The sequence below is a fragment of the Oreochromis aureus genome, linkage group 10 (genome assembly GCF_013358895.1).
Source record: "Oreochromis aureus strain Israel breed Guangdong linkage group 10, ZZ_aureus, whole genome shotgun sequence".
NCBI classification, from domain to species: domain Eukaryota; kingdom Metazoa; phylum Chordata; class Actinopteri; order Cichliformes; family Cichlidae; genus Oreochromis; species Oreochromis aureus.
The window spans coordinates 35,570,690-35,786,232 of NC_052951.1; the positions used below are offsets into that span (position 1 = coordinate 35,570,690).

Sequence of the window (215,543 nt, forward strand, 5' to 3'; positions counted from 1 at the left end):
GCGGAAAGGAAAAACGCCATTTTAACAGGAAGACTCCTCAGGTACCCCCACCCTGGGGGTGAGGTTAAAATGAGTCGATGAACTGGGATCATTAGATTTCAGCAAAACATTAAAGAACAGGTTACTACAACTCCAGCTCCCAAGATGCACTTCTCTGATGACAGCCAATCACAGAGCTCTGTGTCTGCAGAACACAAAACTACAAAAATATCCTAAAAATCTAACCAATCAGATGCTGGTCTGATTTATAAGTGCAGCAGCAGGGGTTCATGGGTAATGTAGTGTTTGCATAAATGGTTATAACGGGGCTGAAAATGAAATGTTTGTGACCTTTGACCTCAGCAGGCGCTGCAGACATCATCAGAATGTCTGCCAACAGCAGCACGAGTGTCGTGCTGCCATCAGGCCTGCAGGGGGACCCGAGGACGCGCGGGTACGATGTCAGGTGGACTCAGATCCCTCACCTGCTGCTGAACTGGAACCGGAGCACGTGCTCCCACGGACGCTGCTCGATGCTCCCTGACGGCTCGCTTGAGTTCAGCCGACTTCAGACCCAAGACTCCGGAAGCTACACGCTGGAGGTGTTTGACAAGACTGGGTCGAGACTGCAGACCAAAGACTTCCTGCTGCAGGTGACAGGTGAGCCATTAGACTTCCTGTCTTTGTTATTGCATCACATCCTGCTGAGAGGAACACATTGCAGAGACTGAAGACGCAGGAGGGTGGTACACAAAGTAACACAATTTTACTGTCATACGTGTACAAATACGTACATATGTGTACATGTCAGTTCACCAAGCAGTACGTACTATTAGAGTCAGGTATATTTGTATCCAACTTTATTTATAGAGCACATTAAAAACAGCATGGTTACTGCTGTCTCAATAAAAGAGATAAAGGGGGGAAAAGTAAAAACAGCATGGTTGACCAAAGTGGTTTACAGTAAAAACAGTCAAATTTTAAAACCATACATTAGACAGACAAAGAAAATTAAATAACAAAATAAATAAATACATGAAAAAAATAAAAATGAATCATTAAATATCTCCAAAAGTTGAATCTGTTCATCTGGACGTAGCGTTTTGTGGGAGAAACGTTTCGTCACTCATCCAAGTGACTTCTTCAGTCTCAGCTGACTGCAGGTTTCCCCAGACCTTATAAAGGTTTGGGGAAACCTGCAGTCAACCTGCAGTCCAAAACCTGCAGTCAACTTTTGGAGATTTACTTTCCTGGATGATTGAGAATGCATCAAGACGAATCATTAAATAGTAATGCAAGAATAAAATTTACAATAAATAGAATTAACTAAGTAAAGAAGTTAAAAGTAACCAAAAACTGACTAAGACTGACTACAAGCTGACTATGACTCCTAAAACGCCTCGGAAAAAAGTTGTTTTTGAAAAGTGATTTGAAGATTTCAAGTGTTGGGGCCAGCCTAATATGGAGGGGGGCTTATTCCATGATCTGGGGGCTACAACAGCGAAAGCTCAGTCCCCCGGTGTTTCAATCTAGTCATGGGGACAGCGATGAGTGACTGGTCAGTTGATCTGAGAGACAGGTGTAGAAAGTCTGACAGGTAAGAAGGAGCCAGGCCATTTAAAACTTTAAAAGCAAACAATAAAATGTTAAAATGAATTCTAAGACAGGCAACCAGTGGACAGACGCAAAAACAGGGGTAATGTGCTCACGTTTGTCCCTGTCAGCAGGCAAGCAGCAGCATTCTGGACCATTTGCATGATAGTGAGGCCGGATCAATACCAACATACAGTGCATTACAATAATCAAGGCGAGTGGACATAAACGCATGTAAAACTCTGTCTGAGTGACAAAAAGAAATAAAACATTTGACTTTAGAGAGCTGCCTCAGCTGAAAAAAGCCATTTCTCACTGGCTGTTGACAGTTGGTTTGACACAGGATGTGAGAGCACCCCAGTCAGATGGTGGGACACCAGGGCCACATGGCCCAAATATAATGACCAGAGTCAGCAATTAATAAGATATGATTTAAAAACTCTCTAAAGTGCACACTCTGTGGGTACAGTTCTACCATGCAGTACATTCAATTCAATTCAATTTTATTTATATAGCGCCTAATCACAACAGCAGTCGCCTCAAGGCGCTTCATAGGTACAGAGAAAAACCCAACAATCATATGACCCCCTATGAGCAAGCACTTTGGCGACAGTGGGAAGGAAAAACTCCCTTTTAACAGGAAGAAACCTCCGGCAGAACCAGGCTCAGGGAGGGGCGGGGCCATCTGCTGTGATTGGTTGGGGTGAGAGAAGGAAGACAGGATAAAGACATGCTGTGGAAGAGAGACAGAGATTAATAACAGATATGATTCGATGCAGAGAGGTCTGTTAACACATAGTGAGTGAACAAGAAACACCCAATGCATCATGGGAATCCCCGGCAGCCTACGTCTATTGCAGCATAACTAAGGGAGGATTCAGGGTCACCTGGTCCAGCCCTAACTATATGCTTTAGCAAAAAGGAAAGTTTGAAGCCTAATCTTGAAAGTAGAGATAGTGTCTGTCTCCTGAATCCAAACTGGAAGCTGGTTCCACAGAAGAGGGGCTTGAAAACTGAAGGCTCTGCCTCCCATTCTACTTTTAAATACTCTAGGAACAACAAGTAGGCCTGCAGTGTGAGAGCGAAGTGCTCTAATAGGGTGATATGGTACTACAAGGTCATTAAGATAAGATGGGGCCTGATTATTTAAGACCTTGTATGTGAGGAGCAGGATTTTGAATTCTGGATTTAACAGGAAGCCAATGAAGGGAAGCCAAAACAGGAGAAATCTGCTCTCTCTTTCTAGTCCCTGTCAGGACTCTTGCTGCAGCATTTTGGATCAGCTGAAGGCTTTTCAGGGAGTTTTTAGGACATCCTGATAATAATGAATTACAGTAGTCCAGCCTGGAAGTAATAAATGCATGAACTAGTTTTTTAGCTTCACTCTGAGACAGGATATTTCTAACTTTAGAGATGTTGCGCAAATGGAAGAAAGCAGTCTTACATATTTGTTTAATATGTGCGTTGAAGGACATGTCTGTGAAGGTTCTCAGTCATCCAGGTGATCGTAGTCTGAGGAGCTTGGAAAGAAAAGCGTCTGGACTTCTTTAAGAAGACGTTTCATCCGAGAAGCTTCGTCAGTTCTGGGGTCAAATGGTGGAGAGTCCCAGATTTAAGCCCTGTGGGAGATCCCCCCCGAGAGGGACAATGGACCCCCTAATGATCCTCTACCTAATCACATGAGCCAAGGTGTGAAAACGGCTGTAGGTCACAATCAGCCGGGTGAGCTCATTGTGAAACCTAGCCCCCCACCCTAGGTTTTACTGTGAGGAACCTCACTCCAAGGTTACTCACAGTGTTACTGGAGGCCAAGGTATACCTGCAGTACATAGTACAGCAGATATGTTTCTACCATGTTTCCCATTTCAGAACTGGAAACAAAAACGGAGTCCACAGAAAACACTGGAGCTCACGTAAACAGTTCATAATAATAATAATAATAATAATAATGGATTGCATTTATATAGCGCTTTTCAAGACCCTCAAAGCGCAGAACAGTTCAGGACGTCGACCCACAGGCCAACGACAGAGACAAAACAGTTCAGGGGGCTGGCTGGAAGGAAAGCGGCGGCTTAGGCAAAGCAAGTCCAGATGCCAACCTTGCAGAAAGCAGTGGTGACGTGAAAACGGTTCAGAAGGTGACAGCGTATCAGGGCCAGCAGGTGTGGAGACCTCTGGCAGAGAAGAGGCAGAACCAGACATTGGTGGAGCAGCCCCTGGCAGATGAACGGCCGGCGACATGGCTGCTGCAGGCGATGGATGTGGTGGCAATGATGGCTTGATGGATTCTCCTGAGCCTCCGGCGGGAACAGAAGACAGCTGGAGGGGCCCCTTGGACCCTCAGAATGCCCAGTGGAGACAGACGCAGGGCCAGCAGGTGTGGAGACCTCTGGCTGAGGCTACGCTAACTGTAGCTGCACAGCGCACACAGCTGGCTTGAGATGCAGCTGTTAGGAGACCTGGGTCTTCAAACCAGAGTTTTGAGTTTTCATAATTATTGAACTTTGTTTTTGATATTATTTATCTTTTCTAGTCTTTTAGTTTATTTTTTAGAGTCCTGCTTTCTGGTTTCTGTCTGTGTTCCTAAGGCTACGTTCACACTGCAGGTCTTAATGCTCAATTCCGATTTTTTGATCAAATCCGATTTTTTTGTCTTCTTGTTCACACTACACATAAAATGCGACATCAAAGCGCTCTAGTGTGAACCCTCAAAGCTGACCCGCATGCGCAAAAAGAAGACGCCACACACAACGCGCTCTGTTTGGACCCAGAGCAAACAGTATTGTTTGGCTGATGGTCCTTAATATAAAGACTTCGGACTTTACGTTTCCAGATTTTTGCTTTAAGTTATTTTGTTATTTACATAATAATGTAGATGACCTAATAATGATCCTTTTTGCTGTTTTAGAGGAGCGGTGCTTCAAAGGATAATCTGCAGATTTCTGTCAGAATCTGCAGAAAATACAGTAAAAATAAAATGTTCGCATTTCTCCAACGTTGTCTTCCCAACAGTTTCACCGGATGGTAGGAAATCGTTCGCGATGTCCTATCGGGCGCTTCTCCGGCGCTGATAATTGGTGTCTGTCTTGTGTCAGTGACGTAAAAGACGGATTTAATGCGACATGACCGTTCAAACAGCAGTCGCTTTCTAAAACATCGGATACGTATCGGATTCAGTACCACATACGAAAGTGACCCAGATCGGATTTGAAAATATCGGATTTGTGCCGTTCACACTGTCAGACCATGATCGGATATGGGTCGCATAGGGGCGAAAAAATCGGATTTGATGCGCTTTCGCCTGCAGTGTGAACGTAGCCTTAGTTGCTCTGTCTCCCCTGCCTGCTGTATCCCCATGTCAAGTCTGCGTCTCTGTGTTATGTTTCCTGTTTTACTTTGAAGTCCACGTCTCACGTTATTGCATCAGGTTTTGCTTCCCCTGTCTTGTTAGCACTGATTTGTCCCTGCTGTGTTTCCCCTCTGTCTCCCATTCACTGATTGCTCCCTCTGTGTATTTAAGCCCTGTGTTTTCCTTTGTCCATGTCGCGAGCTATCCTTATCTTATACTGTGTGTTCTGTCTGCCTGCGTGAGTTTATTTTGTATTTTTTAGTTGTGTTACATTTGAGTTCAGCATTAACCCTCTGGGGTCGCCGGACATACCGGCGTGTCAAAATCACATGACCAATTTAAGATGACACAGCTACAAGATGCAGCAAGTCAGAGTCTCCATTTCAACTTGGGTCGAAAGTGCAGACTTCAAACTATATACCAGTTTTTGAATTGTGTCAATGGGCCACATAAAACTAGAGTTATGATAAAAAATACACGCAATGTTTATTTCTGAACAAAACAGCGGTGTTTACAGCGGGAACAACAGTAAAAACGGCGTTTTCTACAGACAGCCTAGCAAACACTCTCCGCTTCTGAGTGAAAAAAGAAAAAAAAAAACACCCCTTCCCTATTGGTGTTAGAGTTTACCATGTCAGCCAATCAAAAAATGATATGGCAACATGTGGCACTTGGTTATTTAGGGAGAAGGGGAAGTTTTTAGGAGTGACACCCGCGACGGAAAGCGGGTGTCAGAAAGAAAGAGAGAGAGAGCGAGTTTTCATATGTGAGACATTAGTGACGTTTAGCGTGTTTGGAGGCTGTAGTTAGTTTGTTGTGTAGTTATTGTTTTGTATTGTGTGTCGGTTAGACTGCTGAATTTCATATTTGATCTAAAAAAGCTGTCAAAGGCAGATTCCAGTGTAAACGCTGTCTCCACATAGAAAACAGGACTGATACACCTCCAGTTGTCAGACCTGCAGGGTTTAGGCCTGTGCTGTTCTCCTCTGTCTTATACTGAACACAAACTACATTTTTTGGACTGGCACAAATAATTTGTGTGCCTTCTTATTTGATGCAGCACACCTGATTGTTCTGTAAATAGATTTAAATGGTTATATAAAAAACGCCTGAGGCCTTGGCTGCATTTTTAGGTAAATAGTACCATATAACTTTGTTGTTTGCAAAACTTGTGCATAATTTTTAGAAATGTACAATTTCTATTTGCATTTCAAGTTATGAAAATGATTCGTTAAACATGTTTGTGGGTTTTACAGTCAAAAATATAACTTTTTTATCTAAATTTAGATCAACTGTGCTAATATAGTATGTCAAAATGAAAAAATAATTCAAATGTCAGATATTTGAGGTTGTGTTGAAAATAATGATACCAAACAAGGCAAGAAAAACATATTTTAAAGGTGAAATATAGAGGTAAAATCAAAAGTAGTCAAAAACGGCCAATTATACCCTGGACCCCAGAGGGTTAAAGCTGGTTTTGAGTTCACATTTTGCCTCCGAGTGTCTGCACTTTGGGTACCCGTACCACCACTCCTGCCTGCACACAGCCTCACTTGACAGCAGCGACTGGGGCTGTCCAATGCAGGCAGTCTGTCCGGGCAGTGCCAGCCAGATGCAGTCCTCAGCTGGCTGAATGAGCTCACCAGAGCTTCCAGCAGAAGACAGAGGTAGCTGGGTTGACTCGCCCAAGCTCTCGGCAGAGGCAGGAAGCTGAGACAGCCAAGCTCCAAGGTGAAGCAGCTGAAGGCGGCTGAGAGAGTTCAGCTGAGCTCTCAGCTGATGATGGTTGTGGCTGAACAGGTGGTTGGGCTAATAACTGAACTGGTGACTGAGCTGGAAACAGAACTGACGGCTGAGCTGGTGACTGAAGCAAAGGTTGTAGTGGTGGTTAGAAAGGTTCTCCTGAGCCTCCAGGGGAGACAGGGATGGGTGCAGGCACCTGCCGGACGCTTCCACCCGAGGAGTAGGTATGTGTGCGGAGGTTGGCTGTGTCCTGGTGGGCCTCACCTTAGGGACTGGCATGGGTGCCAGAGGAGACCAGACCCCAGTCACTCCCACCCGAGGAGTAGGTACGGGTGCAGGAGTGAACTGGTTCAATTGCTGCCTTCACCCTGGGAGCCAGGACAGGCACTGGCAACTGCTGGGAAGCTGCTGTCCCCACCCGAGGAGCTGGCACCGGTGCAGGGACCAGAAAAGCCTCAGCCGGCCTGGAAACCGGAGCAGGGAACAAATGGGCCCCAGCCCCCCTCACCGGGGAAACTGATACAGGTGCAGGAGAATGCTGGACCACGGCTGTCCTGGGAACAGGAGCACAATTCGAAATCGAATTTTGGATCACTGCTACACGCCATACAAGCAGGGCTACAAAGCTGTCTCACACCCGGCTTTTGGGAAGTCTGACCACAACGCCATCTTCCTCATTCCCCAGATGCTGGACTAGAACAGCGCAGATACTGAAGGACCCGTCCCATCCTGGCAACAAACTGTTCCAACTCCTGCAATCTTCTAGCTTCTATCCCCAAGCCATCCGGGCCCTAAACCAACCCCCACATTTCAAATTCCTTTAATTTTAAATATGTTTATATTGTCTATTCTGTAAAATAGTCAGATTGTCTATTCTTATTTAATTCATTTAATGTACAGAATTCACCTTGAACCTTGAACACTCAGGCACAGGAACAGGCTCAGAAGAAACAATCGTTGGGAAAGCGCTTCCATCCTCAGAATTAGCAGCCACTGAGGAGCACGAGGGAGAGCACAGACACGACGGGAAACGTAACAAAAGGAGGGGAAAACAAGGCACCAGAACTCCAATACAGAGAGGGAGACACGGGGGGGGGGTCCTTAGAATAACAAACTTAAGATGATACAGAAACTGTCATGATCCTGGATCCGTTTGACCCAGCGTTTTGTGTTTTTCTATTTAGTGTGATTTTGGTTCTGTTCTTCCTCTGTTTAGTGTTTACACTGTTCGGCCTGTGTGTGTCCTTGTATGAGTAGTTCCTGTTTTATTGTGAAGGTCTGTGTCTTATGTCAGTGTGTTCTGTTTACGTTTTCCCCTGCCTCGTCAGTTGTGATGTCTTCTAGGTGTGTTCCCCTCCCGTTTCCCTTCCCCTGATTCCTGGCGTGTGTATTTATAGTGTGTGTTACCTCGTCCTCGTTGCTGGTTCGTCTGTGTGCTTCCCCTCCATCGTTCTGTGTATTTCTCTCCGTGCTCCTGATCTTTCTCCCTGCAAGGTACCCTCGTTCGTGTTCTGGTTTTGTGTTAGTTTTAGTTTTCCCAGTTTAGCGTATTATCTGTTATTTTCCTCGCCCCCCTTTCTGTTGTGTTGTATTCCACTATTGGTTAATAAAGCTCACCCTCCACTTAAGCAGTCTGCCTCTTGGGTCCATTACTAATCATCACACGGCCTGCCTCGGCACCCCGTGACAGAAACACAAGAGTGAGAGCGCTGGGTCAAACCCAGGACCATGGACCACGTCATTATAGCACTGGACTCAGAGGGAGCAGAGTGAAGACAGTCCTTTGAATGGAACCTGGCCAGCAGCCTTTCAAACCACCGCTTCCCAGCATCATCCTGACCGACGCACGGTCGTTCATCAACAAAATAGACAAACTGAACCTACCACTCACCACACAGCCACCTTGGTCATCACAGAGACATGGCTACGAGAGGAAATTCCTGACGCCTCGATGCAGCTAGCAGGCCGCACAATGCACCACAATGACAGAAAGCTTAGAGCGGGGAAAGCAGAGGAGGAGGTTTGTGCATCTACACAGTTATCTTCATCATTATCATCACACAGAGAACTGCCTGCAGTGCTAATAACAGCAGTCTACATACTTCCAGACACTAATATTAGCTCAGTGCTTGCCTACCTGCACGACTCGATCTCCTGACAGCAACAGACATATCCAGAGGTAGTACACGTCATCGCAGGGGTCTTCAACAGAGCATGCTTAAGAAATGTGCTGCCTAAACTTGTTCAGTACGTGATTGTGTCTCCAGTGACTCCAGTGGTTGCAAAGTGCTTCAAGAAGCTGGTCCAAAAACACATAAAGGACTGCCTCCCACCCAGCTTCGACCCCCACCAGTTTGCCTATAAGGCCACTGAGAATGCATTTTCAAACTTGGACTTCCCCCCCCCCCGCTCCACGTGTGCATGGATCAGAAACTGAACGTTCACAATCAGTCAGGCAACCAGAGATCATCCACCCTGTCACTCAGCACTGGCTCACTGCAGGGATGTGTGCTGAGTCCACTCCTATACACCATCAACACCAGTGACTCCCACGCACTAGTGATGGTGAGATGAAGCCTCATGATGAACTGAAGCTTTCCATCCAACTGGTCAACTCATGGTTCGAAGCATTGTGATTATTCATTTGCTCTACTGCGCCATCAAGTGGACGATTCAAGTGAAACAGGCTCTGTGATTATAATGATGTGTAAACCTCTAAACTGAATAAATAAACTGTTTTCATGGTTATTTATCCCGAATATTGTCTCAGTATATCTGATACAAAAGAGAAAGTGGAAACTATCAGGACAGAGTTTTGGTATGATTGTGTAACTGTGTAATCATGCTTATGTACATCTGAATAATGACACAAACTAGTGTGTGGCGCTTCACTTTTTAATAAACTAAAAGACAGAAATCAGATTACAGGATCTGTAGTGTTGTTTATTTATATTATGGTACTTATCATTCGTGATATTTATTACTGTGTGCATACTTTATTAGGAGAGATGAGATAAAAAAAAACTCCTTGCTGGTTCCATCGAAGAAGAAAATGCTCAAGTAGCTACGTAGCACGTACGTAATCCAGTTCCACAACACAACGTGGTGGGGGGAATCAGCTGTGTTTTGCTGCCCGTTTTATTTTGAATCTGGCACGAACCGGCGAGCCAGTTCCTGAATCAGTCACGTGGTACAGACTGCCCGCGAGGTCTCGAACGTCACTGCATACATAATCAAAACAAGCCTCGATACGCGCTTCACAAAAACTCCCCCGAGCCTACACTTCGACACAGAGGACACATCACTACCATGCACCCCATCAGAGTGGTGTCGTCTGCATCACGACACCACTCTGATGGGGCTCATCACCAACGATGATGGCACCGCCTACAGAGATGAGGTCCAGCGACTGACCGAATGGTGTAGCTACAATAACCTCACCCTAAACACCAAGAAAACAAAGGAAGTGGTCATGGACTTCTGCAGAACAAGAACTGATCCCCCTCCCCTCTCCATAAAAGGTGACTATGTGGAGAGGGTGCCCTCCTTTAAGTTCCTCAGCACCCACATATCTGAGGACCTATGTTGGTCCACAAACACATCAGCCTGGTGAACAAAGCCCAGCAGCGCCTCCATTTCCTGAGAGCTCTGAGATGGAACAGGCTGCAGACCGACCTCCTAGTGTCCTTCTACTGAGCCACTATCGAGAGTGTGCTGGTGCACGCCATCCCAGTGTGGTACGCTGGTTGCACAACAGCTGACAAGAAGAGACTCCAGAGGGTCATCAGAACTGCAGAGAAGGTGATCGGCTGTCCACTCTCCTCCCTGGACTTAATTGCCAGCTCAAGATGTCTCCAGAGCCAGGGCGATTATAAAGGACCGCCTCCATCCTAACCACCACCTCTTCAACATCCTGGCCTCTGGAAAAAGGTTCAGATCCATCAGGTGCAAAACCAACAGCTTCTTCCCGTGGGCTGTCAGAACTCTTAATGCAAACTAAGATCGTAAACAGACTTCTTCAATACATCCACTCTGTTGCTGCTATTGCTCCTGTCTGTGTCCTGTGCAACATCTTGGCAGATATGCAATTACCATCCCTATCCTTAATGACCATGGCCCACCCAATTTATCATATTATATGATTGTGTATACACCCCCTTGTGTACACAATGTTTCCTTTAGCTTATACATTGTGTATATAGTGTTTTTATATTGTTTATTTTGTTTATGTATATTATTTTTTATTTTTGCACCTTTGTGGTCTTGCTATCTAATTTCGAGGTTCAGGGAACTCTGCAATGATAATGAAGAAAATTCAAGTGAAATCCTCAGAGCGGGAGTTCACAGACTGGAGTGACTGACACAGAATTAACAGGCTCAGCGTAGACTGACTGTAGAAATTAATCCAGGCTGAGTGTGCGAAAAACAGTCACTTTCACTCACCACCAGGGTTTGCTCAGCCAGCGAAGAGTGACGGCGGCGTGAACACCGCTTTCTCCAGGAAGATGGAGGAAACGACAGACTGGGTAGCGTTACATCCGGCGGGCCGGGCAAGAAATCCTCCAGCAGTTGGAGCAGGTGAGCAGCCGTAGCTGGAGGGTGAAGGTGGAGGGTGTGGAGCCAGAAAGTACTGTATGAGGATGATTCAGCCATTGGTTGCATAGCTTATTCACAGTGTAAATAATGTCCTCCCGGAGCTCCTCCGATGGAGCGAATGCCGCTGCGTCCGCTGCGTGGTCGCGTAGTTCAGTCATGATGTGCTGTGTTGCAGGCAAGATGAAGGACCCAAAATGCAGGACTCAGAAACGGGGGGGGGGGGGGTGACTTAGGGCACAGTTTTGTTGCTGGACAACTCTTAAAAACAATAAACATTAGAAAAACAAACCAAAACCTCAAATGCAGAACTAGAAACTAGACTTCAAACAGGAACCTAGAAACTAAGAGACTCACTCTGGGAAAAACCAACCGGGACTCGACGAGAGCGTCCGCAGAAAAACGAGGGTACGACGCAACACTGAGCTAAAATACACTGAGGGATAACGAGGGCACAGGAGGAGAGCACAGCTGGGAGTAATCAAACATGAGACCAGGGGAAGCAAAACCAGAAGCAGTGACATGAGACACAGACTTTCAAATTAAAACAGGAAACACGGCAGGCACAGACTGCAGAGCAAAATAGAAAACAGAAACCAAAACACTGGTGGTCAAAAAACATGATGCAATCCAAAATCAGTAATAATAACACAAAAACCAAAAACACTGGGTCACCGACCCAGAACCGCCACACATGCAGTACAGCAGGTATATGTCCACCAGGAAACCAGAGAAACTATTAAAGTAAAACAGGAAACAGCCCAAAAGACTTGAAGTGACCAATGACACACACACACTTCTTGATGATGATAATGATGAAGATAACCTGTGTGCAGGTGGACATTGTGTGGATGCCTGATCACAACTGTTACACAATAACACACATCACTGTGAAACACTCACAAACATGCCTTCATTGTAACGATCAGATCTGTGAGTCTGTGCGAGTCATGTGACCATCTGCACTGCTCATCAGTTGTGATGTCATCAGCTGTGACGTCATCAGCTGTGATGTGAAGATCAGCTGTGTCTCTGTGTCCTCAGACCACAGCAGCAGCCATGTGGTGTCTTCAGTGTCCGTCTGCGTCGTCCTGCTGGTTCTGTTGCTCTTCTTCATCGTGGTCTTCATCCTGAGGAAGAGGAGGGTTCAGAGGAAGATGACCACAGGTATGACAGCCAATCAGAGACAGCTCTGGCTCCACAGCAGATCATTGATAAGGAGACCTGACTGAGTGATAATCTGCTCACAGGTCAGAAGGAGGAGAAGGAGGAGAACATTTATGTGGTGATGAAGGGTTGCCAAGGTAACAAGAACAATGAAGAGGAGAAGGAGAAGAAACTGGAGAAAGAGGAAGAGCCCCTCTATGGTAGGCACATACTGACCCTGATGGTAAAAGCACTTCAGTGATCAGTGTTCACATACAGACTGCAGTACTAGCAGCTCGTCTGAGCACGCAGTACAAACAGGAAGTGATCAGACAGACTTCTCCGTGTTTACGTCGTCTGTGCTCAGAGAAAGTAGAAACACTAGAAACAATAGAAACGCTGTGAAGCTCTCTCTGAGTTTGACCTCCATGCTGTTAGTTATTTGGAGCTCAGTTTTACTCTGGCTCCGCCCCCTCTGACACTCTGTTATTTCAGTGACTCAGAGCAGCCATGGTATTGTGATGTCATTATAAAGGCTCCAACAGCACGAACACATCCAGAGGTCCAGCTCAGGTGAAGCTAGCAGCTACAGCCACCTGTGTCACCATCCACCTGTCAGTCACAGAGGCCACGCCCCCAATAATGCAAAAATGTGATTTAAATAGCTGTTGTGTGTATCAGGCTGTGAGCATGTTTATTGTAATATGGGAGTCTATGAGGACTGACTCACTGCTGCCTCTGCTGGACACCAGAGGAACTGCAGGCTGGTGGATGGAAGCCTTAAACAGTTAAATTAAATATTCACGTCATCAGCTCAGTGTGTTTAACTTTCTCATTATTCACAGCTTCATTAGAACATAAACTATCATCGATCATTTCTGAGGTTATAAAATCTTTTGTGTGGTCAGTGATGAAGGAGGGTTGTGTGTGCAGTCTGCACTGAACAGTTTCAGCAGAGCCGCTCTGAGGGGATCAGGATCACCATTAGTAACATGAATCTTCTTCCTCTCCACAGTTCCCTGCAGTCCTACAGTTTCCTCCCAGCATGAAGACAGTGTGTACGTGTGAGGACCAATCAGAGCCCAGCGTGTCTGCTCTGTATGGAAGCCTTTGAGAGACTTTATTAATTGGAGATAAACTATCTGAATTTCAGGAGCAGGACCACGCCTCCAAACACGCCCCTTCCTGTTCTTACCTATATTTGACCCCCCAGCTCTACAACCCCCCCTTCTCATTAGTACTTGGGGACGTCCCCTCTGAGCCTTCCCCAAACTGCGGCTCAGTTCGTGTTTAAGCCGTCTGCCTTGATCTAATAAAACTGCTGTCAAGCTAACACGAGGACGTGTGAAAGTGATGACGTACACCAGTGTTTCCCAACAACACAGGTGTGCCGTGCCTTTCCCGTTGTTACTCTGCTCTGAAGATGTTACCATGGAAACGTGGACTATATCTCAAGTTATTTGATAAAATGTGACTTTTCTGAAAGCAACATGTTCATAAATATAAATAACTTTTATTTTTCAAACAGTTTTGTTAAAAATCACATTCAGACTCACTGGACGATTTATCAGGTACACCATGTTAATACTCAGTGGAGTGAATTTTGTGGATTTTGCTTGTTTGTGGATCAGATTCAGCGCGCTGCTGGAAACCTTCCTCACATCTTCTTCAGTATCTTCTTCATCCTGAAGTATTTTGATATTTCTCTGTAAAGTCGTTTCCCTTCCTCTGTTTCTTTGTTATTAAGGTTCTCTGGACAAATGTTTCTGACAATAATTCAGATTGACTTTTATTATCATTATGATATTTACATTATCTTGCATTGCTGGGATGTAGAATCTTTATACTTAACAGACTCCAAACCCGTCTAATGGTATATTTTTACCCAGCGATTCCCAGTACCTCCTCACCTCGTCTTGTTTCCTTTTGTACTTTATTAAATTTTGGAAACATTATTTTTTCATGTTCTGAAAGTCTTGATGTGAGTGTTTGTTTGCATCGACTGTGCTGACGTCTGACTTCAGCTCATTTATTGGTTTGTTTAAATCCAGAGTGTCAGACTGACCCGCCTCCTCCTCTGTGATAAAAAAGCTGGATGCTGATCACTGCCCACTGTGCTAGCTCTGAATATCAGTCCTTACCCTGACACCATCCCCCTGTGTACTTGATCCAGTGTTTACAGCCACCTTATCATCAGTTATTCCTTCTAACATTCCCGTTACTGTTGTCCTGACTCTAGTTTTCCTTTCTCTACCTGCCCACACAGGTTATGTTTATTCTAACACCTCCCTCATTCACTCACACTTCTACATCAGTGTGTGGAGCTGTATACAATTAAAGTTGTATGAATACATCACATCCTCCTCCACCCGTCTTCACGTCAAACATCCTTGTAGGATAAAATCCCAGGATGTTTCCTGAAGGTTATATCTGGTTTCCTGCTCCTGAGGCTGCAGACGGTGTAATATTAACATTACGTGTTTGGAGAAGCTCCCTCAGATGCCTCAGACCTGCACGGATCCAAAGATGAATCTTTCAGACTGAGAAACTTTGCAGCTGCTTTCACGATGATCTTTATTCTCTCAGTCAGCTGATGTTTGTGACAGACCTGGGATCAGTTTGTTCACAGTACTGACGGGCTGGTTATGATCTGTCTGTGCTGCTGGTTTGAAGCCTTCAGTGCTTCTGCATGTCTGACCCTCTGTGTGCAGCAGTATGGTTTCCTCCACAGCTCCACCTTACAAACCTGTCCCCACATTCACCGTAGAGATGTTCCACACCTGGTTTCCTTTGCACATGTCAGCAGTGTGTCCATATCTCTGACACCTGAGAGGGGGCGGAGCATAAACTCTTACACTGAAACTCGAGCCTATCATCATGGAGCACTTTAAACTCCTAACAGACGTACTGTCCACTTTTTCTCCACTCCTGAAAGTCGTCTTATTCCTGTCACGTCTCCTCCTCAAATCCCTTTCTCCAGTTCTTCTCCCAGAGGAGCCTGAAATCTCTCCTCCTCTTCCTCTTTCCTCCCTCTTCCTCTGCAGTACGTCTCTCTTACACACCGCTGGTAGCTTTAGAGCTTTGCCTGTTTGTAGAGCAGTGGTTCCCAAACTTTTTTTGCTGGGCCCCCCTTTGTTTTACGAGAAAAATGTTCGTGCCCCCCACCACCTGAACCGGGGGAACAAGTCATGGCAGGATCAGCCTGATATTATTTGTATCCCGCTGTAACTTTACTGTATAAAGAGCTAACATCTCCAACATGTCAGGAGTAAATGGCGCCTGTGTGTGCGGCTTGTCTTCAGATGTTACCTGTTTTGTTTTTGCTAAATTTGTTAACATCTTTTTTCTTCAAAAATGTCTCTGCTCTTCTGGCTTATGACCTCCAATCGTTACTAAATATCAGAGCCACTGTTGAAGAGCAAGGATGTGAGGATTTTCGCATTCCACCTGTGTTAGAGACTGTACCACTGTTCCTCCGCCGTGATTCGCCCTGCCATCCCTACAGGAAGAAATGCCACCGAAGGCAAGGGAAAGGGGGCGGTGTATTGGTAAAATTCAAAACCTGCATGGCTGCATCACTGATGACTAATCCTTGCGCTCTTCTGGACAAACTTGCCTGACAACAAGTTGTTCATCTCCTGGCGATCCCTGGAATCGGTTCACCGATGGATCGTACCTGTGGCCCCGCATCTCAGCGTCCAGCTTTCACGGCATCTGTCCCCTCGTCTTCGCAGAGGTGGATCACCAGAATCTTTGTCCTCTGGGTCAATCACCCCAGCCAGCTAGCAACCCTGTGTTAGCTAGAGTGGCTCTAGTTAATGCTATGTCGCTAGCAAATAAGACCTTTATTTTGAATGACTTCTTCACCACTCGTTGCTTGGATTTTCTTCTGGGTACAGAAACTTAGCTAAACTTGGGTGAGTTGAGCCCGCTTTCTGAACTTGTCCTTCCAGACTGTAAAATTCTCAACTCGCCTCGGTCTACCGGCCGGGGTGGAGGCTTAGCCACTGTTTATAACAACAGTTTCAACTGTAGGCAGCTAACAGCTGATGCTTATGCTAGCTTTGAACTGCAGTTGTTTGAAATCCAGCCGTCCACTCCGATGCTATGTGTGCTGCTGTACCCACCACCGAAATACAATAAGAATTTTATCCAAGACTCCGTTGAATTCTTGGCAGGAATTATGCCAAGGTATGACATTTTTTTAATTGTAGGGGATTTTAACATTCCCAGTTGCTGCTTAAGTACACCGCTGCCTAATGACTTCTTAAATCTTAAAAAACATAACCTGGATCCAGCAGTTTAATCCAAATACAGACCAGTTTCTAAATTGCCTTTTCTTTCTAAAGTCCTTGACAAAGTTGTCCTTCTTCAGCTCCAGACCTTTCTAGATATAAATGGCGCTAGTAATTCAGTCTGGTTTTAAAATGCACCACAGCACTGAAAACTACTCTTTTAAAAGTTTTTAATGACCTTTAATGAACTTTTACTGACTTGGGAGATTCAGCCATTGTCATACTATTAGACCTCAGTGCTGCCGTTGGTACTGTAGATCATGGGATTCTTATTTTTATTTTATTTTTTTTTTATTTGTTCATTTCAGGCACAACAATAAAGTTGAACATAAAGTGCACAAAAACAAAAACAAACAACAAAATGTACCTGAAAAGGAGTGGGATGAAGAAAACTTATTAAATCCCACCCCTATATTCACTTATCAACATAAACAATAAACTTCCCGCAGCTACGCCCAAGCAAAACAAATAGAACCTTCATAACTGAATACAGAATATATTAATTATAAATTGCGTTACCACAGGTAACAGGCAATAATAATTACAAGTAACAAACACACATACATATACATACATACCTATATATCTACACACACATGTACATATATATACATACATACACACAAACTTTTTTTTTTTTTTTTTTTTTTTTTTTTTTTTGAATCCATACCAGCAATGGTAAGAGAACAGACATTTCAGAGCACACTAAAACCATCATTGAGTATACTGTGACCAGACCAACTGTTTGTAGAGAAATTTAAATCTATGAATATTTTTGCATTGTTTCAGTTGTAAACTCAGACTGTTCCAGATTTTCACACCACATACAGACACACAAAAACCTTTACGGGTTGCTCTCGGCTTGAGCGCTGTGTCGGTATCAAAGGGACTGCACTGGAGTGGTTTAAATCTGACCTGTCCAACCAAAGTTTTTCTGTTGGATTGGGGGATACGTCATCCTCAAAAGCCTCTGTTGGGTCTGTTCCCACAAACCCCGCTAATTCTAGAGACTTATTCATCATGAATGAAAACAAGACAGTCAGCGATCGATCGATTACTTGCGCAAGGGAGGCCTCGTCTATGTCCAGCATGGAAGTGACCCCGATGAGGGCCTCCTCTCGCTGGCTTTTATTGACAAACTTCAAACAATAGTTTACAAAACACCTCCCCTCGCAACCCCCTTTGGTTACAAAGACAAGGCACTGTATGTATATGCATGCAGGTGTGTGTGTGTGTGTGTGTGTCCTCCTGCTGACCAAAGGGTCGTAAACGCAGGAAGCTTACATCAAAGGAAGTAGATCTTCCAGATAGGATGTATCTGCTATAAAACCTCCCCCAACACAAAGTGGTTAGAGGTGCTCAGGATCAAAGGAATAGCTTTGATAATACTGCTTGAACTAAGACTGTACAAATTTAAGAAACACAATGGCAACATTCAACAATTAGACCTAACAGCCTCACTGTCTTGTGGGGTCTCCCAGGGGTCCATTCTTGGTCCAGTTCTCTTTCTCTATTTGCTGGGGTGGCTGTAGCTCAGGTGGCAGAGCAGGTCGGTGGTTCGATCCTTGGCTCCTCCAGTCTGCATGGCAAATATCCTTGGGCAAGATACTAACCCCATGTTGCTCTCCGATGCATCCATCGGAGTGTGAATGTGTATGAATGGTAGACTACTTAGCACTTAGGTCAGAAAAAAGTGCATGTGTGAATGGGTGTGATTGGGTGAATGAATTAGTTGTATAAAACGCTTTGAGTGCTCAGACAGAGTAGAAAAGCGCTATATAAGAACAAGTCCATTTACCATTTACCATTCTATTTACATGCTCCCTATGGGTTCAATTTTTAAAAAACATCTCATTCCATTGTTATGCAGACGACTCACAGATTTACCTGCCACTGAAACGTAAATCTGTGAGTCCCCTGAAGGTTTTGCTAGATTGTTTGGATGATGTTAAGCCATGGATGGCTTTAAACTTCCTTAACCTAAATGAACAGAAAACAGAGGTGACTGTGTTTGGTCCCTGTGACCACTGCCACTTTGGCCCTTTAGAAATGTATAAAAAAACCCTTTGCGAGGATCCTAGGAGTGATTTTTGACTCTAATCTAACGTTTGATAAACAGATTAATGCTGTAATCAAGTCCAGTTTCTTTCATCTTCAGCTACTTGCTAAAGTGAAGCCATTTCTCTGTTTTTAGAGGCTCTGAGGGAGCTATCAATGCCTTCATTTCATCTCGCCTCGACTACTGTAATAGTCTTTACTCTGGTGTTAGTCTGTCATCAGTTAGCCGTCAGCTGGTCCAAAACGCTGCAGCACCCTCATACATTTGTGATCTTGTAAACTGGAGCACTCCTGCGAGATCGCTGAGGTCTGCGGACCAAAGCTGTCCCGAGGTCCAGATTAAAGCGCAGAGGAGATCGGGCCTTTGCTGGGACCGCCCCTTCACATCAGGACCTCCCAACATTGGACACTTTCATAACCTGTCTGTCACTTTTATTCCTTGGCTTTTAAGTCAGAATGAGTTTGTATTACTTTTATTTGTCTTATTTCTTAGTCAAATTATCTAATTTTATGAACCTTTTTCTTAACTCTTATATCTCCCTATGTTTTTATTTCTATTAATTATCTTAATTGTACAGCACCTTAGTCAATGGTTGTTTTAAATGTGCTAAATAAAAATTTTTGACTTTGACAAAGTGAGTCTGAAAGTCTGCAAGACGGCAGTTAACAGTTAAGAGTGTGTGTGAGTGTGTGTGTGTGTGTGTGTATTAATCATTAATAACACAGTTTTACACACAACTTTATTCCTTCATTTTTTTTATGGTGGGAGCAAAAAACCAGGTTAACTTAGCAAGGTGATCACCAGTGTGACCTCTGACCCCAAACACCAGTGTAACCTCTCTCTCTCTCACTCACTCACTCTCTCACTCACACACACACACACTTTGTTTTCTGATCTGGAATCAGTGAGGTGATCCTGCTGCGTTGAAATGAACTACTGTGTTGTGGTTTAATTACACAAGTCATATCATGATTCATATGTTGTGCTATAAGCAGAGGCCCAGGGCCCACTCACAGGTACCTGTGACAGGTGTTACACAGAGAACACACAACAGCTCCTGTGATTACAAATCACTGTCTTTGAGCTGCTTTTTATTCTCGGATTAAAATCTTTCAGAGAAACTCTTTTCCTTCTTTGTTTTCTCATAAAAGAGGAAAAGAGGATGATGACAGTCAGAGAGGATAACAAAATATGATAATACTGAGCTTTCTCAGTTTGGATGTCTGATACGTTCAGTTAAACACAGACACACTGTTGTTATTTTCCACTGTTGTTGTTGTGTTTCTGTATCTTGGCTCTCAGCTCACGGCACATCTCTTTGTACTCTGACGTGTTCTTTGAGTACAGGTTTCCGCCCTTCAGCCAGTCCATGATGCTGTGCCTCTCCTCCTCGTTCAGGACTCCTTTCTTGTAGTAACCTTCCACCAGCAGCTTGTCTCCAACATCGTGGTAGCGCTTCGTTGCGTCTCTGGACATATTTGAGGTGTTCAGCATGAGGATTCCTGCAGAGTTCACACAGCGAGCAGAGAGAGGCGGGGTTTACTCACTGAACAGGAAACTGTGACGCATCGCACTATATCTGTTACTGTGAACACTGAGGCGTGACACTCATTAACACACAAATATCTATTTTCCTTAAAACCACAGTGTGAGTCCGTGTGCTCATACAGTGAGGTTTGTGTATTTGCTGATTAGCTTGTGTTACTGATTCCTGGTCATGTGATCCTTCTACATGGTGCTTCACGTGTTCCTGTACTAATAATTAATAACCTGTGTGTGGCTGTGAAACCAGTGTAACCAGCACCACAGTGAGTCTGTGCATTAAACTGCTGAAAGACTTTGACTGCAGTGTGTCGTCATTTCATGAAAAACACGAGTTCATTTTTACAGACAGATGTTTCTTTGTGTCGTTTCTATGGTGACGAACGCCCTCATCTTTGCTCATCGTCTCATCAGTAACCTGGTTTGTAACAGCACATAGTACTTCTATCTCTAAAAGCTTGTTTGTAGCGTACCTGCATCCTCTCTAAGAGAATTGGATGTAACCGGATTGGCTGCCAGCAGCGACATCTTCACCAGTTTTTCCCCGTCTCCAGAAATAAGAATCTCCTCAAGCTTCTCGCTGGAACAGAAGCATGTTAGCTATCCAAAGAAAACTCTAAGTTTAGCTCCAGGACAAACAGATTTGTTCTCACCTGATTATACGAGACTCTTTTCTGTTGCGCCAGGTCAGGCCTGCCTCATGGTGTGATTTCAGAACCTCTCTGCACAGCCCGCGATCTCAGTTTTTATCCAACAGTGCATGAAGGTGGGGACTTTTGTTTTTCAGGTTCTCTCTTAACTTTATGTTCTCAGGATCCTGCAATGTTTTAAGGGCATTCTGAAAGACACATTTAGGTGGCACATGGTCTGCTTCCACCGCTGGCCTGTTTTCACCACATTCTCTTTGGTTTGAGGTTTCCACACGGATTTTGTACACACTGTTGGCAAGAAACACATTCAGAATACGACTTAATGTGTGTTACCATTAAATGTGAAGTTCGATCTGCTGGTCGTCGTGGTCACACATTAAATACTTACTCAGCGTGCGTTCCAACCAAACCCAGACGTCGTTCTTGGATATCTCGTAATTCCTCTGGAATCAAACCTTTCTTGCTCGTGTCGCCCAAGATGGCGTTGAAATCGTCTACAGCTTTTCTTCGTGCCTTTTGATCTCCTCCACATATGTAATATCTTCCAGGAGAGTTACAGGTTTCTTCATATCCTTTCTGCAGCTTCAGAGCTCCTACGTATTTGGGTAGGTTTTGCTGAAGCTGAGTGAAGATAAAACATGACATAAGATGAGTTACCTAATTGCTTCCAACATCTCCTGTGCAGACTTTGAATAACACAAAGGCTACACCTTCTGTAAAAAGGTAAAACGTTGATTGGGTCCATAATCGCACAGACCTCCAGAGGCCAAGTCAGGCCGGGCTAAGCCTGTAGAGACGGCCACAGATCGTGTTTGATGAGTCCAAGACGGCTCAAGACGAATTAGAGTTTTGTGTTTCCCAGTTTGCAATTTCTGAGAAAAAACCTTGTGTTTACTTCCATATGCAATCAGTGAATTACTGTTGCACTAGCCAGCTGTAAAGGGTGAGACTGGCCTTAGTGTTTTCCCATTTGAACGAGCTAAACCAGGTCATTATGCACCACCTCTGGTTTGTACAACAGCTAGTTACTAAGGAGTCTGTTAAATCTGCTCCTGAGCTTGTACTCCCAGCAGCTTTTTCACTCAATTCAGTTTTATTTATATAGCGCCAAATCACAATAGCAGTCACCTCAAGGCGCTTTATATTGTACAGTAGATCCTACAATAATACATACAGAGAAAAACCCAACAATCATATGACCCCCTATGAGCAAGCACTTTGGCGACAGTGGGAAGGAAAAACTCCCTTTTAACAGGAAGAAACCTCCGGCAGAACCAGGCTCAGGGAGGGGCGGGGCCATCTGCTGTGATTGGTTGGGGTGAGAGAAGGAAGACAGGATAAAGACATGCTGTGGAAGAGAGACAGAGGTTAATAACAGATATGATTCGATGCAGAGAGGTCTGTTAACACATAGTGAGTGAGAAAGGTGACTGGAAAGGAAAAACTCAATGCATCATGGGAATCCCGGCAGCCTACGTCTATTGCAGCATAACTAAGGGAGGATTCAGGGTCACCTGGTCCAGCCCTAACTATATGCTTTAGCAAAAGGAAAGTTTGAAGCCTAATCTTGAAAGTAGAGATAGTGTCTGTCTCCCGAATCCAAACTGGAAGCTGGTTCCACAGAAGAGGGGCCTGAAAACTGAAGGCTCTGCCTCCCATTCTACTTTTAAATACTCTAGGAACAACAAGTAGGCCTGCAGTGTGAGAGCGAAGTGCTCTAATAGGGTGATATGGTACTACAAGGTCATTAAGATAAGATGGGGCCTGATTATTTAAGACCTTGTATGTGAGGAGCAGGATTTTGAATTCTGGATTTAACAGGAAGCCAATGAAGGGAAGCCAAAACAGGAGAAATCTGCTCTCTCTTTCTAGTCCCTGTCAGGACTCTTGCTGCAGCATTTTGGATTAACTGAAGACTTTTCAGTGAGTTTTTAGGACATCCTGATAATAATGAATTACAGTAGTCCAGCCTGGAAGTAATAAATGCATGAACTAGTTTTTCAGCGTCACTCTGAGACAGGATATTTCTAACTTTAGAGATGTTGCACAAATGGAAGAAAGCAGTCTTACATATTTGTTTAATATGTGCATTGAAGGACATGTCCTGGTCAAAAATGACTCCAAGGTTCCTCACAGCATTACTGGAGGCCAAGGTAATGCCATCCAGAGTAAGAATCTGGTTAGATACCATATTTCTAAGATTTTCAGGGCCAAGCTAAAGAACCATGCACAAAATAAAAAGGTTCTTTGACGTATGATATGTTTAAGACATATTGACATATTCATCCCTCCCACCTACCTCCCTCTCAAACTGTCTTATCGAGATTAGATCCTGGTTCTCCTCCAGTTTTCTCAAACTTAACAGTAATAAAACAGAAGTTTTACTCGTTGGTACAGCCTCTATCTTAACCAAATCTCAGTTTCTCCATTAACATTGAAAATTCTCCTACCCTTCCCTCTCCTCAGGTAAAGAGTTTGGGTGTCATACTTGATAATACTCTCTCATTCCAGTCTCACGTTAATTACATAACCCTGCATACTTCCATGTATGTAATATTAACCGACTCCGCCCCTTCCTTCCTCCCCATGCTGCTGCCATCTTTGTCCATAGTCTTATTACTTCCCGGACTGATTACTGCAGTTCCCTCTTATTTGGTCTCCCCAATAAGTCCCTCCATAAACTCCAACTTCTTCAAAACTCTGCAGCTCAGGTCATAACTTGTACTCCGTCAAGAGCTCATATTACCCCAGTTCTTCAGCAGCTTCGCTGGTTGCCCATAAAAGCCAGGATTAACTTTATGTGGCGTAGCGAAAGAGAGATAACCGGGGACGGTTACTAAAGTAGTGACAACGCCACCTGGGGGAGGGCGCTACAACCCCAGGAAAGATTTCTCTAGCCAATGAGAAGATTGTATTGGCTACCAAAGCCCACAGACTCGTTATTTAAAGGCAGAGGTGAGACAAAGGGAGTTTACAATGCAAAGTTTATTAAGAGAAACTACTAAAACATAACTAAAAGATTAAAAAGGCACCTAGGGTAGCAGGGGTAAGAGAGTAAAATAAATTAAAACCCTTTATTACCAAACGATAATTAAAACAACATACTCCCTGCCACAATGCTACCCTAAAACAAGCACAATATATTAAAAGAAGCAACTAAACAAAATGGTGGAGACCGGCCACTTGAGGAGGCAACCTACAGGAGGAGTGCCCAAGGGTGCCACCAATTACTCACCCGTGTGATTTCACAGCAAACCTCACTCACACTAAACTCTAAAGGGTGCAATCTGCCTATGCCCGGTGTGTACACTCGCATGCATCGGGGAGGGGATTCCACCTCATGTGCCTAGCCTCTGAACAAGCGGCCGCACCTCCACTAAAACAATAAAAGAAAAGATAAAACGTTAAACAATCAATAAAAGATCAACATAAAACCAACACATCCCAAATCACTATACATTATAAAAGTAGTGCATAACAAACAAAACGGCATCTGACAAGACAGCAGCAGTCTAATGCACACCTGCAACAAGAGAGGGGAACAGTAGTCAGAGTCCACCCTACTATGCCACAGTATGATAAACAAAAGTCGCACTTACCACTCTCTAAGGGCAACTGAGTAGCTTTCCTTAAGAGATATGTGGAGCTCAACTGCCTAGTGCTGCAGCCACCTTAGATTGCCAAGACTGCCAAATGCCTTCTCTCAGTAGTGAAGCGCAGCTGTTTCTTATAGCCAGGTAATTGTCGGCTGAAAGGTGTGGATGTCAGTGGTGCGTTTAGGGACATCATGTAACATCCTAACCCAAAATCTACTTCACTACAATCAAAATCTTACTTCTCACGTACAAGTGTATCCATAAATCTGCTCCTTCCTATCTGTGTGATCTGCTCCATATGACCACTGTTTCCTCCCCTCTCAGATCCTCATCTGCCATTCATCTTGTTGTTCCTTCTGCTTGTCTTACCACTATGTGGAACAGAGCCTTCTGTCACTCTGCTCCTCAGCTCTGGAACTCTCTTCCTCCAGCCATAAGAAATATAGACTCTCTTCCATATTTACAGTTCAAAACAGATCTGTTCAAACTGGCTTATTTGCTTTAGTGCTGATTTTATCTGTTGTCAAGCTCTGTTTTGCAATTTTAACTTATTTTATGTATTTTAATAACTATTGCCCCTTTTATTTTTTTATTTTTTGTCTTTTGTAAGGTGACCTTAAATAAAATGTATTATTATTATTATTACCATGACCTCTACCTCTTGTCTTCCATCAGGCCTGTAGAGTGCACTTCCTGATTTAAGGCTGAGACCACGTTCCTGTGAAGGGTCTCAGTCATGTGTCTGTTGTATCACAGTAACAGTCTACTTCCAAAACTTCTCTACAAAGCACTTATGTGGTGCTAATTATGAGGTATCAGCCTTACAGATAAAAATAAATCCCAACACTTCGGAATATCTGTCCCCCTTCCTTGTTCCACAGAATGGTGTGATGCTAGTCTGTCTTTGAATGTGATTGGCCACATGGTGTGCCCATAAAAATAAAGTCCTGCCCCTGCCTTCATGGATTCTTAGGAGGGCTAAAGCGTCATCTCTTATTGTTCGCTACAAAGAATTGGCTTTTAGAGCCGGCTAGTACATGAAATAAAACATCACTAATACCAAAGGGCTCAATTTTGGCTTATCTGACCACGTTGTAGAGGACCCCACACACCCCTCACACACTCTTCACCCTGCTGCCTTCTGGAAAGACGTACCAGAGCATCCGACCCCTCACTGCCAGACTGTGACAGTTTCCTCCCCCAGGCCGTCAGACTCCTGAACACTCAGTGACTGGACTGATACACACACACATACACACATGCACACATGCACACACACACACACACACGCACACATGCACACACACACACACACACACACGCACACAGCACTGTAACTGCAATAAGTTAATCAACCAATTCGCAGTACAACCTGGTTTGCCTCTTATCTGTAGTTATTTATATTTAATTTAATAACTGTACAGTACTCTCTGTATATAGTAACCATTGTCCTTAATGTAAATATGTAAGAAAAATTGTGTATGTTTCTGTTCTGTGTCCTGTTATGGGCTCAAAATGTGGTCATAAATATTTTGTACTTGTAAATCAGGATTTGTATGTGTAAAAAGAATTTGTGTGTGTGTAAAAAAGATTTGTGTGTGGACTTAGCCAAAAAAAAACCCTGCAAGTCACAAGTACGAATTTTGACCCTATTTTTCTTCCTTTCATCTGATTGGTCAATGTCATGTCAATCACAAATGTAACAATCCAATCAGAGAACAGATGGGTTTGGCTGTCGGAGGGGCACTTTTTTGAACTGCAGGTCCTTGAAGGGAATAAATACCCTTTTACATGCCAACCCAGCGTTTTCCTTCATCACCACGAAGGAAAACAGTCTGTGGTCGTCCGAGTTTGGTGATTTTTGTGTCACAGGTCTACGTGTTTAATACAGCGCTGCGGACCGCGGGGGGGGGGGCAGTGTTTTGGAAATGACAGTCTTCATTACAAAGCTTTCTTCGTTATGAATTAGCATAAATGTTTTTATTGAACATTTGAAGAACTAGCAAAAAAAACCAGAAACTGTTGTAGAGGACATAAAGTCAGAGATAGAAACGACAAGGAGCAGGTGCATCTAGTACAGGTAGCGCTGCTGCAAAAACCCACAGAGCTCAGCAGCCAGCGCAACAAATTCTGGATCCTTTGCTTTTAGTTAGCAGTTAGCATTAGCAGCACATCCTGCGTCCGATGTGAAAGGACCTTTATGCTGCGCACTGTGACTCACAGCAATGGTCCCGGGTCAGCCCTGACTTTGTGTTAAACTAATCCTAAAGTAATAATGGTATTTCTAACCACTGACATACCACAACTTTATCTTTTCAACAGCTGCTGAAAGTTAGCGGACCTAGCTGCTATCGGATATTTATATAGAGATCCTCCAGCTTCAAACTGTATTACCCTTCAAGGACCTGCAGTTCAAAAAAGTGCCCCTCCGACAGCCAAACCCATCTGTTCTCTGATTGGACTGTTACATTTGTGATTGACATGACATTGACCAATCAGATGACAGGAAGAAAAATAGGGTCAAAATTCGTACTTGTAACTTGCAGGTGTTTTTTTTGGCTAAGTCCACACACAAATTCTTTTTACACATACAAAACTGATTTACAAGTACAAAATATTTATGACCACATTTTGAGCCCATATCCTGTGTACTGTTTGTTTGTATATGTGTCTTTTTGGCTGCTGTTACAACCAAATTTCCCCTTGTGAGACAATTAAAGGATTATTCTATTCGATTATTGTATTCTATTCTATGCACACACACGCACGCACACACACACACACGCGCACACACACGCACACACACACACACACATGCACATATGCACACACACACACACACACACACACACACACACACACACACACACACGCACACATGCACACGCACACACACACACGCACACACACACACGCACACACGCACACATGCACACATGCACACAAGCACACATGCACATATGCACACACGCACACGCACACATGCACAGGCACACACACATGCACACACACACACACACACACACACACGCACATGCACACACACACACGCACACACACACACACACATGCACACACGCACACACGCGCACGCACACATGCACACATGCACATATGCACACACGCACACATGCACACACACACACACATGCACACACGCACACAAAGTAACTTTTGTACAATACTCAGTATTTTGCACATTTCCATGTCTTGTGTCTGTGTTGTCCTGTTCTGTCTGGAGTTTCACTGGCTTTTCTTGTTTTGCAGTTTTTGCACATTACACTTTCTGTAGTCCTGTGTTTGTCTGTCATATGTAGCACCAGGGTCTCGGAGAAACGTCCCTTGTTAGCCCTACCTGTTGACCCCTGACCCCTGTACGGTCCCTGTAACTGGTCCCCAGAATCGTGAGTAGAAGAAGGTGTGGATCCCTGTATCATAGCTCCAATGACGATGACTTTTTAAAGCCATCGCACACACAGTTAAGACAGGCTGAAGTTTCTTTAACTGGAAACTCTATCGGCTTTCTGGAACAGGATTAAGATTCATTTTTTCCTAAGTTTCTTTATTGATTAGTCTTTTCAGTAATAATTCATGTAAATGTTGTCTCATTAATTTGAGAAGAAAGAGAACACATAGACCATATTAATAATAACAGTAAGACTTACATTGTTTCTGACCTGCTCCCGAAGCATCCGTGCCTCTTTTCCTACATCACCTTGATTTTTACAGGTGGCCTGGGCAACAGCGTGGAAGAGGCAGTTCTGATCTTCTGAATTTACTGGCATCGCGGTTCCATCTGGTCTCAGGATTTCAAAATGACCACTGCACGGGCTCTGTTCACCACGAATCCATTTAGTTCTCTTTGAGAAGAACCCCCTCGTCCTGTAAAAAATACATGAATAAACCAAAAAAAAAAACAAATCAGTCACTCTGGACAAAAAAGGGAAAAGGTGAGACTAACAAATCTCCCTGCAAATATAAGTAGTCCATAACATTTGTTTATTATATAAACAAATGTATATTATATCCTGTACATAGCCTGTACTCACTACAGCTTGTACATACTTATAGTTATAGAATATTCATAACATACTTCATACCGTGTACATTATAACATACCATAATAGACCCATTTCTGTAATATACTTACATATCTATATTATTGCTAATATATATTGTAATATATCTATATCACGGCTAAAGCACTTTCTGGATGGATGCAAACTGCATTTCGTTGCCCTGTACCTGTGCATGTGCAATGACAATAGTTGAATTCTATTCTATTCTATTCTATTATTACTTTAAAATTTATTTAAGAGTTTTGATTGGGACCAATAATTATGTTGTTGTACATAAAATCTGTCATGTAAGTTGTGTCCACCAGTGAAGCTGTTGGAATAATACTGATGAAGAAGCATAAGGAAAACGAATGTTGGAAATAATGTATATAATCAGATTAAACTATAACAGTAAAGGAAGTCAATTCAATTTTGTTTTACATATCACCAAACCACAACACCCAGTGCATCATGGGAATCCCCCAGCAGCCTACACCTAATGCAGTAAAACTAAGGGAGGATTCAGGGTCACCTGATCCAGCCCTAACTATATGCTTTAGCAAAAAGGAAAGTTTTAAGCCTAATCTTGAAAGTAGAGATAGTGTCTGTCTCCTGAATCCAAATGTATGCTATGTCTTATAATGTAATATAATGTAAACAGAATTGGTCCTAGCACTGAACCCTGTGGAACACCATAATTGACCTTAGTGGGTGAAGAGGACTCTCCATTTACATGTACAAATTGGAGTCTATTAGATAGATATGATACAAACCACTGCAGTACAGTACCTGTAATACCTACAGCATGTTCTAATCGCTCTAATAGGATATTATGGTCGACAGTATCGAACGCTGCACTGAGGTCTAGCAGGACAAGCACAGAGATGAGTCCACTGTCAGAGGCCATAAGAAGATCATTTGTAACCTTCACTAAAGCTGTTTCTGTGCTGTGATGAGCTCTGAAACCTGACTGACACTCTTCAAATAAGCCATTCCTCTGCAGATGATCTGTTAGCTGTTTGACAACTACTCTTTCAAGGATGTTTGATATGAAAGGAAGGTTGGAGATTGGCCTATAATTAGCTAAGACAGCTGGGTCTAGAGATGCTTTTTAAGTAAAGGTTTAACTACAGCCAGCTTGAAGGCCTGTGGTACATAGCCGATTATTAGAGATAGGTTGATCATATTTAAGATTGAAGCATTAATTAATGGCAGGACTTCTTTGAGCAGTTTTGTAGGAATGGGGTCTAAAAGACACGTTGATGGTTTGGAGGAAGTAATTATTGAAGTTAACTCAGAAAGATCAATTGGAGAAAAAGAGTCTAACTGAACATCGATGGCACTAAAAGTAGCTGTAGATAATATTACATCTGTGGGATGATTATTGGTAATTTTTTCTTTAATGATTAAAATTTTATTTGTGAAGAAGTTCATGAAGTCATTACTAGTTAACGTTAAAGGGATTGTTGGCTCAGTAGAGCTCTGACTGTTTGTCAGCCTGGCTACAGTGCTGAAGAGAAACCTGGGGTTGTTCTTATTTTCTTCAATCAGTGATGAATAGTAAGATGTTCTGGCTTTGCGGAGGGCTTTCTTATAAAGCAGCAAACTATTTCTCCAGGCTAAATGATGATTGTTACACACCATTTCAATATTAACTGAAGTGACATCCGATTAATGTAACCGGGTGTCATTATTGACCCTGTGCACGAGAAAATGCTAACTTCCTGGTTTGAGACCGGATGTGGGGTTGTACATTTCCGGTAGCTTTACTTTGTGGTCAATTGCTACTGCGAAGATATTCTCCAAAATCATGTCCAAAACTCGAAAACGGAAAGATCGCGTTAAGTTACAAAGAGGAGAAGGTGGGAACACTCACCACTGTTGTGTCATAAAAAATCTAATGATCAATTTTGACGTTTAAAGAGTTTAGATCGATCAGTTGTTTACATCGTCCACATTCAGAAGCACATCTCTGTATAGTGACAGTTCCTATGATTTAAACAGGCAAATGTTCAGCATTCAAACTACAGGTGAACAATAGTCAGACCAGATGTTTCCCCGTTATGTCGATATCAGCTAGTCAAGTCCACACCTACACAGCATGTTAACAAACCATGAAAAAAAGCCACACAAAAAAATGAATGATTGCTGGTAAGGGTTTCTCTACATTAGTATTTACGAAGGGTGTGTTGTGACTTACCTTCAAAATTACAGTGGTCCCTCGCTATAACGCAGTTCACCTTTCACCTCGCTGTTTCGCACATTTTTTAGTGCAAGTTTGCATGCTTTTTTTTTTTTACATCACATTATGTCCTGCGTCCTGATCGCTGCAGACGATCTCCTCCGTGACGTCTCTCCTGTACAGTACAGAATCGCTGCATCGATCGCTAGCAGTGTGACTCTGAAGTGCAGTACTGGATGTCCACGATGTCCACGCATCAAAAAATAAAATTGGCTACTTGATTTCACCCATCGCTGGTTATTTTTAGAACATAACACCCGCCATAAACGAGGGACAGCTGAGAAATATAACATTTGAATCCCTTTTCTCTTTTGCCCTGAGGTGCGGGGGAAAAATATCGACAAGTCGATGAACATCATTTACAGTTATATTGGGTAAATGCCCAAGACATCTATAGAAATGTAAATCGCCGCTTGATTCATTCATTTGCTTAACTTGTGTTGGACCGTAAACAAGGCGCGAATAGGACACCGGAAACAAAGCTCCCCACAGGCGTTTCCACACCGGAAGTAGCATATGCTAACGTGCGCATAGTCAATTGCAGATTGTAATTATAATTTTACCAAATCTACATTTTTCCTTTCCCAGCAATTTCAGGGTTCCTTCAGTGTCGCCTGCCTTCGCCTCTGACAGTTGACTATGGCTGCTGGAGTCTCTAGCTTCACATTTCTCAAAACAGAATCACCAATAAAAGTGGCGAAAAACTAAGTGAGAGATCAACAGGTGGTGTACCGGGGTGTTCTGTTTAGAGCTACACTTCCTCCTCACCATCACCCAGCCAGCCTTCTTTCTTGTTGCTCAGGACTATCTGCTGAGGAAGAGCTAAGGGTAGCAAAGCTAGCGTTGCCTGCACTAACTACTAACTATCTATGCCATTTTCCAGAGTCCAGAGCTGGTTTTCCATTCACTGAGCCTGGCCTCCAGAAGTGCAATCAGGCAACATTTCTTTCCAGTATCTGTGCTAAACAGAGCTGAGGAGAAACTAAATATTTGAGAAGGAACTAATGGGTCAGCTACAAGCTAAGCTAATAGCTACGCTAAAGACACTCATTGGGTCTTTAGTGTGGGCGACTCAGCAGAAAGCGTGCTTTGGATAAATCACATGAAGATTACAGTTTGAAATAAGTCTTTATCTGAAGGTCTATAATTAAACAAGTTACACATGTTAACAAAACACTGTCATGGTCCTGGGTCATGTGACCCAGTGTTTTGAGTTTTAGTTTATTTGGATGTTTATTGTTTGTTTAGGTTCATTAAGTTATCCCAGCTCATTTGTAATTCGATTACCCTTGTGTTTAGTTTCTCTTGCCCTTCATGTGTGTTATGTCCGTGTGTCTTATGTTGTCAAGTTCTTGTAGTCATTTCTGCCATCTTCCCCTGTACTCAGTCTCCCTGGTTCTGCGTCTACGTTTCATGTCTATGCAGTTATGTTAAGTTCATGCCATGTTTCATTTCCATGTCTATGTCTGCGTGTTTCCTGTTTTATTTTGGAAGAGTCTGGTGTTCTTTGTTCATTGTAGTTAGTGTTACACTCCCCTGTATTGTCATTATGTTCCATTCTAGTCAGCTGTGTTCTCATGTGTCTCCACTTCCCCTGATCGCCTCATGTGTGTATTTAGTCCTCAGTCTTGCTGTGTTCAGTGTCGCGTCGTCTGTGTTCCCAGCCTCCATGTTCTCGCAGCCAGTCTGTACAATCATCGCCATGGTTTTCTGAGTCTCCTTAGTTTATCAGTATCTGTTTCCCAGTTTAGTTTAGGTTCTGTTAGTCACGCTGTTTCTGCTTTGTTGTGAGACCTGTCATCAGCCACAATAAAGGCTCGCTTTCAGTTAAGTTTACTCCAGCCTACTCTTGTGTGTTCGCACCTGGGTCCACCACACACACCACCGCACGGTCTGTCCCCTCAGATCGTGACAACACTACTGTGCACTGTGTTAGGAACAGGAAGTGATACGAGAATGCCAGAAAAAAATAAAAACTGGGAGGGTACAGGAAAATAACTGAGTCCTTACCAGTTCACAGCCAGCAAACCAACACAGGACAAGTCATTATAGTGGGACCACAAGATGTCAGGATGCCAGCTCTATGTTATTATTCACCATGACTGGTGTCAGTTCTAGCTGTTCAGTGGGTTTCTGATTTGCCCTCAGACTAAACAACTACACAAGTTTGGGGAAAACAGTTTGTTAGTTTGTTTGTCCCCTGATTATCAGACAGGAGAATAATTATTGTTAAGTTTTTAGATAAAGTTTCTTTTCAACATTGATTGCAGTGTGTGATCATAATAGGGTTGATATACTCCTCATTAGAAGGATACGAGCACTAACCCCACGGTGTGAAGGGTTAACTAAGAGGCACAAACAGAGTTGAGTGTTGACGGCAAATTGCTACCTGCTCACAGAACACAGACAGGAAGGGTTGCTTGTATGATAACAGGGCGTTCCAGTGAACAAGAAATAAACACTTAATAGTGTTCCTTTAAGGCGGACATCAGCATGGAAATAAAACATCCCTGGTAAAAACTGTGAGGTAGGGAGTTTTCTCACACAGGACAAGATCCCTGACTGGAGGTTAATGACCGCTGCCATGAGGAAGGACCCCGAGAATAACAAATCAGGGAGTGCTGAGCCTAAACCACGACATCTCCCCATCAATAGGCAATCACAATTATTTCCTGTTTCCATGTGTCTAATATATACTTTGAATTATGAATTGTACTTCACTTCTCCATGTACAGACTGCCTGACACTGAGAAGTCCACAGCTGTGCAAGCCCAATTTTAACTGCCTGATAATAAAAGAGAGTAAACGGCTAGACTGTCTCCTGAACTTCTCTCAGCGAAGAAGAACCCCACAGTATCAAAACCAAAGTCTGGAAATTGGGATGGGGAGGGTTACCCTTGCAAAACAGGTCAAAATTAACTTTCTGGCCAATATGAGTTGGTCAATTAAAAAAAATATTGTTTTGACTTATTTAAATGAGAGGCGCAATATCAAATATGTATGTGTCACTCACTCTGTTGGATTTTCTGGCTCCTTCTTCAGTTGGAGGACTATATCGCCTGCGGAGTCCTCCTTCCCAGGAAAATAGTCTTCTGAAAGCTTCTTTCCATCTTTGTCCACCATAACCAGTTTGATTCCTTTGCCTTCCAGAGCATCACTCTGAGTGAGGACATGGATGTCCAAAGCTGTAGCAGGGCGGTTAACATCAGAAATGTCCTCTATGTAGCACTCCAAGTCTTTCTTGTCAGACTCTGACAGGGACTCACGTGGACACTGGATGACCTTTTTCATGTTGTACTTATACTCCTGGTTGTTAAAGAAACTTTGGGTGTCAGCCCTGCCAAGTATGTTGCTAACAGCACCACCAACAGCATGGTTTATTTCACTTATGCACATTTTGCTCATGATGGAGGTCATATGCCTGGAACAGGCCTCAACATAAGAGTTTGAAACCCTTTCTGCAATCATGTTGATGAGTTCATCTTTAAAGTGTTTCACATCTGATAAACTGTGCCTTTCTTTCATTCCTTTCTTGAGGTAGTTTTTCCATGCTTTGCAAGAGCTTAGGAACAAAAGTGTTGTTAATGACTTTCTCTGTTGGTATCGAATTCCATATTTGTACAAAGACTGTGGCATATTTAGCTGCTTCCAAACCCATTAGAATATTTTCTATTCGATCGGACCCTTTTTTGCTCTTTATGTGTTGTGTTACAGCACCACAGACCGCTGAAAGTCCATCAAGAGCCTTAAGAACCATGGTACAATTCATCATCAGGTCAGGAATCACTTCTCTTGTTATCAGATCCACTGACTGAAGCATTTCTTTCTCACACTCTTTGTGAATTCTGAATTCACTGGACCCATTCTCCAGGATATTCTTTGGTATTCCTGAGCAAATGAAGCTTGTGAGAACTTCATCCAGGTCATGGTTGGCTTTTATGAGTGAAAGCACCTTTTCCTCAAAGACTCTCCTCAGAACTTTTTGGAAAAAAGCATTAATTGCCTTCTCAGCAGTATAACTCAGAGCACTGAGGCATCCTTGCTTCCCCAGTTCCTGAACTGCATACTTTCCTGCCTTCAGGAAACACTGTTTTACTGTGTAGGAACTAGTCTTTGCTCCTGCGATCAGACCTTTTGTGCCACTACGCACTGCACTTGCAGCTTTCTTTAGTCGGCTGAATCCACCAGAGATCAGAGACAACCCAATGCTGATGGCCTTGGAGATTGCCCATTCAGCCCAGTCAAAGCCTCCTTGTATCATTCCTTTGATCCCTTGAATCATGTCAGATACCCCCTCACAGATCAGTCCAAGTCCAAACTGACTGGCACCACCACATGACAGAGCACAAACAAGAACACCTGCTGCAACTTGAAGGGCACCGAGAACAAAACAAGCAAGGGCATCATAGCAGAACTCGGGCTTCTTTTTAACCTCAAAGACTGTGCTAAGGCCATTCTCATAGAGCATCATCAGCTCATTGGTGGTGATTAAATCTTTATCTTTGGAAAGATGGTACACACTGGAATCCTCTACTTCTGCATCACCTTTGCTGCCATCGAGCTGTGTCAGGGCACTTTCAATGTATCTTTTCCAAGATTTGAAGATAGTCATCCTGGCTTGCATTTGGATCTGGAGGTTGCTGTTTGTGTGGTGTGGAACAAAGCCACTCGTCACTGAAAAATTACAAAACATCATCGTATTTGTTGATTCTGAGAGATAGACATCCACTGCAGACTGTGCTTCCTCCAATAATTCCTTTGCCTCAGCTATGTAGTCTCCTTTTCTGAGGTTGAGTGTGATGTAAGCTTGATTATAAAGTGCCACAGCACTGTAGAACTGATCACACTCTGCAGCTCTCTGCCAGTAAGTCTTTGCTCCAAAGTCACATTTAGTTTTGTTCATGCAGTGCAGGTCAGTTCTGCTTGCTGCCTGTTTGATGTAATCATAGAAATTATAGCTAGTCCCCTGCAGGAGGAGGTCACCAGTCTTCTTCAAGTCTTTGGTGAGGTCTTCTCTCAGCTTGCTGATATTGTCATGTCTGCTGATGTGCTCTTCATGAAGGATGAGCCACAAAGCCCATGATTCTTTCAAAGCATCCAGTGCAGTCTGATAGTCGAACTTGTTTTGATGGATCTTAAAATATTCAGGAACATCCTTCAGCTTCATCTTGGACAGGTCACTCCTTTCTTCCACCGTGTAATTCTTGTCAAAGTTACAGAGAAACTGACAGAAACCGAAGAACAGAGTTTCCTTCATGTCAATTTCACAGAGTTCATTTTTCTCCATACTGTCTAAATGTCTGAGCTCATACTCCTCTCTGAGCTGTCTCATGGTTTCGATTGAATGGCCTCGGTAGGCTTGTGCAAGATGGCCCTGGTTGAGAACCATCTGAACCATCCCTGGGTTTCCTTTTCGGGCGGTGCGTCCAAAGACCTGTCGCTCCACACGGTGACTTCTAGGAAAGTATGTGAGGAGCACAAAGAGACCTCCACACTCGTTTACGTCCTGCTGAACGTGTATGTCTGTCCCACGGCCACCGAGGTTTGTAGCAATGATAATGTTTCCCCGGCTAAAGTTCTGTTTCTCGATGTTGTGCTTCTCGCTGATTGGCTTGCCTTTCTGGAACATGCATGTTTGTCTTCAGCTCATCTGCAGTTTTAACATCTTCACAAATGATAAGAACAACTTGGCCTCTGTCTGCAGCTCTCTGTGTAGTTTCACAGATCACCTGGATCCACTGAGTGTTGCCTCCACTCACCTGAACTGCTGGCAACTCAACAAGCTTTTTATGGCGGTGAGCTGGAATGACATAGCTTGCTGTTTTGTAATGCCGTTCTAGAAATACTTTCTCAGCTTGCCCCCCTAATGTCCCAGAAACACCAAAAATGCCTTTTCCATTGAGGTACCTTTTAAAGAAATGGACATTTGACATGTAATTTGTTACATTGGACAGCTGTGAAATGGCCAGCTGGTGCTTCATCTCCAGAAACTGTTGTAGGCCGTCACCCCATCGCTTGTTTTTCTCCAACACCCCACTGGCCTCAAAGTCCACAGGAATTATGGCATCATACTGATGACTGTCAGCATCACTGAAACCACCTGCGTCAGCTTCAGGTGCTTTCTCAATCATGTACTCTCTTCCCTGAGTCATTCTGATGGCTTTTAAGGCGTTCTCGGCAAAAACTGGTAACTGATTCTCAATGTATGTTTTCAAAAAAGAGGGGATCACAATAAATCCCTTACACTCATCCAATGACTTCACTGAACACTCATCAGAATATTTAATTGTTGATTTTAATTTGTCCACAGCTCCTTGGATGATGGATTCCTCGGACATGATTTCACAGGCACAGCCATTCTCCAGGAGAAGCAGGCTGACATCAGGGTCTCCATGAGAGCTGTCCTTCCTGTAAAGTTTGGCTTTGTTGTTCATTAGTGAGTAACAATTTACAGATACACCGTTTTCTATTTTTGTCTGAACTTGTCTCAGCAGCTCACACTGTTCTTCTGGTCCAATGTTGGCCATGATTTTCTCAGTAGCTTTCCACCTGGCATCCTTAAAGCTGTCAGTCTCTGTTTGTGTCTGACCATCTGCTTTATATACTTCATCCACATCCTCCTGTGAATAAAACCCCAGCTGGGCACCAAGAACAAGTATGTCAGCAGCTGAAACATCTGATTCTGAGCCAACCACTGCTTGCATTACAGCCTTGTGGAAGTGCTGGATCCTGGTTCCCCACCTGATCTCCCCCGTTTCAAACATTTCTATTGGCTTGCAGGACGACATCATGGCCCAGATGCTTGCCAGGACTTGTTCCATGTGCCTTAGGCTGCCGGCTTGGTGTGACAGGAACGTGACCTGGACACCACTGTCCAACGTCATGTAGTCCACCTCATCTGCTACCACACACTCAAACCTCCTCGGACCTCGGGTAGTCTTCTTCTCAAACTCTTGCCTCAGTGTATCTGCTGCAAACGTACCAACTGTACCATAAACGACCTGCTGGCTGTATGCATCCTCAAGCAGCTTGTCATGATCTTTAAAAGAGCAGCTATCGATGTGTGGTGGAGGCACCGCGGAGGATGTAATACCAAACACATCATATAATTTTCTCCACTTATCCTGATCACGACTTGCTAACAAAGGAGAGCTTGTCACAATGTCCACCTTTATGCCTCGGGTGGCCTGTATTGTAGCAAACATGGCTAAAATACAAGTTTTGCCCTCTCCAGTGCTGATTTCCAGCAGACAACCTTTCTTATCCTTAGACTGTGGCAGCAGGAGTAGCAGCAGTGAGGCCAGCTGACTGGGTCTTGGGAAGTAGCCCTGAACATGTTCACCGCTTTGAGTGGTAAAGGCGGTGCATTCCTTTACAGCTCTGGATACGATGATCAGGACTTTCTTCAGAGCATCAATCTTAGGATCGTCAAAATCAAGAGCAGTTATTATCTTTTTACAGTCTTCAATCATCTCCCTGTTAATGGGCACACTTCCATATTTGGGTAGCTCTTCTTCAATATATGTCAGGACTTCTCGCAGGAGTGACGGGACACACTTTGGAAAGTTTTTGTTTTCCATTTCAGCCAAAAGTGTGTAAGCATCTTTGTCTCGCTCAGCTTTGTCCACACAATGTTGGATGTACTCTGCAGGATCGTCTTCATTCAGGGCAGAGAGAGCGTCGTCACAGCTCAGCCCGTACGTGCACGCTTTGTGGAGGATTTTTGTGACTGTTTTCTGATCCATGCTTAAGGTCTTTCCAAGGAAAAGCTTGATGTCTTTTGGTGCCCAGATGTTGTTGAAGACTATTTGACTGACAATGTCCTTACCTGATCGGGGTAGCTTTGAGGACAGATCCAGAACATTTGCTAACACCTGTTGGGCCAGTGTTGGATTTTCAGCATGTAGCTGTTCCTGCAAACTGAGGAGGAACTCTGTCTTCTTGTCTTGTCCATTTTGGAGGAGATCTTCAAAATCAGGGTCACCCTCTAAGGTCACCTTCAGCACTGCCTCCAGGATGTTGAACCTCTCAGTCAGAGACAGCAGCACATATCCAGTAGTCTGATCCAAAGCCCACAGTAATGAAGTGGGGACGAAGTGGGGGTGCTCATGAAAATATTGTAATGTCAGCTTATTTTGGAGAGTCTTCATCCTGTCTTCCAGCTGGATGTGTAAATGTTCATCCTCTCTGATGTCATACTTTGATAGAAGTTTTTCAAACTTCTCATTAACATCAGTGACCTGTATTAAAGAGGAACAAAGACACGAGCGTAATAGTATCAGCAGCAGAAAACTGTATGCAGGGTCAAATAATGTAATCCTCACCTGACCATAAAGTTTTAATTATTATGAATGTTTTGGGTATCTAGGACAGCAAACATCTGTTCAGAACTGTGATGGATGTTCTGCTATGAGGAGCTTCAGGAGTAGCAACTTATTTTTTAATTTGCCTGGTTAAAAGGAGACCTGTATAACAAAATATTATGCTAATTATTAATGTTATACTAATATAATATTATACTAATTCTGAACTGTTTACAGTTTTTTGTTTTTTGTTGTTTTTTTTTCCCAAAAAAGAGAAATTTGTCATCTTCCAAAATATAGGGTTGGGACATAGTGAGGGTTACGATGACTTAAATGTTAGACATTTAAAAGGACCCAGAGCCTCTTTGCTATCCTTTCCCAGATGCCTGTAGCTGTTATTACCTAAGGCCGGACCCTACCTCATCTCTCTCTATGTGATGTGCTTTATCTTCCAAGAGCTGGTGTAGAACTTGAGAGTGCTGCTGACGGTGCTCCCAGGTTTTGAGGTTTTCCTCCTCCTGAAGCCTGTTGTGTGCTTCATTGAGCTTTTTTCTTAATGTTTCGTTCTCCTTTTCCATCTGTTCTTGGATCTTCCTCTGTCGCTCAAGCTCTGCCTGACGCCTTTTCTCTTCTTCTTGTTTCCTGCATCGCTCCTCTTGTTGGCGTTTCTCACGTTCTTGTTTCTCTTCATCAATTCTGCCTGTAGAGAAATTAATGCATGCTTAGAGTAATTAAATTTGTTTTTAATTTGTTAAAAGCTTCTGACATGAAACCATGTTACACTGCAAAGAGCTTGGTATTGGCTCTCACTGGAATACTGTATCACTTCCTGTTCCTGGTACACACCGGTGGTTTGTGCAGCGTCATCTGTGTAGCCCAGTTAATTTCAAACACTTACTTAGCAACTTATTTTATACTGTAACCTATGTATGATTTATCAGGGCACACTTCCTCTTCAATCAGCTGCAAATTTTATTCAGTGTTCACATATTGTGTCATTAGTAGTGTGGCCTGTGTTTTTGTACTTTTGTCACTGGTACTTTCCTGTTCAGTGTGTCAAGTGTTTAGTTATTGCTTGGCCTATTTTGGGGATAATAGTACTTATGTAAAGTATAAAGTAGTAATAAATATAGCTTGTTCATAGGTTTGCAGAACAAACCATTGAAATTAAGCCTAAAACTGGCCAGGAGTCTGTAGCAGGTGTGGGCCAAAGCAGCTTAGCCCTGATTAGCTGTCCCACACCAGGTCCTCCTGAGCAGCAGGGAAATCAGGCTGGTTGGGTGACTGTGAAGAGGAAATGTAGCAGCAAACTATTTCTCCAGGCTAAATGATGATCTTCTAAATTTGTGACACACCATTTTCTCTCCAGCTTATGAGTTATCTGCTTTAAGGTAAGTTTTTGAGAATTATACCACAGAGCCAAATACTTCTGATTTGAGGCTCTATTGGTCACAGGAGCTACAGTATCCAGAGTGACGTAGTCAGTCACTCCAGGTTTTTGTTAACTTTCTGATTTCTTTCTGGTGTGTGAACTCTGGTCTTATTAACTGACCACTGACTGATACTTACCAAAGTTAGGACAACGGTCAACAACACTACCTAACATGTTGTGGACCAGTTCAAATTCCTTGTGGTCTTTACTCTCTCTTATGGTGTACGAAGCGCCACCACCTGCACCAGTGAGGTCACTTTCTGAGTGATCTCCATATCTAAAGGAGAGCCCCCAAAATGGTGGTAATGCATGCAGGTACTCTCCTGTGCTGTTGCCACGCACTGTATGCACACCCTGAAGGAAAGAGAGGGGGAGGGACTAGGATGAATGACCACACACAAGGGTGAAACTTATAATTTGGATTTGTAGACTTACCTCTCTCCCCTTACTACAGTAGTGAAATGTGTAGGGGGTCTCATTATGTATCGTATAGAAGTTCCACATGGTTCAAGCTCTATAAGACAAATGAAAGAGAAAGAGTTTAGAGAAGGTCAGAAGGAGGTTTACTGTTATTGTGGAGATGACTGGGTGCTGAGAGAAAAGCTGTGACCACATTAATGTCCCTAATCAGGTTTGTGTCCAGAGTGTGGATGTTTGGAACAACCCCAACAGTCCAACAGTACTGACAGACTGACAGTTACTTTCAGGGCTGTACTTTTACTCTCTAACAGAATACATGGCATTAGTTCTAAATGCAGACACTTACAGTTGTGTAACTGCAGTTGTGGGCCTCAAGTGGATACTTTGATCTTTAATATGCAGTGAGATTGTCTTAATCATCCAGGTAAGTAAATCCCAAAAGGTTGATTCTGTTCATCTGGACACGTGTGTGTGTGTGTGTGTGTGTGTGTGTGTGTGTGCATATATGTATATACTTTTTTGTTCCATAACCATTTAAGAGATCATTTAAGAAACTCCGAATGACTGTCTTACTGCGTCCACCTCAGCAGCGATGGCGTGCTGTGAGAGACCCTGCTTATGCAGTTTAACAACCCAACCAAGCTCAAAAAGAAAGTTTGGGTTTTTTTTGCCTTTGCCATCAGAAAGTCCTGACAGTGTGACTACCTGACAGAAAAGGACAATGAATCCACATTTTTGCACAGATTTGGCCTTTTAAAGGCATGTGGTCCTAAACTTTTGATTTGCTGTAAAACAGCCTGTTTCAGTTTAAGTGCTGTTTTCAACAAATTGCATACTCAAAAAATATTTCGTCTCACTCCCACTTCTTCTTGTTGCATGTTGAAGCTCTACTTGGAGCCTTGTTAAGATCCAATCATGCAAAATTTGAAAGACTACACGCCTTTGGAGTGGGATTCCCAACTGGGGCGTCTATATCCAATAAGGGTCCTAAGGCTAGACCCCCCATAGTAAGCAAGCCTACCGCAGACATGAATGAGACAGAGAAATATGAAGTCATGCCGGCTCGGACGTCGCCCGGATCAACAAGGTCCACGTCAGGTGTTGAGGAACCAGGGCACCCTGATGAGAAGTGGGCCACTGGAACAAGAAGGCAGCAGTGGGAAAGAGACAAAAACAGGGCGTTGTTGGAATGTTACTACGCCAGTAACCCTGGTGGAAAGGGTTACATGAATAGGATGAGGGACCTATGGATGCTTCGATACCCAACATCCACATTGGCACCCAAAACAACTAGTAGCTCAGTGTTCCAACATTCGGAAGAAGGGACTGCTCTCACAGCTAGAGACTGACAAGGTACCACACACATGCTACAGCAACAGGGAGCCAGGATGCCAGGTCAGGGGGGAGACATCATCACCCCCACCCGAGATTGGCTACCAAGCCCCAAGTACAATAGAAGAAGGATCACTGAGTGCGAGAGGAACTGACCTGAACGATAGGATCATGGCCAAGCTTGAAACCTGGACCCCCCGTACCAAGACGTGTGTTACCAAGACTATGTGAGGTACCCTCAGAAGGTCTGCTAGATGATGTGAATGCAGCACTACGGATGATACCTACAGCCACAATTACCGACACTAACAAGCTGATCTACACCACGGCAGCAGTGATCAGTGAGATGCTTGGCTACAAGTTGAACAGCCACAAGGGGCAGTACCCTCCATGGAGAAGGAGGCTAGAGGGCAAGATCAAAGTAGCACGGAGGGAGGTTAGCCAACTAATGGAGTTGCAGAAAGGTGTGATGAAGAAGGTGCCTAAGAAGCACAGCAAGCTGTCCATACCTGAGGCCTTGGAAACTGCCAAGCAAAGACTCACAGCCTTGGCCAGCCGCTTGAGGAGGTACATCAGAGAGATAGAAGGCAGGAGAATAAACCAGCTGTTGTCCACAAAACCAGCCAAGGTGTACTCTCAGTGGCAAGGGAACAATATGAGAACAGCACCACCAAGGCTGGAGACGGAGCAATACTGGAAAACCATATGGGAGAAGGACGCAACCCATAACGGCAATGCTCAGTGGCTAGTGGATCTGACAGCAGACCACAGCAACCTCCCTGAACAGGGTCCAGTAACCATCACAGTGGCGGACATCCAAGAAAGGGTCTCCAATGTAGGAGCCATATCTAAATGTATTGAATTTTGATGATCACTGGGTTTTCATTTGTTTGGTTGCTATGGTGATGTGTAATGGGAGTCACGTGGGTGCTAGCGGTGACATTAAGAGGGCGTTGTCAGTCTGTCATTCACTGGTTTTGATTTTGACAGAGAGGAGGGCTGGGTAGCCGTAGTTTTTGTTGACCGCTGCACAACGAGTTTCCCCTTGTTGCATTAGAGCCTGTGACGTTGTAAGAGTACAAATCTCAAACCACTTTAATAAACAAGCAAGCAATTCCACTTCTCGCATTATTGCGTAAAGTTGGCAGGATGTCAGGCAAATAGGCAGGCTCCATCCCCGGCCTCTAGCGGCTGTGGAAGTCGCTACATCTTTAGTCAACAAAAAACGGCACTCTGGAGAAGCAAGCCACAAGCAGGATCAAAGAAATCAGATCAAGGAACCTGAAAGACGCCAAGTAAGTGCAGCGCATCTGAATGTGTGAGCCAGCAGCCCTGACACACCTGACGCAATTCTGAGGAGCGCAGGTAAGACTCTGTGCATGTCTGGTTGTGGAAAAGGAAGCCACACTGCATTAACGCTGAGATGTTTCAAGAGGAGACATTGAATGGAATGAATGTTGGTTAAATGTGCAACGTTTTTGGCTTCGCTCTTGGATTGATGTCTGCGCTTCGTCTTATTAATTATGCTGCTTGGATGACGTTCAAATGGACAATTAAAGTGCCGTTACGTTGAAAGGATTTTATGGTCAAAGTCTGTTGTGGCTCCCAGTGGATATATGTTTTAAACAAAACAGCAAAAGTCAGAGGGAATTCATGACGACATTGATCACATGTGAAGCGTAGTTTGGATCTTCTTTTGCTGCTGGTCAGTAAACTTTGGTTGGCGAGAGACAAAACCTGCAGGTCAAAATCTAACGCAAAAAGACGTAAACACAGCACGGATCCGACGCATCAGAATCGCTGAGCTCCGACAGCGTGTCCGTGTTCGGGCCGTGGGGTGAGAAAGCCGAGAAAGACAAAGCTGATTCTGATGCGTCGGGTCTGTGTTACGTCTTTGTGTGGAGTCCGTGTGCCTGCTCTCATTTACTGTTTGGTGGTTGTTGAAATAGTTTTGTGAGCTTTAATCTGAGAATCTGGCGTTTCTGGCAAAACACAGTTATATTTAAAAGTTGATTCAGGATTTAATGAATTGATATCGCTTCATTCAAGCTACTCACCTCTCTCTTCCACCTGCACTTTCAACTGGACCACGGCCAATCAGAGAGATCCCGCCCATGACTATCTCTGATTGGTTTAGTCCATGATAGGGGCATAATGTGTGTCTGTTGTTGACCACACAGAGAGTTGCAGAGATTTTTTTTGTTACCTGAACAGTTGGTATATATACATATATACATTACTGTTGTTCACTGATCAGTTAATGCAGTTCACACAACTCATACAGGTGTAATGCCACATGTATTAGATAGGTCCTTGTTTGCCTGTTATTTATGACATCATTATCCATTTCCGGGTCCAAATGATCCTTCAGTTTTCCAAATCAAACAAAAACTGGGAGTCAGAAGCATCCAGACTGTTTCAGCTAAAGTAAAACAATCAGTGTGGACGTGTCACAAAGTTTCCTCAAGTCAGCCAACCAGCTAGCTTCCTGTTTATCTGTCAGACTCCGCCCAGTAAACGTGTTCCCCTGGAGACCAACTATAAACATCTTATGTTCACGTCATCTACAGCCACTCAAACCAACCACCACAAAATAGCAACTTTGATTACCGTCCAGACAGCAGTGATTCATTTCATTCTGATTATTTATTGATCAAAGATATTTTTAGTGCTTTTTTACATCTTTTAATCAGCTTTTCTTTATTTAACAGAGTTTTCTGTATAGAAGAGGAACTATCTGACTTCCCGTCTGTGGGAGTCTCATTCTCAGACAGCGTGCAACAACTCTCTGCATTAAATACCAACAGCAACCTCAACTTCCTGTTTAACACATGGATGCAGCTACAGCTGTTCTTATCTGAGAGCTCAGCCTCAGGTCAGGACCACTTACGAAACCTGCAGGTAGCGCTGCATAAGACATGTAAAAACATGATAGCAACTTTTAACTAATATAAAAATAAAACTTTAACGTGGCCAGCGATCAAAAACGACTGATCAGTAGAATATGAACTTTAATGGACTGAAATTTAAAGAGTAGACTGACAGAGATTTATAAGCATTGACTTGGAAAACATCAAAGCTACAGCAGATATTATGGGACCATGTAGATGTTAGCATTCACAAGAAAGATAAAAATGATTGGAGTCATATTCCAAATTATTAGAAAAGCCAAAATCAGTGAGCTGCACAGGAGACTAAAAATCAATGTGATAAAGTTTTACTTACAGGAATCTCAACCCTGAGCTCAAAGACTTCAATCCTTGCAGAGAGTCAAATCTTCTTCATGTGCTGGGTTCTTCTGCCGGTGCTCATGTACAGCAGGCTGCAGAGAGCAAAGGGAGGACCGGGGGAGGGCCTCCAGTCCGTTGTGTTAACTCACATTATTCCCACGTGATTTACAGGAAACTGAGCCGAGGCTATACTGGGCTCATGAGCTATGGATAAACTGTGGGGGAGATAAACAGCTCCACCCAGCTCTGTTATCAACTCTGAGGACTCCATATGGCGATTAACCCTTATCTGAACATGAAAACCTGCTCCTCAGACATGAGTCCTGCAGTTAAACTGTCTCTGACAGAAGACAAAGAGCAAGTGGTGGAGTGGTGTGGGTCCAGGTGACAGTGGTGGAGTATATGGAAAATGGGAAATGCTGCTCTGTCTAAACTACTATTTGTGTTGATACATGGCAAATAAACATATATATAAGCTAATGTAAATACTACGGGCGATTGTGGCTCAAGAGTTGGCAGTTCGTCTTGTGATCGGAAGGTTGCCGGTTCGAGCCCCAGCTGTGGCTACAACTGTAGCTTGCCTCCACCAGTATCTGAATGTGAGAGTGAATGAATAGTGGAATTGTAAAGTGCTTTGAGGGTCTCGAAAAGCGCTATATAAATGCAATCCATTATTATTGTGTCATATAAATGTGATTACCGTCAATACTGAGCATGAAAGTCTTTGCAAAACCTTTTTTAATCATTTCCAGCTTCTCAGTCAGTTAAACACGTTAAGCACCACCTCAGACAAACATTCCTTTGGAGAAATTTATCAGAAATTTGTCCACATCTGACGAATATACAGTGGCTTGCAAAAGTATTCGGTCCCCTTGAACTTTCCCACATTTTGTCACATTACAGCCACAAACATGAATCCATTTTATTGGAATTCCAGGTGAAAGACCAATACAAAGTGGTGCACACGTGAGAAGTGGAACGAAAATCATACATGATTCCAAACATTTTTTACAAATAAATAACTGCAAAGTGGGGTGTGCGTAATTATTCAGCCCCCTTTGGTCTGAGTGCAGTCAGTTGCCCATAGACATTGCCCGATGAGTGCTAATGACTAAACAGAGTGCACCTGTGTGTAATCTAATGTCAGTACAAATACAGCTGCTCTGTGACGGCCTCAGAGGTTGTCTAAGAGAATATTGGGAGCAACAACACCACGAAGTCCAAAGAACACACCAGACAGGTCAGGGATAAAGTTATTGAGAAATTTAAAGCAGGCTTAGGCTACAAAAGATTTCCCAAGCCTTGAACATCCCACGGAGCACTGTTCAAGCCATCATTCAGAAATGGAAGGAGTATGGCACAACTGTAAACCTACCAAGACAAGGCCGTCCACCTAAACTCACAGGCCGAACAAGGAGAGCGCTGATCAGAAATGCAGCCAAGAGGCCCATGGTGACTCTGGACGAGCTGCAGAGATCTACAGCTCAGGTGGGGGAATCTGTCCATAGGACAACTATTAGTCGTGCACTGCACAAAGTTGGCCTTTATGGAAGAGTGGCAAGAAGAAAGCCATTGTTAACAGAAAACCATAAGAAGTCCCGTTTGCAGTTTGCCACAAGCCATGTGGGGACACAGCAAACATGTGGAAGAAGGTGCTCTGGTCAGATGAGACCAAAATGCAAAACGCTATGTGTGGCGGAAAACTAACACTGCACATCAGTCTGAACACACCATCCCCACTGTCACATATGGTGGTGGCAGCATCATGCTCTGGGGTGCTTCTCTTCAGCAGGGACAGGGAAGCTGGTCAGAGTTGATGGGAAGATGGATGGAGCCAAATACAGGGCAATCTTGGAAGAAAACCTCTTGGAGTCTGCAAAAGACTTGAGACTGGGGCGGAGGTTCACCTTCCAGCAGGACAACGACCCTAAACATAAAGCCAGGGCAACAATGGAATGGTTTAAAACAAAACATATCCATGTGTTAGAATGGCCCAGTCAAAGTCCAGATCTAAATCCAATCCAGAATCTGTGGCAAGATCTGAAAACTGCTGTTCACAAACGCTGTCCATCTAATCTGACTGAGCTGGAGCTGTTTTGCAAAGAAGAATGGGCAAGAATCAGTCTGTAGATGTGCAAAGCTGGTAGAGACATACCCTAAAAGACTGGCAGCTGGAATTGCAGCAAAAGGTGGTTCTACAAAGTATTGACTCAGGGGGCTGAATAATTACGCACACCCCACTTTGCAGTTATTTATTTGTAAAAAAATGTTTGGAATCATGTATGATTTTCGTTCCACTTCTCACGTGTACACCACTTTGTATTGGTCTTTCACCTGGAATTCCAATAACATTGATTCATGTTTGTGGCTGTAATGTGACAAAATGTGGGAAAGTTCAAGGGGGCCGAATACTTTTGCAAGCCACTGTAGTTTGTCGGTTTAACAGTTTCTGTTGTGCCTGTCACTGTTCCCTGTCTGTTTTCTTACCTGGTTCTTCCTGTCCTTGTACTTTCTCCTCAGGTTCCCTCTTTCCTCTCTCCCTCTTTGGACTGACAATCATACACAAATAGATTGGATTCCATTAAATGAAAAAAATTACATTAATATGAAAAAAAAAAAACCCTATTAAGATCAGGGCTGGGCCATATCATACCGTTCACGGTAATACCGGTATAATGTTGGGCAACGATAAGAAGGTAAAATATGGCGATAGAATATGGGTAAAACGCACATGCACAGTGCCTTTGTTTTCATACGCATGTGGCGGAAAACGCATGGCTGTGACGGAGAATGAGAAGGGCGAAAGCGGATCATTAAATGAAACAGATGAACCAGAACTGGTTTGTAAAAATGCTGCAACTTCAGTGGTGTGGAACTGGTTTGGTTTTCGTCCGTCAGATACACAACAAAGCACTATTTTTGGTAGAACATGCAAGCGGGCCAAATAACCTGGGCCTGCACCGCGTCAATGCATTAACCCATGCACGGGGCGATCCACGTTAACTCGCTAAAGGAGATTTGCCACGTTAACGCGGTTATGGCGTTATATTATACATATTTATGCTGAGGATATATCGGCCAGTTTCCACTGGAAATGCCTTTTGGTTAAACTGTCAGCAAGGAATTTGCATTTGCACTGTTAAATTTTTATATAACTTTAATGCACATAAAAAACAGCTGCTTGTTTAAGTGAAAATACATTGATGGTTTTGTATTTCACTAATAAAGTTGTGGAGTTTTAAAGTATTTTGTCTTGCGTCAATTATATCGTCAGTTATATCGTTATCGCAAAGATAAAATATTTTTGGCCATAGTGCCCTGCCCTAATTAAGATCACTAATAAAAAAGTCCTCTCTCAGTGTACTTTCAACCAAAAGGCAAATAACCAAACCACATGTACATCTAATAAAAGGTATAAATATTGAAACACTGATCCAACATTATTCTTTATTGACGGATCATTTGATCTTACACTTTTACCTGAATGTGGCTCCTGTTTTTGAAAAAACTTCCTTATATCCATTATGAACCTGGCTGTCTCTCTCTACACAAACACACACACACACACAAATACACACACAACAACAACAACAAACTTTATTTATATAGCACATTTAAAAACCAGTGGTGTACCAAAGTGCTTAACATTCAAGTGAGATGAAGTAACAGGGAAGGATGAGGGCTATGGCAAGGTACCAAAACGTGCTAGCAGGTTGGTGGCATTAAAATACACGAAGGCAAAAGAATTGCATATAAAAGCATAAAAGAAAGCTAAGCGTTGAGGATAAAACAGTCAAAAAAATTTTTTTAAATGAATTAAAAGTAATTAAGAATAAGCCGAAGATAAGAATAAGCGTTAAGCTAACTATCAAGCAACTGTTAACTGGTAGAAAAGGCGAGGCTAAATAAGTGGGTTTTTAACCGCGATTTGAAGGAATGGATGGAATCAGACTTGCGTATAGCGATGGGGAGGTTATTCCATAAATCGGGTGAAGCCAAGGCAAACGCGCGGTCACCTCTAGTCTTCAGCCGAGATCTCGGCAGCACCAAGAGTGACTGGGAAGATGATCTTAATGCTCTAGTAGGGGTGTATGATCTAAGTAGCTCAATGAGGTAGCTTGGCGCTATATTGTTAATAATTCGGAAGGTAAGCAGCAGGATTTTGAATTGAATGCGGTACTTAATGGGAAGCCAATGCAGATCAGCAAGGACAGGGGTAATAGAGACACGCCGCCCACTACCAGTAAGGAGACGAGCAGCTGCATTCTGAACAATTTGGAGTCTATGGAGGAGAGTAGAGTTAAGACCGAGGTAAAGTGAGTTGCAATAATCCAACCTAGATGTCACAAAGGTGTGGATAAGCTTTCCAAGGTCCCTATGTGGAACATAATGTCTGGCCTTGCTAACACAACAGGAGTTATAAGGTTAATGGGCATCCAGTCAGCTAGTGAGTTAGTGCCTTGGGCACATGCAAATATGACAAAATAAGCAGCTTCTCTCCTCCCATTCCAAACAGGACAGTGGTAACAACAGCAGGCTACGGATAATTTTAAGTTTTAGGTTTTAAATAGGCTGTATACATTTCAATGGGAGCAACAGGACGGTCAAATGTCGCTGATTTTTCTACAGAGCAGGACGGATTGTAGGGTAGCAAACATCGTCAGAAAACATGTTTTCAACACTGCAGGTTACCTGGTGTAATGTTTTTCAGCTAATAAGAAAAATGGTCTGACTCCTACCAAACTATACAAAGAGTAACTGAAGGTTAAATGCAGCTAACATGTCCTGTTTCAAGCCGCTCCGCTGCGTCTCAGCCACCATCGCTGTGGCAGAAAGGGTGCTAGAGCCAGAGCAGGGGAGAGGCGAGCTGGAACAAACCATTTTGGGAGGGGGGGGATATCTACACTTTTGTTGTTAAAATGTCACGTCTCAACCGAATACTGTATACTTTTAGTAGTGTGTCCCACAAACAGCAAATACTGTCAAAAAAAAGTAAGAAATCTTTGGGGGTGCTTTGATTCAAAAGTGGGCTAAAAACACCCCTGCTGTCCATCATCCTCGCAGTGTCCAAGCATGCTTTTATTTTTTTAATTCCTACCCTGCCCTCCCTTTCAGTGGCTCAGCACCCCCACTGGGGGTCGCGCTCCCCACTTTGGGAACCACTGTGTTAGTGTATAAGGTGTACAGGATGTGCATGACCATGTGAACCCCACAGTGCTGTGTTACTGGAGGGGGGGATAGAAATGCATTAAACACCTGTGCTGACAATTAGTAGAATAAAGTCGAGTTCCAGTTCACCCAGGTTTCTGGCCTCTTATTACACACTGACACGCTCGCTGTGACGGTGTGTTCACAAACTGCATGTCCTCGTTGCTTTCACTGTTTCCAGGATCATCACGCTGGTTTCTAACAAGCATAAAATCTTCACAACACTCCCTGAATCAGTTTGGACAAAGAAGGAGTTGAGCTTTAATTTGCAGCTATAAAAGTCTGACATTAAACCCAGGCTGCATGTTTCACTGTGGTTAGACTGTGTGCCTCTCACCATCACAGGGCTTCGTTCTTCCTGCAGATGACATATTTACACTGAACAGAGCAGGGACCTGATCCAGGAAGCAGCTTCTACAAACTCGGAGTTTCCTTTACAGCTGATCAGAGGTGGACCAATCAGGTCTGAGTATGTTTACCCTGAGCTGATGCTCACATAGCAGGATTCACTGCTAGTGATGGTCAGCCTCATGAAGCCTTTTCCATCCAGATGGTTCACAAAGGTTCATAGTGTGAGGCTTCGTGTGCACACACACCCCCTGCTGGTCAAAGCTTTCATTGTCATTGCAGTGATTTGTCATTTGTCTTAAAACCGTGTAAGCGTGGAAACAATCAGGAAGAGAAATAAAAACACATTAACCTGATTTGTTTGTGGTCATTGATTGATCTGATCTGTTTTTGATTCTCTTGAACTCAGAGACATGTTATAGAAACGTGTCAGCACACTTCACCATCCCACAGAGTATACGCCTGTCTGCATGTAACCATGAGTTACTACGCATTTCTGGCTCTCTCCTAACCTGTCGCCTGGTTACGCTGGAAGTTTCTTCCTGCCAAAGAGTTTTTCCTTCCCACCGTCACAAGTGCTTGCTCATGGGGGGGGGTTGACTGTTTGTTGGGGTTTCTCTGTCATAATGTAGGGTCTTTGAACGGGAATGGTCAATTATTTAAATTCAATGAAGTCGATCTATTATTATGTTAATTACAAACTAAAACAAGAATTAAAGGCAGATTTTATTAAATGTTCAGATTTTTGTTCAGTTCATGAATTATTTGCAGATTTAAAGATAACATTTGAAACCACAGAAAAATACTATCATAAAGTGAGTGCTCAGCATACACAGTGGTACACCCTGCTCAGCTGCAGAGCCTCACATTAACATTCATTTAACAACCACCGTAAAGGCTGAGAGCAGCCAGCAGGGGGAGCCAATAGTAATCATTCTCTCTGATAGCTGTAGTTCAACTGACAGGAAACAGGAAGTAGACAGTGATTGGCCAGTGATTTCAATAACAACAGTTTCCTCAACATCCCAAAAGATTCACAGTAAGCTAAAAGAAACAAGCTCCAGCTGATCTTCATCAGAAGACAGTGGTCTGCTCCTGCCTCTGAGCCGAGTCTGGGGTCTGCACACAAACGTCACATCAGTCAGGCTTTCTCTGGGTTAGCTGGATCAGCTGAGCCCAAACGCGTCGTAGAAACAGGAAACAGGAAGCAGCAAACTTACGAGGAAGAGCAGGGTGTGGTGGATGATGAACTCTTTAGTGAGGGTGATCAAGTCCTGGTTCATGGCCTGGAACAGGGACGGGACCAGGACCACAGCCAGGTTATGGGCCGACATCTTGTTCACCTGAGAGAACACCTGAACCCTGAGGGAGAGGGGGAGGAGTCAGTGAGCAGGTGATGTTCTGTGTGCTGGTTTCATTCACTGTGTTTATGATCAGAATAAATAAATCATATTAACAGGTTCTATCAGCACTCGATTCAAACTCAGGTGACTCCAGCCCTCCTACCTGCATGTCAGTCCAGGTAATGACATTAAAGAGCAAACATGAAGCATTTACCACTGTGACTGTCTGATAAACGGGGGGTGAAGTGTCTGAGAGATTCTCCTAGTAGGATGTGAGTGTGATCAGGTGACAATGTCAGGTAATCTCAGGTGAGACAGAGGCAAACACGAGCTCTGAAACTACGTCTTACACCCCCTGCTGCCAGACTCAGGAACTGTGAGTAGCGAGGGGGCGGGGCTGACTGAGAAACTGACTGACTGAGTCGTTGTCCAATGAACTTCCACTTCCTGTTCCTCTGTGACTCCAACGCGCCCAAAATGTTCAAAATGAACTTTTTATTTTATTCAGTTAGACAGGAAACAGTTTAAACTGAGCAGGTGGTCGCCCCCTGCGAGAGGGTGCAGCCTCAGTGCTCTGTGTGCTGGACACGTTTCTGTCAGCACCAGCAGCTCATCTGTTGGATCGATCATCTTCCCAGGCACCGTCCTACCACCACCACCACCACCCTCATCGCGACCCTCTGGCTGGTTCACCGCCGGTCCACTGCAGAGTGGGAACGCCTCACAGACGCTGTGTTTTCTGTTTCTGATGCCAACATGTTCACCTGCTCCCTGATAGATCCCGCCCACTGACAGGAGCCGTGAGGGGAGCTGGACGCCCTTAGGGTGGTGTCAGAGAGGCGGATGTTGTCCAAGATAAGGACAGTGCTGGACCTCCCACCCACTCCATGACGTGCTGGGCGGGTCACAGGAGCATGCTCAGTGGAAGACTGACATAATGCACCACTGAACAACACATATCTGTGTGTAACATTAATGTTGTGTTATTTAGTTTAGTCTGTTACTGTTTTAAATAAACTGCTCTGATTCTGTGTGTGTGTGTGTGTGTGTGTGTGTGTGTGTGTGTGTGTGTGTGTGTGTGTGTGTGCGTTACATGTAGAAGTGTCCAAACAGAGCATTCAGGGTCGCTCGGTTGTCATCAGGAAGTTGCCGTAGTAACCGTCTGTACTCCTTAAACCTGCGTTTTTCGTCTGACACACCTGAGAGACAAACAGACTGTTAGAGAGAGTACTACAACTACTGCAGTATCACTGCTGTCAGGATACTGTCAGTAGTACTACGGTTACACTGCAGTACATGTTTTTTCACAGCAGTCATGTGACCAGCGTTTCTTTTAGGAGACATCTGATTGGACCTCATCAGTGCCCGCTAATATGGGTGTAGGTATGTGCAGTGCTCTGGTGGGCGGAGTCAGAGACACTGATGATGAATGAATAAACCCAGTCAGTAGTAGAAGTACAACTCCAGGAAAAAGTCTTTTAAACCTTGTTTTGGAGACAAATCTATGAATATTTTAGTGTTACACAGTTTTTCTGCCCCGTCAGGTTACAGTTACTTCACTTCACTCAGAAAAACTGCAGGATTGCTAATAGCAGCTCATATAAGGTCTCTGAAGTTTTTGCTGTTCCTGCAGAGATTACTGCTATTAGTACTACAGTACAGACTACAGATACTGCAGCAGCACTACAGACAGCAGTACTACATATAGTAGTAGCTCAGACAGTAGTTCTTCGTGTACCTGCGGCCTGCAGCCACTGCCCTTGGGCTCCGTTGGGAATCAGACTCTCTTGCCGGCGGACATATTGTTTGAGGGCGGAGCCAGCATCCAGCACGCCCTGCTCATGACTCTCCAGGGGGGCGGAGTTTGGTGATATAATCAAGGCTTCCACCAACTGGCTGACTTTTGAAGCGAGACCGCAGCGCCGGTACACGCCCTCCACCTTCAGACCTGAGAGAGAAAATGCTGCATTAGAAGTATCCCATGATGCTTTGCTGCCTGTCACTGCGCCGGCATGGTGACCTCAGCTCACCATAGGTGGTGATGTGGGAGATGCAGCGCTCGATGGCCGGCGGTACCGAACCTCTCAGCCGCACATCCATCACTGGGTATAGAGACCGAGAAACTGAGCTCTGATTGGCTGCAGAAGGATGGGGTAGGGCTGGGATCTGATTGACCGCAGGAGGATGGGGCATGGCTGGGCTCTGATTGGCTGCAGGAGGACGTGGCACGGCTGGGCTCTGATTGGCTGCAGGAGGACGTGGCACGGCTGGGCTCTGATTGGCTGCAGGAGGACGTGGCACGGCTGGGCTCTGATTGGCTGCAGGAGGACGTGGCACGGCTGGGCTCTGATTGGCTGCAGGAGGACGTGGCATGGCTCGGCTCTGATTGGCAAGAGCTCTTTGCAGGTGGGTGAACCAGGACTGACAGCTGTATTGCTCTTCGAAACGCAACGACACCCTCCTGAGGAGAAAAACCAGCTGTGATGTCACATATACCTGTGGTGGTGTCAGCCAATCAGAGGCTCTGAATTCACATCATTAGTTTTAATGAAGATGTTATAGAGTGATGCTGCACACCTGTCTGCAGTTGCCATGGTGACGATGTTTTCAGATGGATCCATTTCTGTAAGAGAAGATAAACCCAGACTGGTCACTGATATCAAACTGTCCTCACATTCAGCAGCAGCCTCACTGATATTAGCAGATACACACAACTCGTCTGCAAACAGAATGCTGACAGCCACAGAAGAGCTCTGAATGTTAAAGAAGTCTGAAAGCTGCTCGGAGAGTTCAGGCTGTGTGAAGGGCAGAGATGGTGACACCAGACCGATGATCAAAGAATAACGTGCTGCACGAGTGTGTGTGAATGAAAACATTTACACACGGAATAACTGTCAGCTGGAGGACTTTTACCAACATCCAGTCATGGGTGGAAAATATTTCCAACAAGAAAGCACTCAAACAGATCAACATGTGTTCCCTCAACATCTACTGAATTTACCAAAACAACATACAGGCCCATGCTCAAAAGACAGAGACTGTTACCGTGGTGACTGAGCATGCCCAGATCAATTGTGAGAGACTCATGGGATTCTCTGTGGACAGGGTGAATGCTGACTCCATCCTCCCAAAGCAGCAGCCAGGCCTCTGGATGATTGGAAGCCCTGCCCACTTCTACAATACACACTTTACTGACTGCGGAGGCTCCGCCCACCTCAGCATAAGACACGCCCCCTGGAAGAATCACCTGGAAACAAGAATTCAGTCAGTCAGAGGACCTGAGCTGTGGATTTAGAGGGAAAAGTCTGACCCAAACCAACATTACCTTCAGAATATGGACCAGGTGGTTCGACAGCCCCTCCCTGTTGTCAGCTGCACAGATCAGTTGATCTGTGAGTGTGACGATCTCAAACTGATGAGCTGGGCTGAAACACAGCAGCAGGTAATGGTTTGGTCATCTTCATCACAGAGACACACTGTAACCCTCGATAATAAATGCCCTCAGTGATGTTTTTGTACTACGCAGCATTTATACTGCCTGGTTAATAACCAGCCTGTAGAACGTTCTTCTGGATGATCTGTAGAGTCAAAGGAGTTTGCAAAGAAAAGCGTCTGGACTTCTTTAAGTTGCTTGAAGACGTTTCACCTCTCATCCGAGAAGCTTCTTCAGTTCTAAGGTCAAATGGCCGAGAGTCCCAGATTTAAACCCAGTGGGAGTTTCCCCCCAAGGAGGGACAAAGGACCCCCTGGTGATCCTCTAATCACATGCGCCAAGGTGTGAAAGTGGGTGTGGGACCTAATCAGCCAGGGTTTACAGACATATTGCCGTACATTTTGGGAGGAACACCCTTCAACTGGTACGGGAGTATGAAAGGGAATCAAGGAAACTGGCGGATTATAGGAACCACCTTCGTTTCAACCTAAGATGCAGACAAAGCAGAGTTGTTCCTAAGAGCTTGCGCCTTGGATCCACTGTCAGGGGACACAGAGCAGACTTGATTCTACAGAGAGCACAGAATCACCTTCTAAGTGAAAGGATAAGACAGGTCCATTTCACTATAGATGCGCTCCAGATCAAGATCAGCCAGACTCTGCAGGAATTGGAAACCCTTCTACCCTCTCCAATCTTAGAAGAGGTTCACAAGTTTGTGGACAAGGCTCAGCGGGCCCAACACTCTCAAGGAAAAGAAAGACAACGCAGGAAATTTCACACCTTGCTTTCAAAACCCACACTCCTCAGTCTGAAACCACACAACTCAGAGAAGAAAACACACCTGAAGACAGTCGGGAGAAATGGGTAAAGAACTTTTCAGACCGGAATCTCACTGAACCTGAAAAGAAGGTTTTAGCCAAAGGACTCAATTTCGCCATTTCTCCGCAACAGTTGCCCATAGTGGACCTCATCACAGCCACAGAAACCGCCATACGGATTAATAAATTATCACAGACAGAAGCAGAGCAAATCAGGATGAAAGTCTCAGCCACCCTCTCCAGTGCCAAAGTCCCTCCGTCTAACCTTACACCACAAGAAAAGAAGGCCGTCGCTTCCCTGAGCAAAGACCACAACATCACTATATTACCAGCGGATAAGGGAAGGTGCACCGTGGTCCTAAACACAACAGATTACCACACAAAGATCACTACTCTCCTCAGTGACAACAACACCTACGAAGCTTTAAAACGAGACCCCACAAGCAGCTACAAAAAGAAAGTTATAGCTTGCCTTCAAGACCTTGAAAAGGACAAAATCATTGACCGCCTCAAATATCACCGCCTTTATCCAGGGGATGCCATACCCTGCATTTATGGACTTCCTAAGATCCACAAGGAAGGGGTCCCACTCAGACCCATAGTCAGTAGCATAAACTCAGCCACTTATAACATTGCGAAACACCTTGCTACCATCCTGGCACCTCTCGTGGGGAACACCCCACACCACATCAAGAACTCCACCGACTTCACCGACAAGGTCCAGAAACTTACCCTGGATCCAGATGAAACCATGGTGTCCTTTGATGTAGTCTCTCTCTTCACTTGCATACCCACCACGGAGGCAGTGGAGACTGTCAGAGAACGACTACAAGAAGACAGCTCCTTGGAAGACAGGACCAACTTCACACCCGATCAGATCTGCACACTGTTAGACCTCTGCCTTACCACAACATACTTCAAATACAACGAAGGCTTCTACAGACAAAAACATGGCTGTGCCATGGGCTCCCCCGTGTCACCTATTGTAGCCAACCTTTACATGGAGGAAGTGGAAAGAAAGGCTCTTGGCTCTTTCAAAGGGAGAGTACCCAGCCACTGGTACAGATATGTAGACGACACCTGGGTCAAAATCAAGACACAAGAAGTGGAATCCTTCACTGCGCACATTAACGCTGTGGATAAAAACATCAAGTTCACCAGGGAAGACACTAAGGACAACTGTTTGCCTTTCCTGGACTGCGCCGTGCACATTGAAGAGAATGGCAACCTCAACATTGAAGTTTACCGGAAGCCCACACACACGGACCAGTACCTCCTCGTTGACTCCCATCACCCTCTGGAACACAAACTTGGAGTAATTAGGACCCTACACCACCGGGCAGAACATGTTCCCTCCAAGCCTGAAGGGATAAAGAAGGAACACACACATGTAAAGGAAGCACTGAAAACATGTGGTTATCCTAACTGGGCGTTCATAAAGTCAGCAAAGAGGCACAGAAAAGAAGATCAGACACCAGCGAGGGAGGATAAGAAAGACAGACGCAACAACGTTGTCATCCCCTATGTAGCCGGTGTATCAGAGAAACTCAGGAGAGTTTTCTCCAAGCACGACATCCCAGTGTACTTCAGACCCAGCAACACACTCAGACACAAACTGGTTCACCCGAAAGACAAAACTCCAAAACACAGACTGAACAATGTGGTGTATGCTGTACAGTGCAGCGAGGAATGCCCAGACCTCTACATTGGAGAGACCAAACAGCCACTTCACAAGCGCATGGCACAACATAGAAGAGCCACCTCCACAGGACAAGACTCAGCAGTCCACCTGCATCTTAAGGATAAAGGTCACTCTTTCGAGGATGCCAATGTTCACATTTTGGACAGAGAGGACAGATGGTTTGAAAGAGGAGTGAAAAGAGGCCATCTATGTCCACTGTGAGCGACCATCTTTGAACAGAGGCGGTGGTTTACGACACCAACTGTCTGCCATCTATAATCCAGTTTTGAGTTCCCTCCCCAGACGCCTTAACGCCCACTCACATCCTGGGCCATCTGACCTCAGGAATTCACATGACAAGGTGGGGCCAGGTTTCACAATGAGCTCACCCGAAACCCTGGCTGATTAGGTCCCACACCCGCTTTCACACCTTGGCTCATGTGATTAGAGGATCACCAGGGGGTCCTTTGTCCCTCCTTGGGGGGATACTCCCACTGGGTTTAAATCTGGGACTCTCGGCCATTTGACCTTAGAACTAAAGAAGCTTCTCGGATGAGAGGTGAAACGTCTTCAAGCAACTCACAGAAGTCCAGACGCTTTTCTTTGCAAACTCCTTTAACTACGATGACCTGGATGACTGAGAACCTTCACAGACAGATGATCTGTAGAGGTGCTGATGTTTATCACACCTGGTTTAAAGGACCTGTAAGTAGGCAGGCTGTTATGATGTCATAAATCCCAGTAAAGATTCCTTTCATTATGACATTAGTAAACTATCAGTTTATGATTATTATTGATGGTTCTTATAAAAGTACTATGACAGACAGGTGAGCTGCCCAGGTGACCCCGCCTCCTGCCCTATGACAGCTGGGATAGGCCACACCTCCACCTCAGACACAGCAGCTGATACCTGAACACAAACAGCCTGGAGCAGACTCGTCTGAACATTCCTGTGAGCAAAACTTGATCTGCAACTGCTGCAGATGAAGAGTAACGATAAGAGCTGAGGAGCCAGTCACTTTGTTTTGCTGTTGCCTTGGTAACTGTATGAAACGACTGATTTTTTCGGCTTCGCCGTTTGAGTCGGTTTGTAGGTGTTTGCAGTGAACAGGGGTGTCCAGCAGAGGGAGCTGCAGTGTCAGAGTTGGCTGCCCTGAGCTTACTGTTTTGTTTGTGGGAATTTCCTGTGATGTAAAACATTCAGCGGGTGGGAGGCAGTAACCTTTATCTACACTGACTCAGCCTGTGAGTACTCGTCCATGCAGTACACCGAGTACTCGCTGAGTATCAGGGTAGTGTGATCCATGTCATGTTAGTTGCTCCCAGTACTGCGTCAGCACTCACAGCATTCACGTACCGCTGCTCCTACATGTGGGAGGTAATGAATCACTGTCAGAGCTGCTGTGGTGTCGGTGGTTAACCTGTGTGAGCAGGTGTGGGTAGAAGTGTTTGAGCCTGCCGATCCGCTGTTGTAAATCCGGCTTTGACCGCTTGGCGAGGCCGGTGTCCACTCTGCTGTTTGTGTTAGCTTCACCGGTTGTGTGTAAAGAGCTCAGCGTGTTGCTTTGGTGTAGCTTTGACGCTGGCAGTGGTCTGAGCTCAGTCCCGTGTGTCCTGCACTAAATCTGTCGGGTCCTTACTTCTATCCACACATCATGCAGATGATTTGGGATGTCCCAAAACAAACTGGTCCTGAGTGATTCAGAGCTACCCTTTGATGAAACGAAGGACCCTGAAGGAGCCTGGGACGGTGCTCGGGCTCGCTGTGTGGCACAGCGTCCTGGGTACACTGACTCAGAGCGGGCCACGTTCCGCACCTCCAGTGCTGAAGCTGGAGTAGAGAGCTGAGGCCACAGGTGCTTGGTCCTGTCATGGCGTTACCTCTGAATGAGTTCGGGTCGGCCCAGAGGAAACACTGTCCAACAGACAGGACGGGGACGCTGCTTCCTCCTCACACTGTGCAACTGAATGAATTTCCTGACAGTCGTAGCAGAGACACCCCGACCTCCCTCTGACCCTCCACTTCCTCCTGCTCTGACACCGAGGTGTTCCCAAAACAGCTGACAGGTGTGCCACCGTGACCCCGGCCACTGGTTGGTTGAGCTTTACATCATTGCTGACATCACCATGAATGAGTTCAAAGTTCACAAACATACATTCACAGAGGCGTGGCCTCATCAAGGTGGCCTCCACCTTTCAGACACAGCCTGTGGCTGTTGTTATTTGGATTGTTCAGTCAGGTGTTTTTCTGCTAAAACCTCTAAAACGCAGTATTAATGTGAGGTACTGCAGTACTTGTGGTACCAGAGGTATTAGTACAGCATATTTACCCATCTTTGAGGAAGACAGACAGGACTTCTCGCAGGTCGAGCACGTCGCAGGCTGCTGATTCGTTTTCTAGCGAGAAGAGAAAACGATCATCCTCCAGTTTCCCGTGAAGCTCCTCCTCCTCCTCACCTGCACAGGTGACACAGGTGAGTGTTTGCTGATGTGTGGGTGGATCAAAGAGACTCTGACATGTCACCACACTCATATTCATGCACAGCGTTTTGATCTCTGTGAGTGCACCTGGATTCATTTGAACTGCATACCTGAGGGAACGGAGTCCAACCTCCTTCTACCTGACAGCGGCTGGTGAGGCGGGACCTCTGAGCACAGAACACACACAGAGCGGCAGGTGAGCTCAGATCAGCATTTACTGTCACCTGTGTGTGTGTGTGTGGTACCTGTGTGTGTGTGTGTGTGTGTGTGTGTGTGTGTGTGTGTGTGTGGTACCTGTGTGTGTGTGTATGTGACCTGTGTGTGTGTGTGTGTGTGTGTGTGTGTGTGTGGTACTTGTGTGTGTGTGTGACCTGTGTGTGTGTGTGTGTGTGTGTGTGTGTTACCTGTGTGTGAGTGTGTGTGTTACCTGTGTACTCGTTGACTCGCAGCAGCTCGGTCTGCAGAGCCTGATTGGCTCGCTCTGCCAGCAGGATGAGGGAGGGGGTCTGTGGGTCTGATGAAGACACCTGCACAGGTGAGAGCCTCAGATGAAGGAGGGAGTGTGTGTTATAAATGTTTAATAAGCTTAACGAGCATCATGAACACAGGACAGTACCTTTGCTCCGGAGCAGATCAGAGACATCGTTTCCTCCACGTCGTCAGTGCAGACCACCTGATACAGCCTCTGAAACACACACACACACACACCTGTCACACATATGACACCTGTGTAACGCCTCTGAGCGTGTGCAGTGGCTGAGCTGATTCTGGGTCAGACCTGCTCCATCATGGAGGGAAATGAGGCCAGAGCGTGTACTCGTCTGTAGCGCCCCCCGCTGTATTTAGCCTTTATGAACTTTGACCTCTCCTCATCTGTGCACTCTGGGCGGAGCTGCTCTGCCGCTGGCACCACTGGAGCCCACACCTGATTTGCCAGCTGGTTACCATAGGTAACGAACAGCTGGCAGAAGATTGAAGGTAAAAGTTAGCTGCAGTTTCCATAATGTCCAGCAGAGGCAGCATTGACTCCAATGTTAAAACTCTACAGCAGAAATAAACATGTTTACAGCCTGAGACAAAAACTGGTCTCTATCCAGTCTTTAAGTCTGACGTCATTAGCCGTGTCTGGGCCCAAACTCCGCTGCAGGTCCATAAGCCAAACGATCACTGCGGCTGCTCTTCCAGGTGTAACAGTTAAGTTTAACATCCAGGCATCCATGAAAACTGAATTAAACTTAACAGAGTTAGAAGTTAGCAAGGAGTTAGCTCGCTAGTTTCCATCTAAATATAATAAAGCCTGTCCCGACTGAGAGATTTCTAAAACAAATTAAAACGTACAGCTCTGCTATCGCTTCTGAAATAAATGAAGACAGGAAAGTAAACAGCAGTGACGTTTGTAGGGTTACTGTAGTTGGGCTAGCTGATATATAACGATCTGCTACCTGATCGCTAGCAACACAGCTATGTTAGCATAATATAAACAGTAAAGCTGGAGGATGAACGCTAACTTTTTTCCACTCGATAAAAGTTAACGTGAGGGTTCCTGATGGTTAGAGACAAATGCAATCGCATGGCAGGATGCTGTAAACGGACCAAACTTCAGTCAGGAGAACAACTGAGATAATCCATCCACAATACGAGGTTAGTCATTAATATACTGCTGCATGGGCTGGGCTGGAGTTACATCAGAAGGGTTTAAAACTGAGCTTTAAAATGAACAGCGGTAATAAAAACTGAGAGAGGCCGACAGTGATCACTGACTGTTTTTAGGGGCTTTTGAGAATAAATAGAACAAGATACAAAACATTAAAACATGTTAAAAACACAAAAGCCTTATTAAACGCAGGGTACTTTGAGCCCGGAAGCAGGTTTCATCACGTCACCACTTAAAGACCAGATCGATCATAACAACAGTGGTTGGTGACACAGGCGGCAGTAGCTGCTAACTGGCTGGCTGAACTGGGCCTCTGTGTTTGTGCTGCACCGTGTTCAATCCCCACCCCCTCACCTGTATCAGTGGTTCGGTCCAGATTTTATTGTCCATCCTTAGACTGCGCACCTTCGACAGGTTGCTGCCCAGGCCTCGATGGTGACCTGAGAACGTGTTAGCATTTTGCATTCAGTGAGTTTTACAGAATCTCAGAATCTTTATTGTCATTGTTCTTTCGAACAACAAAAATTGTATACAAACCAATTCACTACAAGTGAAAAAAGGGCAATTTTAAGAGTATAAGTATATATGTACAATAAATTTTAAACAAAGAAAAAATGAATTAAATAAATAACTAAATAAATAAATGACTATAGTATGTACAAGTCTGTAAATAAGAATGAAAAAGTGAGAGTACGGTTGCTGCACAGTGCTTTAGTCCTTAAATATTGCACAGTTAAAAAGAAAAGAAAATGTTGGGTGTTAAAGGTTGTGTTTTCGCAGTGATTTATCCCCTGAGTGTATTTATTAACGCAACAGCCCTGCTGTATGTGCTATTTGTCCGTCTGTTTGTTTTGGCCTTAACTGGGTTTGTTAGCATTGTTAGCATTCTCCATTCAAACCTGTGAGTCTGCTAGCATTATCCAAATCATACTTATTTGTTAGTGTTCTTCTGGGAGAGTTATAGGGTATCAACAGTCTACAGGTGTGTGTTATCAGCAGGTGTGTTTTATTGACAGGTGTGTTTCCCTCAGACTGCATACGTTTTATTGGCAGTGGTGAAACTGGAATGCTGGTATCATTTCATTTAATCAGCATCATATAAACTGTTCCAGCTAACAAAATGACTCAGGCTCACATTTGGTTTCATTTCTTTACCTTCTTTGTTTATCTCAGAGCTTTCTGCTCTGTTGGTTTGAAAGTATGCTACTCCTGTGATATCACCGAGATCTTAAACAGTGTTTGTTGGTTTCTCTTTTGGGCCTTTAAATGACACTTTGCAGGATCTTCTGCATCTGGTTATATTTGCTTATTCACAGCATCCAGATTCTTAACAGGACAGCTTTGAGTCTCTGATCTTTTAAAAAGAGCACAGGGAGGTCCGGTCTCTTGGACATGAATCTGTGCCTTTGTTTGGGTAGATTAAAATCGATTTTGTGTTGCATATTTTCCTCAATATTTTTATTTTCTGCCTTTGTTATTTTTCATACTTGTGTTCTGATGTAAGTCCTGGGTAACGTCGCTTCTTTACGTCCGTGACCAACGATCATTTGAATCCTGAAAACGGTTCACACCGTCACATCTCATTCTGCTGTTACACAACCCTCTGCATTAATAATCTTCATGTGTACCAGGTGTGCTGTCATACCTGCACAGTGCTGACATATGACCAGCAGCAGATTGACTGAGGCCCACTCCGGATTGGCCGCACCACAGTCCCCGCACACCTTGTTGTACGGGTTTTCCCAGAGACGCAGCGCCACCTGACAGCAGGACAGAGCGCTCTGGATACTTGAAGACAGCCTGTCCACCCAGAGGGACAGATCCTTTGACGACTCAACAGACAGGCTATAGGTAGGGGGCGGGGTTAAAGAGAGGAGGATATAATTTTAGCAAACAAATAAACACCATACAGGTATGGACAGACAGGCAGCCACACAGACAGGGGTTTACTTGAAGGTCCTGTATGGAGTGATGAGGCTAAACGAGTGTTTTCCTGTCGATTTGACCGAGGCCACATTCAGGGGGACAGAATATGAGGCCACACCCAGCTGGAAGCCCTCCTTGTTAGGGTAAATCCAAAGGTCATGACCCCAGAGGGCAGCATAAGCACGACTCCGCGGGTCCTTAACGGTGATTTGTCCATGGAGTTCTGGGGGGGTGGGGCTTGGATTGCCTCGAGTCGCGAGAAGAGAAGTGACCCAACCGTCCTGAACCTCTGATAGACAAACAAAAGCAAGCAGAAAAAAATATGAGAGGCCGGAGTGAAACAGGGAAGCCGAGACCTCGGGTCTCTTTTGTAATTCTGCTAAAATCTCTCCCGCTTTAAAACAAAGGCATCAGGTTTGACCCGGAAACAAAACCAGGTTTAACCAATCTGGGTTCTCTGCACTGACTATGTGCTGCTTTCCAGAGTCTACAGGATCTCCCTGCCTGTTTTAAGATCCTGATTTCACGATCAGATCCTCAAATCAGAGTCAGTCACACCTGGACCCATCACAGCAGAGTCAAAGAATTAACAGTTCGAGATGTTTTAGAGAGAAATTCATGAACCCAAAAAGCAAACAGGTGTGAAAATAGTTCTGCTTCATTCCAAAGTCTGACTGTGATTACTCCTGAGACCTGATAAGACCTGACAAGAGCTGATAAGAGCTGTCCCCAGTCCATCCTACGATGGTCTTTCTGCGTTGGGTCAGTAGAATCCAGTAGAAACCAGAAGAGTCGACTGTTCTTACCTTCACTATGAGCCATGAAGTCATAATGCTTCTTCCTGAAGTAAACAGAGAATCTGCCTTTGTCCAGTTTCTTCACGTTGGTGATGCTGGAGACATGAAACAACACCTCACTGAACCGGTCCTAAAGAGCAAAGCAAACGCAGGGAGACAGGTGCACACGGTGAGCCAGGTACAGGTAGTGTGACACGTACACATTGTGAGACAGGTACACATTGTGAGACAGGTACAGATTGTGAGACAGGTACAGGCAGTGAGACAGGTGCACAAGGTGAGACAGGTGCACACGGTGAGCCAGGTACAGGTAGTGTGACACGTACACATTGTGAGACAGGTACAGGCAGTGAGACAGGTACACATTGTGAGACAGGTTCACACGGTGAGACAGGTTCACACGGTGAGACAGGTACAGGTAGTGTGACACGTACACATTGTGAGACAGGTACACATTGTGAGACAGGTACACACGGTGAGACAGGTACAGGTAGTGTGACACGTACACATTGTGAGACAGGTACACATTGTGAGACAGGTACACACGGTGAGACAGGTACAGGTAGTGTGACACGTACACATTGTGAGACAGGTACACATTGTGAGACAGGTTCACACGGTGAGACAGGTACAGGTAGTGTGACACGTACACATTGTGAGACAGGTACAGGCAGTGAGACAGGTACACATTGTGAGACAGGTTCACACGGTGAGACAGGTTCACACGGTGAGACAGGTACACACGGTGAGACAGGTACAGGCAGTGAGACAGGTGCACAAGGTGAGACAGGTGCACAAGGTGAGACAGGTGCACAAGGTGAGACAGGTGCACACGGTGAGACAGGTACAGGCAGTGTGACATGTAAACATTGTGAGACAGGTACACACGGTAAGACAGGTACACAAGGTGAGACAGGTGCACACGGTAAGACAGGTGCACACGGTGAGACAGGTGCACACGGTGAGACAGGTGCACAAGGTGAGACAGGTGCACACGGTGAGACAGGTACAGGCAGTGTGACAGGTATTTATATCAAATTTATATCAAAATGGACAAATTTATTAACCCCCCAAAACATGACTATCCAGAGTTGGGACCAGGAAGCAGAGTTGCAGTCTTACACGCCTCTCTGCAGCTTCTCTCCTCCTGCTACCCCCAAAACCCATCTCCATTGAGACTGTGTCAGCTCCCAAACAGACAAAAACAACAAACTAAAACCAGCAATAAACAACTTAAACATAAAAATCACAAAGAAAGAACAATACAGTATCCACATCTGAACCAAAGAGTAAAACAGTGAAATGTGGATTATTAAATATTAGGTCTCTCTCCTCCAAGTCTCTGTTAGTACATGACTTAATAATTGATCAACAAATCGATTTACTCTGCCTTACAGAAACCTGGTTGCAGCAGGATGAGTATGTTAGTTTAAATGAATCAACACCCCCGAGTCATTCTAACTACCAGAAATCTCGAAGCACAGGCCGAGGGGGCGGTGTGGCAGCAATTTTTCACACCAGTCTATTAATCAACCAAAGACCAAGACAGACTTTTAATTCATTTGAAAGCCTGATGCTTAGCCTCGTCCACCCCAGCTGTAAAACTCAGAAACCAGTCTTACTTGTTATCATCTATCGTCCACCTGGGCCTTACACAGAGTTTCTCTCTGATTTCTCAGACTTTTTATCTGATTTAGTGCTCAGCTCAGATAAAATAATTATTGTGGGTGATTTTAACATTCATGTAGATTAGGGATGCCACGATTAGGCGACTAGTCACGATTACGTGGACTATCAAAATCGTCGAAGGCTAATTTAATAGTCGACGCGTTGTTTGAAGCTTTGTAAGATCCTGAAAGACACAGGCATAAGTAGGTTTTAAGAGTGTATTAACGGACTGAAACAGAAGATGGCAGAAATTCATCTACAGGGATGCCAGCTGCCATTAAATCCCGAAGAAGAAGAAGCAACCTCCGGTATCGTAGCTGTGTCCAAATTCAGGGGCTGCATCCTTACGTTACAGTGACGCGACGAAGGCTGTCCAAATTCAAAGACTGCTCCAAATGCGTCCTCTTTTTCCCCAGATTTGAAGGATGGGTCGGGTGTAAAACCTTCGTGGCCCACCATATCCCAGGATTCATAGCACGGCCCAGCCAATTCCACTTTCCAACAATGGTGGCAGCTACTCAGTTTTAATATTACACTTATTAATCTTTCTGGGTCACAAAATAAACTTTTAACATATTTTCAGGCGAGAAAGTAGCCGTGTAAACTTCAAATATCTGCTCGGTTTATCAAGATATCGCATATTTGCAAAAGTGCTTCGACGTTTTCAGAGACGTCTGTTACCCACCAGCTCGATAGCTAGCCGGGAGCTCGAGGGTCACTAGAGCCGCCGAGAACGGCACAACTCCCGGCACATCATTTTCAGATCACCGCAGACTTTCGCTACTCAGGTTAAACGTAATATATAAGTCACTTAGACAACCTAAAAATGTTATTGTTTGGCTTTTTTCAGTGTTTTATTGTTCGTGAGTAAATTGGTTTGGCTGAGATTAAAGTTATTAGATTAGATTAGATAAAACTTTATTAATCCCCCGGGTGGGTTCCTCCTCTGTTTTCACACAGCTGAATAAACGTCAAACAGAGAACTGATTAAACAGAAGTGTGAGACGGTCGAGAATTTACACCAGTGTCCTGTTATATTTTACATAGCAAGGAGCAGGCGGCCGAGTTTATTAAACTCCACCGAGATAATCTGGAAATTTCATTAAAAGCTGTGAGGTAATGATAGTTATATAAGACTTGATGCATGTTGGTTGTAATATGCTGTACATTTTATGTCTAATGAATGCATGATCTGATTAGTCGACTAATCGCAAAAGTAATTGCTGACTAGTCGACTATCAAAATAATCGTTTGTGGCAGCCCTAATGTAGATGCTAAAAATGACAGCCTCAACTTCTTCACAAATAATATTTTAATGATTAGAGAAAAAATTACCAATAATCATCCCACAGATGTAATATTATCTACAGCTACTTTTAGTACCATTGATATTCATTTAAACTCTTTTTCTCCAATTGATCTTTCTGAGTTAACTTCAATAATTACTTCCTCCAAACCATCAACATGTCTTTTAGACCCCATTCCTACAAAACTGCTCAAAGAAGTCCTGCCATTAATTAATTCTTCGATCTTAAATATGATCAACCTATCTCTAATAATCGGCTATGTACCACAGGCCTTCAAGCTGGCTGTAGTTAAACCTTTACTTAAAAAGCATCTCTAGACCCAGCTGTCTTAGCTAATTATAGGCCAATCTCCAACCTTCCTTTCATATCAAACATCCTTGAAAGAGTAGTTGTCAAACAGCTAACAGATCATCTGCAGAGGAATGGCTTATTTGAAGAGTTTCAGTCAGGTTTCAGAGCTCATCACAGCACAGAAACAGCTTTAGTGAAGGTTACAAATGATCTTCTTATGGCCTCTGACAGTGGACTCATCTCTGTGCTTGTCCTGCTAGACCTCAGTGCTGCGTTCGATACTGTTGACCATAATATCCTATTAGAGCGATTAGAACATGCTGTAGGTATTACAGGTACTGCACTGCAGTGGTTTGTATCATATCTATCTAATAGACTCCAGTTTGTGCATGTAAATGGAGAGTCCTCTTCACACACTAAGGTCAATTATGGTGTTCCACAGGGTTCAGTGCTAGGACCAATTCTGTTTACATTATACATGCTTCCCTTAGGCAGCATCATTAGAAGACATAGCATAAATTTACACTTCTATGCAGATGACACGCAGCTCTATCTATCCATGAAGCCAGGTAACACACACCAATTAGTTAAACTGCAGGAATGTCTTAAAGACATAAAGACCTGGATGGCCGCTAACTTTCTGCTTCTTAATTCAGATCAAACTGAGGTTATTGTACTCGGCCCTGAAAATCTTAGAAATATGGTATCTAAGCAGATTCTTACTCTGGATGGCATTACCTTGGCCTCCAGTAATGCTGTGAGGAACCTTGGAGTCATTTTTGACCAGGACATGTTCTTCAACGCACATATTAAACAAATATGTAAGACTGCTTTCTTCCATTTTTGCAACATCTCTAAAATTAGAAATATCCTGTCTCAGAGTGATGCTGAAAAACTAGTTCATGCATTTATTACTTCCAGGCTGGACTACTGTAATTCTTTATTATCAGGATGTCCTAAAACTCCCTGAAAAGCCTTCAGCTGATCCAAAATGCTGCAGCAAGAGTCCTGACAGGGACTAGAAAGAGAGAAGCAGATTTCTCCTGTTTTGGCTTCCCTTCATTGGCTTCCTGTTAAATCCAGAATTCAAAATCCTGCTCCTCACATACAAGGTCTTAAATAATCAGGCCCCATCTGATCTTAATGACCTTGTAGTACCATATCACCCTATTAGAGCACTTCGCTCTCGCACTGCAGGCCTACTTGTTGTTCCTAGAGTATTTAAAAGTAGAATGGGAGGCAGAGCCTTCAGTTTTCAGGCCCCTCTTCTGTGGAACCAGCTTCCAGTTTGGATTCAGGAGACAGACACTATCTCTACTTTCAAGATTAGGCTTAAAACTTTCCTTTTTGCTAAAGCATATAGTTAGGGCTGGACCAGGTGACCCTGAATCCTCCCTTAGTTATGCTGCAATAGACGTGAGGCTGCCGGGATTCCCATGATGCATTGGGTTTTCCTTTCCAGTCACCTTTCTCACTCACTATGTGTTAATAGACCTCTCTGCATCGAATCATGTCTGTTATTAATCTCTGTCTCTCTTCCACAGCATGTCTTTATCCTGTCTTCCTTCTTTCATCCCAACCAATCACAGCAGATGGCCCCGCCCCTCCCTGAGCCTGGTTCTGCTGGAGGTTTCTTCCTGTTAAAAGGGAGTTTTTCCTTCCCACTGTCGCCAAAGTGCTTGCTCATAGGGGGTCATATGATTGTTGGGTTTTTCTCTGAATCTATTATTGTGCTATCTACTGTACAATATAAAGCGCATTGAGGCGACTGTTGTTGTGATTTGGCGCTATATAAATGAAATTGAATTGAATTGAATTGAATTGACAGATACACACAGTGAGACAGGTACAGGCAGTGAAACAGGTACACATGGGGAGACAGGTACACAGAGTGAGGTAAATAACACAGTGAGACAGGTGAGAGATGCCAGCTTACTGTGCGTTTCTTCCACAGAGACATCAGCTGTCCGTCCAGCGTCGCCCATAATACATTATGTCTGTTAAAGGCAGAAAACAAGTTCATCATCCATGCAACTGACAGGTAAGCAGTCACATGATTTTGGGTCCCAGATTAGCTGGCTCTGCTCATACCATAGGAAATATGAGGTTCTAACGGGATTTTGTTTCAGAGAATAAGACAGATGAGGCCAAAAGACCAGAAGATGAAGAAGAACGTTTTATGAAGATCTTTAGGTGCAGATAAATGATAAATATCCCAACAGTAGATAGTACGGACCACTCGAGAACCTGGTCTTTGTGGACACCCTTTAGGTTTTGAGGCCCGGGCCGACTCTGTCCTGGAGTGAATCTAAAGCACGACTTGTGAAACTTAAAGCTGGTGATGGCCGTGACATTACCTGAAGCCCTTCCAGACATCCAGCCAGCTTGCCCGGACGACGGGGCTCTGAGGAGCAGGTTTCCCGCCAGCGCCCTTCTTCCTTGAGACTCGGATGGTGGCCGCCCTGCAGGACACACCCACGTTAACACTTTGAAGGTCGATTTAGTTTTGCAGGCGTTGTGCGTAGTTGTGTTTACCTCGGTGTCTTTTGTCTGACAGATTTTCCTGATCGGCCCGCTGTGTTGGGAGGGGGCGGGGCCGGCCGAGTAGGTATCAAACGAAAGGAAGTATTAGTCGAGATTCTGCAGAACAAACACAACAACACCATGAGAAAGACATTTCAAACCCTTTAAGGAGCTTTACATTGTAAGGTAAACCCTACAGTATTACAATTTACCGACACGTTCTCACTCCCAAAGCGTAACATTTTACGCTAGGTGACAAACCGTCATAACGACAGTGGAAATATGAGGGAATATGAGAACCGTTTGGACTCAATCTACACATGTTCGTTCATTTTCCTAAAGTCGCTCGGGAAAACACTATTTAACGTCATTAAAGTGCTGGTTAAGGTTAGGAATGAGGTTATGGTTAGGGAGAAGGTTAGGTTTAGGGCTGGAATGCATGGCTGGAATGTCTATTACCGCAGGACCGTCATTCCACTGCATTTCATCCATAACCCAGCGTGTACCATAAGAATACGGAAGGTCACCTTTCGCGTTCCTCAGGAACGCCGCGGGACGTGACAAAACGTCAGGATGTTATGCCTCGGGAGTGAGAGCGGTCTGAATTTACAGTAACCACACACACTTGTCATTGTTGGTCGTCGGGGCAGAACGAGGATCTGCTTCAGCTGTAGAAGGAGAGGGGCAAACACCTGATTCTTCCTCCTCATTGGATGACTCAGATTCAGCTTCCTCTTGGGTCGTCCAGCAGGCCAACGCGGTGTCCGACGGGTTTTCTGCTCTGGTGCTATGAGGACCTGGAGATAAAACTGGAACCAGAACCAGGAAAAACTGAAGCAGTTGGAAGACAGTGGGAAGAAGACCAGCAGAAGAAACTCTAACAGTACCTTCACCTGTTAACCCTGCAGCACCCTCTACAGGTGGCAGCGTGACTCCAGCGGTGGGGTCTAAAGCTGATGTCACCAGCTGTGACAGCGCTCCAACATCTGGACACAGGTTCAGAGGAACACAAAGAGCATATGTTAGTTCTTCTTACCCTCAGAAAGGTCTGAATCCTCTTAAGCTTGCAGAATGTTTAACGTTCAGGTGACCTAAAGCTGTGCACCACCTCAGGTGATCACCTGCACCTGACCACCTGCACCTGACCTCCTGACACTTTCTACCAGCTGGAAGTGAAGCTGCTCTCTAACTGTGGATCATACCCTCCTGATGTTTATATAAAAATTACACACAAATGTCCTTTTTCTGGTGGTCGTACCTGACATTGCACCTATGCGAGCATCTCCAGCTCCACTTCCCGTCAGCGAGGGTGGGTGGGGTTTAGCATTTGGGAGGGGTGGGGCTGATGGAGAGAAGCTCTCAGCAGGGTTACCCACACCGCTAACAAACCCCGCAAAGCTGGGAATGTTAGCCAGTGAGTTAAAAATGCTGTCCAAGCTAGGAGCAGGTGCAGGTGTAGTGGAGGGGGCGGGGTTTAACACAGCAGTATCTGCGTTAGCACCAGGTGGCATTGGATTGAATGATGCAAGGTTAGCCTCAGTGCTAGCAGCTTCTGCTAAGTCAGGTATGTGGGTGGTAATGCTATTAGCTATGCTGTCTAAGGAGGGGGGAGCAGAGGGTGTGGAGGGGTTCCAGGGGGCGGAGCCTCCGATGGAAGCAGCGACTCCTGCCAGTGACGGGATGTTGGTGGCGATCACGCCAGTGACGCCGTCCAGAGTTGGCAAGGTGAGGCTACGACTCAGTGCACTGCGAGCATCTTCATCTGAGGAGGACACATGACATCATCTTCATCATTATTTCACAATAAAAAGCTCAGAGACTTTCACAATAAGACTTCAATAAAGCTCACTGACATTTTCACAATAAGAGTCTCGTAATACCACATGATGATTCACAATAAAAATCCTATACTTTCATTTAGACTTTCACATTTAGAGTACAGCGAAGAAGACTATCACAATAAAAGGTCAGCAATATTAGTGACACTTTCTCAGTAATAACACCTGCAATATAATTACAGGGGGCTTTCAGAATAAAAGTCATCTAATATTCCACTGGAATGTCACAATAAGAGTGACAGCATGGTGAGCTTCATGAAAGAGTCCTTCAGAGTAAGAGTCTGGTAATGTTCTCTGGAGAGACACTTTCATAATAAAAGCTTCCTGGGCAGAGCTCTATGGGTCAGTAGACGACCAACACAGTTTCACTTTGTGAATTTTTCCACCGTCTTTGAAGTGATCTGGTCGGAGCAGCCCGGGACATGACGTGACGGGATCTTTACAGAGATTATCTGATTACCACAGGAAGACAAACTGGTTTGAGATAATCACCCGTGATATCTGAACAAACAGCGGGAGGAGTTTCCATCGCCCAAACAAACAGGTTCAACAGCTCGCAGTGAAAACACGTCGGCAGCTGACTGGTAGGATAAAACTGACGAGGTCGTGCAGCTTTTATTTTGGTATACTTAATGATCAGTGATCAATAATCGACTGGTCCTCAGTCAGTCTGACTCAGAGCTTGAACTTCTGAGACCTCATCGATCATAGGAAGTGAGCATGGTCTTCAACAGGAAGCAGCCGAAGCTTTGTGCCTGCCTTAAACTCTGTCTTGTTTCTGTTGGCTGCTCGTGCTGGTCTGCTCACTTTAAGGACCGACGTTTGTCTCTCACTTCCTGTTTGGATGCTCAGGTCTTCATATGTTTGTGTTTAATATCCTGTTTCATTCTTTCCTTCGTGTCTCGTGTGTTTGATGAAGTCATCCTCTTTATAGGAGCTGAAAGAAGCTGGACCATCTTCAGCTCTTAGCGCTTGATGCCCGAGTCTGCTGGATCATCATCACTGTATCGTCCAGGTTCAGCAGTGTAAGACTGACTGTGTTAGTTAGAGAGGAGATGATTCCAGGATGATTCCATGGTGGTTCCAGGGTCATTTCAGGCTTTCCTGCATCTTAAAGGAACCCTCTCGCTCACGCAGACCTGCTGCAGGTTGGGACCGAACCAAAGTGTCATCATGGAGCAGGAGCAAAGCAGTAAGGACGTCACACACATGCTCTGTTCTGTTTCACGGGTGTCAAACATAAGGCCCGGGGGCCAGAATCAGCCAGAACCAGTCCAGTCTTTGGAAAATGTTAAGGAGAGCATAGATTTATAACTGTTACCTGAGCTTTACCTTCACTGTGGCCGTTCACACACGCCAAAGAAATTAATAACTGATAAACAATGAAATGACAGAAACGCGGCTCACCACCTACCATTGACATGAATGTTTTTCTCTTAGATGAACACTTCAGGGATTAGGTGTTAAAAAGCGGTTTCACTGGTGTGGTCCACTCTAGATCACAGTGGGCTCCACACAGCCCACCATGTAAACTCAATTTCACATCCCTCTGCCTTCTCTTGTCTCTGTGGTCTCCAGTCTCCTCTTTTTTTGTCTTTACAGGTTTGGATTGTATTTCCAGGTTTCTCCTGACTTTATAGGCCCATTCATGATGACATCACACACACCTGACCTGCTTATTGGTGGACATGGTGACATCATCATCAGCTGATGATGATGTCACCGTGGCAGCTGGTAAAACCCTGATGATGATGCCGTGTGTGTGTGTGTGTGTGTGTGTGTGTGTGTGTGTGTGTGTGTACCTGGACTCTGTTGAACTGCTGGCTGTAGAGTTCCATCAGCACTGAAACACAAACATTAGGACTCAGTTTCTGCTGTAATTGGTTGTCCTGTGGTCACATGACCAAGCAGTGATGTCACAGCTGTAACTGAAAACACCGTGAAAGTCTCTGCTGTGACAACAACTCCACCTTCTATAAAGACACGAGAGAGCGAGGAGAAGAAAAAGCAGAAGAAGCAAAGAGAGGACAAAGGAAACGTCTCAGACAGACCGTGGCACAGAGGTCAGAGGTCACAGCCATGACTGATGTGTTATATGTGAACCCAGCTGCTACTGTAGACTGATTACAGTCTACATTCAGATGATCTACTGAACTGTGTTAAATACATTATCACAGTGGGAACAAAACAGCTGAGCTCAAACATAAAAACGTGTGAAGATGAACGTTTGTGTCGTATGTTTCGTTCATGTAACCATACCATTATGATCCCAACACAGTATCAGTAACACTGGCCCTCAATGACATCCATACTAAACTCTGCAGTATCACACATCACCACCTGCTCTCTCCACTTCCTGTTTACTGTCCCTCCAAAATAAATGCTAACTCAGACTGGACTCTGTGCTGATTTGCTGTCTCTCCATGTGAGCAAGATATGAAATCAATGAAATGAGACTGAAGCACAGATTTAATGATCGTTGGCAGATTTAAAGATTATCTGACCTTCCCAGTGAGGAGGTGGAGCTTCGATTTCCCGTCGAGTAACAGCGGCGAGGCTTCGGAATGGGAGGAGTAGACATCTGCAGGACAGGAAGAGCCGTTAGTGAGCTGATCATTGTGATTGGTTTTCATTCAGAAGCTGATCAGAGGAGTTTTTAACGATCCTCGTTTGGATGGAGGCGATTATCTTTGACCTGAACATGGAACCTCCGACCTCACGTTTCACTCTGAAGACGAAACACAATTAGTGAGATCACAGCGGCCGCGTCACATGTTTGACAGCCGGCGCGTTCCAGTGACGGGAACATGGCAAGCAGCACGATGCTCACCGAGCACGAAGAGGAAAACCTTCATTACAAACATGAAACACTCCCATGATTCCCTCTGCTCAGCAGCTCAGAACAGATCTTTTAATGACACAAACCAGTCACATGACCTGATGTAGCGCCAGGTCGGACAGCATCAATGATCGAGGTTTAGAGATGTCACAGTCAGAGTGTTCAAATCCAGCCGTGAGCGCACAGCTGTGTGACGCCTTCAGAGGAAACAGGAAGAGTCTGACTTAAGGACGAGCTCCTCCTCAGGAGGAACGCACAGAGAAACTTCAGTTTCACAATAAAACATCTCCATTTAAACACGACAAAGCCGAGCTCATCAAAGCCGAGCTCGACAAACCTCGGTGTGAGTCTCTGTCAGTCAGAGTGAAACATAAAGTTTTCTTTGAATCTCTCAGTGATCTGTTCATGGAGACTACACTCCCCCTTTCAGACCCTCAGCACACTCACACACACAGTCTCACAGCAGTTGTTACCTTGGCGTCCGTCAGCTCCTCCGGATCAGACCTGAGTTACCTGCGTGCCTGCTTACCTGTCTGAGCTGCGTGAGTGTGTGTGATGTCATCGGGCTGCGGCTCCACCTGCACTCATAAACACAGAGTGTTAAATCCACCCTGAGTGTGTGTGTTTAGGGCGGCGTTCTCAGTGCGACGCGTTAAATGAACATTTGGTGTGTATGAACAGACGTGTTGTCTCCTGATGTGATCAACATTTACGGGCCGCTGGAGCCTCGGTGCAGCCTGAGCACGACTCAGTGTCACACACAGGTGAGAACAAGTGAGGCTCCTTTAAGTCAGCTGATCCAACTCTGACAGTTTTACAGTGAAGTCTCACCAGTCAGACCGGCACAGGTGTGGCTCACCTGTGTGTGAGCGTGTGTGTGTCTCTTTGTGCGTTTGTGTGAGAGTGTATTTATGTGTGTGTGTGTTTGTGTGTCATTGCATGTCTATTTGTGTGTGTGACTGTGTGTCTCGTTATATGTGTGAAATTGTTATAGTGTTATGTTTGTGTGTGTGTGTGACTCTTCTTCGTGGGTTTAAACAGGTTGAGCCTCAGGTGTGTGTGAATAAGGACAGAGAGGTAACCTGAGCAGCTCAGTGTGTGAGGAATGTCTTTGACCTCTGACCTCCTGAGAGCTCGGCTCCACCTGCTGGCTGCTCTGCAGCATTACCAACAGGTAAATCTCTATGGTAACAGCTTCTGTATAAATCATTAATAACACAGAGTTTTACACACAACTTTATTCCTTCATTTTTTTATGGTGGGAGCAAAAAACTGGGTGAACTTAGTGAGGTGATCATCAGTGTGACCTCTGACCCCGACCACAAGCTTGACCTCTGAACCTAACCCTTGTGGGGACAAAAGCTGTGTCCTGTGTCCCGGCTGCATCCTTCGGAGGACCCGGCCTTCGCGGTCTACGTGGGCCGGGTCCTTCGAAGATCAAGAAGGCCAGAAGTGCGAGGCCGTGAAATGGGACGGTCTAGCCTTCAGATATGTGTCACCGCTGTGTGGGTGGAGTTTAATAAACTCGGCCGTCTGCTCCTTGCTATCTAAAATATAACAGGACACTGGTGTAAATTCTCGACCGTCTCACACTTCTGTTTAATCAGTAGCTGTGTCCCAAAACGTCGGCTGCATCCTCCTGAGGCCGCATTTGAAGGCCGATTACGTCACAGCCAGGCGACGAAGGCTGTCTCAATTCGTCGACTCCTTCAAATGCGGCTGACAAATGCGTCCTTCATTTCCCCGAATTTGAAGGATGGGTCGGGTGTGTCCTTCGTGGCCCACCATATCCCAGAATTCATAGCGCGGCCCAGCCAATTTTCAGCTGCCAACAATGGCGGCCGCTACTAAGTTTTAATATTACTCTTATTAATCTTTCTGGGTCACAAAATAAACTTTTAACATATTTTCAGGCGAGAAAGTAGCTGTGTAAACTTCAAATATCTGCTTGGTTTATCAAGACATCGCATATTTGCAAAAGTGCGCCGAGGTTTTCGGAGACGTCTGTTACCCACCCGCTCGATAGCAAACCGGGGGATTCAATGGTCGCTCGAGCCGGCGAGAGCAGCGGACTCCCGGCTTCATCGTTTTCAGACCCCCGCTCTTTTGCTACTCAGGTTAAACACGATATATAAGTCACTTGGATAACTTAAAAATGTAATTGTTTGGCTTTTTTCAGTGTTTTATTTATTCGTGAGTAAATCGGTTTGGCTGAGATTAAAGTTTTTAGATTAGATTAGATTAAATAAAACTTTATTAATCCATCAGGTGGGTTCCTCCGGGATTTTCACACAGCTGAATAAACGTCAAAAAGAAAACTGATTAAACAGAAGTGTGAGACGGTCGAGAATTTACGCCAGTGTCCTGTTATATTTTAGATAGCAAGGAGCAGACGGCCGAGTTTATTCAACTCCACAGACACCGCGGTAGGGATGGGTATTGATAAGATTTTAACGATTCCGATTCCATTTTCGATTCTGTTTAACGATTCGATCCTTTATCGATTCTTATTTTTAAAAAGGAGAACACTAAGGTCGATTAGCTTAGAATTTTGTTTTATATCTTCTCTTTGAACAAGATAGAAATTTAGGAGTAACATGGCCTTATAAACCCAACAGTGAGATCTTAAGAGATCCACAGCCTACGGCTCTTCAATGGGGTGTCACAGGGTCCCCGGGGAAAATTGTAAATGTAAAATAATAAAATAAATATTCTTCTGTAGCAATAACAAAGTATAACATAAATTATTCTGTAGCAATTACACAAGAATATCCAGTAATGTCCCTGCCTACAATTAAACACATTCACTTACCATCTGCTGTGGCAAACGGGTGCAAGGCTTTTACCACAAACTTAGTCACTGCTCGGTGACATTCGGGCCTGAAAAGAGACGCTACCGGTAGACTGCAGCGACAACTGCCAGCGAGCGCCAGCCAGACTCTGTCTCTCTCATCACGGTCACCTAAATGCACAGTAATGGCAGGTTTTGTAATAAAGCAGATCGCGCTAACATAATATCCACTGTTAGTTGATTAGTTACCTGCCGCATTAACGGGAGAGGACGTGCAAACCGCTGCTGCTGGGTTGAGATTCACGAGTCCGGAGTGGAATTAAAAACACGACATTCATTTAAGTTCATCGCGTGTTTTGTGAGCAAATGCTTTTGCATATTCGTAGTGTTTCCTCCCTTAAATGAAATATCTACTTTGCAAGTATTGCAAGTTGCCCAGTTGTCATCCGTTCTGGTAAAGTATAACCAAACTTTTGAGCGTTTGAGCCGCTTAGGCGCCGTGTTTCCTGCCAGGTACGCTCCGACGCTCCGCAACGTGGTGACGTCATTCGGGGTGACGGGAATCGATAAGGGAATCGTTTGCAAAAATGGCAAACAATTCCAAGGAATTGAAACAGTGGGAACCGGTTCTCAACAAGAACCGGTTTTCGATACCCATCCCTACACAGCGGTGACACAAATCTGAAGGCTAGACCGTCCCATTTCACGGCCTCGCACTTCCGGCCTTCTCGGTCTTCGAAGGACCCGGCCCACGTAGACCGCGAAGGCCGGGTCCTCAGGAGGATGCAGCCGACGTTTTGGGACACAGCTAGTTTTCTGTTTGACGTTTATTCAGCTGTGTGAAAATCCCGGAGGAACCCACCCGATGGATTAATAAAGTTTTATTTAATCTAACAATCTAATAACTTTGATCTCAGCCAAACCGATTTACTCCGGAACAAATAAAACACAGAAGAAAGCCAAACAATCACATTTTTAAGTTATCCAAGTGACTTATATATATCATGTCTAACCTGAGTAGCGAAAGAGCGGGGGTCTGAAAACGATGAAGCCGGGAGTCCGCTGCTCTCGCCGGCTCGAGTGACCATTGAACCCCCGGCTAGCTATCGAGCGGGTGGGTAACAGACGTCTCCGAAAACGTCGGCGCACTTTTGCAAATCTTGATAAACCAAGCAGATATTTGAAGTTTACACCGCTACTTTCTCGCCTGAAAATATGTTAAAAGTTTATTTTGTGACCCAGAAAGATTAATAAGACTAATTTTAAAACTTAGTAGCGGCCGCCATTGTTGGAAACTGGAGTTTGGCTGGGCCGCGCTATGAATTCTGGGATATGGTGGGCCACGAAGGACACACCTGACCCATCCTTCAAATTCAGGGAAATGAAGGACGCATTTTTCGGCCGCATTTGAAGGAGTCGACGAATTGGGACAGCCTTCGTCGCCTGGCTGTGACGTAATCGGCCTTCAAATGCGGCCTCCGGAGGATGCAGCCGACGTTTTGGGACACAGCTAAATTGTCTTCCCCCTTGAGTTTGAAGACATGTTTGAGGCTCAGAACGTGGTTTTAGTCTCAGGGTTACAGTTAGGCTCAGGGTCCCAAAGTCAAGCTCATCACTGAGATATGTGAAGACTTGATGTTTATTTCTAATGTGTGACTTTACACAGATCCCCTATATGAAAGGCTGCCTTTGATACAGTGGATCATAACATTTTAATTTCCCGTTTGGAGCAGTTGGTGGGTGTTGGGAGTACCGCACTGCAGTGGTTCAGATCCTATTTGGCAAAGCGAACTTTCTCTGTGAAACTTGGTGAGTTTGTATCCTCTGCAGCTTCTCTTCAATGTGGAGTCCCACAGGGTTCAGTTTTAGGCCCCCTTCTTTTCTCCCTATATCTCCTACCGATGCATAACATCGGCATTTATTTCCCACTTAAAAACATAAATGGCTTCTCAGTAGACCCTGTGCTCAGATGCCTTGATGAAATAAGGGCCTGGATGGCTTTGAGCTTTTTACATTTTAATGAGCAGAAAACAGAAGTGATGGTTTTTGGTGGTGCTTCTGAGACCACTACTACAGATCTGGGTTCGCTGGCACAGTATGTTAAACCAGTCATCACTGATCTGGGAGTTAAAATGGAAGCAGATCTTAAACTTGAAAGCCAGGTCAGTGCTGTTATCAACAATTTTAATATTTTTTGGCAACGCAGGCATCTGTTTAAAGCAAATGGATTTAATTTTAACAAGTCTGGGGTGAAACTGTTCACCTCCAACTTGTTTTATTCCATACGTCATCCATCTGTGCTTGGTGCCAAGGCTGAGATAAACGAGGAGTTATGTCATAAAGAGGAACAAACAGTACTCCAAGAACAGACAAAGCCCAGCAGAAACCTTGAAGAGGAGCTCCATCTGCCCCCACCCGGGAAGAGCCTCAGAAAGGAGAGATGTCTGAGGCGAGAAGAGGGGTCCCTACTTGCCTCCAACTCTCTCAACAACACCAACGACCAGGACCAGGGACCACGACCTTCCCCAGTCCCCCAAACCCCTGACAGGCCTTCACCCTCCTCCCCTCCCTTTCTCCCTCCTCCCACACCTGAAATTCACTGAGGAGATGATGGAGCGGGTCAATGCTGGGCTCAGATCTACCCCGGCCCAATCCCTTTTGTCCCCATAAACCCCCACCAGAGCAGCCAAAGGTTCGCCATCGAGCCCCGCCCTCAACAGAGCAATCGAAGTTACATTGCGCAGCCTCGCCCCCCTTAGTTCCTCCTTACCACCTTCATGCCCTGTCTCCACAGTCTGATGTGTGATGTGTGGAGGGTCCGGGCTGTGAGGATTATGGCAGTGGTGACTTTTCCCAGGAGAAGCTGGGACCCTGTTTATTAGAAGGTTTTAAAATTTCTGTACTTTTAGGTGACAGAAGGAGACATGTGGCCTGGTCAAAACACAGAGAGCTGCACTCTAAAAGATCTTTAAATATAGTAAACATACCTTGTGTGCCACAGACTGCTCCCAAACACGAGGGGCAAATAATACCCTCTAAAACGCTTAAGTTGGCTTTATTAAACGTTAGATCTTTAGCTGGGAAAACATTTTTAATTAATGATTTAATCACCGAGCACAGCCTTGATTTTATGTTTTTAACTGAAACTTGGTTGGACCAAAGTAACAGTGGAGCTGTTCTCATCGAGTCGACCCTCCTAACTACAGTTTTATCAGTGAGGCCAGGGTGAGCAGGAGAGGAGGAGGGGTTGCTGTCTTATTTAATGAATCATTTCAATGTAAGCAGTTATCTCCTGGAAGTTTTCAGTCTTTTGAATATGTGGCGTTACAGCTGAAGGCCCCATCCAAAGTTGTGTTTCTTAATGTTTACAGGCCTCCCAAATACTGCACAGACTTTTTAATGAGCTCAGTGAACTGCTGTCTGTGATCTGTGTTGATTTCGACTGTGTAATTATTGTTGGGGATTTTAACATCCATGTGGACAACCCTCAGGACAAAGGGACTAAAGACCTGAGTAACACTCTGGGCAACTTTGGGCTGACTCAGCATGTAACAGAGGCCACACATAATAGAGGACACACTCTTGACCTACTGATCTCCAAGGGCCTGAGCATTTCAAAGGTTACTGTGTCTGATGTGGGCCTGTCTGATCATTACTGTGTTTTCTTTGAAAGTAAAATCTCAGCCCACACAAATATATCAACAGCAGTGATCACAAAACGGTGTATAACTGAACACAGTAGTGAGATCTTTAACCAGGTCTTCCCATTAACACCTGACCCGTCCAGAGGTTCAGTCAATGAGCTCAAATCAATAGCTTCAATGCTAAAATGTTAAATGTAATGGACACTATTGCTCCCATTAAGGTGAAGGTTATCTCTGAAAGGAAGAAGTCTACATGGAGAAACTCCACACTGGTGAAAAATGAAAAAAAGAGAGTGTAGGAAAGCTGAGCGCAGATGGAAAAACAAACCTCCAGGTTCATTATGACATCTATAAAGAGAAACTTCACAATTATAACTTACAACTGAGGAGTGCAAGGAGGTCCTACTTCTCTGACATCATCACCAAAAACAGTCATAACGCTCGGGTCTTATTTTTCTACAGTTGACAGGCTAACAAACCCTCCTGTGTCAGTGGCAGCTGAACTTCATTTGACCATGGCCTGCAATGACTTTGCCAAATTCTTCACAGAAAAAATCCAAAAGATTAGACAAGCAATTAATACATCAACAGCAGATTCAGGATATGTACTGTGTCCACCGAAAAACTGTTTAAACACCATGAAACAGTTTCACCCTATTAACAGCAAAGACCTGGAGGACATCTTAGGTCAACTGAACTCCTCCTCTTGCTGTTTAGATGTCCTGCCAACAAGTTTTTTCAAAAAGGTCTCAAAGACTTTGGAGTCAGACCTGTTACAGATCGTCAACTTTTCTCTAATATCAGGTGTGTTTCCAGAATCACTAAAAACTGCTGTAATTAAACCTATACTGAAAAAGGACAATCTTGACAAGACACAAATGAACAACTACAGGCCGGTCTCAAATCTCTCATTTTTAAGTAAGATTATTGAAAAAGCAGTTTCTCAACAGCTCAATTACTTCTTAAAACAGAATAACTGCTATGATGCCTTCCAGTCAGGTTTTAGACAGAACCACAGCACTGAAACCGTTCTGACCAAAGTGTTTAATGACATATGTCTGAATACAGACAGTGGAAAAATGTCAGTCTTAGTTTTACTGGATCTCAGTGCAGCATTTGACACAGTTGACCACAACATATTACTGAAACGACTGGAGAGCTGGGCAGGTCTTTCAGGAACTGTACTAAACTGGTTCAAAACATACTTAGAAAACAGGAAATACTTTGTATCAATAGGTAACTTCACATCTGAGCAGACAAGTATCACATGTGGAGTTCCCCAAGGTTCCATCTTGGGACCCTTTCTGTTTAAGATTTACATGCTCCCACTGGCACAGATTATAAAGAACAACAAAATAAACTATCATAGCTATGCAGATGACACACAAATATATATCACAATGTCACCAGGAGACCGAGGCCCTGTACAGGCTCTTGGTAAATGCATTGAGGAAATTAATGACTGGTTGTGCCACAATTTTCTCCAGCTAAACAAACACAAAACTGAGGTAATAGTCTTTGGAGCCAAAGAAAAACAATTACAGGTCACCAGAGAACTTCAATCTATACACCTAAAAACCACAAACCAGGCGAGAAATTTGGGTGTAGTGATGGATGCAGACCTAAACTTAGAAAAACACATTAAGACAATAACAAAATCAGCTTACTATCACCTCAAGAATATTTCAAGGATAAAAGATCTGATGTCTCAACAGGACCTGGAAAAACTAGTCCATGCATTCATCTTTAGTAGGCTTGATTACTGTAACAGCATCTTTACAGGTCTACCTAAAAAATCAGTCAGACAACTACAGCTCATTCAGAACTCTGCTGCTCGAGTCCTCACTAAGACCAAAAAAGTGGACCACATCAGTCCAGGTCTGAGGTCTTTACACTGGCTGCCTGTCCGTCAGAGGATTGACTTTAAAGTTCTGATGCTAGTCTATAAAGCTCTGAATGGTTTAGGACCAAAATACATCAGTGACCTCCTGACCCAGTATGAACCTTCCAGATCCCTCAGGTCATCTGGATCCGGTCTGTTATCAGTCCCCAGAGTCAGAACCAGACACGGAGAAGCTGCATTCAGCTTTTATGCTCCTTATATCTGGAACAAACTCCCAGAAAGCCTCAGATCAGCTGAAACACTCAGTTTATTTAAATCCAGGTTGAAGACTCACCTGTTCTCAGCTGCTTTTGAATAAAGCACCAAATCCACACTTTTAAGCTTAAATTCCAAAACTTACATTTTAACTACTGATTTTATCTACTGTTCTGATTTTATCTACTGTTTTGATTTTTGATTTTATATACTGTTTTGTTTGTTTGTTTGTTTGTCTTAATCAATTTTAAATCATGCTTTTTATCTATTTTGTTTTTAATGTCTCTGTAAAGCACTTTGAATCACCTTGTTGTTGAATTGTGCTATATAAATAAACTTGCCTTGCCTTGCCTTGTTGTAAGATCTATCTTTTTTTCATTTGAGGCAATTAGCCAAAATAAAGCCCATCTAATCAAAACAGCTTTTTGAGACAGTAATCCATGCCTTTATTACATCTAGGCTGGAATATTGTAACGCATTTTATTGTGGGGTTAGTGATGCATCCATTAGGCGTCTGCAGGTTGTGCAAAATGCTGCAGCACGTCTTTCAACTGGAACAAAAAGTCTGAGCACATTATTCCCATTTTAATTTCACTCCACTGGCTACATGTACATTTTAGGATTGTTTTAAAAATTGTCTTATTTGTTTTTAAATCTCTTAATGCCCTGCCCCCCCCTCTGGGTTAGGGTTACTACTACTACTACTACAACCCTATACACCTGCCCGCTCTCTTAGGTCCACCAATCAGCAGCTGCTTAAGGTACCAAAAACTAAGTATAAATTTAGAGGTGATCGTGCTTTTGCTGTAGCTGCTCCAAAGTTGTGGAACGACCTGCCCGTGCACGTTAGGCAGACCTCTTCTCTTTCTGAGTTTCAAACATATTTATTTGCTGAAGCCTTTGGCACTCTTTCAGGGGCTGACTCAATTTGTTTTAACATGTTTGATTTTATTTATCCATGTATTTAATTTGTTGTTGTTTATGCATTTGTTTCTGTACAGCACTTTGTGAACCCTGGTTTTATGTTAAAGTCGTTTATAAATAAAGCTGGTATGGTATTTTCAGCTGTAACCATTGTACAGGTTTCTACTTGGAGCACTGGTGTGGATTTCAGTGACCGTGACATTTGGTTTCTTGTTCTTCTTTTTAAAAATGTTTATTTGTGCAGATGAACTCCATCGAGCACTGAAAGCAGTCTGTTAGCATCAGGTCAACAATAAGCAGGTGGTCAAACAGGAAAAACAAACATACATGAGCTATTTCATCTCTTACAAGCAGACAGAAACAACACGACAACCATTAAACTGCAAATATGTATGTTAGCTTAAACAGCTGATAAATGACTGCAGTTTAGTAGAGAATACAACTACAGAGTATTATTAACAGTGAAATTACAGACTGCTTTCCAGCGCACACGGCACCTTCAAGCTGCCCGCTACAGTTAAAGATACGTCGTCACAAACACCAGAGTGCTTACACTCCTTAAAATCAACATCACACCTGTTAAGTTATGAACTTCAACCAGCAGCAGCAAAGTTATAACTTCATCGCTTTGTTTCATACAGGAGACATTGCAGCATCCTTTAAACCCACACCTGGGTTAAAAACATCAATTTTAGTTTGAATAACGTGATATCGATTCATTACATCCTGAATCGATTTTTAAATATAAATGTGTTTCATCAGTAACTCCAGAATCTCAGGTTAAAGCTCACAAAACTATTTCAACAACCACGAAACAGGTAAAACAGTAAATGAGAGCAGGTAAACAGAGTACGCACAAAGACGTAAACACAGAGCGTGGATTGTTCACCTGTCGTCACGGACACGCCGTCAGGGATGAAAGTCGACAGCTCTCAGATTCTGATGCAGCAGGTTTCATCACTCTGACCAAAATTCACTGAACCAGTGAATTCTAAGATTTTCAGAGCCCATTAAAATAAACTTCTATCAGAATTTAAAAGCAGAAAATCTTTTAGAAGATCTTCTAAATTTGTGGCACACCATTTCCTCTCCAGCTTCCGAGTTATTTAAGCTACGTGTTTGAGAATTATACCCGAGAGTCCAGTACTTCTGATTTGAGGCCTTGTTTAGTACAGATGCATCTCTCTTCTGTTTACAATTTATATTTTTTACTCTGGAGAACCATAACTTTGTTCTACGTGTCCAGTGACAATAAAGGGCTGCTCTATTCTATTCTATTCTATGCTATAATAATTTTATCCGAGCTGAGTCTTCAGCCAACTGTCGTTTATAACCGGTGACCTTTGACCCCATATATTAAACCACACCCATCATCTTTAAATACTGTGGATTTACTACTGTACCTGGAATGCTGCAGTCAACGCTCCCTGATGGCAACATCCTCTTTCAGACATACTCTCAGAAAGAGTTTCAGGTGTTCACCGAGTGCTGAAGAACAGGTGAGTGACCTGACAGGTAAGAGGAGGAGGAGGAGCTAAGCTTCACAATGAAAGACTGAGTCTTGACAGTTTCACGTATTTAATGTTGAGCTGACAGTTGTTTACAGCAGAAATACACACTTCACTGTGAGTCCTGCAGCTGGCAGGCTTTTCCTCAGCAGGAGTCGGATTTAATCTGGGATCCACTTCAAACTTCCTGATTAAACCTGAACGTCAAACATAAAAATCACAGGTATTTTTTCAGGTCCCATACATAGAGCAAAAAAAAAACCCAAAACAAGTCCAGATTAAACTAACAGAGTCCAGACTAACCTAATAAGGTACAGATTAGACTGAAGATTGGAGGTGGTGATATAGTATGTAACATTTTGTTGTCAGAACACACTGAAGTGTAGCGTGAATTTTACAGAGCACACTCAGTTTGTTCACACTGATATAAAGTGAAGCCACGCAAACACTGACACAAAACATGAACAATTAGGGATTAACAAGACTCAACCCTGAACATTATTCTGACTGTAATCTGGCAATGTTCCAAGTATAATCTGGTAATTTTCCGAGTATAATCTGGTAATATTCCAAGTGTGTTCTGGTAATATTCAGAGTATAATCTGGTAATATTCAGAGTATAATCTGGTAATATTCCGAGTATAATCTAGTAATATTCCAAGTGTGTTCTGGTAATATTCCGAGTATAATCTGGTAATATTCCAAGTGTGTTCTGGTAATATTCCGAGTATAATCTGGTAATTTTCCGAGTATAATCTGGTAATATTCAGAGTATAATCTGGTAATTTTCCAAGTATAATCTGGTAATATTCCAAGTGTGTTCTGGTAATATTCAGAGTATAATCTGGTAATATTCAGAGTATAATCTGGTAATTTTCCGAGTATAATCTGGTAATATTCCGAGTATAATCTGGTAATATTCCAAGTGTGTTCTGGTAATATTCCGAGTATAATCTGGTAATTTTCCGAGTATAATCTGGTAATTTTCCAAGTATAATCTGGTAATATTCCAAGTGTGTTCTGGTAATATTCAGAGTATAATCTGGTAATATTCAGAGTATAATCTGGTAATTTTCCGAGTATAATCTGGTAATATTCCGAGTATAATCTGGCAATTTTCCGAGTATAATCTGGTAATTTTCCGAGTATAATCTGGTAATTTTCCGAGTATAATCTGGTAATATTCAGAGTATAATCTGGTACAGGACTATAACCTGGTAATACTATCAGCAGTGTAGAGCTTGCAGACAGGACTTGGGGCACAAAGACTAAATAATCTGTACATCCGGCCCGCTGCTAATCCAGCCGTGTCAGTGGAAGACTGTCTGTCTCCAGCGTTTGTCGGGCGTGAACGGCCACAGACAGTCGATAATGGCGGAGGTGAAAGGTCGTGGTTCCACGCTCAGGTTCAGCAGCTCCAGACGAGAACAGTTTAACTGACTGTTGATTGGACGAAGAGCCGACGCCGCCGGCTGCTCGGTCAGCTGCAGGAACACAGACAGGGTCGGGACCACAGGTGATACAGTTTGTTTATAGAATAAAATGAGTGCAAAGTCCTGCTGATTATCAAAAGATTCAAAACGAGCCGCGCACCATGAAGCAGCTAACTTCAGGTTAACTCTGGGTTTCTGTACTACAAAGGTGGGTCACTCTTACTGGGGTAAGCTGCCATGGTAATTTATGCTATGAGCCTAACCTGATCTGAAGAAGGTTCCAGATTAGAGATTACCAGGTATGACATCACCACCTATAGACTAATCAGATCTCCAGAAAACAGCATCACCATTCCTGAAGATCCCTCAGAGCTCTGTGGGGAAGGGGGCGGGGTCTGTGTTTCCCTGATGAGCAGTAATGATAACAATAATAATAATAATAACCATAATAATATCCATAAAACTGATTGTTAGACGAAACTTTATCAGCTTTATCGCTCTATAAGCATCAATGAACTTAAAACACCTGCGCTGTACCTGCTGACCTCAGATCAGATTTGTACGTGGACCGAGCCGATGCCTGAATCCTGTTTGTAAATGTGATCTGTACAAACAGCTGAGAGAATAAACTGAAACTGTCCGGAGGTCAGAGTGTAAACCAGCTGAAGCTTTTCTCTGATTCGCTGCTTTCAGGGTGATGACTGTCCTGGAAACAGTGAAGGAAGCGCAGCTGTCGCTCCAGCAGCTCAGACGGAACCATGATGTGTTCAGGTGCAGATGCACCGCTGCTGTCTGTTGCTCTGCTGCAAACACTTAGCAGGTGACACTCACAGGGATCATTATCTGTGCTAGAAAGCTCAGGTGCTTCCAGCCCCGCCTCCTTTCTTTGTGAGTGCAAGTTAAGCTTAGTGAATTGATAATCAGCCAATCAGCATCATGTCAGGGTGAACCCAGATAACAGAGTGACACCTCAGGTGTGCAGGGCCTCAGGTAATAACTTTACATCCTTACACAGGCAGGCTGGTTAAACTGGCTTTATTTCATCTCCATTTAAGGCAGTTGACCAATCAGAGCACTGGCTGAAAATCACAAAGTGCTTTTCGTGGTCAGCTGGTTGTTCTGCTGCTACGATCTCGAGCACGTTAAACTCAGGTGACGAGCTGCAGAGCTGTGGTTGGGCACGAACATACCGAGCGACAGACAAACACATCACTGCTTTACAGCCTGAGCTGTGTCAGGTATGAGGTGGCTCAGGTGTGTGACCACTTACAGGTATGAGGTGGCTGGACGGCAGGTTGAAGGCCTGAGCGATGGCGACCGCCATCTCATATTTGGTCATCTGCTCTTTCCCAGAGAAGTGAAAGATTCCTCTGATGGACAGGTCCTGACAGACAAACAGATGGAGGTGAGACGGGCATAGGAAAGTTCACCTGATGCTCACCTGTCTCTCTGACGCTCACCTGTCGCGCTCTCTCAGACAGCTTCCTGCAGACGGCGGCGACATCTCGGGCGTCAGTGGGGAATCTCTGCAAGACGTGATCCAGCGTGCAGCTCTCCTCCGATGCCTCCTGAACCTTCAGGTACAACGACGTCACCACGCTCTCCGTCACCGACTCCACCTCCCCAAACAGAACAGGCACCCGCAGTACCACCGCACCTGGCAGGGTCACAGGTCAAACAGGTGACTGAGGGGCAGGCGAGAGACAGAAAACTCCGTCAAGGTGACTGAGACGTACCTGGACAGTGGCGCAGGGTCTCCCTCTCCCCCTCCAGTTTGCTCCGCCCATAAACGTTGAGTGGGTTTGGACTGTCGTCCTCTCCGTACGGAGGATTCCTGCCGTCAAACACGTAGTCGGTGCTGATGTAGAGGAAGAGCGCCCCGCAGGTGGCTGCAGACACAGACGTTACCTGTTACCGAGGCACACTAACACAGAGCTGCACTGAAATCAAGGTGCGTGATGTGAGAGGGGGCGGGGCTCTGACGTGCACTACAGGAGCTCCACCCATAAACCTTCTCATCCCCCCACCTGTGTCAGGCCAAAGGATGTCTGGTGATGATGTGGTGGCGTCACTGACCTGCCTCCTTGGCGAGTGTGCTCGTGGCGTGCACGTTCAGATTAACAGCTGCTTCCGTGTGTCTCTCCATAACATCTGGACGCCTCTCGGCCGCACAGTGGACGATCACATCAGGCTGAAACACACATTCAAAACAACTTTATTTAGTGACCGTCAGCTGTGCAGTAATGACAGGACGTGCCATTACAAACAACCTGAATCCTGTCAGCTGACTCACAGGTGAGTCGTCTCCATCCTTCAGCAGCTGCACCTGCTCGCTCACAGCCTCTGACCAACCATAAACCCGATCAGCGCTGGGTTGGTATCCTGGTAACCGCCTGGCCTGCTGCCTGTACAAGACGGTCTGTTCCCTGCGCCTGTGGGTCAGGGAACAGGTCCTGAGTGTCGTCTGTGCTCAGCTCAGAGTACCCGGCCCTCCTGGAGTCCACGGGTGGGGCGCTCCAACGCTGATGTGGGCAAAGACGGGGGAGGGTTCCCCAGTGGGACGGTCATTGACCCACTATTGACCATGTGACTCATAACACGAGCCAAGGTGTGAAGAAGGTGTCTATCAGCCAAGATTGTGAGACCTAGCCCCACCCTATCATGTGACTTACTGAGGTCATATGACCCAGGATGTGAGTGGGCGTTAGGGCGTCTGGGAAGGATGTCAGACTGGATTACAGATGGCAGACAGTGTCGTAAGCCCCGCCCTCTGTCCAACGAGGGTCGTTCACAGTGGACATAGATGCTTCTTTCACTCCTCTTTCAAACCATCTGTCTTCTCTGTCCAACATGTGGATACTGGGATCCTTAAAGAGTGACCTTTGACCTTTAGATGCAGATGTACAGCTGAGTCCCGTGGAGAGCACAGAGTGAACACCATCCCCACAGGCACAGTGTCCAGGGAAGCAGAGGAACATCTGAGTGGTTATCCCAGCTGGACCTGGGACTCCGACACGCTGCTCTGAGAGTTTATATCCTACCACACAGGAAACACAGCGACAGCAGGAGTTTGGATCTCACCAGGATGTTGAACAAAATGTTGTCATTTGTCAAACATGCAGTAAAACTACTGCAGCCAAAGGCAGCAGTACTGCCAGTTTATTCCACCAGCTGGAAATCATCCAGTGTAAGGTGAAGAGTGTTTAAACTCAGTGTGTGAACGTTTCCACACACACCAAAGGACGGATTTCTGGGTGTAGCTGTGTCAGGACTCGAGTCTCTGCTTCTCACAGTCGATGTGGTTCTGCTGGCTCCAGCTCACAGTTTCACAGCACAGTGTGGATGAGAGTCAGCACCTTCAAGTCTGAGGCCACGGTCCCATTCCGAGCGCCCACTCCGGGTCAGGGACGAGCTACTAGGTGGAGGGGTTTAAGTATGTTGAGGCGTTGATCACGAGTGAGGGGAGATCGACAGACGGATTGCCGCTGCAGTGATGCGAACGCTGTCCCGGTCCATCGTGGTGAAGAGAGAGCTGAGTGTGAAAAAGCAACGATCTACGTCTCTAGCCTCAGCTATGGTCACGAGGTGTGGGCGGGGACCGAAAGAACGAGATTGCAGATACAAGTGGCAGAAATGAGCTTCCTTATGGGCTCAAACTGGGCTCATACATATTCTGTACTTGTAAATCAAATGAGTCACTGTGAACTGAGATTTTTAACCTTGTAAACCAAAATATCTGAAAATGTTGTTTGTGCATCTACAGTTACAAATAGTTTTTGTTAAGGTCTCCTTACAGATACAAAGTAAAAAACTACGTGTAAAACGCGCTCAGGTTGCCTGGCTGTGTGCGTTTCAACTTAGCAGTACGACTTTTGACCCAATTTTGCTTTCTTTCAGCTGATTGGTCACAAATTTAACAATCCAATCAGAGAACAGATGGTTTGGCTGTCGGTGGGGTGCTTTACTGAGCTTCAGGTCCTGGAAGGGTGATACAGTTTTAAGCTGGAGGATTTCTATAGGAATGTCCCATAGGGCTCCCCCGGGAGATGCTGAAAGGATAAAGTTGTGCCATACCAGAAACACCATCATTCCTCCGAAGGATGGCTGGCCTCTCTCTTAGAGATAGGATAGGGTGAGGAGTTCAGCCAACCGGGAGGGGAGCCAGCTGAGGAGTTCCAACATGTCCCACTGAGGCCCCGGGGCAGACCCAGGACACGCTGGAGGAGGTGGTGGAAGAGAAGGAGGTGTGGGCTTCTCTGCTGAGGTTGCTGCCCCTGCGACCCGGCCCAGCAGAACAACATGGATGGATCCACTCCTGTATCTGTTTGCCCAAGCACCTGAGAAGGGGTGTGGCCACGATGAATCCCCCTCAGTGCAACACCTCGCGGTCCCCCCCCCCAGCAGCAGCAGCCGGGTGCTTGTTCTCCCTGACTCCACCAGGTGAGCTCTCAGACTGATTAGTTCTGATACTTGGTGAGCTCACATGTGGAGCTGGTTTCCATGCTGACCGTGAAGGTCAAACACACAGGTGATGAGGAACCCCCTCTCTGTCACCGTGTCACATTCGACAGGTGACTCGATCCAATTGCTGATCTGTGGGGGTGGGGTTAATGCTCAGGTAAGTCTCCTAGATCACTGGCTGCTCTCTGCCCAGCCTGGAGGTCATTGCAAACTCTCGGTACCTCAGCAGAGCTGGCAATATCATCAAGGACCATTCTCACCCCAGCAATCAAGTGTTTGAACTATTACCATCAGGCCGACGGTACAGGTCACATAAAACCAGGACAAACAGATTCAGGGATAGCTTCTTTCCCAGAGCTATCACCGTAGTAAATAAGCACAAAAACAACTGAAACTGCTTAGCCACACCATACTGTCACCGTCAATTATTATGCTGCTATTCTTACTGTCATTATATTAATGCTGCTATCCTGTATATATTGTACTTACTATTGTTTGTTTTAATGTACCTTTTATATTTTACATTTATATTTATTATTGTATTTTTGCACCAAGGAAGTGGCACTCCAATTTCGTTGTACCCTGTACAATGACAATAAAGGCTATTCTATTCTATTCTATTCTATTCTAGATGGACTCTGACCTAGACGCTCTTGTGAGGTCACTAATAAGGTCAAAGGTCAATGAACCACATGGAGTAGGAGTACTGTTGTCAAAGTACTCTGTAATAACACACACCTTGTGCGTATGTAGTACAGCATGCAGTACCTTGTATTCGTGCAGCAGTCCTCTGACGGCGTCCTCGTCTGTGAGGTCACAGCGCAGAAGGCGGGGCCTGGCTCTCCTATATCCCGTCCCGATGACGGTCCATCCAGCGCTGTGAAACTCTCGGCACACCGCTCGCCCCAGGAGGCCTGTCGCCCCGGTAACCAGGACCCGTGGTGCCCCCACAAGCAACTCCTCCTGAGTACATAAGAGTACACACATCAGTACTACAGCCAGTAGAGCTGGGCGATATGACCCAAAATTCATATATCGATATTTTTTAAAGCCATAAAGTAAGAACAAAAAGAGAGTTCTTAGTCAAAGCTGTGTCCCAGATGTCACACAGGTACTTTTATTAACATACAGCATAGATGTACATGAAAAAAACTACTCCAAAATAAATTATGAGCATTTATTAAATAATGATGCTCTATAAATAAGAGAAAACTATGTTGTTTTGTGCATAACAAAGAGCTCACAATTGTGCAGTCAAAATGTAAACTAACAGACGCTGAGCATAATAACAAAGACAGATTTCACAGCTGCTCTGTTCCCAACTTCTACTGCGTGACTGACAGCCTGGAGTTTGAAATCCGCTTCGTAACCATGTCTCTGAACAGGAGCCATTTATGGTCCTTATACACACACAATACGATAATATTACGTTGAAGCACAGTACGTATTATGCTGGGCTTACACTGAGCAATTTTTGTCCCATTTTGAGCCGATTTTTCAGTCGTGCGACCATTTTGTTGATCAGCCCGAGTTTGGCCTTCATCGTGCGTCGTTCATCGTGTAGTATACGTGGGGTAACGAGAAGCGATTAACACCTCACGACCAGCTCCCGATCATCAATCGCTAATCCTCCCGACCGTCGTGAGGGTGTCACCGCAGCCGCTCACACTGCGCACGCGCAAACACATAAATGTCAATGAAAAAGACGGAGTAGCACAGCAGTGCAGCGTGTGATCTGGACACAAGCGATGGAGGCATTTGTAGAACTTCGGAAAGCTCATCTGAGTCTTTTCGATGTGGCCTCACAAAATTATCACGACCACAGCAACCGTGAAAATAGTTGGATTTACACCGCTGCTCAACCACAGCTGCCTGATCAATGTTTTTCATTAGCAATTTAGCAAAGTTGATGATGGTGATGTGAGTCTGTGTGAGTGAAAGACAGAGAGGGAGAGCGAGCGACAGATTTTCTGTTATAACCTTCATGTTATGGACACACAGTGTGAGCACTCAGGTCGCATCAGAGCATCGGGCCGTATAGTGTGAGACCTGCATCGTGACCGACGAACTTCTAACCCCTGCGAGTCAATCGTGCAGTTTGAGCTGAAGCTGAATAATGCGACTGGAAAAATCGCACAGTGTGAGCCCAGCTTTACTCCGCGAGGCTCCTCGGTAGCTGTAATGCTCCGACAATCCATTAAGCGGTGCAGCTCCGTAGCTTAGCAAAGCACAACCAGAATTCATACAAAAGGCGCGCAGTCAACTTTTGAGAAAATGAAAGGATTTCAGGCCGTGCATGGCGTTAGCGTGGCTAGCTCGTTAGCGTGGTTAGCTCGTTAACACATTGACGCTGTCCAGCCCCACGCACGGGGCGATGCACAGTAACTCATTAACGGAGATTTGCCGTGTCCATCTTGTCGCTGCCTGCAGGTGAAGCGATGGGGGAGGAGGGGGAGTTGTGTTCAGTGAAGGAGAGGCGAGGTCGAGTAACGTTGCGTAAAGACAAAAGTGGACGAAAGAGAGGCAAACTTGCGGCTCCGCAACTATAATTATAACGTAACACAGACTCTATCGATATAAAGGATATTGTCACATCTTATATCTCGTATAAAAATATATCAATATTTTTAAAAAACTCGATATATCGCCCAGCTCTAACAGCCAGTACTACAGTTACTATTACAGAGGACTATAGTTAGTACTATAGAAAAAAAAGACAGTACTATAGAAAGACAGTATTGTACTTAGTACTTCACACAATACTACACTGCTACTAGTTGTACCAGAGTCAGTAATACAGGCAGTACTACAGACTAGCGCGGGGTGATATATCGAATATACTCGATGTATCGCGGGTTTTCCACGTATGATGGTTAACATGGCTTTATCGTAACCAAAGAGTATGGGTTACCATGGCAACATTAATCTGTCTGCATGTAATTGACAGTTTTTCTCTCCCACACTCTGTGAATGCATCATTGATCCCCCCTCCCAAACTGAAACTGTGTGCAGCTGATGGTTCAAACATTTAAATTCTTTCTGACTTCTTGTATCAAAGTAGAACAAACACTGAGAGGTGAACCAGCGTTAGAACGTGTGGCGATACAGATCATGTCTCTGATGTCGCCCCAAAACATGGTCATATTAGACTTTCTCATGTCGCCCATGCCTACTGACAGGGTGAGGCTGCTGTGGCCGGTCGGGGGGTGTGCCCCCACTGACTGCTCGACCTCAAAACAGGTGAAGAGGTTTGGCTCTTCTGCCAGTGTGACGTCACCCTCAGCAGCTTCTTCTGATCGGGGACATGTTGGACAGCTTAGCACACCTGCCTGCTGCTGCTGCTCAGGAGAAGAGGATGGTGTTCCTCTGCTTCAGCAGCAGCTGGATCTCTGGGACATCCTTCTGACTGAGGTACACCCAGATGTGTTTGTCCACTGTGACAGTATGCAGCACAGAACTGTGGGTGAACACCTCCAGGTCTGGATGTTCAAACAGTCGAAGCAGTCCTGCAGCTGCTGAGAGGCACCATCTGGCTCCATCACTGTGGTTGTAGGTGCAGTTTTCCTGAGGGGGGCATATTCAGGGGTTAAGAGCAGAGACAAATAGTCGGACGGGCCCAGGTGTGGTAGCGCTCTCAGTCTGTAGCATACTTCCATGTTGGTATGAACCTAGTCTGTGATGTTTTCTTCCCTCGTCGTCAATTTAGGGAGGGCAGAGTCGCTGCTGTTACGTGTACAGCATCAGGATGTGTGCTCAGCTGACCGCTAACGCTGCTACGCAAGTGTCCAAGGGCTGAATTAGCATTAGCATTCGGTGGAATGTAAACAGCAGCCGTCCTGAACACAGTGAACACACAGGAGGTAGATGGGCCTGCGTCTGACAGTCGTATACGTGAGGTCTGGGGAGCAGTGACTGTCTACTGCCGTTATCACGCACATACATTCAGCTGGCCTGGTAACGCTTCCACGTTTACCTGAGGCCAACATGAGAACAGCAACAAGGAAGCACGCCAAGCAAAAGCTCACAAATGAAACAGCTGAGATGGATTTGTTACATTTTAATAATAAGGGAACATCTTTGGTAAGAACATGTTTGCATATTTAACATGTTTGTGTGTCTGGACTCTAAACTGCAGGGTGCCGCACAGGTCAGCGACATCACTCGTGACATCACTCATGACATCACTTGTGATTACAGACGTGACTTCAAACGTTTTCAGATTAAAGGTTCTAAAGTTTCCCTTCATCTCTGAGTGTTTCTTAGTTTTCCACTTTTATCCCCTCGTTTGGGAATATCAGTACTACAGACAGTACCACAGACTGTATTACAATCTGTACAACAGAGAGTACTACAGTTAGTACTTCATACCGTAGTACAGTGAGTATTACAGTACTATAGGGAGTACTACAGTCGGGTATAAATAGATACCTCTGCCAGTAAACCAGAGTCACACACCTGTGCAGGCTCCTCCCCCTGCACGCGCAGACTCAGATCAGTTCCTTTAATCAGTATGTTTATTTTTATAGATTTATAGGTTTTTATAATTTTTTCTGCAGTATTTAAGGTTCATTTGAATTCTGGGAGCTGTTAGCAGTTAGCATTTAGCTGCTGACAGGTGAGCTTTACCTGAACAAGCTGCACGCGCCCCGGACTGAACAGAATCCTTAGTTCTGCGCCTGCGTAGCTCATCTCTGATCGAATACGTGCACTGGATCAGTTATTGATCAAGTACCTATCACTCGGAGCCTCGCGGATTTTCTGATGCGCACTTTCTGTCTCGGTCACTTCCGGTCTGATCAGCTGTTTGCCGTAAAGCAGCTGTCGCGCTGCCGCTAGCTGTTAGCATACAGGCTAACAGGCTTTTCTTCAGCTTCGGTGACCCGAGTCAGAGTCCTGATCCTCGCAAGCGGATCGGAACCGACCCGGGAGCGGATTTAACGGCGTCAGCATCACAGCTGAGCGAGAAAGACTCAAAGGCAGAGCTCACCTGCGAGCACGCGGACCCAAGACCGGGCATCTGACCGGACCACGGACAACGGACCAGGACAGACCGGACCAGCACGGACCGAACCACGGACCAGCGGAACCCACACAAGGATCAGGAAACTCCCCGGAGTCACAGCCCGGTGCTGCTCTACTGCTTCTTTTTCTTTGTGACTTTTATTAGCGGCTCACACAAACGTCGATTTGTGGCTCTACCGCCGCCACGCGGTGCGGAGTGTGACCGAAATCAGACTCGGGGTCAGGCTCTGACGTGAGCTCTTAAATTGTTAATTAAACCAGTTTATTTCTAAGTGAACAGATTCAGGTTTGACTGCTTTCATGGCCGGTGGGGGCAGACCGATCCCCGGCCTGCAGCCACGTCGTTCCTACAGGACTGACATAAGATGAGTAAAAATCTCATTAATCATCAACATCTGTAAGGATATAGGTCCTTTTAATCTGATTAGGAAAAACATATTTCAGTAAAATAATTCTAAGAAATTTCTTGGAGCAGGGGCAATTTTAGCCCATTCAGCACCCCCAAAATGAATCAAAGCACCCCCAAAGATTTCTTACTTTTTTTTTGACAATATTTGCTGTTTGTGTGACACACTACTGAAAATATAAAAAGCATACAGTACTTGATTGAGACGGAACATTTTAACAACAAAAGTATAGATAACCCCCCCTCCCAAAATGGTTTGTTCCAGCTCGCCTCCACTCTGGCTCTAGGGTCGTTGCTGCCAGAGCGATGGTAGCTGAGACGCAGCGGAGCGGAGGTGGAGTGCCTGGATTAAAACAGGACATATTAGCAGCATTTAACCTTCAGTTACTCTTTATGTAGTTAGATAGGAATCATGTTTTTTTTTAGCTGAAAAACCTTACACCAGGTAACCTGCAGTATTGAAAACGTGTTTTCCAATGATGTTTGCTACCCTACAATCCGTCCTACTCTGTAGTAAATTCAGCGACATTTGACCGTCCTGTTGCTCCCACTGAAATGTATACAGCCTATTTAAAATCTAAAACTTAAAATTGTCCGTAGCTGCTGTTGTTACCACTGTCCTGTTTGAAATGGATACTAACTAGCTAACTGACTGAATGCCCATTAACCTTATAACTCCTGTTGTGTGTGTGTGTGTTTGTGTAGAGAGAGACAGCCAGGTTCATAATGGATATGAGGAAGTTTTTTCAAAAACAGGAGCCACATTCAGGTAAAAGTGTAAAATCAAATGATCCATCAATAAAGGATAATGTTGGATCAGTGTTTCAATATTTTATATCTTTTATTAGATGTTCATGTGGTTTGGTTATTTGCCTTTTGGTTGAAAGTACACTGAGAGAGGACTTTTTGTTAGTGATCTTAATATTTTTTTTTTTCATATTAATGTAATTTTTCATCTAATTGAATACAATCTATTTGTGTATGATTGTCAGTCCAAAGAGGGAGAGAGGAAAGAGGGGAACATGAGGAGAAAATACAAGGTCAGGAAGAACCAGGTAAGAAAACAGACAGGGAACAGTGACAGGCAAAACAGAAACTGTTAAACTGACAAAGAGAAAAAACCTGATTTTACTCACACAGTCTGGAAGTTGTGTCCTCCCTATATTAAAGCTGCTATACAGAATCTGCAAAACAAACTGGGTTGAAACATTTTTGACCCTCTTCAACAACATTCCAACATAACATTATCATTGATTGGGGAGATTAAAATTAATGATATATTTTTATGTGGTTCAGCCACAACTCTACTAAAACCTCAGCCAGTAATACGTAGGCCAACTTTTGGACTGTCTGTATGACTGCCGCATACAGACTTATGCGGCAGAGAAACACTTATCACTTATCAGTGTTTCTCAAACTTTTTACAGTGTGTACCACCTGAGAAAAATGTCAAGCTCTCCCAAGTACCACTATGAAAGCATGAAACTCATAAATCTTACAACACAAAATTAGTATTATTAAATTAGTTAAATTAGTATCTGCAGTAAAGATTTTTTCATACATTGTATACATTCTACCACAGGCAAAGTTGCCTCCATTTTTATAGTTTTTTATTAATATTTTGTAATAATTTATTCTGTTTTGGGAGTGTTTTTTATGTATCTCTATTATATTATACACACACATTAAAAGTGAATCTCTGTCCAAAACATGCACTCAGTTTACTTCTTACTCACTATGAGCATCATTTAAATAACCTTTATCAGATTTGATGGTTTTGTTACAGACTTCTCAAAATAGTGTTTTGCTTTTCTTTCACAAATGTGGGGGTTTTGTTAAAATGTACAAAACGGTGATGTCATGTTTTGTGACGAGGACCCAGGCACAGAGAGACTTGATGAATTTAAGAATCTTATGATTTAATAAAGAAATTTGCAGACTTGCACAGAGATGTTAAAATTATGATGACTGATAGCGGAGATGAAGACAACAGACGATGAGGACAGGGAGGAACAGGTTTAAATGCACCAAGGAGACAGTCAGAGGGAACTCGGGACAACTGGAGACATTTAAGGATGCAGGGACTGACAGAGACGGGGAAGAAGTCTCATCGTGACAAGTAAAGTTTATTTTGCCTGGCTGGGCAGCTCTCTGGGTGCTCAGCACCCCCAAAGCTCTGATCCTAGAATCGCCGCTGTCTTAGAGATTCAGTGTTATCAGCGTGGAGCTGATTCAGACACGTCTCTGAGTTTAGATTTTAGAGGAAGCTTTCATCAGCCTATTATAAACTGTAGGATCACAGTGGAGACCAAAGTCTGCACACTGAAACACACCATCAAATGATTCATGAACTGTGGTGCTGCACAAAAACCTTTGGAGAACAGAGTCTTCATATATACAGGTTCACTGTGGTGTGTTGTGTGCTGTGAAATTATTATAATTAATTATAATAAGTATGCATTGGGAATTAATGCCCTTTACAAATAAAAAAAAATGTTTTTCTATTAAAAATGTCTTTTGAACATTCAACAAAGCAAAATCAATTTTTACATTTACAACTAAAAGTAAATTAAATCTGTGGCATGAAGTTTAGTTTCTCAGAGAAAAAACATGTCTGTTGTTGTTTATATCAATAAATTAGGGTTAGATGTGCAATAGCCCGCATGATGCCTGCATAGGGTCAGGGTCTGGGTCTGCATGTGCAGCTGTGTGTAATTCAATGTGTCTGAATGCGTCACGGTTTAAGGTTCAAGAGACTTTATTTTCTGAGAGTCCTTAAAAGCTGCTGGTGTCCTTCTATCCATGTTCTATGGACAGCATCCAGGTTTTCCAGCTGAGACTGCCCGTGACTGATCTTTACCCTCTCTGGATGAACTGCACAGCTCTCGCAGGAAAGCAGGAAGCGTCATAACAGACTCGTCACACCGCGCTCAGTTCCCACTGCTGCCCACAGGAAACAGATACAGGAGCGTCAGAAGAAAGACTAACAGAGCTGTTTGCACCCCTGAGCTGTTCGGCCTTTAAACCACATGAACCACCTCCATTCAGCCTGACAACAACAGCACTGTTACAGGAAGTCACCTCCGAGCTCAATAATAATAATAATAAAAATAATAATAATAATAATGGATTGGATTTCATATAGCGCTTTTCAAGGCACCCAAAGCGCTTTACAATGCCACTATTCATTCACTCTCACATTCACACACTGGTGGAGGCAAGCTACTGTTGTAGCCACAGCTGCCCTGGGGCAGACTGACAGAGGCGAGGCTGCCATATCGCGCCATCGGCCCCTCTGGCCAACACCAGTAGGTGGTAGGGTAAAGTGTCTTGCCCAAGGACACAACGACCAGGACAGAGAGCCCGGGGATCGAACCGGCGACCTTCCGGTTGCAGATACGCTTCCCAACCCCCTTGAGCCACGGTCAACCATCAGTCAGACTGACTGATTCATCTTGAAAGCATCTGAATCCTGTTTGCTAAACTGGTTCAGTATTGATCAGACTGGTTAATCTGGTTAGATTCTGCATAAACTGGTTTAACTGGTTCTACTTTTTAAACGGATTATTGATCCTGTGATTACGCGGAATGTAGTATAATATTGTGGGAGGAGCTTCATGCATGATCAGCTAACGTCTTTGTTCTGCGGCCTCAGAGGCAGAGTGCTGCTCCTTCTCCTGGATCAGTTTCTCCTTCGCAGCGTCCCGATCGCTAACCTCTCATGCAGGTCCATTTCACAGACAGGGCTGGGACACCAACAGACTCTTTAGTTATTTCCCATAAGTAGGAAAATAAAAAGTGTTTCTCATGACATATCAGTCTGAACTGTTCTGCTCAGACAGATACCTGCAAACTGCATTGCATCATGGGAAGTTTGCCTGATGTAAATGTAACCGTGTTTATGTGGTATTATTCCACTTGCCACAAATGTCAGTGTAATGGGGGAAACAGCGCCCCCCTCTCGGTGTGGCTGGCTGCAGTAATCGCTGCCAGTCTGCCGTAGCCATACGAGAGGTGAGTTGTATTGTTCCGCACACGATATAGCTAAGTAGTACAGACACATAAAACATGTTTGATTAGCTGATGGGCACCGAGTGTAATAAGTGCTCAGTGGACACATGTCCAACACCAGTTTTAATGTTAATGGGATGTTCCGCCATAGTGTGCTGTGCGGAGTGGTGTGTGGCGAGCCTGTGCACTGATAAAACACCGTTGTTTCCATTCAGGAAACAAAGTGGCAATGATCGATCAGAGACTCCTTGTCTTCTTAAAAACACAACACAACGCAGAGTCGAGGAGTCTGTCTGGGCCGAACTGTTGCAGCGGGATGAAGCAGAAACCGGTTACACTGGTGCCGTGACCCAAGCTCCTGCTATCCTGCGACCGCAACGGGGCCGTCTACTTCCTGGAAGGTGGAAAAGTCGCGGGAGACTGGCTTTTCTTTCACACCTAAGCCTGTCCTGGCTGAGTTAAATGAAAACCCTATTGATGGGAACTGTCAGGCTGCAGCTGATGAATAGTGGGGAAGTGGGCAGTGCTGTAGTTGTAGAGCCCACCGGGTCAAGGTCTGGACCGAGGTCAGTTATGGTTGGGAGAACTGTAGCACATCTAAACAGTGATGGGTGGCTCCCTGTGAAAGTGCTGAACCCCTTTGACAAGCCGATAACACTGAAACGGAACATGAAGTTGGCTGACGTGTCCCCCTGTGCAGCAGTGGAGAACTTCAGCCCCACTGGCTCCTACTTGCAACAGAACATGCAGCAATCTACTGGCTCAGCTTGGTGCCATGATGAGCAGAGTCTAGTCACCGATGTTTCCACTCTGCCAAATGATTCACCCTCACAGGAGGGCGGTGACAAGTGGTTGTAGCCCCTTACATGCAGTGCTGCAAAATCTGGGGCTGTCTGATATCGACATTGATTCATGTGCAGTTTCGCCGGCTGGCAAAGAGAAACTGGTTGGCCTTATAGCCCAGTTTGAGTCTATCTTCTCGAGAGACAAGCTGGATTGCGGCAAGGCTAACGGCTGCCTACATCGAATTCGAGTTGTGGACGACAAGCCATTCCGGTTGCCATGCCGACGGGTGCCGCCGACTCATTATGAAAAACTAAGACAGGCTCTGAATGACATGGAGGAACGGGAAATAATTCGGAAGTCTTGCATTGAGTTTGCATCACCACTGGTCTTAGTTTGGAAGAAGTCCGGTGAGTTGAGAATCTAATGACTTTCGCTGGCTTAATGCTAGAACTGTCAAAGATACTCACCCACTCCCGCATCCGGCTGATGCACTGGCTGCTTTGGGAGGGAATGGATTGTTCTCCACAATGGACTTGACTTCGGGTTATTATAATGTAGAGGTGCATGAGGAGGACCCTAAGTACACGGCATTTACATCTCCATTTGGTTTGTACGAATATAATCATATGCCACAAGGACTGTGCAACAGCCCGGCAACCTTCATGAGGATGATGCTAGGCATTTTTGGGGATCAGAACTTCCTCAGTGTGCTGTGCTATCTTGACGATGTTCTGGTTTTTGCCCCCACTGAAGAATTGGCACTGGAGCGCTTGCATATGGTGTTCCAGAGCCTCCAGGTTCACAACCTCAAGTTGGCTCCAAAGAAGTGCCATTTTCTGAGACAGTCTGTGAAATTCTTAGGGCACATTGTAAATGCTGATGGGATACAGTCAGACCCTGACAAAATAGCATCCATTACATCCCTTACAGAGGCAGACCTTATGGAAGAGGGTTCGAGTGTTCCGTCCCAACAGAAGGTCCGCTCATTTTTGGGGATGGTAATGTTCTACCAACAATTTATTGAGAACTGCTCATCCATCGCAAAACCTCTGTTTCGGCTGACATCTGGGGATAAAGGCCCTCGTGGTTCATGGCGAAAGCACCGGCTGGTGTGTACAAAGCTGTGTGAGGAGGACTGGACAGATGAATGCAGGGCAGCTTTCAATGAGCTGAAGCAGGCCTTGTTGGATCGAGTGCTCCTGGCCCATCCTAATTTTGAGGAGCCCTTTTTGCTCTCTGTTGATGCCTCCAGCAGTGGCCTTGGTGCCGTGTTGTCGCAAGTACCTGCTGGGGCTTCTACATCAAGACCGATCGCCTTTGCCAGTAAGACACTCAATCATGCACAGTCCAAGTATCCAGCACATAGGCTGGAGTTCTTTGCATTAAAGTGGGTGGTGTGCGACAAGTTCCATCACTGGTTGAGGGGTCATCAGTTTACTGTATAGACGGATAATAACCCTCTCACTTACATACTTTCTAAGCCAAGACTGGATGCATGTGAGCAGAGGTGGATCGCAAAGCTAGCGCCTTTCCAGTTTGACATAAAGTACATTCCTGGTCCTAAAAATGTGGTTGCTGACGCGCTGAGCAGGGAGCCCTTCCTGCACCCCAGGGCCCCCCACCGGTTCCATATAATGAACTTCTGGCAGAAGCAGAGGCGGTCGCCACTGGTGGGGTTCAGGAGGCCTTCAGATGGACTGTTCACTCAGCTGATAAGGCCTCAAGCAATGACCAGCCTGTTGTTTCTCAGTGCACGGCTGTTGCACAGACTGGAATGCTGACGTCTTCTGAGATGGGAGCTGTCTTCCAGGCTCATAGTGACCATGAGTCCAGGGTGTGGCCACATGCTCTCCTTCTGCCTCAATGCTCTCAGACTGTGCTTACGCCAAACCAGTCTGGCTCTGAACCCTTTTCGCATGATGACCTAGTGGGACACCAGCGGCGTGATGATGTGCTGTGCAGAGTGATCTCCTATGTGGAAAGGGGACAGAGGCCCTCGAGGAGGGAGAGGGCAAATGAACCGGTTGATACGAAGAGGCTTCTAAAGGCTTGGGACAAGTTGACTGTAAGAGATGGTGTGCTGTATCGAGTCTCCAGGAATCCCGTCACAAAGACTAAGACTTATCTGTATGTTGTTCTGCCGATCTTGCAACCCGCTGTACTGAAAGGTGTCCACGATGAAGCCGGTCACCAGGGACAACAGAGAACGCTTTATCTGGCCAGACAAAGATTTTACTGGCCTGGTATGGCCAGACATGTGTCAGAGTATGTACGATGCTGCAGAAGGTGTGTTGTTAGCAAGTCACCTGAGCCAGAGGCGAGAGCACCTTTGGAGAACATCAGAACATCAGAGCCCCTTGAACTGGTCTGCGGAGGATTCGATGAACAAATCAGTAGACGTGCTTGTGGTCACAGACCACTTTACTAAGATGGCTCAGGCCTTTCTATGCCCCAATCAGTCTGCTAAGGCACTAGCACACCAACTCTGGCATAACTACTTCTGCATCTATGGCTTCCCGAAATGTCTGCACTCGGATCAGGGAGCTAATTTTGAGAGTGTGCTCATTGCCGAACTATTGAATGTGGCAGGTGTCCAGAAGTCCCACACAACCTCATACCATCCGATGGGAAACGGCTCCTGCGAGAGGATGAACCGTACCTTGGGCAACATGATTCGTGCATTACCCCCGAGAGCCAAGCAAAGGTGAAAGCTCTCACATTTGCCTACAACTGTACGGTCCATGAGACAACTGGTTATGCACCATTTCTGCTGATGTTTGGCAGAGTGCCAAGACTGCCGATTGATGTGATCTTTGGCTCTGTTATTGAGCACCAAGACATCATGGACTATGATCGATATGTCCAGACATTGAGGAGGGACCTCAAAGAGGCCATGGATTTGGCGCAGGAGGTGGCACGCAAAAATTTGAAGCGTCACACGGACCTCTACAACCAGAAGGTGCAAGGAGCCCTAGTAGTGATTGGTGATCATGTTCTTTTGGCCAACAAAAAGGGACGTGGCAAAAGAAAACTTGCTGATCACTGAGAGAGTGTTGTCTATACAGTTTTTGACAAAAATGATGAGAGTCACACCTTTAAGCTGATGGATGATTCCACAGGGCAAGTGAAGGTTGTGCACCGCAACCTGATAATGCCAGTGAACTTCCTCCCTCTCAGTGGTGCTTCAGTTCAGGATGATGGAGATGAGCTTTCTGAGTCTGGCTCGCTGATGGTTGGATGCGACAGAGAAGCTGTCTGCAACTCATCGGTGGGCACGGCTGAATACAGAACGAGAGCTTGGGTGTCTGACTTACCGTCTGCGGTGTCCAGCGACTCGCTGATGACAGAGGTTACTCAACCAGAAGGCAGCATTGTAGATCAAGAGCTTGCCTGTACCAGTGTTCCCCCTGTTGACACTGAGGGGACACTGAACATTCTGACCTGCTTATGTCTGTGGTCCCAGTAAATGCCTCCTCTGTTTTGGAGTTGGCAGCCACTACTGACGGTGACCAAGACAATGCAGCTGCTATTGAGGGTCATGTCTCAACCACAGTTGTTCTACCCAACGCAGATCCGACTGAGGTTGGCAGGGTGGTGGGGGCCCGTGCTAGATCGAGAGTGGGACGGTTACTTAAGCCTGTCTCCAGGTTGATTGAAATGATGTACCAGAGACCTGTTAAAGTTTGAATATTGTTGGATAACTGCAAGTTGATTCTATTGTTGTTGAAGTGGGACTTTGATCTTTAGAATTGAGACAGATTATTTGTTGTTGATTTTTCTGTGTCAGAGTGGCGTACAGTTATGATGTGATGAAATATGTAACTGGCATATTTTGTTCTTTTTTGGAAGGGGTCTGGCCAACTTCTTCTTCTACTGATTCTTTTGGGAATAGTCCTCTGACTGAATTTTCTTTGTGACTGTACGACCTGGTGTTGCTGAATAGATTTATCACATGTTGATAGCTGTGTATTAGCTATTGGATTTTTTTTCTTATCTTGTTCCTTTTTTTGAGGATTATTGGGTTTTTGTCCTCTGTTTGTGTTATGGTGATTATGGTGTACCTGTTTTTTTTAAGGGTGTTATTTTGTTTGTGGTGTTTGTTTATTTGAGTGTGCAAGTGGAATTCAGCAGGGGGGAATGTAACAGTGTTTATGTGATATTATTCCACTTGCCACAAATGTCAGTGTAATGGGGGAAACAGCGCCCCCCCTCTCGGTGTGGCTGGCTGCAGTAATCGCTGCCAGTCTGCCGTAGCCATACAAGAGGTGAGTTGTATTGTTCCGCACACGATATATAGCTAAGTAGTACAGACACATAAAACATGTTTGATTAGCTGATGGGCACCGAGTGTAATAAGTGCTCAGTGGACACATGTCCAACACCAGTTTTATGTACTTTTCATTTGTTTATTATTGTGTAAAACTGTATGCTAAAGCGGAATGTTAATGGGATGTTCTGCCGTAGTGTGCTGTGTGGAGTGGTGTGTGGCGAGCCTGTGCACTGATAAAACACCGTTGTTTCCATTGAGGTACATCATTTGTTGTTGCTGTTATTTTATTGTACATTAGAAATTGTAATATTGCTGCAGTAATCGCTGCCAGTCTGCCGTAGCCATACGAGAGTGTGCTGTGCGGAGTGGTGTGTGGCGAGCCTGTGCACTGATAAAACACCGTTGTTTCCATTCAGGAAATAAAGTGGCATCGATCAGAGACTCCTTGTCTTCTTAAAAACACAACACAACGCAGAGTCGAGGAGTCTATCTGGGCCGAACTGTTGCAGCGGGATGAAGCAGAAACCGGTTACATAAACACTGAGCTCCGCTGTATTGTTTACTCAGTGTTGTGCAGTTACAGCTCAGGGCAGAATTCAGATCATAACTCTGATTATTTTTTCTGTCCCCAGCTTAAAGCAGACGTTTGTCGTTGTTTCTGGACACAAACCTCAAGCAGGAGCGCCGACACATCACACTGTGGTTTACAGGAGCAAACTGTTTGTTTTCAAAACAAAAGTTTGGAACCGTTTGATTTCAAAATAAAAGTTTATGTTTGTTCCTGTCCAGCAGTCATTTTCATTATTTTGTGTCTTCATAAAGTGTTTCACTGTAACGGAGCTTCTGTTGTCGGGTTTGGCTGTTTTGGTTGCCGCGCTGTGATGACGCCCCGGGTCAAAGCTGGTGCACGGAGCTGCAGCCTCGTCTGTCACTCACCTCCTGAAATAGAAACCTGCAGCCCGACACCGCCCCGCTCTCTCTGTTTATCTCTCGCTCTCCCTGCAGCCTGTCAGCAACACTCTCTCTCCCACAGGCGCTGTGGCTCGCCCCACACTGAGCTGCTGTTCACATCAAACTCACCAGCTGCTCCAAAACTTTCTCTCAGCCACATTTCTGAGTCTGAAAACTTTGAAAATCTCTTTTAATTGGGTTTAAACTCCTGGACCAGGACCACACCCTTCAGCTTTAACCCGAACCCGGACCAGGACCAGAACCAGGACTAGGCGTTCCTGAAGAAGTCCGAACCAAGTTTGATCTTGAATGTTTGACAGCAGGACATGATCCTGATCCTGATCCTGATCCCGGTCCTGATCCTGGTCCTGTCTGGAGTTTAACACTAAGCTAATTTCAGGTAAGGACATGCTAACTCTCACCTTTACTGGGTTATTATTCATGACTGAACCTGATTTATTCTTCTACATATTTCGCACTTGTTCCAACTGTAAGTGTAAAACAGTTTTTAGCTGTATGTAAAATTTAAATCATTGATGTTTCAGCTTCATCATTCAGGTAAACGAGCGTATCATCAGTGCAGAGCTTCACTCTGCTCCTCTCTGCATGTTGAAACTATGGACTGACATTTAAATCAGATAAATGGTGATCAGCGTACAGCATCACTCTGTGACCGAGGTTAGATTTTAAAGCCATGTTTCCATTTTACCTGCAGTTATTACTCAGGTCTGCCAGTTTCAGAAAGGTTCTTGATCCCTCCTTTACGTTAATCGAATCACCGCAGTGTGACAGCGAGCTGATAAAGGGAAGCTCTGCGTACCTGTCCCAGCCTTCCTCAGACGGCAGGTATCATGTGTTTGGCCGGCCTCTATACTTCTGGCTGATTGTCTGAATTCAATTCAATTCAATTTTATTTATATAGCGCCAAATCACAACAAAAGTCGCCTCAAGTCGCTTCATAGGTACAGAGAAAAACCCAACAATCATATGACCCCTATGAGCAAGCACTTTGGCGACAGTGGGAAGGAAAAACTCCCTTTTAACAGGAAGAAACCTCCGGCAGAACCAGGCTCAGGGAGGGGCGGGGCCATCTGCTGCGACCGGTTGGGGTGAAAGAAGGAAGACAGGATAAAGACATGCTGTGGAAGAGAGACAGAGATTAATAACAGATATGATTCGATGCAGAGAGGTCTATTAACACATAGTGAGTGTCATGTTTGCGTACCGGCAGGCAAGGAGAGGAGGACCCAAGATGCAGGTTTCGGTGAGACGAGGTAGAACTCAAAGTACCGCTTTATTAGCAAGTTGCCGGTAAACAGTGAACCAAACTAAACTGGGAGAAGTACACACTAATAGGCAGATACACACGGACGGAAAACAGAGTGCAGACTGAAGGTGAGTAGACATCAACGATACGACAGAGGACAAAGGTAACACAGGGCAAATATACACACGGCAGTAATCAAGGGATGAGGCACAGGAGGGGAACACACCTGGGAGGAATCACAGCTGACGAGACAGGGGAATAGCAAACAGAATACACTGACACCAGACACGAACCTCCAAAGTAAAACAGGAAACCAGAAACAACTTACAAGGAGGCAGAAGATGCTGCACTTAATCTAGAACAATAAACAACACTATAGAAACATGCCAAAATATAAAGAACTGAAGAAGCTGGGTCAAGGTGACCCAGAACCGTGACAGTGAGTGAGAAAGGTGACTGGAAAGGAAAAACTCAATGCATCATGGGAATCCCCGGCAGCCTACGTCTATTGCAGCATAACTAAGGGAGGATTCAGGGTCACCTGGTCCAGCCCTAACTATATGCTTTAGCAAAAAGGAAAGTTTGAAGCCTAATCTTGAAAGTAGAGATAGTGTCTGTCTCCTGAATCCAAACTGGAAGCTGGTTCCACAGAAGAGGGGCCTGAAAACTGAAGGCTCTGCCTCCCATTCTACTTTTAAATACTCTAGGAACAACAAGTAGGCCTGCAGTGTGAGAGCGAAGTGCTCTAATAGGGTGATATGGTACTACAAGGTCATTAAGATAAGATGGGGCCTGATTATTTAAGACCTTGTATGTGAGGAGCAGGATTTTGAATTCTGGATTTAACAGGAAGTCAATGAAGGGAAGCCAAAACAGGAGAAATCTGCTCTCTCTTTCTAGTCCCTGTCAGGACTCTTGCTGCAGCATTTTGGATTAACTGAAGGCTTTTCAGTGAGTTTTTAGGACATCCTAATAATAATGAATTACAGTAGTCCAGCCTGGAAGTAATAAATGCATGAACTAGTTTTTCAGCATCACTCTGAGACAGGATATTTCTAACTTTAGAGATGTTGCACAAATGGAAGAAAGCAGTCTTACATATTTGTTTAATATGTGCGTTGAAGGACATGTCCTGGTCAAAAATGACTCCAAGGTTCCTCACAGCATTACTGGAGGCCAAGGTAATGCCATCCAGAGTAAGAATCTGCTTAGATACCATATTTCTAAGATTTTCAGGGCCGAGTACAATAACCTCAGTTTGATCTGAATTAAGAAGCAGAAAGTTAGCGGCCATCCAGGTCTTTATGTCTTTAAGACATTCCTGCAGTTTAACTAATTGCTGTGTGTTACCTGGCTTCATGGATAGATAGAGCTGCGTGTCATCAGCATAGCAGTGAAAATTTATGCTATGTCTTCTAATGATGCTGCCTAAGGGAAGCATGTATAATGTAAACAGAATTGGTCCTAGCACTGAACCCTGTGGAACACCATAATTGACCTTAGTGTGTGAAGAGGACTCTCCATTTACATGTATGTGGTGAGAATAAGGCATGGCGGGACCACAGATCAACATTCAGAGCCATTTTATTTACACTTCTCACCACAAAAACCACCCCCACACACCTGAGTCCCTGTGTTTTAACTCGGCGGGCGTGATTACGGATGCCGTGCAGGTACGTCCGCCCTCCCTGCACAGAACCGCAGACCACGCCCCACCACACACCCCCATCGCCCGATTGAGGCCGGGGAGTCATCTGGCCAAACCTACTCCCCCACCCCACCGGTTCCCAACCTGGGAACAGGGCAAAGTCACTTGCGGAGGCCGCCCACGCCTCCAGTGGCGGTGGCGGCGAGGCTGGTCCGGGGGTCGGCCACGCCTCCAGCGGCAGCGGCGAAACTGGTCCGAAGGCCGGCTACCTGGCAAGCCGGCACGACCCCGCCGGCCCGGTAGTGAGCCCCTCCCCCCGGGCGACTGGGCCGGCACCTGACGCTCCGGGGTAGCTCGATCCTCGACCTCAGGCCCAGGTCGAGCAGACTCCCCTGGCACAGGGACCGCCGTCTCCCCTGGCACAGGGACCGCCGTCTCCCCTCCCGGTTTCTCCACCTCTCCCGGCTGGAGCGGCTCCTCCACTGCTGGCGGGAGCGGCTTTTCCGTCACTGCGGCCGCCGCTGCTCCCGGCTCCAGCAGCCCCTCCCGCTGCTCCTCCGTCACCGCTGCCAACACCACAACTCCCGGCTCCAGCAGCCCCTCGCGCGGCTCCTCTTCCTCCAGCCGCCACAGACCCTCGCTCCCCTCGTCCGGCGCCTCCGGTTTGAGCGGATCCTCTACCACTCCCGGCAGGAACAGCCCTTCACCCAGCTGCTCCCCTCCTCCGGCAGGTGTGGACCCCCACGCCCCTCGTCCACCACTTCCGGCTCCCGAGATGCCCCACGCGGCTCCTCCACCGCTTCCCCACTATCAGGCGACCCTGGCGGGGTGGCAGCGGCGGTGTCGCCCAGGCCTCGAGCAGCGTTGCCAGCTCCACCATTCTCTCCAAGTGGCGCTCGCTCCCGGCCCACAGCTCTTCCCGCTGATGGCTCACCTCCGCTGCCTGCTCCCGCTGTGCGGCTGCCATCTTGGCCCCCATCTGGGCCATATCCTCTCTCCTCCGGCTCAGTTGTAGGCCCGCCGTGCCGCCTCCTGGGTTTTGGCACCAGTGTGGTGGGAATAAGGCACGGCGGAACCACAGATCAACATTCACAGCCATTTTATTTACACTTCTCACCACAAACGCAGCACTGAGGTCTAGCAGGACAAGCACAGAGATGAGTCCACTGTCAGAGGCCATAAGAAGATCATTTGTAACCTTCACTAAAGCTGTTTCTGTGCTGTGATGAGCTCTGAAACCTGACTGAAACTCTTCAAATAAGCCATTCCTCTGCAGATGATCTGTTAGCTGTTTGACAACTACTCTTTCAAGGATGTTTGATATGAAAGGAAGGTTGGAGATTGGCCTATAATTAGCTAAGACAGCTGGGTCTAGAGATGCTTTTTGAGTAAAGGTTTAACTACAGCCAGCTTGAAGGCCTGTGGTACATAGCCGATTATTAGAGATAGGTTGATCATATTTAAGATTGAAGCATTAATTAATGGCAGGACTTCTTTGAGCAGTTTTGTAGGAATGGGGTCTAAAAGACACGTTGATGGTTTGGAGGAATTAATTATTGAAGTTAACTCAGAAAGATCAATTGGAGAAAAAGAGTCTAACTTAACATCAATGGTACTAAAAGTAGCTGTAGATAATATTACATCTGTGGGATGATTATTGGTAATTCTTTCTCTAATGATAAAAATTTTATTTGTGAAGAAGTTCATGAAGTCATTACTAGTTAACGTTAAAGGGATGGTTGGCTCAGTAGAGCTCTGACTGTTTGTCAGCCTGGCTACAGTGCTGAAGAGAAACCTGGGGTTGTTCTTATTTTCTTCAATCAGTGATGAATAGTAAGATGTTCTGGCTTTTGGAGGGCTTTCTTATAAAGCAACAAACTATTTCTCCAGGCTAAATGATGATCCTCTAAATTTGTGACACGCCATTTCCTCTCCAGCTTACGAGTTATCTGCTTTAGGCTACGTGTTTGAGAATTATACCACGGAGTCAGGTACTTCTGATTTGAGGCCTTAGTTTTCACAGGAGCTACAGTATCCAGAGTCGTGCGTAGTGAGGAGGTAAAATTATTAACAAGATGATCGACCTCTGTTGGAGTAGCGTTCAGATAGCTCCTCTGCTCTGTGTTGGTACAGGGCATTGAAGATGATAACAGTGGGTGGATTATATTCTTAAACTTAGTTACAGCACTTTCAGAAAGACATCTACTGTGATAAAGTCTACTCTCCACTGCTGTGTAATCAATTATTGTAAATGTAAATGTTATCAGGAAATGATCAGACAGCAGAGGGTTTTCAGAAACACTGTTAAATGTTCAGTTTCTATGCCATATGTTAAAACAAGATCTAGAGTGTGATTAAAGTGGTGGGTGGGTTCTTTTACATTTTGAGAGAAGCCAATTGAGTCTAATAACAGATTAAATGCGATGTTGAGGCTGTCATTTTAGCATCTACATGGATGTTAAAATCACCCACAATAATTATTTTATCTGAGCTGAGCACTAAATCAGATAAAAAGTCTGAGAAATCAGAGAGAAACTCTGTGTAAGGCCCAGGTGGACGATAGATGATAACAAGTAAGACTGGTTTCTGAGTTTTACAGCTGGGGTGGACGAGGCTAAACATCAGGCTTTCAAATGAATTAAAAGTCTGTCTTGGTCTTTGGTTGATTAATAGGCTGGTGTGAAAAATTGCTGCCACACCGCCCCCTCGGCCTGTGCTTCGAGGTTTCTGGTAGTTAGAATGACTCGGGGTGTTGATTCATTTAAACTAACATAATCATCCTGCTGCAACCAGGTTTCTGTAAGGCAGAGTAAATCGATTTGTTGATCAATTATTAAGTCATGTACCAACAGAGACTTGGAGGAGAGAGACCTAATATTTAATAATCCACATTTCACTGTTTTACTCTTTGGTTCAGATGTGGATACTGTATTGTTCTTTCTTTGTGATTTTTATGTTTAAGTTGTTTGTTGCTGGTTTTAGTTTGTTTTTTGTCTGTTTGGGAGCTGACACAGTCTCAATGGAGATGGGTTTTTGGGGGGGAAGCAGGAGGAGAGAAGCTGCAGAGAGGCGTGTAAGACTGCAACTCTGCTTCCTGGTCCCAACTCTGGATAGTCATATTTTGGGGGGTTTAATAAATTGGTCCATATTTCTAGAAATGAGAGCTGCTCCATCCAAAGTGGGATGGATGCCGTCTCTCCTAACAAGACCAGGTTTCCTCCAGAAGGTTTGCCAATTATCTATGAAGCCCACATCGTTTCTGGGACACCACTCAGACAGCCAGCAATTTAAGGAGAAATCACCTCTGAACCCCAGCTCTGGGGGAACTCACACAGGCCAGGACAGCTTTAGTTTATTAATGACCCGAGTAACCGGGACCGCTTCATGGATTTAAGATTGAGGCTTTTCCTTGGATGGTGATCATGGATCACTAGAACTGAGTGGGATTAAATCATGGAGCACTGTGAACTCAGTAGGAACTCATCATGTCATTCAAACTGCTTCATTAATGTCTCCATGTTTGTCTGTGCATCCTCCAGAGACACAATCATGAGTGGCCACGAGGACACAACAAGAGGAGGAGGTGGGCGGGGCATCTTCCTCAGCGCTCACCGCTGCCCTGAAGCCGATGTGCTGCCTCATCAAACTGCTGAGGCACAAATCCTTCCACTTTGTTGTCTAGTTCCTGCAGAGAAGAGCTCTGAGTTCACCTGCACAGGTGAGGCAGATTACCTGGACTTCTGCTCCACACATTGCTCCGAGGCAGACGAGGAGGTGGAAGACGAGGGGAGTGTCAGCGACTGGTCGGAGGAAGATCTCTCACTCCACTTCTCTCCCTCTGTCCTCATCCAATCAGATGATGAAACGTCTGATCCAGAGAGTGGCTTTGAGTGTGTTGACATCACCATAGAGACACAGGTGCACGGTCATCATCATCAGCTGGATAGATGAAGGTACGTGTGGGGCCCAGTTTCAGCTTTACCCGCAGCATTTGTTTCCTGTCGTCCAGGTAAAAGGTCAGGATGCAGAGGGGCTAAAGATGGTGCCTAAACGGCAGATTCACCTGAAGAAGAAGAAGGACGGCGAGGACAGCGCTGAACAGGTAAACACTGATAAACTACAGGCATTCTGCCACTTTAACTGTTTGCTCACCTGTTGGTCTACCTGTCCAGGTGATACTGAAGGATGTTCCTGCTGAGGGCAGAGGAATTAACAACGATGCGTCAGCTAATGAGCTGCTGCGTCCCACTACTCGTTCACGGCCTGAACTATTACTACGGCAACACAGTATGCCCACCTCCTTTCACGCCACCTCAAATACCAGCAGTGATGTTGAGAGCTACGGGGTCTACAAGGGCCTGATTGCAGGGGCTGGCCAAGGTAACAGCACGTCTACCTGTCAACAAGCTCAGGAAACAGGACCGCCCGCCCTCCACCTTGGGGAGCACTGACAAAATAAACTGTCATTGATCATATTCACTGGTTCAGGTCGTCAGCGTCAGTTTGGACAAAGTGTCTGAGACAAAAAGCAGAGAGGCATGATCACATGATCCTTTCCATGATAAAGAGAAACTGGTCCAGCCAAGTCTCACTGTAATGTAGGAACTAGTTTGTATCCACTAATCAGATCCCTGAACAGAGGGAGGCATGTATTTAATCTGACAGGAAGTAAACGCTCCCCCTCAGCTGATTTGTGTCATTAGCTAACGGCATGCTGGCTTTGGTTGGCGAACGCAGAAAGCAAAAACAGCCCCAATGCTGAAACGTTGGGAAGCTGTGTGAAATGCAACGACTTACTCATTAACACACATTTTATTCACAAAAGAACAAAAAATAAACACTCAGCTGTGTAGACTCCAGCAGAGTGGGAAATGTCTTCTCTTTATACCCAATCATGCCTGACCTGATTAGCTCTGAAATCTCTTACTGTCTCTGCTTAGTACCACTTACTCTTCCAGCCTTTGTTCCTCCATCCCAACTTTTTGGGCCTTGCTGAGCTGTGCACCACAACACCGACAAGCTGATACCACTCTGTGGTGTTATTGATGTGCCGTGGGTTGACATGGCAGAGAGGCCTGAGTGTAAAATAACACTGGCAGTCTTACACACTGCTACATAGTTCCCTGCAAACTGAAGAAAATCTCAGAAACTACAACTTAGCTCGAACCCGTTGTCTTGTTGGTCCTCCAACATCACCCTAACCTCAGAAACAAACCTCTTAGAAAATAATTTAATATTCTGATTTTAACTGGATAAAACTTCTTCAATCGCCAGGTAGCACAGCATGATATTGGATCACATCCCATCAGAGTTAACGACTTCCACACAACAACTAGCTGTGGTGTTTCCAGAATGTCAGACTGTGTCTAACGAGAGCTTTCTTTTTGCATCAGTCCTTTATTTATGCAGTTAAAAGTCTCATTGAGACTACAATCTCGTTTTCAAGTATAGACATGAAGTCATGGCCTTGAGTCAAGTGATGGTCAGGATATAATTTACAAGGATTTTTGCATGATTGAGATCCCTGATTCACAATAGACGCGACACGTGCTTTACTGAGCAAGGAGCTCAAAGTTTGTGTTCTGCCTGTACTGCATCATTGTTGGGGTCTTCATGAGTATACATGCCCCCTCCATGACGTTCTGCATTTCTATTGGTTGCATGAAGAAAACGGTTAATGTGCGCCGCAAGCCATGAAAACCAAAGCCTCATACGCTTCCTCAACGTGTCTGTCGAAAAGGTGCAAGTCTTCTACTGAGTATTATTATTATTAATACACTTCTTTGTTTTTGTTCTATTGATGATGAAAGATGAAGAATCTGAGTCTGATGAAGTTTCTGATGGTTTCAGGGCTCCTGACTGGAGGAAACTCACAGCGTCTTCAGAAGTCGTTTTCTCTGGATGAAACCAAAACAAAGATGGCATCCTGCCTCATTAAGAACGTGCTGTCGAAAAAGATGCAGGTGGAACAGTACAACCTGAAGAAGAATCTGGAGGTATCACCTGTCCTGCCTCTGGAGCATCAGACAGGAGGAGGCGGGGTCAGAGCTCCGGTTCACGTGGTGAGAGACGTGAGGAGTTTAGTTAAACACACATACGGCCACTCATTTGCCACATCAGCTGCGTCACGAGACAACAAGTCAACAAGCTGCAAAACAGTTGGCCAGGAGGATAGCCCTCCCCCCACTTACCAGCAGGCTGTGGGGGTCAAAGGTCACTTCTCCAAGGTTGCTGTGTCTTTCAGCCAATCACAAGACAAGAAGCAGAGTAAATCATCCAGACAGCCGATGACACAGCAGAGACGAGGAAGTGAGCCGATTATCAGCCGAGGTTTAGAGCACTTAGACCCACCCACTTTGAAGCCCAACCCATCAGCGAGAGCTGTGACTCCACCTTCCCACCAGGGCACCCGGCCACTGCTCGGTGCTCAGGAACAGAGCTCCATCCTGGGTGTGTCCTCTCCGTCTGCCCCTGGCTCCTCCCAGCACCTCCTGCAGATCCCCTTACCCAGCAGCCTGCACCCTCACTTGGGGAAGGCTGGCTATGTCCACACCCCTTTGAGCTACATCCAGACCCAGCAGTCCACACCTGGTCCAAGCATCCACCTGCCCTGTAGGTCCGAGGAGTTCCAGAACCAGCAAACGGGAAACTTCTCTGAACAAGTGGACCCGACCAAAACACAACGAGAGCGAGAGGGTCTGAGCGGGACAGCAACGCCTCCGAGCCAGAACCAACCAGAGCTTCAGCAGCAACACCTGCATCCACAGCCGTTTCTGTGCAGCGTTCCCAGTCTCTTACCTGCACAGGTATCTGGGGACTTCCTTGTCGATGTGTTGGGCTCTGCTGCAGCACCTGGAGCCTTCGTCAGAGTTCCCGCCCCATGTCAACTGATGTTAGACCCTAAAAGTGCGCGGTTCTTCTATGCTGACACGTGCCTGCAGCATCAGAGGAAGATGCTCCTGGATCCAGAAACTGGACAGTTCTTCCAGGTGTTCTTACCTCTAGCTGGCTCCGCCTCCAGTGCTGCCATGTTCCCAGTGGCCTGTGCTAACCCCGCCCCCACTGTGATCCAGGTGGGCGCCACTAACCCCATGTTGCTCTCAGTGATGCCGTTCCAGCGAGCAGTGGGCGTGTCCTCATTTTACGGCCTTCCTGTCACTGTGATGGCGTCAAACCAACAGCACAGCGATGACATCACACACACTTTGTCTGGTCATCACTGATCATTGATCATTGCTTTGATATTGATTTGTATTTGTTTGCACTCTGTGATATCACATGTTTGAGTTTTGTACTTTTCATCACAAACACACAATCAGCAAAAACATTTATTGATTATTGATTGAAACATTGTAAAAAGAAAAAACATCAAATTCACTCAAAGAAAACAAAACACACCAATACTGGAGACAAACTGGGACTTGTACTAGGAACCAGTCAGTCCAACTGCTTATGTTAAAAAATACAAACTTAATATTGATTGATTCATACTGATTAATACTGACCAGTATTGGCTAATATTGATCAACACATTTTTAAAACCTATGTGATTTTCTCACTGCACTCTCTCTTGTTTTTATGCAATGGCACAATTTTTTATGGGACAGCCAATGCTGATGCTCACCTGTACTGTTCTGAATCTGATTTTAACCCAGCCCTCCATCTTTGACCCTCTAAACACGAGTGAGAGCACGAGTGAAAGTGTACACTAACGATATGGAGTCATGATTAAAGTCATGTAACTAAAGATACTGCCATCGGAAACCTGTTGAAGTCACGTGACTTCCTCAGGTGGACTTTATTTGGAACATACCTGTATCTAATTAACTTTATTCTGATTTTGTGATCTGATGTATCTGAAAAGCATTGCAGTCGGCCATCGATGTTGTTGCCATGGTAAAAAAGGTGAAGTGCAGCTTAAACTGTAATAAAATCAACAGTTCCATTTCCTTTTAGTTTGTTGGCCATTATTTGTGTATGAAGCTATGACATCACAGTGAGGGACAGGTGATTAGCTGGAGTGTGTGTGTGTCTGTTTGTGTGAAGCTTTCTCTGATGTGAATGGTTTCATCAATTCTCAGAACGCTTTTATTTAGCTTTTATTTTGAAAGACAGAACGGAAATAGATTCAGTCTCACAGAAGAACTGCTTTTATTTTGAAGGTCTTTGTGAATTGCAGCTTTCTTTAGCTCCATCCCATCAATTAGCTGACTGCAAGTCATTACACACCTAGAACATCTGCAAAGTGTCAGGTTGAGCTCATAAGGAGGAAATTAAACTCAAGGATTGGAGGACCACGCTGTGGGAGGGGCTTTAGGTATGGGAACAGGAAGTGATGTCAAAAACTTCTGGTCATATTGATTAATGGAACTCTAAACACACTGAGGTAGAGTCATCTGATAATCAATCATCCAGAAACACTGATTGGTTTGAAATCTAACTGCTCACAACAGCTGTCAGGTGGGATTGATGACATCATCATCACACCTTGGTGCTTGGCAATTCGTCATCATCTTCCTCCTCTTCTTGCTCCTGTTCCACAGGGGGTGGGTCATCAGATGCCCTGAAACCTGTGAAGGTGGGGCTGATTGGGAACCGCCAGAGGCAGCGAGTGCGTCTGAGCACAGGCATGACAAAGGGAAGGTCATAGGTGGAGGAAGAGGAGGAGGAAGAGGAGAAGTTCCACTCAACCAGCCCTCGCTCCTCTCTGGTGCCTGACGAAAGAGGAAGAAAGCAGGACTGAGAACCACTGTGTGTGTGTGTGTGTGTGTGTGTGTGAGAGAGAGTGTGTGTGTGTGTAAGTGTGTGAGTGTGTGTTACCGGGGATTGTGTTATCAAGACAGAATGCCAGAAAACCTCCAACAAACATCTCAGTGGAGAGAAGAACGGTGAGGATCTGATCCAGCTCAGAAACACCTAAAACACCAGAAACAAAAATCTTAACTGGTGCAGAGATTTATCATGGAGACAGGTGAGCACAGACAAGTGAAGGCCAGAGAAACATTCAGCCACGGTGTGAGTATAATATTTATAAGAGCGACTCACAGCATGGCTGAAATAGGTGGACTAACATTTACAGGTGGAGCTAATGAGGAAATAATTACTGATAGGAATGCTGAGCATCATCGGGAAGTTTATTTGATCTCATAAAATGAGAGAACATGTCAGAGTTATTTGTCATCCTTTCAAAGAGGCGATCCCCAGGGCTCAGCTCTGGGCCCGCTGCTCTTTGTTTCACATGAAGTTGCTGAAAGTTGAAGATTTTCACTTTCAGAGACAACTTATGAGGACTATCAATAATTATTTATCTATTTATTTATTGTCCTGGATTTTAAATTTTGAATCTAACTGATGAGAATGAATGCTAACGTTCTAAGTTTTCCTGCAGATGGTGTCAAGCTTGATCTTTATAATGGCTTTGGGTTTTTGTATTTGTAAAGGTCGGTAGGACCTCACGCTGCAATCTCTGCCTCTCTTATCTGAACCATGCCATTAATTAGATGGGTGCAGTGGTGGTGCTGGAACAGGCCTAGGCTGCTGGGGGATTCCCACGATGCGTGTCTGCTTCACTCAGTATGTGTTTATGCACCTCTCTGCATTTAATTATTAGTTAGTATTCATCTCTGGCTCTCTTACTCTGGTTCTGTCGGACATTTCTTGAATTCAATTAAATTGCATCACCACCTTCAGGTGATTGCTGATGTTAGGATGAGTGAATGAAGGTAACCAGGAGATATCCTGCTCTGTTCCTGTGGTGTTAGGGTTATTTAGGAGGACAGCTGTGGCACAGGTAAACAGGGACTCACCTGTCTGAATGGAGTTGGGATGCGTGTCCAGGTACGTCGGCAGCGTCAGACCAAAGAACATGGAGAACCCAAGAACAAACAGATTTCTGGACGAGTTTAAATCGACTAGCTGCAGGTTTGACAGGCCGACAGCTGTGATCATACCTGAGAGACACATATGGTTTAGCGCAGCAGTACCATACCTGAATAAAGACCTGTTACCAGAGACTTACCGAACAGCGTGCAGAACATTCCTCCCAGGATCGGGTCGGGCAGCGAGGCAAACAGAGCTGTGAACTTGCCGACGGTTCCCAGGACAAACATGATGCCGGCACCGTACTGCACCACTCGCCTGCTACCCACCTGCATGCAGGTGAACGGGTCATACACTCACAAATTAAGCACAAGTTAACACGTGAAATTACACCTGAGGATATAAACACACCCTTTCAGGGGGTGTGGCTACCTTGGTGATGCCGAGGACACCTATATTTGGACTGGAGGAGGTGGAGCCGTTTCCTGTCCCCAACAGACCTGCAATGATGCAGCACACGCCCTCTATGAAAATCCCCCTGAAACAAATTAAAAACAGACATGATCAACACCTGTTTGGGGGTGGAGTCTGTCTCATAAGGTGTGTTTCTGTCTCACCTGTTGATTGCATGGACAGGAGGGGGTGTGGCTCCAGACAAGCGAGCACAAGCATAGTAATCTCCGATTGACTCCACGATGCCTGCCATCGTCGCACTCAGCATGCCCAACACCCCAGGAACCGTTATCACAGGCAACCCCCACTGGCCTATCAGAGGGAGACAGGAAGTCAGAGAACGTCATGGTGATCATCATGATCCTTCATTCACTGATGCTCAGCTTAAAGCGTTAAAAACACACCGGGTTAGATTTTATCCCAGACTGTACACATAAAGTCTGAAGTTACACAAAGTAGTTTTCATAAAGTGACCACACCCCCTCTGAGAGCTCCACCCACTTGCTCTGGGCCCTGAATCACTGACTCAGTGATTTTACAGTTTTTATGTGTTTATGTCGACGTTTTTGTTAAAGTCCCAAGGTCAAACCGACTAACCAATCGAAGCAGCACAAACTGGCCTTCCTGCTGTGGGAAGTAAACATCCTGTTTACTGAAAGTCTGGTGTAGAACATTTCTTTTAAATATGGCATCAACATGGACCCACACAGCAGGGGCGTGGCCTAGTGCTACCTGCTGCAGGTAACACAGTGACTGTGGATCAGAACCTCAGAGAAACTGAAGTGATCCACCTCACCACCAACTCACAGTTGGCGCTGAAACAACCTTGTAACAGTGACATGGTGTCATTCAAACCTCAAACCAACTGGATACAAAGCTATTACATGAGTGTCATTTGTTGGTGCCTTACATGGGTAGGGCATCCTGAACCAGGGCGACAATGTCATGATGTCCCCTCGGGCATCAGTGCGACCTTTGTGTCCATAGCGATCAGGGTCTCTTGGCAACAGGTCGGTCAGAGTGAGGACATAACAGACGAGCCACACCAACATGATGGCAAGGATGATCTGAAAGAGGGCGGAGCAAAAATTCAAATTACGTCATCACTGACATCATCATCGATTTGTGTTTATCTTTATTTACAGGAAACATCTTGAAGATCTGCACTCTGGTGGCCCTCAGGCCTTTCTTCCTGCTATACACAGGAACAGGAAGTGATGTCGCCCTTAGGTACTGAGCAAACAGAACGATCAGCAAAATACACCTGCAGAGAGAGAGGGAGAGAGACAACCGTTTGTCTCCCCAGTGTCCTATATTCATGGATATGTAGTTCACTACAGCAGAACAGAAACAGGTGGGTCCACACAGGTGTGTCCACATATCTCACAGTGCTGAGAGGCCCCAGTGGGACCCAGCTCGGTCTCCAGCGGTTGTGAAGACTGAGAGGCCAATCAGTGAGATGGTTGGCGTGATGGTGAGTGGGCCGATGTACTCCAGCAGTAACCCAGGTAACCCACACAGACCAATCACAAGCTCCACCAGGCTGGACATGATGATGGCACCCTGAATCTGCAAACAAATAACTCTGTTATAAAGCAAGTAAACAACAAAACCCACTCCACAGACATGACGACTTGGATCCAACCACGAGGTGCTGGTACTGATGAGTCCTACAGAATTCTGAAACAGGATTTGGGGCTGAGCCAGGTACCTGCAGGTGTGGCTCTGGGTTCTCAGGAATTAAAGTGCTTTAGTTTCATAGTGAAGCCTGTGAAGGAAAACACATCCTGGATTTGTAGAAGAGGTTCAGGATTCAGAAGATCCAAGACCCAGTGCAGAGTCCTCCTGAACAAGGTTCCACCTGATTCAGGGGTCTGACTTTAGCCAAAATCAGAAACTCTCTCTGAGCTGGAAGTTCACAGGTCCACAGGATTCTGACAGACCAGCACTGTCCAGAGTGCTGGTGTCTTCCAGGAACCAGTTCAGGTCTAGGTCTGGCCTCTCACCGCCCTCAACCCACTGTGCCCATTTCAACCCACCTGGACCCACTGGAAACTACCTGCTGAGGAGCAGTGGTCGTACCTCTCTGATTCGAGGCTTCCAGATGTGTGAGGTGTTCAGGGGAAGACTCCAGTTCCCATAAATCTCCTCTGTAGAGGAAAAAACAAATGACATGAGAGTATGTTGTTTATTTACAAAAACCAGTAACAATCAGAGAGACTCCCACCTTCACTGGGACACCTCCACCTGTCCAGACTGAGGATTGCCTGAGCAGGAATCAGGAACGCAAACGCACTCGCCTGAAAGAGAGGAAGTCTACACACAAACACATATAACTGTCAGACTCCGCCCACTCGCCTGACTCCTTAAGTCTCACCTGACTCCCTCAGACTCACCTGACACCCACGGTGGTCTGGATGAGAGTCGTGATGCCAACGGTCGTGAAAATGGTTCCAATCAGCTGACTGATGGTGTTTTGGTCTCGACCGACACACATGGCCTGAGCCAGAAGAAACGGCACAGCCACTGTACCACTAAAGCACGTCAGGTAATGCTGCAGACAAGGTAAAGCAGGTAACATTCACCTGTCACAAACTTCAGACTGGAGTCAACAAGGTAGCTATCCTAAAAATGTTTCATCTAACCATCACCAAACCTGCACCTGTGATCAAACTACAATCCAAACAACCACATCCAGTATTCCAGTTTAAACCAGTTTAGAAACAGTTTGACTTTCTTTTCTTTTTTTGGTTTCCTTTTCACTGAATAGTACAGCAAATTATTCAGTTGTGCTTTTGGCATAATGACAATAAAACATTCTTATTCTTACTGGTTAAATCCAGTAATCCCAGTTTAAACAAGTATAATACCAGGTTAAACCCAGTTTAAACCAGTATAATCCCAGGTTAAACCCAGTAATCCCAGTTTAAACAAGTATAATACCAGGTTACACACAGTAATTTTCTGTGCTTGTCCTGCTAGACCTCAGTGCAGTGTTTGATACTGTTGACCATAATAAGGTAATTATGGTGTTCCACAGGGTTCAGTGCTAGGACCAATTCTGTTTACATTATACATGCTTCCCTTAGGCAGTATCATTAGAAGACATAGCATAAATTTTCACTGCTATGCAGATGACACGCAGCTCTATCTGTCCATGAAGCCAGGTAACACACAGCAATTAGTTAAACTGCAGGAATGTCTTAAAGACATAAAGACCTGGATGGCCGCTAACTTTCTGCTTCTTAATTCAGATCAAACTGAGGTTATTGTACTCGGCCCTGAAAATCTTAGAAATATGGTATCTAAGCAGATTCTTACTCTGGATGGCATTACCTTGGCCTCCAGTAATGCTGTGAGGAACCTTGGAGTCATTTTTGACCAGGACATGTCCTTCAACGCACATATTAAACAAATATGTAAGACTGCTTTCTTCCATTTGCGCAACATCTCTAAAGTTAGAAATATCCTGTCTCAGAGTGATGCTGAAAAACTAGTTCATGCATTTATTACTTCCAGGCTGGACTACTGTAATTCATTATTATCAGGATGTCCTAAAAACTCCCTGAAAAGCCTTCAGTTAATCCAAAATGCTGCAGCAAGAGTCCTGACAGGGACTAGAAAGAGAGAGCAGATTTCTCCTGTTTTGGCTTCCCTTCATTGGCTTCCTGTTTAATCCAGAATTCAAAATCCTGCTCCTCACATACAAGGTCTTAAATAATCAGGCCCCATCTTATCTTAATGACCTTGTAGTACCATATCACCCTATTAGAGCACTTCGCTCTCACACTGCAGGCCTACTTGTTGTTCCTAGAGTATTTAAAAGTAGAATGGGAGGCAGAGCCTTCAGTTTTCAGGCCCCTCTTCTGTGGAACCAGCTTCCAGTTTGGATTCAGGAGACAGACACTATCTCTACTTTCAAGATTAGGCTTCAAACTTTCCTTATTGCTAAAGCATATAGTTAGGGCTGGACCAGGTGACCCTGAATCCTCCCTTAGTTATGCTGCAATAGACGTAGGCTGCCGGGGATTCCCATGATGCATTGAGTTTTTCCTTTCCAGTCACCTTTCTCACTCACTATGTGTTAACAGACCTCTCTGCATCGAATCATATCTGTTATTAATCTCTGTCTCTCTTCCACAGCATGTCTTTATCCTGTCTTCCTTCTCTCATCCCAACCGGTCGCAGCAGATGGCCCCGCCCCTCCCTGAGCCTGGTTCTGCCGGAGGTTTCTTCCTGTTAAAAGGAAGTTTTTCCTTCCCACTGTTGCCAAAGTGCTTAATAGGGGGTCATATGATTGTTGGGTTTTTCTCTGTATGTATTATTGTACGATCTACTGTACAATATAAAGCGTCTTGAGGCAACTGTTGTTGTTATTTGGCGCTATATAAATGAAATTGAAATGAATTGAATTAATCCTTTTTTAAACCAGTATAACCCTAGGTTAAACCAGTATAATCTCTGGTTAAACACAGTAATCCCAGTTTAAACCAGTATAACCCCAGGTTAAATCGGTATAAACCCAGGTTAAACCCAGTAATCCTTGTTCAAACCAGTATAATCTCTGGTTAAACACAGTAATCCCAGTTTAAACCAGTATAATCCCAGGTTAAACACAGTAATCCTTGTTTAAACCAGTATAACCCCAGGTTAAACCATTATACTCCCAGGTTAAACTCAGTAATCCCGTGTTAAGAGAGTATAACCCAGGTTAAACTAGTATAATCCCAGTTTGAACCTAGTAATCCAGTCTAAACCAATAATCCATGTTTAAATGTCTTAATCCCTCAGTAGTCACATTTTCACCTGTAATCCCAGTCTCACCTGTAATCCCAATAGAATACACAGGTACCATGGTGGGACATCTTCAATGGTGTAAATCATGTCTGACCCCACCCTCTGTGCATCCATTGGTTGCCTCCTTTTGCTCTCTTCTGTCCTTGGCATGTTAGGTTTATTGGGTTTGGAGCCCCTCCCCTCATGACACTGATTGGACAGACAGAAACACCTGGTTATCAGGTACAGCAAACATCATGATTCACTTATTTACCATTATCGATTATACATTTGTTCCTATCATTAAACAGATGTCAGAAGTCAAAGCAACACAACACCAAAGAAGAAGAAAAAACAGAAGATGTCCTTTCTCTGCATGTCACTCCAGGTCCCCACGTGAAAGTCAACCCCCCCACACACACACACAATCTATCTGAGACAGGTCACAGTGACCCTGATTAACCTGTAGACACAAAAGCACCCAGTAAATGAATCTGAAAGGATCCAGGTGTTTCCAGGTGTGTGTCAGTACCTGTAGCTGAATGGAGGTCAGTTTACCACACCTGTTGTTTGTAGGTCAGTGCTCAGTGTGTGTTATCACAGGTCAGTATACCCTTCTTTTAACAAACCTGCCCTACTCTACTTGTCCAACAGCCCACCTGCTAAACTCAGTAAAACAAAACTCAGTGATCAGTAATAACTTTACCTGAAAGTCGGCTTCCATTTGACCTGCGGCTGTTTGACTTCGAGCAGCAAACAGAGACAGAAAGTTCAGTTTTAGAGTCTCAGGTGAAAGTCCACACAGATTAACAGAGATTATTAACCATCACACACACGCGAGGACTCCTGTCTGTGTGAGAGCCCTGACCTGATTATAAACCTGTCTGTGTATGGACCCCCACCTGATTATAAACCTGTCTGTGTGTGCATGGACCCCCATCTGATTATAAACCTGTCTGTGTGTGGACCCCCACCTAATTATAAACCTGTCTATGTATGGACCCCCACCTGATTATAAACCTGTCTGTGTGAGGACCCCCACCTGAGTATAAACCTGTCTGTGTGTGGACCCCCACCTAATTATAAACCTGTCTGTGTATGGACCCCCACCTGATTATAAACCTGTCTGTGTATGGACCCCCACCTGATTATAAACCTGTGTATGGACCCCCACCTGATTATAAACCTGTCTGTGTATGGACCCCCACCTGATTATAAACCTGTGTATGGACCCCCACCTGATTATAAACCTGTCTGTGTGAGGACCCCCACCTGATTATAAACCTGTCTGTGTGTGGACCCCCATCTGATTATAAACCTGTCTGTGTGAGGACCCCCACCTGATTATAAACCTGTCTGTGTGAGGACCCCCACCTGATTATAAACCTGTCTGTGTGTGGACCCCCACCTAATTATAAACCTGTCTATGTATGGACCCCCACCTGATTATAAACCTGTCTGTGTGTGGACCCCCACCTAATTATAAACCTGTCTATGTATGGACCCCCACCTGATTATAAACCTGTCTGTGTGTGGACCCCCATCTGATTATAAACCTGTCTGTGTGAGGACCCCCACCTGATTATAAACCTGTCTGTGTGTGGACCCCCACCTAATTATAAACCTGTCTGTGTGTGGACCCCCACCTGATTATAAAACTGTCTGTGTGTGCATGGACCCCCACCTGATTATAAACCTGTCTGTGTGTGCATGGACCCCCACCTGATTATAAACCTGTCTGTGTGAGGACCCCACCTGATTATAAACCTGTCTGTGTGTGGACCCCCACCTGATTATCAACCTGTCTGTGTGAGGACCCCCACCTGATTATGAACCTGTCTGTGTGTGGACCCCCACCTGATTACAGCCCAGACCCATAAAACTGGTCTGGCAGAAGACAACCAGAGTCACAGAACCAAATGCACCCAGTATAACCAGTAAAACAAGCAGTATAACAAGTAAGTTACTTAACATAACCAGTAACAACTGGTAACCAGATATTCTTCAGCTAACGCATAGGTAAGACACTCAGTATAACATTAATTATAACCACCTGTACAACTTCCGACTCACCTGTACAGCTGCTGCTGCTCAGCTGTAGGTTTGAATGCTTCACATTAAGTGCTTGCACTGATGAAATGTGGCATTTATTTTGAAAATAAAAGGCACTTCCTGCAATTTGCGTCCAATAACCCAGTGAGAGCAGACAGTCTGACACATGCAACCTTTTATTGCAGTTTGTTTACAACTTTACAAGAAGAAGAAGAATTTCCTGTTTTAGAGACATAAAAACATGTGAGGAGCAAACCTCCAGGTAACACACAGGTTTACCTGTGGTCATCGTGGAGACGCTGTCACAGCATGACACCTGTTCTGTTTCGTTACCTGATCATTAACCAATCGAAACTGAGCACACCACCTGTTACAGCTGCTATGCTAGCAGTGTCCATCGGCTTGCAGCCTCTGTGGCAAGCTAAGCTAACACATCTCTGCTTCAGGTGTGTGGAGGGGTGGAGCCTAATCGCCAGGTGAGGCTTCCAGAGGACAGTGCATTCAGGTGTAGCAGAGAAGTCTGTAAATCTCGGTGACATCCCTCCTTAAGCTACGGGCTGATTAGTTACTGGCTGATTGTTGAATGACAGCTGATTGGAGGACGCAAAGTATAGCATTTGATGTCACTGATCTAAACCAGGTATCCATGGAAACGGGCAGTGATCAGACCAGATCAATACATTTTTTATAAATATAAACTCTTTACTTAAATAATTATTGATTATTAATCATCTGTATCCATGTGACGATCCAGGCCCGCCCACAGCCTCTCAGCCATTCACAGCGCAGGATTCTGAGTGTCAGCAGCTCTTCAGTGTAGCGCTGCAGACAGAGAGAGAGAGAGAGAGAGAGAGTATTGATTAGGATCACCTGCTCAGACAGGTGAGCTCCCCTGTGATGTTAAGCAAGTGTTACATGTCTGTGCTGATTGGCTAACATCATGGACACGCCCACCAAACACTTTTGGCACCGGTGTCACATTCTCAGGTGAACAGGTGAGTGCCTGACACAGGCGATCATCAGCCTCACTGACCTGTTATACTATTGATTAACTATTCGGACAGAAGGCGCTCGTTTTTCACTTCCTGTTAATAAACCTGGATTCACAAACAGGAAGTGACCTCATCGTTATGAACATTTTCACTAAATGGATGGATCAATATGTTAGTGATCAGTAATTGGCTGAGTGGCTCGTTAAGGACATGTAGTGACTGAGAGTCACCTGCAGGTGCCGCATCCTCGTTGTGGCGAGTCAGACACAAAATGACAAATTTATTCCAGCAGAGCTGGTCTCTGAGTAAAGTCCAATCTGGATCTCGTGTTTTATTCACAATAGCACAGAAAACACGTCCGAGGTGTAAAGTGAGGACATTTTAATAGAACTGTGGAGCAGGACAGTCCGTGTGTCCCCTCTAACATCAGTCTGTGAGCCGAGGAGGGATGGCTCCGAGTGAGAGAGGCTGATGGTCTGAGCATGTGCAGAGGATGGAGGGTGGAGGATGAAGCTGGAGCTGCAGGCAGGAGGAGAGGAGGAGGAGCTCGGAGGAGGTTCATGAATGCAGTGAAGGAGGACATGCAGAGGGGCGGTGTGACAGAGGAGGTGGATGAGCCTCCTATCCTGTGAACTAAAGGAATTAACCACCACCACCTGACTAGCGAACGGACCAATCAGCCAGAGGGAGATTAGAAAACAAGAGGCAAATGTGGGCGGAGTCTGGGGGCAGCTGAAGGATAAAGACGAATGAGGAGATCAAAGAATCAGCTGATTAGTTTACCATAGTGTAGCCAGACCCACCTCTTGAGCATTTAGCCTGAGCCTGTCAATCTGCTTATTGATCAGTGGTTTAGTCTGTTGATTGGTTGATTTATCAGTTTATTGATTGGAGTATCTGCTGCGGTCCCAAAGCTGACCCTGATCACACAGGTTTTAGGATGTTTGCAGTGTTTTTAAATGTGACTGTAGTTTTTCAACCTGCTGGCAGCGTCTGTGGTGATGATGTGATACTGTTGGTTGTCATGGTGAAGCTGGTGGTCTGTGTTCTACCCTGTCTGTGAGGGGTGGGTGCTGACTGACAGAAGACTGACACACTATCCCCTGACCTCTCTGGGAGCAGCGAGTGTCACAGATTTATCAGCACAGCGCCCTCTGACGGGGTCGAAAGTGGACGTAGCTTCAGTGACATCACCTGGCGGTCTCTGAAGTCCTGTCAGAGGCGTGCTCAGTGTCACCATCTTCATTTTTAAAACTGAACGGATGTGACACTGCTCGCTGACTGGCTAATGATTCGTCAATCACATGGCGAAGGAAAGCAACTGGACTATTATTAGTAACTTGTTGCTATTATTAGCATCAATTTTAATATTAAGATGATAGTGGATGAACAACCTGCCTAAGGCACCAGCCCCAGAGCTTTACAAGCTTAAAGAAGTCCAGTCTCCTTTGACGCTCTTACACCAACAGGAACCCGCCCAGCCACACGCCATGCACATCGTTAGCCAATGAGCTTTCCACGGATAATCCTACTTTTTAAACATAGTGACCCTAACTCCTATAAACTGAGCAGGGAAGAGTTCACGGAGGTCAGAAAGCTGTTTACCCCCAGATGTAACGTCATTAGCCGTTTCCAGGTCCAAACTCCGCTGCAGGTCCCAAAGTCAAACGAACACTGCAGCATCACTGAGAGTTACAAACTGTCTAAATTCTTTCCTCTGTAATAAAATGACCAGCGTGGCTGCTTTACAAGGTGTAACAATTAAGTTCAACATCCATGAAAACAGAATGTATTAAATTTAACAGAGTTAGAAGTTAGCCCGCTAGTTTCCACCTAAACATGATATAGCATGTTCTGACTGAGAGATTTATGACAAAATTCAAACGTACAGCTCTGCTATAACTTCCAACATAAATGAAGACAGAAAACTAAACAGCAGTGACGTTTGTAGGGTTACTGAAGTTGGGCTAGCTGCTATATAATGATGTGCTACGTGACCGCTAGTGACACAGCTATGTTAGCATAACATAAACAGTGAATCTGGAGGATGAACACTAACTTTTTTCCACTCGCAAATGCAATCGCATGGCAGGATGCTGTAAACAGACCAAACTTCAGTCAGGAGAACAAGTGAGATAATCCATCCACAATACGAGGTTAGTCATTACTATACTGCAGCATGGGCTGGGCTGTAGTTACATCGTAAGAGTTTAAAAACTGAGCTCCAAAATGAACAGCGGTAATAAAAACCGAGAGGCCGACAATGAACACTGACTGTTTTTAGGGGCTTGTTCAGATTAAATAGAACAAAATACAAAGCATGTTAAACACAACAGGCCTAATATACGCAGTGGAGTTTGGACCCAGGGTTCATACATCATCACGTAAAGACCGGATAAACCATAAATGGTTTTGTAACCACGGCTGTCACCATCAGGTGGGCTCCAGAAAAAACTTTGTTGCTGACGTTGTTTTTCAGAAGCAGATGCTGTTTTTTCAGTGTAGGCGGAGCTCAGTGATTGGATACTACATGTAACTGTGCCGACCTCTCAAACACTGACCCAGACCAGAACCAGGACCCCGATCAGCTTTATCTACACTGAGTCTGACTGATAACAGCTGATGGTTAATAACACGTGAGGATGCTGTGTTCACCTGCTGCTACCTGCATCACCAGCCGGACTGGTCCTGCCTCAGGTTTGATCTAGAGGCCCCTGCGATGATGCTAACGGACCTGACCGGCACACTCACGGGAACAAGGGCATTTAGGAGATCACAGTTCTGGATTTTAGTTTCAGGATCTGCGGGATCTGTGAACTAAAGGAATTAACCACCACCACCTGACCAGCGAACGGACCAATCAGCCTGAGGCAGATTAGAAAACAAGAGGCAAATGTGGGCGGCGTCTGGGAGCAGCTGTGGAGATCCGTTTACCAAACATCTGTTTGCAGGTGAGAAAGTCCGAGGTCTCCGCCAGAGAAACACCACAGAAGAAGAGTGTAAATGACGAGGCCGAAGGTCAGAGAAGTTTGAGCGTTTATTCAGATTCAAACAGGAAGCAACACATGTACACACTGTTCCCGTTATTTTGTCCAGCAGGACTCTCTGATCTGCAAACAGACGGTAAACAGTCTGACAGCAGAGAACCTTCATCACCAGCATCATCACCTTCATCATCATCATCAGAGAGCGTTGGGCCGCCCGAGCAGCCCGGGGCCTCGAACGCACCGTCCTGACAGTGGCTCAGCACGGCCACGTTTGGGGCCCCGGGCTGCGGGTTGGACCTCACTTTGTTCACAGTTTATTCAATTTTGTACGGAAACGAAGTTTCTAGAAAAAACCCCCCAAAGTTTTCAGTCTGTTTTATCAACAGGAAGTGACATCACTCTGCAGCATTTCACACCGCCAGCCACCGGCAGCCAATCAGATCAGTCAATTACTACGAGGAGCTTAATTAGTGTTTATTAATACTGTGACATCATTGCTCTGCCAGCCAACCATCAGGCTTAATTATCTACAAAACATTTCCCACGGTGCGGAAAACTGAAACGCCGCCAGTGACTGAAGATATCCCCGCCCCCGACAGATCCCCACCACCCCCCTCATAAATGTGAAACACACTCATCATTGTCCATCAGTCATTTTTAGCTCCTCCCACCTCCTCTGAATGGGCGGGGCCTGTCTGAAAGGGGTGGGCAGAGGTCTGTGAGGATGGGGCGAGTGGGCGGCGGCCGATGCTACGTCTCAAACTGTGTAAGCAGCGCCCGCACCTCTGGCGTGAGCTGCTTGGCAGCGCTGGCGGCCTCGGCGATGGCGCGGCGGTACGGGCCCTTCCGCTTCCTGTCGAAACGCGACTGGAACGTCTCCAGGAAGGGCGACAGCTGTGCGAGCGGCAGGAAGGACGTGGTGGGCGAGCCGAACCACGACACACGTGCCTCCTGCTGCACTGCCAGCCCTGTATCGCCACGCCGCGACACCGTAATGCTGAGCACGCGCGCCGGCCACCACGGGAAGCCATAGATCTTCGCCCACACGATATCGCCGACGCATATGGTGCGGCCGTCCGGGAGCGGACATTTTGAAACGGCCTTGGAGAAGACGGAGGATGACGATGACGAGGAGGAGGAGGACGACGTGGAAGACTTACGGCGCCTCTTCAGGTCGTTGCCCTCCTCCCCAACGCCACACTGCACTTCCTCGCCATCAGCTCTGAGGGGAGGGCCGGCGGGCGGAGAGGAGGGGGGGCACCGTGGAGCTGAGGAGGGGGAGTTATGGGGGGGAGAAGACGAAGAGGGAGGGTCTCCGGGTGGGGGGAGTTCAAAATTGTCTGTGGAGCTACACTCTGAGGGGGTGGAGTCTAGAGAGGAGGAGGAGGGAGGACCTCCTACTCTCCCCTCAGACGCCACCTGCATCTCCACGGCAACGCTTTCCATACAGGATGGCGTTGGGGGAGGAGCAGTTACTTGAAGTGGGGGCAGGGCTGTGGGTGGGTTGGGTGTTGAGGCGGGGCTTAGTTCTGGTTTGGGAGGTGATGAGCGAGCGCTGTGTTTGGGCGGGGACGAGGAGGAGGAGGAGCTCTGTGCCTGGCTGTCGTCAGTACGATACCTTTGGGGTTTGAGGCGCATTCTGGGCGGAAGCGGTGTGCTGGCGGCAGCGCTGAGGTGCTGCAGGCGGCGGGTGAAGTGGACCTTCTGGTTGTGGTTCTGCAGGGTGGCGGCTCGGGTCACAGCCTTGGGGCGGACCTGGTCCTGGTCTTTGGGCCGGCGCTGTGGTGGCGGCGTTTGCGAGCTCCTCACCAGCGTCTTGAGCACCTGCCGCGCCTTGGAGCGGTCAGCTGACCCTTTGGTCAGAACCTTCTTAGAGTTCAGCTTCAGGCGCATGCAGCTCGAGGTCGCTGAGGATGAGGATGAGGCCACTCCCCTCAAAACGCGGCGGGAAGAGGATGGCGACGAAGATGACACACGTATCCCTGATGACGAGCGCCGGTCGGTGGCCGGGGGCCGTCCTTTGTCGTCGCTCCTCAGACGCTTTACCTCAGCAGAGATCGGTCCCTCTGCCGCCTTCCGCCGCCGCGAAGTCTCGTCGCTCCTCAGGTCCACCGGCCCCCGCCGTGTCTCCCGGTGCCCACCTGACGCCACCACCCCTTTGCATTTGTCGCAGAGTACCTGTCGGGGGCGGAGCTTGATGGCGTTCATGATGGAAGTGGGCTCTTCGCAGCGGTAGCGCCTCTTCGGCCGTTTAATCTTGCGCGGCGGCGGCTGAGGTAAGGCCTGGTTGTAGGTGTCCCTGATGAACAAAGGAGGCGGGTACGGCGCCCCCTCCTGAAACAGCGGTGGCGGTTTAGAGGTGCAGTCCTGAGGAGGGAGCGGAGCAGCGTTCTCTTCCTTTTTGGTGGGCAGGAAGTCGTCGCTAACCGGCAGCGGCTGCTGGACAGACGTGGGAGGTCGACTCCGGTCGTCCCGGCGTGGGAACACGGTGATGGGAATCCCGTACGGACCGAACCTGGAAGCAAACATGGCGAGCGTGAGACCCTGACACAGCCAACGCATCACATATGGAAAATACACCCGGCAGTAATCGGTCACATTTTCAAATACTGCTCGTACACATGCAGTACTGTGCAAAAGTCGTTAGTCACCCTCATTTCTTCATATTCAGACCCCCCCCCCCCCCCCCCGTGTTGAATAAGAATAAACAAACAGTAACTGATAATAACGATTTATAAATAATGATGCTGACAAATCTCTGCAAAAATGTAACAAAAAGTGATTCAAAACTTTTGCACAACAACAACACTGTATGTGTTTATATATGAGAAAGAAACCACTGTGAAAATACCACTGTGTAACTCTGACTGTGTAACTGTGGTTACGAAGGTTATGGGTGGTTGATTATCCATCAGCACTCATTACACTGCTGAAAAAGTGATGTCAGAGGTCATAGGTCTTCACGTGTGTTTTAGCGCCCCCGGTAAGGTGTATTAGTCTTGTATACAGTACCCCCGTGCAATGAGCAGCAGAGCTCTGTATCTCGCTGCACATGTAGTGACAATAGAGACACTCTCCCTCTTAGCTTGCTTCTGTCCTGTATCCATCACCAATCAGGTCAAAGGTCAGCAGGCTCAGGTGTATCTGGTTTATACTGCAGCCTAATCAATCCCTGCAGCCGTTCGCAGTGATGCATTTACACTTCCTGTGCACATTAAAGCTCTGAGGAAACAGAGGAGCTCTTTGAGTCAGTAATCTCATTACTGTACTAGAGTACTTGATGACTGAACCTGAACATCTCTGATGAGCTTGCTGCAGAGGTCACGCTTTAATGTGGAGCAAGACAAGCGCCAAACCTGCACCCTGCAGGTGTGTTTACCTGACCAAATCACCTGTTCATACAGGTGAGCTCGACACATTTAAATCCCTAAAACAATTACAAATATAAATACTAATCATTATTAATTGTTTTTAAACTGCCTCACAGATCAGGATCAATCACATCGATCCCCTGCTGCTAATAAAGTTTCACCTTTTTGAAACGTCCATCAGGACCCCGGAGAACACCTTCTCTCCCAGCCGGAAAGACACCACCAGCGCGTCATCGATGACGTGGTCCAGGCAGACCCGAACCTCGGACCCGGGACTGAGGTCCAACACAGAGGCGGCTCCGGCTCGATTCTCGGCGGCAGGCTCGGTCAGCAGCCGCCGTTTCGGTGAGCGGCAGGGCGGGGAGGAATCCCTCGGGCCTCTGGCAGCCGGCTCCTCGGGCCCCGCTGGGTCCGGGTCCGGACCGTCCGCCGTCCCGTCCAGCACAGTGTCCGCCGCGGGCCTCCGCTCCGCCTGCTCCAGGCTCGTGTAGCCCCGCTCCCGGCCCGCGGTCTCGGCTCGGTCCGTGGTCTCGTTGGTGGTGGGTTCGGCAGGTTCGGCCAGAGATAGGCCGGCCTCGGTGACGGGTGGCGCGGCCGGGAATGAGTGCAAGAACACAGCGGAGGGCTGCGGGTCCGGGCCACGGTACGCCTCCTGCGCAGACACGTCTCCGCCGCCCTCAGGGTCCGCAGGCAGTCCGGGGGAGAAGCGGTCCGCGTTGACCCGCTCCGGCGGCCCGGAGCCGCTCGCTTCGTCGCTCTCCGCAGGCGCGTTTCCCGCCGCGGGCTCCAGCTCCGGCCTGACATGGCGGCCCTCCGCGTCCCCTCCGTCCTCCGCCCGCATCGCGGCCAGGTCCAATGCCGGCCCAGGCTCCCGCGGTCCCTCGCACTCCGATCGGGCTCCCGCCGGGCCCGGCTCTGGTGGGCCCTCGTCGGTGGCTGTTGTCGGAACCGCCGCAGCTCCTGGCTCTGCAGCCACGGCCGCCATTTTCTTCCGCTGTGCTGCCGAGCGGAGCGGAGCCCCGCCCTCCCGCAACACAGGCCAACGGCGTAGGCGCACCGCTATTCGCCGACACCCCTGTCAATCAAACGGGACATGGCAAAACTTCGTCTCTGATTGGCTGATTATGTCAGAGCGTGGTGAGGCTGCCAGAGGCCGCCAGAGGGCGTGTATCTTCGACGAAACAAAAACATGAGGAATAACCAACGCAGGGCGGATCGATGTGTGACCACAGAGGCAGAAAATGGAGCAGAGACAGCATCATGGAGGTCCCAGTAATCACAACACCCGAAACCTGTGATCGATGAGCAGCTGATCACCGCGCAGCTGATCAGCGGGCACTCTGTTGTGTGTCAGTGACAAACATGACCATAGAAGATCACATCAAACATATTCTTACACTTTAAAGCTCTGAGAGACTTCCGGTCCCTCAGAAACGTCTGCTCTCTCTCTCTCTGAAATAAGACTTTCTGTTTGTACGTCCGGAGCCAATCACAGCCCTGATCTAAACACAGTAATCTGCCTTCATGATCCTGAAAAACAGCGCCACCGCGTGGCTGCTCCAAGTCTCCCTGAATGCTTGAAAACACTTTCAGGGTTAAAAACACAATCACGAACTCTTCAACCTTCCTCCAGCTGTCTCTATACTAAACCTGACGTTTCCTGCCTTTTGTGACTTTATATGACTTCTTTGTTCCACTGTGAGTAAAACAGAAGTTTACCAGACTCTGTTGTTATTTACATTTTAATTCAATTCAGTGAAACTTTATTTATATAGAACCAAATAACCACAGCAGTTGTTATTTGACACAGAGTAACCCCAACCATCATACGAGCCCCAGTGAGCGACTGCTGGATTAAACAGATTCCTATCCGGTTGTTCAGTCTGACGTCACTGGCCGTGTCTGGGCCTAAACTCCGCTGCAGGTCCATATATCAAACGATCACTGTGGCATTACTGAGAGTTGAAAAACTGTCTAAAGTCTTTCATCTTTAATAAAATCATCAGTGTTCTGCTCTACCAGGTGTAACAATTGAGTTTAACATCCAGGCATCCATGAAAATGGAATTTATGACATTTAACGTTAGAAGTTAGCAGGAAGTTAGCTCGCTAGCTTCTATCTAAATACAATATAGCATGTCCTGACTGCGGGGTTTTGGAAACAAATTCAAACGTACAGCTCTGCTATCACTTCCAACATAAATGAAGACAGAAAACTAAACAGCAGTGACGTTTGTAGGGTTACTGAAGTTTGGCTAGCTGGTATACAATGATGTGCTACGTGACCGCTAGCGACACAGCTATGTTAGCATAATATAAACAAGCTAACTTTTTTTCCACTCGATAAAAGTTAACGTGAGTGCTCTCGGTGGTCAGGAACAAATGTAATAGCATGGCAGGATGCTGTAAAAGGACTAAATTCCAGCCAGGAGAACAAGTGAGATAATCCATCCACAATACGAGGTTAGTCATTCATATACTGCTGCATGGGCTGTGCTGTAGTTACATCGTAAGGTTTTAAAAACTGAGCTTAAATAAATGATTAGCGGTAATAAAAGCCGAGGAGGTCAACAGTGATCACTGACTGTTTTAGGAGCTTTTGAGATTAAATAGAAGAAAATACAAAACATTAAACATGTTAACAACACAAAAGCCATATTAAACGCAGACTGCTTTAGGCCCGGAAGTAGGATTCGTCACGTCATCACTGAACAACCGGATTACAGTTTTTTCTGAATGCTTAAACCCTAACTGTGATTCTTATAGCACAATTTCTAAAACTATTAATACTTATAGCAAAACTACTCACTGAGTTTGCAAAACTAAAAGCACAAACACTGCTTTGCACTCAGTTTGCCATTTTGTAACACACACTTTGCAAACCTGTAGCTACAAGCCACTGCACAGCACTCTTTTTGCAGAACTGTAAACACAACTCACTGCTTTACACTCAATTTCCAAATGATCAACGCACTCCTAGCAAAACTATACACATTTATGGCTATTATTTACACTATTTTGCCAACTGTCTGGCACACTGTCACATGTGAAAACTTCTTTAGATAATTAGTTCACTTTGCAATCAGCCTAAGCACTATAATACAGGTAAGCTGTGTGTGTGGAGTACAGTGGAGGGAGCAGGAAGAGTGAGAAGTAGAGGAGGCCGAGGAAGAGGACGTGGAGGTGAACAAGTAGGACGAAGAGGACAACAAGGACAAGGAGGAGCAAGAGGAGGACGAGGAGGGGGGAGAAGAAGGGTAAGAAGAGTAAGAAATAGAATTGCTGATGACATCAGAGCTACAATAGTGGACCATGTAATCAACCATGGAGTGACCCTGAGGTAAGCTGGCCAACGGGTTCAGCCTAACTTGAGCCGCTACACTGTAGCAAGCATCATAAGGACATTTTGAAATGAGAGTCGGTTAGTACAGTCACTTTGCACTAAGATTTGTAGCACTGCCAAATGCCAATGAGAAACACAACAATACCATAGATGTAAAATTCCAGAAGATATTTTCCCCTGTGCCTTGGACTAAAGCAGCGCTCCCCAACCCCCGGGCCCCGGACCGGTACCGGCCCGTGAGTCGTTTGGTACCGGGCCGCGAGAGTTGACGCTCAGGTGTGAAATGTATGGTTTTCAGGGTTTTTATCGGTTTTCAGCGTTATTTTGTTATCGTTTTTATCGTTAACTCGCTTTTCCTGGGTCTTTTCACGTGTGTTATGAATAAATCTTTTTTTTTTTTGGTACCGGTACTAGTTTTATTTTGTTGTGTTTATCCGCGACACCTTGAAGGCCGGTCCGTGAAAACATTGTCTGGAATAAACCGGTCCGTGGCACAAAAAAGGTTGGGGACCACTGGACTAGAGGACGTTTCACGTGATGTAGACGAAATTTTGTGGCCAGATCCACAGAGACGACACGATGTAGACTGATTTCTTTTTTTTCCTCACTGAAATTACTATTTCGTTTTGACTTGGAAATACAGTTTTTTCTGATTGCTTAAGCACATTTTTTGTAACTATTGGCTATTTTTGCAAAACTCTACACACAAATAAGAAAACCTGTCACCCAATTATCAAAACATTGTAGTTCTCTTGCAAAAGCGAACACAGCTAGATTAACTCTTCACACCTTCGTAAAAATGGTGTTTTCGTATCAAACAGTACACACAAGCCATCATCTACTAAGCACACAATGCGCCAACTGCACACTGATGGTGTGAATACAAAACACATCTGGCTTTTGCTTTCTCTGTGTACAGATGTCAATTTGAGGTCACACTTTTGTCATAGTGTCATGTAAACATACAAGGATCCAAACTTCAAGTATTGGTGTTTATTCACACTCATCAAAACCAAGACAAAGTCAGAACACAAAATAGGAATTTCACAAAAAAAAGGAAAAAAAAAAGACAATCAGCCTACATCATGTTGTCTTTCTGGGTCCGGCCACAAAATTTCGTCCACATCGCATGCGATATCCTCCAGTCCAAGGCGCCGGGGAAAATATCTCCTTGAATGCCGTATCCAGGCCTGACATGATGCCTGGTCAATATCTCCACATGCCTCCTCCATTGCCTGTAAAAGCCTGTTGATGAGGATGACGGTCGTACACTTTCCAGTACCAGGCAGAGAAGAACTCCTCGATGGGATTTAAGAATGGAGAGTATGGAGGGAGGTTGAGTGCCATGAAGGATGGGTGGTCTGTAAACCAGTTGCAGACCAAAGCAGCCCTATGGAAACTAACATTGTCCCATATGATGACATATCGGGTCTGCTCTGGTCTCTGAACAGTGAGCATGTCATGCATGGTGTCCAGGAAGCAATAATGTGTGCAGTGTTGTATGGGCCTATGGTTGCATGATGGTAAGATAAGATAAGATAAGATAAGATGACTTTTATTAGTCCCACACGTGGGAAATTTGTTTTGTCACAGCAGGAAGTGGACAGTGCAAAAGTTATGAAGCAAAAATTAGAATAAAATAAAATAAGAATAAATACAGTACACAACTGTACAGAATAGAATAAAATAAAATACTATATACAGTAGAATAAAATAGAATAAAATATACAATAAGATAAAAATAGAATACCAATGCTATATACAACTGAGTAAAAATACAACGATGCCAGAAAAGATTATTGCACATTAGTGTTATTGCACATGTGTGGATGTGTGTGTTTGATCAGTTAAAGTCTTTGTTGTGGAGTCTGACAGCAGTGGGGAGGAAAGACCTGCGAAATCTCTCCGTCCCACACCGTGGGTGCCGCAGCCACTGAAGGAGCTGCTCAGTGCTGTCAGAGTCTCCTGCATGGGGTGGGAGATGTTGTCCAACAGGGATGACAGCTTAGCTGCCATTCTCCTGTCACTCACCACCAGTGTTGGGGAGTAACGGAATACATGTACCGCCGTTACGTATTTAGAATATAAAATATGAGTAACTGTATTCCGTTACAGTTACCGTTTAAAAAGGTGGTATTCAGAATACAGTTACTTTGTTGAAATAAATGGATTACACGGCGGTACTTTCCTGTTTCATATTGTCATGGTCAGGATTATTTGGGTTTGCTTGACAGCTATGTTCTGTTGTTCCAGGCGGCAGCGTTCACGGTTGCCATGGTTACAGGGTGACGCTCTCTCTCTGCGTGTTTCCTGGGTGAGAGAGCGTTTTTTTGTTGTTGTTGTTGTGCTAAGCTAAAAGGCAGAATGCTACAGGCATGGCCCTAAAGAATGTAGCATCATGGGCAGTGTAGTCCGTGCTGCAGGGAGAATGGACTGCCATACACGTTATGTGTCTGTGAGCGAGGGAGGGAGAGAAAGGAAAAGTCCGAGCTGTCACGGAGCAAAAACGGGAGCTGGAAGCATGTAAATATAATAATAACCACAGCAGCCAAGAAGAGTGCCTGACGAGCCCAGCTGTAAGTAAGCTATTAAGACTCAACTGTACACTGTGTTCGTGTTTTCCTCCGGAAAAAATAAGTTCCGTTGGAGCAGCCTTTCAACGCCTCTCTCTGTCTCTGGCAAGCAAAGTTGACCCAGACAACAAAGTAAAGCTAGTTTTCGGCTACCAGCCCGACACGGAACCCGACGTATTAGCCAGAGGTCCCTTTACTACGGTTCGGAGCCGCGGACCTTCAGTAACAGTAATAAATCACAGCAATAGTACATTCACGTAGTTGTAAACAGCACGATAATATATTAAGTAATCCAAAGTATTCAGAATACGTTACTCTCATTGAGTAACGTAACGGAATACGTTACAGAATACATTTTGGGGCATGTATTCAGTATTCTGTAATGGAATGCATTTTAAAAGTAACCTTCCCAACACTGCTCACCACCTCCACTGGGTCCAGAGGGCATCCTAGAACAGAGCTGGCCCTTCGGATCAGCCTGTTCAGTCTCTTCCTGTCCCCAGCAGAGATGCTGCTGCCCCAGCAGACCACACCATAAAAGATGGCTGAGGCCACCACAGAGTCATAGAAGGTCTTCAGGAGTGGGCCCTCCACTCCAAACGACCTGAGTCTCCGCAGCAGGTACAGCCTGCTCTGCCCTTTCCTGTAGAGGGCGTCTGAGTTATGAGTCCAGTCCAGTTTGTTGTTCAGATGAACACCAAGGTACCTGTAGCTGTCCACAGCCTCAATGTCCATACCTTGGATGTTCAGTGGTTGCAGTGGAGGATGTTTGTGCCTGCGGAAGTCTACCACCAGCTCCTTGGTTTTACTGGCATTGATCTGGAGGTAGTTCAGCTGGCACCAGTCCCAAAGTCTTGAGTCAGTCCTCTGTACTCCTTGTCGTCCCCATCAGTGATGAGGCCGACTATTGCAGAGTCATCAGAGAACTTCTGCAGGAAGCACTGGGTGGAGTTGTGGGAGAAGTCTGCAGTGTAGATGGTGAAGAGGAACGGAGCCAGAACCGTTCCCGTGGGGCCCCCGTACTGCAGAACGACCCTGTCCGACACACAGCCCTGAGTCCTCACATACTGTGGTCGGTCGGTGAGGTAGTCCAAAATCCAGGTAGTGAGGTGATGGTCCACTCCAGAGTTCTCCAGCTTGTCCTTCAGAACCGAGGGAAGAATGGTGTTGAAGGCACTGAAGAAATCAAAGAACATGATTCTCACAGTGCTCCCAGCGGTCTCCAGGTGAGCGAGGGAACGATGTAGGAGGTGAATGATGGCATCATCCGCTCCAATGCCAGGTTGGTAGGCAAACTGAAGTGGGTCCAGTGATGAGCTCACAAGGCGCCAAAGCTGAGCCAGGACCAACCGCTCCAGGGTCTTCATCAGGTGGGATGTCAGAGCCACCGGCCTGTAGCTGTTGAGGTCCTTGGGGCGTGAAGTCTTTGGCACTGGAACAACACAGGAGGTTTTCCAGAGCTGTGGGACTCTTCCCAGCCTCAGGCTCAGGTTGAAGAGGTGCTCCATCACCCCACACAGTTGGTCCGCGCAGGACCTGACGACCCTCGAGCTGATGCCATCTGGACCCGCTGCCTTCTTGGCTTTAATCCTCCTCAGTTCCCTCCTAACCTGGGTGGTTGAGAGAGACAGGCTGGAGCCTTGTGTTGAGTGTGTATAGGGCTTTGGAGTTGACGTCACGCCGCAATGCATTGTGGGAGCGCGGCACCATTTTCGGGGTCTACGAATCAAAACGAACGACGATTACAAGATGCTTAAAAGCAGCTCAAAAGAGAATGGACTGTATAGAGACCGATTGCGTCCAGAGGCGAAGCGGCGGTACTTGCAGAAAATCGCGTGCATTGGAAATGTGGACCCGTATGAAACACAGCGGTGGAGTAGAAACCCTGAAGACCAACCGCTACTGACGTAGCCTGACATATTTTCGTACCTTATCTGTGGAGTCAGCGCTACAACTGGTCATTCAAACAAAGGTAAGTCAGCTTGAGTACTGCGAGTGAAATGCGTTTGATTTCCCTGCAAACATTCAGATTAGTGCAGCATAAATTCATTCATGAGGGTGAAATTACAGTGAGAACATGTGGAGGCTGTTAGGTGGATAACATAGTGAGTTCAGTGCATTGATGTGACATTGTCCTGAAGGATTTAGTTATTCTCTATGGTTAAAGAAATTGCACTGATTTATTCATATTTGTTATAAATAATTCTAATTATACATCTTGCTTCAATATTTGTATCTTGTGTCACTAAAAATACATCTTTAGTTTTATACATTGATTAATGACCTGCAGAATCTCCTTATCATATTAAGTGATTCATAATTGTCACTTTATGCTTTCTCCATCTCTAAAGTGATTACATCCTTGCATTACATACTTTAGGTTCATTTTCTGCAGGCAGGTTTCTGACAGAGAACAGGCAGATTTACCCTATAACATGCAGCGTTCTATAGATGGACACATAAAGAAATGAAAAATTACATGTATGTGCTAACTTTCTAAACACTTTGTTACATTTATGATAAAGTAGATAAAACACATTTATGTCGGCCTTGGCTCATAGTTCTTGTCTTTAAATTAACTTTGTCTGTGTGTGTTTCAGGTGCTGCACTCTCAAAGACTGAATGAACCAGCATTGCAGCCATGGGTCACTGTGAGCATCACAGGGAAGGTTGAAGCCGCCCACTGCACCTGTATGGCCGGAGTCTCGGAGACCTGCATCCATGTCGCTGCTCTTCTGTTTAATGTAGAAGCAACAGTGCGGATCTGTGGCACAAGGCCTGTTACAGATGAACCTGCATACTGGGTTTTGCCTGGTAATGTGACCAAGATACAGCCAGAGGTTGGCCATAAGATAGACTTCTCCTCTTCAGCTGCCCAAAAAAAGGCTCTTGATCAAAACATAAACAGACCATCCGTATTGAAAGGTAAAAGGAGCCGTCCTCAAAAATGAAAAATCCCACCTGCTACTGTGGAGGAGTTGTCACTGCTATAATGCCATAATGTTTTATCTAGGGGTCTAAATTTATGCCTGTAGTGCACTGCCATGTAAATAATTTGCATTTACTGAATATGTACTGACTGAGTACCACTGTTCAAAAGTTGAATAAAGAAACAAACTAATTTTTGCCTCTTTCTTTTTTTTTTTATTAAAACCACTTTATAGAACATCACATCAGTTACAATGTAGAATCCATGTCATTTATAGTTTACAAATGACAAAATGTTTACACAAAATCATGACAGTGTTTACATGATATCACCCACTACTAACATTATTTACTGTATCTTTTGAAAAAAAAATACCACTATTTATACAGCAAAAGACTTAAGAATATTTAACAGGAGCAAGTTTCAGTTTCCCTGGTTTTACTATAACACTGTTCAACAAACACAGCAAACCTTCATCTTATCCTGAAGGCCCTCCTCTTCTGCTTGAGGACGGCTTTAATTTCTGGGGTAATCCAAGGTTTGTTGTTGGAGAAACACCGTACAGTCCTGGTAGGTACAGTGTTATCCACACAGAAATTAATATAGTCAGTAATGCATGTAGTAAGGCTGTCGATGTCCTCTCCGTGGTCGTCACAGATCACCTCCCACACAGTGGACTCAAAACAATCCTTAAGAGCCTCCTCGCTCTCCTCCGACCATCTCTGCACTGTGTCACAGGCTGCATCCGTGTTGGCCGAGGGGGGGGACATACGCTGTTATCGCGATAACATGCGAGAATTCCCGGGGCAGGTAGTACGGACGCATGCTAACGGCTAACAGCTCAATGTCTCTGCTGCAGAGTTGTTCTTTGACAGTGATGTGCCCAGGGTTACACCATCTGTCATTCACAAACACTGCCAGTCCCCCTCCTTTCCTCTTACCGCTGTCTCTCGTCCTGTCCGCTCGCAGCAGCTGGAATCCCGGTAGTGTCACGCTCGTGTCCGGAGTTAGCGGTGTTAGCCACGACTCCGTTAGCATCATGATGCTACATTGCCGGTACTCCCTCTGTGACCAGGTTAGCGACGTGAGCTCATCCATCTTATTGGGCAAAGATCTTACATTTCCAATAATTACAGAAGGAAGAGATGGTCGATAACGTCTCCTTCTCGGGCGACGGCGCTCCTTCCCAGCACGACACCCCGTCTTTTCCTCCTCAGCTCGCTGGGAATGTCGAGTCTGTCCGCCGGTGTTCTGAGAAACCGTCCTACCCGTATTATAATTTGACCGTGACTTGCGAGTAAACCTAACCCTACCCCTAACCATAACCCTAACCATAACCATAACCTTAAGAAGTATTCTGGATGGGTGAGGGAAAAAGAAGTTAATTCGGCGTTGGTGTTGTGCGCATGAGCCGCGTCTGCGCAGAAACGTTGGGTAGGAAGTTTTGTCAGGTAGGATGGATTCCCAGAACACCGGCAGTACCGCTGTGGGACGCAGCGCTAACAGCTGATCCTTACTGTAAACAAAGGATCCCTGCTCTGGGTCCCCAGACACGAGTGAAAAAAGTAGAAAAAAACTAAGAAAAACGACCAGAACTAGCACAAAACGGTAGAACATGGTTGCAGAGACTAATTACTAATACGTTAGTTATAAAAAATTACGAGAAGAAAAAGATAAGACAGAAAGAAACTCAGAATGAGCAGAGCTGCTGTAACTGGCTGCCGCACACGGGGGGCGCCGGAAGTCTTTTTTTTTTTTTTTTTTTTTGGTTGCATGATGGTGAACAACACCATTTTGGCTTATAGCTGCACACATGGTTATGTTACCACCACGTTGTCCTGGGACATTGATGATGGCACGGTGTCCAATAATGTTCCTGCCACGTCTCCTGGTTTTACTGAGGTTGAAACCGGCCTCATCCACAAAAAGTAGCTCATGTCCCATTGCATCTGCTTCTAGTTCCATCACTCTCTGGACAAGACAAAACAAATGCAACACATCAGGCCCATGCACAGCACTACAGTATGCACTTCCAAATTCAGAACCAATGACACTAGCTTACCTGCACATAGTCATATCGCAGTTGCTTTACACGTTCTGTGTTTCTCTCGAAAGGAATTTGCTTCATTCTTATTCTGTGGCGCGCAAGTACACGACTCAGTGCAGAAATGCTTGCACTGTGTATATTTTGAAAGATGGTGTCATTATCAATTATGCGCTGCTGTATTTCGCGCAGTCTTATTGCATTATTGGCAATCACCATGTTCACTATATGGGTCTCTTGCTCTGGAGTGAACATTCTGCCTCTGCCCCCAACATCTGGACGTCTAGCAATTCTGTAAAGTAACAATTTCAGTATTTTTGCATGTATGGTACTGTTGTGTTTCTCATTAGAGTATGGCAGTGCTACAAAGTACTTACCGATTCTCATTTCGAAATGTCCTAATGATGCCTGCCACAGTGTAGTGGCTCAGTTTAGGCTGAACCCGTTGGCCAGCTTCCCTCAGGGTCATCCCATGGTTGATGACATGGTCCACTATTGTAGCTCTGATGTCATCAGTTATTCTGTTTCTTACTCTTCTTACCCTTCCTCTTTCCCCTCCTCGTCCTCTTCTTGCTCCTCCACGTCCTCTTCCTCCAACTTCTTCACCTCCACGTCCTCTTCCTCCAACTTCTTCACCTCCATGTCCTCTTCCTCCAACTTCTTCACCTCCACGTCCTCTTCCTCCAACTTCTTCACCTCCACGTCCTCTCCCTCGGCCTCCTCTGATTCTCACTCTTCTCACTCTTGCTGCTCCTTCCATTGTACTCCACATAGACAGCTTACCTGTGGCCTGTTTATAGTGCTTAGGCTGATTGCAAAGTGGACTAATTATCTAAAACAGTTTTCACATGTGAAAGTGTGCCAGACATTTGGCAAAATAGTGTTAATGATAGCCATACATGTGTATAATTTTGCTAGGAGTGTGTTGGAAATTTGGTAATTGAGTGTAAAGCTGTGAGTTGTGTTTACAGTTCTGCAAAAAGAGTGTTGTGCAGTGGATTGTAGCTACAGTTTTGCAAAGTGTGTGTTACAAAATGGCAAACTGAGTGCAAAGCAGTGTTTGTGCTTTTAGTTTTGCAAACTCAGTGAGTGGTTTTGCTATAAGTATTAATAGTTTTAGAAATTGTGCTATAAGAATCACAGTTAGGGTTTAAGCATTCAGAAAAAACTGTAAACACTTGTGTTTGTTTTGATGTGTGTGAATAAACACCAGTACTTGAAGTTTGGATCCCTCTATGCTTACGGATCTATGACAAAAGTATGAGCTCAATCTGACATAGCCTACCTTGTGCACAGAGAAAGCAAAAGCCAGGTGTGTTTTTCATTCATACCATCAGTGTGTAGTTGGTGCATTGTGTGCTTATTAATTTGATGGCCTGTTTGATACAAAAATACCATTTTTACAAAGGTGTGGTGAGTTAAGCAAAGGTTATTCGCTTTTACAAGAAAACTACAATGTTTTGCTGATTGGGTGAAGAGTTTTCTTATTTGTGTGTTTTGCAAAAATAGCCAATAGTTACAAAAAATGTGCTCAAGCCATCAGAAAAAACTGTAAGTGAAACTAAGAGCAGAGAGTGAAGAAGACACACATCGTTGATGTGAACTCTGTCAGATAATTGAATTAGACTAACTATTCACTTTAGCTAAAGTTATTAAGTTCGCTAAAGAGTTGGGATGCTGTGTAAGACATAAATAAAGCTCAAATACAAAGGTTTGGACACTGTTTTGCATGTTTCCCTACTGTAGGGGTCTCTGCAAGCATACAGGGCTCTGACAGGGTACAAGATGACAACTTTGGAATTCTACTAGAAACAGTCGATCATATTTGTTTGTCAAAGCTGAATCCAAGGCAAACTACGCTAAATTAGCGTTTTTAGCTAACAGCTACAATAAGCATAAACGTTACTGTACGGATATCATTTGTTAACATGACGCTTGTTCTTATACATGTAATACATTTATTACCAACCTGAGAGTTTATCCGCTGGTCATTCGACATGACGAAGATGCAGATGGACTGCATCTCCATCTGCATCTTAAGGATAAAGGTCACTCTTTCGAGGATGCCAGTGTTCACATTTTGGACAGAGAGGACAGATGGTTTGAATGAGGAGTGAAAGAGGCCATCTATGTCCACTGTGAGCGACCATCTTTGAACAGAGGCGGTGGTTTACGACACCAACTGTCTGCCATCTATAATCCAGTTTTGAGTTCCCTCCCCAGACGCCTTAACGCCCACTCACATCCTGGGCCATCTGACCTCAGGAATTCACATGACAAGGTGGGGCCAGGTTTCACAATGAGCTCACCCGAAACCCTGGCTGATTAGGTCCCACACCCGCTTTCACACCTTGGCTCATGTGATTAGAGGATCACCAGGGGGTCCTTTGTCCCCCCTTGGGGGGAAACTCCCACTGGGTTTAAATCTGGGACTCTCGGCCATTTGACCTTAGAACTGAAGAAGCTTCTCGGATGAGAGGTGAAACGTCTTCAAGCAACTTAAAGAAGTCCAGACGCTTTTCTTTGCAAACTCCTTTGACTTTTCAGGGGTGTTTTGTCCAGTCAGGTAAAACTCTGTTAAACTCAATGAATGTCAGGGTTTGACATGTCTTCATGGATACTCTGCTCTTTGTTTACCTGTTGCCATGCTGACCTGTGCTATCACAGCTCCACTGATGATGGCTTTTGTGGTTGTAGCTCAGGAAGTAGAGCAGGTCATCAGCTAATTAGAAGGTTGGTGGGTCGATCCTTGATTGCTCAAGTGAGATGTGAAATGTCTTCAAGCAACTCAAAGAAGTCTAGACACTTTTCCAAACTCCTTACACTATATAAGAACCACTTTCACTTCCAAATTAGTTTAGCTCAGGTGAGCAGTCAGAGTGGATTAAATGGATCTTTTTTTTGCCCTGTAGTAAAAACTTTATGTTACCCAGCAGTGCTGGTGTACAAAGCTCGCAGCTTTCTGCCTGAGTGTCAGATAATCAATATTCTTATATTAAATTTATATTGATCAGGAAGAGCTTCCCTCACAGCAGCTCCTTCCTGAAGCCTGATAGTCAAAACTCAGGAGCAGATTAAAATCTTTATTAATGATGGTTCAATACAACAATAATAAGAGTGTTATTAATTATTGATCATCATCACTGTCTGCTGTTCTGATCTGATCAATTACAAGAGATCAATCAATAATCACTAGTTAATTTACTCTGGATATTTTCATTGGTCTGTATCTTAAAACACCTGATTGGTTAACAGTCAGTCCCCTTTTGATTAGTCCTGATGGTGTGATGCAGCAGCGTCTTGTTGGTCAGAGTGCATTGAGGCCACTTTCTTCTGCTTCCTTGAGCTCCTTTAAAGCCACACACTCCTGCTGTGAGGCGCTGCGTCTGCCAGACCTTTACAAAGACAGACATGTGATTTTATATCTTTAATTATCAGGTGATTGATCAGTCTATGAGAGAGCAAAAGTAGGATGTTAGCATCACAGCTAATTAACCTAACACAGCTAGTGATGCTAACACAGCCACTGAAGCTAATTTAGGTACCAGAACTCAGAATCGTGATTCCACCAGTGGAATGTACTTTTTCAAACAAGTTCGCGTTGATAATGGAGGAAATGGAGAGAGATGGTCCTTTGGGTTTGAAAACTCATCAGGTTCACCTCTATCATTGCCCCCTAACCTGCGGAGTTCCACAGGGCTCAGTTTTGGGTTCATTATTGTTTTCTTTTTACATGCTTCCTTTAGCTGGCATCATTCAATCTTTTAGTGACATTATTTCTTATCATTTCTATGCCTATGACATTCAGCTGCATATGTCCTTTAAGCCTCATCAGCTGGATAGGCTGGATCAACACGTTCTCATCCCAAAGCGTAACATTTTACGCTAGGCGACAAATCGTCAAGATATTACATTTTCGCCCACCCAACACATTCCGACGAGATCGGAAAAATTAGAAAATATGAGAACCGTTTGGACTCAATCTACACATGTTCGTTAATTTTCTTAAAAACGCTTGGGAAAACACTATTTCACGTCATTACACTGCTGGTTAAGGTTAGGAATAAGGTTATGGTTAGGGTTAGGGAGAAGGTTAGGTTTAGGGCTGGAATACGTGGCTGGAACGTCTATTACCGCAGGAGCGTCAAGCCACTGGATTTCAACCATAACCCGGCGCGTACCATTAGAACGCGGAAGGTCACCTTTCGCGTTCCTCAGGAACGCCGCGGGACGTGACAAAACGTCGGGATGTTACACTTCGGGAGTGAGAACTGTCTGGCTAGAAAGGCTGGACTAGGGTTAAGCACCCTAGTCCAATCCTTAACCCAGGTTTCTGATTGGCTTTCTAGCAACTAATCTTTCTTTCATTTAAGGAACATTTCTAAACTGTGACATATGTTCTCCTCAGCTCAACTGGGAAAAATTGTTCATGCATTTGTGTCATCGCGTTTAGATTATTGTAATGCCCTGTTTACCAGCTTGGAGAAATCATCTCTTTCTCGCCTCCAACCTATACAAAATGCAGCGGCCAGGCTACTAACATCTTCTAGCAAGTGTGCTCACATTACCCCTATTTTATATTCTTTACATTGGCTCCCAATAGATTTTAGAATTCGCTTTAAATCCTTGTTTTAACATACAGAGCACTAATTGGCCAGGCCCCAGATTATTTATCCCAGCTTCTTACAAAACACACTGCTGCTCGTTGTCTCCGCTAACAGACTCTGTTTGTTGGTAGTTCCCTGAAAATGACTGAAGACCAAAGGGGGCGGAGCCTTTCAGTCTGTGGAACAGTCTACCACCACAACTAAGTTTGGTTGACAATGTGGATTCTTTTAAAAAGCAGTTATAACTTTTCTGTTTAAACAGGCATTCTGTTGATCAATGCTTGTTTTGTTTTTTTTAAGCTTACATTTTTATCTACATGTAACCTTTTGTATTGTCTATATCAGGGGCCACAATTAGCCCGCGGGCCACCGCAAGTTTTTGGCCCCCGCCTTAATATGAAAATTTAATGTTAGTGCGGCCCACGAGTTTGATATGTAAGACACTTTACAGTGTTGTGTGCGGAGCTGAACGAACCTACCAATCACGGTGGGATATGGACCCCAGGGGCGGGACATCGGCCGGGCTTGATGCAAGCAGAGAAACATTTCTCAATGAGTGAAAGTTACAGCAGCGTTGCCTGGACTGTTTTCTTTTTCTGTGCCTGGCTGGCTGCCTCGTTTGGGCACACGCGGACATTCGCCCCAGCACGCTGCGTTCACAACACTTCAAAAAAGTTTTTTTTTTAAGTTGCTGTCCAGCGGGACATTATACATATAGATATTTATACACACATGTCAATGGGAATTTGAGAGTTAATATGAGGTCTCTCTCTTTGACAAAATAAATCAAAGTGATGCGTAAGTGGCGGGATAAAAGAAAAGTAAGGATGCAGCCTAATTTAGTCTGCAGTCATATAGCAACACCTGTTTATCGGCAATAACAGTCCCCGTAACCCGGACTAATTATGCGGTTGCACCGTAATGTGTGGGTCGATGTTTTTATTTGCATCACTATGTTTGCATTGCCTCACACATGAACATTACATATATTGCAATATAATGTAAAAGTAGTCAAAACAAATGTAATCAACAACAGCTGATGTTATTTGTTATATGTCACGGTGTCATTTCCGCTTCTTTTTCCTGTAACAACAGCCCGGCGGGTAACAGTCCATGAGCAGTCGCCCTTTTTGCGCTTGCTATCCCTGTACTTTCTACCATCTACAAATGCCACGGTGTTCATGTCATCATGAAAGACATGAACATTGAGTGTAAAAACAAAGGAGACTGGTACCGGGCTTTTATCCGTTGATCGCCGCGTTCTGGTTACAAGAAAAAGAAGCAGAAATGACATTCTCTATGCGTTGAGATGTTTCTCATCCATCGACTAAACGCTTATTTGAAACTTCAATGCGACAGTGACACCAAGTAGAATTATATATGTTACATTTAAACATGTCTTTTTCAAAGCCTGCAGTGAAGAGAAAGGTTGGTGATGAGCACCGACAATTTCAGGAAAAGTGGGAAATGCAATATTTGAGCACAGGGGCACGCCGATGTGTCTTATTTGCACAGAGAAAGTTGCGGTGCACAAGGAATGCAATTTGAAACGTCATTACACAACTAGACATGTTGAGGTGGATGCAAAATACCAGGGAGATGAGAGAGCCAACCGGGTTGGCAATCTTAAAACATATCTACTGAGGCAGCAAGGTTTCTTCAAGAAAGTGTTGGGATTAAATTATTTGAAGTGCCTCAATTCTATGCTTTATATTAACTAAAATGCCATATAACCATATATTGTAGTATTAAGTGGACACGGCCCTGAAAATAAAGGCATTTGACGATGTGTCCTTGGGGGGTAGAATGCTGTAGACTCTGGCTCACACTTGCCTGGGGGAAAGTAGATAACAGGGGACCATCTTCTAGTGGAAAGTTACTGAAACACTGTTGTTTAGACTAGAGAGGGACAAGCAGATTGATTGTTTGATTGTAATTGATTATTTATTCTGAGAAAAAACAGGAATGGGATACTACACTGTTTTATGATGCATTACACTGCTGATTTATAAGAAATACTTTTTGCGGATAATTATGGCCTTGCTTTTCTGATTACAACGAGAACAGAACATACTGCACGGGAGATTCTCTCCCATCTCACACAGGAGGAGAAAAACAGGAAGCCAAGGTTGTAACTTAGGCTCACTGAGAGAGAAAGAATGTGGATGTTTAGGTTTTATGACTTTGGAGGGGGGCCGAAGCTATAAGAATGTGAGAAACAGTCAGACACTTCAAGATTTTGCTGGACACCCTCCTGTGCAAACCTCCCGTCCGGATGTTTGTAATGCTGAAAGTGTTATATGGAATAAAGAAAATCGTATTGATTAAAGTGATTGTTGATTGAGCATTAAACATCGAGTGTTGTTATTCCTTCAGCCCGAAGATCAAAGAATTGGGGTAATTTAACAAAAGCAACCAAAGAAAATAATTCAGCAGTAGGAGCTAGCTATGTGGTTAGTGAGTTGATTGCTAAAGCAGGAAAGCCATTCACAGAAGGGGAATTTGTCAAAAATGCATATTGCAGGCTGCAAATATAGTCTGTCCGGAAAAAGGAAGGTCAGCTTAGCAACATCAGCCTTTCTGCCAACACCGTAGCAGATCGCATTTCTGACCTGTGAAGTATGACCAACCATGTGAGAAAGCCAAATGTTTCAGTGTATACTCAGTCACTCTTGATGAGACCACAGATACCACCGACACTGCCCAGCTCCCAATATATGTCCGTGGTGTTGATGACAGTTTTGAAGTGATGGAGGAGCTGCTCACAGTAATTCCAATGCATGGCCAGACCAACGCTCAGGAGATATTTCACAAGCTGTGTGATGTCCTTGAGAATGTTGGAGAAGGTTTGTTGGAATAACAACAGATGGAGTGCCATCAATGACGGGGAGGAAAAATGGACTGGTGGCACTTCAAATAAAACTGGAAGAGGAGGGCGTGGAGGAGGCATTGCTCTGCACCGCATTATCCATCAGCAGGTCCTTTGCAGCAAATGCCTGAAGTTTAACAATGTGATGTCTGTTGTGAAATGCATCAACCAAATCAGATCCAGGGGCTTAAAGCACCGAACGTTCCATGCTTTTTAAGAGGAAATGGAGTCAGAATGTGGGGATGTGCTTTACTTCACCGAGATACGTTGGCTCAGCAGGGAAAATGTATTGAGGAGATTTTTTTGAGTTGAGAGCAGAAGTGAAGCCTTCATGGAGAAGGATGGAGTTGGTGTTCCTGTGCTAAGTGATCCCAAATGGCTCATGGACTTAGCTTTTCTTGTTGATATAACACATGAGCTTAATGTACTGAACAAGACGTTACAAGGCCAGGGGCAACTTGTCAGTGCTGCCTATGACAACGTGAGAGCATTCTCCACAAAACTTGCATTATGGAAAGCTCAGCTCTCTCAGACAAACCTTTACCATTTCCCAGCATCCAAGGCACTCGTGGATGCAGGAAAAAAAGTATGTTAATGTCATTTTGAGGCTACAGGAGGAATTTGATCACAGATTTGCTGACTCCAAGACGAACAGAGCCACATTTCACATTTTTGCCGACCCCTTCTCCTTTGATGTGCAAGATGCTCCTTCTGTGCTTCAGTGGAGCTCATTGAGCTGCAGTGCAACTCTGAACTCAAAGCAAAGTTCAGGGAGGTGAGTGGAAAAACAAACAAGCTTGATCAACTTTTGAGAGAATTGAGCCCCAGTTTCCCTCGGCTTTCCCAAATGTTCAAGCGGACCATGTGGCTTTTTGGGAGCACATACTTGTGCAAAAAGCTCTTCTTCACCTTGAACTTTAATAAGTCCAAGTACAGGTCCACACTTACTAATGATCATCTTCAAGACATACTGAAGGTCTCAACTGCTTCCTCCCTCAGGCCAAATGTGGCTCGGCTATGCGAGAGGAAGCGCTGCCAGGTCTCTAGCAGCAAGGAGTAGGCAAGAGAAGCCATGTTCAGAAGATAAGTTCATGTTCTTCAGTTTTCCATTCATACAAAATACAATGACTAGTGACATAAAACAAATTGCAAATGGCTTTAATTACTTTTTTCTTAATGTTGGTCCTGGCTTGGCTAAAGACACTGCAAAAACTGGACACCCTCCTAAAACTAAAACTATTAATGTAGCAAACTCAATGTTTATGAGGGGAGTAGATGAAGAGGAAATTATTGATGTAGTTACATGCTTTAACTCCAAGAAATCAACTGACTGTGATGGCATTGATATGCACTTAATTAAAGATATTACTGGATGTATTGTGAAACCATTTACCTACATTTGTAAACTGTCATTACAAAGTGGTTTATTCCCTGATAAGCTGAAAATTGCAAAGGTAGTTCCAATATATAAAGCTGGAGATAAACATCTTCTCACAAACTATCGGCCCATCTCTCTACTACCGCAGTTCTCTAAGATACTGGAAAAAATATTTTACAATAGATTATATGACTTTATCATAAAAAGCCATGTACTATATGAACAGCAGTATGGATTTAGACCCAAAAGGACCACAACGCATGCCTTAATGGAGTTTATAGATACAGTAACAACTGCTATTGAAAACAAAGAATATGCTGTCGGAGTTTTTTTAGATTTAAAAAAAGCATTCGATACAGTTGATCACAGCCTGTTACTTAACAAACTATGTACATATGGGGTCAGAGGGGTGGCATTATCATGGGTTACCTTAAAAACTGTAAACAATGCACCCAAATAAATGCCATAAAGTCAAAATTGAAACCCGTTGTGTGTGGGGTTCCCCAAGGATCAGTTTTGGGGCTGCTGCTCTTCATATTGTACATTAATGAGATATGTGCAATTTCAAAGTCTTTGAAAATAATATTATTTGCGGATGATACAAACTTACTGTGCTGTGGAAGTAACTTGGAACAACTTCTGAATGAACTAGAAAATGAATTAAATAATCTGAAGACCTGGTTTGACCATAATAAATTAACATTGAACCTGAGTAAAACAAAATTCATAATATTTGGGAATCAAAGATATTCTACCAATAATAAACTGACAATAAATAACACTGAATTAAACAGATTATCTGAAATAAATTCCTGTGATAATACATCACAAACTATCCTGGATTCCCCACATTACTCATATCAAAGGCAAAATATCAAAGTCTCGGGCAATTCTCTATAAGGTCAAGGATCTCATAAATCAAACGTCATTATATACTCTCTATTGTTCTATTATACTGCCGTACATGACACACTGTGTTTTACTTGTTTTGTTTTGCTGTGTACAGAGTAGTGCCAGAGTGTATTTTGGTTGTAAGTGCCTACTTGTATTATTATATATAGGGGCAGGTGTTAATAAGAATTTATTCTTCTTCCTGCCCCTTTTCATGCATGGAAACAGTGTTACTTTTGAAAAGAAGGTTTGTGTATAGGAAATGAGTTACTGCTGTACCATGTGTGAAGCAAAATAAAAAATGAAATGAAAAGAAATGAAGTGTGGGGAAACACATATAAAACACACACCCATCCAATATACATTCTCAGGGCTCTAGAGTGTGACCAATTTGGTCGCAAATGCGATCAAATTTTCAATGGTGTGACTAAAACAAATTCCTGGGTCTCACCGGTGCGACCAGCTGTTCGAGTTTAAAAAACGAAAAAGAAAAAAAAAGCCGTAAACACAGAGCGGACCCACCGACGCATCAGAATCAGCTTTCTCTTTCTCGCTTTCTCACCTGACGGCCTGTACACGGACACGCCGTCGGGGCTGAAAGCCGACAGCTCTGATTCTGATGTGTCCGCGCTTTGTGTTTGCGTCTTTTTTGCGCTGATTCTGAGCTGCAGGTTTTGTCTCTCCAACCAAAATTCACTGAACCAGCAGCAAAAGAAGCAGCAAACTACGCTTCACATTTGATACAAGTCGTCATTAATTCACTCTTACTTTTGCTGTTTTGCTTCCACCACGATAAAATCACACTTCATGCACAGTTTTCTCTCTCTCTCTGTACTTCAAGAACAGTTTCCCATCGAAAAATCTCTGTTTTCGGCATTATTCATTCACTTATTACCCACCAGTCTACCGTTGTTTACAGCGCTGTCGGCCGCTGTCTTTTTTTTTTTCTTACTTAAATGACCTCGGACAAGAAAGCCTAATTTCTGCTGTTCAATACTGAAGAAATTTAAACTTTTTTAAAATTATGCAATATTGCAGAATATTTTTGAAATTGAATCGAATCGAATGGATTATAGAAATCAGTGATGATTCCCAGCCCTAGTGAGCAGCCTAGGCCCAACAGATGTGGATGTAGCTGTGGGTAATAAGAAAAGATGATAAGAACTAGAGATGGCACGATACCACTTTTTTATGTCCGATACCGATACCGATATCATAAATTTGGATATCTGCCGATACCGATATGAATCCGATATAGTGTGGGTTTTTTTAATCAATAAAACTGTTTTTTTAATATCTTGCTGCATTTTGTATAAGTTCATACTCAAGTTTAAATAAACAACAACACTAAAGCTATTCTGTTATACCTGTATGTAAAAAATACACTGCACCCAAAATATTTCATAGTTCAGCAACACTGATCAATTTTGTTGTAGTTGTAGGACATTTATATGGTTTCCCCTTGATTCTAGCAAATGTCTATGCCCCTAACTGGGACGACCATAGTTTTTTCACTAACGTCTTTGCACGGCTTCCCAACATGGCAACACATATTATTATTTTTGGTGGGGACCTAAATTGCTCATTATCTGCTATGGACCGCAGCTCGCACAAAAGCACGCCTGTTTCAAAATCAGCAGGTGTTATTCAGCGTTTTCTTCATAGCTATGGGTTAGCTGATGTATGGAGATTCCGTAACCCAAACTCAAGTCAGTATTCTTTTTTTTCTAATGTCCATAAAACATATACTCGCATAGATTATTTCTTTCTGGACAAAAAACTCCTCCCTTCAGTAACAGACTGTGATTACAAGGCCATGGTGATTTCAGATCATTCACCTGTTGTTCTTTCACTGCGTATTCCCAATGCCTACTCTAATTATCGGCCATGGAGATTCAATCCAGTATTGTTAGCAGACGAAGAGTTTGTTAATTATATTAGGTCTCAAATAGATTTCTTTCTTGCTATCAACCAAATCCCAGGGATGTCACCATCAACTGTTTGGGAATCCCTAAAAGCATATCTGAGAGGCCAGATAATCTCATTTTGTGCGAACAAAAAAAACGAATGATACTGAGCGACTCTTTCAATTAGCTGACGAAATTACTAAACTAGACGCTGTATATAGCCATTCCCCTGATCCGGTATTATATAAACGTAGGCTGAAATTACAAACTGAATATAATCTTATATCTACAAAACAGGCTGAGTATCTAATTTCGAAGCTGCGTAGTTACTCGTATGAACATGAAGAAAAAACAGGCAAGCTGCTAGCTCATCAGCTACGACAAAGAACAGCTAACCAAGCTATCCCTGAGATCCAGAATGACCAGGGAATAAGGTGTACGGATAACCAAGGTATAAATAATAGTTTTTTTAAATACTATCAGACTTTATACAGCTCCCCACCAGCTAAAGATGACCTGGCACTAGAAAATTTCTTTGAGAAACTTGATATCCCTTCCTTAGGAGAAGATGCGGCCACCAGTTTGGAGGAGTCCATTTCTAATGCTGAAATTGAAATGGCCATACGGAGTATGCAGTCTGGAAAAGCTCCTGGCCCTGACGGGTATCCTTCTGATTTTTTCAAGAAGTTTTCTAACCAATTGAACCCATTGTTAAAGTCAACTTTTGAAGAATCTTTCCTCTCACAATCCTTGCCTCCAACAATGCGTCAAGCAGTGATCTCCCTAATTCTAAAAAAGGATAAGGATCATTTAGATTGTGGCTCATACCGTCCAATATCTTTGCTGAACACGGACACCAAGATCCTTGCTAAAGTGTTGGCCCACCGTTTAGAGAAACATCTGCCCTCCATTATCTCACCCGATCAGACAGGCTTTATCAAAAATAGGTATTCATTTTTTAATATTAGACGTTTATTAAATATAATCTATAGCCATGTCAAAGGTAATGTATTGGAAACTGTAATTTTGCTTGATGCAGAAAAAGCATTTGATCGGGTGAGATGGGACTTTCTTTTCAATACGCTTAAAAAATTTGGCTTCGGGAGTAATTTTGTATCCTGGATAAAAGTATTGTACTGTTCCCCTGTAGTGGCCATTCGGACCAACAATAGTCTGTCCCCCTTTTTTCAGCTTCAGCGTGGCACACGACAGGGGTGCCCTTTGTCACCTCTTCTTTTTGCCATCGCAATTGAACCGCTAGCTATTGCTCTGAGACATTGTGTTGATGTTGAGGGAATACATCGTGGGGATGTCGAACATAAAGTCTCTCTTTATGCCGATGACATGCTCTTGTTTATTTCCAACCCTTCAAATAGCCTCCCTAAACTTTTAGATATACTTAAGGAATTCGGGACAATTTCTGGATATAAGGTGAATTCCGGGAAAAGCGAGGCAATGCCTTTAGGTACAATAACCGGGGAACTTTCGTCTATTTTAGCACCTTTCAAACTCAGCTATAACAAGTTCAAATACTTGGGCATTTGGATTACGCAGAACCATAAAGACTTGTATAAAACTAATTATCTTCCTTTATTGTCTAAGCTAAAAGTGGATTTTGGAAAGTGGGAGTCCTTGCCTCTTTCACTGGGTGGTAGATTAAATATCATTAAGATGACTACCGCCCAGTAGCACTCACCCCCATCATCACTAAGTGCTTAGAGCAGCTGGTCTTAGCACACTTCAAATCCTGTCTCCCCCCCACCCTGGACCCCCACCAATTTGCATACCGCCAGAACAGGAGCACAGAGGATGCAGTCTCCATCGCACTGCACTCTGTCCTCTCACACCTGGACAACAACAACAGAATGCTGTTTATAGACTTCAGTTCAGCGTTCAATACAATCCACCCCTCACAACTCATCAGGAAACTGACAGACCTGGGCATCAGTTCCCTCATCTGCAAATGGTTACTGGACTTCCTGACCAACCGCCCCCAACATGTCCGACTGGATAACCGCTGCTCATCAACAATCACAATGAACACTGGTGTACCACAAGGCTGTATGATGAGCCCTTTCCTCTACTCCCTCTTCACCCACGACTGCAGACCTGCTGATGGTTCCAACACCATCATTAAGTTTGCAGATGACACCACGGTGATTGGCCTCATCAGTGACAACGATGAGACCGCCTACAGGGAGGAGGTGGATCGTCTGGCTGAGTGGTGCCACACAAACAACCTGCTGCTTAACACTGAGAAGACCAAGGAGCTCATCGTGGACTACAGGAGGAATGCTGACCCACATCCACCCATCCACATTAAGGGGACGGCTGTGGAGCGTGTGAGCAGCTTCAAGTTCCTGGGAGTCCACATCTCCGAGGATCTCACCTGGACAACCAACTGCTCCAAGCTGGTCAAGAAGGCTCACCAGCGCCTCTTCTTCTTGAGGACTCTGAGGAAGAACCACCTGTCCTCAGACATCCTGGTGAACTTCTATCGCTGCACCATCGAGAGCATCCTGACCAACTGTATAACAGTCTGGTACGGGAACTGCTCTGCCTCGGACCGGAAGGCGTTGCAGAGGGTCGTGAAAACTGCCCAGCGCATCGCCGGAGCACCACTTCCTGCCATAAAGGACATCTACAGGAAGCGGTGTCTGAAAAGGGCTGGGAAAATCATCAGAGACCCCAGTCACCCATCACATAGACTCTTCACCCTCCTGGCCTCTGGGAGGCGCTACAGGAGCCTCCGGACTAAGACCACCAGGTACCGGAACAGCTTCTTCCCCACAGCTGTCAGACTCCTGAACTCTGCCTCCTGACATCTGACCCACGTTAAACTCATGGACTGAACATACACACACCCACAACCACTAGCACTTTATCACTATCACAATTATCCTAACTGCACTACTGTATAGTTCTGTGTAAATATCATTCTGTACATACGATAATTTTTAATCCTACAACTGTTTATAACTTGCATAGTTCACATTTCTGTATAACTGTATATCTCAGATTTCTGTATAGTTTTTATTTCATATTTATATCCTGTTCATAACCTGTACATACTTATAGTTATAGAATATTCATAACATACTTCATACCGTGTACATTATAACATACCATAATAGACCCATTTCTGTAATATACTTACACATCTATATTATTGCTAATATATATTGTAATATATCTATATCACGACTAAAGCACTTTCTGGATGGATGCAAACTGCATTTCGTTGCCCTGTACCTGTGCATATGCAATGACAATAAAGTTGAATTCTATTCTATTCTATGACTATATTCCCTAAATTTCTATATCTTTTTCAATGTCTTCCAATTTTTTTTAACTAAGTCATTTTTTAATAATCTAAATAGTCAAATCTCTTCCTTCATTTGGAACAAAAAGCCACCTAGGCTGAAACAGAGTGTATTACAAAGACCACGGAGCGCAGGAGGCTTAGCACTCCCAAATTTTTTGTTTTATTACTGGGCATCTAATATAAGGACATTATTGTACTGGATAAAAGATCATGATAATTTATCATCATGGGTAACACTGGAAAAGCTGTCAGTGAGTCAATCCTCCCTGATGTCTTTGCTGTGTGCCAGACTACCTCTGGCGGGACCGATCTCCAGCTTCACCACGAATCCTCTTGTTATCCATTCACTGAAATTATGGTACCAGCTCAGAAGGCACTTTAAACAGACTGAACTCTCTCTTAATGCACCACCGCATAGACATTGCATGTTTTCTCCATCCTTAACAGACAAGGCATTTAACATATGGACAAAGCTTGGAATAACTTCAATGAATGCTCTCTTCACGGACAATATCTTTTCCTCATTTGAACAGCTGGTGACCAAGTTCAAGGTCCCTCAGTCACATTTTTTCAGGTATCTATAACTCAGGAATTTTGTTGCTTCTAATACTGAGTGCTTTCCGTCCTGTCCACCTCCATCCCTTTTGGATGATATTTTTGATTTTAAACCAAATGCCAAGCGGGTTATCAGTTATATTTACGAGCTGTTAAGTAATTTTAGGCTGTCCACATTGCAATCACTTAGGGAACGATGGGGAAGAGACCTTGGCCAACGGATTGCAGATGAGACTTGGCATAAGATAATCTATAGAATTTTTTCGTCATCTATCTGCCTTAAACACGTGGTGATTCAGTTCAAAGTGGTTCACCGTCTCCATTGGTCTAAAGCTAGATTGAGCAAAGTCAAGGATGGGTTTGACCCCACATGTGACTGGTGCAAACAAGAGCCTGCTTCCCTATTTCACATGTTCTGGTCATGTCCAAAACTGGGTAGCTTTTGGGAAAAGTATATTTGAAACCATGTCCAACATATTTGGTGTTCCAATTGCACCCTGCCCATTTACAGCCATTTTTGGGGCGACGCTTCATGATGCCAGTCTTTCTAAATCACACTCTGATCTTCTTTCTTTTTGCACTCTTTTGGCCCGTAGAATGATCTTACTGAAATGGAAAGAGCCATTTCCACCTGTATATCACAGAGCACAAGTATGGCGAAGCTCGCGGCTCTCCAACGGGAGATTGAGAGACCAGTGTTGGACTGTAGAACTGCTTGGAAATTCATATGAGCTGTTCACACTAAAGTAAAAAGCACCATCACTCATGCGGATACCCCTTCGGCGCCAGCTGCGGTTGCAAGGCTGGAGCTGAACAACAACGCCCTGATAACGACTGTGTGGAGACTGTTCTTCCCTTTCTATGCAAGGCCACCTGGGTTGGCTGGAAAACTGTTTACTTAGCCTGGCAGGGCAAAGGACACTGTCTCAGCTGAACTCTGACACACACACACACACACACACACACACACACACACACACACAGACATATATACACATGCAGACATACACTCATCCCCCTCCCCCCTCCAAACGCCTTCGACGCTTAGGCTGCAAGCCCGGATGTACTGTCTAAATCGGCTGTCTCTCACCCTTTACCCATCCCTGTTGCTTGTCATGTGTTTCTTTGGTGTATTAAGAGTTTTTTCATGTGCAGAGGTGTTTTTTTCTGTTCTCAAACTGATCTCCCTGTTGGAGTCTGGGGGGAGTTATGTTTTTTCTCCTTATCTTTCCTCATGTGGTGCATGTTCCATTGTTATACCTCTCTGACCTGTCTTCCCCATGTGATGTTTTTGTGTAATGTATGTATGGTCGGAGGGTAAGATGGCGCCGCCATTGCGTGCAATAGGTCGGCAGCCTTATGAAATTTCCCCTTGTCGGACTAATAAAGGTATATCATATCATATCAAATCATATGGGCAATGGGTTAAGGATGTCATGTACTATACTCAGCTGGAAAAGATCCGCTACACTGTAAAAGGTTTGGCTCAGAAATTTTATGACACATGGCAACCTTTTCTTACTTACTTTGAAAGGTTAAGTCCGGATACTATCGCTTAATGTGTGTGTGAGTGTTTGGTTCTGGTTTTGTTTTGTTTTTTTCTTTGTTATTGTTTTGTTTGTTGTTGTTGTTGTTGTTTTTTGCTTCCCTTGCTGTTATTCATTTATTTTAGTATTTACTTTTTATCTGTAATTTTATTTTATTTTATCTCTTCCTTCCTCTCTGGCTGGGTTTTAGTTACAATGTTCTGGATGGGTGAGGGGGGGGGGGGGGATACGACTGTTTGTTAATACTGCCATAATTGTTGTTAAAAGCAACTCTTTGTTCAATAAAAAGACCTTGATCAAAAAAAAAAAAAGATTTGGTCGACCTCAGAACTGCGCAAACAATGTGCAAAGCAGCAAATAAATCTTTGCCCCACAACATTCAGAACTTGCTCCAAATAAGACCAAATACTCCTGACCTGAGAGGAATCCTTATGTTCAAGCCAGTAGTAAGGACAAATGTAAAATATCACAGCATTACAGTCAGAGGAGTTAGTGTGTGCAACACCTGTACAGAGGAGATCAAGAAAAGTACATCAATACAAAAACTCACACTCCTATTTAAAAATAATAAATTGCATAATTATAGGAAGTCTTCCTCTCAGTGACTGAGTTGTCTCATTGTGTCCTCATTTTTTATAGATCAAGGCCAAAGTACTCCAGGATTAAGTGTTCAATCAGGTGTTTGTCACATAGATATAAAATAAGCTCAGAGATTAAGCAGGTGTTAAACACAGGGTGATTAGTTGTTGTTTTTGTTTACGTGCTGAAAATAGTTTTATTTGTGTATGTTCATGTGTTACAGTTGCACATAGTGAAACATGTATGGATCCATTAATGTTAATTCTGGATATGGATTTGTAAGCAATGAAATTTGAAATAAGAGGGTAGGAACAGGAAAAGTGTAAACTTCATCCTGTTTCTTTTCAAGCACACACATTGTGTAGACATAGATATACACATGAAAACTTGATGATTTTTAAGTTTTGTATTTGTTTTTTCTCTTGTTATTTCAGTTATATTTGCATGTTTGAAATAAAAATTCTATGTTCAGGAGAAGGTTAAAGAACTGCTAATATAGACATTTGAATGTGAATACAGCAGATATAGAAGACTGAAGAAACCTCACAAGGTCACTGACTAGAAAAATTTTATTATTATTATTTTATTTAATTATTACAGATTAATTTATTTTCTTAATCATTCTTAATTTGTTTATTTATTTTTCATCTTATTTTGTGTTAAAAAATAAAGAGATTTGAGAAGATTGGAATTTGTTAACAATGCCTTTCTTGTAGAAAACCTGATGCGGCCCAGCCCCACCCAGACTCCCCCTCCAGCGCCCCCCAGCTAAATTGAGTTTGAGACCCTGGTCCATATCGTCGATTTTGTTACCTAACGGTTTATTTTCACCTTTGTGTACAGCGCTTTGTGACTGCCTGTCTATGAAAAGCACTTAATAGATAAACCTTACTCACTTCCTTTTACACCTTGGGCACCCAAGTCCTCCTTTCACCTTTGACCTCTGACGGAGAACAAAGACTGCACCTGCAGCGGTCATGGTTTCTGTGACTCAGTGTTTGAGTTTGGTGGGTTTGTGATTTATTTTGGGTTTATGAAGTGATTTACGTTCTAGTTCTGTCACATTTAAGTACATTTCTATGTTTCTAGTTCTGTTCTGTGGTTAATCTTAGCTCCTTTCTGTGATCCCTGTCTGTCTTCAGTGTTTGTCTTTGTTTTGATTTAGTGCAAGCTAAAACATGGCAGTACTACCCAGAATGCATTATGGTTCCCAAGCTCTATGCAGCTACCACAGCTAGCCCAGTGAACGAAGCTAACCAGCCAACGAAGGTGGCTCTGGTAAAGCTAGCAGATAGCTAGTAGCTCACCACTTGGTCTCCACGTCCTCGACGGTGTCGGGCAGCGGCACGTTGAGCGTCTCTGGCAGGAAGCAGGCGAAGCAGCCGGCGAGCACGGCCGAGCCACCGTATACCAAGCTAGGCAGAGCAGGGAGCACCTGGGAAATGTCGTCCCATCAGTAAAGTGTTTGCCTTTATTGATGACCTTGATCATATTCAAAGGACGGTTAGATTAGTGACATTACTTCATCTAGGATGAGGACAGCGGGCGCCGCCATGCTGCCAATTCTTGCCATGGTGGAGACGAAGCCCATTCCCGTCTGCCTGAAAGCACACGCACACATCACATGATCTAAATGTCTTTTTTTTTTTTTTGTCTGCCATTTATATATTTTTACGTATGACATAAAACAGACAGCAAACGGGAAATGACATGATGTAGCAAGGAAACAAATCATTTAGCTTATCAGAGTAAGAAGAACTAAAAGTTCACGTCCTCAAAGAGCAGCTTCTTATGTTTGGCATTATGCTAGCAGAGGAGAGTCGTCTTCACACACTGAGGTTAATTATGGAAGTCCACGGGGTTCTGAACCTCACCATCTGCGGGGCTTGTTCACCTGTGTAAGCTAATGTTAGCTCTGCTCCATGCTAATCCCAAAAGCTAACCAGCATTAGAATCATAAAGACACGTTAGCCATTGGTAATTACAGCTCAGTGCACTCATCTTTAACGTGCTGATGTTTATTTTTAACCAATCACCACGTTACGCAGACAGTGTGAAAACGTTTATATAAAGTTTGTGACTGAACAGGCTGCAACACTGCAACACGCCCAACTGTGTTCTCATTATTAAAACAACTCTACCCTCCACAACAGAAAAAACAACAATAAACTAAACAGCAAACAAACAAACATGTAAGTTCATAACAACTGATACCACATTCATTTAAAAACCAAAAGAGAATTACACATTTTCATACTTATTATTCTATTTAAGCCCAACAACAGAAACACATTTTTGTCTGATTCCTGCACTGAAAAAACGAAAAGAAAACAAACTTTATACACAGTTTATCCATCCATCCATCCATCCTCATCCGCTTTATCCGAAGTCGGGTCGCGGGGGCAGCAGCCTAAGCAGAGAAGCCCAGACCTCCCTCTCCCCAGCCACCTCCTCCAGCTCATCCGGGGGAACACCAAGGCGTTCCCAGGCCAGCCGAGAGATATAATCTCTCCAGCGCGTCCTGGGTCTGCCCTGGGCCTCCTCCCGGTGGGACATGCCCGAACACCTCACCCAGGAGGCGCCCAGGGGCATCCTTATCAGATGCCCGAACCACCTCAACTAGCTCCTTTCGATGTGGAGGAGCAGCGGCTCTCTCTGAGCCCCTCCCGGATGGCCGAACTTCTCACCCTATCTCTAAGGGAGAGGCCAGCCACCCTTCGGAGGAAGCTCATTTCTGCCGCTTGTATCCGCGATCTCGTTCTTTCGGTCACTACCCACAGCTCGTGGCCATAGGTGAGGGTCGGGACGTAGATCGACCGGTAAATTGAGAGCGCTTTTACACTCAGCTCCCTCTTCACCACGACGGACCGGTGCAGCGTCCGCATCACTGCAGCCGCAGCACCAATCCGTCTGTCGATCTCCGGCTCCCTTCTCCCATCACTCGCGAACAAGACCCCGAGATACTTGAACTCCTCCACTTGGGGCAGGAACTCATCCCCGACCCGGAGTGGGCACTCCACCCTTTTCCGGCTGAGAACCATGGCCTCAGATTTGGAGGTGCTGATCCTCATTCCCGCTGCTTCACACTCGGCTGCGAACCGTTCCAGTGCGAGCTGGAGGCCCCCACCGATGAAGCCATCAGAACCACATCATCCGCAAAAAGCAGAGATGAGATTCTGAGGCCACCAAGTGAAAGCCCTCCGCCACTTGGCTGCGCCTAGAAATCCTGTCCATAAAAATTATGAACAGAATCGGTGACAAAGGGCAGCCCTGGCGGAGCCCATCACCCACCGGAAACAAGTCCGACTTATTGCCGGCAATGCGAACCAAACTCTTGCAACGGTTGTATAGGGATCGAATGGCCCGTAACAGTGGGCCAGACACCCCATACTCCCGCAACACCTCCCACAGGACACCCCGAGGGACACGGTCGAATGCCTTCTCTAAGTCCACAAAACACATGTAGACTGGTTGGGCAAACTCCCATGCACCCTCAAGTATCCTCGAGAGGATAAAGAGCTGATCCAGTGTTCCGCGACCAGGACGAAAACCGCATTGTTCCTCCTGTATCCGAGGTTCGACTAACGGACGAACTCTCCTTTCCAGCACCCTGGCATAGACTTTCCCAGGGAGGCTGAGGAGTGTGATCCCCCTGTAGTTGGAACACAAAATTACACAGTTTAGACTGTGTAATTTTGACTGTGCTTTAAAGATAATAGTCACTAATTTAAGTTTCATAAGGTGGACTATAGAAACAGTGTGATGGTAATAGCCAGCAGGTTAATAATTTGTATTGCACTTCTTTGTAATATAACTTTGAATTATTATTCAAAAGTTCCACACAGTAAGAAAAATAAAGAAGCATTGGTCAGCATTAAATAATAATAAAAGAACAGTGCTTCCCCCCCGTCAGCTGGTAATTTGGTTTATAGAGTGCAAGGCAACATGTCTGAAGCTTCTCAGCCTCCAGGTCATCGCAGTGTAAGGAGCTCGGAAAGAAAAGCGTCTGGACTTCTTTAAGTTGCATGAAGATGTTTCACCTGAGAAGCTTCTTCAGTTCTCAGATGAAATGTTGGAGAATCCCAGTTTTTAAGCCCTGTGGGAGTGTCCCTTAAGACGGTCATAGACCCACTATTGATCACGTGCCTCATCACATGAGTCAAGGTGTGAAAAAGGGTGTGGGTCATTTTTAGCAGAGGTTTCGGGTGAAACCATTTTGAGACCCTGCCTCATCCTATCAGTGACTTACTGAGATGAGTCACATGACCCTGGCCTAGCTACAATGTTTAGTATTCAGACCAGTGGTTATGAAGTCATGAGAGCAACAATATAACTCAAACTCATTAATCAGTTGTTTCAGCAATTTGATCCTAAATCTCTCGCTTCAGCCAGTAGATACGTGAGGGTTTTTTTGTTAGTTAAATTAACATGATTTAATATTAAATATGAGCCATTGGTTTTATTTAATCACCTGATAACAGTTGGGTACAGCTCACCGGTGTACAGGTAAACGGTGGTGAAGGAGGCTGAGGTGAAAGCTTTACCCAGGCAGGCCAGCGTGGTCCTCAGAGTCTGCATGTCTGTGGGATTAGAAACGGGATTGGGAATAGGACCAGGATCAGAATTCAAGCAAGGGTCAGGATTTTGTTCAGGTTCACGATAGGACATAGGGTCAGAATTAGGATTAGGATTAAAGACCTGGATCAGTGCCAGAATCAAAGATTTGGATCGGAATTAGAATTAGTATTGAAATTAGAATTGGGATCATGGTCCACATTAGGATCAGGGTCAAAATCAAGACCCAGACTTCAATAGAGATTGGGACTTGGATCAGGATAAAGATCAGAATCCAAATTAGACTCTGTGTCGGAGTCAGGTTCATATTCAGGATCAGGAATAGGATCTGGATTAGAATTAGTTTCAGACCAGGATCAGAATCTGAACTGAAATCAGAGTCAGCATTAGGATTGTGACTGGGATCCAAATTAAGATCAGGGTCATGATCAAATTCAGGACAGGGAATAGGAATGGATTAGGGTTATGTTCATATCAGGGTCAGAATCAGGATTCGAAGAACAGATTGGGTCGTTGTCAGAATCGAGGACCGTGATTTGAATTAGGATTCTTTTAAAAAACTTTTATTTTATTCATATTGGATTTAGAATCGGGATCTAAATTAGAATCAGGAACAGGGTAGTATCACAATCGGGATTAAGATTAAAGTTCAGATTGGATCAGGATCAGATTCTGGATCAGGATCAGGGTTGAATCAGAATCAGATTTGGGATCACAATCCTAAATCAGTGTTATGATAAATTTTGGGATTTGGAATAGGATCTAAATTAATATTGTGGTCAGAATACGGATTGGGATAAGTTTCCGAATTAGAATCAGGGCCAGGGTCTCAAATAGATTCAGAATCGAGATCAGGATTAGGATGTACCTGTGGGGACAAAGATGTTGGCAAAGATGATGGTGGCAGAGAAGAAGAGACAAACTGCCTGAGAGACCCGCCTCCCCAGGTAACTGAGTATTCCCAATGCAAACAGTTTGGCGGGAATATCTACAGCTCCAAAGATGATCTGCATCAGGTAAATACTCACCTGCAACAACAAACAACCAATAGGAAGGAAGCACAGTAGATCCAACCAATAGGATGGGAGAAGAAGTTTAAACAGGTGTACTGAAACTTCAGCAGGTAAGTAGGAAGACAGGTATCGTGCTGCTCACCCCAAACTTCTGGAGGTCCATCGCCAGGCCGTAGTATGCAAAACTAGTAGAGAACCTGCACACAGGTGAGTACACAGGTTTACAGGTGGATACAGGAGCTTCATTTTATTAAGTAAAAAAATAAAACAGATAGAAGAAGCAGATAAACAGAAGACCAGGTAAATGGGTAAACAGGTAAACAAGTAAGCAGGTGAGACAGGTGAGCATATGAGCAGGTGTATGTCTGACCAGACAGCCATCAGACAAATGGAGATGCGTCTCATCCCCGGGGTCCTCAGCAGGTCGAACACCGTGAATGTTGAATGCGCCGACTCAATCTCTTTGTTCATGTGAGAGTGGAGCACCTGCAGTCACATGGTACAGAGCTCAGCATCTGAATGGACAAATTGCACTTTTACACAGGTGGCCAGGTTACCTCAACAGTGATCTTTTCGATCATCTCTGATTTCCCGTTGATCCGAGCAACTCGGTGAAGACTCTTCAATGCGTCCTCAGAGCGCCGGTTCAAAACGAGCCATCGAGCTGACTCTGAGTACCACCTGACCAATCAGAGCACAGAGAGAACTACCTGACCAATCGGAGAGCAAAGAGAAACACCTGACCAATCACGTCTTTTTTTTAAAAGTCTGACTGACCAACTGTAGGTGAAGAACAGGAAGAGAGGTGCAGAGACAACCATCTGCAGCTTCCTCCAGTCTCTCAGCCAATATGCAAGCCCGGCCAGGACCATTTGACCAAAGGTGAAGAAGAAGGAACTGAGTGTGCCGACTACTGTCCTCGTCTTGGTTGGGATCCACTCAACCTCTGAGGAGACACTCAGTTAGGAAGACAGACAAGTGCCCAGGTGGACAGATAAATAGCAAACCAGGTAGACAGGTACTTAGGGAAACTCCGTTGATGATGACCCCGGACACCGCCATCCCACTCAGAAACCTGAAGATGCAGTAGACGGAGTATGTGGGGGAGAGGGCGGAGCTACAGCCAAGCACAGCAAGTTGCAGGTATGACCAAATCAGAACAGACCGCCTCCCAAACCTGAGAGATAGACAGAGGGGGTCTGATTGCACTGCTCACCTGAGACAATGAACAGGTATACACAGGTAACTCTCACCTGTCAGATAAGCTGCCGTAGACTATGGCTCCCGTTAAAACTCCGCCCATATAAATGGTCTGAATCATTTGTTTGAGAGGACGGAGGGAGCAGACCAACCTCCACTGCGACGCACACATGTGAGAGATTGATAGGTAAGAGACAGGTGACCTCATTAACACAACTGTGGCAATGCACGCTAATAGGCTCGCCATGTGCCTGCCGCTACCTCGGAGACGGTGGTGGCGAGAAAGTCTGATTGCTCAAAGGTCCATCCGTCAATGCAGTCTTCGGTCTCTAGGTGGCTAACATTAGTGGAACTGTTAGCAACTAACAGCTGCCACTGAGGATTGACATACCTGCACAACAGGTGCAACAGGAAATGATGTGACGGTCATTTTTATTATTTAAAGAACTGAGGAGAAGGAAGGAAACCTTACCTCCTGCAGCGGGCCAGTCTATTTCCTGAAGAATCAGGAGGGATAAACATTTTCAGCAGCTGCTTCTCATCCACCTGAAACAACCAATCACATTCATCCATCCCACTGAGTAGCCAATCAGAGCAAGGAACTGATTCATCATTCTGACAAGCAGATTTATTGATTTAAGGAAGTAAAATTGAGAAAACTAAAGAAATGTGATCATTAGTGGTGCAATGGATCACGGTTGACCCGTAATCCGAACCGATCCCACTCCACGGTTCGGGACGCACGTGATCCGAAGATTCGAAAAAGAAGAAAAAAAAGTATGTGTATGGTGCGCGTGGTCAATCTGTCAAGCGATAGTTATGGCCAGTGCTAGCGGTCCAAGGGGAGGAGCAGAGGAGTTTGCGGCATTTAAGCAGCCCTTTGCTCCCCAATCCAACCGGGCTAAAGCTATTACAAAAGCTATTGGGGTGTTTAGCTGCAGACAGGAGGCCGTATTCCCTTGTGCAAAACAAGGAGTTTAAACTACGATGAACGTGCTTGAGCCACGCTATGATATCCTGTTGCGCGTCCACTTCAGTGACAAGATCGTTCCAAGCATGTATGAGCAGGAAAAGTTTAAAGTTATGGCTGAGCTGTCCCAGGCATCTTCTGTTGCTCAAACTACAAATGGGTGGAGCTCCAGGGCAACGGAAAGCTACGTGACCGTGACCGCTCGTTATATCACAGCGGAGTGGTAGATACAAAGCCCTGTACTGCTCTATACTGCACCTTAATTTGTTTTTATTTAATAATAATAATAATAATAATAATAATAATAATATTATATATATATTATATGTATGTATATATTATATATAATATATACATATATATATATATAATAATGAGTCTTGAGTTGAATGCTTTATTAAATAAGTTAATAAGTAAATGTTAAAATTTTGTCTTTTTTTCTTTTTTTGCTGATCCAAAAATTGATCCGATCCGTGACTTAAAACCGTGATCCGATCCGATCCGAACCGAACCGTGAGATTTTTGATCCGTTGCACCACTAGTGATCATAGTGCCTGCACTAAAATGCCCAGACAGGTAGACAGTCAGGCTGACAGGTCACCTGGTGAAGGTGCGACAGGTTGTTCAAGCTGTGATTGGCTGGTATGCTGCAGTAGTGAGTGGGGACTCCAGAGACAAAGTTGTTTAGCAGGTTCTGACTCGCCATCAGCAAACCAGGTAAACTGATCAGGGTCACGTGGATCCACTGGTACCTGCCAAACCCACCAACCTTGCCATAACAACAGGAAACAAATTAACCCTAACCCTACACACCTGTATGACACACCTGGACAGTGAAGTTATTTCTTGTATAGGAGGAATTTAAGTGTCTCACCTCATCCAGCAGATCAGCGAACCCCATCTCAGCAACAACAACAAATAGCAGCAGGTATCTTCAGGTGCTTCCAGGTGTTCTCAGGATCTGAGCTTTTGTTCCATCAGAAAAAACCTGACAAGAAACCAAACTGCAGCCCTGAGCAGGTAATTGGGTCAAAGGTTAGAGTGAAAAACATGAAAACAACTGCTCCGAGTTTCTTCTCGAGTCTAAAATTGTGAAATATTTGCATGGAGTCTGGTAAGAGCTCTTAAAGGATTACAGTCTGCAGCTGAGGAGAATGCAGAGGCAGAAAGAGGATTTACTCAGAGTACTTACAGAGGCTGCCGGACGGCCCGCTGACGGAGGGGCGACTGACGGAGCTGGCAGAAGAAAGACTGAGAGGAAATGAGTGACTGGACACTAATCAGTGACTTTAGGACACTCTGTCTGTTTTCCTATTTGTGTTTCAGTTAATGTTTGTGAGACACTGGCGACACCATCAAGGTCACCACCAACATCACCCCCAACCAAACATCCACCTTCAGCAGGGAGGAAACACTCACGATCACACTGTAGCACTCCATCAGAGAGAACTAATGCGGTCTGTGCTCTGACAGCGACCCGAGTATTTTAATAAAGAACAGGAACACTGGAGCAGAAGATCAGGAACAGGAATGTAATCATGTATCAGTAATAATAAGTTTGTATCGGCACACCTCGAGAGAGAAAAAGTGGATAGAACACAAAAATTAAAAAAACATTTAGATTTTCAAAATAAAAGACTTTATTGTGAGTATCTTAGTCATACTGTCGTGATTTCAAAATAAAAGCCCATCAGTTCATCAGGAAGTGTTCAAAACAGCTGAAAACTGTGGAAACTTGTCCTCTGAACCCCCCTCCGCGTGGACTCGTCTGTTTTCGTGTCCTAGCTCCTCGCTGGAATTCGTCCAGCAGAGTTTTTATAAACAATCATCTCAGCAGGTTTCCGAATGGTGGCGGCAGCAACTCATGAACACGCTGTGACATGTGTGTCAGTGACCCAATCAGGGCACAGCAGAGCAGGCGACTTTAGAGTGTTTATGAAGCTGCAGAAAGACTGACACAGGTCAGAGGTCACAGCGTGAGATGTTTCTTCAGTCACACAAAAACTCTTGAAAAGCCTTAAAATTAAACGGTCAGTGTGCCACACCAGACTCCATTTAAAAACTGTCTGATTTTAGACTTTGAATTGAAAATAAATTGAATTGTTCAGTTCTTGTTTGGCTGTTTCTCTCTGTGACAAAGTTTCTCTTTGGAAATACAAAATGTCTCAAACATTAAACTGTTTCTACAGAATTTCTACTGATCAACAAATAAATCAACCAATCATAAATCAGTCTGTGAGCTACGGGACAAAAGAAATGTTTAGTGAACATCCCAGTCTGTCTGTGTGCAGGTCATTAGTGAATCTGCCTTGTTCACGATGACTCGCCATTGTTCGCGTCACGCTTCACCGTCTCTCAGTTGAACATTACCGACCTCTGTAATCATCCATCACGCTCAGTCTGATTAACCCTCAGAGGTGAAAGGTCAGACCGGGCCTCCTCAGTGTGAACGTGTGCGGTTTGAACATCTGTATCAGACTGAACACGGGTAGCCTACACACCTCTCAGGTGTGTCCCATCCAGGTACGCCTCACTCACAGTTGGAGCAGCTGTGACGTCTCTGTGACAACTGACAATAAATCGCACTTAAATATCCGGCTGACCGCTGGCGAGCTTTCAAGGCTGACTAATCAATGACCGAAACCGCAGGTAACTGAAACCAGTTGATCACAGCACCGATGCTCAGGTGTGCAGCCAGAACTCTGAGCGTGGTGAACATACAGTTAAGCCCATAATTATTCATACCCCTGGCAAATTTTGACTTAAAGTTACTTTTATTCAACTAGCAAGTTATTTTTTGACTGGAAATGACACAGGCGTCTCACAAAAGATAATAAACAAGACGCATCATTGTGGAAAAAAAATATTTCTCAGCTTTTATTTACATTTGAGCAAAAAGTAACATGTCCAGAATTATTCATACCCTTTACAAACTGTCACAGTCTCTGGGAAAATCCAAAGTTCCATACCATTCCAAATAGTCAAAGCTGTTCTAAAGCATCCTAATTACCCTGATTAATTGAAAATAGCTGTTTTGATCAACTCAACAGTTGAAAAACAGCAGCTCTCTGCAGGTGGTCTGTGGACAGTCATGGCTAAGACAAAGGAACTCAGTGAGGACCTGCAGCTGCGCATTGTGGCTGCTCGTAAGTGAGGAATGGGCTACAAGGCCATATCCAAATGTTTTCAAGTTCCAGTGGCTACAGTGCAAAGTATTATTAAAAAATACAAGATGTTCCGCACTGTGGAAAATCTCAGAGGACGTTGTCGGAGGCCAAAAGTGAAACCTGTGCTGGTCAGGAGAATAGTGAGAGAGGTGAAAAAGAATCCAAGGATCACCACCAAGGCCATTCTGGTGAATCTGGGCTCTGCTGGTGGCAATGTCTCAAGGCAGACAGTCCAACGGACACTGTTGGGTTCCACGGATGCAGACCAAGGAAAGCGCCACTTCTCCAGGCACTTCTAAGGCATGCAAAAGCTCATTTGGCCTTTGCAAATGCTCATCTGGACAAAGAAGAAGGTTTCTGGTCTTCAGTGTTATGGTCAGATGAAACAAAAATTGAATTATTTGGTCACAATGATGTTGCCTTCATTTGGCATAAAAATGGAGAAGCCTTCAACCCAAAGAACACCATCCCCACTGTCAAACATGGTGGTGGGAACCTAATGCTTTGGGGGTGTTTTTAGCCAATGGACCAGGGAACCTAATCACAGTAAACAGCACCATGAAAAAGAGCAATACATGAAGATTCTCAGCAACAACATCAGGCAGTCTGCAGAAAAACTTGGCCTTGGGAACCAGTGGACATTTTAGCACGACAATGACCCAAAACATACAGCAAACGTGGTGAAGAAATGGTTAGCAGACAACAACATTAACGTTTTGCAGTGGCCTAGCCAGAGTCCTGACTTGAATCAATTGAGAATCTGTGGAGGAGCTAAAGATCAGGGTGATGGCAAGAAGACCCTCCAACCTGAAAGATTTGGAGCTCATTGCTAAAGATGAATGGGCAAAAATGCCTGTGGAGACATGCAAAAGCTGGTCTGCAATTATAGGAAGCGTTTGATTGCTGTAATAGCCAATAAAGGCTTTTTTCTATTGATTATTGAGAAGGGTATGAATAATTCTGGACATGATACTTTTTGCTAAAATATAAATAAAACCTGAGAAATATTTTTTTCCACAATGATGCCTCTTGTACATCATCTTATTATCTTTGGGGAGACACCTGTGTCATTTCTGCTCAAAAACGAACTTACTTGTTGAACAAAAGTAACTTTAAGTCAAAATTCGGCAGGGATATGAATAATTATGGGCTTAACTGTACGTGTTCAGGTTTGTTTCCAGCACGGAGCCCTGCTCTGACACCGTCACAGGTTTAACTGTGACACGGCATTTAAAGGAGCGTGCGTAGCGCCATCCTGTGGCAGTACAGAACATGACGTCACCTGGTTGGCGCTAACCAACGACTGAACCAGTAACTGGGAGGTAAACAAGAGCTGTAGCGGCTTGTCGTTGTGCTGCCACAGTCTGCCTGTCTGACACCGTCGGCAGTTTCTCACAGTGGCGAGCAGCAGTGAAACAGGAGAATCCACTCATTAGCTGTGATGTTCGGGTCTGTACACTTTCTGAATGAATCAGTGTGGAGGGGAGCCTGTTTGGGTCAGGAGACCCGCTGTTAACCTGACTTCACTGTCACATCCTTTACCGCCACAAGACTGCGCTAAACATGCTCCAATAACTAGTTATAGTTATTTCTTAAATCCAGCTTCACAGAGTTAAACTGTAGCTGTGAGCCTGAACACACACACACACACACACACACACACACACACACACACACAGTTGTTTCACTGACATGTTGGACTTTGGTCTTTTAAAAAAAACTCAGCGTGCCCATTCAGTTTGACTTTATTCACACAGAAACCAGAACACCAACGGTCCCTGAAGGCATCGTGGTTGCTTCAACAACACCTCACTGTCAGGACAAATGGGAATGACCCAGATTGACGGATAAATATGAAGCTAATTAGAGCAAGTAAATATATCATGGTCACACACACACACACACACACACACACACACACACACACACACACACAACAAAAATATAAAAACAAGTTTAAAAATTAAAAAAAAAATATCAGTCGTCCAATCAGACGCTCCACTACTTCTCCCAGCAGCTCTCATTGGTGGACGAGCTTCACAGTGTGGTGAGAAACTCTCTGACCTGCAGATAAAATAGAAGTCCTGTTAACAGATTACAAAAGACTTTCAAAATAAAACCACCAGGTGAAAGTTAAATGAGAATTAAATACAAGCACGGAAACATGTTAGCAGCAGATGCATGAACAAACAGCAGTGTTTCTGACATATTTTACTGTCACAGTTGTTACTTCAAAGTATAAAAACCTTTGCGCAGATCGCAGAGTTTACAAATTTTATTCAGTTAATTTCAGGAACAATGTTCAAAAACAGATTAAACACATGTTAGATGTGTCAGGCACATGTCAGATTATAAAATACAGGAAAGACTAGGGCTGCACGATTAATCGTTAGAAAATCGCGATCTCAATTCATACTTATGTGCGATCTCATTTCCAAATGACAACGATTTAAAAAAAAAAAAAAAAAGACGACGACGATTGTACCGCATTTTGATCCGGGACGTAATCTGCATGAAAACAAGTGCTTACTCTTCCTCCTCAACAAATGACAAGGGCGGAGCAGTATACCACGTGATACAGAAGCTGTGCCGTGTGATGCTAAAATTGGCAGGGAAAAAACAACAGAGAACACGTCAGGGATGACGAGAAAGTGACAGGAGAAAATCCGTCCTGATCAACCACCCAAACATCAATAACGGGAACCTTATACAGCGCTTCCCTATACACGTCGAACTCCCGCAGGCACAAAGAAATTACAGAGGCTATTACTTATCACCTGACCAAAGATATATCAACACTGTGCAAAACGAGGGATTTAGAAAAATGATCAACACCCTAGACAAATGCTACACAGTGCCATCCCGCAACTATTTTTCTATTGTTGCACTACCTGCTCTATACACGCAGTGTCAAGCAATGGTGGAGACGGAATTACAAGCAGTGCAACATTTTGCGGCAACCACAAAATGTGAGACATCTGTTGTTTTTATGTTTATTTATTGTTTTTATGTTCAGTTTCAACTGTTACGAAGTTGATGTGCAGTTAATAAGTGCAATAAATATTTACATTAGAAAAGAAAATCGTGAGAGAATCGTGATCTCAATTCTAAGCAAAAAAATCATGATTCTCATTTTATGCAAAATCGTGCAGCCCTAGGAAAGACTGAGATTTCTATTAAGAATTAAGATACTGATTGTTAAAAACCCCAATAACAGCTTGACGGTGCCCCTTTCCTCTCGTGGTGATGGTACTCCTGACAAATGGAGTCACTCATTATACAGACGAGGAGTCAATAACTTCTACATAAATATAAACAAGAAGCGGTTCATTGGTCGTTTGTAACCAGGAAATGGAACAGAGCTGTTTGGGATGTCTGTGAAAAACAAACAAAACCACCATCACCAGAATGAAAAACCTTCAAAATAAAAGCTCAGACTGACCTTGTCGATGATGGCTTCCTGTTTGATGCGGTCCTTCTTGAAGTCGTCGTTGACGTCCAGGACGAGAACAGGAAGTTCGCTCAAATAATCAAAGTCCAATCTGAACGCAAACACACAGGTTAACAAGGCGCTCCTAAATGCACCGCTGAGGCTCTGAGCACGCTCAGTGGAGTAGTTACCTGAGGTTCCTGTCGTAGAGCCAGGCCTCATGTTTGAAGTGCAGCTGCTCGAGGTACTCCAGAGGAATTCCCTGCTCCTCCTGCCGGCCGCGATGGAGCAGCCGCTGCATGCAGCGCTGGAAAATACATACACAAACACGGCACCTGAAGTTAGCCGAAGGAAGGAGAGCCAATCACAGACAGCGATGAGTTTCACCCGAGGTGGCAGGATTCTCCAGGTTCTCCTGTACATCTTTACCTGTCTGTATGAGTCACCTGTAGGACTTACCTGTGGCGGGGCTCTGAGGTAGATGATGGCGTCGAGAGCGATGTCGGACTCAAACTGGTTCAGTAACCAGGTGTGCCAGTCCTGATACACACTCCACTCCGTCTCCGACAGGTCGCCACTCTCAAACAGGTTGGACGCAAACACGTACCTGTTCACACAGGAGTTACATGTCTACATATCGGTGTCTCCATTAAATGCGTGCGAGTTACCTGTCAGGTGAGTTACCTGTCGGAGTAGACGGAGCGCTCGTAGAACTGGACGGGGTTTTCTGCCTGCTGAAGTTTGATTGATGGAGGCTGAAGCTGAGCTCGAACTCTGCTCAGACACGCGTAGCTCTGCACACAGGTGAGACTCACTTGAGACAGGTACACATATGTCTGACACACAGTGCTGCTATCTTAGGGGATGGAGCCAGGTGTGTTACCTGGAAGGTGTAGGACCAGCGGCTGGGTTTATCATACAGCATCTGCAGCAGGTTTCCTCCACTCTTTTGAGATGAGCTCAGCTCCTGCAGGTAAACAGGCAGGTAAACAAGAAGGTAAACAGACTGTAGAGAATGCGTGCTGCATTCATGCTCACCAGGTAAACGTCATCGCTGTCATTCTGGACGTTGCACCACTTGCCAATGGGTTCAGGGATGACCTCCCAGTCCTCTGATGCTGCCTGAAGGAGGCGCACAAACGTCGACTTTCCTGCAGCTGGAGGCACAGGTGAGACACGGGTGAGAGAAACAGAAATGTGACAGATCTCTGGTCCTGCTTGATTGGAGGAATCACACCTGTTCAGGTAACCCTGACATGACACAATCTCAGGTTTACTGTTCCACAAAGAGAGACAAGTGAAACTCTGAGTCAGTTACCGTGGTAACATGAGCGCTGGTAACGATGACCCACTTCCTGTTATTCTTCCTGAGCTCGCCTTTCCCTCTTTGTCAGCTGGACCCAAGGTGGCGTGCAGCATGGAGCTACTGATGCTCCACACACGTATACAGGAAATCAGCATTAATGCTGATGCAGTAAGGACTTCCTGTGTGTGAGGGGGGGCTTAAGAAAAGGACCCAAACAGCTGACTTTTGCAGGAAGTCATGTGACTGCAGGATCAGGTAAAACCATGGAAACCACGAGCAGCTGATTCAACCTCTGATCGTCTCTTTTCACGCTCCTCACGCTGTCACCTGACCCCAACCTCAGTGATGAGGTCACGTCCTTGCTCTGGAGATCAAAACTCTGACCTCGACTTGCAAACCTCCATCAGTCTGGCTCACCTGAGCTCCGCCCACAGACTCCACATGACCAGGCGTTCACCTTCAAACACCTAAAGAAGCAAGCTCCACCTATTTAACACCCAAATTTAAACCGCCGCCTTCTAGGCAGGGATAGCTCAGTAGGTAGAGTGGTGGCCCCATGATCAGAAAGGCGGGGGTTCAAATCCACTGAACAGCTACCCTGAGGTACCCCTGAGCAAGGTACGATCCCTACACACTGCTCCCCGGGCACCCAATGGCTGCCCACTGAGTGAATGGGTTAAATGCAGAGAGGAATTTCCCCACGGGGATCAATAAAGTATACATAACCCCAGCAGCACAGCACCATTAAAAACTGCTGATTATTGATCACAAACAGCTGATTTTCGACAAGCAGCTTATAATTGAGTTCAAACAGCTGATTATCAATTGATTATCGATCATAAACAGGTAAGAGACTGAAGAAGCCACTTTGATGATGATGAAAACGCCCAGATGATTACTGACAACAAACAGCTGGTAACTGACTGTTGACAGCTAATTTTGACTATAAACAGCTGTTATCGATCATCAACAGCTGATTATTGACTACACACAGCGGTTTGTTCAATAATCAGCTGCTTATTGAACACAGGGCTGAGTATTGACTACAAACAATCGATTTGCGTTACAAACAGCTGATTATTGAATGAACAGCAGATCATTGACAACAAACAGCTGGTAATTGACTATGGACAGCTAATTGTGACTAAACAGCTGTTATCGATCAAAAACAGCTGATTATTGATAATAAGCGGGCGGTTTTGGCGCCTCTTGTCTCCGTGAAGGCGGGAGACTCACGGACTTATAGACCCGGGCCTGAGAACTCGGTAACCGGGGGTCTGGGTCGGTCCCCCGGGTCGGGTTCCCCCGGTCGGTCCGGGTCACTCGGGGTCCGTGAGCGTCCCGCCGGTCCGGGGGACGCGCACCCGGTGAGCTCACCTATGTTTCCTTCGATGGAGATCTTCTTCTCCTTCCTTTGGCGGGAAAAGCTGCCGTCCAGCGGCGGGCTGCAGGGAGGGATGCATGGCCTCTTCGGGGGGGTCGCCATGTTCACGGATCGATCGCTGACTATCGATGATTGCTCGCCGTTGTTTGGAAACCCACTGACCGGCGCGCGAGATGCTGCTCAAATTAAACTCCGCGCGCATACAGACTTCCGTTTCCGGGGGCGGAGTCACGTATGAGTAGAGGGGGAGGATTCAAGGATTCAAGGAGCTTTATTTGTCATTCGCGTCACATGTTAACATGAGGTGGAACGAAATTATGTATACACGGTCCCGGAGTGAAAAGAAAACAAAATAATGAAGAAACAGATTTTTTTTTCTTTTTTTTTAAGTAATAAATAAATAGTTGTTGTTTTTTGTTTGTTTTTTTAACAAACAGAAATGACAAGTAGTAAGACAACACAATAAATAATACTATAACTAGAGTGCAACAACCTGTGTACCAGTATGGAGTATGGGTATAGAGTGTGGGTATAAATATGGGTATAAATTAATACTTTTGCAGCAAAGGGCATGATGACCAGCACTGATAAAGTGACAGTGTCAATAAGTGTTAAGTAGTGGTTAAGGTGCTACAATAACAGTTCTTGTCCATTATGCATTAAGAAGTCTCACAGCTTCTGGAATGAAGCTGTTTCTCAGTCTGGTGGTTTTGCATTTTTGCTCCTCAGCCTCCTGCCTGAGGGGCGTGGGACAAAGAGTGGGTATGCTGGGTGAGTGGGGTCCTTCATGATACAGGTGGCCCTCTTCCTGCATCCGGAGGTGTATATGTCTGTGACAGTTGGGAGGCTGCCTCCGACAACTCTCTGTGCAGCCTTCACCACCCTCTGTAGAGCTTTCCTCTCTGCCACAGTGCAGTTTCCGTGCTTCCGAGGCGGCCTCCTCTGCTCCTTCACCTCCATGTTCATCAAGTCTGCTCCATACTGCTCCATACACTGCTCTCTCCCACTTCATCCAGCTTACACCACAGTTCCTGTCTCTCCTCTGACCTTTGACCCGTGGGGGTCTGACTCTGACTCACGATGCTGTCTCACGCCCAGTTTGAGTCCTCCTGGCCTCGCTTCCTTTCCTCCTGCTCTCTCACCTCCTCCTCCTTCTCCTCATTAGCAGCTCTCTCTCTTTAAAATCACACCTCCTACATTTAAGGCTCCTCTCTCACCTCCTGTTCCGTGGCTTCAGTGTCAAGTAGCAGTAGAGGGATTTCAGACGATGATAAAATGGATATATATTGGACAAAAGTTGGAAAGAGTAGGAAGGTAGGGCTGAGGAAGGACAAGTTGAAATTCACTCTAACAGGGAAGCGGGTACTTGAAGAGGAAGATGTGAGACGAGCAGGGGCGGATCTAGAAGGGTGGCATGGGGTGGCAAGTGCCACCCTAAAATGATCCCTTGCCACCCCAAGTGCCACCCCAGTTTTGCATATGACAGTGTTGTTTATTAAAATAAGATAGCATTAACAGTTTGAGCGTAGTTACAGTCAACAGTGAATGTAAATGCTAAAACTGAATATACTGCATAGTGTCCCCCCCTCCACCATTAACAAATGGTTCAGCCCATAGCAGGAGCGGCTTTATTCTTGTTGTCAGCAGCAAGCGATGCTTATGATTGTGCCAGGGCACATTTTGAACAACACCATGGGAATTTCGGATTTTACACAGGTGGTTGGATGTTACACTCTGGAAATGGAAGGAAGGTGAGTGTTATTAACCCTCTGTGGTCCACGGACACGCTGCACCTCCAAATCACATGACTGATGTAAGCTGACACAGCAACAAGCTGCAGCCACGCTGAGTCTCTATTTCAACCCACATTGAAAGTTCGGACTTCAAAGTTTTAAAATTTTAATTACAGGCCAGTAAATCCAGAGTTATGATAATATATATAAGCCACACTTTTTTTCTAAATACTGTCGTCACGTTTTTGTGTGTGTGTGTTTTAAGCGTTTTCTAAGGACAGCGCGAAAACAGTAAAGAAAGGAAAGAAAGCCACCTCTTTCCTATCAGTGGAAAAATGCACCATGTCGACCAATTAAAAAAAAGTCAACACGTGGGATTTGGTTGTTTAGGAAGAGGGGAGAGTTTTGGGAGTGACGGTAACGGCAGCGAGACAGAGCGAGCGAGTGAGAGAGAGAGAGCGAGAGAGTTTTTAGATGTGGGAGATTTGTGATGTTTAGTGTGGAGTGTATAGTTAGTGTGTTGTGTTGTCTTGTGTAGTTGTTCTGTTGTGTAGTCGTTGTTTTGTTTTGTGTGTCAGTGAGGGCACTAATGAAGGTCACAAAGGCACATTTGCAACGTAAACACTGTCACTAAGTAGAAAACCAGCGGAGTGATACACCTGCTGTTGTCAGGTCTGCAGGTTTATCCCTGTGCTGTTCTCCTCTGTCTTTTGGTGGAAAAACTTTCTTTTACTGGCACACATCATTTGTGGGGAATCTTATTGCGAAACCTGATTGTTCTTGAGGCTTGAGCACCCGCCCCTTTCCTGATGGGTGCCCAAAGTGCCCTTTTGTTGAGGCAATTTTTTTTTTAATTTTTAATTTATTTTTTTTTAAATGTGTGTGTGCGTGCAGAGTCCTGTCTGTGCCCCTCAACAATAATATTTAACTATTAATCACAGTTTTGCTAAATAAAAGGATCTGGCTTGCATCAGTCACATGATCACCATTAACCAATGATCGCCCTTGACGGCAGAACGCGCTGGAACGAGCTCATAAAGAGCACGCGCATTTTTGCGGTCCGGAGCTGTAGGAGAAACACAAATTACCTCAGACACACAGACTGAGGCGACAAAACCAGTAAGTAGGTGAACAGCGCACACTGTAGTCTACAGCACACAGGAGTGTTAGCTTATTACGTACACGTTGGTAAGCTGTCTTGGGACAACTGACGAACTGAAACAAATGAGCGTGCTGTGTGTGCAACAGCGCGACAAACATTACCTGTCCTTTTATTAACTGCACAAGTAGTGCTGGTCATAGCTGCTGGCTCACTGGGTAAGGCTGTCATGGGTCTGTAGCTCTGTCACCGTGTTAGGGAACATATTTAGTTTTAAAGTAAGTTAAAACTAAATATTTTTCCTCTTGTACTTTCCCATTGTAATGTACATTTCAATGTTTTTCTCTAATGCTACCAATCTCCGACCTGTATCCCCATGTAATGTCTGTGTTTTATGTGTAAGGTCGGGGGGGGGTCCCATTTCACTGCAGGGCAACCTGCATGTGGCGAATAAAGCTTTGATTGATTGATTGATTGATTGATTGATTGATTACAGGGCTTTTCCTGCCTTTCTGGAGGGATTATATTTCACTTAAAACGATCTAATATGCATGTCCACATAATAATGGATTATTATAATTATAATATTTTAAAAAACACGCTGTATTTTAAAGAACATACATTAAGAAACAGATTATATTAGATTTATATTTTAAATAAGACAAAATGCTGATTTTACAGCAGCAAAATTATTGTATCTCTACAGTTTAAAAATGTAATAAGCTTTCTGCCTGCACAGAGTGGATAGTGAAACAAATGGAATCATCATAAATACATTATTTCATATGTATTACTCTTTTTCCCTCATTGCTTTATTATTGTAGCTCTAGTAATAAATAATAAGGGAAGGATTCTGGATCAGCACCATGATGGAAACTTGTGCCCACAGTATATACAGTATTCTGAAGAAGGTCTAAAATGTCACTGTGTGTGCGTGCATGTGTTTGTTTTATGTATATGGATTTTTGAATTATTACTCATAATATAACATTGTCCAGACATGGCTGGTAAGGACATGAGGAGGAAACAGTAGGAGCTGTGTGAGGCTACTAAAGGCAGTGGATCCCTCAGCAGCTGGATTACAAAGAGCACAGGTAACATTAACACATGTACCAGTTGTTGGAGAGGTATCCCAGTATAAAAATAATAATAAGCACAACTGAAATATTTTGCTTCTATAACATTTTTCTGTCATCATTTTATTATAGATTAAGTGTAAGAGTTGTTAAGTGTGGATAATTAAATAATAGTTTATTGCAATAGCAAGTTATGCCTTGTTCTCAGATGGACAGCAAATGGAGAGTGATAGATGAGATGAGGGGATGGAAGGAGGGAGAGAGGCAAAGAGTGATTCACAGGCAGGGTCTAGTTTATTTCTCAGTTTTTTGTTGCCTTATGGTTCCAAGCGCTGTCACCAATCTTTGCATTTTGTTATTATCTCATGACACTTGTTTAATCAGCTACCATCTCTCCTATGGACTTTTTAATGTCTACAGTCTCAGATCAACACAGCCCTGCCCTCCAGCACTATCAGCAGCAGGAGCAGCAGCAACCCCTCAACAGCAACATTGTACCCATCAGGTAAAACATAGGCTACGTTTGCTTTGCCTCACAACAGTGATATAGTATGATGCGATCCCATATTAGATTCTTGATGAATGTGTGTTGTTGTTATTCAGCCTGGTTCAATGTGCCCCTTTTTAGCTTTGAGCACCCGCCCCTATAAACGTCTCTGCACGGCCCTGACACAGTGACTCCACTATATAAACACTTCATTGTGAGTATGCATCGTATATATGAGTATATATGATTACACACAGTTTATGAAAGTAACTATGATTACATGTCTAGTGTATATAAGTATATATGTCATAATAAAATCCACAATAGTTTGGAAAAGGTGCAGCGAGAAGAAGTCATGTAGATATGAATATAAAATAGAGTAAAGGTGTCAGCCACAGTGGGACAGAGAGGGTAGTTTTATTATAGTACACAGGGCAGAGGGACACTGTGGGAGAAGGTATAGAAGAAGGTGTAATGTGAAGAGTAAGATTTGGTCACACAGTTTAAATAACAGTGTCAAACAGACGAATAAGCACGAGACAGGAAGTGTGAATGTCGTGCAGGAGGCATCTGAAAAGTGTAAATAAAGGCGGGAAACATGGAAAATACACATCACAGAGGAGGACACGTGATGGAGTTCACAGGGCGGACACTCCAGTCCAGCAGGTGGCGGTAATGCACCTGACGCTGTTTGCTACCGCCATAAAAAGATAGAAGAAAAAGGCGGCTCTCGCGCGTGCGCAGTGTGTCCTCAGAGTCGGGAGCAGAAAGAAGATGGCGGCGCCCGTAGATCTGGAGCTGAAAAAGGTAGGAGCTCCTCACCTGTGTGTGTGGCACGTGCTTTGTGCCTGTGACTAAGGCGGCTGTTTCACACGTGGTCGAGTGTTTTTTCCACAGTCTCCGGTTTAAACTGCCCACGACCTCCGTCTGTGTCTGTGCCGGCGGGACACCGACACCGTCACACTCGTGACTTTAACACACCTGCGCCCAGGCCTTGTGTCGTCACCGTGACGTAGTTAGAGCCCCTAACGTCAAAGTGACGCAGCGGAATCGTTTGCGAGTGGGTTGTGGGTGTAAGGTGTGATATCATGAAGTAGAGCTAAAAATGATACGGTTTCGGGGGGGGAGGCGGGTAGTTCAGAGTGGGCAGGCTCTGTTACCATGGTGACTAACCGTCAGGTGCGCTCCGCAGGCTTTCTCCGAGCTGCAGGTGAAGATGATCGACACGCAGCAGAAAGTCAAGATGGCCGATCTGCAGATAGATCAGCTGACGCGCGTTCAGAAGCACGCCAAGCTGACGCACGCGGAGATAGCCACGCTGCCCGACAACACGCGGCTCTACGAGGGTGTGGGACGCATGTGAGTCACCTACTTTTAACCTTAACAGACCTGAACGTCACGCAGGTGTCAGCCAATCACATCGGTTCAATCATGATGTGTTTCAGGTTCATCCTGCAGTCCAAGGAGGAGATCAACAACCTGCTGACAGACAAACAGAAGACTGCTGACGAGAAGATCAAAGAGCTGGAGGTGCACGCGCACATGCCTCTTCTCATTGGCTAACTGCTGATTGACATCACGCGTGTGGGCATGTTCTGCATGGGGTTAGAGAAACCTTCTGGAGGAAACCTGAGCTGTGTCCAAATTCATGGGCTGCATCCTCCTGAGGACCCAGCCTTCGTGGTCTACGTGGGCCGGGTCCTCAGAAGGTCGGGTAGGCCGGAAGTAAACGGCTGGGGAAATTGGACGGTCTAGCCTTCAGATTTGTGTCACCGCTGTGTGGGTGGAGTTTAATAAACTCGGCCGTCTGCTCCTTGCAATCTAAAATATAACAGGACGCTGGCGTAAATTCTCGACCATCTCACACTTCTGTTTAATCAGTTTTCTGTTTGACGTTTATTCAGCTGTGTAAAAACCACCCGGGGGATTAATAAAGTTTTATTTTATCTAATCTAATAACTTTAATCTCAGCCAAACCGATTTACTCACGAACAAATAAAACACTGAAAAAATGACAAACAATAACATTTTTAGGTTGTCTAAGTGACTTATATATTACGTTTAACCTGAGTAGCGAAAGTCCGCAGTGATCTGAAAATGATGTGCCGGGAGTTGTGCCGTTCTCGGCGGCTTCAGTGACCCTCGAGCTCTCGGCTAGCTATCGAGCTGGTGGGTAACAGATGTCTCCGAAAATGTCAGCGCACTTTTAGAAATATGTGATATCTTGATAAACCAAGCAGATATTCGAAGTTTACACAGCTACATTCTCGCCTGAAAATATGTTAAAAGTTTATTTTGTGACCCAGAAAGATTAATAAGAGTAATTTTAAAACTTAGTAGCGGCCGCCATTGTTGGAAACTGGAGTTTGGCTGAGCCGCGCTATGAATTCTGGGATATGGTGGGCCACGAAGGACACACCCGACCCATCCTTCAAATTCGGGGAAAAGGAGGACGCATTTGTCGGCTGCATTCGGAGGAGTCGACGAATTTGGACAGCCTTCGGCGCGTCGCTGTGATGTAATCGGCCTACAAATGCGTCCTCAGGAGGATGCAGCCCATGAATTTGGACACAGCTCTGGTCTTGTTAGGAGAGACGGCATCCATCCCACTTTGGATGGAGTAGCTCTCAAAATGTGACTATTCAGAGTTGGGACCAGGAAGCAGAGTTGCAGTCTTACACGTCTCTCTGCAGCTTCTCTCCTCCTGTTATCTCCCAAAACCCCATCTCCATAGAGACTGTGTCAGCTAGAGTCTTTAAAATATGAAACACGTTGATGTAACTATTGTTGTGCTTTATACAAAAAAATGGTTGAATTATCCTGCAGTCTGATTTCAGGAGGTTGAAACAGTGTTGGTGTGTGACACACACACACAGCTAAGCACTCACAGTATGTTTGTGTTTGTGATTTCCAGCAGAGGAAGGTGTACCTTGAACGCAGCGTGAAGGAAGCTGAGGACAACATCAGAGAGATGCTGCTGTCCCGGAGAGCCCACTGACTATCATCATCATCACACACACTATAATTACACTGTAATACACACACACACACACACACACACACACACACACAGTTTCCTGTGTGAGTTTTTCACAATAAAAGCTTGAAGACACTGCCTGGTGGTGGCTTTTTTCAGTCTGAGATTTACTTTGAATTTGTTGATGATGACGACCCTCTTCTCAGTCTGTGTGATCTGATGAATTAAACCAGCAGACGATCATGTGACTGTATGGAATTACGTTTGCCCAAAGGAGGCGGGGTCATAATGTGATTGGTCACTTTGAATCCTTTAAAACAGAAGGATTCAAAGAGCTGATCTGAGGTCTGTGCCCTGAGGTTGATCAAGAAGCATGCATCAGGGTCCAGCAATTATAACTTACACGTGCAGCTTTAAATGTCTGTAGTAACACACGTGTAATTGCACCATGAGTGGATGCAGCGCTAAGAACAGGCCCTATATTTCTCTGGTTTTACGAAGTCCTCAGTGTTGAGGTGATAAATCAGCACATAACTGAGCAGCAGCAGAAATAACAGCTGCAGGTAAACGGTGACCTGATTCATTTGGTCAGAGATTCATCCAAATAGGAAAAATCCTCTAAACCCTGAACGTCAGAGGTCAAAGGTCCGATAAGCTGCCGGTGTAACATGAAGCTGAAAGAAACGCACATTTTCCTGGACAGGTGAGTGACATCAGAGCCCCAACGATATGAAACATCCTGAGAGCCGGCCGATTTGTTCATGTACATTTCACCTGTGTATCCTTGGACTGTGACGCCCACCCAGCCCACGTCCTGGGCTTTCCACTGATGTCATGTGACCAGTTTACCTTCTTCTTTCAATCAAAACGGCTGACACACCAACAAGGGGAGAGGTTAGCAAAATACTCTCCTTCTACTACTATTGTTACCATAGTAACTAATGTAGTGGTGTTTATTACACGGTTATTACCTGTGAAACTGTTTTTCTATGAATTTGAGCTGCAGGGGACACCAGGACAGGTTCAGTGCTGCTGCTGCTGGAGTACAAAGGTGAAGCAGAGGGAGGTTCAGACTGGAGGAAGAGGAGGAGTAACGCCTGGTCTAGGAGAAGACGATGACGAGGAAGATGCAGGAGTACCTGATGAGGAGACTGACGAGGAGCATCGCCGTGCTCTGTGGGCCGGCACGAGCTGTGTGTATTATTTAGTTCCAGGATAACGCATCCAGCGTAGTATCAGTCAGTACACATGGTTGCCTCGACTAACCAGAATTGTCAGCAGGACAATGATGGTAGGTTAGCAGGCAAAACCCTCCTGGCCTACAAGTCTGTCCTCACTGCTGCTAATGGTCTGGGGCTGGATTGTCTGTGGAGTGACCAGAGACTGGTGCTACAGTCGACTTGTGATTGGTTGTATCGGTTCCCACAGGAACTCACATAATCTTTGATCTATATTTCACAGCCATCGATCTCATGGATGTTAGAGTCTTCTAACAGCTGGAACCACAGTGAAGGACCGAGTGTCACAGCCACCCAGGCACCAGGAGAGGAGCATCGGTGATGGTGGATGGTGTTCTACGTCTGTTCAGCTAAATACACGGGCTACTATTGTCCTGGCAACAAACAGCAGAAAACAAGAACAATGAAGATTTTTGTGTTTTCATCTAATTAAAGGTTTTTAATGTCACCCTCGAGGGCCGGTGTCCTGCAGGTTTCAGACGTGTCAGCTGATTTAAATGGCTAATTGAACTCCTCAAAATGTCTTGAAGTTCTCCAGAGGCCTGGTAATGAACTAATCATGTGATTCAGGTGTGTTGACCCAGGGTGAGGTCTAAAACCTGCAGGACACCGGCCCTCGAGGCCTGGAGTTCCCCATCTCTGCTCTAAAGCCATAAAGTGGTCAGGTTTGATTTTCTAAATTCAGCTGTAATTTCAAACCAAAGTTGTCCTTTTGTCCACTATAGTCGACATCCTGTGTGTTTAAAAAAATAATAATTATAAGCAGTTTTTAGGCTCAAAAAGAAATAACACAAAAAAGAAATTGGAAGGCACTCTTCTTCTTTGGTTTCCAGGAGCTAATACTGCTGTTAGAGGCGGGGCTTGATGTCAGACAGGAAGTCACCTGCTGTCAGGATAATTAAGTCTAATCAGGTTGTTGTGTCACAAACAGCTGATCCATCAGAGCGCTGACACTGAGGTCAGCAAGTGCTCTGTACCTGCCTTCATGACCTCAGTCTGTGGCCACACCCCTCTGTAGGACAACAGGCTGTCTGCTTACTTTATTAATAAAGACTCACACCTGCACAGCTGGAACTGCTTTAGCACAGAGGAGGCGGGGCCTAATCCAGCTCAACACCATCAGAGGTAACTGCCGTGATGCATAAAAGCTCAGAGTAGGAGTTTCATTAGAGCAGCTTAAATCAGACAGAAAATGAATGGAGTCTGGTTGGAACAGATCACCTTTCAGAGGTTTTTTATTCCTCTTCATTAAGAGTCAATCACCAATCAATCACCAGTCCGTACTGGCTTCTTCATGATCAGTAACTAAACTGATCAGCAGACAGGTGAACTGCTGCTCTGTGGTGTGTTGTCACGGCTGTGAGCGACGACGTCACTGTGACATCATCACCTGTTGTTGTTGTTGGGGTTCTGGATGAAGTTGATGGAGTAGGCACCGCTGGCCGCGTCCTGGTTCACCTGAAAGTTGTTGGTGGAGAGTCCGAACGGCCGCAGGATCATGTTACCCAGGTCCTTCAGCTTACCTGTGGGTCAGAGGTAACACAGAGATCACAGCTCCATTGTATGTCTAATGCATGGCTTTTATTCTGAAAGGACTTCAGGCCCTGCGCCATCAGGCTGCATTCTTTTATTGTTTAAGTCTCATCTCTGTAATGTGAACAATCAGAGCCAACAGCTGATCAGAGTTCATGCCTGATCTGTGTGTGCCTTTAAAATCACATGGATCGATCATATGAATTCATTTCCTCACTGTCACCGATTGGCTCCTCTCACCTGTCACAGGTGATGTTATGGCTGAAAAACACTGGTACCTTTTCAGGTGGAGACAAAGCTGCATGTCGCACCGACAGGTACGTACCACACATTCATGGATGATTGATTAAGGATGTGTTCAGGTGCAGTACGTACTAAGCATCTCCTCCTTCAGCTTCTCGTTCCTCTCCTGGATTTGCTGAGGCAGCCTCTGATGGAGACACACAGTTGGAGACAGGGTGAGACACACACAGGCGGGGACACACACAGGGTGAGAGAGAGAGAGAGAGAGAGAGGTCAGCGCCGAGGCGGGGGCTGAACCTGAATAAGCACAGAAGGCCCTGGTAAACCCTCCCTACTGGACCCTCTGCAAGCCGCTGTGACACCATCAAACTGGCACAGGAAGCTGCTGCAGTCGCCACGTTAGACGGAGGTGAAGAAGTCAAAACTAGAAGAAAAGTTTGAAGATCTGAGACACTGTCAAGTGGATTTTTCATCAAACTTCTGCAGCAGGTCCGACTGAATAGGAAATGAGGAGGAGTTTCTCTTTTACTGGCTGAGATGTTTTAGCGGGGGGTGGGGGGTTGCAGAGCCATTGCAGGGGTGGTGGGGTATGAATAAAAAACCCCCCAAAAACAGCTAGCATAATGGACAGGTTTTTGATGGGGCTCCCACACAAACACAAAGCAGAGGATGAAGCATCACCCGATATGCTTCCAAACCAAAGACTAGAACATATGATGAAACATATGTCGCTTTAACACAGATTTTACTTGCTGTCAAATCTTATGTTTTTTTTGTTTTTATTTGTTGTATTTATTTTTGTTTTTTGTATTTTAATTTATTAGAATCTATTTGAATCTACTGTTTTATTGACATCTCTTTCTCTTTGTAAGGTGACCTTGGGTTTTAGAAAGGTGCCCTCAAATAAAATTTATTATTATTATTATTATTATTATTATTATTATTATTATTATTATTATTATTATTATTATTGTTGTTGTTATTGCCTTTAGCTTCACCTGCACAACTGCTTTCGTCCAAGGTAGGTCTCCTGCAGGGGAAACTATCTGTCAGTGACACCTACCTTGGCACAACACTGAACCTGCCACAGTTTGTTCCCCCGGTTCACAGACAAACAGTATACCACAGCTGTTTATGTTTTAAACCCATTTTGCACAGAGCAGGGCTCGCAAAATCGCTAGCCCGACGTCCCGGGGCTAGCGATTTTTCCAGTCGGGCTACCAAAATCTATCTCTGCCCTGCCCGTCGGGCTATAGGAAGGACAAATATATGTCAGTGCTTTTGCATTCTTTCGGACATGTAGCTGGGTAATTGTGTCATTGGCATCGATGAGCCACTGTCACTATGTGACATATTGAAATCGCGTTTGAATTTGCTCTTGTTTTTTGCTTTCACTTTGCAATCGCGCGAACGGTGTGTAGAGAGCGGCAGCACTGATTGGTGAGTGACGATAATTTGCGCACCAATTCCTCTGACATCGTCTTATCAATCGTTAGCTTACTATGCGAACATGACAAGTGAACTCTCCCGCAGCAACATGTGAGAGGTTGATCGCGCAGAGAATCGCTCAGCGTTATGTGAGTGCGTGTGTAAAAGCGGCAGGATATATATTTTAGTTCTGCTGAGCCAAATAAGACCGGTCAGGGTGAAGAAGTGACAGCCAAAGAAAAGCTTGCCACAAAACGGAAAAGTTATGACAAATCAGACTATAAGGCAAAAAGAAAGTGCAGCTTTATGGTCTCATGGACAAAAGAATTTCTGTGGCTGCAATATGACAAGCTAAATAATCAGGGGTGCACATAAGTGGTCCGCAGGTGCGCATTCGCTGTCAAAATAATTAACGCGCACAAGATAAGAAGTTGCAACGCGTGTTTTAGTACATAAGATTTTCTGGAGGAGGACAGACATTTGTTTATAACTCTTAAAGATGTCGAAGAAGCTCCTTTAAGCAATTACTTTGGTGTTCCTCCACCTCCAAAGAAACGTCAGAAGGAGTCCGAACCACAAAAGAAGCGCGTACTCTCGGAAAAGTGGTTGCAGGAGGTGAGCTGGCTTCAAACAAATGATGAACGCACAGAGATGTGGTGCAGAATGTGCGCGTCTTTTATTTTGACAGCGAATGCGCACATGCGGACCACTTATGTGCACCCCTGTAAATAACAATGTTCTGCCGGGTGTGTTGTTGGTTTCCCTCGATTTCTGAGTCGACAAGCGCCTTTGTTACTGGGACCAGTAATTTTAAGAAAGGCCCCCATTAGAACCCATGAGAAATGCAAGAAATGCATTATTGCTCAGTCTGCAAATAACATACTAAAAATCAACCTGAAAAATCTGTTTAGTACTGTGTTGCAAAGAGTGAACTACCATTGGCAAAATTTAGCAGTCTTTGCAAACTTCAAAAAGCAAATGTCCTCGATCTTGGTTCCATGTACCTCTTACCTGTGACTTCAGTGGAAATTTCAAATTCAGGATCTGACACAGACTGATTCACAGTTCTTACAAGTTCATAGAAATTTCTGTTCAATTAGATCCAAGTATTTGAGTTGATGATTGTAATTTTTATACAATGTTGTAATTTGTGTTTCAACAATTTTATAATTAATGTTTTGTTTCCGTTACAATATTATACATTAAATTTAATATTGTAACGGAAACAAAACAGGAAACAAAACATAAAAAAATTGCTCCCTTTTTTATTCGGGCTACTTAAATTTATTTTGGGCTACCAAAAACTGTAGGGTTAGGGTAGGGTTAGTCCCTGCCCGAAGGGCTACCAGGGATTTTGAAATTTTGCGAGCCCTGCAGAGAGACATTTTTCAAAAATGTATTGATAGCAGTGTTGAACATTCTTACAGTAAAAACAACAACTATGTAAAATAATTAAATATGGTTTGTTTTTCTGTTATTTAAAAGCGGTAGTGGCTTATTTACTTACAACCTGTAATTTATTGAAGTAAACTTATATTTAATTTACAAAAGGTTTGAGGTGTGAAATAAACTACAATGAAGTTTGAAAACAAAATATGGGTTTGTGTGTGTGTGGTTGGAGGATGTGTTTGTGTGGGGGACCTAGCAAAAAAAGTTTGGGAACCACTGTTTTTTACTGAGGGAGTCTCCAAAAGTTGAATCTGTTCATCTGGACGTAGCGCTTTGTGGGAGAAACGTTTTGTCACTCATCCAGGTGACTTCTTCAGTCTCAGCTGACTGCAGGTTTCCCCAAACCTTATAAGCAGTACATTTGCATAATGACTGAAACCAGCACACTGAAGGAACAATGGGCTGGGAGGTCAGTTCCTTAATCATTAATATGCAAATTCTCATGACCATTGATCAACAATCACTGATCAATGGCCATGAGTACCATTCACAGAGAGTTGGGGAATGGCTGCAATCACAGCATTGTAAGATGGTGACAGATGTACCCTTAGGCCCCCTCCTCCATTCAGAGATGGTCTTTCCCTTCTCACGTAAATGGCCTCCTTGACTCCGCCCTCAAACCAGCGTTCTTCCCTGTCCAGGATGTGTACATCCTCATCATTGAAAGAGTGTCCACTGGCCTGTAGGTGTAAATAAACTGCAGAGTCCTGGCCTGATGAGGTTGCTCTTCTGTGTTGTGCCATCCGCTTCGCTAGAGGTTGTTTGGTTTCCCCGATGTATAAATCCTGCCAATCCTCCTGGCACTGAACAGCGTACACTATGTTACTCTGTTTGTGTCGGGGGACCCGATCCTTGGGGTGGACCAGTTTTTGGCGCAGCGTATTTTGGGGTTTAAAAGCAACAGAGACCCGGTGTTTAGAAAAAATGCGTCTCAACTGCTCCGATACTCCTGACACATACGGGATCACTACAGGTTTTCGCCTGGGCAGCGGTTGTCCTTCTCTCCTGGATCGGCTGGAGCTTTCTTTAGGTGCCTTCCCAGCTTTGACAAAAGTCCAGCTGGGATAACCACATTTACTCAGGGCCTTCTTGATGTGCTGTTCTTCTGCCTCCCTGGCTGCTGTGTCAGTGGAGATGGTGTTTGCTCTGTGTTGTAGCGTCCTGATGACACCCAGTTTGTGCTCCAGTGGATGATGAGAGTCAAACCTTAGATACTGATCCGTATGTGTAGGGTTTACGGTACACGTCAGCTTTTAGATGTCCCCATTACTGATGGAAATCTCACAGTCTAAGAAGGCTAACCTGCCACTTTTCATATCCTCCTGGTGAATTTGATGTGTTGGTCCACCGAGTTAATGTGATCCGTGAAATGTAGTACGTCCTGAGATTTTATTTTCACCCAGGTGTCATCCACATATCTGAACCAATGGCTTGGTGGTGTTCCAGGGTAGGATAGCAAAGCCCTCTTTTCCACTTCTTCCATGTACAAATTGGCCACGATGGGTGAAACTGGGAGCCCATGGCACACCCATGTTTCTGCCTGTAGAACTGACCCTTGTATGTGAAGTAGGTAGAATGAAGACACAGTTCCAAAAGCAAACACACTTGGTCGATGCTGAGAGTGGTCCTGCTGCTGAGGTTGGTGTCATCCTGTAATCTCACGGACTACCTCCAACGCTTCTGTGACTGGGATGCAAGTGAAGAGAGATGTAACGTAAATGACGAGACCATGGTTTCATCTGCCTCCATAATGACATCTCTCACTTTCTCAACAAAATCCAGGGTGTTCTGGATGTGGTGTTCAGAGCTGCCCACCAGCGGGTTGAGGATCGAAGCCAGAAACTTGGAGATGTTATAGGTGACAGAGTTGATCATGCAGACAATTGGTCTTAAAGGTGCACCCTGCTTATGTATTTTCGGTAAACCATACAGACTTGGTGTAGACTCCCCTGGGTACAGCCTGTGGTATGAGGTCCGGTCGATAGCCTTGTCTTGTTCTAACTGCTTCAGACAGTCTATCACCCTCCTCCTGTAGCCACTTCCTGGGTCTCGTTTCAGGGGTTCATAAGTATTTTTAATCACTGAGTAGTGACAAAATCTTCTCATGATAGTCTTTCTGGTTAAGCAATACTGTGCACCTACCCTTGTCTGCCGAAAGGATGATAATGTTGTTGTCATCACTAAGTGATGTGAGTGCCTTCCTCTCCTCCATGGTGATGTTGGATGCTGGGGGCTTTGCATTGCTGAGACAGGCCGAAACTTTCGTCCGTAGTTGCTCCGCTTCCACTTCTGCAATATTGTTGTTACGAATCGCTGTTTCTATGGCTGTGATCAGCTCCACTAGTGGGATTTGTCTCGGTGTGACGGCAAAATTCAACCCTTTAGCAAGGATGTTTTTCTCTGTTTGGCTGAGCTGTCTGTCAGACAAATTCTTCACCAACTTGTCCACATCCTCCGTGTCGCATCCTTGTCTCTTCTGGCCACTGAGGACACTCTCCGTATTTTGTGGTGGTTTCCGACGTACAAAAAGTAAGTCAAGCTTCCTTTGTTGCCTGGTCTTAGACTTCTTGTGCTGTGCTAGACGAGCCTTCTCAGTGAAGTCAAACACCTTTTTAAGAGTATTCTCATCTAAAAGCATAGTCAGTCTCCGTCGGATCCGCTCCTCTTGAGATTTTAGCATGTCGATGGTAAAATTTGTTTGCCTCACCCGTTCATTAAGCAACTGATGCTGTGCCTTCTGGAGGATTTTTGTTGCCCGGAAGCCTTTAACTGAAGAGCTCATTTGCAGACTTTTAGGAGTAATCCTGTTTTGTCGGCATCTGAGGCTGAATCTCAGGTGGTTCCTGTAGTCCGCCATCTTACGTGCTGTTTGCTCATACTGACGTACAAGCTTTAGGCAGTCCTTGCCAAAGTGGGTTAAAAGGTCTTGATGCATTCTCAATCATCCAGGAAAGTAAATCTCCAAAAGTTGAATCTGTTCATCTGGACGTAGCGTTTTGTGGGAGAAACGTTTCGTCACTCATCCAAGTGACTTCTTCAGTCTCAGCTGACTGCAGGTTTCCCCAAATCTTATAAACAGTACATTTGCAAAATGACTGAAACCAGCCCACTGAAGGAACACTTCAGTGGGCTGGTTTCAGTCATTATGCAAATGACTGAAACCAAATGACTGAAACAGAGCTCTGTTGAGCCAACCATCCCTTTAACATTAACTGGTAATGACTTCATGAACTTCTTCACAAATAACATTTAACTGCTACTGGGGGATTCCCAAGATGCACTGGGTGTTTATACACCTCTCTGCATTTAATCATTAGTTATTATTCAACTCTGGCTCTCTTCCACAGCATCTCTTTGTCCTGTCTTTATCATCCTCAGCCAATCTCTCAGATGGCCCCGCCTCTCCTGGCGGGGTTCTGCTGGAGGTTTCTTCCTGTTACAACAGAGTCTTTCCTTCCTACTGTCACTGTACCTGCTCATAGGGGTCATATAGCATAGCATAGCATCATTATTTATAACGCACTTTACAGCCAACAATGTTGGCCAAGTGCTACAAATATAAAACAAAGAGAAAACAGTTTAAATTACATATGGAATATCTTAAAATTAAAAATAATATAATTAATAAGAAACATATTAAGAGAGATCAACAAGTCCTGCTGTGCTGAAAGCCAAGGTAAATAAATATGTTTTAAGATGTGATTTAAAAACAGATAAGGAAGGTGCCTGTCTAACATGTAAAGGCAACTCATTCCACAATTTTGGTGCCGCCACAGCAAACGCCCGATCCCCTCTGAGCTTACGATTAGTCCTGGGCACACTCAGGAGGAGCTGGTCTGCCGACTCGAGGGACCGGGAAGGTATGTATAGATGAAGAAACTCAGAGAGGTACAGAGGGGCAGCATTGGACAAACATTTAAAAACAAATAAAAGCAGCTTAAAATGATCCTAAAATGCACGGGCAGCCAATGAAGTGAATATAAAACTGGGGTGATATGCTCGCATCTACGAGTGCCAGTTAAAAGATGTGCAGCAGCATTCTGAACTAGCTGCAGTCGATAAAAAAGAAGATTGACTCACCCCATAATAAAGAGAATTACAGTAATCCAGCCGAACGGTTACAAAGTCGTGGATTACTGTTTCAAATTGCTGTCGCGCAAGAAAGTGCTTAAGTTTGGCCAGCTGCCTCAGATGAAAGAAACTAGACCTTACAAGCGACCCGATCTGGCTTTCAAGCTTAAATTCAGATTTACAATCTCTGGTTTACAAAATGATTTCAGGGATTGAAAATCAACACACGGAACACCAGTGGAGGCAGGTCTGAACACCATTACTTCAGTTTTAGAATCATTAAAACAAAGAAAGTTTACCGCTAACCATGACTTGACGTCCTCCAGACATGTTTGCAAGCGATTTACAGACAACCCATCTTTCTCTTTAAGAGGAACATAAATCTGGCAGTCATCTGCATAACAATGAAAAGAGAGTCCGTGTCTCCTAAAAATTGAGCCCAAGGGAAGTAAATAAAGCGAAAACAGGATAGGGCCGAGAATGGAACCCTGTGGTACTCCATGAGACAACGGAGCACGGGAGGACTCACAGTTTCCTAAGCGAACTGAAAAGGTTTGATTTGTTAAGTAAGACCTGAACCATTTCAGAGCCACACCTGTTATACCGACACACTGCTCCAAACGCAAGAATAAAATTTCAGGGTCTACAGTGTCAAATGCAGCAGTTAAATCGAGTAAAATAAGAATGACACTTTCACCAGAATCACATGATAAAAATATATCATTAAAAATTTTTAAAAGTGCTGATTCAGTGCTATTGCTTTAAAGCATTGCTTTAAAACCAGATTGGAAAATCTCTTGAACATTTTGTGCATTCAAGTACGGGATCAATTGGTTATATACTACTTTTTCCAAGACTTTAGATAAAAATGGCAGCTTAGATATTGGTCTAAAGTTTTCAACTTCATATGATGGTTCTGTATTACTGCAGGGTCTTTACCTGACAATTTAAAGCACCTCGAGGTGACTGTGGAGCTGTTTAAGCTGTCTAAGTACAACTGAACTGAATTGAGCAGACATGTGGATCACCTGACGAGTAATCTAACAGCCCCCTCTAGGGGTGAAGGTGCAACCTCACAGTCTTTGATGAAAAGGATCAGAGGAGGTGACGTGAAGGCATGATTTGTTTAAATTCTGCTTTATTTCACCTGTGAGTGAAACTCAGTGCAGGACCGGATGCTGCGTGTTAATTTAACAATAACAGAAGAGTCCAAAGTGAAGCTCCGCCCCCTGCAGGAATATCTTTTCGTGTAACATCAGTCAGGTTTTAGTGTTAAATAAAAGCCGCGATGTAGTGAGCCTTTCCTCGAACTGCGTCAGCGCCTCTGAGAATTCAGGATGCTGTCCGAGTGTCGTTTACATCCACGGACACACAGCAGGGAGGCGGTTTATGTAAGGCGTGGTTACAGCGGGCGGGAGCCTGCAGAACAGGTGAGGCGATGTGATGCCATACATACGTACACGATTCTTTCTAAACACGACTGAATCCACAGAGGAGCATCCTCATAAAAACAAGCTGAGTTAGACGATGACTGATGGTGTCAAACAGATGGTGCAGGTGATTCCAGCTGTTCCCCCTCACAGCAGGTGTTTGATTTCACTTCCTGACAGCACTCACATGGTCTCAGGCCTGCCCGGAGTCTGTGTGTTCTCCCAGCATCAAACCGGGGACCCTTCACATGTAAGAGTTAAGGTGTTAATCACCACAGTAAGTCTATAAGATCAGCACCAACACGAGTGCTCTTCTTCTACAGAGAAGTGACCTCAGCAGGGCTTTGAGAACACTCTGACCTGGCGCCGTCATGAACACACCACAGTGGTTACCATGGTGACCTGCCTACAAGACAGACAAACTGTAACAGCCCACAGACGTCCTTAGTTTGAGAGCTTTTCAGTGAATTTACATTCATCATGATTTCACCTACACAGTACTCCATCAGCCGGGTTCACTTCCTGTTTCTAAAACTCCGGTAACGTTAACTGGCATTGTAGCTTAAAGACTCATGAATTACACATGAGGCAAACTGGTAACAGTTTGCAAGATGGCGCCGAGTGTCATGGCACGCCGTCTCCCGGTCCCGATATGTTTCTTATTTATGCTCTTAGTGGTGTCCCTGCTAGTTTTAAAAACCCACTCTTTGTTGGTTTATGAGCGACAGATGCTGCTTAACATCCGTGACTCACTACCGAAGTTTCCCAGCATTAACGAGCAATGTGGAGGACTCCGCCGCCGCTGGTGTCGATGCGGAGGAACTGCACCGCTGCGATCCCCTTGGACTCCTTGAGCGAAAGCGCTGGATAAATGGACGTGGGCGTGGGCGCGCTCTGGGAAGCGTGTTCGGGTTAGAGCTCGCATGCGGTGGGCTTTCACCATCGGCGACCCTCGCTGTTTAGGACCTTACTCTGGCCTCAAACAGCGTTGCCTTCTTCCTGTTTACCGGCGTCATCGGAGCATGCTCACCGGATGCTGCTTTATTGGCGCTACGCCCGACGGGATGCGAGGGAAGGTGGAGTGAATATAAATAATCTACAACTGCTGCCTGCCACCACAGATGGACAGAGAGTTAATTTAGCTCTCTTAAACACAAGATCGGTATCAAATAAAACTCATGTTCTTGAGACTTTTTCGACACGTATAAATTGGATATCATGCTCCTAACCGAGACATGGCTGCGATGGGGAAGTGGCACCCTTGTTGGATCTGTGCCCCACTGATGCCAGCTTTTTCAGCTCCCCAGGCTGTCTGGGAGGGAGGCGGGTAGCCTCTATCATCAAAAGCTGTTTTAAATGCAAACAGATACAAAGTCCTGGTGTTTTACCTCATTTGAGTCCCAACTCCTGATCTTAAACTGTCCTATGGTTCTAATTATAGTCATCTATCGTCCACCTAAATATAATGATTTGTTTATCTCGAATTCTCAGACTTCTTGACATGTTTTATTGTTCACTATGAAAGGATTCTTATAGTGGGGGACTTTAATATCCATTTGTGCTGTGAGGATAAACCCTGGTCAAAGATTTCTTAAATATAATTGACTCCTTGAATTTTACACAACTGATGTCTGGGCCAACACGTATGGGCCACACCCTAGATCTTGTCTTAGGTTATGGACTGAATATATCGATGACTGAAAACTGTCTTCTACCTATTTTAGACCACTCAGCAATTTTATTTGATATTCTAATCCCTAAATCTCCAGCTTTTGAGAGGGGAAAACTGCCCTCAGATCATCTCGTTTTATTAGCCCTGAGGCATTGCTTGGAGTTAAACTACATCTACCTGAGGTGTTGGACCCCATTTTACCCAGGGGTTATGTGTGGACTCTTTGACTGTGAACTTAAATAATACACTTCTTGAGCTACTGGATTCTGTTGCTCCCGTGAAGAAGCTAAAATGTCAAAAAAAGAACCCTATGCCTTGGCTAAGCGAGGAGCTATTGAATCTAAGGAGAAATTGTAGAAAGGCAGGCGTCACTGGAGATCTTCCAGATTAGAAGTATTTCTTCGGGCTTGGAAGGACTCCCTGACTTCTTTCCAATCAGCGATGTTGACAGCGAAAGCAAATTACTTCTCAAATCTTATCATGAGTCATAAACATAATTCAAAACTATTATTTAACACAGTATCACAACTTACAGAGAGCAAGTCAACTCTCTGCTGTTCTAACTTGATGGCTCATGATTTTCTTGTGTTTTTCAGTGATAGGCGGACACACTTAGGAATCAGATTATTCCTTCCTCAGGTAGTTTGTCAGACTACTCAGATGTCTTGCCTGTTGCTGCTGATAAACTGTTCTCTGATTTTAAGGTCATTTCTCTGTCTGAATTAACCAAGGTTGTAAAAGCAGCTCGTAGTACAACCTGTTCATTGGATCCTTTACCAGCCTGGGCTATAAAAGAACTGTGGTCAGCATTAGGACCCTACATTCTGTTTCTTCTAAATATTTCATTGATGACTGGAGTCTTCCCTGAATGTTATAAATCAGCTGTGGTAGTGCCGATCTTGAAAAAGCCTGGACTAGATGTTGACATGGTTGCAAACTATAGACCCATCTCACATCTGTCTTTCTTGTCTAAAGTCTTTGAAAAAGTGGTTTTTAAGCAGCTCACTGAGCATTTGTCAACAAACAATTTGTTTGAACCATTTCAGTCTGCTTTTAGACCAAATCACTCCACAGAAACAGCTTTAGTAAAAGTGGTAAATGATCTGCTGGTACATGCAGACAATGATCGCACTTCAGTCTTATTACTACTGGACCTAAGTGCCGCATTTGACACTGTTGATCACGGCATTTTATTGGATAGGCTTGAACATTTTATTGGAATTACAGGGAATGTTTTATCATGGCTGAGATCTTACCTGTCAGGGAGGTCTCAGACTGTTAGTTTTAAAAATGTTCTTTCTGAGACCTGTGTGGTGAGGCATGGGGTCCCTCAGGGCTCTGTGCTTGGACCACTGCTGTTCTCTATGTATCTGTCGCCTCTTGGTGCTCTTTTACGTTCTTTTAAAGTAACCTTTCATTGTTATGCTGACGACCTGCAGCTCTATGTTCCTCTAATAATTGGAAACTGTACTGAAATCTCTAAATTGGAATCTTGTCTATCAGCAATTAAGGGCTGGTTATCGGATAATTTCCTGTGCTTAAATACTGATAAAACAGAGTTGATGGTCATTGGACCGCCTAAATTTCAGCACTCGTCCCAAAATTTTACCCTGAGAATTGATGATAGGGTCATAACTTGTAGAGACAAAGTAAAAAATTTGGGCGTGTGGTTTGACACGGCGCTCTCTTTTGAGTCTCATATAAAAGAAATAACAAAAACCGCCTTTTATCACTTGAGGAACATAGCTAGAATTAGACACGTTTTGTCAAACGATACTGCAGAGATTCTTGTTCATTCATTTGTGTCCTCACGCATTGATTACTGTAATGCTCTTTTCTCAGGGCTACCAAAGAAAAGTTTTAAAGGTCTACAGATGGTGCAAAACGCAGCTGCTCGTATTTTAACAAGAACTGGAAAATTTGAACATATTAGCCCTGTTTTATACTCTCTTCATTGGCTACCTTGTCCGGTTCGAGCTGATTTTAAAGTCCTGTTGCTCACTTACAAGGCTTTAAATGGATTAGCACCTTCAGTATCTCTCTGACCTTTTACACGGTATATTCCATCCCGTGCTCTCCGATCTCAGGACTCTGGTCTTTTAAAAGTTCCTAAAGCCAGGAAAAGAAAATTGGAGAGCGTGCTTTTCTTTTCGTGCCCGGTTTTATGGAATAACCTCCCTCAAGATATTAGGCAGGCATGCTCTGTCGAGGTTTTTAAAGCTAAGCTGAAGACACACTTGTTTACCTTATCCTACATGTCTTAACTCTATGGCTTTTAGGTTTTAAATGTTTTCTTCTTTTTATTTTGTTCTTAATTTCTCTTTTTTCTCTGTTCTTAACTTGTACTGTGTCTCCTATCTGTAGTGCTATGTATTACTTTTAAACCTTTTTTTCAAACAGTTGTACAGCACTTTGCTTGAAGGTGCTTTATAAATAAAGTTATTATTATTATCATTATTATTATTATTATTATTAAATGAAATGGAGAATTCCAGCTTCTTTGGCTTTTAGCTCACATTTTAGATTATAACATTAGACAGAGCTTGCCTGGTTCTGCCTTGTCCCACAGTCAGTGAACTCACCATGGCCGCCTGCCTGGCAGCAACATTGTTTGGGTCTCGCTCCAGCACCTTCTGGTAGTCCTCCAGAGCCTCGTCCAGCTTCTCTGTCTGCTCGTAAAGCTCCGCCCTCCTCAGCAGCGCCCGCAGGTAGTCAGGATCCAGCGCTATTGCTATGGGAACCACAAAGCCAATCAGTCAGTACAATGAATAATCATTACACAGCCGGTGCTACCCAGGAGGGGTGTGATGTCATCACTCACCTCTGCTGCAGTCTGAGATCGCCTGCTCCTTCAGATCCTGACAGAGACACACACTGTTAGTACGCCGCTAACCTGTTAGCACCCAGCTAATGGCATTACTGATAACTGATCATTGCTAACATGCAGTGTTTTGCACATGCTTCAAACCTTTGCTCTCATTGGCCAATCAGGAGGAAATGCCCACCTGCTGAACCTGGTGACTCGAGCAAACTGCAGTCACAACATTAAATGTCCAGCGGCCTAATTTGGGGCTGTGTCAGCTTACCCACGCACAGGGCATCACACAGGAAGTGACACAGAAAGTAGAAAGGTTAGGGGGGCGGCTGTGGCTCAGGCGGTAGAGCAGATCAGCTACTGATTGGAAGGTCGGTGGTTCGATTCCTGGCTTCCCCAGTCTGCATGCCAAATATCCTTGGGCAAGATATTAACCCCAAATTGCCCTCCGATGCGTTCATCGGAGTGTGAATGTGTGTGAATGTTTATTAGTTGCACTTGTGTTTAGAAGTGATCGTGGCTCAAGAGTTTGGAGTTCGCCTTGTAATCGGAAGGTTACCGGTTCGAGCCCCGGCTCGGACAGTCTCGGTCGTTGTGTCCTTGGGCAAGACACTTCACCCGTTGCCTACTGGTGGTGGTCAGAGGGCCCGGTGGCGCCAGTGTCCGGCAGCCTCGCCTCTGTCAGTGCGCCCCAGGGTGGCTGTGGCTACAACGTAGCTTGCCATCACCAGTGTGTGAATGGGTGGATGACTGGGTATGTAAAGCGCTTTGGGGTCCTTAGGGACCATAAAGGCGCTATATAAATACAGGCCATTTACCATTTGTATGAGTGCGTGTGAATGAGGCATGTTGTATAGAGCGCTTTGAGTACTCCGGGAGAGTAGAAAAGCGCTATGTAAGAATCAGTCCATTTACCATTTACCCAAGTTTCAGAGGGAAAGGAGCGATGTTTACAGCGTGAGGACGCTTCCTCCTGATTGGATGAGGTGTATCTGTGTGCGGAGCCACAAAGGGACTAACCAACACAAAGCTGTGTTAGAGGTGAAGCAGGTACTCATAGAACCAGACTTCCGTCACACCAAGAGCGCTACATCCTTCATGTTAGCAACGATACCGGCATAGAGCTAGCATGTTTTTAGCATGTTACCAGGTGCAGCCTCGCGGCGGCTCTATTGGAGAACAGCACGGCTCGCTCTCTGCTGAAACAGACGGGGCACACAGACAGCGCATCCGTGTAGCTTCGCCCCGCCTCCGCCCAGTCTGTGGAGACAACAAGCAAACGTTACACACCTGAGCCCAGAGCCCACCTGGCATCTGTACCGCCAGATCACCACAGTTACAGATCAACATGTATGATATCACCATTTCTGAAGACAGCTCAGTTTCCTCATGAGCAACAGTAATAAATAATATTGATTGTTCCAGCAGCTCAGACTGAATGTGATCATGTGATTAAGTCTCTGTCAGTCAGCTGCAAACACAGAGCATATACCTGAACACGTGTTCATCCAATCACATTCATTCACCCTGATCTGATTTCACGTCTCCTTCATCAGGCCGTGGGAGAGGAAACTTTCATGTTTCCATGGATACAGGTTCCATGGATAAAGTCTCACACGCAGGCGGCAGCACTGAGCACGCTCAGACACAAAATCATTCACTGCAATCAAAATTTATTTTCCCGCCACAGATCACCAGATTCTGTTGGTTGGAGTCAGAGGTCGTTCAGGGTCAGAGGTCACACAGACTCTCACCTGTGGTTTAGGCGGTTCATGTTTGTGTGAGATGAGTCACATGATCCATACTGCCCTTTTTAAATTGGTCAGAAGCAGCTCATTTGACCATGTAAGGGAAACCCTGATAGTGTGACCTCTGACCCCTTGCAGTATGCAGGACGAGCTCCACAGTGCTGATCTCACAGACTCACCTCCCCTCTTAAAGTGGGCGTTTCCCGCCTCCTTCAGACTGATGCTCTGCTGCCGTCGACTCTGAAAAAGAAGAACTCTGATTTACCACCGTGTGCCGACACCTAAATGCCTCTAAGTGCAGGTGCCCGTCAGCAAGCGTTACCTCCATCTCCTCCTCGGTCAGCTCCTTTTCCACCTCCCTCAGGTAATCATCATCAAACTCTACGGCTGGGCCCACCTCCTCCTTCAGCTCTGAGTCAGAGTCACGCAGGGAGTCTCCATCTTGTTGCTCCTTCACCTCCTCCTCTTCCTTCAGCCCGTCTACCCCCTCCTCCCCCTGCTTCACATCCTCTGTCTCCAGCAGAGCTTTCACCTCCTTCTCATCCTCCTCTTCCTTCAGTCTGTCTCCCCGCTCCTCTCCCTGGTGTCCTTCTGCTGCCTCCCTCTCTGTGTCTCCTCGTTCAATCTGTGTGTGTTTAAAATGAACATCCTGCTGGCTCTCCTCTCCTCCTGCAGTGGGGTCAGGAGGCTCCAGCGTGTCCGGACAGTCATAGAAGTCCTCCTCGTGCTCCTCCTCCTCCTCCTCCTCTTCCTCCTCGGCCCTGCTGTGTCTCTGTATGCCTCCTCCGCTCATTCTGAAACTCTGAGATAAAATAAAAATTTAACTAACCGATTAGAGGCCTGACCTTTGACGTCACACAGAGCCAGTGTTAGCCGGCTAGCTGTGACTGAGCTAACAGCTTCAGTTCCTGCTCAGCCTCACTCTTCTTCTGTGGTGATCAGCTGATCAGCCACCGCAGGATCAGCGCGTCTGCGTCACTTCCTGCTGATCAGCGGGTATTGAACACTGGTCAGGTTTCTGTTTGTTTACTACGAAGCTATATGCTAACAGCTAAGCTAACGGTCAGCTGGGACTCTACACGCACGTGTCAGCCGCATCCAACATCACGGTTCCGCCTGACGTCATCGAGGTGACGGTCCGTTGCAGATCGATAACCACAGAAACGTTACAATCAGCTGCTTTTCGGTCTCACCTGTAAACACCGGTGAATCTGCGCGACCACGCTCCCTGACGTCACTTCCTAGACGAGGAACGCTTCCGCTTCCATTTTAAAGTGTCCTGTAGGTACCGCTCATTGGCTTGATACTAACCGCGAGAAACGTTACATACAGCTTTGTTTGACAGAAATGAAGGAGAAAAAATGTTTTGTTGGTCATTCATTTTTGTCATGACATCACTTTGATTAGTTGAGTATCTGAGGCTGAGACCACAGGACTGTAAAACATGATAGTTGGGCTTCATTTCTGTACTGAACAGTCATTTTAAGATTGGTAAATAACAATTAGCTAATGTTGTTCGTGAGACTAAAATCATCTCACTGTGGTAATGTAAATATAATATGGCCAATATCATAGTATTGTCAGATTATTATGATATATATATATATCACCTTAAATCTTCACTCAAAGACAAGTATCTCTGACAGTGTATATACAGATGTATTATATATAAGAGACAAATATTGTTCGTTTAATATGTTGGCATTGTTACATTTGGCTCAATGCTTATATATATGTGTAAAAAGAAAATGTACGAGCTGTGATAACTGTGTCTGATAGAATGAAGATCAGACTGATATATGAAATATTCCTTTATTGGGTGAGAAAATCAGAGCATGTCATAACTGCTTTAAGTCATACAGAATAGATATCAGAGCCTTAAACAGGCTGACTTCTGCTAAATGGGTCAAACTGGGCAGAAAGTCTACAAACACATAACATCCTTATAGAATATGATGTAACACTATAGATCAACTTAGCTCAGAATATATAAAGCATATAAACAATTACAGCAATATGATGCAACAAACACAGCAGTGCTACTAATCCAAAATACTCAAAGCTTCATAGAACTGAAACAAACATTTATTTTTAGCTCCATCCTGCTGCTGATACATACTTTAGGTTTCTGAATATTAAACTTGTTGCTGCCTTTCATAGTGTGTAACTTGAAGGCCCTGAGTACTTTCTCCCACACTGAAAACACTGGGATGATAGCATTATTTGAACATTACCTAATAAGACTGATTCAGGACAGACAATTAGTTATGTTAAACTTTCCTAGCAGTCCTTCACAAACAGGGAACAGTCTGTCTATTCTCTCCATCTGTCAGCTGCTGCTGGCTCTTCCTCCTCCTCTTCCTCACACACTGCTGAGTTTGTCCTGGTGGATCATCAGGGTGCAAAGCCTCACAGATGATGTGCAGCAGTGGGTCCCTCAGTCTGTCCTCACTCTGGACACTTGCAGTCGTCACACATGGAAATCAAATGTGTGATAAGCTGCAGGATTCAAACACAAGTGTAACTTATAAATACATGTTCATACTTTTATTCCACAATCAGAGAGAAAGAAACAGAGAGAGAGTGCAGGACAGACAGACAGGTGACAGTCTCAGGTGTACACACTGCTACAAAACAGCACAAGAGAAGGAGGATTTAGTGTTTGTGTTATTACGAGTGCTAAACAAGAAGAGTTCCCAGACGGTCCAGTGGACACATGTGTGACTCCTGTGATTAAAGCATCTTTCTTTCAGCTTAACGAGTGAACCGTCAGCTCGTTCAAACACACGTTAAAGTCCGTTTGGCTCGACACCACCGAACAGAGGCAGCAATATAACATAGCTAACATTAACAGTGCAGTGAATCCTGCTTGTGCCGTCATATTCAGGACTGCAAACTGAGCAGCATCACTGACTTTCAGCTTGTTGTGTTTGTGGATATATGACTGACTTTAATTATCCATAAAATCATCACATTCTCTGTAAGATTAAGGTCGACTATATATATATTTAGAAGTAGAGGCTTTAAAACCAAGTTACCGCTGAAAGTACAAACATCACTAATGTCACATAACTTTCCCGACATGTGGCCAACAGTAATGTTTTAATGTTCTTAAACATTCGCACATAAATAAGTGACATCATATTCAGTACTTACTTTTGATAGTTCACTCTTCGGCCGCTCCCTTCTGCCGTATTTTGCGGCAAAATTATCCACACCCACCGCCGCACTATGGATTGTGGGATATATGGGGCCACGAAGCGTGCACTGGACCACGCTTGATATTTGGGGAAATCGACGGCGCATTTGGAGTATGCATTTGAAGTGCACTTTGAATTGGGACAGCCGTCGTCGCGTGGCGGTGACGTAATCGCACTTAAAATGCGTACTTCAAGCGTGTATACCCTGAATTGGGACCATTGACTGTAGAAAACATGGACGACGCGACTCCGCCTCCTCCCATTGTGCAAAAATGAAGCCAAAATATCCCGCTTGTGGAGGCTGCCATCTTGCAAATTTGGAGCCAGAGTCTGCGCAGTAGTGACTTGAGGTGGAGCGACTGTGTAACGCTCCCGCCCACACACCCGCTGGACATGACCGCAAACACGCCCCCCTACACTTTTTACGTAGATCATGAGTCCTGCTTGATCAATGCGATGAGCTTCAGTCTTCCTGGTGTTTCTTAAATGATGCCTCTCTCAGTGGGTCAACAGAACTTCTGGCACAGGACAGCTGTGATGAAAGAAAGAGAAGAAGTTTCTCCAAACCTCTGGACCCAGGAAACCCAGCTTGGTCCTGATGGTCTCCCTCACTAGTTTCTCTCCAGGGTGAATGTAGCTGTTGATATAATATGGACTCTATTATTAAATGAAAAGAACAAATTAGACTACACTACTGAAACGTTCTGCTGATGTTTTTAAAGTCTCCATGTTACCAGGCTGTAGAGGGCTCTGAAGATTTAAACAGTTTTAGATCCATTACACTCACAGTCTTATGTTAAAATCTCAAAGGACAGCATTATATTTTTGATATTAACAGTAACTCTGGGCCTCTGTAGAGTGTGCAGATGATCTCATTGCTGTCTAAAAATGGATTAAAACAAACATAAGAAGTGCTGAATCCAGTGGCGGTCCTAGCCTGTTTGGCGCCCTGGGCGAACACTCCCTCTGGCGCCCCCCCCCCACACACACACACACACACACAAAACATGTTAAGGATTGTACATTAACATAAAACTGTTGTCACACACACATATGAGAGAGAGAGAGTATGCATAGTATGCAAAGCGGCTACCAAACAGCCATCATAATTCATCATACAATGAGAACAGGACAAATCAACAATTGACAATGACTTATTAATATTAAAATCTGTAACATAATGTATTGTTTGGAGTTTAGTCTGTTACTGTTACTATTTTTACCATTTCTTCTTGGGGCAACTGTAACCCACATTATTTCCTTAGGGATTAATAAAGTATTCTGATTCTGATTGTTTCAGGATGACCTGCCATTATCCAATGACACATCTGTTCACCTGTATCATTTGTTTGTTTCTTCTCTTCTTCTTTTCTCTTTTTCTAAACTGAGCACCTGATGGCTTTGAACTTTTCTTGTCCATCTTCCATTGGTTTTAATTTTGCACTCCAGTATGAACACCCATCCCTCAACCAGAGGATCACCACAACATAACCTAACAGACCTACACCTTAGTTCACAGATTAACTTTGTCTAGGGTGTATTTCTGGGATTTCACACAACCCAGGATTCAAATCATGAATACATAATGGGCTTGGATTTACAACATTATGAATGAAATGTGCTCTCTTTGAAGCAGCAGGTCTCCCTCCCTTTCGACGGGTTATGTGTGAGACTTTAAATCATCAAACTGTAAATTATAAATTTTAAATTGTTATTGATCCCTTTACCCCGAGTCCTAAAGTGTATATTTATTTTCTTACTCTACTATATTTATTGTTCGTTTATTTGCACTGCTGTAACTGGAGCCTCGTCGTTTCGTCTCTCTATATACTGGACTGTATGTAGCGGAGATGACAAAGTTTACTTTGACTTCAGCAGCGCAGGCGCACTCGAGGGCTCTAGCGCTCAGTTTTCGTGTATAGAATTTCGAAAAAACATCGGTGCAAATTATAAGTCTGTATCATAATGTCCGGTGTTTTCGTGTTTGCTGTTTTGTTTTTATTTTGTTTTATTTTGCGAGTTGGTTATTAGATGCTGCTCCAGCCAGCCAGAGAAATCCCCGCCGCCCGCCCTCTCCTCCCTGTGCCGCAAGCAGCAGGCGCACCTCGCAAACGGAGGGCGCCCTTACTCCCAGCAAATGGGCGAGAAAACCGATCGGTGCCTATGACATTCCCAATATCGCTGGCTGCCGTCGGGGCAGCATGAGCATTTTTTTTTTTTTTTTTTTTTTTTTTTGGCGATGCCCGTGATGCCGCCCCCCATCACGATGCCGCCCCGGGCAACCGCCCGTGTCGCCCGTATCTAAAACCGCTACTGGCTGAATCCTTCAATAACACAGACTATTAAGAGCATTAGGTGTGTCGCATCGCTAACTAGCTAGCAACAAGCCTCCAACAAGCCTCCAACACAGTGCGTATGCTAGCGGCTAATCTTACGGCTAATTAACAACAGAGTGATTTTAGAAGTATAAGATGATAAGCTGTGTGTCTTTTTTTATAACAGTGACATGGTTGTACCTTAATTAAAGGAGTCATCAGCTGCGGTAAACCAGGAAAAAAACTCGAGCAGCCGGGCTACGTAAAAAGTGTAGGGGGGCGTGTTTGCGGTCACGTCCAACGGGTGTGTGGGCGGGAGCGTTACACAGTCGCTCCACCTCAAGTCACTACTGCGCAGACTCTGGCTCCAAATTTGCAAGATGGCAGCCTCCACAAGCGGGATATTTTGGCTTCATTTTTGCACAATGGGAGGAGGCGGAGTCGCGTCGTCCATGTTTTCTACAGTCAATGGTACCGCTCCCTGCCGGAGTAGTTTTTTTTTTTTTTTTTTTATATGAACTTTATTTGTCAACAACAGTGTGTGGAAGCAGATTTCATGTCTGTTGTATTTATCACATATCACATTAGCATAGCAAGAGCACTCATGTCACTTAGTTGTATACATGTGCCCTACAAGTGGGCCTTATGCTCTACACACACTGTGAGACGGTGTCCATCCTCAGAAAAACTGTTTGGTGTTTGATCTGAACGTTTTTCTCCACTGTAGTGTTTTTCTTTTCCTTTTTCTTTAATAAACCTCACTTCAAAAGACACGCTCACCTGGTAGTTGCAATTTTATTTAAGAGTTTCCATAACAATTGTAACATATAAGACACCATTACGGAAGCGTAGAGCTTCCACCCAGGCAAAAGAAAAATAGAGCTTTATCACATTATAATGTGAAAACTTTATTGTTCTAACAATATACTTTTCATGTTTAAACAACATAATATCATGTTGTTACAATATACATAATTATCACGTTTGTACAATATAATATTTATATTGTAAGAACGTGAAAGGTTTTTTGTTATAACATGATAATTATGTATATTGTAATAACGTGATATTATGTTGTACAAATAAAAATATCTACCCTTCCATACACCATTACTTATTCATGCATCTAAATATATTCGGTTGAGCATTACAACAAGAGGTAATGAAACATAAAAAACAAGAAAAAAGAAAAGAAAGAAACAAAACAAAAAAGGAAACAGAAAAACAGGCAATGTAGAATTTGAGAACATAGGCACAAACAGTGTGAACAGAAAGGGAAATCATGATCCACATCTCAGATAGATTGGCTCAGTCAAGAAGAACTTGCTTAAAGAAACATAAAATGGGCCTGGGCATTTTGACTAGAGACCCACCAGGTATTATAGGAATAGCCATAAATCCTTTGAATAAAAACGAACACTGTTGTGACAATGATGTACACTCTCTTGTTGGTATATGTATGATTTCTATACATTTTACATCAGATAAAAACTTTGGGTGTAAGATTCAGATAATTATTCATTAAAAGCTAGACATTTTAAATGAGAATAAGAAAGAAAAGTATTTTTTGTGGCCCCCTTTCCCTGTTAATGCCCTACCTGGCCCCCTGGCAAAACTTTGCTAGACCCGCCCCTGCACAGTTACCAGCTGACAGCTACTTAGAAAAGGATCCTGGTGTTATTTGTCTCTCAGAAACAGTTCATAACTTTCCTTCAACTCATTCGTGTCACCTAAAAGGTAAACCTGTTTCTCCATCACCTGTTCAGCTCTGATGATTCAGTAAGGACATCTCCTGGTTTCATCTGCATGTTTCCCTCTCACCACATATCCAAACCGATATCATGACCAGCAGCTTTACAGCTGTGGCTCCAGCAAACATCAGCTGATACTAGAAATTAATATTAAATAAATTCTAACAACAGCTGATCAACTTTAAATGTGCTGGTGTTGTTTAGCGCGACATCCGCTGATTTCCTCTTTCTGGCGCAAAGTGGGCGATCAAGCAAGCGAGAGCGGATTTCCTTCAGAAAAGCCGATCAGCTGATCATTGATCAGTTTCATGATTGAAGTAGCAACAGGAGAGGGAGGGGAGAGAATGAGAGGAGAAGAAACAGCTGCAGCGTAACGACAGAATAACTCCAGCTTTGTTTCTTTTTTCCATTCTAGCTGAAGTCCGGGACAAACTTTGTTCCTTTTCAGCTCAATATGAAACGCATAATATTTTCTCTGAATATCGGACGATTCCGTTTTTTAGGGGACGGTTAGCAACTTTACTAACTAACCTTATGAATAAAATAAAGTTCACTATCAGTAACATCACAGCACCCACCCAGCTGTATAGAAACTCCGTCATGCTAGCTAGCAGCATGATACGAGTTATTGTAACTGACTGACTGTAAAAAGTCAGCACAACGAAAATAAACTCCACCTAAACTTGGTTTAAATCTGACCCAGACAGACTGCAGGTCATAACTTCTTACCTGAAGTTCAGTTCACCTGATACTCGGACCGGTGGCTGCCTCGGGTCTCTCCTCCTCCTGCCTCCCCTTTCCCTCATCCCCCTGCTGGCCTCTGTGGAAGCTCCGCCACAGCCGCCACCAAGCAACTGAGTTATTTTTACACATCGGTCAGCATCTGGCCAATCCACCACATTTCGTTGTTTATACCGTTACAAAAAGACCCAAAAACCCATCAGGCCATAAAAACGAAAAAGCCATCGGCCCACCGGTGGCCACTCCAGCTATGGTCGGTACGAGGGAAATTTCTTTTGCAGTTTGTCTGAAAAGATGCACTTGCGCTTTGGGATCTTTTAAACATCATTAGGCGTGTTGCTGCACGCTGTGAGTCCGTCAAGCACTCACAAAACAGCAGTTCGGGGATGACATCTCACACATGGGTCCTCTGTCGGACTATAGGAAAACCTGGACATTTTTATCAATCTCGAAAATCCCCCCGGACGCCCCGGACAGAACGTGCAAAGTGGACATGTCCGGGAAAAAGAGTACGGTTGGTCACCCTAAGCTACAGCAGAGAGTGATATTAGGCCCCTTATGTCAAACTGAGTGATTTATGGCCCCAATAAAACGATTTATGACCCCAGGAAGTAATAAAGGAAGTAATAAAAATATGATATTCATAAAAAATATGATATTAATAATGCCCTAAGTAATGCCATCCAGAGTAAGAATCTGGTTAGATACCATATTTCTAAGATTTTCAGGGCCGAGTACAATAACCTCAGTTTATCTGAATTAAGGAGCAGAAAGTTAGCGGCCATCCAGGTCTTTATGTCTTTAAGACATTCCTGCAGTTTAACTAATTGGTGTGTGTTACCTGGCTTCATGGACAGATAGACCTGCGTGTCATCTGCATAGCAATGAAAATGTATGCTATGTCTTCTAATGATGCTGCCTAAGGGAAGCATGTATAATGTAAATAGAATTGGTCCTAGCACTGAACCCTGTGGAACTCCATAATTGACCTTAGTATGTGAAGAGGACTCTCCATTTACATGCACAAATTGGAGTCTATTAGATAGATATGATACAAACCACTGCAGTACAGCACCTGTAATACCTACAGCATGTTGTAATCGCTCTAATAGGATATTATGGTCAACAGTATCGAACGCAGCACTGAGGTCTAGCAGGACAAGCACAGAGATGAGTCCACTGTCAGAGGCCATAAGAAGATCATTTGTAACCTTCACTAAAGCTGTTTCTGTGCTGTGATGAGCTCCGAAAGAATTTTTTTTGTGAAGAAGTTCATGAAGTCATTACTAGTTAACGTTAAAGGGATGGTTGGCCCAATAGAGCTCTGACTGTTTGTCAGCCTGGCTACAGTGCTGAAGAGAAACCTGGGGTTGTTCTTATTTTCTTCAATCAGTGACGAATAGTAAGATGTTCTGGCTTCGCGGAGGGCTTTCTTATAAAGCAGCAAACTATTTTTCTGGGCTAAATGATGATCTTCTAAATTTGTGACACGCCATTTCCTCTCCAGCTTACGAGTTATCTGCTTTAGGCTAGGTCAGGGGTTGGCAACCCGCGGCTCC

At 44.8% G+C, this 215,543-nt stretch overlaps 13 protein-coding genes across 28 annotated transcripts in view; 3 read left to right on the forward strand and 10 right to left on the reverse strand.

The window, feature by feature from the left end:
- Window positions 1-14,358, forward strand: part of LOC116324333 — a 20,349-nt gene extending 5,991 nt beyond the window's left edge. Inside the window, exons 1-6 of one of the 4 annotated variants that reach the window (XM_039618066.1) lie at window positions 1-41; window positions 346-639; window positions 11,114-11,242; window positions 12,302-12,424; window positions 12,508-12,624; window positions 13,419-14,358. The exon at window positions 1-41 is cut by the window's left edge and continues 40 nt beyond it. In XM_039618066.1, coding sequence (XP_039474000.1) covers window positions 366-639; window positions 11,114-11,242; window positions 12,302-12,424; window positions 12,508-12,624; window positions 13,419-13,471 — 696 coding nt within the window. In that variant the 5' untranslated portion in view covers window positions 1-41; window positions 346-365 and the 3' untranslated portion in view covers window positions 13,472-14,358. Of the gene's footprint in view, window positions 42-342; window positions 640-11,113; window positions 11,243-12,301; window positions 12,425-12,507; window positions 12,625-13,418 lie in introns of all 4 variants that reach the window. The other 3 variants (XM_039618067.1, XM_039618065.1, XM_039618068.1) reach the window with 3 other exon arrangements.
- A 4,913-nt stretch (window positions 14,359-19,271) lies between these two features.
- Window positions 19,272-34,326, reverse strand: LOC120442287. Of its 5 annotated transcripts, none has more exons than XM_039618523.1 (6): window positions 33,859-34,326; window positions 28,211-28,427; window positions 21,338-21,570; window positions 20,953-21,237; window positions 20,773-20,879; window positions 19,272-20,259 (listed from the first exon to the last, which is right to left on the reverse strand). In XM_039618523.1, the coding sequence occupies exons 1-4, from the start codon at window positions 34,311-34,313 to the stop codon at window positions 21,039-21,041; spliced, it is 1,104 nt and encodes a 367-aa protein (XP_039474457.1). In that variant the 5' UTR covers window positions 34,314-34,326; the 3' UTR covers window positions 19,272-20,259; window positions 20,773-20,879; window positions 20,953-21,038. The 5 variants fall into 5 exon arrangements, 1 of the variants encoding a protein (XP_039474457.1); XR_005614636.1 differs by lacking the exons at window positions 28,211-28,427; window positions 33,859-34,326 and adding exons at window positions 24,185-24,472; window positions 24,549-25,796 and having other exon boundaries at window positions 19,274-20,259; XR_005614637.1 differs by lacking the exons at window positions 28,211-28,427; window positions 33,859-34,326 and adding exons at window positions 24,185-24,325; window positions 24,549-25,793 and having other exon boundaries at window positions 19,277-20,259.
- A 1,956-nt stretch (window positions 34,327-36,282) lies between these two features.
- LOC120442286 lies at window positions 36,283-45,692 on the reverse strand. Of its 3 annotated transcripts, none has more exons than XM_039618519.1 (5): window positions 45,558-45,692; window positions 41,016-41,094; window positions 40,718-40,934; window positions 39,568-39,848; window positions 36,283-39,085 (listed from the first exon to the last, which is right to left on the reverse strand). In XM_039618519.1, exons 2-5 carry the CDS (start codon window positions 41,082-41,084, stop codon window positions 36,416-36,418), a joined length of 3,237 nt encoding a protein of 1,078 aa, XP_039474453.1. In that variant the 5' UTR covers window positions 41,085-41,094; window positions 45,558-45,692; the 3' UTR covers window positions 36,283-36,415. The 3 variants fall into 3 exon arrangements, with proteins under 3 accessions (XP_039474453.1, XP_039474454.1, XP_039474456.1); XM_039618520.1 differs by lacking the exon at window positions 45,558-45,692 and adding an exon at window positions 44,390-44,443; XM_039618522.1 differs by lacking the exon at window positions 40,718-40,934 and having other exon boundaries at window positions 45,558-45,637.
- Window positions 45,693-51,826: 6,134 nt separating this feature from the next.
- Window positions 51,827-78,568, reverse strand: LOC116333244. Its single transcript, XM_031756429.2, has 27 exons — window positions 78,530-78,568; window positions 76,247-76,295; window positions 75,383-75,459; window positions 74,681-74,721; window positions 72,299-72,802; window positions 71,928-72,026; window positions 71,666-71,849; window positions 71,053-71,157; window positions 70,875-70,979; window positions 70,454-70,514; window positions 65,261-65,381; window positions 64,479-64,743; window positions 64,174-64,373; window positions 62,883-62,968; window positions 61,653-61,835; window positions 61,491-61,559; window positions 61,302-61,401; window positions 60,985-61,041; window positions 60,724-60,850; window positions 55,787-55,886; window positions 55,507-55,708; window positions 55,039-55,084; window positions 54,492-54,922; window positions 54,200-54,409; window positions 53,555-53,660; window positions 52,339-52,480; window positions 51,827-52,237 (listed from the first exon to the last, which is right to left on the reverse strand). Exons 2-27 carry the CDS (start codon window positions 76,277-76,279, stop codon window positions 52,193-52,195), a joined length of 3,699 nt encoding a protein of 1,232 aa, XP_031612289.2. The 5' UTR covers window positions 76,280-76,295; window positions 78,530-78,568; the 3' UTR covers window positions 51,827-52,192.
- An 8,167-nt stretch (window positions 78,569-86,735) lies between these two features.
- Window positions 86,736-97,737, reverse strand: mat2b (methionine adenosyltransferase II, beta). Of its 3 annotated transcripts, none has more exons than XM_031756425.2 (7): window positions 97,203-97,383; window positions 93,345-93,539; window positions 90,192-90,306; window positions 89,852-90,004; window positions 89,576-89,772; window positions 89,386-89,499; window positions 86,736-86,879 (listed from the first exon to the last, which is right to left on the reverse strand). In XM_031756425.2, the coding sequence occupies exons 1-7, from the start codon at window positions 97,263-97,265 to the stop codon at window positions 86,874-86,876; spliced, it is 843 nt and encodes a 280-aa protein (XP_031612285.2). In that variant the 5' UTR covers window positions 97,266-97,383; the 3' UTR covers window positions 86,736-86,873. The 3 variants fall into 3 exon arrangements, with proteins under 3 accessions (XP_031612285.2, XP_031612282.2, XP_031612283.2); XM_031756422.2 differs by having other exon boundaries at window positions 86,736-88,166; window positions 97,203-97,382; XM_031756423.2 differs by lacking the exons at window positions 86,736-86,879; window positions 97,203-97,383 and adding exons at window positions 87,993-88,166; window positions 97,564-97,737.
- A 982-nt stretch (window positions 97,738-98,719) lies between these two features.
- On the forward strand, window positions 98,720-118,886 carry prob1 (proline-rich basic protein 1). The gene is made up of 5 exons (XM_039618715.1): window positions 98,720-98,773; window positions 114,477-114,855; window positions 114,947-115,039; window positions 115,110-115,317; window positions 116,788-118,886. Exons 2-5 carry the CDS (start codon window positions 114,487-114,489, stop codon window positions 118,158-118,160), a joined length of 2,043 nt encoding a protein of 680 aa, XP_039474649.1. The 5' UTR covers window positions 98,720-98,773; window positions 114,477-114,486; the 3' UTR covers window positions 118,161-118,886.
- Window positions 118,887-119,007: 121 nt separating this feature from the next.
- slc23a1 (solute carrier family 23 member 1) lies at window positions 119,008-127,017 on the reverse strand. Its single transcript, XM_031756427.2, has 14 exons — window positions 126,692-127,017; window positions 126,034-126,195; window positions 123,606-123,763; window positions 123,437-123,525; window positions 123,292-123,359; window positions 122,597-122,778; window positions 122,353-122,473; window positions 122,120-122,276; window positions 121,374-121,521; window positions 121,189-121,294; window positions 120,956-121,085; window positions 120,744-120,887; window positions 119,758-119,853; window positions 119,008-119,651 (listed from the first exon to the last, which is right to left on the reverse strand). Exons 1-14 carry the CDS (start codon window positions 126,707-126,709, stop codon window positions 119,419-119,421), a joined length of 1,812 nt encoding a protein of 603 aa, XP_031612287.1. The 5' UTR covers window positions 126,710-127,017; the 3' UTR covers window positions 119,008-119,418.
- Window positions 127,018-132,048: 5,031 nt separating this feature from the next.
- On the reverse strand, window positions 132,049-136,821 carry pwwp2a (PWWP domain containing 2A). Its single transcript, XM_031756426.2, has 2 exons — window positions 135,549-136,821; window positions 132,049-134,531 (listed from the first exon to the last, which is right to left on the reverse strand). The coding sequence occupies exons 1-2, from the start codon at window positions 136,370-136,372 to the stop codon at window positions 132,767-132,769; spliced, it is 2,589 nt and encodes an 862-aa protein (XP_031612286.2). The 5' UTR covers window positions 136,373-136,821; the 3' UTR covers window positions 132,049-132,766.
- A 3,114-nt stretch (window positions 136,822-139,935) lies between these two features.
- Window positions 139,936-146,795, reverse strand: LOC120442240. The gene is made up of 4 exons (XM_039618200.1): window positions 146,653-146,795; window positions 146,294-146,567; window positions 146,005-146,202; window positions 139,936-140,172 (listed from the first exon to the last, which is right to left on the reverse strand). Exons 1-4 carry the CDS (start codon window positions 146,742-146,744, stop codon window positions 139,936-139,938), a joined length of 801 nt encoding a protein of 266 aa, XP_039474134.1. The 5' UTR covers window positions 146,745-146,795.
- A 2,549-nt stretch (window positions 146,796-149,344) lies between these two features.
- oatx (organic anion transporter X) lies at window positions 149,345-173,041 on the reverse strand. Of its 2 annotated transcripts, none has more exons than XM_031754423.2 (16): window positions 172,884-173,041; window positions 172,566-172,679; window positions 172,293-172,460; window positions 171,194-171,267; window positions 170,983-171,112; window positions 170,775-170,878; window positions 170,544-170,698; window positions 170,299-170,467; window positions 170,079-170,202; window positions 169,892-170,007; window positions 169,664-169,718; window positions 169,377-169,536; window positions 168,405-168,513; window positions 165,456-165,534; window positions 165,241-165,368; window positions 149,345-149,670 (listed from the first exon to the last, which is right to left on the reverse strand). In XM_031754423.2, exons 2-16 carry the CDS (start codon window positions 172,590-172,592, stop codon window positions 149,583-149,585), a joined length of 1,686 nt encoding a protein of 561 aa, XP_031610283.2. In that variant the 5' UTR covers window positions 172,593-172,679; window positions 172,884-173,041; the 3' UTR covers window positions 149,345-149,582. The 2 variants fall into 2 exon arrangements, with proteins under 2 accessions (XP_031610283.2, XP_031610282.2); XM_031754422.2 differs by having other exon boundaries at window positions 172,566-172,703; window positions 172,884-173,029.
- A 3,544-nt stretch (window positions 173,042-176,585) lies between these two features.
- zgc:110540 (deoxynucleoside kinase) lies at window positions 176,586-181,209 on the reverse strand. The gene is made up of 8 exons (XM_031754420.2): window positions 180,972-181,209; window positions 179,327-179,445; window positions 179,172-179,255; window positions 178,973-179,082; window positions 178,748-178,895; window positions 178,480-178,595; window positions 178,301-178,400; window positions 176,586-176,922 (listed from the first exon to the last, which is right to left on the reverse strand). Exons 1-8 carry the CDS (start codon window positions 181,078-181,080, stop codon window positions 176,896-176,898), a joined length of 813 nt encoding a protein of 270 aa, XP_031610280.1. The 5' UTR covers window positions 181,081-181,209; the 3' UTR covers window positions 176,586-176,895.
- A 4,305-nt stretch (window positions 181,210-185,514) lies between these two features.
- Window positions 185,515-188,488, forward strand: pfdn1 (prefoldin subunit 1). 2 transcript variants are annotated; one of them, XM_039617991.1, is made up of 4 exons: window positions 185,515-185,587; window positions 186,566-186,732; window positions 186,819-186,903; window positions 188,288-188,488. In XM_039617991.1, the coding sequence occupies exons 2-4, from the start codon at window positions 186,590-186,592 to the stop codon at window positions 188,369-188,371; spliced, it is 312 nt and encodes a 103-aa protein (XP_039473925.1). In that variant the 5' UTR covers window positions 185,515-185,587; window positions 186,566-186,589; the 3' UTR covers window positions 188,372-188,488. The 2 variants fall into 2 exon arrangements, with proteins under 2 accessions (XP_039473925.1, XP_031610281.1); XM_031754421.2 differs by lacking the exon at window positions 185,515-185,587 and adding an exon at window positions 186,024-186,180.
- Window positions 188,489-190,805: 2,317 nt separating this feature from the next.
- ttc1 (tetratricopeptide repeat domain 1) lies at window positions 190,806-207,257 on the reverse strand. 3 transcript variants are annotated; one of them, XM_031754425.2, is made up of 8 exons: window positions 207,171-207,257; window positions 206,300-206,779; window positions 206,157-206,217; window positions 205,377-205,489; window positions 204,236-204,272; window positions 203,997-204,145; window positions 191,497-191,551; window positions 190,806-191,111 (listed from the first exon to the last, which is right to left on the reverse strand). In XM_031754425.2, exons 2-8 carry the CDS (start codon window positions 206,768-206,770, stop codon window positions 190,975-190,977), a joined length of 1,023 nt encoding a protein of 340 aa, XP_031610285.2. In that variant the 5' UTR covers window positions 206,771-206,779; window positions 207,171-207,257; the 3' UTR covers window positions 190,806-190,974. The 3 variants fall into 3 exon arrangements, 2 of the variants coding, with proteins under 2 accessions (XP_031610285.2, XP_039474798.1); XR_005614696.1 differs by adding an exon at window positions 203,461-203,523 and having other exon boundaries at window positions 191,035-191,111; window positions 206,300-207,221; XM_039618864.1 differs by having other exon boundaries at window positions 190,979-191,111; window positions 191,447-191,551; window positions 206,300-207,220.
- Window positions 207,258-215,543: the final 8,286 nt, after the last annotated feature.

Coding starts and splice junctions, on each gene's coding strand:
- mat2b (XM_031756422.2), bottom strand. CDS start 97,265: ATGAGCTACGCAGGCGCAGAACTAAGGATTCTGTTCAGTCCGGGGCGC. Junction 90,005..90,191: donor CACACTCGCCAAGGAGGCAG/GTCAGTGACGCC, acceptor CTGTGTCTGCAG/CCACCTGCGGGGCGCTCTTC. Junction 89,500..89,575: donor TGTCTGAGAGAGCGCGACAG/GTGAGCGTCAGA, acceptor TTTGTCTGTCAG/GACCTGTCCATCAGAGGAAT.
- oatx (XM_031754423.2), bottom strand. CDS start 172,592: ATGGGGTTCGCTGATCTGCTGGATGAG. Junction 171,268..172,292: donor ACCTGTCGCACCTTCACCAG/GTGACCTGTCAG, acceptor TGGTTGTTTCAG/GTGGATGAGAAGCAGCTGCT. Junction 169,537..169,663: donor TGGACCTCCAGAAGTTTGGG/GTGAGCAGCACG, acceptor TTGTTGTTGCAG/GTGAGTATTTACCTGATGCA.
- prob1 (XM_039618715.1), top strand. CDS start 114,487: ATGAGTGGCCACGAGGACACAACAAGAGGAGGAGGTGGGCGGGGCATC. Junction 115,040..115,109: donor GCGAGGACAGCGCTGAACAG/GTAAACACTGAT, acceptor CTACCTGTCCAG/GTGATACTGAAGGATGTTCC. Junction 115,318..116,787: donor GATTGCAGGGGCTGGCCAAG/GTAACAGCACGT, acceptor TGATGGTTTCAG/GGCTCCTGACTGGAGGAAAC.
- zgc:110540 (XM_031754420.2), bottom strand. CDS start 181,080: ATGGCGACCCCCCCGAAGAGGCCATGCATCCCTCCCTGCAGCCCGCCG. Junction 179,256..179,326: donor ACAGCGATGACGTTTACCTG/GTGAGCATGAAT, acceptor GTTTACCTGCAG/GAGCTGAGCTCATCTCAAAA. Junction 178,896..178,972: donor CGCTCCGTCTACTCCGACAG/GTAACTCACCTG, acceptor CTGTGTGAACAG/GTACGTGTTTGCGTCCAACC.
- LOC120442287 (XM_039618523.1), bottom strand. CDS start 34,313: ATGATTGCAGAAAGGGTTTCAAACTCTTATGTTGAGGCCTGTTCCAGG. Junction 28,428..33,858: donor GAGCCAGAAAATCCAACAGA/GTGAGTGACACA, acceptor TATTTTTTACAG/GACGAGGGGGTTCTTCTCAA. Junction 21,238..21,337: donor TTGGTTGGAACGCACGCTGA/GTAAGTATTTAA, acceptor TCTTGCCAACAG/TGTGTACAAAATCCGTGTGG.
- pfdn1 (XM_031754421.2), top strand. CDS start 186,148: ATGGCGGCGCCCGTAGATCTGGAGCTGAAAAAG. Junction 186,181..186,565: donor TAGATCTGGAGCTGAAAAAG/GTAGGAGCTCCT, acceptor TGCGCTCCGCAG/GCTTTCTCCGAGCTGCAGGT. Junction 186,904..188,287: donor AGAAGATCAAAGAGCTGGAG/GTGCACGCGCAC, acceptor TGTGATTTCCAG/CAGAGGAAGGTGTACCTTGA.
- LOC116333244 (XM_031756429.2), bottom strand. CDS start 76,279: ATGACATCACACACACTCACGCAGCTCAGACAG. Junction 71,158..71,665: donor CCGACGACCAACAATGACAA/GTGTGTGTGGTT, acceptor TTTGTTCTGCAG/AATCTCGACTAATACTTCCT. Junction 64,374..64,478: donor ACTCCATACAGGACCTTCAA/GTAAACCCCTGT, acceptor CCCTACCTATAG/CCTGTCTGTTGAGTCGTCAA.
- LOC120442240 (XM_039618200.1), bottom strand. CDS start 146,744: ATGACCCTGAGGGAAGCTGGCCAACGGGTTCAGCCTAAACTGAGCCAC. Junction 146,568..146,652: donor ACATTTCGAAATGAGAATCG/GTAAGTACTTTG, acceptor GTTACTTTACAG/AATTGCTAGACGTCCAGATG. Junction 140,173..146,004: donor ATGGTGTTGTTCACCATCAT/GCAACCAAAAAA, acceptor CTCACTGTTCAG/AGACCAGAGCAGACCCGATA.
- LOC120442286 (XM_039618519.1), bottom strand. CDS start 41,084: ATGTGGAACTTCTATACGATACATAATGAGACCCCCTACACATTTCAC. Junction 39,849..40,717: donor TGACCGTTGTCCTAACTTTG/GTAAGTATCAGT, acceptor ATTTCTCTACAG/GCAGAATTGATGAAGAGAAA. Junction 39,086..39,567: donor ATCACATAGAGAGAGATGAG/GTAGGGTCCGGC, acceptor TCTTTAATACAG/GTCACTGATGTTAATGAGAA.
- ttc1 (XM_031754425.2), bottom strand. CDS start 206,770: ATGAGCGGAGGAGGCATACAGAGACACAGCAGGGCCGAGGAGGAAGAG. Junction 206,218..206,299: donor TGACCGAGGAGGAGATGGAG/GTAACGCTTGCT, acceptor CTTCTTTTTCAG/AGTCGACGGCAGCAGAGCAT. Junction 205,490..206,156: donor CGCCCACTTTAAGAGGGGAG/GTGAGTCTGTGA, acceptor TTGTCTCCACAG/ACTGGGCGGAGGCGGGGCGA.
- slc23a1 (XM_031756427.2), bottom strand. Junction 123,526..123,605: donor CAGACCACCGTGGGTGTCAG/GTGAGTCTGAGG, acceptor GTTTGTGTGTAG/ACTTCCTCTCTTTCAGGCGA. Junction 122,779..123,291: donor GGAAGCCTCGAATCAGAGAG/GTACGACCACTG, acceptor ATTTGTTTGCAG/ATTCAGGGTGCCATCATCAT.
- pwwp2a (XM_031756426.2), bottom strand. CDS start 136,372: ATGGCGGCCGTGGCTGCAGAGCCAGGAGCTGCGGCGGTTCCGACAACA. Junction 134,532..135,548: donor CTGATGGACGTTTCAAAAAG/GTGAAACTTTAT, acceptor GTTTGCTTCCAG/GTTCGGTCCGTACGGGATTC.